The following is a 232591-nucleotide window of genomic DNA, read 5'->3' as shown; positions in this document are numbered from 1 at the left end:
GTCTGAACTGCCATACACCGCCCCCCACCCCTACTAACGATGTCCTGTCTTGGGCAGATGTGCCTGTGCACGTGCACCCGGAGTTGTGCTACCCAGCACAGCGGTCACATGTGACTGCTTACATTTATACTCAAAGTGAAATTAAGAGCCCTGCTCCTGGTCACACTGGCCACATTCCATGTGTGCAATAGCCACTTGGAGCTTGGGACACTTATGTGATGGCAAAGATCTGGAAGGTTTCGGTCCTCCAGAGAAGTCTAGCCCCAGACTGGTGGATGGTCTCCGTGGAGAACTGCTCTCTGTCCAGGCCTGGGGCTGGGAAGGTCGGAAGGAAAGAGAGGGAGGGTAAGGGGGAGAAGGGAACTAGCAGGGGTGTGGGGCCCATTCAGTTCTAAACTTTGCAGTTGCAGGAATCTTAGGTTTGGGCTGTTTCAAGGGCCTGGGTGGACACAAGGGTGGGAAGTTTCATTTACCAGCAAGACAAAGGGACACATTTTATTTTCAGTGACAGAAACCAACAGCCCCCCAGCCTCGAGGAACTCTTGACCCCTCCACCCCAGGCACCTAGCCTGCTGAGGCCCCGCCAGCCTTCTCTGCCGGAAATCTGCCTGGCTGAGCTGGGCACCTGAAAACCAATGGAGCCAGAGCACGCTGTGGATTTGATCCAATATATTCTGTAGTAAGACATTTATCCCCACATAGCTTTAGTCTTCACAGTGCTGTGGCCTTTGGAGGCTGAGGGTGCTGGACACTGATCCCCAGCCTGGGGACTTGTTCTGTATATTGGAGGGCAGGGGGTGGATCATGGGTGCTGGGTAGCAGGTCAGCAGTGTGTGCTGGACTGGGGTAAGTGGGTGGCTGGTGCTGGGTCAGAGGTCAGTGGGTACTGAGTGCTGAGCCAGGGGTACTAAGCTCAGGCTAGGGACCAGATCCGGGACTGGCTGGGTCAAGGTCCTTCCTGAGTCTGGGGCATACCCTTGAGCCCAAGAGTGTAGACCCAAGTGGATGGGGAGAGACCATCATCAGAAATCCCATCCTGAGCCTGGGGCTAACAGAGGACCCTGGATGACCCCTGACCCCAACTGTGCATTAAACCCAAGACTTAAACCCTGTTCCCAGAGTGAGCCTGAAGTCCATCTCTTGACTCCAGAGGAAGCTTACTCCAGAATGACCCCTGCTCCCAGCTGATGCCCTGCCTGCTGAGGCTGGAGGCTTTGACAGCCCCCAGCCCTGGGAGGGGACAGGGCCTCTTGGGTGCCCATAGCTGGCCCTACCTGGGCAGGGGTCCCCATGAGCATCTGGTCAGCTGTTCCTGTACCTCCACCCCTCCCTCCTCCCTCCTGTGCCTTGCCTGAAGTCCAGGCCTCACAGCTGCCCAGCCCTCCCCTCCCTGAGCCCTCCCAGGCAAAGAGAGATCCAGTGGGGGACACATGCTTTTGTTCCTGTCCGTGCTCTAGCTCCGACCTTGAGAGAGACAAGAACAGAAGGAAAACGGAGCTTCAGCTGAAATCCACTCGGCGGCGGCAGTGGTAGCTCTCTCAGAGGTGGCTTGCGCCTTGCCTTGGTGGTCCTTGCATGCAAATAAGCCAGCACATGGCGGGTCTTTTTGGAGTAGGTCCCCTCTGCCCTGGGTGCCCTGCCCACTTTCCTGCACGGGTCCAATCCTGCTGGGTTTGACAGGAAGCCCCGCTGCATCTGTGAGGTTCAATAAAGTAGAAGGGTTCTCTTCCAACAGCATAGGAGGCTTCTGGAAGGGTCCCCTTTGCCGAGCAGGTCAGTGGGCTGGGCCAGGCATGTGCTGGGGCTCTGGGCACGTGGCAGCAGTTCCTGTGCTTGGGTTCAGCCACCACATCTCTGTTAGGAAGTAGCTGTCCCTTTGCTCCCCAAAGAGCCAGCTAACCAACTGGGTGGTTAGCCCAGGGCTATCCAGAGAGTTTGTCTGAAGGCCCTGCCAGGTGTCCTGGGCCAGTTCTAGGCCTCTGGGCTTGCCCCAGCCACTACTTGTAGGCATGTTCCTGCCTCCTCCTCAAAGTCATTGGGCCAGCTTTGTGACTGGCAACTGCAGTCGGGTCAGAGGACAGGACCCACAAGGCAAAACAGACTGGGCTGATTTCCATAGAGGTCAGAGGACTGAGAAGCTTATCCTGTGGGGGGTAGGCGCACAGGGTGGGGACAGGCCTTGAAGGAGGAACAGAATTTTAGTGACAAGGGGAGGGGAGGGACTCCAGGTACACCCCAAGGCGGGAAGTGGAGTTCCGGAGAAGCTAAAGGGCCACGTGATGTGCCCACAACATAGTGGAGGTGTGTGTCCAGGATGGGTCTTGGTCGCAGGTTAGTTTGCCCATTTCTGGCCTCTCACGGACCTTAGCAGGAGCTTCATCTACCTATCACATGGGGAATTTCCAGTGCAAGTACTCTGGGCTCTGGACCCTGCAGCGGGCCTTGGCCAGGGAAACAAACCCAGCGAAGTGGAACCTGGTTGGGCACCACCAGTATTTTCCAGCTAGTACTTGGTGATAGCTTACTTCCACAAGCTCAGTCTGATGGGGGGCTGTGACATAAATAAAGACAACTAGAGGTCAGCTCCCCAAGAATGCTCACTCTGAGTCCACTCCAGGCCCTCTGCCTGAACGCCCTTCCCATTCTCGCCTTGCCAGACTTCCCCTATGTGCTGACTTACCTGCTGAAAGTCTCAAGTGGGGATTCCTGTTCTATTTCCCTGATGAGAAGATGGAGGTCAGGAGGGATGTGACTGTCCTGGGGGCTCCCAGAGGAGTGGTAGTGGACTTTAGTCAGCCCAACTACAAGTCTTCACCAGGTGGGACCGGAGAGGCAAAGTTGGCTTGGCATGGTTTAGAATTTGGGATCTGGGCATGGAGTTGGCTCAGCCTGGTTCAGGATTTGGGTTTAAATGCCGGGTGGGATGGGGGTGAGTCATCTCTGACTCCTGCTCCTGGAACTGACAGGCTCTGCATATGGGCTTGGTGGCCTGAATGGAGGGGACAGAGAGGAACTCAGGGAGCCTGGTCAGGGCCACGTGATAATGATGAGATCGCAGGGGCATGACCCTTGGGGTCCAGGCAGCTTGACGTGGACCAGACCCGGACGCTTTAGCTGGGGCAGGGGGCGCGGTTGAAGCAGCAGCCCCCGCCCACCCCCGCTTGGCCGGGGCACGGCAGGAGGGGGCGCCCGCGGCCCTCCCGGCGCTCGGGAGGGACAAAGGCCGGAGCCCCGGCCCCTCTTCAGCGGGTGCGGTGGCGGCCCGCGCTCCAAGAGTACGTGCGGCTGGGCCGGGGCCCGGGGCGACCCCGGCGCCCAGCCCATCGCCGCCTGACTTGTCGGTGCCCGAGGTCGCGCGCCCAGGAGGGGGCGGCCGGGGATCTCCAAGCGTTTGCGCTCCCTCCTCCCTCCCGCCCTGCTCCCGCCTGCTCGGTGGTGGTGGCGGCGGTGGCGACGGAGGAGGAGGTGGAGACGGCTGGCAGACGGCGGCCAGGCGAGCGCGTTGGCCGAACCCGGGCCATGGCGCCCGCGCAGCGCCCACTGCTGCCAGTGCTACTGCTGCTGCTCCTGCCACCGCCGTCGCCGCCCTTAGCGCGCGCCGAGGACGCCGCCCGAGCCAACTCTGACCGCTACGCCGTCTACTGGAACCGCAGCAACCCCAGGTGAGCGCGCGTGGGGACGGGGCGCCGAGGGAACCTGGATGTCCCCCATCCTGGCCCGGCCTCCCCGCCCTGAGCTCCTGGCGTCTTCCAAGCGCGCTGCTTCCGGAGTGGGGTTGCCCAGTCCCTCAGGAGCCCCCAGGGAGTCCTGGCCCCACTGGAGTTTGAGGGACTTGCACTGCTCGTGCATTCTCATTCCTGGGTGCCCCTCTGCCATGCAGTCTTGGGGGACTTGTGCCCGCATGCCCCAGAGCGCTGCCATCCCCAGGAGTTTGGGGATCCCCTCTGGCACCCTCAGAAGCCGTGCAGCCCTAAGTTCCCTTCTGGACTTGGGGGATCCCGTCCTCGGGCCTCTCCAGGGAACCTCCTTTCGGAGTTGGTGGGATCCCTGGGGACCTCGGTACTGAGCTGTGCCTGAAGATGGGGGACTGTGCCCCTTCCCCCTAGGGTCCACAGGCATGTCCTACCAGCAGGTCCCCAGAATAACTTGAGGAAGTTGGAATGTCCCTCCCCACTGACCCGCCTTCCACTTTCCCTCTAGGAGGTTTCTCTGCGGTGCTTTGTAGGAACGGGGAGACTGAGGTACCTAGGGAATTAGGGGTCAGTCCCTAGTCTTGATTTGGTGGTACCCTCAGCCATCCTAGCTCTAATGGGGAAACTGAGGGGCAGAAGGGATGAGCAACTGGCTCAAGGTCATGGCAAGGGAACAGAGCCGGGCTAGGGACCCAGGTGGCCTGGTGCCCAGCCTGCCTATGTGCCAGCACTGCCTGCCTGCACAACCTCCTCAGTGCTGGGCGCTCAGTACAATTTGGGGAGCAGCAAAAGCCCCCGTTAGACGAAGTGAGAAAAGTTTGCTGTTGACTGACCACATCCTGGACGTCAGCAGAAGCCTCCAGGCCATCCCTGGTTCTTGAAGGCCAGAGGGGGCTGGGGTCCCATGGGAGACAGGGCTCTGAGGTCCTGTGGCTTTATTGTCAGCGCCAGCACACCGGGTCACACAGCTGCCTGAGGTGGCCAGGCTGCACACCGGGTCTGAGGCAGACGGCCTCCCAGCTCCCTGCGCGTCTGCCACTGATCACTTTCTTATCTTTTCTAAGCCCTGCCGAGTGCCCTTCTGAGCCTGCTGTTCCCCCACTGTCTTCTGCTGTCCTCAGTCCTTGGGCCAAAAGTTGTATAAACGGCAGTCTTTGAGGCAGTCTCTGGGACAAGGGTGGCCAGTGTCCACCATGGGGGCAGGGAGCACGTCCAGACACTCCCCTCAGTTACCCAGCTGTGGGGTCGGACCCCAGGGCCCAGGACAGAGACCCCATGCCAAGGAAGGCCACCTTGGAGCTGGTCCCCTTGCCGCTAGCCCTGCTGGTCACATGTGGATTTGATTAAGGCTCTTCCCTGCAGCCGGCTGAGCAGGGAGCCCAGCGGGCAGTGCTTCCCAGCCCAAGTTTTTGGTTTCAGCTCCAAAATTCCTGTCCCTGTCATGGCCTGTCCTTTGTTCTAGCAAATGGCAAACAAATGTGGAACTGGGATGGAAAGGGGTCTCTGGGGCAGCCCTCTGCCCCACCTGCCACAGGGCTGTGCTGCTGGCAGGATCCTGCCAGGGAAAGGGGGCACCTAGTCTTGGCTGTGCTGCCACGCAGCCACCTCCTGTTGCTGGCCTGCTCTGACCTGCTGCCTGAGGGGATGGCCTTGCTGGTCTGGCGCAGACCCTGACCCACACACCTTTCTCACTTCCTCCTCCTGCCCTGGGGCATCCCAGGTGGGGGGTGACTCCCCTGAAATCTTGTCATAGGGGTGGGGGTCGAGTGGGTGTGGGCTCTATTCATTGCTGATGTTGAGGGGCTCTGCCAAAGGGGGCCTTGATGCCTGGGGACCCTTTGGGAGGTTTAGTGTCCAGGGGTGGCTGAACTAGAACCTGTGACCAGTGATGAGGTGTCTCAGGCAGAGGTGGAGGGGTGGTGTTCAGCCTCAGGGTTTGAGGGCAACCGGTCCAGGGAGTAAGGCCTGGGGAGAGGCACAGGGTCAGGGAGCAGGCCTGAGACGTGAGGTGGTCCCTGGGGCAGAGACGAGAGACAGGTCAGGTTGGGGAGAGACAGCTGTGGGGCCAAATCAGAGAGCTCAGTGGTGGTGGCAGGCTGAGGAAACCCAAAACCGAGGGTTTGCTGAGCCCAAGTGGCACACACACAGGCTCTGTGAGGACAGGGACTCAGCTAGGGCTGGGCAGCTTAGGTTGAAGACAGACTGGGAGAAGAGAAGAGAGGAGCTCAAGGGGTGGCTGTGCTCAGATGGGGACGGACAGACACCCTTGCATGGCGGGGCCTTGTGCTTACCTGCATTGACGTAGTAAGTGTGCGGCTGTTCCCAAGTTATGTCCTCCTGCTGTGCAGATCGTTTCCTGTGGCCTGTGGACTTCGTCAAAGAGGGAGCCCCACACCCACTTCCACGCTGTCATAGGGAGGCGCCCTGTTGCCAGTCCAGCCACCCTCCCGGGCACCCCCATCAGCTGCTCTCCATCCTGGGCTGGCCACTGGGCATCACTGGGCTAGGTTCCTGGGCCAGCTGCCCTTACCTGGCCTGGCTGATAGCCAGGTGTGGGGCTGCATACGCACTTGTGCTCATGGGGGCTGCGGGGTGTGTCTGTGTGTGTCAGCGTGTGTTCCTGTCCCTGACGTGAGGGGGTCCTGGAGACCTTGGGAGGTACATGTCTGTGTGTCTGGTGCATATGTTGGTTTGTGTGGTAGAGTGACACATATGTGTACGTATGCACGGTACCCCTTGCATGTTTACACATGTCCTCCTGATTATGCCTGGAGTGCACACATGTGGAGAGTGTTAACACATTTGCAGGAGCATGTTTGTGCGTGGAATGTGTGTGGTGTCTGGGGATGCATGTGTGTACCGGCACTTGCATATTTGTGAATGGGGAGAATATGTGTGTCCCTGTGGGGGTACACATGTGTGTCTTTGGTATGTCTGTGGAGAGTACTTGTGTCTGCATGTGCAGCCTGGCTTGGCTGTCCCAGGGCCTCACTGATGGTGACACACAGTTTATCCTCCCTGTTCACCCTCTGCCCTCTCCTTGGGCCAGGTGGGTCCCTGCCGGGAGATGTGTCCAGACCCCTTGGGCCCCGTGCTGCCTGTTCTGCAGAGGGGCCACTGTTGTGCAGAGTGAGCACCATGCCAGCCCTCATACTCCCCACCCAACCAGAACACTGCAGTCGAAGTGGACCCAGGTGTGCTGACCCTGATGGGGGCTCTGGGCTTGGCACCTACCCCCACCAGGCCTCTCAGGCTCTAGCTACCCTCCCCTAGCCCTCCATCGGCCTGATTGCCCAGGGGGTGGGCGGTGACCGAGTTTCCTCTCAGGTGACCCGGGAGGAGAATGGGGATTTGGGGAGGATGGTCGCGTGGTGTAAGTGTGGGGCCTCTGTTCCTGTCCCCATCCCTGCCAGCCTTGCCTGGGCCTCTGAGGGGTGGCAGCTTTGAAGGGGTAAAACTGTGTTTTGTCACATGACACTTTCTGTTTTGTTTGAAAGAAGCTCTTCCACTTGGCTTGTGGGGCTTAGAAAGGGAGACCTGGTGGCTCTGGGGACTTGGAGCAAGAAAGTGAGGCACCCTGGCTGGTGTGGCTCAGTGGGTTGAGCACCAGCCTGCTGAGGGAAAGATTGCCGGTTCGATTCCCAGTCAGGGCACATGCCTAGGTTGCAGGCCAGGTCCTTCGTTGGGAGTGTGCAAGAGGCAACCAATTGACATTTCTCTCACACATTGATGCTTCTCTCTCCTCCCTTTCTCCTTTCCTTCCCCTCTCTCTAAAAATAAAAATAACTAAAATCTTTAAAAAACAGAAAAAGAAGGTGAGGTCTGGGAGGTCATGGGAGGGCCTGGACTTAGAATTGTGGGTCTTGGAACCCTGGGTGTGATCTCAGGTGAGCGGCCTGGTTGCTTTAAACCCATGTCTTTTCTGTGAAGTGAGGGCCGGCAGGCTGTGTCCCTGGGCAGATGGCAGCAGGACTCCCAGGGGCAAAGAGAGCCCCTCCAAAGAGGGGGGAAAATGAGGCAGCTCCTGTGGTCAAGAATAGGTTCCTCCAGGCCTTCAAATCCATAGTGACAGCGACATTCCAGGGTGGGTATGGCAGGGCTGGGTCGGAGGGCATTGCTGAATGGGGCAGTTCCAAGATGTTCCCACATGCTGGGGACCTGGGTCCCTCCATCTGGATCTGAGCTAGGGTGCACGTGATTCCTGTGGTCTGGTGGACAGGTGGGTCCTCCTGTCCCCAGCCTTGGTCCCCCCCACTGTATTCCAGCCTGGATGATCTCAGCAGAGGAAGAAACCGAGAATCCGGGATGGAGGGTCAGGGCCAACAGAAGACTGATGGAGTTGGCCTCTACCTGCCGGGGAGCTGGGCTGGCGAGGGGTTGGCACCTCCCACCTTTGGGCCTCCCTGTGGATGTTCTCTCCAGGTTTACATGTCCCTCAGGGCACGGGTGGAGGTGGCAGTTGTCCTTGGGGCAGCAGCTCCCTTAATGGGGGTGTGGGAGGCAGTGATTTCCTCCCAATGGCCTTCTGCAGCCCCTGCGCTGGGCCAGGCTGGATGGAGGTCCCACCCCCTCAGTCAGGTTTTCTCCATGACACCCCCTTCCCTCCACTTCAGGACGTGCCCTATGGTGGCCCTGTGGGATTTTTCTCTCTAGGAAGTGGGTCCAGAGGGAGGGTTGGAATGTCTTCCACTCACCAGGTGGGCCCTGTGTGGTGGGGGGAGAAGGGGCCAAGCTCCCACCATGCTGCTCCACCCTAAGTTGGCGTGTGAGCACAAAAGCTATCGGAGGTTTTGTTTTCACTTCAACCAGACTGAACGCACGGCCAGTCAAACCCCACTGCGGGTGCACCCCACGCCTGACTGTTGCGGACACTCAGCCCCATGCCTCCGTCTTCCTGTCGACCTGAGGGTATTGGCTTCGAGGGGCTCCATTCACCACATGGGCCGAGTTGCCCCCTCGCGCAGCCCACCACCCAGCCCTGCAGCCTTCTAACCCGCCCACTTTGTGGGTCAGGTGCCCCATTGTGCTTCCATTTCACAGACCCAAAGTGAGTGAGTCAACCCAGGCTGTGGGGAAGCCAGGCACAACTGGGTGTCACCCCTCTCTTAGAGGCAGCCAGGCCTGGGACTGGCCAGGGAGTGTCATAGACACTGTGTGCATTCTGGGGACAGAGTGGGGGTGTCCCAGACAGGCCTGTGGACAGTGCATCTGGGCCACGTCCTACTGAGATGAAGGCCCCTCACTGATTCTGATTCCGTGTCCCTTTCCCACCTTTGCACCCACTGTGTTCCTTCTTTTTCCTTTTGCTTTAGCTCTGGGGCCCCTGCCTTCAATGTATCTCTTGTACCCACAAGACCATACATGTCCTTTCCAACCCTGCACTACTTTGGGGCCCTAATTTTCCCTGAGGTCCTACCCAGTCCCCCATTCCTGGTGCCCAGGCCTCAGATGGGGAAATATCTTCTCAGCTCCTCACAACCCTGGGGGTAGGCACTGAGGCCTCAGGGGCCTCTCTTGGGGCTGCAAGGACAAGTGGGCTGTGCCCCACTAGGGTGCAGGATGGGTGCCCAGGGCCCTGGCCTGCTGCCCACCCCGCCAGTGCCTCACTTTCCAGTCTTGGAAGCCGCCACATCTGTTTTGGGTGAGATTCCCTAATTAGTTGCTTTGCTATTGGCTCTTAATGAAGACAGTTGGCCAATTGGAGCTAATTAGCCGTTTGCCTGGTGATTGCAGGGAGGGGGCGGCTGGCAATGTTGGGGTGGCCGTGAAGGGCAGGTCAGGGAATGCTGATGGGTGAGGGATCAGGCTGGGCTGGGAGGACTACCTGGAGGAGCATACTTTAGCAGGGCGATCAAGATGGGGGCAGAGGTGTGGCCGGTGGAGGTGGGGGAGGGAGCAGAAGGTCTGAAAGCCTGGGGAGCCCACTGTCTGGGAAAGATCCCAAGCCAGTCACTAACCCCTTAGTGAGAATCTCTATCTGCTGCAAAAGGAGAGTATTTGCATGTCAGGCTAAGGCCCCAATGGAGGAAATGAAGGCTTTGTATTGCTTGCCCCAGGGTACCAGACACCAGGCTCCCTTTGGGGGTTGGCCTCTTCACACAGGCAGGAGCTGAGGTGCTCACCCTGGCTTGATAGCCAACTTGGCAGCGGGAATGCCAACACAGCAAGGCCATTGCTCTTTTAGAGCCAGGAAGGGGGAAAAATGGTCCACCTAAGTAGCCAGAGTTCTGGTAGGGAGTGGGGGGCTTCTCTTGGGACTCGCCTGCTTGCCTGGGGTCCTCTCTTTCCCACATGGGGGCCACTGTTTGCTCCCCAGGACTCTAACACCTTGAATCCTTAGCCTTCATTTGATCAACCAACATGTGTTAAGTGCCACTGTATATAGAGCCTATGCTAGTCACAGGGAAGGGGCAGAGAAGGAGGCTGACCCCCCAGTCAGGAGGGCAGACAGTAGACTACGTGGAGGGAGAACTGATGATATTGTAATAATGTATATGATAAGGAGGTAGGGAAAAGCATTCAGGCATAGGGAAGAGCATGTGCAAAGGGCCTGGGTGGGAACAGGAACAGCCAGGAGGCTGATGTGGCTGGAAGGTAGGCAGAGGTTGATGAGGGTGGGGGTGTTGGGGCTACAGGGGCCTTGTGGGCCTGGGAGGACTGTGGGTTTATTTTATTTTATTTTATTTATTTATTTTTAGAGAGAGGGGAAGGGAGGGAGAGAGAGGGAGAGAAACATCAATATGTGGTTGCCTCTGGTGCGCCCCTTACCAGGGACCTGGCCCGCAACCCAGGAATGTGCTCTGACTGGGAATTGGACCAGCAACCCTTTGGTTTGCAGGCCGGCACTCAATCCACTGAGCCACACCAGCCAGGGCAGGACTGTGGGTTTTATTCTGAGCAATGGAGAGGGTTTTGAGCCATTGGATCACAGAGTCTGATTGACATTCGGAAAAGTCAGCCATTGATTTTGGAAAGCCAGAAGACTGACGGGCCTAGTGGGGCACAGATGTCCAGCCTCTGAGCCAGCAAAGCATCCTTGGTCTCTGATGCTTCTCAGAAGGTGAAGAGAGAATGATGGTAGCAGCTGGTGCAGGGAAGGCAGGTATAATGGGGCAAACAGGCAGAGGTGGAGGGGGAAGAGGGGACCATGCTGTGGCCCCACCTTTCTGAGTCCATTGTGGTCTCAAGAAAGCCCTGTAGAGAGCCAGGCTCTCAGTGGGGTTTTCAGTGGGGCTGGGAAAGGGCAAAAATGACTTTTCAAAAAGCCTGGAATACTCCCTGCATCCATCAAGCCTAAGGGGCTGGAGGATATTGGCCATCACTGAGACACCCATGCCTGGCCAGTCTTGGGCAGCTTGAGGGGTGGACAGAGTGGAAGGCTGACCCTGGTCCCAGCCTGACCCTCACTTCCTGAGTCTCATTTCCAGACACATTAATTCTACAAAAAACAAACAAACAAACAAACCCTCCTACCTCTTTGGGGGTGGGATGAGCTCGCCATCCCTGGATAAACCCAACAGAATGGAAAGGGGCTGGGGGAGAACCTGCTCCCTTCAGGTCCCAGAACTGAAATTCTGTGTGCCTTGATCTTAGCTACAGACTCAAAAGCACTGCTGTAGTGATGGATAGGAAGACGGGCACAAGTGAGCAGGGTCTTCTGCTCATCTCATTCCCACTTTTGCTGGTCCCAGGGGTCCTGGTGCAGCATCTCTGGGGCAGCAGGGGGCCAGCCTCTGCCATCTGGTAATCCCTCCCCCCCTCAGGTGCCAGCTGTGCCAATTAGTGCTCCCGGCATGGGGACCCTCCGAGCTCCCTCCCACGGGCTGAGGCTGCTGGCAGTGTGGGTACAGAGGCAGCGGCAAGGCTGGGATCCCAGCAGCCTGTGCCCTCCCTGCCACCCACCTTGGCGGGGTCTCAGTTTCCCTGCCTGTACAGGGAGGGAGGAGAATACAGGGGCAGCATGGCAGAGCCTACTCTGCAAGCCTGGATGGTTAGGCCTTTTATGTGCTAATAAGCCCCTCTGGGGAGGCCCCCCTTGTCTCCCCTTGGTCCAGGCCGCATTAACAAGACAGGGACCCCGGAGACCATGTCCAGAAGATCTAAAGGCTCCTGGCGCTGTAACCTGAGGCAGTGATGGAAGGGGAGCTGCCAGCTGACCTCCATCCTCCCAAAACAAGGCTGGGTCAGGGCTCCCCCAGGAAGGGGCTCAGCTGCATGACAGTCTAAAGGAACCTCCCTGGTAAAGGATGGGAGTCAGGGCTAAGGCGGGGGTGGGCGGGGGGATGTGGTGGAGTGGCCAAGAGCTTGGGGGGCAGCTGCCAGATTCCTGAGGCTGCCAAGGAAGGACAGCAAGGGGAACTCACTGGGGTCACACAGGACAAAAGGGGTGGGGCTGCGGTCGAACACAGGACACTGAGCGAGAACGAGGGGGTGACTGAGGCGTTCTTCTTTTAGAGCCTTGTCACATGCGGGGAAAGGGTAGTGGAGGCAGACCTTGCCTCAGAGGCTGGAATCCCGGCGTATGTCCCCCGCGCCGCCACCTTGGGCCTTCCTGGCAGGCGGATCTGCAGAAGCAAAGCTAAGGAGGCTGTATGTGATGGGCAGGATGAGGGACTGTCTGGAGGTGGGGACGCAGAAGTCAAGCTGTAATAATGTTTCTGGAGAAGGGATACATGGTGGGGGAACAGCTTGTGCGAAGCCTGTTGGCCTAAGAGGCGCCCAGATGTTGGGCCTGGGGGTAGGGAGGTGTCTCAGAATCACGTGGTACCAGTCGTTTGCGTGTTACCCAGAGTACCTGGTGGCAATCACTGCTTTCTAGCTCCAATCGTGTTTTGGGCCGGAGGCTCAGGTGCTTACCAGCTGACCATTCTGCTGAGCCTGCGACTTGGGGGTGGTGATAAGTGCCAGGCACAGGACCGTGGTCTCTCACCCTCGAATCTCTCTTAGCATCCTCCCAGCAGTCTCCTAAAACCGCCCTCCGCCATGTGCTGACCACGCCCCCACATAGACCCTGCCCCCTCACATTTTCCATCCCTTACCCCCGCCCCACTCTGGCCCTTCCTCTTACACTTCTTGTCCCTGGACCTGGCCCCCTCCTCTACATCTGGCTCCGCCCCCGAGTGGGCTCGGCTCTGCGCTGACCGCCGTCCCTCTCCCAGGTTTCATGCGGATGCAACGGACGACAGTGGGGGTTACACGGTGGAGGTGAGCATCAACGACTACCTGGACATCTACTGCCCACACTACGGGGCGCCGCTGCCGCCGGTCGAGCGCATGGAACACTACGTGCTGTACATGGTCAATGGCGAGGGCCACGCCTCCTGTGACCACCGGCAGCGCGGCTTCAAGCGCTGGGAGTGCAACCAGCCCGCGGCGCCCGGGGGACCGCTCAAGTTCTCTGAGAAATTCCAGCTCTTCACGCCTTTCTCGCTGGGCTTCGAGTTCCGCCCAGGCCACGAGTACTACTACATCTGTGAGTGGGCGGGTGGGGCCAAGAAATGAGGGGGCGGGGGCGGATGCTAGGGTCTGGTTCTGTCCAGCACCTTGTCCAGCGCTGGCCTCTGTCCCCAGGTCAGCCTCTTGAATATTCTTATTATCCACCCAGCGGACCTTGGAAGCCCCACTGTCAGAGTCCCCATTTTGCAGGTGGGGAAACTGAGGCTCAGAGGGGCTGAGGCCACACATACGATCCCAGCTTCAGGATCAGCCACTGGACCTCTTCACTGGGGGGCCGATGGCCTCACTGTCAGCCTGTCCCACACTTAGACCAGGGCTGCCTCCGCCGCACAGCACTGAGGGAGGAAAACGAGGCACACCGAGTCTGGCGGTAGAGAGGAACTGGTCAGAGCCAGGGGAGAGGCCAGAGCCCTTGTTCTGCCCAGCACCTCCTGGCCTGGGTAGGGGTCTCCTGGGCCCTATCCCTGCCACGCCACCCTACCCCACCCCACTCCACCCCACCCCACCCGCTGCTGCAGGGAAGGAACCCAGCTCCTCAACATTCTGGCTCCTGCTGTGTCAAATTCAACTCCACAAGGTTTTAAAAAACTTAAAAACTCCATTTCCTCCTTTTTTGCTCTATTTGGATTTTTTCCTTTTAATTCAGGGAAGCAGGGGGTGAGGGTAGAGGGAGAAAGTGTTTAAGTCTTGTAATATAAGAAAAGTTATATATTTTTTTCTGAGATGGGAGTTTCATAAAGATAGTTATTGTAATTAGCTGTCTTGTCTCGGTGACAAATGTAATTTTTTTGCCTGCCCTTTATTTTCATCTCCCAAAGTGAGGGGCTGCTGGGGGTGGAGCAGAGGTGGCAGCCAAAGACAGAGGACAGGCCGAGAGGATAGGTGGGGACAGGCCTGGCTGCAGCTCTGCAGCGGCCCACACCTATCTACAGGTGTGCGCTGCCGGTGTCGGCCACCTCCCTCTGATTCACTGCTGAGCTGCGGCACCACCTCCGCTCCTCTCCAGGGCCCTTGTCAGTTGGCCAGGAAGCAAGGAGCAATAGTGATGGCATTTTAGGCATGAGGACCCAATGTGCTTCTATGTTTATGTGACCTCTGCCATGTGGCTTCCTGCAGGAGAGGGGGAACCCGCCTCCATCCCGGGGTAACTGGCTTCTGCTGTCTCCCAGATGGAAAGAATTGTTTCCCAAGTACCTATGGTGTGCCAGCCGAGACCCAGACAGGGAGTGACTTGCTGACAGGCATCCAGAGAGCAGGGATTTGATCCCGTGATGATCATTTGGTTACATGGAGTTTTGAATATCAGTTAAAAGTAAACCTATTTTTATCTATCACCTTTGAACCTTGCTCTGTGCTGCTCTGGGGTGAGATGGAGCTAGACGCAGATACCCCCCATTTCTGAGGTTAGGGTTCAGCAAAAGGAGAGGGTCAGGGGACAGGTGGAGGAGGGGGTCACAGCACCCGGTTGTCTGGGACACCAAGAGCCGCTCACTCCCAACTCCTCTCTTCCAGCTGCCACACCTCCCCATGCCGTGGACATGCCCTGCCTGCGGCTGAAGGTTTACGTGCGGCCAACCAGTAAGTATCAAGGGAGTCGGCCGGGTCCAGGACCCGACGCTTGTGTCCTCATTGAGGACCCTCTGAGCCGTCAGAAGAGTCAGGGGATGGTCACAGCACAGCTTGGGGAGTCCGACAACCCCAGCAATGGCAGGCTCACTCTTGAGCCTCAGTTTTCCATCTGCAAATTGGAACATTTCAGGCCTTCACAAGGGAAGACTGAAGCCTATCACGAGGCCCCTCGCTGAGGCTATGGTCCCTGGGGTGTGGGCATCAGGGAAGTTTCCTGAGACCGGACCAAAGAGCCTGCATTCTAAGCTCTTGAAACACCATAGCCACACCCAGAGACAAAGGCTCTCCTGCAGCCTTGAGACTTCCCCCAAGGGCCAGGGACACATTAGTTGGGTGCCAGATATTCATTCACCTGGATGTGCACCGGAGGCACAGCCCCAGTCAAGGTAGACAGAAACCTCGGTGCCCCACGGGGCAGCCAAGGCTGAGACATTTAATGATGGTCAGGCCAGGATAAGCTCCTGGCCTGATGGGGGAGGGGTCTGGGCCACTGCTGACCATCCTGTCTCCGTGTCCCCCAGATGAGACCCTGTACGAGGCTCCTGAACCCATCTTCACCAGCAATAATTCGTGCAGTAACCTGGGCAGCTGCCAGCTCTTCCTCAGCACCGTCCCAGTGCTCTGGACCCTCTTGGGCTCCTAGTCCCGGCCTGCAAGACACCAGCCCCACCTGGACGACCGCATCCAAGACCAAATAGAGACACCTAGCTCTCCCACAACTGGTGCTGCCCCACTTGCAGAGGCCTGCCCACTGGCCCTAGGACAGACCCCAGGGGCAGGGGGCAGCCAGCTGCCCCAGATGCCCGAAGGGCAGTATGTGAGCTCAGCTCCTGGCCAGGCCATCTCATCAGGAGCCCTGGAGAACCTGAGAAATTGTCAGTGATATTGGGGGTTTTTGTTTCTTTTTCATGGTTAGATAAGAAAGACTTGAGTTTTTAATTTAATTTATTCCTTGCTGTTGCCAGTGACTTTGGGAAGGAAACAGAATGGATGAGGTGGAGGGCCTTGGCCCCCTGGGGGATGGGGATGGGAATCCCTAGTCTGGTTACTCCATTTGTTGGGTCCTGGCTGAAGGCCACAACAGACCCCACAGTTACCCCAGGACAGGCCAGTATGAGGCAGAGGGGCAAGGTGAGAACCCTCACCTCTGAGCCCACCTCAGACTCCCGTCCCCCCAGTCCCAACCCCACCCTCCTCGTGCCTGGTGGTTGTCACCCAGAGTGGAAACTCACGCCGTTACATCAGAGGCCACTACGCAGCCTGGCCCCCTTGGAATCACAGTTCTCCACACTGTCCTACAGCCTCTCACGGTCGGTCGCCCCTGCGTTCGAGAAGACGTTACATTTCTGTAAATAGAGCCAGCAAGTATATACTGTGATTTATTTTTACTGTATTCCTGAGGACAAACTGGACAGGTGGTTGTTTCGTTTTGGTCACACCTTCATGGGGGTCTTTTATTTTGGCGGGGGTGGGGTGGACTTTTTAGAATAGAAGCTGCACTTTGCAATAAGCTTGTTCGTCTGTCAGAGCCCCCTCCTCTACTCCATGACTAGTGACGTTTATAAGAAAAAAGAAAACGGGACACAACAAAATGGGGGGTGGGAGTGCCACCAAAAAGAGGAAGTGGCCTCCCAAAGACACTTTAATTAAACAAACAGCACATTTATACAGATTTCATATTTCTACCCTCCTTTCCTGATCTGTGTTTTATATATATTATATATAAATATATATGGTGCACAGCTGCCAGGAGACCACCAGGCATGCCAGCTGGGGGGGCTTTTGTAGGGGTTGGCATGGGCGGTGGTGTCGCCACACCTGGAGCTGGTGATGGCACCTCCCCCTTCCCATCACAATCAACGTTGGATTCTGTATTTTTTATAATAAAATGAGCATAAACTTGTAGGGTGTGCATCTGTGTGAGGGGCTTGCGACTCTCATTGGAGGAGTGCTTTGAGCTACTAATTTGGGAGTCAGGTGCCTGCTAGGGAGGGGTGTCCCTAGAGGGACATTTGGGGATGAACACGATTGGCTCTTTAGTTTTCTCCATCTTTTGGGGGCCAGGCTCTGGAATAAATATTTTACTGGGCAGTGTAACCTTCCTTGTCACCCACGGGCCTCGGTTTTCCCCTTCTGAGAAATGGGAATGGACCAAACCCCCTGTGCCATAGGGGTCCCCTGGGAGGATGGGCTGGCATTTCCCCTGGGCTGGCACTGAGTACGCAGCAGGAGTTTATTAAGTGTCCCTCTGAGCACACAACAGGTCTCTTAGGAACCAAATTCTGTGACATTTCCATTGCCAAGCTCCTCTGCTGCGTGACTTAGTTTCCCTGACTGCCCCAGGCCAGGGCAGGAGGCGGGGTTGTGTCTGTCATCTCCGAATCCCTTTCCTGTTATGCAAAAGGCATATGTCAGTGGGTTGTAGGGTTCCAGGAGCCTTCACCCCAGTGTAGCCACCCCAGGTGGAAGCACAGAGAGGCCTGGGGGCACCCAGCAGGCCTGAGGTCTTAGAGGCTGCTCCTCTAGGGTCTGAGAGGCTGCTCCTGCCTTGGTTTCACCCCCTGGGACTGCAGAATCTTGGGCACAGTTTGCCGAGAGGGAAGGCTCTCCGCTAATGAATTTGGCCTTGGCGGTGCAGGGCTTAGCGACAGGGGCTGCCTCTTAATGAGGCCAGCCAACAGCACAAAGACCCCTGTGTGTCCCCCACCCGCCCCTGCCCAGTGGCAGGGGGTAGAGTGTGCACGCATGTGCTGAGCTCCATGAGGGAGACCAGGGTCCCCCCTCAATGGTGAGGACCCTGAAGCTTAGAGAGGGTAGAGGCCTCCCTGAGAGCCCTTACCCAAACTCCCACTCAGCCACGGGGTCAGAGGGAGCTAGAAGGAGAGAATTAGATGCAGGGGTAATGGGGCTGAATCTTGGCCACTCATTTTGATTTTGTTATTTAAAAAAAAAAAAGGAAAAAGAAAAAAAAATTGAGTTATAATTCACATACCACACCATCCATTTTAAGTACAATTTCACAATTTTTAATACATTCACAGGGTTGTACAATGAGCACCTCTATCCAATTTCAGAACCTTCCATAACCCCCAAAAGAGACCTGTCCCCATCCAGTCACCCCTGGCCTCTGCCAACCACGAAGCCACTTCCTGTCTCTGTCCTGGACATTTCACATCAGCGGAATCACACAGAGAAGCCTTTTGTGTCTGGCTTCTCTTACCAAGCATTGTGTGTTCAGGGTCCATCCACGCTGTCGTCAGTGTCAGTGCTTCACGCCTTTTCATGGCCGAGTAATATTCCATGTGTGGATGGACACATGTTTATCTGTTCATCTGCTGAAGTATTTTCGAGTTGGTTTCACCTTTTAGCTATTATGAAGATTTTAAATGATTAGTTTTGTTCTAAACTGCGATAACATAGTGTTAAATTTAAGGTGTACATGTTGATATATGTTTATATATTGTGATACGATAACCGCTTATTATTTTTGAGACAGTTTTAGCACAAAAAGTGACCTTAAATGGGTAAATACAGAAATAACTCTGTTCCTGCCCCAGGGCCTTGGCATATGCTGTGCTCTCTGCCTGGCACATCACTGCCCAGCTCTCGGCTCCTTCAGATCAGGTGGGATGTCACCTCTTGACCTCCCTAGCCGAGTGACCATTGACACCATGGCCCTAGCTGTCAAACCTCTGATTCTTTATTTGTCCGTCTCCCTCACTGGCTGGGAGCTCCCAGAGGTTAGGGGCCCTGTCTGTTGGGGCATCTCTGGGACCCAGTGCCTGGCTCAGTTTCTCCTCAGACTTGTCATTTGCCACGTGTGTAGATACACAAGCACACACGTGTTGCACAGCCGCAGGCACCATGTACCCCCAGAAGCGTTTGGGGCCCTGGTCTTTTTGAAACCACCCCTGTTCCTCAGTGGCCACTGGTCACTCTCCCAGGGGCCACCATAAACATGCAGAGGGGCCACTCCCCAGGCTGCATTGTACAGAGCTGGAGAGCTCTGCTGCAGCTGACACCCACAGGCCACCTGAAGGTCCCCAGGTGGCAATTGGTATTGGGCTGTTGGTATGTGGTTCCCCGTGAAGAACCCCTTCCAGCCCAGAGGTTCCAGAAGGAAGTGATTTCCTCCTCTTCATCTCGGTGCCCCACCTCGGGCAGGGGTTCCAGGAAGCAGGCAGGGGAGTCCAATGTTCCTCCTGCCCTTCTGGGTGCTCCAGTGGAGCCATGGCTCCCCCCCACCAGGCCCCCTGAGTTTCTCGGTCACCTTAATGTGTGGAGGGACAAGCCCCTTACTCCCAGGACGGGCCCCCACAGCCTCTTCTCCATTCATTTCCTTCTCTGGGCCCCGGTGTCCCGTCTACATCCCTGGGTCCCGCCCTCGGATCCCCCTGCTGTGGCCATGAAGGAGGGGCTTTTAAGGGTAGGATCGAGCCCCTCGACTATAGCCACAGAGCTGGAAGCCCCCATGCCTCCCTGAACACACACTCGGAGGAAAGGCCGCAGTCCCAGCAGCCCCAGGGTTTGGCCCTTCTCCAGTTCTCCCACCCGTTCCTCCCAACACCCTCTACTCATTCTGGGGCTCCCACCTCTCAGGTCTTTGCTCCTGCTCTTCTGCCCTCCTGGTACACCCTCCACTCCTTTTGGCTTTCCTGAAACGCTGCTCCTCAGACCCTTCTGAACCCCTTCCTTGCCTCCTCCATGGCTTTCTTCTCTGGCATTTATTCATCAGCCCTCAGGCATGCCCTATTTGTCTTTATTCAATTTCTTGTCTGTCTTCTCTAGATGGTCAGCTACCCGAGGGTGGGAGTTTTTATCTATCACTGCTATGTCCCTAGTTCCTAGCATGTGTCTAGTATACAGTAGGTGCTCACTAAATGCTTGAATGAATAAACATATATATTTATATGGAAGCTGCATGGTCAGAAAAGACAGCACAACACAGGAATTGCATCTTCTGCCCTGGCTGGTGTGACTCAGTGGGTTGAATGCTGGCCTGTGAACCAAAAGGTTGCTGGTTTGATTCCCAGTCAGGGTACATGCCTGGGTTGCAGGCCAGGTCCCCAGTAGGGGGTGCCCAAGAGGCAACCACACATTGATGTTTCCTTCTCTCCCTCCTTTCCCCTCTCTCTAAAAATAAGTAAATAAAATCTAAAACAAACAAACAAACAATTGCATTTCCTGTGTCAACATCAGCACCTTGGCAAGCATTTAGTGAGCACCTACTATGTGCTGTAGGTGCTGGGCCCTCAGTCTGTGGTGTCAGGGTAAGGATGGTGAAGCCTGTCCCACTAGCCTCCAAACACCATATTTGGGGGCCTTATATTCCATAGGAAGATGCCACAGTGTTAGGGGCCCTGGTCCAGGTTGCAGGTGGTTGGGTGGCTACTCATGAACAAATAAAAGGGGAATTTACAGTCCAGAGCCCCTGAGGAGCCAAAACTCACCACAAGATGACACACAAGCCAGAAATTAAGTGGCTGCAGCTCGGCTGGTGTGGCTGATGGGGCACAGACCATGGTTGGCGGGGCAGGAGCCCCGCTTCCCGTTTGTCTCTGCTCACAGCTGATGGGCTGGCCGGGTCATTATTAGAACCATACACGTGATGATCATTAGGGCTGAGTCCAGACCCAGGTGTGGACGGGTGAGGTGGTGCCTCGAATCCTGAGCTTGGGGCAGGTGGCAGGACCAGTAGAGGCACAGAGACCAGACAGAAAGCCAATGCAGGTATGTCTGTCTTCCCTCCATCTTCACGGAAGCTGGGAGGGAGGAGAGGCCTAGAAGTTGGAGCAGAGGAGGTGGGCAGGGGTGGATGAGAGGCTTTGGGGCAGGACTGTAGGCCAAGGAGGAGGAGTGGACTGCAAATCTGAGGCTCCTGAGCCTGAGGACCACGGCTGCCTCCCACCAGGAATCATCCAGGAGGGCACTGGACTTTCTGTGCCTCTCTGCACTGTTGTGGAATGATGGAGCACAATCCTGTTGGCATTGCTGTTTCCCTGCTCTATGGCTGAGGACAGAGAGAGAGGGAGAGACTCCCAGGGACCACCCACCTGACAGCCCCCGACACTCGCCCCTCATCAATCCGGAAATGGAGGTTGAGAAGTCCAAAGATAATCAATGGGTCCTAATGGACAGTGCAGTCCGTAGTGGGCACTGAGCAGTGAAGGAGACCCTCTCTCCTGTGCAGGTGGGAAACCTGAGGCCCCACCAGGCATTCAGGAGAATGTCTGTGTGAGTCCAGTGTGAATCTAGGTTTTGGTGGGATCAAGAATTTAATCTGAGCAGGGCCTCAGGCAGCCTCAGGGGCACAAGACCAGTCCCCGCCCCCTACAGCAGCCAGAGGGCCTAGATGCAGGGACCCAGGCTTCATGCCTCCTCCTCCAGGAAACGTTCATTCAGCCTGCCAGGCTGTGCTAGGGACCCCGGGCTGCCCTCTCCTGGAAGCTCCTACTCAACTTATGCATGGGTCTGGGGGATGTAGGTGCTGCTGCAGGTTGGGGTCCAGACTCCCATGGGCTGCTGCATGGTTCCCTCTCTAGGTCTGGGGGCCACCGCACCTGACTCCTGGAGTGAGGAAAGCTTCCAGGAAAGTTGTTTCCACAGACTCTCTAGCCAGGCCCCTCTGGAGCTCTAGCTCCCAAGGGTACATTGATGGAGCGCAGAGAGGTGGAGGAAGGTAAGGGGGCAGTGACTAAGGATGGCACTTACCTGAGCCTCCCAGCCTCCAAGTCACCCCCATCCCCCGTTTCCACCCTTATTTTCATGATTAACTTCTGACACCACCAAGGAGTTGCCCCTTTAACAAAACGGGGACTGAGGCAGGCAGGCAGGTGTCAGGCATGTGGTCCCAGCAGGGAGTCCTGGGGAGGAAGAGGAGGCAAGAGGCAGTTGTTCTGGCCCAAGAGTGGGGCAGACAGAAGAACCAGCCACTCACCTCATACTCATTTGAGGCTTTAAGTGCTTAAAAGCCTCTTGTGGTCACGGACTGGGGGACTGGCGGGCGAGCAGAGGGCGGGGTGGCTGGGGCTGGGGGCACTCCCACAAAGAACTTGAGGTGAGCAAGGAATCGGGGGATGTCTGAGCCCCCCACCCTTTCCCTCTTAGGTGATTCCCCTAAGCCCTCAAAACAAAGACCCTGCTTCTGCCGCGAGGTCCTGCCCCTCCCCACCCCTCACTCAGCTCCTCCCTTAGCAGTCTTCCAGCTGGAGTGTCTTCTGTCCTCTGCACTTTGGCCCCAGCCAATCCTCCCACGGGAAACCCTGTTCTCAGCACTCCATCCCACTGAAAGAGCATCTCACCCTTTAGGTCCCAGTTCTGTGCTCCAGGCCTCAGTTTCCCCATTTACAAACAGTATGAGCTCTGGTCTCAGAAGGCAGGAGGGGAGGACTGGTTTCTTTCTCCGACCATTTTGGCAAGCGTTGGCCAAGCTACCTTCCCCCTCTAGGACTCAGTTTCCCCAACTGTGCAATGTGGCACAGAGCTTGGGTTCTTTTCCCAACTCAGCCTCTTTCTCCTGTGGGGTTCCCCAGGACAGGGTGAGCGTTTTCCTTTCTGGGTCTCTGTTTACCCTCCTGCAGTGCAGAAGAGACCCACTTGAAACCCCTGTACAGGTGAGAAAGCTGAGGCTAGAGGCTGAGCAGACCAGCCCCAGGCCCCACAGCTGCGTCCTCAAGGTGGGTGCCGGAGCTGCCCCCATGGGTATGGGGTGGGTGGAGGCCCAGCCAGGATCTTCTGCCCAGCAGTTGCAGTAAGCAGTTCAGGTGAGTGCGGAATATTTACTCTTGGCAATAACAGTCCAAAGTGGGCTGGGAGGAGCCAGAAATCCTGGTGTGTCGGGGGAGGGGGGCAGTGGGGGTTACTGCCAGATGGTCCTTGAGATCCTCCTTAAGTGGTAAAAATTAGAGCCTGTTTTTATGGGGACATGGGGGGGGTGCAACCCTAAATGGGCCTCTCAGCAACACCCAGGCAGCCCCTTGCAAGGGACACTTTACAGCCCCCTCCTCTCCTTTGCCTCACCCTCCCTGCCAGGCACCCCCGAGTTTTGGTGTGCAATGTCCCAGCCGAGAGTTAACGACCACAGCCCCACTGAGCCCCTGCACATTCGGGGCCGTTACTAGCATCATTCGTCATGCACAGCCCAGGCTGCAGTTCTGGACACCCTGTGGCCAGAGCAGGAAACTGAGGCACAGAGAGGTTCCTTAAGCTCCTGGCGGGGGGTGCAGCTGCAGGCCCCGGAGTTCTAGCACCAACCCTCAGTGAGTGTTTGTTCAGTGACAGGATAAGTGTGTTTGGGGCACAGACTCCACATTCGGCGCTCTTTGTCACCAGCTGGGCGAGGCTGGAGGCACTGGCCTCATTCTCCACATTTCCTCCACAAGCAAGGCAGGGTCGGGGGGTTGGTGGGGACACCTCAGGAGCCAGCCGTGCTGGCTGGCAGATCTTTATATACCAGATAAATAAATGCAACCCACATCCTGGTGACAGGTGGAATTAAGTCACCAGAATGGGGACCTGGCAGTGAGGAGCATGGGGTGGGGATCCATCACTACCTCTCAGCTCTTCATAGCCCCCATTCTATCCACAAATGTTCAGCAACCCTGCAGGCTGGTGGGGATGCGGGGAGCTGCTTAGGGGGTCAGGGAGTGAGGTCTGGAGTCCAAGGCCTGAATTGGGAGCCCCAGGGTCCCACAACCACTCGGGTTTAAGCAAGTCCAGCTTCTTAGCTGGGTGCCCCCGAGTGGGTCATGTGCTCCAACCTGAACCAAAGAGACCATGCTCCTCCCCCAGGACTGTGGTACTGCTGGGCACTGGGTCGGTGTCCTGGCCAACCCCGGCTCCTCACTAGCTGGGGCTGGCAGTGGATCTTTCTTGTGAGGTCCTGGCAGCCCCCGTCCTGTTAGATGCCAGGGAGACCCCATTCCAGCACATGGGACGGCTCCTGTGGGACTTGCACAGCTGTGGGGTCCTCCCTGGTCTCTCCCCTCCACCAGAGCCCCAGCGGAGAGGGGCTAAGGGGGCTAAGGAGCAGCTAATCACCTGGCAAGGTCCTTTCTGGGGCCCAGTAATTCTATTATGAAAAGCTTTTAAATGTATGTAAAACCCAACCTCAGACAATCTGGGGATTAGGCCTCAGGGAGGGGAAACTGAGATGGAGGCTGGCTGTTAGCTTTCTAGAACTGAGGCCCCTGGAGGGCTGGGGAGAGTGGCCCCAGGGGTTGGGGCAGAGGAAGAGAGGTCTCCCTCTGTAGAGGCCAGTACCCATTTTATAGCTGGGCCTGTCAGGGTCCCCAGGCCCCAATTAAATCACCGTGGACAGGCTGACACCTTTCATCCAGCAGGCTCTCCGGATATAGGCCCCTGTAGGAGCCAAGGTTTGGGGACCAGAGGGAGACCGGGAGGCTGGGGTGGGAGGAGAGGCTGGCGGAAGGGGATTTTATTTCCTTCTCAGAGCGACAGGGAGCTCCGGGTGGGTTTGTAGACCAACTGGCCCTGGCTTCCCTCCCAGGGTCCATTGAGGGAATATTGACCTGTTGACCCCAAAGGGCAACACCCTCTGGAGCTCAGTTCCCCTAGCTTGACCCCCACTCTGCTTCATGGGTTCTGCTACAGGGTCCTTGCTTCAGCTGTTCCCTCCTCCTGGAAACATTCCCCCCAACCCCATCCCCCATGGAAATCCTTCCACTCACCCCCGTGCGTGGGAAGGAGAGAGAAGACACACCCTACACACCCCTGTCTCGAGGAGCTCAGGGATGCCCTGCAGAGCAGCCCTGGCAACATAAAGACTGATGCACATGGCGGCGGACAGCCCCTCATACAGGCCTCGGGCACCACTAGTGGGGCCTTTCCCGGGCCCTGGTCCAGCCCCGGTCCAGCCACCTGTGTGTACCTATCACCCAGATGCTGGGAAATGATCAGGAGGTGAGTGATTCTCAGCTAGGCCCAGCCCCCAGATTCCTCCAGGTCACTGGTGAAGCTGTGTGACCAGTGAGGACCTAGGCCTTGGCGGACGGACGGCCTCGCCATGTGGTGTGAGAGGAAGTGTGCGCCTCTAAGTGACTTAATTTCCTCATCATCATTCTCAGCGATGGCTCGATGCTGCTCCCAGCATGGAGGGGGAGGCCTCCAGGCAGGCCTGCTGGGCCCCTTCAAGCCGTCACAGCCCAGCAGCTGTAGCAGGGGATCGTTCTGGCCTGTCCAGGACGGACTCAAGTGGAACGGACGCTGACGAGCGGAACGCGCCCCTGTGGGCCCAGCCTGCTCACCTTTGGCTGCTGCCGGGGCCCCTATCCACTTGCCATCATGGACACCATCTCCAGTACTGTATTTCACAGTCTCCATCCTGGCCACTCAGCCGTGGGCCCTGCCTGGCTGAGACCAACAAAAAAGCCACTGGACCCTCAGCAGAGAGACCCCTGTGCCCTTCCTGAGTTTCCCCACCTGTAGCACAGGTGCGCCTAGAGTGGCCGTTTCCTGGTCATTTGAGGATTGAATGGGGGCTATGTGGGCAGAGATTGTTAGGTAGGGGGTATGGAGACCCTCCTAGGACTTTCCCAGGGCTGCTTGGCTGGCTCTCTTCCCGGTCCCTCTGCTGAGCCTTTGTCCAGGAAATTCGAGGTGGCAGGGAGAACGGATCTGTTTATGGCCTGAAAAGAACAGAGGCAAATGCTGCTGACCCCTGCCCCCGGCCCCCTAATCCCAGTTGAGGCCTTCACTGGGAAGGGGCCCTGAGAGAAGGCTGGGGTGTAGCCCCTGCCCCAGGCACCAAGGGGGGCTTCCGGGTCAGGGTTGAGGGTGTTAGGGGAACATAGCTACCCCACTGGCCATGTGTCTGATCACCACCCTGCAGAGGCCCTCGGAAGAAATGGAGGGCAGGCAGAGCCCTGAAAAGCTCCCAGGCCTAGGGCAGAGTCGAGTCCTGGCACCTCCAGGCTGGGCAACTGAGGGCCAGCAGCCACCCTCTCTGAGCCTCAGTACAGGGAGCTCATGGGAACTCTAGCCTGACTTGGAAGGCAGCCCACAGCCATGCTGGACATCTGGTGTCTCGCCGGCTCTGTGCCTCCGTGCAGCCCTGCGAGGTGGGGGATGGCTAAGCGGGTACACTGCCCAGGTGTCTCCTCACCCGGAGTGTGGGGAACGGCTTCCTGACCTAACTGCTCCCCCTGCTGTGGACCGCTCCCTAGTTCTCACTGTCTGTGAGACAGTTTTTATGGCCTAGATGGGGGCCACAGAGATGGTGCCAAAAGCTCTGACCACCAAGCTTTGTGTCTTGGGTTCGAGTCTCAGGTTCCCCGCCTGTTGGGGAGCCCTCTTCTGGGCCCTCCCCAAGGAGGATATGAACACAAGAGCTGTCTCAAAGGTGAAATGAGGGATCCCACTCATCAGGCTGAGCGCAGGGACGAGCACAGAGCCGGCACTCAGTACATGCAACTCAGGACGGTGCTGGGCTTCAGCCCTGGCTCCGGCCCTGACCTTTGGTCACTGTGAACAAGACCTGCTGCTACCAACCCAGCAGGGGTGGCTGGGGAGGAGCTAGGACTGTTAATATCAGGGTTGGTACACCATAATGTCGCCTGATAAATGTTATAGGAAAAGGGGGGGAAGGAAGGAAAGGAAGGAAGGAAGGAAGGAAGGAAGGAAGGAAGGAAGGAAGGAAGGAAGGAAGGAAGGAAGGAAGGAAGGAAGGGAGGGGAGGAAGAGAGGGAGGGAGGGAGGGAGGGAGGGAGGGAGGGAGGGAGGGAGGAACGGGGGGAGGGAGGGAGATCTGCCAGCTGTGGTGATTTAGCCTCCTGCCTTCCAGCTCCTTGGAGGCTGCTGCTAGAAGCTTCCACTGAAGATTAAACTGTTCTCTCTCAATGGCTGGAATGTGTTCTCATGCTCAGGTGCCCCTGTGTTCCCTGGAGGCCATATGTCTGTTCCACCCAGCTGAGCTGTTCCCCGTGATCAGTTTCAATTTGGCTTGCTCTCTGCCTCTGCAGCCTGACCCTCTTTGGGGTCTGGGTTCCGGAGGGGGTGGCGATGGCTTCCACAGCCTACCCACCACGTCCCTGTGCCTGTTTCCTCAGGGACAGAATGAGGGACGAGGAAGGGCAGTCTGCAGCCAACCCTGCTTTCTTCCAATCTCATGCTTTTCCGAGTGTCGTTTGGGTGCCTAATTCTTCATCCCTGGAGTTTGGGTTGAACCCACCTGTCCTCAGTGACACTGGGGGCAGGCCTGTCCCTTCTGTGCCTGTTTCCCAGCCTGAAAAGAGAGGATGTGGGAGACACTTCTCCCTCAGGCTAAGGTGAGCTGAGGAGAGGGATGGATGAGAAGGGTGAGGCCTCATCTGTCCTGCTGGGAGCGCCCTGTGCCTCACACCGTCCCCGGGGCCCCACCCAGCCGTGTGCCCCCACAGCCCTATTCAGGCCCCAGCTCTCACTGTGCATGCGTGGGGGTGAATTCTGCTGTCCACCCGTGGCCCTGTGTCTCCTCTTTGGGTTCCCACCTGCTGTGTGTTCCCGTGCCTTTTCTGGGCCAGTTCCCCACTGGGCACCCCCAGAGCCCTCTCTGAGCGCTGTGCCCTTCTATGAAACCCTTGGCCTGCACCTTTTGTTGGCTCCATCCTCACTGTGTGTCCCTACACCCCAAGCCCTCTTTGGGGCTTGATCCCCCCCCCCCCAAGTACTCCTGGGGGTCTCAGGCCCAGTCTGGGCAGCTCCCTACCGGGCCACACCCCACCCCACTCTGCCCCACCCCAGCACAGGTCCTGGCTCCGGTCACCACTAGGTGGAGCGAGGAGGCCAGTGGAGACCCAGCAGGAGCAGAGGGCTGTGAATCTGCAGAGGTTAGAAACGGGTGGTTCTCAGGCACTGCTGGCAGGATGCCTTGGACTTCTCTGAGCGCGAACTTGCTGCGAACTTGCTGCCCCACAGACAGCTGGCCTCAGAGAAAGGCACCAATTTCTGCCCAAGAGCCTGCGAGAGGTGCAGACCAGGTGTCTGAGGGGTGGTGTCCAAAGCACATGAGCTGCACATAACTGTGACCTTGATTCCCCAACCCTTGACCCTGCTGTTGCATCAAGATGCCCACGTGGAGTTCAGAATCTCCATCTCCCTGGCAGCTGGGCATATAGGCAGCTGGGGAAGCAGTCTGGATGCCTGGCTGGTGGGCGGGGGCTGCAAACACCCTTTGAATTTAGGGCGCTGTTGAGGCTGGGTGAGAATTCTCAGGGTCTGAGTACACCCAGCCCACCCACGGGCAAGGACTCAAAGACACAGAAGACAGGGCGGTTTCTCCGAGGAGGTGATGGTTCAGCAGAAATCTGAAGCATGAGAGACATCAGGCAGGGCTGAGCACAGAAGGGACGATTTGTGGTGGCCCCAAGGTGGGGTCCAGGCTGTCTGGGAACTGGAGACCAGGTAAAAATGGGCAGGGCCAGCCCCCAGCCCCAGGCCTTTGTAGGGGGGAACTTGAATTTTACACAGAGGGCACAGGGGAGCCGTGGGTGAGGACAGGGGAGTGACATAATCTAAACTGCTTTGTCTCACAGCTCCCGGCGGCTACCTGGGAGACAGTCTGTGGGAGCAGTCGTGGGGGCTCAGAGGACCAGAGAGGGGCTGGGTAGGCGTCCAGGCGGGGCCTGGGGGCCTGGTAGAGGGGAAGAGTAGGAAGGCTCAGAGATGAGGATGACTTCAGTGGGCTCAGGAGCCAGGCAAGCCCTCAGGCTGGACTCCCAGGGCCCAGACTGTTCCCCACACCCGCCCGCCCCCGAGTCTCAGGGCTGGATCCGTGCCTCCTCCTGTATCTGCCAGCTTCTCACCTGCCCCCTGGTGAGTGGCTTCTGGCTTAATCCTCTTGAGTGACTCATTTTCCAGAAAGGAAAACACAAAGGGTTGGTCACTTGCAGCACATCTGGGACCTCTTCGGTGTAATTAGCACATCTGGGGGCCATTTTCTGTGTCCTGGGCCATAAAAAGGCCATGTCACCTTGGAACCCATTCTAGTTTTTATTGCATAAATGTGTCCCCTAAGCTCCCCAGCCCGGTCTCCCTTGGCACGCCGTCTGCACTCGCACATCCGTCCACATGCCCTGACATCACTCTGGGGGCCAAATGGGCTTTGGGTGCTGGCTGGGGTTTGGATACAGCCCTGAGGCTCCGTGAAGCAGGGGCAGCCTCAGGCTGGCGGGTCCAGCATCTTGGAGCTGTCTCATCCTGCCCCTGCCCCACGTCTCTGGCCGCTTTTTCCACGTGGTTTCAAGGCACCAAGAGTCATGAATCAGGCCCTGCCCTCCCTCCTGGCTCTCTCCAACCCAGGCACCTCGCTCTTCTGTGAAACGAACCTGTCCTTGCCTCAGGGCCCGTGCCCAGGCCCTTCCCTTCTCCCTTGACCGGCCAGGCAAATAGCAGCACCCCCACCCACTGCCGGCTGTGGTCATGCACCCCTTCCCACCTGCTGACACCCGTTTTTGTTTTCAATTTAACAGTGTTTATCACAAGTGGGCTAGGTATTGTGCCCCTTCGGTGAAGGAGGCACAGTCCCTTCCCTCCAGAAAGTCACAACTGAGCATCGGAGACAAGCATGTTTTAAAAAGAGCCTGCACTGAGGGAATAAATGAGTCCTCACCCAGAAGAGCAGTGCTTCTTGTTTTGGTTTTGTTTTAACTGAGACAGAATTCAAGTACCATGAAGTTCACCCGTTTAAAGGGTACATACAGTTCAGGGGTTCTTAGTACATTCACAGAGTCGTGCAACTACCCCCTCTGTCCAATTATCTAATTCTAGAATATTCCATTATCCCAAAAGAAACCCCATCCCCGCCCTGGCTGGGTACCTCAAGTTGGCCAAGTTTTCAGGTTTGATCCCTGGTTGGGGCACACACAAGAGTCAACCAAAGAATGCACCAATAAGTGGAACAACAAATCAGTGTTTCTCTCTCTCTCTCTCTCTCTCCCTTCCCCCCTTCGTCTCTATCTCTCTCAAATCAATAAATTAAAAAAAAAAAAAAGAAAAACGAACCCTGTCCCCAGCAGCAGCTGCTCCCCATCCTCCTTCCTAACCCTGTGGCAACCACGGGGCTACTTTCTCTCCGTAGATGGGCCTGTTCTGGACATTTATGATCCACAGAATCACTGGCCGTGTGGCCTTTCGTGTCTGGCTTCTCTCACTGGGCATGACGTTTCCGAGCAAGGTCCATCCACGTTGTAGCGAGTGTCGGTGCTTCCCTCTCTTTCGTGGCTGAGTGATATTCCACTGTGTGGGTGTTTCCGATGTTCTTCCCCACTCTTCTCTCCATATGGATCAAAGCCAACGGGGGAGGGGTCCTGAGGGGACAGGTGTGGACGTTGTCCACAGGCAGCTGAGTTGGCACCTGCATCCCGCTGGGCCAGCATCCCCGGGCTGTGGTCTGAGAGGGACCCGCCCTCTGCCTGACTCCCAAGCTGTCCCCACCCTGCACCACACACTTGGCATTAGCCCGCTGCCTTCACCCCAGCCTCTGCCCTGGGCCGGGCCCCGGTAACTGCCCCATGCTCCCTCCTTCCTGGAGCGACCAGGGGAACTTTTCAAATCCTCAAATCAGACTAGTACCTGTCCCTGCCTAACCCCACCACATGGCTCCCCATTGCCCCAGGGTTAGTCTGAATTCTGGGGCCTGATCAGACATCTCTGGGTGCTACATGGTGAGGATGGAAGATTCTCAGGAGATCGAGGAAGTCGGGGTGCTTCCTTGTCCTAGGGGTGGAGGCCAGGAAAGCTGGGGAAGTGGACAGTGGGCTTGTCCCCATTTTCTGTGCAAGGACACTTGGGCTCAGAGGATGAGACTTAAGTTGGGTCCCCGTGGGTCCTGTTCTGAGCCACATGAACTGATGTCAACCACACCCTTGATGACCAGACCCTGCTGCCCACCTGTCATTCTTGCTCAGAAGGGAAGGGCCCTTTCTGGTGGCTCAGAGGCCCTAACGCTGCTTCTGGGCTGGCGGTGAGTTGTGGAGGGTCGTTGTCAGAGACCCTGAAACCTGCGGGAACATCACCAGCCTAGTGAGGGTCCCCAGGGCCCCTGCCCGGCCCGGGCTGGGAATAAAGGCCACCTCTTCCATTCCACTGTTACTCCGCCCCCATTGTAATAGGATTGGAACTTTTGAAGTTAATAGGAAATGAGGAGGCTCCCAAGTAGAGAATACTGTGCGAAGGGCTTAGAGGGGCCTTTGTGTGCCCAGCTGGCGGTGATGAAAGCGCCGTGAAATCAACAGTGTCACCAGTGCCTTGAGACCATGACAGGCCCTTTTACTTGAACAAAAGAAGGGGAAAATCCCCCAATAGTTATATAGGTGCATGTGAACCTATCTGTTTGTGTATGCAGGGCTTTGGCTGAGGCAGAGGCCCTGCAGGTCACTGAGACTCAGCCCCAAGGTGTCATCTCAGGCAGGAGGGTCTGAGATGCCAGGATGTTTTATCAGCAAAATAAGCGTCTGGATTTTCAGCACTGGGTCTGAGAGTCAGAGGCAATTTCTCACCCAGGGCAGGGAGTCCCACCCATGGCTCAAAGCCCTCTACTTGCATGCCTCTGGAGATGGGAAGCTTGCTACCTTGCAGGCTTCCAGACAAGGTTTCCTTGTATGTGGCCTCAGATGAAGGTGAAATTGCAGCCTACCTGGGCATGGGCTTCCAAAGTCAGGGAGGAAAGGTAACATAGGTAGGAGAGAATGTCATTGTTTTAAACAGCCTTACTGAGCTGTTCATATACCATACAGTTTATTCATTTAAAGTGCGCAATTCACTTGTTTCAGTATACTCACAAAGTTATGCATTCATTAACACAATCAATCTAGAGTATTTTTGGCCTCCTCAAAAGAAACTCTGTCCCCAACAGCTGCCACACCTCACCTCCCCTTTCTCAGCCCCGGCGACCACTGACCTATGCCCTGTCTCTGTGGATGTGCCTGTTCTGGACACGTCACATGAATGGAATCACATGCTGTGGCCTTTTGTGTCTGGCTTCTCTCACTGAGCATCGTGTGTTGGAGGTCCATCCACGCCGTAGTGGGTGTCAGTGCCTCGCTCCTTGTCCTGGCTGAGCGATGTTCCACTGTGTGGACAAACACATGGTGCTTGTCCACTCCTCTGTGGGTGGGCAGTTGGTGTTTATGAAGGGAATCATTCTAGAAAGCCCTGTAACCAGCTCTTCTTTCGGGCACTAAACCCTCCCACAAGTTCAATACCCACCGAAGCCCAAAGCAGAGAGCAGATCCCTGCCCAGCATGTCTGAGGCACCAGGAAGAAGCCTTGTGTGGGTTCAGGTCACGGACCTGAGTCTCTTCAGCCAGGCTGCTTCCCTCTCTGATCCCGAGTTTCTCCATCGGCCAAAGCAGCTATAACACCATCTACTGCGGTCACCTTTCCAACTGCCAGACAGCGCCTGTGTGGGCGGTGCTTACTCGAATGGCAGGCTCCCGTGGTTGGACATCTCATCACCACTTGAACTAGAGGGCAGGCCAAGCTCGAGGGAGGGTATCCCTGTGTCCACGCCCCTGTTGTCCACCCAGACCTGAATTTCCTTCTGTGGCCCCCTGTGTTGGAGGGCGGGGCAAGCGTGGCAAGCGGGGCAAACCTGCCCTACCCATCTGCCGGGAACTGTGGGAAAGGACTGGGTGGAGGGCAGGGTAGGTAGAAGTTCCAGAGACTGGCCTGGGCTTGGGCAGCAATAGAGCCTCCATGTCCACTGGCCAGGGTGGGTGGAGGCATGTGGCAGGTACAGGGTTCTCCTTGGAAGCTGCTCTGCTCTGCCCAGGGGTGCCCTAGGGAGGCCTGGTATTCCCTGGGCCGCAGTGACCCATGTCCCTTCCATTCCTTGGTGAGCAGGAGGATGTGTAGGTCCCAGCCCGTGTCCACCCCTGAAACGGTTCCATTGCCTTCTTTTCCCGAAGGAGGTCTATGACACGGAGTGCAGACTGCACTGGATGGAGGCCAGAGAGGACAGGGGAAGGCCAAAGGTCCTGAACCAGCGGGTGGGGGACAGAGAGAGTGCGCTGCCATTTGAGCTGAGACTTGAAGGGAGAGAAGAAACTATACTGCTGGTTAAGGCGAGCATCTTAGAAGAAGAAACAAGTGTAAAGGCCCTTGGATGGGGTGCAGGCTGATGGGTTTGCAGGGTCTCTGGGAGGCTGGCGTGGCTGGAGCAGGGTAGGTTTGGGGAGAAGTGTGGTTTCCCCACTGAGAGCACTGACGAACCACAGCAGAGTTCAGAACAGGGGAGGGATGTGATGGGGGCATGTGCCTATCAGGAGGGCCAGGCAGGGAGGGCTGCCTGGAGGTTGGGAAGGGGCTCAGGACAGAAACCCTGTCAAAGGGAACTTGAAGGAAAATTCCTTCTCCTGTTCTCTTTTCTTTTGTTTTTGTCACTGACTGAGAAATCAGAGGGAAGGGCTTGTACAGTGGATTCCCCAAGTGTCCAGGGTGCTGGTACCCACAGCCCACCTCTCAGTGGGGATGTGCCCAGCTGAGCCGGCACCCTCATCCTGCCTGGCATTCCTTGTCTGACCCTGAGGGACCACCCAGGCCCAGTGATGACCTTGGGCCTGGACAGGTGTCCAGCCATGGCAGCCATGGGGGTGCATTCTTGGTAGGGCCCCTCGATCACTCCTTTCTGTCCCTAGATGAGAAAGTACAGTGTGGTCTCCACAGTGGAACAAGCAGGTCCCATGCTGGGGTATGCTGGTGGCTCAGGGCTGAGGAACTGCCTGTCCTGGGCCCCAGGATGGCCAGGTGGTCACCTCTGCCCATTGGGTCTTTGCAGCGTCCCACCTTCCAAGTGGAGAAACTGAGGCTGGAGTGCTGATCTTGGCTGACTAAGTCATGTTTGCTGATTCCCAGGTTCTCCCCGCAATATGCCTGTCTGACACCCTCCCCTGACACTGTTACCTCCTCAGGTTGAGGGGAGGTTGAGGCACAGGATTGAAATTCTTGGACCAGAGGAGAAATTCATAATAACTTGCTTAGACAGGTGCCTTTAAATTGCTTTGCTGTAGAGGGGTGGCAGGGAAGGGGCTGCGCGGAAGAGATCACCCCTTTTTTTTTGCGCAAAGGTCAGTTGCAGACCTTGACGAGGCAACAACCAGTTTAAAGATGGAGGGTTAAGAACAACAGAACTTCCCTTCCCGGATGCCTTGTGTGAGGGGATCTCGGGGGGTGGGGAGACCACTGGAGTAAAGCGAAGTAGCAGGTGGGGGACCTAGGAGGAACCTGTGGCCCTGGAGACAGATCTTACACCCCTCACCCCTGTCCCCGTGTTCTTGGCTGTGAAATGGGAACAGAGTCCATTCCCCTGGCCTGTCTGGTATTGGAATCGCCTGCAGAGTCCCGGGTTCCCAGGGTTCTGGCTCAGCAAGGAGGGATCGGGGGCTTGGCCAGTGTCCCAGCATCCTGCTAACCACAGCGTCTTTGGGCAGAGCCCAGGAGGAAGAGCTGAGACCTGGGGGAGGCTGGGGTTCTCTGCCCCTTCCCCAAGCCCCAGGCAGGGACCCAGCAGCCCCCTGAGTCTGAACCAGACCTGAGGCTCAGATTTGCCAACGGAAGAGCCTTGACCCTGAAGGAGAATGCCCGAGGGGGACGGGGTGGTCCTGTCCTATTCTGTGGTATCTGAGGACCTTCCTGGCCAGCCAAGGATTAAACACGAGCTGGCCTCAGCTTTGGGGACCATCAGCTTTGGCTGTCATTGCTTCTCAGTAGTTGCATAAAAACAGCATTGTCCTTACAGACCTCATTCCCTGAAGGAGACTTTGAACACGGGAGTGTTCTTCATTGCAGGCTACAGTCTTTTATTACTGTTTTGGTTAACAGTGACCATGCCTGACTTCTGAAATACAAAGAAGCAAATTAGGAAGGTAACTTTGTCATTGAGATGAAACTCACATAGTATAAAATTAGTCATTTAAAGCAAATGATTTGGTGGCATTTTGTACATTTGCAATGCGTGCAATCATTGCCTTTATCCAATTCCAGAATATTCTCATCACCCCAAAAGAAACCCTGTTCCCCATTAGCAGTCACTCCCATACCCCTCCTCAGCCCTGGGAAACCACAAATCCACTTTCTGTGTCTGGACTTGCTTGATCTGAACATGTCACATAAATGGAATCACACACAGCGTGGCCTTTTGCATCTGGCTTCTCTCACTCCGCATGATGTGTTCAAGGTCCGTCCCTGTCGTAGCGAGTGTCGGTGCTTCACTTCCTTTCATGGCTGAGTGATGCTCCACTGTGTGGGTGGCCCACGTTGTGCCCATCAGTTGATGGACACAGGTTGTTCCCACCTTTCAGCTGTTGTGAACAGAGCTGCTGTGGACACGCTGTGCAAATATCTCTTCATGTCCCTGCTTTGAATTTTCTTGGGTGTAAACCCAGAAGTGGGATTGCTGGATCACATGGTAATTCTGTGCTTAACTTTTGAGGGCCCGCCATCCTGTTTTGCACAGTGGCCGCCCCATTTCCCTTTCTCACCAGCGGTGCACGAGGTGTTCTGGTTTCCTACCTGAGCACCAGCGCTGAGCCACCCTGGTCGCTGCGCATTGCTGAAGACATCCTCCATGCGGTCACTGAGCCTTGATTTACTATTTTTATGATAGATGAAGACACGGGGCCCTGGTCCTGCGAGGGCACTCCCTGCACGGTGCACCCAGATCTGTTCCGAGTGACTGAGTGTATCAGTTTCCTGGGGTGGCTGTAGTAACTGACCTCAGGCTGAGGGGCTTTCTACAGCAGAAATGTATTGCCTCCCAATTCGGGAGGCCAGAAATCTGAGGTCCAGGTGAGGTCACAGGGCTGTATTTCCTCTGAGGCTGCAGGGGAGGGTGCTTCCTGCCTTCTGGTGCTGTATTGGCAATTCTTGGTGTCCCTCATCACCCTGGCTATCATACAGCTCCTTCCTGTGTCTTGTGTCCAAATGCCCCTTTTCTTACAAGGACACCATCACATTGGAGCAGGACCAAGACAAACTCATCTTACCTTGATCATATCCACAACGATCCTACTGTCAAATAAGGTTAATTCATGGGGTCCAGGGGTTGAGAGGTGGACATATTTTGGAGGGGACACCATTGAACCTGTAACACTGAGGGATGAGAACACTCACCTTCTAAAGATTATAAACAATTTGTGCAGACGCCACGGGTGGGGGGTGGATTAAGCAGATCCTTATATGACAGGGAGTTCTGGCCAGAGGATCATGGGGAGATGACACAACTAACTGCAACGTGAAATCGTGGACGGGCTCCAGAAACAGAAAGAAGACACTAACGGGGAAACTGGTGAAATCAGAGACAGGCTGGTTTACTTAACAGTAAGGCACGTGTGCGCACTCTCCCACTGCTGTTCTGCTTGTTGATTTGTGACCTGTCATCACTTAACAGTGTATCACTACGTGGCTCTCTTCCTGTGTATATTCTTCTGGGACAGAGTTTGTGACGCTTGCATTATCCTTCTAGGCAGAGCCATGGTTGGCATTCACTGTGACTTCTCCCAAGGGGCAGACCCCCTGGGGCAGGCCCTGGACAGAGGTTGCCTAATTGCACCCCCAGGAAAACTGCACAGACCCGGATGCCCGCTGGCATTTGCACAGTAACCCACAGGAAGTAGAGCCTCTCCCAGCCGGTGCTGTTGGGAGGGAGGCCCTGGTGGGGAAGGAGGCGCTGATGTTCGGAGGGTGGGACCGAATAACCTGCGGAGGGGAACCACTGAGGCTGGCGGTGTGATGAGGGGGAGGCCAAGGCTTCCACATTCGAGCCCAGGGCACTCGCTGTGGGCTCACTCTCTGCACCCCAACATGCCTTCCCATTTCTGACCCTGTCCCAGCTGTGGGGGTGCTGCTCAGCAAGACCTTTTCCAAACAGCTGTGCCAGCAGCCACAGGGCCGCTGCACCCAGGAGTCCTGGTGGGGCCTGGGGTGGGCCAACGGAGGGCAGGTGGGGGCTCAGTGGGTGAGCTAAACCCTCTCACGGGGGCTGGTGGACATGCGCAGCAAGTCATCGAGCACACAACACCCCTGTTGTCCCCAAGTTTCTGTTGTCCCCAAGTTTCTGCTGTCCCCATGGGTTGTCTGCTGTCCCAGGGTCACTGTGGAAACTGGGGACTGACAGTCCTTCCAGGAAGGCTGTCTTCATCACTAGTTTGTGCATCCCTTTAGGGACACAATAAGGGACATTTTCCTTTCCACCCTCTGGGCAAGGCGGGTGATGGCTCTCTGCTGATGACATAGCGGTCAGACCCTCATCCGTCTGGGCACTTGGGGAACGGTGGCTGCTTTCCTTCCTTGCACCTGCTCATCCCACTGCAGGCTCTGTGGGGACCAGCATCCTCCTGCCCAGGGGCATTCAGCACTGTGGCTGGTGACTATTTCCCCATGGGGACATGGCATTTCTCTCAGTACCAGGTGACTGAAGACAGTGCAGGCATGAACCAGATAGAGAGGAGCTGAGGAGTGGAAGGTGAACAGCCAGCTGACCTCCTAGGTGACCAGGTGGGAGAGGGGCTCTGGACCCACAGCCCAGCTCAGGGCCACCCCCTTGGAGCCATGTAGTGCAAAATTAGGGAAGATACAGAACTCGGTCAACCTAAAGACAGTGTTGAGGAGAAATGAGGGCAGACACAACTTTTGCGACCATTGCAGAGAAAGACTCACTGACAGTGAGGAGGTACAGAGTCTACTTTTTGTAAAGATAAGAAGCCCGCTGTGACTGTCAGCCAGTTCCAGAAACATCGGGGTTTTCTCACTTTCCACCCAGAGCCTGTGGTTCTGGAGGGCAGAGATGGCAGAGATGGCAGAGGGCATCAGCATGGGGAGGAGCACATGTTAACAATGCAGTCTCCTCTCCCTCTCCTGACCTCTTGGGAGGCCTAGAGCAAGGTGGCCACAGGTACCTGGCATTTCAGCCCCTTGAGCTGGCCTCGACTTTGCTGCCAAAACCTGTAACAGTCACACAGATCCTAGGTCCATGAATAAAACACAAGGCCAAGCTAGCATTTCCTCTCCTGCAGTGAGTGCATGGTTGGTGCAGACCCACTGTGCTGGAATGGCAAGGGGCAACCCACACAATGGTTGCACAGCTGAGGGCCCTGCAGCATGGGCTTTGGCCCCGAAACAGTGAGTGATAGCTGCGCCACCAGCTTGCTCATTGCCTCTCTAGCCGGTCCTGGTTCGCATGCATCTGACCTGACCAGGGACCAAAGTGTGCCTTAGGCACCTAGTTGCCCTGTGTTTCTGTCCCCAGGGCCAGGATGGTCTCCTTCCTCAGATGTGGTCTGTACTCTATCCAACTGGAGTACGGTCGGGGGGAGGAGGAGAGATGCTGTATACACCTGCTTTGCAAACAGAATGGATTTCTATGCTGAGAAGCAGGAGCAGTGTTTGAACCCACCAGGGGCTGTTCATACCCATGCAAAGCCCTGCGGTGGGGAGTGGTAGGCCCCCACCTGGACCTTGAATTTCCCACCTGTGGTGGGCATCCTCCAGCCGTCCCAGCAGGGCTTTGGGAGGTTGGCTGGCATCCCTGATCCTGTCAGATCCCCCGGCCTCTCGTACAAACTTCCCCTGTAAAGTGTACCATGAAGTTTGTTTTTCATTGAGATGGAATGTCCAAAGCATAAATATAACAATTTAAAAGTGAATAATTTAGTGGTATTTAGAGAATTTGCAAGGTTATGCAACTGCTACTACATTCCATTGCCCTGCAAAGCAGCCCCATCGCCATCAGTGGTCCCTCCATCCGCCTCCCCAGCCCCTGACAGCCACTCACCCACCTCCTTTCCCTGGTGATTCCCTGAGTTGTGGCCAGGTCCCCAGCTGGGGTCAGGTGAGAGGCAACCCATCGATGTATCTCTCGCACATCGATGTTTCTCTCCTTTTTCTCCCTCCCTTCTCTAAGAATAAATAAATAAAATCTTTTTAAAAATATTAAAGGATACCACGTGTTCTGCAATCCTACATGGACTATCTACCTTGTCTTGCTTTCAAACTTGGAATAAAGGGAGTCATACTCTGGGGAAAAAATTAAAGAACAAACTCAGTTTCCAGAACCTGAAAACAAAAAGTAACAGTTTTTTGTTTTTTTTAAATGCTCTACTGTTCTGATTATTCATATAAAAATGTATGCCTTTTCTGAATTTCAGAAGGAAGTAAGTTTTTTACTGGCTGGTGGCTTCTCTCTAGGACCATTTTTAAAAGTGTATGTTCTTTTGCCTGGAAGAGACAGCACGTCTGCTGAGGCCACTTGAATAGAGATTTACACACAGCAGTGACTCTCTGCTGAGGTGATTCTGTCCCCAGGGGACACCGGGCCGTGTCTGGGGACTTCTGTGGTTGTTACTTGCGGTTGTCAGGACTGGGTTGCTTCTGGCATCAAGTAGTGGGGGCAGCCAGGGATGCTGCTTAACGCCTCCCTGTTCCCAGGATGGCCCCCGCAGAGGCGACTCTGCCCGATGCCCCCAGTGTTCAAAGGGGGTCTTGCCCTACACTGAGTATCCCCTTGTGTGTATGCCTGTGTCTGAATTTCCTTATTTTTTAAGAAGACTTTATTTACGTATTTATTTTTAGAGCATGGGGAAGGGAGGGAGAAAGAGAGGGAGAGGAACATCGATGTGCGAGCAATTGGGAACCTGGCCCATGCAACCCAGCACGTGCCCTGACTAGGAATTAAACCTGCAACCTTTTGACTCATAGGCCAGAACTTAATCCACTGAGCCACACCAGCTAGGGCTCTCTCTCTCTCTCTCTCTCTCTCTCTCTTTTTTTAAGGACACTATCACATTGGATTAAGGGCCACCCTGCTCCAGTGTGACCTTATCTGAACAAATGACACTATTTCAAAATCAAGTCACGCTCTGAGGTCCCAGGGGCTAGGATTCTAACATGTGAATTGGAGGTCACAATTCAAGCCCTGAACTTGCCTTCTCTTTGTACACTGGATTCCCTGCCACAATGTAGCACGTTGATAGCTTGTCAAGGTCCTTTGGATTCTAGTCCTATCCTCCCGTGTGTCTTTGTGTCAGGACCATTTGCTTCAGGAGGCAGGCCTGCTGCTTAAAAGCTCCCTTTCAACTCGCCTCCTCCATCCTGGGGACTGGCACTGTTTTCCACGCTGGGAAGTACTTTGCGTTGTGAGGGTGCCATCCTGCCCTGGCCTCCGGATCCATGGGCCTTTCATCTGCAGAGAAACGGCTTGGAGCAGCCGCCTATCCCCTGGTTCTAGGGAGACAGTATCACCTGATGGGACAGGCTGCTTCAGGGAGCCACTGCAGTCCCCACTGCTTTGCAATTCCTGGGCCCCCAGACGAGCAGGGATGACGGCAGCCCTGGGGCCCAGGGGCTCCTGGTATGCTGCCACTTATCGGGGACTTTATTTTAAGCTGCGGCACTCCCCTCCAGCCCGGAGTCCTGTGGGTTCCATCATGTCTGCATTTTCCCTGTCTTTCCAGAGGCTTTGCTTATGCAGTGGAATATTAACATCCCCCTTCATTCTCACAAAGACACAGGATGTCTGCCTCTCCTGTAGGTGATGATGATGAGTTTGCAGAAACACAGTGTACTATGTGTTTTTTTTTTTTTTATCCTCACCCAAGAACATTTTTCCCATTGCTTTTAAAGGGAGAGGAAGGGAGAAAGAAACATTGATGTGAGAGAAAAACATCAATCTGTTGCCTCCCGTACACGCGTGGACAGGGGATCAAACCTGCAACCTAGATAAGTGCCCTGAGCAGGAATGGAACCCGCAAACTTCTGGTTACGGGATGACGCTCTAACTAACTGAGCCACACCGGTCAAGGCTACTGTGGGGTTTTTAAATACATTGCAAGGCTTCTGTCCCTGCTGAGCTGGAACCCTGTCAGTGAACACACACAGTCCACATCTCCCTGAGCTTGTCACTTGTGTGAGCTTCAGTGGAGACATGGGTGGAGGTACCAGGGCTGCTATAAGACCCCAAGTCTCCTGGACAGATGGGAATTCATCTTGATTGAATGGGGAGTGGAGGGCTTCCACAGGATCCAGGGACGGGGCAGCTCTCTGAGTGGGAAGGACCTGCTGCACCCCCACAGCCTCACCTCACCCCCTGCCCCCTGAGGAGGCGCAGCATTCCGTGTCCACGCAGTCAGATGGCGCCACTTGTCGCTGTCCACAAGGCAGCCCCACCAGCTTGGGGAGAGGAAGGATTTCTGAAGAACTTCCTTTTTTTATGTTTTTAAAGGTACTTTTAAACTTTTTATTTTGAAATTAGAGTCACTGAAAGGTGCAAAAAATATATAAAGGGAGGTCCAATGTACCCTTCACCCAGCCTCCTCCAGTGGTAACATCTTGCAGCTAGAGTGCCGAGGTGCCAGAGGGCCTGGATGCTAGCCAGAGTGCCCAGACACAAGAGTACCTGGACACAAGAGTGTCCAGGTAACAGAGAACCTAGACCCTGAAGTGCCTGGGTTTAGAGCACCTGGATTCCAGATTGCTTAAGTACCAAAGTTCCTGGATTCTAGAGTGCCTAAATACAAAGTACCTATGAGGCAGGAGACAGTCAGGAAGGAGGACACTCCAGAGGTTCCCCAGGGCTAAGATAAAGGTCATTGATTCAGGACAGAGACCTTGTTCTAAGATCAGTTGTCCCCATTTTCTGGAAAAGCACTGAATCATGGTGAATCATGAATGCACCTGTGCAGAAGATGCTGCGTGACCCCTGCTTCATTGTAATAGCATTATAATAAATTGACATTGTGCAACCCCCTTCCCTGGTGGCCTGTCAAGGAAAATCATGGGAGACCACATGCGCAGTAGCTTTAAAGTAATATGACTACTTGTACCTGTGCAGTAAAAGCCCACCAAAACTAACCAGGAAGGATCTGCCCTATAAGAATAGAATCCGTCCAGCCCCTGATGTCAATTCTGCTCAGAGTTGGCCCGCTCCCATGTTCTGTGGAGTGTACTACGGCTTATTAATCTACTCTCTCTCTTCCTGCTAAAAACTCTGTGTGTTGGGTTCAATTCTTTGTTCGTGATCACCAAGAACCTGGTTAGCTGTGCCCACCTGTGACACTTAGGTACCAGGGTACCTAGATTCCACAGTGTCTAAGCATCAAAGTACCTGCACACTTGAGTGCCTAGTTCTAGAGAACCTGAGTTCTAAAAAGCCTAGAATACAGCATGTCTAGATGCTGGATGTCTAGTACCTGGATGCTAGAGTACCTGGATAGCAGAGTGCCTAGGAAGTGCAGTGTCTAGGTACTGGAGTATCAAAGCCAGACACTGACATAGTACCGACCGCAGAGCCTATTGAGATCATGCCAGCCTTACATGCATGAATTTGTCTGTGTTTCCATGCTACTGAATCACGTGTGCAGAGGTGAGCTACTGCTCCTGCGGTCAAGTTACAGAAGGGTCATGTCCACCACCAGGAAGCCTCCCTTCACCCGGCCTCCCTCCCCTCGAGAGACTCGGGAGCCACTCTGCCACGAGTGCTCAGGGGACACAGTGATCACTGAGCAGATAGCATCAGCACGTCCGTGGTTTCAGGATACAGCAAATGTACATTGTGTCACAGGAAAGTTTATTTTTATTATTTTTTTCTTCAGTTTCCCTTGCTCCCCTATATTCTCATGTATGGTGCTGTTGACAGCAGGTGTAAGAGTCTAGGGTTCTCATGCAACCATGGATAAAAAGGGAGTGCTTACAGGTACACTTACAGCTATCCTGTACCCAAGAAAAATGAGGCACACTGGTGAGCAGTATCATGCGGTGGCTCCCGCAGCCAGGCAGAGCGCATGGGGCGTGTGATGTGTTAAACTCTCTAACGAGGAGGAGGGGCCCTAATGATGGGAGGGGTGTTCCACAAACAGACTCATGACACCCCTGAGCAATCCCCACTGCACATGGGGGACCAAACACTGAGAAACAGTGGGTTTCTCTCCCTGACATTTTCATTGTCATCTTGGAGACCACACTGCGCCTCCAGCTTTTGTTACACTGACATAGACTTGTGGGCTTTAAACAATTTTTATCTACCGGCTTCACATTCAGAGAAAGGAGTTCTGAGTGGTAGGGACACTGACACTGCCTGATGTCACGTTGCACTTTGTTGTAGTGAGATGGAGAGTGAATTCATCTGGACCTCATGAAAAGAATTTAAAAGCCTAAGACACTATGGTTCATATCATGAGCTGATCCTGGGACCACACCAAATATAAAATGCAGGTCAACTAAAAGAAATGCCTGTGATTGTAATTTCTTAACCAGATTTGTGATGGAACTGTTTTTTGTCCAGATGACAGATGTGGGGGAACACAGAAAATATAACCTAACTTTCAAAACTGGCCCTGGCTGGTGTGGCTCAGTGGACCGAGCGCTGGCCTGTGAGTTGAAAGGTCTCTGGTTAGATTCCGAATCAGGGCTCATTTCCTGGGTTTCGGGGCCAGGTCCCCAGTTGGGGGGGCATGTGAGAGGTAACCGACAGATGTTTCTCTAACACGTTACTGTCTCTCTCCCTCTCTTCCCCCCTCCTTTCCCCTCTCTCTAAAGATAAATAAAAATAAAATCTTTAAAAAAACTGTCTTGTGTTTGGTGGAGGGGTTGGGGAGTGCGTGTTTGATGGCGTCAGAGTTTCAGTTTAGGATGATGAGAAAGTCACAGAGATATGGCGGGAATGACTGAATGACAATGTGAATGTACTTAATGCCACTGAACTGTGCACTGAAAAATGATTAAGATAGTCAATTTTATAACATGTGTATTTTGCCACAACTTTTAAAACTGTCCCTCTGCCCTGGCCAGGTGGCCCAGTTGGTTAGAAGGTCATCCTGTGCACCGGAAGGTTGTGGGTTCAATCCTTGGGAAGGGCACATATGGGCGGCAACGAATCGATGTTTCTCTTTCACATCAATGTTTCCCTCTTTCTCTCTCGCCCTTCCTCGCTCTCTAAAGTCAATAAACATATCCTCAGGTAAGGATTTTTTTTAAAAAATTGCCCCTCTGTGAAAATGAGACACAGAAATAAACAAGGTTCCTTGGAATCCATTTCAAATCCTCACTGTTGAGCTGAGGCACATCTCCCCTGGGTGGGATGAAGGTGACAGCCAATACGATTAAGGTCCAGATGGTCTGAGTCCTAGCCAGGGTGTGGCCTGCAGGGAAAAGCTGAACCGCGTGCACACACCCTGGGTGCTCTGGCGTGGGTGCCCAGGTTCTCGGGGACTTAACAAGGCAGAATCCTTACCTTCACCCAGTGTTTTGGGTGGAACCGAAACAGGGTTGGAGTGACCCTGAGAAATTTGAGTTCTTGGTGCCAGGTGGGGCCCTGGCTTGTACGCTGGGGGAACTGGGGGGCGCGGCTGCGTGGGGGTTGATAGCTGTGTCCTTGTGTAAGAGTTTCAGACAAAGAGGAAAATTATTCACGGGAACAATGTGAGGTTTTATGATAGAGGACCTTGAAGAAAACAAATAAAAGATGGTTGTAGATTACCCACAGTCTGGGAGAAGAAAGAAAAGGAAAAAAGGAAGAAAATAAATCCTTGTGAGGCACTTTTTTGAAATGCAGATGACACTGTGCAGCTTGCCCTGAAATGCCTAATAGTTAAAATGAAAGGCTTGCTTAAAAAAATCAAAGGCAAACAGGATGGAAATTCATGGGCCTAATCCTTGACTCTTTGTTGAAGAGACGCTGCAGCCTGCCCCTTTCCTGGTGGGGAGGACACCGAGATAAGAGAACAGTGGGGGGGAGGGGGTCGTGTTCCTAGTGGGGTCACGTTCCTGGCAGGGTGCCTGTCACTCTCTGATCTGAGCAGTGAACACGTCGGGAAACATCCCCCATGGTATGGGAAACGTTTGCTTGTATGAATGGGGTTAAAGATTTTTTAATGTGGCAGAATGCGTACAACATAACATTTTAACCATTTTTAACCAGTTTAACCATTTCTTACGTGTATAGTCCAGTGGCATTAAGCACATTCACCATCATCCATCTCCAGAACTTTCTCATCATTGTTTTTTTTAATCCTCATCTGAGGCTATAGTTACTGATGAGAGAGAGTGAGAGAGAGACAGAGAGAGAGACATCGGCCAGTTGCCTCCTGTAGGTGCTCTGACCAGAGGTCAAATGTGCAACCTAGGTATATGCCCTGATCAGGATTCAAACCCACAACCCTTTGGTGTATGAGACGACATTCCAACCAACTGAGCCACCCAGCCAGGGCCAGAGCTTTCTCATCCTTCAAAACTGAAACTTCATCTCCATTAAACACTCATCCCCTTTCCTCTCCTCAAGCTCCCTGGCTCCCACCATCTTCTTTTTGTCCCTATAAATCTGACTCCCCTAGGGACCTCCTGTGAGTGGAACCACACAGTGTCTGTCCTTCTGTGTCTGGCTTATTTCACTCAGTATAACGTCCTCAAGGTTCATCCACATTGTAGCAGGTGAATGGCTCTCCTTTTTGCGGCTGAATAGTGCTCCGGTATATGGATGGGACTGTTTCATTTGTCTATTAATTCGTTGATGGACACTTGGGTTGTTTGTACCTTTTGGCTGTTATAAATCGTGCTACTGTGAACATAGGCTTGCATCTATGTTTCAGCCCCTGTTCTCAAGGCTTTTGGGTATGGACCCAGCAGTGGAACTAGGTCACGTGGCAGTTCTGTGTTTACCTTTTCTGAGGAACTGCCACACTGGTTTTCACAGCAGCTGTCCCATTTTACCCCTGCGCCTGCAGCTCAGCTCTCGGCCGAGTCCAGCAGAGGGTGGACTCCAGCACTGGCATGTGTACCCAGCATGCCCTAGAGACCCGGGGCATGTTGTCTGGAGAGCTGACCTGGAATGGCCTGGGAATGAGGACTGCGGGTACAGAGAGGCCTGGTGGTGGCAGAGGCTAAAGAAAAATCTGGTATCAGGTGTCTAAGGTTGCTGTATTAGTCTGCTCTGGCTGCCATGATGAAACATTGCCGACAGGGCAACTTGGACACAAATTTATGGTCTCCACAGCGGAGGCTTGAGGCACAAGGTCAAGGTGTTGGTGGGACTGGCTCCTCCTGAGGCTTCTCTCCTGAGCACGTAAACAGCTGTCTTCTTGGTGTCCTCACACGGTTGTCCCTCTGTGCATTTCTGTGTCCTGATCTTCTCTTTATATAAGGATACCAGTCTCACTGTATTAGTGCCCAACCCACTTACCTCATTTTAACCTAATCACCTTTTTAAAGACACTCTGTTCAAATACAGTCACGTTTCCAGGACCTGGGGGTTTGGACTCCGACATATGGATTTTTGAGGAGACACACATCAGCCTGTAGCTGCTGCTAGAAGACATTACCACAGACTGGGTGGTTAAAACAACCTAATGTATTTTCTGTCAGTTCTGAGGCCAGAAGTCTGATACCAGCGTGTCGAAGGGCCCCGCGCCCTCTGGAGGCTCCAGGGAAGGATCTTTCTGGACTCTTCAGGTGGCTCCAGGTATCCCTGGGCTTTTGGCCGCATCAACCCAGTCTCTGCCTCTGTCTTCACATGGTTTTTTCTCTTTTCTGTGTGTCTAATCTTTGACCTCCCTCTTACAAGTACACGTGGGGCATTTAGGGCCCACCCAGAAAATCCAAAAAAAAAATGAGGATAGGGTAAGGAGCCTCTGGGACAATCAACATTTCAAGGGTACCAACATTGGTATCATATTGGTGCCAGAAGGGGAAAAGAGCAAGAAACTGGACACCTATTTGAAAAAATAAGGAAAGAAAACTTCCCTGATTTGGTGAAGGAAATAGATTTAGAAGTCCAGAAAGCACAGAAAGTCCCAAACAAGATGGACCCAAAGAGGACCACACCAAGACACATCATAATTAAAATGCCAAAGTTCAAGCATAAAGAGAGAATCTCCAAAGCAGCAAGAGAAAAGCAGTTAGTTATCTACAAAGGAGTTCCCATAAGAGTGTCAGCTGATTTCTCAAAAAAGCAACTTTGCAGGCTAGGAGGGATTGGCAAGAAATAGTCAAAGTCATGAAAAGCAGGGACCTACAGCCAAGACTGCTCTACCCAGCTAAGCTACCATTTAGAATTGAAGGGCAGATAAAGTGCTTCCCAGACAAAAAAAAAAAAAAAAAAAAACCCTAAAGGCGTTCATTATCACCAAACCATTATTATATGAAATGTTAAAGGGACTTATTTAAGAAAAAGATCAAAACTATGAATAATAATATGGCAATAAATATGTATCTACCAACACTTGAATCTAAAAAAACTAAGCAAACAAGAACAGAGGTAGAATCGTGGATATGGAGAGCATTCTGATGGTTGCCAGATGGGAGAGGGGTATGGAGGAATGGGTGAAGAGGTGAGGGGATTAAGAAGTACAAATAGGTAGACACAGAATAGCTGTGGGGATGTAAAGTATAGCATAGGAAATGGAGTAGCCAAAGAATTTATACGCACGATCCATGGACACGAACAATGGTGGGGGAATGGCCTGAGGCAGTGGGGGTGCTGGGTGGAGGGGGGCAAAGGGGGGAAATTGGAACAACTGTAATAGCATAATCAATAAAATGTAATTTTAAAGTTATGCTGAAGTCCTAACCTCCAGGAACCCATAAATGCGACCTTATTTGGATGTAGGATTTTTTTTTTCAATGTAATTAGTTAAGATGATGTGGCATCCTGGAGTGGGGTGGCCCTAATGCAATGTTTGATGTCCTCATAAAGTGCAGGGAATTTGAATACACACAGGGAGAAGACAGATGTGTAAATGTACAATCAGAGGCTGCAGTAATGTGGCCACAAGCAAGGGATGCCAAGGGACCTTGGAGCCCCCAGAGGCTGAAAGAGGCAGGAAGGACCCTCCCTTGGAGCTTGGGGAGGGAGCAAGACCCTGCTCTAACTTGGGATTGGATTTCTGCCCCCAGGACCAAGAGCCAATAAATTCGTTTGTGGTATTTTGTTACGCAGCCCTAGGACAATCACACAGAGGTGGTCTGTGTTCTGTGCAGAAACTTAGGCCTGTCACTCCAAGCTATCACCTTATTAGCATCTCATCTAAGATATGTTCGTCCCATGTCAGGGCAGCCCTTAGGGACAGCACCAAGTTGTGAGCCCCAGAGGAATGACCTCAGACATGCCAAATGCAAACGGCTGGTGACAGAGTTGTATGGCTGGTTGTCGGGAAGGGATATTTTCAGTGAAAAGGAAACCAAGTTTGCCAAAATCAAATTGAGAATGCCAAGATTTTGTGGAGGGAGAAAGATTGGAGAAAGACAGTGGGAATAGGAGAAGGTCCCTGAGGGGCCGTCCAGCCCCTGGGCTCTCCTCTTCTCTGGCTGTGGCCCACCCCAGAGGGAAGTCTTGATGAACAGGTGAAAGTTCTGAAGGGAAATTGTCTCATTTTTTCATATATCAGGTGTGTGGGTGCTGGGCACAGGACCACCAGGAAGAAAGTTGACCCCATCGCAGCCACATCCGGGAGTGATGCCTGGAATGCAATTAGTTTATGGCTAGTGGCCTCACCCAGGGCAATGCTGCCCTCAGGGAACACTGCACCATGTTTGGGGACATCTGTGATTTCCATACTGGGGGTGCTCCTGACATTGAGTGGGGGGACAAGGATTCTGCTCAACACCCGAAAGTGCCCAGGAAGGTCCCCACAGAGAGTGACCTGGCCCCAGTTTCCCCAGTGTGGAGGGGGAGAGACGCTGTTCTGAGGCATTAACACTGGTCAGTGTCATGACGGGGTCAGTGCCAAGGAGGCGCACAGCTCCTTCGCAGCTGTCAGTGGAGCCATCGGTGAGCCCCGAAGGCCAAGCTGCCTCCTGGGACAGCTGGTGGCAGAGCAGCTGTGTGGATGGGGGTCATGCTGTGTGGCAGAGTTGGCCAGTTTGGTGGCACTAGATGACTCCTCAGGACCCAGAGGAGGCAGTTCCAGATCAGGGAAGGGTAAGCATTATGTAGATGGTTTTAAATTTAACTTTTTTTCATCTTAAAAAATTGTGAAGTATTGGATTGGTCAAAAAGTTTGTTATGTTTTTTTCCAAATGATGGCTCAAGTAGGGTTTAGTTATCTTTAACTTCATTTGAAAAAATTTTCTTAGATTGTGTTTTGGCAGCTGTCACATCAGCGTGCACTAAAAAAATAATCAAAATTAGTAAATTTTTGTGCAGCCATTTTAATAGTGAAGATGGAAGAATATATGCAACCTTTTCAGTGTATTATGCTTTATTATTACAAAAAAAGTAAAAATGCAACTGAAATGCAAAAAAGATTTGTGCAGTGTGTGGAGAAGGTGCTGTGACTGCTTGAATGTGTCAAGAGTGGTTTGAGAAGTTTTTGGGTACTGTTGACATTTTGGCCAAAGGGTTCTTTGCTGTGGGATGTCTTATGCATTGGAAGACATTTAGCAGCTCCCCTGGCCTCTTCCCTCTAGAAGCCAATAGCGGGAGATAGCCGACATACTCAAAATACCCAAATCAATAAAGTCATTGGTGAAAATGAAAAGTGTGCCTTTTATTTTATGGAAAAAAACATAAGGGACTTTTTGGTCAATCCAAATATGGGTCCCAGGTCCCCAAGGGAAGCTAAGGAACAAGAAAGAATCCCGCCTAACCCCTCTTCCAGGGCAGCCCCACGTTCTCCAAAGTCATCGTGACTGAACCAGGTCTACAGCTTTGGTCCCTTGGTGACTTGAGCACGTTGGGTTTTGTTTTAATTAGCAGCTTGTTCTCCTTGGGTTTCTTATGAATCGCAGGCATCTTCCAATAATCATGTTAATGTTCATCCCTGTGGCCAACACTGTCCATCCACTGGGTGCTGAGTGGGTACCTGGGGGCCAGGCTCCTCCTGGCTGGCGGGCTCAGGGCTCTGCAGGCTTATTCTCTGCTTTGGCTGAGTGCGTCCAACTCGAGGAGAGTCTGACTGAGCCCCGTAGATGAATAGGAGGATATCAATAGTCTCAGACTCCCACCTGTTTGCACTTACCCCCCAAGGTTGTCTCTCTGGCTTTTGATCTCCATGGTTCCCACCTTTCACAGCATCTCTCCGTCTCTTCCCAGACAGCAGCTATGTTGACTGTGGGCCTTTCATCTTGTGTCACCAGAGCCTCCCTTACCATCCCCTTGTACTAATTAAGGTATTTTCCTAAATAAACTCTACAATACATCTCTAAAATGATTTTGGTGCCAGCTGGTCAAATTAATTTTTCCCATTTTTCTATGATACAATAATGAATGACCCATCATCTCTTGTCAGCAGGAAGTCAGCATCTGGGGGAAGATGAGTGTGTAGACAAATAGTTACATTACAGTGAAATTAGCCCAACTTTCTGAAGCAAAACTGCAGTGATAAACACCCAGCAGGTCAGCGTCATGATAAAAGGAAATGCATGCTGGCCACAGCACTTTGCTGGCATGGCATCCACCCAAGCAAGTGGAAATAAAATCACTACGTGCCCCACCCCCCCAGCCCAGAGGAGAGAGAACCAGACTGGAACAGCACCAGCGGCCACTGTGATTTAGGTGCAGACTGGCTGTGGTCTCTGTGGAAGGGTTTCCCAAAAGAACTAAAACTTGAGCTGGGCCATGGAGCACCAGGGGGCAGCCAGAGCACAAAATGGAAACTGACTCAAGTGGGGGAGGGAACTGGTAATCCCACCATGGTGGATGAAGGAGCTCCCGTGTATTTGTTTCCTATTGCGGGGCTGTGGCCTCTGCTCGGGGTCTCTAGGGTGGCGATCCATGTGTTGGCGGGGCTGTGTCTCCTCTGGGGCTAGGCCAAGGTCTTTCCCCAGGTCACAGGTTGTTGGTGGAATACCCTTCCTGGCAGCTGCATGACCCGTGGCATGCTGCTTCTCCTTGGCCCACAGAAGAGCCTCTGTGACCTCAGGAGGACCCCAGTCCCTCTTCTAAAGGGCTCTCCTGATTAGGCCAGACCCATTTTTTATTAACTAAAGGTCAACTCATTAGGGACTTTAGCTCCATCCTGAAAATCCCTGTGCCTTTGCCATATAATATCATATAATCAGGGTCACAACCCCCATCACATCACGGGCTCTAGGCACACCCAAGGGGAGAGGAGTGAGCCACTGGAGCCTTGACTGCACTTCTATTGCTGGACTTTCAGGTGACTCCTGATTTTTTCCCCAGTATAAATCATGGTGCAGAAAACCTGCCCCCCCCATTTTGGGGCATGTTTGTCTGTGTCCTTATGGTAAGTCACTGGAAGTGGAAATGGCAGGACTGGAGGGTCTGAAACATTTTCTCGGCATTTGACAAATAAGTTGCAGTTCCCAGTTCCCAGGTGCCCTTTATTACAACCCACCGAACCCTTCATAGGGCCAGGAATGAGGATGCCTTTCCTCTTTGTTAATTTGATGACAGGTGAAAAATGTGTAAATTTGTTATTGAACCATGAACTGAATCAAAGATTAAAACCTACTCATCCATACGCCACTAGTGAGCCAGCCTGAACCAGAACTGAATCCATATTTTCCAAGGTGATTGAAGTGTAACATCAAACTAGTCTCTGAACTGAGTCTCACCTGGTGTGTCAGTCCATTCAAGTCCCTAATTAGGACATAAGGGGACCACAATGGAAACCTTGACCATGTCTTGACATTGTTAACACTGACCATCCAATCCAATCGCTGGCAGGAACAAACTGCCAGCCACAGCCCTACAGGAGCTTTACAGGTGTCAGTGACAGTCCCCTTTAAACCAGTCAAGTTGAATACGAGAAGTCCAGAAAACAAGAGGTAGCTGTGACACCCCAGGACCCAGGCAGACAGACAAAGGCCTCGGGGTTCAGGCCTTGGGGTACCACCCCTTCCCCACACAGTGCAGCCCTGGGGCTACATTAGGACCTGAAAGGCCCTAAACTCCGAAAAGATGTAAACTGAACTGCCCTCCTCAATTTTTATTTTCTACCTGACATGACACTTCCACACTGGGCCCATGTTTGAGCAGGATTACATGTCAAGAAGCAACAGAAAAAATATAGATACACACATCAAATGGTTCCATTGTACACCTGATACTAAGATACAGTAGTCCTCCCTTATGAATGGTTTCAGTTACCCAAGACCCACTGTGGCCTGAAAATATTAAATGGAAAATTCCAGAAATAAATAATTCATAAGGTTTAAACTGTGTGCCAGTCTGAGTAGTGGGATGAATTGCATTCCCACCATCCCCTCCAGGTGAACTATTCCTTTGTTCTGTACACGCATTGTCGGAAGTACTTAATGGCAGTGCTTGAGTTCGTCACCCTTATTTTACTTAATAATGGCCCCAAAGCCTCTCACATAATTTTTATTTCAGCATAGTTATAATTGTCCCATTTTATTATTGTTACTAGTCTCTTACTGTATCTAATTTATAATTTAAACTTCACGTACGTACCACTGACCCCTGAACAACATCGATTTGAACTGCACAGGTCCACTTATCCATGGCTTTTTTTCAATACACACACTTTGCCCTTCGTGGGTTGCACATCCTCTGGGTTCAAGTCAGCAAGTTCAATCAACTGCTGGTTGAAAACATTGTTTCCACATTCCCAGCTGTAGATGTTTTTTATTTTTGTCTGGCTGGCTCACCAAAACTGTGGGAGCTTAAAAAAATACTTCACCCACTGTCTAAATTCTTCTAGCTGGGCTAATAATCAGATGAACAGGGACAGATTAGCAGGAGAAAATTAAAAATTTTAAAAAGATTATTTATTCATTTTCAGAGAGAGGGGAAGGGAGGGAGAAAGGGAGAGAAACATCATTGTATGGTTGCCTCTCACACACCCCCTACTGGGGACCTGGCCCACAACCCAGGCATGTGCCCTGACTGGGGTTCAAACCTGCAACCCTTTGGTTCACAGGCCAGCACTCAATCCACTGAGACACACCAGCCAGGACAGAAAATCAAATTTTAATACATACATATGGGGAATTCACACAAGCGTGAAAATTCCAGACACTGCGACAGCATTAGGTATATGACATTTTAGACAAAAGAGAAACGGTGGGGGACAGAGTCTTAGATTTCAGAAGTGAGAGCGATTTATAGGTAATTGAGGAAGAGCGGAACACACATGGCAGGTAAATTCTTAAGTGACAACCCAGAGGCAATGGGACAGGGGGTATCTAGCAAACTAGTCCTTATTTGGTGCCCTCCCGCCCATCATACTCAATGCAAATGAGGCTGCTAAGACCGAATCCTAAGATTTTCCTTCCTGGAGCCGATGTTTCCCTCTGAATCTCTGGGGCAGGAAGAAGTAGAGTCAAAGGTTCTTTCTGAATCTTATTTCTTAATAACCAGGTCCAAATCCATATCCCAAAAGGCAGCTTCAGGATGGCAAAGTTTTGGTACCCTTCGGTCCCAACAGTAGGTGGACGACTTCACAGATGTAAAGGGCAGAAGATGGAGTCAAAAGGTATAGGAGGATTTTCGGTGGCACAAGGTCGGCACATGTCACCCCTGCTTGGGTCAAGGGTCAACCATGAAAAAAAAAATCTGTGTAGAGGTCTGGGCACTTCCAAGGTTTCAGGCCACAGTGAGGGTCTTAGAACCATTCCCCACCGATAAAAGGGATGACTGTCACGTTCTATGTCGATTTACCTCAAATTTAAAAACTGACATCATAGTAAATAATTATATTAAAAAGAGAAGGTCGGGAGCAAGAGACACCGCGCGCAAGGCTCCCAGGGGCCACGCAGGAGCCCTGTTTCTACAGGTACTGAACAAAGTATGCGGATTGTTTGCAACACGCACGACTCCCTTTTCTGGGTGTGCGCCACCACCCTGAATTTGAATCGTTTCAGGAGAAGCTCCTCAGGAACAAGAAGGCTCTGGAAGGTTCAGGAAGGTTCCCTCGGGGTCCGCGCCAAGCCGCGCGGGTCTGACTGGAGGTAGCAGGCACCCCAGGCAGGTTTACAAACAGCTTCGTGCCAAAGCCCTTGACAAACTCGCGCAGAGAAGCGGCCAGGATATGGAGGTGGCTTGCCCGCCAGTCACCCTCGCGCGCCCACATCACCTATCACTTATCACTCAGTCTGCACACCCCACCCCACTCTAAGCTGGACTCGCTGCCTGGCCTCCCACAGTTAAGTTTGTTGACGCCCACCCGCGCCCTTTACTCAGTCTGCGCCCGCCCACCCTGCGCCCAATAGTCAGTCTGCACCCGCTCCGCGCCCGTCAATCAGTCTTACGCCCGCCTACCTCGCTCCGGTCAGTCAGCCTGCGCCCGCCCGCCCTACGCCAACCTGTCCGTCAGCCAGCCTCGCTCGCAGCCCGGCGGAAGGGGTGGGACCACGGCTCAGTCGCTCGCGCCCCATTGGTCAGCTCTAGGGAAAAACTCAGGGGCGCCGCGAGACTGGCTCCGCCTCCGGCCCGCTGGGAACCACGGCGGCTGCGGCGGCGGAGGAGGTGGTGGTGAGCACGGGCGTGGGCGGCGGCGGCAGCAGCGGCTTGGGCGGCGCGGGTGCCAACGCCGTTGAGCCACCGCGGCCTCCTCGCTCTCCACGCTGGCCTCCGAGACGCCGCGTTGGGAAGGCTGGGCGCCCGGTGAGCCCGGCGGGCTGTACTTCTTCGGTCTGCTGGAGACTGAGGCGGCCGGGCCTGGGGGGTGGGGAGTGGCGAACCCCGATAGAGGCTCTTTGGGGCGTTGACCCGCGCCTCCGCGGAACTCCCTCGCCCCTGCTGCGTGAGCTCCACCTCTGTTCACTAATCTCTGCTGCCTGATGTCCCCCCCTTCAGCCCGAACACCCCTGCTGCCTGAACCCTCCACTCTACTGCGTGAGCCCCTCTCTGCCGTCCGAACCCCCTCCTTTACTGACTGAACCCCCCTACCCTGCTGCGTGAGCTCCCCTTTGCTGGCCGCAACCCCTTCTTCTGTCGCCTGTACCACCACCTCTGTCTGAACCCTTCCTCTGCTGCTTGAATCCTTGCCTTTCCTGCCTGAATCCCCTTCTGCTGATTGAACCCCTTCTCTGCTGCCTTACCGCCCCCAACCCCCTGCTGACTAACCTACCTTCGCTGCTGTGGTGAATTCCTCCTTTGCACAATCGACCCCCCAGCTCCTTTGCGTTTATGCCGACAGCCCAGCCAGCTTCCCCACTGATGTAAGGAGCCCCTGCAGCTGTCCCGTCCTTCAGGGATATGGCGGCCAAAAGAACAGGCCTTTCCCTCCGATTTTATTTTTTTGCCCTGGTGTCAACTGTTAGCTCCCCAAATGGAAATCGGTTGTGCATTTTGTTAGAAATGCTTCCCGTGCTGAGGTCCGAGGCAGCCTTCAGGATAGAGATGATTTATTTAGGAGCCTTTAAGAAATAATCTAGATACAGGGTTTTGGAAGGGAATTTGGCTGTGTTTCATTTATTAAAAAACCCAAAACAACAACAACAGAAAAAAGGTGCTACCCTAGGTACCAGGGCAGATCATCTCTTTTTGGTATCAAGCATCTTCATGCAGGGTTACAACTTGGGGATAAACTCCCATAACCTTTGGCATTAAGGGTTGCATCTGCCTTCAAGTTACCAGTGAACCGAATTAGAAACCACCCTGCAAATTTTGTTGCAGGGTCCGTCGCACCAGACCTTCAGGCACTGTGTGCCACATCCTTCCCAGTTGCCACATGAGTCCAAGTCATGACGGACGCCAAGTATGTTCTCTGCAGATGGAAAGAGCGATTATGGCCTGCAAAGGTGACAGCGTTATTGCCTAATTTCAGGAATAGAAATGACTTTTCAGGTGACAAAATCTTTATCAAGAGAGACTCGGGAGCTTCAGTGGAATAATTGAGCCTGAACAGTTGGCTGCTGTTTCTGTTGGCACCGAATCTCATTCCCCGTTTAATGGGGTTTTGGTGGAGTGCTTACAAGGTTAAACTGCTGGAAGTGTTTTGTTTTTTTTTCACGCTAAAAAAAAAAATTAACAGCTCTAAAAGGCACGTACGGCTGTAATTCAAGGAAATTTCTGGCAGGGAGCCCTGTGATAGTAAATGTGAGGATCTGGGAAGACTTTCCAGCCAAGTGGTAGGAAGAAAATCAAACTGCATGACAGAAGTCCATCCTTGTCGGGGGTCTGCCATTGACCTCTTGTGCCTCAGTTTCCCCACCTACAAAATGAGGAAGATGAGACAGAATATCTCTGAAGTTCTGTACTTGTGTATTTAAAGAATTACCTGCTGTGTTTGTATCTGTTTGTCCTCGCTTCTTTTGTGTCAGCTGTTTGCTCTGTCATAATAACCAGGATTCTTTTTTTTTTTAAACAGGTTTTGGCCAGAACTGAGATATTAACTAAGAGAAAAAAGGAATTTTTTCTAAATGTTCAAATACTTTCCGTAGACAAAAAGTTAAGTGTTAACAGTTTGTTTTATATACTATATTCTTCCTCATGGGATATCTGGTACCTCCTCCTCCCCCCAAAAAGGAAAGTCCATGTCTAAGGGCTTATTAAATCAACTCTTTAGTTATTGTAAATGGTTAATTCTCATAATGTCCTTAGGAGAAAAATAACTGATTTTATTTTATACCAGTTTGGAAATTGAGGATCTACACAAGGCATTGTGTGTGATCTCCAGAGAGACTAGTACGAAAATGTAATAAATATAAATTACAACAGGGTAAACTCTCATCGTTGGTGTTCAAATAGGGTATTTCCTTCCCATGGATTTATTTGTCTTTTTTTTCTTTACAAATTTGTGTAGTAAGTCCATCAGTTTTGAAATATTTGATGTTTGAGCCTGTCCCTCTAATAAACTTATTTAGCATTCTGAAGGCAGACCCATGATTCTGGCAGTACATTATTGTTTTCTTGATTATCTGGGATAGCAGACCATAAAATCATCTGGAATGAAGATTAAAATGCTTAGATCATGTAAGACTGGTATCTGTGTCTGATGGAAGAGTTCCCTATTATAAACAATTAAAACAACCGAGAAGGGCTCCTGTGGCAGGTCTCCACCCCTCTTTCAGAGCCTCCCTCTAAGCTTGGTCAGTCCCCAGCTCACTCTCCCTGCGGCTGGGGAGATAATTGAATACTTGAATTTGAAAGGAAAGCACATCCTTTTAAACTAAAACACCTGCTGGGCTGTAAACAGCTTTTAGTGACATTATCTTTACTCTGAAAACAAAATGAAAGAGTTATATGTGCAGTTGAAAGTAGGGTTTGCCTTATAAAAGTCACAATTTGAATTCATTTTTATTCTTAAATCCAGCCAACCTTTTCTGTCTTAAAAGGGAGGAAAAAAAATCATATTCACCAGGGTCCTTGTTGTCTCTAACCTCAGGCACATGATTCCTAGTTGGCTTTAACTTAGTTTAAGTGGAAAGTTGAGACTGAAGAAAATGAGCCTAGTTCTTTTGTCATTTGAAGAAAAATGCGTTTGAAAATGTCTCCATGGCCTGTCAGGTATCCAGCAGCGTATGACCGTCGTTTCTGTCCTTGCAGAGTGAGAGTGAAAAGCACGGAAGCCAAGATCTTGAGGAAGTCCCACATCGAGGACATTGCTGCCTTATTGGGTAAGGATCCGTGAGACCTTAACAGAGGAAGGGAGGGTTTGGGGACATACGTGTAGGGGACACAACGTCCAGGTCAGAATGATCTGACTCACCAGTTAGTTCTGTCACAAAGGGAACGTGAATTCCCTGGGCTTAAGGAAAGGAACCTTAAACCTTTGTAGCATTTGCTGCTAGGGCCAATCTGTGTTTGACTGTCAGAACGGCAAGGTGTCAGGATCTGCTGGTCACATCCATGGCCTCCAGGGAACACAGAACACTGAATGGGTTTGGTCCCTTGAGGGGAGGTGGAAAGAATTTTCATTTCTTTTCCCCCTCATCCTGTAAAATGATGTTGTTGCTGCCTGGTCTATGCCCAAGGTTTCTGAGTCTGTGTATTTAAATTCCGAAGCTGGGCCCAGTGGGGAAGGCACAGTGTGGCTGGTCTGACCTGGCACTAGCATTGCTGGAATTCAGTGACCCCTGCCCTCTTTGCATATTGCATAGGTGGGAGACTTTGCTTGGACCTAGCCCCAAGGAGGATTGCGGAGGCACCCTCACTCCCCAGGAAACCCCAACTTCAGGCAGCCTTGAGTTCTCTTTCTCCTCAGAGTGTAGGAGTGTTTGTCCCATGTGCAAGGGACTGTCTTGTGAAAGGGTCCTTAGAATTCCTTCCTATTGTGTTTGTAAAATAGGGTCTATATTCCTGTGTCTTTGGAAAGGCATTTTTTTTATTGTTCAAAGCAGGTTCCACCCCTGCACACCCTTGGTGTGTCAGCCATCACCTCTTGGTCATCGCCGCCTGTTTGCTCAGGTCGTCTTGGTGGCCAGTTATTTGTGGCTACCTTTATATGAAACATAGGAAGGTCCTGTGTTGATGGAGGTTATGCCCGTTGAGCTACAAGATTGCATCTGTCACCTGGTTCCCATGAATAGCACCAGGTCTTTGTGTGTTGGAACGCATAAACGATGCTGTTGTGGCAGAGAGAGAGGCCAGGCTGAACTCAGCGCCTCCAGTACTCTTTCCTGCTCTTGGAAAGAAATACAGAAAATTGACCAGCCCACAAGGAGTCTTCTCCATATGGTCTTTCCCACCCTACTGCCCTCCATCCCAGAATACAATGCCTTCCAGTTCTTTATTTCTTTGAAGTGGGCTCTCATTGACCCTGATTGAATTGGGAGTTGTCAGGCTGCAAGAGGATTTGTGAAACATCTGAATATGTTTTGCTGGCAGGACTGTTTTGTAATCTGGAGGAATTTATTTTTGTAACCCACCCAGGTGAGAATCACTCAATCTGTTTTTTAAAAAACAGCCCTGCAGCCCTGAACACAGATCCCACAGCCAGCTATGGTTTTGTAGCTCTGTCCCCCTTTGGGGAAGACTGAGGGGAGAAGTGTTAGTCCTCCCTTAAGGTGGAAAACTAGCTACCAGATGAGACCCAGCCTGTAAAGCAGTGCTCTGATGGCAGTGCCAGGGCGTCTGGACGTCACCGGGCTCTGTTTGTTTATCATCCTTCAGCCTCACAGAACAAGGTTTCGGCGAAACCTGTGGAGGAGTTGACCTACAGACGGTCGCTTCGAGTGGCTCTGGATGTTTTGAATGAGAGAACCCGTTCGCATCAAGAAAGCTCTTCTAGGGAAGAAGGAACGGCTGTGACTGCAGGAGAGAAGCGTGTGGGACGGGCATCCTCACTCTGTGATCCCAACCCTTCATTTCTTCCCCACAAAGGGGTGTTGAACAGTTCTGGATCTGAGAGAAGGGAGCGAGTGTACCAGAGGCTGTCACGCTCGTCCACTAGTGAAAGTGATCTCAAATGCCAAGTGGACCACAAAAAAAGGATTGGGGGAAATGAAAGCCCACTTGCCCTGGTGGTCTCAACCAGATGTGGTTCTCCGGACCGGAGTAAATCAAGAATACACCTCGAAAATGGGACAACCCTGAGTAAAAGGGGAAGAAATTTGGCACAGGAGCCCAGTGGATGTTGGAATGGCCCTTCCCTTCCAGTGGGAGATGGGGAAAGAAAGAGAGAGGAAGAGGCAGGCAGCCCAGCAGCCCAGAGCTTACCTTCTGCAGTTAGGGAGCAGGGTCTGTGTGCCAAAGGGCGCCGCCCGGGTTTGCCATTAGGCAGCCCAAGTATGCACCCAGCCTGCCTGGATTCTCGAGACCCGCCTGCTAAGCAGCTGTGCTCCGGTGGCAGCCAGAGGTCTGGGCCAAGGGGATGCATGATTCTGCGCAGTGCCAGTAGGTCCACCCCTCTCTCTCCCTCGGAGGACACAAGTCTTCATGTCCTGGAGGAAGGTAGGTCTGTCCCACCATTGGGACAGGGTGGGGTGCGGGTCCTCCCTCAACCAGACTCAGAGCCAGGCCCATGTTTCTCCTAAACCAGATCTTAGTGAGATCAGGACCAGAATAGATCAGACAGACCTCCCAGTTCCTTTCTGTCTGCCTCTTCCACTGCGCTGTAACGACTCCTACTTCTCACTATATCTGTGTCGTTTTTGTTCCGACGGGGAGGAAGGGGACAGAGTGGGGCCTGGGGCAGCTTGCCCGCTGTACTGTGCAGCCCTGTTGTGGGAGGCACGGTGGTCGTGAAAATGCTCCCTCTGTCCCCAGGATTAACTGCCTTATTTTTTAACTTTTTATTTGTAACCTTTTGGTTTGCAGGCTAGCACTCAATCCACCGAGCCACACCAGCTAGGGCTAATATTTATTTCTTAATTTTTAAATTTTTTTATTGATTTGAGAGAGAGAAATACCACATTGTAGTTTCACTTATTTGTTGTTGTTTGTATATGTCCTGACTGGGATTGAACCTGCAGTGTATATCTGGTGTGAACCTTGGTGTATGGGTACGGCAACCTAACCAACCTTTGCCAGCCAGGGCTAATTCCCTCTTAAACCGCTGCAGCAGTGAGGACACAGGGATCTCAAACTGACGGACTCACTGCAGAGTTTCCTGGCTTCTCAGGAATTCCCGTATAGTCACATTTCTGTGCCACTGCAGTTGGGCACTGTGATTTTTTCCCATTTTCACATTGTAGCGAGCCACTTACTTTTGAAATGCTAATTAGGATATTTTCATTTCTGCTTCTTGGGGTGTCTCGAATTTACTTGCTACCTACCTACTGCCCGGAGTTCTGCCCTAAGTCCAAACTTCCTTCATGAGGCCTGTACCCTGGCATATTCACAGGCTGCACGCCCCCCCTTCCCCGCAGAACACAGGTTCTCACCTCCCCATGTGCAGAGTACAGCCCTGCCTTGTCTCCCAGTTGTACCCCCATCCCTGACATCCACTGAGAGCTTCACACTGGAAAGAAAGAAGCCCCACAAGAGGGATCCTGCCCAGAATCCAGTCACCCTCCTGTGACTTCCATTGCTTCTTGTGCCTTCCAGCTTCAGTGTGAAAGGCGTCCCCCTCTCTGTCTCACCCTCTGTCTCATTTATTTGTCTTTTAAATGTCCTCTAATGGAAGTGCACCCCACTTGAATCGGGCAGTGTGGAAGTCTGTGTAACATGGGATCTGTTCTCACTGATGGTCACGGATCACGGAGTATTTTTCTTGGGATGAGCCACTGACCATGAAAGTCTAATCTGACATTATTGGCAGACCGTCAGTCTTCTGAAGAGTCAATGGAGTTTGATCCCATTAATTCCATCCTGGAGGAGGAAGAGGAGGATGAGGAACTCCCAAGAATCCTTTTATATCACGGTAAGGCTTGAGAATGACCCAGGGGTTAGGCATTGGGGGAGGCATGCCCTCAAGCATCTCCGTCCTCTGGAAGGAAGTGTGCATTCTTGACCCACTGTGAAACCTTTATTGGAAAGTCTCTTACTCTTTCATTTTTCTCCTGCTGAGCCAAGACCTTGGAAAGTGCCACACTTTCTGTTCCTTGCCTTAAGCTTAACCACACAGAGGAAGGAGGGACTCTTTGTTAGCATATGGCTTCCTTCCCTTATCCTGTCGTCCCCTTGTGGGAATAGTACATCTGAGTGAACAGGTGAGAGCTCTCTGGCCACCATTGAGGTATGACCTAGCACCCCTCACAGGCTTTTGGAGATGGCATCTGTGTGTCTTTCAGAGGCAGGAGTTTGTGCCCTCCCACACAAGCTGCTTGCTCTGAACAGACCATCTTGAACAGATCAGCTAGGGACCCACATCGTAGGGTGACAATACAAAGTCAGTTTGCGTCATGAAAAAAGTGATTGAGGACCAGTTCCCTTGTTAGACTCTCCCATGAACCTCTCACATTAACAGAATCTAGCCTGTTTTTCTTTTTTGACCTTTCAATTTTGAAAGAATGGTAGATTCACAGGATGCTGCAGAAATAGCATGTACAGGGAGGGATGGGGACGGGTCCCCCAGCTTCCCAGTGGCAACAGTGTGCAAGACGAGGAAGCCATGACATGGGTACAGCCCCAGGGTGTCCCCACGTCCCCCTTGCTGCCTAAGTATCCTTGTCACAGTCTTTTCTCCCAAACCACTGAGTGCTTTTCTCTCACTGTCACTGTACTGACAGGTTTGCGTTTTCTTTTTTTTTTCTCTTAATGGTAATTTAGACATTTTCTTTTTATATTTCCACATGGCATTGTGATTATTTTCTGTGGAAACTAGTTACTGTTTACTGGGAAAGTTGGGCAGTCACGTACTGAGCCTCCTCCACTGTTGAGTGTATAGATTGTCCCCCAGCTATGGGGACAGTGCCTGTGATGCATGCTTCTGGGAAGTAACTCTGTAGCATAAGCCCCTTGAACAGGGCTTCCTAGGCCACAGAGAAGGGACATTGCCTTTTTCCAAAGGGGCATTTCTGCCCTGTCTGCCACAAGATGTGGGTCAGGTTGCCTGGGTTGCCAAAACCTGAATGTTTGATTTTTCTCCTGGTTTCTGCTTCCATTTGTTTTGGGTTTTCCCCGTAATCCTGATTGTCTGGCTGGCTGTTTACTCTTGGTCTCTGAATTGGCCGTCTGCACCCTGACCCATTGTCCTCCGAGAAAGGGAGGCTTCTCATGGGGTAACTGTCCCTCACAGACCTGTGGAAGGCAGCTTCCCAGTTTGCCTCTGCCCTCCCTCGCTCTCGCTTCTCACTGTGGGGAGTTTTAACTGTTAGGTCGTCAGCCAGCACGGCTTCCCCTTCTCACCGCAGTGTCCGACGGAGGATCCTGGCTCTGTGTCAAATACCAGCCTCTTTTCTCCGAGGTTTTGTTACCCAGTTTTTTAAACATTTAAATTAATTACTCACTGGGGAGGTTTTGGTGGAATTCAGTTTAATTTTGTTCAGAAATAATTTTGTAATTCTCTGATGATTATTTTAAATAATTCTCTTTCCCCTTAAAAGTCCCCAGTTTCTCACAGATGAGCTTCTCAGAAACTGAGTTTTCATGTTGGGTTTTCATTGTGTACCATTGGCTTCATTTTAGTTTTCTACCAACACTTTTTTTTAATGTTTATTTTGGAATAATTTGAGATTTACAGAGACATTGCTAACACGGTACAGAGTCCCTGCTACCAGCTTCCCCTGTTTCGCCACCTATGTGACTGTGGCATACTGTCACCATTAGGAAACCAGTGTGGTGCCTACCATTCAGCTTGCTCGTAATCAGCCCTGAGATTCCAGGGTGGGAGTTAAATACCTTTCCAGTGCTCTCTGTGAATTGTATTAACAACACATTTAAACATTATCGCAGTAACTGTTTTCTCAAGCTGATGGATTTGCTGCTTGACATGGATCTGACTTGTCTCTTCTTTTTGTTTTCCTTTCTTTTTAATTCTAGAGCCACGCTCATTTGAAGTAGGAATGTTGGTCTGGCTTAAATACCAAAAATACCCCTTCTGGCCTGCAGTGGTAAGAACAACTCTATTTCCTAAGTGCAGTTACTTAGTCCCCTAGACATTTGGACCTGGGCAAATGTTTTTACCATTTAATTATCACTACGAAGAGTGATGAGCTCACAAGGAAGATTTCTGGAGACACCTATACCTAAATAAAGGGAATTTAGTAGTTGTGGCGCCAGTGAGGGTAAGATTTACAGGTCAAATTTTTACCGACTAGGCTTGGAAAAACCTGCCTGAAAAAAATACCCAGCTTGCTTGTTATTTTAAATGCGCATTTCAGAATTTTTCCCTGTGGGAGATTTTGGTTTGTTTGTTTTTTGTTTTAATCTTCACCTGAGAACATTTTTTGAGAGGGGGAGAGAGAAATACCGATATAAGAGAGGAGCATTGATTGGTTGCCTCCTGTATGTGCCCGGAATGGGGATGGAACCGGCAACCTTTTGGTTATGGGTTGACACTCCAACCAGCTGAGCCACACCATCCAGGGCCTCTTGTGGTAGCTCTTTAATCTTTCATATTTGGGGGTAGGAAGTGTTGTCTGTATGAAAACGGGCATTTGAAATACTGCCCAGTGCCCCAGTGAGGTGAATGAGCTACATGTAAGCCAAGTTTGTGGCTTTGCTTTCTGTCTGCGCCAGACATTGCAAATGGTAAGTTTATTGCTTAGGCAAAGGCATTGTCTTGGCTACTCTCGCCCCTTCATTTCTCCTTTTATCCTCCTCCAGCTGAGACAGGATCTGCATGATTCTATCTGGACTCCTATAATTTATAGTGAGAGACGATGGCATTTAAGTTGGAAAGGTATCAGCTGTAGTCAGGAGCAGCTGTGTCGTCTGGATGAGTCTGACCTGCGGTCACAGGGCCTCCGTGTATAGGACGGCATGGCTATGGGGAGGGCAGAACCAGACTCAGAAGGAAGCATTTATGGGTAGAATTTGTAGCTTGAACACACATCTGGTGAACCTGGCAACTCATATACCTGTGGCACAGTTGTGGCGGCCGTGTATCGGGCCCTCCTCCTTCCTCCAGCACCCACTTTCCAGCAGGTGTCACATCCTGCCTGCAGTAGGCACCCTTTTTCCAGCCCTTTCAGCCCTTTCCTTGTTTTCACCAGTTCCGTGGAAGCCCTGCTGGTTAACGAGTCAACAACATGACAGACTCTTGGGGTGACGTTTCTGGGGCAGGAGTGTCCGTGGCCACACTTGCCAGTAAACCATGTGTGCAGCCTGTGAGGCACGACAGGAGGGGTTCCTCGGCCTTCACAGTCTGAGAGCGCGGGTTTGGGTCAGGCCCTGCCCCCGTCTCGTGTCCTGGGCTGATCCGGAATGAGCCCTGCTCTTCCATGGGATAGTCAGTCATGACAATCACATGGAGACGGCTGGCAGCAGCAGGTGTGGTTGCCTTTATTTAAAAATTTAAGAAAATCCTGCCTGGTTCTGCTCAGTTGTGAAGCCTCTCAGAGCCATGCGTGCAGCAAAATTTGGGCAGTCCCTAAGAATGTTACCGTGTGGGCTTCACCTCTGTCCCCCAGCCAGTGGCATTCCCTGTCACACATACCAGTTGGTCACCTCTTACTCAACGAGATGGTGTCAGAAAAGTATTTAAAGCCCACTGCTCTTCCTCGGTTCTTGATGCTGTGTTTTCTTGACTTCACCCATAGGTCAAGAGCATCAGGCGGAGAGACAAGAAAGCAAGTGTGCTTTTCATTGAAGGACACATGGACCCGAAAGGACGAGGGTGAGCCCACTGTCCCTGGCTCTTTATAGATGTTTTCTGGAGTAGGATCCGGGGAGCAGGCGTCTGGGGTGTGGTCGCCAGGTTCCGCAGCTCAGTTTTCCCACCTTGATTTGTTGGCTTTGAAAGGTCGCCCAGCAAGACGAGCATTAGACCCCCATTTTCCACGAATTAGCAAAGGTGGCTCCCTTCATACAGGTCATGAGCAGCAAACCTGATGCAATCTGAGTTTTGCCATGTGGTTCGTTGCCCGTCTTTCTGCACGCGCCCTTCATCACGGGGTAAGAACGCACACAATGTGTCACTCTATTCCCAGTGAGCTCTGAAGGCACCGTATCCCTCATCAGTTAGGTGGCTGTGGAGCTGGTCCTCTCTGATCTTCTGTCACTTGGGTGCTGCCACCCCTCTCTTGGTCACCAGCAATGTGGAGGTTGGGCCCTGGCATCTGCCCGTCCTGCACAGCAGCCCCAGCTATGTCCCTATAAGTACCCATTAGAGGGTACCCATCCCTCCAAGGCCTGGCTTCAAGGGGCTACCTCAAGCAGCTGGGGACAGCAGTTGTCTTGGGTGACCTGGTCTGGCAGAAGCCCTAGCATGGCTCCTACTAACTTTGTCAGAGGAAAAGAATGTCTTTTAGGTCATGGAGTGTCTTCCATTCATGTAACCTTGCCTCTGCTTCCCGCAGCATCACGGTGCCTCTTAGGAGGCTGAAGCACTTTGACTGTAAAGAGAAACAGGCACTTCTGGTAGGTGGCTTGTTATCTGTGCTTAACTAAATAGTTCCTTTGTGATTGGTGACAGTGTCTTTTGTAGGGTCTTTGAAACCACTGTTGTAGGGTACTAGGTGCCTGCCATGCTGGCTCTTGCCACTACCCTCGTGGGTCCCTGCATGGGACTCTGAATCACCCAGGAGCTTGCTACCTGTCTGCCCTGTTGTTCAGGGGTGGAAACTGAGGCTGTGGTGTGAGGAATTATTTGTCCCGGGCTGGGGGTGCGTAGTTAGGTGGCAGAGAACCTGAGTGCAAGGCCAGCTTCTTCCGGCTGCTTCTGAGGCCCCGCCCTTGGGATGAGACACCAAGGTGCCTTAGAGTAGGGACCCCCCCCCGACGTGGTGCCTGAGTACTGCTTGAGTTGGGGCCAGGACACTCCCTAGGGTACCTGCTGTGCTTCCAGTGGCTGTGTTGTCCCCATTCTTTGATCAGCTTTGTTACACACCTGAGTCCATGAACTGTGAGGGCTGCTCCATTCAAAATGCTAACTGTTCAGCCTTGAAAAACTGATTTTTGTTCCAGCTTTCAAAAATACTGAAACTGGACACGTGGGGAGACTCCTGCCTATACTCTGTCGTAGGGGTTCCCACAGCAGTTGCTAGGGTTTCCTGGGTTTCCAGGTTGGGAAGCAGTCTGTGTGTAAGCCATATTCTCAGTGCTGGGATCTGGGGAGCTCACTGCCCATGCCTGCCCTGTTTCCCTGAGGATAGCAGGCCTTGGGCTGCAGGGGTGGGTGAGTGTTTAGAAGATTGGCACCCATACCAGACCCCAGCCCTTTTATTTCCAATTTGCCCATAGCCATGACACGAGCCCCGCTCTGTCTTGTCTGTTCTCAAGTTTGTTCACTGCAACGTCTAACCCACAGCCAACACCAGACACCTGGTTCTTATCAGTGCCTGTCAGTGGGGTTCTGGAGGGAGCCTGATTGCATGCCCCCCTGAATGCCAATCTGCTTGGATAGGGAGCTGCTCACCCAGCTTCCAGGCCAGGAGCAACATTGCTTCTCTAAGTGTTGTGTACATTCTTAGGGTCCTGTAGCTTCCCCATGGAGTGTGCAGGAAGGAGTGGGGATCTTGCTCTGAGATGTTACAAGAAGATGGCACATGGGCCTCTTGTGGTCCAGATGCCTAGAGGGCATCCATGGCTGGCTTCCTGTTTCCCAGGTTTACCTGTGAGATGGGTGTGTAGGGGAGCACAAGGGACTGGTTTGTCTGAGTAGCGGTGAGCAGCACCTCCAAGGGGTGGATGTGTTACCTGTTCTGGGTTGTTGATGGATTAGCACTACCTCCACTGACGCTTGTGTGACTGTCACTGTTTTGTGGCATCTGTAGAGCCCTGTGTATCTCCTTTCCTGAGGAGCCACACTGCCTGCCATCCCAGGTGCCAATCAGTGAGCCCCTGTCTTCCTACCTCTGGGGCTGTTAGCTCTGCTTGCATCCCTTGCCTGCCTCATGCAGCAACCACAGGCCAGAGGCTGGGCCAAAGCAATGGTAACTCAGGATGTGGGTCTCAGGTTCTCTTGAGCCTGTGAACATTTCTTAAGAGCTTGTCCCAGTTAAGAAAGCCTCACCAGTTGTATTGTCCTTGGTTTGGTAGTGGCTGAGTGTCCCTCCCTGCAGCCTTATGCTGCTGCACTTCAAGTTCTAGGCGCAAAGACATCTCTTAGAAGGATTTATTTCACATGTTTGTTTGTTTGTTTGTTTTGTAATTTTTTTATTTGTTTATTGTTGAAGTACAGTTGTCTCCATTTTCCTTTATTTCACATGATTTTAATGTCTTCTCACTATGGTGGTCATGGCAACTGCAATTTTGGATGTTTATCCACCTTCCTCTTCTTAGAGCCTTTAAGTCTCTGGTCCAGAGCCAGGCTCACAAAGGCCCATTTTGTGAGCAGCCCAGCCCCAGACCTGGGCCTTGCCAGGCTTCCCCTGCAGGCCTCAGGAGCCTGGCCTGGGAGCACCTGCCGGGTATCAGGTGCTGAGGACAAGGGCACTGAGATAGCAGGCAGTGGTGAGGAGCCCAGCAGACTCCCATTGACACTTGCTTTCTCTCTCATTGCAGAACAAGGCCAAGGAGGACTTTGACCAGGCCATTGGCTGGTGCGTCTCCCTGATCACTGACTACAGGGTCCGGCTTGGTATGTGGGACCTCCACGGCATCAGACAGAGGGAGTGGGCAGGGAGAGCAGACCCTCCTTTGCAGACTCTCTAGTGAGGGCTGAGCACGGCCCATTCCCCATGGTAGTCTGGCCAGTCGTGTCCCCAGCACGGGTGGGTGAGCAGGTGCCCAGGCAGATGTGGGGATGTTGGACATGGACAAAAGGTGGGGTGGGCTGAACCAGAACAGATTTCAGCCCACCCCAAGTTAGGCTGTTGGGAATCTAAATCAGGCTTGTTAGCAGAAATGCCTGGCCTTTTTGGGGATCCAGGCTCTGTGTTGCCCCAGGCTCTGTGCTGCTCCAGGCCTCTGGCTGGAAGGGGTCCGCTTGGACCTGAAACAGGACCCTACAACCTAGGGGATTCCAGAGTGTACTGCATGTGTGACATGCCCTCTCCCATCCTTTCTCCTCTGCAGGTTGTGGTTCCTTCTCTGGCTCTTTTCTGGAATATTATGCAGCCGATATAAGTAAGTCCACCAGCTCCTCTAGCATGGCCCATATTTTAGTCTAAAAGCAAGAGGTGTCCTGAGCCTGCTCCTGCATAGTAGGACCGTGCAGCCTAGCCCGGTGTCCAGAGAGCACCCCCGGGTCCCCTCCCTGTGGTAGGAGCCTGGATGGTAGGTCCACATCCAAAACCACCCTGTCTGTGCTAACACCCAAGAGTTAAAATACACGAACAGCACTTTCCTTGTTGCTTTGTGTTCTCAGTTACTGACCTCTGTACACGGTCCCATTCCTTCTGTCCTTAAAGAGGGAGGTAGATGAATTAATGCTGCTTTTGGAGGGTTGTAGGAGCTCTGCTCTTTCAGGTTAAACTTGGCTGAAGGGCAGAGTTGGGAGAGACAAGACAGCTCCTAACAAAGGAAGAGCTCTTCAGGAATGTGGCTGTCCCAATACGCCCAGGCCTGGGGCCCTCCTCACCCCCACAGAATGCAGTGAACGGGACCCCACCTGGCTGGGTGGCGGTCCCATGGATGTGTGCCTCCTTTGCAGGCTATCCTGTGCGTAAGTCCATCCAGCAAGATGTCTTAGGGACCCGGTTCCCTCAGCTCTGCCAGGAGGACCCCGAGATGCCTGTGGCTGGGAGCCCTTGGGGCAGGAGGCAGCCCTGCAGAAAAGTCCTGCCCGACCGGTCTCGGGCTGCACGGGACCGTGCCAACCAGAAGCTGGTTGAGTATATCGTGAAGGCGAGGGGCGCTGAGAGCCATCTGCAGGCCATCTTAAGGAACACAAAGCCATCCAGGTGGCTGAACACATTTCTGAACTCGGGGCAGTACATGACGTGTGTGGAGACGTACCTGGAGGACGAGGAACAGCTGGACCTGGTGGTGAAGTACTTGCAGGGGGTCTACCAGGAGACGGGTAGCAGGATGCTGACACAGATCAATGGTGACAGAATCCGCTTCATCCTGGATGTTCTTCTGCCTGAAGTGAGTGGCCAGCAGAACGTCCTGTGTGTGCGGGTGGTGGGGGTCTGTGATGTGGCCTCAACCAGAACCCCAGCCCAACTTTGCCCAGGCATGGGCTGTAGGGGGCATGGGGCGGTCTGGTGCTGGGGTACCACCATCCCAAAACCTGCCTGGAGGCGTTTGCATTGTGGAGCCCAGCACTCGCCTAGCTCCTCCGTGGGCAGTGGCACAGAGCCGGATGTTCTGATTTCATTGCCAGCCCTGAGAGAATGAAATGCGGGCGTCATCTACGTGCACAGGTAGTAAATGTTCCAGAATTTACTCAGGAAAAGGGGAGTATTTTAACTTCCCTCAGTGTTGGGACTGGACTGGGTGAGGAGCAGATATGGCTCCTTAGTTACCATTAAGTTCAGAGAGGGCACTGCCTGGCGTGTACACACAGTGTGCAAAAGACATTGTCAAGTGCAAGTATGTTGAACTTTGTATTTGTGAAAAGAAAGTCTCAAATAGATACAAAAACAAAAGAAAGTCTCAAGCCCTTGTGTGCTTTTTGAGGGTGTGGGGCCAGGGATGCTGCTCCATATCCCACAGTGCCCAGGACGGCCCCACAGAGACCTGCCCTGATGTTTGAACAGTAAACTCAAAAGTTTTCAAAAATGCACTTGTTTGGGTGCTGCTTTTCATTATATGTTTTTAGTGACAGGAACTCTCATCTAGTCCAGAGGTAATGTTACTGATTTAATTCATAAACTTTATTACAAGCAGAGCTGTCATGGGTTCCGTCCATATCTTTTGAGCCATAAACGGGGATGTGTCTGGAGGCCAGCATGGAGTCAAACTGGCCCCATGTGGATTTCAGAGTTTCGCACCACAAGTGGTCTGGCCGGTATTGACCTGTCCCCTTCTTGCAGGCCATCATCTGTGCAATCTCTGCAGTGGACGCGGTAGATTACAAGACAGCCGAGGAGAAGTACATCAAAGGACCTTTGCTGAGCTACCGGTAGGCTGCCCAGGGCCCTGTCCCAACCATTTTGCAGCTTATCTTCCAAGGCTTATATGTTCACACTAGTATCTGAGACTGAGGCCCCTTTTCTTGACATGTTGGTCCAGAAGCCCACTTGAGTCACATAAACTTGAAAATACACATTGACTCTTGGCTAATGAATTGCCAGGCAAACCTGGTAAAGCCAGCAGTCAAAGTTCTGTCCTCTGGCCAGTTTGGGCCACGGGCCCTGGTCCCTGAAATGGACACAAGCCCAGGGGTGGCCAGGGTGACCACTGGACATGTGCTCAGGCCCCTCTGCCTAATCTCCTGTTGCTGGGGGCTGGATGTTTGTATATCCAACTCTCTCCTGTTGCTGCAGAGCCATGGCTATTTGAGAACAGGCAACACTTGGCCTGGTGGGTCCTCACCAGTCAGAGAAGGCTCTGATCAAGATGTTTCTCTCACATTGGTGTGGTTAGTTGACCTTGGAATTCTGGCCCCAGAGCCCCTAATCCCATCTGGGCGTGCTGCCAGGTCTTGCTGGGAACAGATTTGACCATGTGCCAGTGACAGGTTGAAGACTCAACTAGAGTCACAGGCCAGGGGCTCTGTCCAGGGTTGACTGGGCACTGTCATGGGACATTCAGGGGTGAAGACGCTCGGCATCCTTTCTAGGAAGGACCCCAGCAAATGCAGGGGGTTAGGAGGGCCACCTATCATCTGTAGTGGATGACAGGCTTGCAGTGGATGACAGCTGCCCACAGAAGGCTCTCTTGGCTCTGTATGCAGTTGTCTTGGGCCCACGCCTGGTGGCGCAGTTGGAGGGTTTTATATACCAGAAGGTTGTGGGTGCAATTCCTGGTCAGGGCACATACTCGGGTTGCATGTTTGATTTCCAGTCAGAGCACATATAAAATGCAGCTGATTGATATTTCTCTCTCACATCAATTTTTCTCTCTCTCTAAAATCAATACTATAAGATGTCCTCAGATGAGGATTAAAAAAAAAAAGATAGTGGCCTCAGGTGGTGGAGGGCAGAGCAACAGCGCCTCAGAGCTCAGCCTTCTGCTCCTATGACTGCATCCCCGTTTCCATGCCATTCCTTCTTTTTTCTTGGTTGTTGTTGTTTTTTTTAAGATTTTATTTATTTATTTTTAGAGAGGGAAGGGAGGGAGATAGAGAGAAACATCAATGTGCAGTTGCTGGGGTTTATGGCTTGCAACCCAGGCATGTACCCTGGCTGGGAATCGAACCTGGGACACTTTGGTTCCCAGCCCGTGCTCAATCCACTGAGCTATGCCAGCCAGGGGTTGGTTTTTTCTTTTTTTAAAGATTTTATTTACTTATTTATTTTTAGAGAGAGTGGAAGGGAGAGAGAAAGAGGGAAACATTGATGTGCAAGAGAAACATCAGTTGGTTGCCTCTCACATACCCCAACTGGGGACTTGTCCTATAACCTAGGCATGTGCCCTGGCTGGGAATGGAACTAGCAGCCTTTCAATTCGCAGGCTGGCACTCCACCCACTGAGCCACGCCAGCCAGGGCTCCATGTTCTCCCTTCTGCTGGCTTGCCAACATTAAGAGTGTTAGGAGTTCTTCACTATTTCTGTCTGCCAGAAACATATATGAAATGGCCTTGAAAATGGGGTTCATTGGCTGTCACTGAACTAGGGTAAAAACACAGGCCCCATTTTATGCCTCAGGGTCATGGTCTAAGGAACACGATTAGTGATTGCACTCTCTATCCTTTGGTCCATTTTCACCCACATGGTCTGTCTGTCATGGGCTCCATCACCTTTGTGTTCTTCTCGCAGGTTAAGCAGTTGTGCACACAACTTGCTTTATTACACTGTGCATTGCAGAGGTGTGTGAACTGGGAGTAGTGTGTGTGCTATTTCCTTCGTCCTCTTTTTCAGGCTGCCTGTGTTTCTCGTTTTGATCTGACGCATGCACACTTACCTCACCAATGTTCCCATGTTTTGCCAGGCCCCCCTCAGAATCAGTGTTCCTGGTTAACATCTATCCTGAATGTAGTGGCCAGCTGAGTGGTTGTTAACACAGTATTTCTTAACAGGGAGTCACTTAATGAGGATAATATGATATTTCAGACTTTTAAAATTTATTTTTACTTAGTTTTGGTAAAAGATACTTAACACAATTTCACCATAGCCATTTTTAAGTGCACAGTTTTGCAGCATTAAACACATTCACACTGTCGTGCAACCATCACTACCATCATCTCCAGAACTTTCCATCTTCTCAACTTGAAACTCTGCCCCAACATACACCACCTCCTCTGTTTCGTGCTCTTTAAAACATGATTAATTACTAAAATGAAGATGTCATTTTTTGTCTTCTGAAGGGAAAAAGAAATGTTTGACAACCAGCTTCTAGAAGAAAGGAACCAGCGATGCTGACATGGGAAGGCACCCTCGGGTGGTAGCGAGAGTCGCCAGAGGTCCTGTTTTGTTGAACGTGCTTTCCAAAGACGGGGCTGGGGAGATGTGGGTGTCAGATATATCTGTGGGCTCTGTTTTCCTGGCTTTGGGGGGAAGGTACAGTTCTTGAAAGGTTTTTAGAAGGACAAAAATGACTTATTTTGCTTTATATCATTACTTGTGACTGTATGGAATAGTTTAATATAAGGTACACATTTGTCTTTTTATGTTAAAAAGCATTGTATCCGATATTAAACAGGAGTTTAAAAACAAGTTTGATATGAATGTATAATCTCCAGAGACATTGTATATTTTTCCATTCCCCCTTCTTTCTGTGGTTTCCTCTTACCATTGTTCCTGAGTTTGGTATGCTCCCTTGTACATTTTTGAAGAAAACTAGTGTTTATAAAAGATGGAGCCAAAGACTGCTGCTTTCTCATGTTTTAGCACTTGCAGTGTTGGTTGTGCGGGACAAGAGATGGATGTAAATCTTTCCATGGCCTCCTTCCCCTAGGTCTCATGTGGGGAGGTCTCTGCTCCAGACGGATGCCGAGGCCGCCCATCCGCTGTGGGTGTTCATACAAGACAGCATCTATCCATGCACTGGGCATTGTTACCACCCAGCCAACCCTGTGGTCTCAGTGATCTGTGTGGGTAGCTGTGATGATCCTGTGTGTTTGCTGCTCCAACACAGACAGCCAAGGTCATTGTGCACATGTCTTGGGTCCGGCTCTTGGTCTGGAAGCCACAGAATCAGGCTCTCGTTCCTGCCCGAAGCATGAGACAGGTCTCAGGGCCCCAAGGGTCCCTGGCTTGGGACCCTAGCTGTGTGCGGACCCATGCCTCATTTTCACTTGGCCAGGCCTCGAACACAGTTACCAGTCAGAGCCACACACTGATTAGTTAGTTATTCTAAGCTGATGTAGCAGTAAACATCAGTGACGTTAACTTCAAGGCCCTGCCCCATTGTCACCACCCTGGCTTCATTGTCACCCCTGGACTGAGGTCAGTGCATCCACTGGCATGACTGCTCTCTCTCCTGATGTCCCCCTCACCCAACAGGAATCACTGCAGAGGGCAGTCAAAAGGAGATTCTCATGGAATGTGCAAGGATGGGTGCCTTGATTCCCCAAGAGGTCTGAAGGAGTTGTAGAAATCACCTCTGGTTGGTTAGTGGGATGTACTGGGGAAATGGCTTGCAACCTGGGGGCCCCAGAACCCTGCTGGTGATCTATGTCTCAGATGATTGTGCTCAAATCTAAGAGCAGGAGATCCTTACATGCAGTTCCCCTGCTATCCCTCCCAGGTTGGCCAGAGGGGTGACTTCAGAGGGAAGAACTAGTGACCCAAAGCCGAAACCATTGGTGGGTAGGGTGAGGGAGACTCCTGATGCCTGGTGACCTGGCTCTGCAGGGATCAGTCTTCCTGGACAGAGTCCTCCATACCCACACAGGGTGGCCCTACCCACACTGCCAAAGTGGGCCTGGCTCCAGAAAAGTCCAACAGCGCCGTCTACTGGCAGCAATCCTCCCTGAGATCAGTCAGTGAGAACAGGTTCCTGTCTGAATATACTGGCTACTCTCCTTGGTGACAAATGTACCCAAGTGGGAACCCTGTGGCCTGCATGAGGTTATTCTGTTACTGTGAAGTATTTTTAAGTTCCTGAGTTGTTTTTTTCCCCCTCTAATCTTCACTGTGCTTCAAGTCTGTGCTTGCAGGCCTAAACCATTCGGGTGGGAAGTAAATGTCATTTTGGAGATCTGACTGCCTTCCTAGGCCCCGCATGCAGGCATGCAGTCTCCCTCAGATGGGCTTGGAGCTTGTGGGATCCAACCCCATCCCCATCTGGGGAGACTTCTAACCTACAACCTGGTCCCACATTCCAGCAGGTGTTTTCAGTGCTTGCTGTGTTTTTGTGGATTCTAAGGATGTTCCTATTTGGTAGTGGTGGCTGTTGGGGTGGGTGGGGGTCTCTTCTCCCTCTAAATGGGTGGGTGGTAGTTCAGGTAGTAGTTCATAGCCAGATTACCTGCCCAAGTGAGGAGTGTCCTAGAAAGCCTAGAGGTGGCCACTGCCCTGGGTAAGCCAGTGCCACTCAGCTGCTTCTGAAGCCTGGAGAGGATGGACTTCACCCAACAAAAAGTGGGGCACAGCTGGAGTACTCCACCTATCCACACCCTCCTACAACCCCCATTCTCAGTGGTGATGGCTTTCCTCAGGTATTCTGGCAACTGAGCCTGTGTCCCTTGCAGCTGGCTCTACCCTCTGTACTGCTGACACAGGTTTCGGGAGGGTGGAGTTGAACAGCATCCCGGGCCCCATACACTTGCCAGGAGCACCCCCATAAACTGATGGGGTTCTTTCTGCCTTTCCCTGTCACCTTTACTATGGAGGAAGTGATTCCTGCCTGCCTCCTCCGCTCCTTCCTGGGAGCTTTGTCTAGCTAGTTGCTCAAAGCTGCTAGCACCTGCTGGGTTCTCTCTGCTTTCCCTTATCCTCCCCAACCCAGGACCTCCTGGGGAACTGTCCTCCACCCCTGCCTTCCCCAGCCTAATCCAGAACCTCATCCAGGCCCTGCAACCCTGCGACACTGTGACCACACCTGGCTTTCCCCTATGGTCAGTTGACTCCCAGCACCAGCCTCCATAGTGGAGCAATCAAACCCACCCTCAGGGAAGTAGCAGGTTTCTACAGAACCACCTCCTGAAGCAGGGATTCTCATTGCACAGCGCTGGCACCTCTGCAAGTCTGTTATTTATCTTAAATTTAAAACAAGCAAACAAACAAACTTTGCCCTGACTGGTTTGGCTCAGTGGGTAGGGCGTCATCCTGAAAACTGAGAGGCAGAAGGTTCAATTCCTGATCAGAACACATATCTAGGTTGCAGATACAGTCCCAGTCGAACTGGTGCCAAATCAGTCGATGTTTCTCACATTGATGTCTCTCTCTCTCTCATATCAAGAAATGTATCCTTGGACAAGGGTTTAAAAAAAATAAACGACATACAAGTGAAGGGTGTTCTTGCAATCTATTTTGTCAGTTTTGGTGTTCAATAGTGTTTGTGTTTACAAGTAGCTCTGGTAATGCTACCACTAAGAAAAAATTGGGTTGGGAAAATGGGGCGTTTAGGCTGAAATCTTAGTCTTGGAAGTGGGACTGGTGTTTGAGTGCCTTGCTCTGTCTGTCCCACGTTGGAATGAGTGGCAGCCCTGCTCGTTATCTGCAGAATGAGGACACATGCTGGTGAAGGCAGAAACTGCACACGCCTCGAGGAAAGGAAAATGATGCTTCCGGGGCACTGAAACTCTTGCCGAAACTCGGGATCTAATCGGGGACCTTTAAACCTTCAGTGCAGCACTTTTCCAACTGAGCCTTTTTGGCTGGGTGGCAGGCGTCGCTATCACCCCGTTTCAACCCAATTTTACGCAGACGACTATACACAGAAATATCTCGCTCCGCACTTACCGATCGCGCATGCCTCGTAGGGCAGCGTTTGGAGAGGTAATGCAGCTCTGTCTCTGTGGCGCAATCGGTTAGCGCGTTCGGCTGTTAACCGAAAGGTTGGTGGTTCGAGCCCACCCAGGGACGCAGTTTTTATTCTTGCTTCTCGGGTAAGGAAAAAGTGGGTAGGCCCCTGCTTTTTTGGAAACAAACCCCTATATCCTTTTATCCCTCGTGGGGCGTCGGGGGTGGACGTTGTGGGGAACGTCCACGAAGACGGAACGTTCCGGGCCTAGTTTCCGGCTTCCGCTCACCGGCCGAACCACTTTGGGCGAAGATCCTTAGGACTCGGAGCACTAAAGCTGACGGACCGCAGAGGTTATCTGAAGGCCGAGGCCAAGATGGCGGCACCGGCGGGTGAGCGGGTCGGGACTCCGGGGTCAGGGTTCTCGGGGAAATTGAGGCCGGGGTAGCGACACAGGCCCGCCAGTCCTTGGAGAACGCCGGGGCGGGGCCCGGAAGGGGGTCAAGGCTCTGCTGCTCTGTAAGTTTCCGAGAGAGAAGCGGCTTGTGGATTGCCTCCTTGACTGGCGGGGCAACTGAGGCCCGTAGGGGGCCGGAACTCCTCGGAAAGGTGACATTACTCGCACAGCAGGCGTCTCAACTTGGCCTGCTCCTGGGACCTTGTCTTGAAATTAGTGATAAAACGCACAGGATGAAATTCACAGGGTTGCAAAGGAAAGCAGTTACCCCGAGATAGTTAGGATTTTGTCTCGAAACCGAATTGGCGAGTTCCTCATTCAGGTGTTTGGTTATTAACGTTCGAAATCCAGCACCAAGTCCCATTGTTATGGTTTTGAAGGATGGGTGGAAATGTTTGCCACCCTTGTGACGCCGTTGGGAATGTCTGTAATTTCTTTTGGTAAAAACCATGGGTCCTGTGGTTTGTTGATGACATTCAGAATTGAAAGAAAGACCAATTTTCAGTAAGATGGTGACAACAAAGAGGGTATTTTTATTTCTTGTGGAAGTTCACGGATCTGCTGACCTGTGAAGGGCATTTACTGAGCTGTGAGCTTGTGCAAAGCCCTAAATTTTTAGGTGGGGGAACTGAGGCTTAGAGAGGAGCAGCTCAAACAGGAGCCTGGGGTTGAGCAGTTAGTCGTCTTCCATGCTCTTCCATGCTCGTTTCTGTGGGTTTGTTTACTCAACACATACTCATCACCTACAGCCAAGGCTGAAGAGACACCGGGGTTACCCTAGGAGGCCCTAGCATTATTGCTGGAGAGGCAGGCATCACACAAATAAACATAGGTGGCCATAGGACAGGGTGACAGGATTGAGAGAGCCTGGGAGCATGCTGTAGACCCAGTTAGAGCTGAAACCCACCCCATGAGAAGGGCTGGCCATGTGCACATATGGGGCAGGGTGCTCCGGGCAGACAAAACAGCATGTGGGGAGGTGCTGAAGCAGGTTCCTCACTGACACCTGTGAGGAAAGGAAGGTGGCCCTGGCGTGGAGTCTGGCTTCTTCCAGGGGCTGTGGGGTTTTAAGCAGGGGAGTGGCACTATCTGGTTCATATTCAGAAAGACACCTCTTTACCAAACATTTGTTAAAGGAGAATTTAGATAGGCCACGGGTAGAGGGAAGGTGCATGAGGCAGGGGGCCGGAGGGGGAAAGACCTGGCTGACCTAGGCGTTAGAGTTTATGGTCTCTAGTGCTGTCTGAAACTCACGGCCCACACCCTGTGGTTCTCTCTGCAGCTCCCAGCCTGCTCCGCCCGATCCTTGCTCTGTGGTGAGTGCCTGTGTCTTTGGCCCTGGCCATGGCTACCCATCAGGAAGGGGTCAGACTGGGAATGGGATCAGAGTACCTCAGAGCTGGGAAGGACTCAAGCAACTCCAAATGAGCCCTGCCCGCTGAAGGTCACACAGCGAGTAAGGGGCAGCACTGGGGCTGGCAGTCTGCTCTCCAGCAGGTGGTATGCAGGACCCTCAGTGTGGACAATCCGTGTTGGGGCATAGCCTGGTTTTAGACCCTTGTCCACCTATTCTAGTGCCCTCAGGACTCATGCATTACCTGTCGCCGGAAAACAATCAGTATATTTGCCCAGATGGCAGCCCCATGCCGGCCTCCTCAGGATAGGAAAGCAGGTGGCCACTGGGGCCTCTTCAAGGACAGAGCCCAGAAATCAAACCCTTAGCACCATGGGACCTGGGAAATAGCAGATCTAAGGAGAGAGTTTTCCTAATGTGGAGAAGTTAGGGGACTTTGAGGCGGGCATGGATTTGGACGTCTATTTTTCTAGGGATAAAATACATATTCACTATAAAAAAAGGAAAATGAGAGAAGTGTGAAATGGAAACTAGGCACTTTGTGGCCCAGGGTTCAGCAGACTTTTCCCCTGAAGAGCCAGATGGTAAATGTTTTTAGCCGTACAGGCCAGATGGTCTCTGTCGAGACTCCTCAGCTATGCCCTTACGAAAACAGTTGCAGACAGCACAGAAACACATTGGTGTGGTTGTGTGTCAATAAAACTTTAAAACTTTATTTACAAAAATAGACAGAGGGCCAGACTTGTAGTTTTCCCATGCCTGCTCCAGGCTAGCCCCTGTAACAGCATCTCCAGACATCCCAGTCTGTTCTTCATGTGTGCTCTGTCTCTGCAGCTCCAGTGTGGGTCCAGCTATTCACATACGCTGTGTCCATGCGAGTTTGGCTGCTGATGGTCCAAGCAGGTGAGGCCAGCCCTCCCGGTAACCCACTCGCCCTGAAGCAGCCCCCTTCCCCAGCACAGCAGCACCCGTGGTGACTCCAGGGGCTTCCTACACCCAACAGGACTATGCAGTCCCTGCCCAGCCCCTCCTGCACGTGTAAGCCAATGGTCACACATCCCTAAATCAAAGGGCCTTCCCTAAAGAGTGTGTCAGCTGGCCCCTGTTTTCCATATGGAGAAACTGAGTTCCTAAGAAGGCTGGGTCTTCTGGGGCCACAGCAAGGCAGGATGATGTATGTCCATGCAGTCTTTCATTGTTCAGCAGACCCAGGCCTGGGTGGTGGGACTCTGCAGCCCCTGGACGATCCCTGGCCCCAAGGCTCCTCCCAGCACTGCCTTCAGGACTGGCAGTGACCACAGCTTTGTTCTGTGCTCTGACAGGCTGCTCCGTGTTAGGCCCCAGGGTAGAGGCTGTGGGAATGGCCAGCACTCATCTCCTGGGATTCCTACGTAACTAATACCTCCCTGTGCCATGCCCTATGCCCAGCACACAGCCCGCAGTGGCCAAGGCCGGAGCCGTGGTCCCCAAACCCAGCTCACTTCCCAGCAGCCGGGGCGAGTATGTGGTGGCCAAGCTGGACGACCTCGTCAACTGGGCCCGCCGGGTGAGCCCCCAACCCTCCTCCATCTCTCCAGCCTCAGCTGCACACTTGCACATGTGCACGTGGGCAGCACACACGCTCATCTTCCCCTGTGGTTCAGGAAGCCGACTGGACTTCTCCAGAGGCTCATGATTATGTGAGGACTCATCCTCTGCACCCCTACACTGCCAGCTCCCGGCCCTGATATCCCCCCGTGTCTCTGTCCCACCCTCTTGTCTCTCCCATGGCCTTAGTGAAGATGGGCCACCTCCCTTCTGTAGTCCTGTTTTCTTTTACTACCTCTTTTTCTCTTAATGTAAAAGTAGCCTTTTCATTTTTATTTACTTTTTAAAAGATTTGATTTATTTTTAGAAAGAGGGAAAGGGAAAGAAAAAGGGAGAGAAGCGTTGATGTGTGAGAGAAACATCAATCAGTTGCTTCTCACATGTGCCCAGCTGGAGACCTGGCCTGAAACCGAGTCATGTGCCCTGACCGGGATTGGACCAGCGACTGTTTGGTTTGCAGGACAACCCCCAATCCATTGAACTGCACCAGCCTGGGCTAAAAGTAACCTATTAACTAGAAAAGTATTGTCTGCCAAAGGCAGTAACTCCTTTCTGGCAAAAATCTTAAAAGCCTGCCCTGCTCCCAGTGTCAGCCACGAAACAGCTTTTGTCTTACATTCACTGTTAAGTCATGTGTCTGGCGTGTCTCCCACTGGACACGTGTCCTCTGTCCCAAGACAGGGGCTCCTTTCAGTACCCAAGCTGTGCTGGGTTGGGACAGGCCACTTGAACAATCTCCCATTGATGGTCATATGCGGGCTCAGTCTTTTGTGTGTCTTTGTGCCACAACACCACAGTGAGCACCCTCCCGGGGCCCCTGGACAGCTCCAGGACAACAATGTCCGCTGCAGCCTTGTTACGACTGTGAACACCCAGAGATGAGGTCAGGGTCAGCCAGCTCAGATGCCAGTCAGTCAGGTGGTCTTGCCACGGTGGACAACCCTTGTGCTGTCACTGCAGTAGCACATCAGTGGGGCAGTGGGGGCTACTTCTGTCCCGGATTAGATGCAGAGAATCAGAGAAAGGTCTAGCTGAGAATCCCAGCTGTAGGGTAATCAGGCACCATACAGATAAAGGAGTCAGAGAGCAGCTGAGGCCGTCCTGGAGGGCTTCCTGGAGAAATTGGCATTGGAGTTTTTGGACACCAGGAGGTGTCCAGAACAAGATCCTCAGCATTAGGCCTGTACCACATGTGGCTGCCAGTCACTCAGAGCAGCAAGTGCCCGTGCTGGAAGGATGGGGTTTAGGATGTACTAGGTTACATCAGTGGTACTATTAAAAATTAATTTTATGTTTGTTTTTCTTTTTTTTTCCTTTGGTAATGTGACTACTGGCAAGTGTTGACCCATAGGCCTAGCTCACTTCACCTTCCCATTGGGCAGCCCTGGTCATGTGGTTTCTGTGTGGGGTTGGGTCAGGGAATGGCTGACGTGTCGTTCTTCAAGAAAGGTTAGAAATCTAGGTTCTTCTATGTGAAATTGCCCAGTTTTTTAAACATGATGGGACAACTGTCCACTCACGGTTGACCACCCCGGCACCCTCAGAGCTCCCTGTGGCCCATGACCTTCGGTCTGGCCTGCTGTGCTGTGGAGATGATGCATATGGCAGCACCCCGCTACGACATGGACCGTTTTGGCGTGGTCTTCCGAGCCAGCCCACGCCAGTCAGATGTCATGATTGTGGCCGGGACACTCACCAACAAGATGGCCCCTGCGCTCCGTAAGGTAGGCCTGGCCCTGACCCCTGCTCTCTCACTGCCCAGGCCTGAGCCTCACGTAGACCCTATCATCTCTTCCAGGTCTATGACCAGATGCCAGAGCCTCGCTATGTTGTGTCCATGGGAAGGTGAGTGTCAGGTGGGGTTGGGGGCCATGAGCTGCCTCCAGTGATGAGACATACCTGTGACACAGTGGCATGTTTCTCCCTAGTCTTTTTCTGGGCTCGTGTCCGATCAAGGTCATGGAGGTGTAACTTAGACTCAGTAGAATCCCACAGCTGCAGAGACTCTGACACTTCTGCTGTGTGCACTCACTGTTCCACAGAACGTCCCCTGCTGTGGGTCATCGTTGCTCCCGCAGCCCAGCAGCCCATAGGACTTCTGTCCGTTTGCTTTATGAACACATGAGCGATATCTCCTGTCAGCAGCTCACATTCTCCTTGCCTTTTTAACTTGTAGTCATTTCCCCACATCATTAAAACATGTTTAATCACCTTTTTGTTGTTGTTGAGATAGAATTCATATAGCAGAAAGTTTGCACTTTTAAAGTGTGCAATTCAGTGGGCTTTATTGCATTCACAACATGTAAAACCATCCTCTCTGTCTAGTTCCAGATCATTCCATTACCCCAACAATAAGCCCCATCCCTGCTCATCAGCAGTCACTCCCCACCCTCACTCCCAGCCCCTGGCAACCATGAACCCATTCCCTGCCCTGTTCCTGTTCTGGACATTTCATATAAATGGAATCACACACTGTGTATGTGGCCTCTAGTGTCTGGCTTCTCACTAAGCATCATGTTTTCAGGGCCCATCCATTACCCTTGTTCTACCTGGTCCCAGCTGACTACTGCATTCCCTGTGACTTTGTCCCATTCTATTCCTATGGTGGCCTGGGCACCTGCTTGCAGTTGAAGGTGGCTGTGGGTTAGGGGCAGGGCCCAGAGGAGGGAACAGGGCCAGTGGCCAGAGTGGCCCTCACAGCACTGCTCCTCCTCCAGCTGCGCCAATGGCGGAGGTTACTACCACTACTCGTACTCCGTCGTCAGGGGCTGTGACCGCATCGTGCCTGTGGACATCTACGTTCCAGGTAAGTCCCCTGCCCACGTCTCTGGGCAAGCAGGCCTTCAGGTTTGTTCCCACAAAAGAGTTCCCATGCTCCTGCAGACACAGTGGGCTTTCTCTTTTTTAAGAATGAGCAGGTCCTGGCCAGTGTGGCTCAGTGACTTGGAGTGTCATCCCGTAAACCAAAAGGTTGTGGGTTCGATTCCTGGTCAGGGCACGTGCTTAGGCTCAGGGTTTGGTCCCCAGTCAGGGCACATGCAAGAGGCAACTGATTGATGTTTCTCACATCAGTGTTTCTCTCCATTTCTGTCTCCCTCCCCCTCTCTCTAAAATCAGTGAGCATGTCCTCAGGTGAGAATTGAAAAAAAAAGAATGAGCAGATTTGGGTCTAAGAAAGGTAACACCCCAGCCTTTCCTTTTGTTGTCCCTTTATGGGCTCCCCGATTTCATCTAGGTACTGGCTGAGGCCAACATCAAGGGGTTAGGTTGAGCTGTACGGAGTTGCTGGTACTTGGTTATTTTTAAGCTATAGTTTTATATGATTCCACCTCATATAAACAAAATCAAAGGAATGCTATTGAAAAAAACAGAAAACAGGTCCTAGAGGACATGAACAGCGTCCGTGAGCTCTTGCCCTCACAATGGGTTGTGAGACCTCTCATCCCTGCATCCCCCCACACCCTCGGCTTGGATCTAAGATCACCAGGGTGACCAGATTCAGCAAATAAAAATGCTGGGCTCCCAGTTAAATCTGAATGTCAGAAAAACAATAATACCTTTCTCATTATAAACATGTCCCATGATATTCAGGATACACTTATACTAAAAGTATCAGTGGTTTGTCTAAAGTTTTCATGTAACTAAGCGATCCTTGTCTGGCCATCCTGCGGGACTCACATACCTCCTCATCTGGACGATCAGTGGGGGTGGCCTCCTGGGCACGTGCTGGCATGTGCTGGCATCTCCCAAAGGCAGAGAAACAGGTTTCCACATTGGAGCTCATTGGAAAATGGGGTTGGTTTGTTTCACATTCTGCAAATATTGAGTGTTTTTTCTAGGCCTGGGCCCCACTTGAGCAACGCTGGGCCCTAGAGAAGCCTCAGCACCTGGGCCAGGCCCTGCAGGGTGGGGGGACCAGAGCCTGACACAGACCCGTCCAGCCCCTCCTATTGGGTGGCAGAGGGCACAGTGGGTGGGGCTTCAAAAGATGCATAGCGTGGCCGACCCTGCAGGCTTATTAACCTTGACCAAGAGCCAGACCCTTGCTCAGTTACTGCTTGTTTAACACATGACCTCATGTCGTCTCTCTGAGCCTGTTTCCCCATATATCAAATGGCCCGCTGTGATCATATTGTAGCTACTGAGCACTCCAGAGTCAGCTGGAAGTAAATGACCATGACAGTTCTTTGTCTGGCCATCTGAGGTGGTAGGTCTGTCAGGTCCTGGTTAGTCCTCCAGGTGGCAATGTGTCCCCCCTACTTTTTTCACCTGAGACATCAGGGACAGGGACTGTGAGGACTGTTTCTCTGGAGTTTCCCTTCTCAGTTTGTGGGCCTTCCTGCCCTGCCCACCCTGCTGGCTATTTCCCATCGTGGGCCAAAGCGCCCAGCCCCTCCAGTGCATTCATGGGATGCGGGGGTGGGGGCCCATCTCAGCCCTCCCCACCCTGGCAAGTGGCCTGGATGTGACCAACCAGCCCTTGGCCAACCTGCAGCTCCTGAGGCACTCTTCCCAGGGCCCTGGGTGGCCCAGGCCTTTCCTGCTCCACTTTACCTGTAGTTGTTGCCCCCAGCCAGACCATTTGATGTTCCTTCTGGTTCACTTGCCCTTTGCCAGACAGCATTGAGAGGGGTGGTGCTCCAGCAGGGCCCAGAATCCAGTCACTCGTTAAGGGCACCTGGCTGAGCCAGGGCTGTGGGCCCCTGCCCCATGGGCACAGACGCTGAGGCGAGATCCCACCCCTAGGCTGCCCGCCCACAGCCGAGGCCCTACTCTATGGCATCCTGCAGCTGCAGAAGAAGATCAAGAGAGAGAAGAGACTCAGGATCTGGTACCGCAGGTAGTGCTGCCTGACTACCGCCCTGTGTCCTCTTCATCACCCCAAGAGACGGTCAATAAACCCAAGAAACCCACCCGGACCAATGCCTGCCCTTGTGGTGTATGGGTAGGGGCCCTGGGAGGTAGGGGGGTGCCACAGGGCAGAGAGCACCCCCTATGCCTGGCGTGGATGGGCAAGTGCTGCCTTGGGCAGGGTCAGTCCTCAGAGATGCTGAGGCCCTGGAGGCAGTGCATAGCAGCCCCTCTTAGGGCCTGCACTGGGTCTCCTCCAGGCCCCACCGCTGTGAAGGAGGGCAGCCAGATCGTCCCCTGGAGCCAAGTGAGGGCTGGGCTGCCTCCACAGGGGGACTGAAACGGGTATTGAGTCAGAGGAAACAAGACAGCAAATGACACTGTACTCCAGTGACTGAGGATCCTGTGAGAGTCCAGATGTAAAGGTTTTGCTTTATTTTGTGGTTCACTCTGACTAGGTGGGACCAGAGACCCTTCTCAGTAGCCCAAGGACCTGGGCCTGGAGCTGCTGTATTCCCTGCAGTCCTGACCTAGTTCTGTATGCCCCTGGACCCCAGCTGCCAGCCACAGGGAAGGAGGGGCAGCTGTCCTGGCTGGCTAGGGGAAAGAGCCATAGATGACTGATTGGTGATGTCTCCCATGGACAGGATGGGGTTCATAGGCTACACAGTGGAGCCGAGAGCTTGCCCACTGACTCCCTGAAGGTTCATTTAACAGATTTCTTTTTCTGGAGGGACAAGAGGAGTGAGTGAGAGTGTACTTGCACATCAGGCTGCTGATTGGCCAGCCCAGTGTCAGCATTTATTTTATCCCCCTGACCCTGGAAAGAGGCTGGTGTTAGTCCCCTTGCAGAGGTTAGGGAAGGTGGCCAGGGTCACACAGCTGGTGCTGCTTCAGTTAGAACCTGGGCCGTAAGGCTGGAGCCTGAGCTCCTGGTCACAAAGGCACTGGGGGGTGGGGGGGCCATAGGTGACAGCCTGGGGCCACCAGACTTAGTGCTTGGTGACCAGGGGTGTGATCATCTGTGGGAAGGCATAGTAGCGGCAGTTGGCAGGTGGGACCAGCTCCATCACCTGCGTATGGATGTTTTCCTTCCGGAAGCCTGCCTTCAGCAGCGCTGGCACCTGCGTCTCCTGTCACAGGGAAGCACCAGGTCACGTTCAGGCTGTGGGGCCTCATGGTGCATATACAAGCACACACACATACCCGGTGCCTACCCTTCCTCACACAGCATTGCTAGTGCCAAGGCCCCCAGGGACTGCAGCAGCCCCCACCCAGGTTGAACTGCTGAGACAATGTGAAAGCCCAAGACTTGAGTAGTGATCCCCAGATATCTGAACTCGGGTAGCAGCTTCCTGGCAGTCACAGCTGCCCAACTGCTTGTCCTTGGAGGCAGAGGGAAGAGCTTGGTCAAAGGCCCTGAGACAGGCTTGGCTGAACTAGCAGGTGCACCCTAGATGGAGGGGGGCCCAGTGAGGGGTATGGGGCCTGTCAGCCAGAGGGGGAGCTTAAGCTGAGTCCATGTGTCCTAAGGGCACTGGGGAGGGACCTTGCCTGATTTCCACGCAAGAGGGCACAATCTTCCCAAGAGAGCAGCCCGGAGGCAAGGGACCCTCCCAGGTCACAGGTGACTATAGCTACCTCCCCAAGCTGCCTGGGGTAAGAGGGAGAGGGGTGGGCCCAGGGAGCTTTAGCTGCTGCACCTCGAACATGGTAGTGATGTTGGAGTACTTGGACTTCATCAGCTCCCCCCAGGAGGTAAGGTTGCAGTAGGTGAGGATGCCCCCCGTCTTCAGCAGGCGAAAAGCGTGGGCCTAGGAGAGGGTTGGAGGTCAGGAAGATCCAAGAATGAAGTGGGAAGAGGGATACCCTGTATGTGGATGGTAGATGCCTCCACCCAGCTGACCCCCCTTGCAGGGGGCTGCAGACCCCACCCCTGCGAGGTCCTACTCTGATGAAGTTGAACTGGTGCGTGTGCCAGGTTTCCTCAGACAGCGGGTAAGTGTCGTACAGGATCCCTGCAATGAGAGGACAGAAGCCACATGATCCAAGACAGTGGCTACACACAGGTGGAATTCAAACATGGCCTAGGAACCCCGGCTGCTGTACCCCAAGTTCATTAGGCTGCCACTTCTGGGTATCATGCAATTCAGTCTTCCCTTTTAGGTATCGTGGCCCTCCAGCTGAGTGCCAAGCCTTGTGTGTCTGTGCCTCCCCCGCCTGCCCAGGCTCTTGCCCCAGTGACATGTCCGCACATATGTTCTTCAGAAGGCCCCTCCACAAGTGAGGAGACTCGGACAGAGGTTCCCTTCACCCAGTGCCCAGAGCCCTCCTCACCATCAAAGTGACCATCTGGCAGAGTGGGTGCCACCTCTTCCCACAGGCCTTTCAAAGGAACCACCTTGGGGCAGGGGAGAAAAAGAAGACAGGGTCACAGGGGTCCCCAGGACTTCTCCACTGTAAGGAGGGGCAGAGGAACTTCTGAGGACGGCCCCCTCCCCCGTGCCTGAGACCACTAGGAGTGGGTTGGGGGTGCCTGTAGGCAGAGGTGGCACCTTATGTGGCTGCTGCTGAGCCCAGTCCTGGAGCCGCTGGAAGACGCCGTCATTGCATTCAATGATCCAGTGCTCATCGATGGTGGCTTCCTGCACCTTGGTGGCTGCAATGGCCATGCCGAAGCCCACCTCCAGGACCCGACCCCCTGGACACACAAAAGGCCGGGGCTGGGAAGCTACCTGGAGGAAGGGGCGCAGGGGCAGCAAGCCCCTTGGCACAGAGAAACTAGGACAGGAGGACACAGTGGCCCTGAGAGGGAACAGCGTGGGCCCTGGCCAGCACCCAAAAAGGGATGGCCTGCCAGCAAGGCTACAGAGCAGCTTTGGGGCCCAGGGAGGGGGTGTGTGGTCAGACCGTGGACTTTGAGCCTGGTTCTGGCTATGTACACCAGTGGCAGTGGTAACATGCCACGGGTGCAGCTTATCTCTTGGTTACATTTCTCTCTCCCTCCCACCCTCTCCTCCATGAAATTCACAAGAGAAGAGAAAGGGAGGATCAGGACTCCAGGCTGGGGCCTGGAACGATCTGGGGGAGTACTTATTGTACCACAGACAGAGGCCTAAGGGCAGCACACACAGCCCCTGGGGACCTGAGCACCTCTAGGGCTCTGACACCAGAGCGCAGTCACCCTGCTACAGCTGTCTCCAAGCCTCAGCTTTCCCAGAGTTATTCTTAGCTGGGCCGGGTAGAATGTCCCCACGCAGGTGCTCCTCACGTGTGCCTGGGTAGCACCCATCGCCTGCCGCCACGGGATCCCTGAGCTCAGGCGGCTGAGTTCCACCCGAGGTCCTGTAGCTGAGAACCCATTTCCCCTGAAGAGGAAGTTACTGATACTTACAGAGTGCCTATTATGTGCATGCTCCGTGCATGCTCCGTGCCTGCAGCACTCTTATTTCCCCGCCACCCCCCTACTCCCGCATTCCCCCACCCCTCAGCAGCTAGGAAGAAGGCACCGAGAGGCTCAAGTGCGCATCTACCCCGGAGAGCAGGCTGGTACCGGGTCTGGTCTCCCCTGGGGGCTACACTCGGGCCGGGCGCTGAATTACCTCTGGAGGTGGCGGCCGCCGCCAGCGCATGCATGTAGGGTGTCTCCCAGCGCTCCATCACGGGCTTGCCCAGGATCTGCAGTTGCGTGTCTGACGCGTCATAGGACGCGGGTGCCTCCAGCCACGCAGGCCTGCAGTTCTCACCAGGCACGAAGATGGGGGTCGCGGCGGGGGCACTCATCGTGCAGGCTGACTGCCACTGCAGACTTGGCTCCTGATGAGAAGGGTTGGTTCTGGCAGGGCCTTCTGGGCCGGGGTGTGTGGCCTGGACAGGCAGGGGCGTTGCCGAGGGCAGGAGGCATGACGTGAGGAGGATGGCCGGAGCGTACTGTGAAGTGGTTTGAGCGGCCCCTAGCGGCCTCCGAAGAGAAGACAGCCCCACGTCGGGCAGGACGCCGGCAGACTCTCCCTCCTTGCGGAGCCTCCAGCACTTTGCGAAAGGAGCACAGCAGCAGGGAGTCCTCAGGGTCCAGAGCATCTCCTTTTCTCTTTCTGGCCTCAGTTTCCTTACCTGTCACCGCCTCAGAAGGCCCCTCTTCCTTGCTGGGGTGAGAGGGTGTAATGATTTTCCTGGTGCTGTTAGAAGTGCCTTAGGTATTAAAAAAGGTCAATCTTCAGAGATGATGCAGTAGGTTGGGGATGTCCTCATTACTGTCCTCATTTCACAGGTGGGGAAACTGAGGCTTCAAGAGGCACAGTCAGCAGTCTCATGACCACGGGGTGGGAGTGTGAGGACAAAGGATTAGAACCCTGATAGCCCCCAATTTCGACCATGAGCTCAGCTGCCTGCCGTCTTTCAGAAATTCACATCAGGTCCCCATAAGCTGGGGATCATCTGAAAACCCAGAATCCCAATGGGGGCACTCATCGCGCAGAGACCTGCAGTTCTGGGGCCCGAAATGCTATTCCAGCAGTTTGCTGTCCCTCACACCCAGGAAGTCAGGTAGGGTAGCCCTACAGCGACATGGGATTGAGGCCTTGTCCCTGCCAGGGCAACCCCTTGGAGCCAGCTGCATCTTCTGTCTGACTGCCAGGGACACACCCACACGCATTGGCCTCCAGGCTCTGTAATGTGACTTCCTTTTTGCAAATCTCTGCACATTGGGCCACAAGCTCTGAACACTCCATTGCACATGTGGGGGAAACTGAGGCTCGGAGACACTGCGCTCACAGGTTTTGAACCCAGGCAGCCTCTTTAACAGCTCTCTAGTTCAGTCCCTTCCCTGCACCCCTGTGTCCATCTCTCATAGCCCTGACTGACCAAGCTCCAGACTCCTCGCCCCAACCCCCACCCACCCACCACCTGCAGAGCTTCTGTGTCCCTCCTGCCCCTAGGCCTTTGTACATGCCCTTCCCTTGGCCTGGACAGCTTCTCCTTTCTCCTGATCCAGTGTGGGCTTTATGCTTCAGCCTATACCTCGCCTGGGAGGCCCCCAGGCTGTTTTATCTCAGAGCACGTCTCCTTGGCATTTCACTAACTGAAGGTATTTATTTCTTCATAGCTCTATTGTTTGTCTGATGGTCTTGATGCATAGAAAGTACCTGCTTGATAAATCCTGAGTGCACATTGGGGCCTAATGCAGTTTGGATGTGATGTCACTGATTTCGTGAGAATCATGAGGGGGCAGGATGAGTAGATGGCATCAGACCCCTGGCTTGGTATTTGCTGCTTTTCACCTCATACGAGTTCATTCAGCCTGGTTTCCCCACCACCATCTGCTGTCATTCATGGGCACCGTGATGGACACTTTGCTAGCCTGTCTCCCTGCATCCTTGAGCTGCCCAAGGGATGTGGCCCAGGATGCTTCCTTATGCATCCTGTGTAAACCGGTGGCACTCGCTAAATGTCACACAACTCAAGGGATGCCCTGGAATGCCTGGCTGAGATAGGAGGAGGAGGCTATATTCATTAGCACTTGCTATGTCACACATCACCACAAATGTAGCCACTAAAATGAGTCACATTCATGATCTCAGTTTCTATGGATCCAGAATCCAGGCTCAACCCAGTTGGGTCTTCTGCTCACAATGTCTTACAGGCTGCAGTCGAGGTGTCTCTGGTGCTGAGGCCTCACCTGAAGGCTCAGTCAAGGGACGGTCCTTTCCAAGCTCACTCACTGGTTGGCAGCAATCAGCTCTTTTTGGTCTGTGGGCCCCTGGGCCTCAGTTCCTGGCCACGCAGGCCTCCTCGACTTGACAATGTGCTTCATCAGAGCCAGCAAGAGAGAGCCTGCTAGCAACAAGAACTGGCCACCCTTGCCCTGGTTGATGTGGCTTAATGGTTGAGTGCCAGCCTGCCAGTCAGGGGGTCACCAGTTCAATTCCCAGTCTAGGGCACGTGCCTGGGTTGTGGGCCAGGTCCCTGGTGGGGGGTGTGTGAGAGGTAACCACACATTGATGTTTCTCTGTCTTTCTCCCCACCTACTTCTCTCTAAAAAATAAATAAATGAAACATTAAAAAAAAAAGCTGGCACCTTTTATGAGTTTGTATGCAATAAACTGCAATTGACATTAGATGAAAAGGCAGAGTTGAGAGTGTGCCGCAGACTGAGTGACAGGGGTGTGCGTGTGGGTAGGCTGGAGCATTGTCTCGCAGTGGAAGGACACTCAAGGAGTTGGTTATTGTGGCCAGGGCACTGTGGGGGAGGTTTTAATATGGGTACACAATCTTGGCTACCTTCAGGCTTAAGTTTTTCTTTTTTTAAAGATTTTATTTATTTATTTTTAGAGAGAGGGGACGGGAGAGAGAAAGAAAAGGAGAAAAACATCAATGTGTGGTTGCCTCGTGCACCCCCCACTGGGGACCTATCTCACAACCCAGGCATGTACCCTGCCTGAGAATCAAACTAATGAGCTTTTGGTTCGCAGGCCAGTGCTTAATCCACTGAGCGACACCAGCCAGGGCTGGGTACACTTTTTATTGTGGTAATACACATGTAACATAAAACTTACCATCTTAACCATTGTTATGTGCACAGCTCAGTGGCATTAAGTACATTCATTGTTGTGTGGCCATCTGACCATCCGTTAAACACTAACTCCCCATCCGCACCACCCCCACCCCTGGCTCCCACCCTCTACTTTTTGTCTCTATGCCATTGATTCCCCTAGGGACCTCCCATGAGTGGAACAGCACAGTATTTGTCCTTTTGTGTCTGGTTTAAGTCACTGAGCATCATGTTCACCCACACTGTAGCAGGTGTCAGAGTGTCCTTCCTTTTAAAGGCTAAATAATAGACCAGAGTGTGGATGGGCCACGTCTCACTTGTCTGTTCATCTGTGCGTGGACACAGTGCTTGTTTCCACCTTGGCTGTTGTGAATCGGGCTGCTGTGAGTCATACACAGGGAAATATCTGTTTGAGTCCCTGCTTTCAATTCTGTGAATGTGAAAGAAGTGGGGCTGCTAGATTATATGGTGATTCTATGTTTTTAATGCTTTGAGTAACAACCAGACTTTCTACCCAGGCCTACCCTCCGTGCTTCCAATCCAGTCCAGAGGTTCTCATCCTACTGGCTGACTGCATACACCACTGGCTGATATCATAGGATCTTCACTCCATTGGCTAACTCCAAATAACCATGTGACCCCCACGTTAGCCAATGAGGGCTTTCCACTGCCTTGTCACAACAATTGATTAAATAAGGACATGAGACTGGAACTGGGCCAATCAGAACCTTCCCTTGAACTTTTGCTGCCTCTCTTAGGTAAGAAGTGCTGACCTGCTGACGCTGCTAAGCTGATGGGGGTATTTGGTCTGGAGCTGTTGGCACCATCCTTGTCCCCACAAAAAGTGAGACTATTGAGGTAAAAGCCAAGACAGAGGATGACAGAGCCAAGAGATGGAGAGGTGGATAAATCTCTGAGGCACTGTTTGAAGGTCCTAGATCTAGTCGAGCCTTAACCCAGCTGGACCAGTGTGTCTCAACCAGGGGCAATTCTACCAACCAGGGAACACTGGGTGATACCTGGGGACATTTGTGGTTATCATGACTGGGGGGGGGTGTTCTCCTGGCATTGTGTGGGTGGGGGCCAGGGATGCTGCTCAACACGGAGAACCATCTGATTCAAAATGTCAGCCATGCTGAGGGGGGAAAAACCCCGAGGTGCATCTATCCCTGGACCTTTCAGTTCCATGAACAAAAAATTCCCATTAAAAAAACAAAAGCCAGTTTCAGTTTCTGTGAGTTGCAACCAAAAGATTCTAACCAATATGGGGGGTAAGACACAGGCAGGGGGGTTTGGGAGATGGGAGCTGCAGACGGTTGGCCTGGGGGGCTTCACCTCCGAGGAGCACAGCACCCTGGGTAAGATCACGCAGGAGGACATGGGTTAGGCCCTGTGAGTTTATTATTTTTAAAAATAGGCTTAGTTTTGCTCTGGCCAGTGTGGCTTAGTTGGTTGGGCCATCATCCTGTAACGGAATGATTGAGTGTTCAATTCCCAGCCAGGGCACACACCTAAGTTATGGGTCCGATCCCTGGCTCAGGTGCATATGGGAGGCAGCCAGTTGGTGTTTTCATGTCAGTGTTTCTCTCTATCCCTTCCTCTTTCTATAAAAGCAATGAATGTCCTTGGGTAAGGATAAAAAGATAAAAAATAAAATAAAGTAGGCCTAGTTTTAGATTTACAGAAAAGTTGTAAAAAATGTGGAGAAATACCGGGCATACCCTTTGACCTGTTAACATCTCATGTTGGTGTGGACCTCTGTCATCAGTACATTATTGCTATGACCCTGGAGTCCTCAGAGTCTTCAAATTTCTTCAGTCTTCTCTTAATATCCCATTTCTGCCTCAGGACCCCACCCAACATTTCCTTGTTGTGTCACCTTAAGCCCCTCTGGGCTGTGATGGTGTCTCAAACTTGCCTTGTTTTTGATGATCTGGACAGTCTTAAGGACTCCTTCGATAGTTCCTAGAAAGTCCCTCAGGTGGGATTTGTCTGTTGTTTGTCTTAGGTTAGTTAGACGAGGTGATGGGTTTTGAGGGCAAGACCCCAGAGGTGAGGTTCCTTTCTTATTCCATCGGAACAAGGGTCCCTGCTGTCCACACAGCTGATCATACATAATCAATGGCCACAGAACCTTTCGAGCATGGGGCCTGCTGATTAGAGCCAGAACCCCGACCTTGAACATTAGCAGGTCTGCAACTTTAGTATTAGATGTGAGGAGAAACCAGCTGTGACATCTATCACTCCTTTAATGGCCAGGATTAATTATCTTTGTGAGTGTGTGTGTGTGTGTGCAATTCACATACAATGAGTCATTTTTAAGTGTACAGTTCAGTGCCATTTAGTACATTCACAATGTTGTGCAGCCACCACCTCCATCTACTTCCAGAACATTCCATCACACTAAAAAGAAACCCCACCCCCATTAGCAGTCATTCCAATTCCCCTCCCCAGCTCCTGACAAACACTAGCCCACTTCCTGTCTCTGTGGATGTGCTTGTTCTGGGCATTTCACATAAATGGAATCACACTCTGTGGCCTTTTGCATCTGGCGTCTCTCACTGAGCATCATGTGTTCCAGGTCCTTCCACGCTGTAGCGAGTGTCAGTGCCTCACTCCTAGTCCTGGCTGAGTGATGTTCCGGTGTGTGGGTGGACAGACTGTGTTTTCTGTCCATCTGTTGCAGTATATTTGGGTTGTTGGCACTCCTTGGCTGTTATGAATCCTGCTGCTCTTAATTTGTCTTTTCAAACATTTTACCATAAACTGCTCACTACATCCCAAGCTCCACTCCAAACACTTAATACATACTGGTCCTCACCAAATTCTGACAAAAACTCTCCAAGGGAATTATAATTGTCTCCACTTTGTAGGTGGGCAAAAGAGAAGTTAAGTAACTTGCCTGGGTCACACAGCTACTAGGTGCTGGAGCCAGGATTTGAACCCTGGTGCTCTGATGCTGAAACTCCACTCTGCTGGTCATACTTACAGCCCTGGGACACAGAGATGACCCATAGTGGAGCAAAAAACCACTCCAGACCAACTCGGATTCTTGCCCCTGGTTTCTCCCCTATTGAAACCCAGACTTTGGCCTTTGCTCTGCAGATTATGATGGGGATGCCCTAACTGGGGCTGGGGCGTCTGGCTTCCTCCACAGCCACTGGGACCTGACATGAGTCACCCAGCTGGCTGCCCTGGAACTTCCCTGTGGGGCAGGGCAGATTCAAGGTGAAGGTTCAGGAAGTCCCGGCACAGGTGACATCAGTGCTCAAGGGGGAGGGGGTCCAGCCTTCGGGAGGGTGGAGGCTCCATGCACCTTCTCAGACCCTCACCTGGCAATCATTTACATAGACCAATCAAGACATTAGTGGAAGGTTCAGGAAGGACAAATACATGTCCTGCAGAGATGTCCCATTCCTTGTGGCCCGGGAGCATCATGGGGTAGGCTCTGTTCTCCATTGTGTCCCTGGGGCCTGGCCCCAAAGGTGCACAGTAAATGCTTCTCAGATGGGTGTGTGGCTTCCCCCACCTTTCGGCCCCCCTTCTCCTGTGGTCACCTGTACCCCCACACACAACCCACCCTAGTTGCATCTCCCCTGGTACTCTAAGTCTCCCAAAAACTCCCCATTGCTGAGGGACAAAGCCAAGCCAAGTCCCTCTTTGGCATGGGGTTGGGGTGAGAGGGCATCCTGTGGGTCCTACCCCTCCCTCACCTCAACCCTTCTCCAGTTCCATCCTGACTCACAATGGGCCCTTGACAGAAAGAAACCCAAAATCTGGCTCCTTTTCTTGGCTTCTGGCAGCAGATCAACCTCCATGGCCTCAGTCTTGCCTCCAGATGAGCTTCAGAGATGTGGCCCCTCAGCACGACCCTGTCCAGCCCATGTGGGCAGATACAGTGACCTCCGGCTCCACACTGACCATACCACTCCATCGCTCCATCACCTTCCATAACTCCCTACTACCTCCAGGATAAATGCTTTGCCCTAGTTCTCTGGGGGGTCCCCATGATTCCCACCACCTCCTCCCCAGTCTCACTGCCCTGCTTCCTGATGCTTCCCCCTGTAACCCCCTGTTCTAACAGTCCTTCCCCTCTGGGCTTGACTGGTGGACAGCTGATCTTCCTTCTCTTTCCTGCCAGCACCCCACCCTCAGGGCGCAGCCCTGACCCAGCCTGGGGGTACTCTGTTAGGTGTCACATTTAATTTCCAGCAGCTTGAGCGCCTCAGCCTCAGCCAGAAGCAGGAAGGCCTGTCTGGGGCGGATCTCAAACCCGTTGAACAAGTTCGATGTTCCCTGAAGTTGCCCTGGCTCAGAGAGTTGGCCAGGCCTAGCAGAATCCTGCTTGGGCCTCAGGCCAGGCCAGGAGGTACCAAGGGAGCTGCAACCAACCAGCCAGAACTACTTGAGGACACCTCGGGGCAAGTAGCAGGTGGGCCAAGATAAAGGAAGGGGAGGGTGGCTAACCAGAGACAGAGGCAGAGGTTTGGATAAACTGACAGAGATGGAAATGGGGGGCGGGGGGGGGGGGGGGAGGAGTGACTGGGACAGTGAGGCCAGGGGTAAGGGAACAGCTTGCGTGACCTGGGCAGATCCTGTTGCTGTTGTCTCAGTCTCCTCTTCTGCATCGTGGGAAGGGCTTGACAGAGGTTAGAGAGGGAGAGAAAAGAGAGGCAGGAGAGAAGGGACGGGAAAGAAGGGAGGAGAAGGAGGAGCAGGAAGAGCAAGGGCAGGAATGGAGCCACTAGCCTGGGTAGGGGGGGCAGCGAGGGGAAGTGGGTGTGGAAAGGAGAAGTGGTGAGGGACCCAGGCCCGGGAGTGGCCGGGAGGGAGGTGCTCCCGCTGATCAGGAATGCCAGGGGCTTTCCAGAATGTGGAGAAACAGGAAGTGGCTTTGTCCCCACCCCTGGTTGCTAGGGCTTTGCCCACCTGCCTGGCCTCACCTGCCTGGGTCTGAGAGTCCTGCCTCCCTGGGCGTGCCCTCTCCTTGCTTCTGTCTCCTTGACTGCGAGATGGGCATAGCTCGGAGACCTTCCCAGGAGGGAAACTGAGGCTGGGGATCTAATCAGTGGCACCTCACAGATGGGAAAACTGAGGGTAGCCCCCAAGTCTCATGAGTTCACAGGGAAGACCCCAGGGGATGTCACCTCCTGGTCTGTTTTAAGTTTTCCACTCTTCGAAGTAATTAAAAGAGCTGACTCTCACTTCACGCTCACCGCACACCCTCTCTTGTCTATGTGTTGGGTCTTCTGACCACGTCCCTTTAGCAGGGGAGATAATGAGGCTCAGGGAGAGGCAGCTGTCCGCCCCCCAGGCCTCCCCTGGTCTGGCTCTGGGACCCCACTTCTGTCTGTGATCTCGCCATATTGGGTCTCCCAATTTCGCTAATAAAAATATAGCACTCCTGGGTATGCGTGAATTTCAGATACATGGAGGCTACTTTAATGTAAGTATGTTCCAAATATTGCCTGGGATGTACTTACACTAAAAAAATTACTCTTTGTATACCTGCTGTTCAAATGTAACTGGGCTTCTTGTGTTTTATCTGGCAACCCTATTTCCACAAGCCTGGTCATGGAGTCTGGGGGGAACTCTGGCCGTGTGTGAGCACTGTCCCCACTGCAGAGGGGGCCTTGGGAACATGTGACCGTTGACTGTTCACTTAGGTGACCCAGTAGTCCAGAAGTGTCATCAACAGACATGCTAATGGGTAAATCTAGGCACTGGTCACTTAGCTGTTTGAACAACTTAAAAGGTAGCTGCTATTATCATCACCATCCCCATTTTACAGGTGGAGAAAGAGAAGCACAGAAAGGTTAAGTAACTTTCTAGGGGTTACAGAGCATGCAAATACAACTGGACTGGGGCTGGTCTAGAGCTCCAGAACGATGTCCCTTCTGCTCTCCAGGCTGCCTCTTTTGGTTCCCTGGAAATCCCCAAATCTGACTAATTCCCTAGACATCTCCAGACTTGGCAGATTCCTCCATGCTGAGATGGCTGGACCCACCCTGGCCTGGGCAAACTGCCCCCACTTCAGGAGAAATTACCCATAAAGACCTTGTGGTTTCCTAAGGTGGACGTGGCAGAGCTTAAGTCCACGCCTCCCCACCACTTGTGGTGACCTCAGGCCAGCTACTGACCAGTTCTGCGCCTTGGTTTCCCCACCAGCAAAATGCAGGTAACACCAGTCCCTGCCTCCAACAGCTATTGGGAGCAGGTCTGGCCTTGTGCATTGTGACTCGGGCTCTACCTAGGCCCCCTTGCTCAGGGGTCAGGAAACTCTGCTTGTTTCTTTTCTTTTTAAAAAAATTGATTTGAGAGAGTGAGGGGAAGGTGGGGGGAGAAAGGCAGAGAGAGAGAGAGAGAGAGAGAGAGAGAGAGAGGGAGAGAAACATCGGTTTGTTGTTCCACTTATTTATGGATTCATCAGTTGATATGGGTTGATTCTTGTACGTGCCCTGACTAGGGATCAAGTCTGCAATGTCGGCGTACAGAGACAACACTCGTAGCTCAGGGCTGCCCCAGCTTGGTTTAATGTCTGCCGTCACCATCTTGAAATTCTGAACCCTTTTTAAACAAGAGGCCCCACGTTGCCATTCCTCATTGTTCCCTGTAAATTGGGTGGCTGTTGGTGTGTGCAAGAAACTGGGAAAATGCCACCATAACTGGATACCAAATTGGCTTATTCACCCTTTTGAATCTTCAGTGTCTGTTGCTTAATTTGATTTCTTTTCATTAGTTCTGAAAAATAGTTTCAAAATCAAGGTTATAACCCAGACTGCCAAAGCAATACTCACTCTGGATAAATAACTTCTCTCTAGGTCTCAATTTCCCCGTCTGCTCTCTTGTGCTTGTAGGTTTGGGTACAGGGGGTCTTTGGCCTGAATTTTGTAGCAGAAGAAATTTTTAAACATACTCTTCCCCTTACCAAGTCAGTCCTTTGAACAGCTTTTATACTTTGCCTGGACTACCTTTCCTACTCTTGTCTGTCTGGCAAATTCCTACTTAAACTTTAAAGCCCCAGTGTCAATATCTCCTCCTCCCTGCAGCCCTCCATGATGCCTTAGGTGGAGACATCACTCCTCCCTGGGACTCAGGCATGATCTTGCAGATGAGAGTGTGGTCCTGTTTTGTCTACCCTAGCCTGGGGGCTTCCTGAGGGCAGGGCTGAGAACTGAGTTCTCTCTGGGGCCCCAGCTTCGCTCACTTCAAGGCCAGGAACAGAGTGGCATCCATAAAAGTTCACCGAATGAATACATAAGCATGTGGGGAGATGACCTGTAATTTTCAGGGGTTGGAATGGGTGGCAGCGCCTTCATTGTCGATAACCAGGCTGGGGAGGGAGTTGTGCCTCCCACACTGGATCTGTCCCCGAACCGGCCAACCCACCCCGTGGTGGGTCCAGTGGGCTGAAGTCGCAGGAACACTGCTTTCTGTGCCAGGGTCTGGCCCCGCCCTCTTCCTGGCAAGCGTTGCAAATCCAGTCAGCATCATGCTCCTGGAAGCGCAGTGGGGAGGAAGCCAGCAGGAATCCACGCAGATCCCTGTGGCCCTGCACCCTGCAGAACAGGATATACTGCTCTCTCTCCTGGGGGCCCCTGGTACTTACCAGGCCCCCCACCATGTGCCAGGCTTCATGTTGGGGGGCCCATGGTCCTAGAACCCCAATTCGTCTAGGATACAGATTAATGAGCCAGTTACTATTGGTGGAGAAGCAAGGAAGGGAGGAAGCCTGACTGAGTGGGTGGTTAAAGACCATTTCAGATCGTTGCAAGAAAGTCTCTCTGAGGAGGGGGCTTTAGAGGCAAGATCCGGTTTCACAAGAACCCTATAGTGGTTTATGGTCAAGGGTACACTAGGAAAAGGCACAGCCCGTGCAAAGGCCTGGAGGTCGAAGTGGTTGGTTCTATAGCCATGTTGCAGAGGAGGAAACTGAGGTAAGCAAGGGTAAGCCACGTGCCAGGGTCTCCACAGTAGGTGGTAGGGTCGGAATTTAAATCCGAAGCCCGTGGACTCCGGCCCCTCTGCGGCTCCCGAGCCTAAATCGGTACCACGCCCACGCCCCGCCCACCCGAGGCCCCGCCTCGCGGCATGACCGGAAGTGCGAGCGTTCCCAAGATGTCGCCCGAAACCCGGAAGTAGCGCGCATGAAGAGAAGCTCAGAGAAACGGAGGCGGCCGGACCGGGTACGAGGTGAGGCGCGTCCAGCCCGACCCCCGCCCCGACTTCGCTGCCACCGCCCGGCCGGAACCTCTTTCCCCGGCCCACGTGGGCCCAGGCACCCTGGGCCGGGGTTTCCGGGATTCCGGCGCCGCGGGCGGGGGGAGCGCGGCGGCTTGTCCCCGCCCTTCCCGGCGACCCCCGACCCTGGGCTGCGCTATGACCCCTGTCCGACGCGCCTGAGCGGCGAGCCCTCACCCAGCTTATCGGTGGTTCACTGATCCCTCCCTTCTTGATGACCCCATATCCCGCGCTTTTTGCTGATCCGGAGAACTTTACTTTTTTGGTGACCCTTGACTCCGCTCTTCTCAGTGACACCCCAGAATCTTGTGACCCCCCACACTTCCTAACAGCTCCTCCGCGATTTCTCCATCCCTCCCCTCAACCTAGTGATCCTCAACTTCTGTGATTCCAGCCCCTCCCTTTTTGGGGCTCCTGATTTCTCTCATCTTGGTGACTCTTGAACCCAGTCTTCTTAGGGTTTCCTTCACTTTTCTCCTTAGTGTCTCTCCGCCAGGACCCCTCCTTCCCGGCTCCTGTTCCCAGCGCTTCAAGAAGGGCAGACACCCTTGGCTTTGGGATGGGGCCTCGCTGGTGTCAGCTGACCTGGCAGAGCATGTTGGGGTGGGAATGCCACCCAGAGTTGGCAATGAAACCTGGCAGCCAATTCAGGCTGGAGGTGGGATGGGGGGGGGGGGTGCAGAGATGGCCCCCACCCCAGAAGTGGGCGGGGAAGCAGCCTGTGTGGGTGGATGGGGAAGGCAAGGCTGCCAGGCCGGTCCTGCCCACCAGAGCTTCTTTCTAGCACCCCAGAACCCCATAGCAGGAGACTGGTGGGCCCTGGAGGGACTGGGTGTGGACAGCCAGGCGGGAGCCAGGGAGGTGGTAGAGTGTCATTATTAACATTAATAACATTAATATTAATGCATAGCATTAACATTAAGATTCTAGAAAGGGAAAAAGAATTGAGTAAAAGGTGTGTCTGGGGCAACCCTGGCTTCTGCTTCCCTGAATGTGCCTTGGACCCACCTGCCCTATGTCCTTCCTGCCTGTCCACTTCCCCCCTGGGCCAGGTTTAGGGCCATGTGTTTGCATTGAGTATAGGAGAATGCCTTGTTGGAAGTCAGCTGTGATGAAGCTTCCTGGCAGTTTGAGGGGGGGGTGAGGTTTCAGGGTGTGACAAGGGAATGGTATCAGACTGAGTTTGGCTGGGAACCTGCCTGCCTGCTGCAGGGCATGGTTGGGTCTGCCTGGTAGGAGTTGGAAAGGTCCAAGGAAATGGGGCTGTGGCCGAAGAGGCTGCAGACCCTGGAGGGGAGAATGGCTACCTGTCACAGGCACTGAAGCCCCAGAGACGGTCAGAGGCTGGCCTCAGTCAGTAGATGTGAGGCTGGCCCTTCCTCCAAGCTAGGTAGTCCAGGGCCAAACCCGACCCGGCAGTGGCTTTTCCCTGCCTGGGCTCTGGGTGCCCGGCTGCTGGGTGGCACATGTTCTTGTGGACCCTGTGAGCAAAGGAATGGCCCTTTCTTTGAAGCTGAAACCTGGGGCCCCACTGGCTAGCCCATCTGTGTCCTTTCTTCCGTGTGCCCTGGATTTTCCCAGGAGAGGCCCCAGAGGAGGGTGATGACTGCTCAGAGATGTCTGCTTGGGCACCATTGTCTCTGTTGTGCCACCTCCCTTGAGTCCTCATGGAGAACACTGTGTAATCTGGGCCACTGGATGGGTGGGCTAGGGAAGACAGAACAGGCTGTGGAGGGGAGGGCCCCCATGGTGAGGGAAACACATGTAGGTTCCTGGCAGACCCTGAGGAGCCCTGTGAGTGCTAGACACTGTCCCAAGGGACAAGCCTGTGTTGTGACCCAGGGGAAGGCACTTTGGGGTTTTGGAAGGTATGAGGGCACTTTTAACTCTTGAGTGTCTGAGTAGATGTTTGCCCACACCTGCTTGGAGCCAGGACCCACCTGGAAGGGTGTGTGTGTGTGTGTGTGTGCTGGGGGGAGATGCCTGCGCTCTGGCAGAGGGGTGGGGGATCCCTAGGACCAGAAGAGGGTTTCCAGGGGAGGCAGTTGATTTTGAAGTTGGGGCTGGCTAGACAGGCCACAGGTGGGCAGGTGGGCAGCCAACTTTGTGACCTTGGATCAGTCACTGCCTTCCCCTGGGGGGAACTGCAGCCAGACCCCCACTCCCACACCCCTGTTCTCTACCAGAGTGTGACCAACATGGACAGGCCCAGTTCAGTTCTAGCAAAGTCTTAAATGCCCCTCCAGCTGGGCTGTCTGGAAACGCTGACCCAGCACAGGGCTCTGGCCACGTGAGCAAGCTTAGTTGGAATAAAGAGGCAACTGTGTCCAGTCCCCAGAGGCCACCTCCCCCCAGGATGGCCTCTCTCTGATGAAGCCTTTACTGCCAGCATGGGGGGTAATGTAACATCAGAGCGTAAACACCACCCGAAGCCGACATGGCTGAGTGGGGAGGCAGCTTCCCATGGTACCAACACAGTCCTAGGGTCTGCATGTGTGTCTGTGTATACATGAGTGTGGGAGTGCAGGTTTTGTGTGTAGATGCGTGCAACATGTATATGTGTGTGTCATGTATGAGCATGTGCAAGTGTTTTGTGCTCATGAGTGCATGCACGTTTGTGTCTATGTCTGTTGAATGTGTATATATCTGAGTGGGCCCCTGTGTATATGAACATGCATGTATTTGTGGGGGGTTGCATGTGTACATTTGAGAATGTAATGGTGTGTGTCATGTATGAGTGCACCCACACACATGTGTGCACCCGTTACGCATGTGCAGTTCATTGTGGACAGGCTTGGGGCATCTCCGGCCACTTTTTCCCGGGCACAGGGCTTTGTGGTCAGCCTTCAGGGAGGCTGGGCGTGGCAGGCTGCCAGAGAGTGTGGTCACCCAGACCTGGTCCAGGCCTGTCCTGGTTACTGCTCTGTCCCTTCTTTCCGTTCTGCCCACGCCCAGGCGCGGCCTCAAGTCCTGGTGTCTCTGGGGCACCTGGCAAGCATAGGTCTCTCTCCTGAGTGGAACCCCCAGTCCCTGTCCTTTGGAATTACCCTCTCCCTCCTCCTGCCATTGGCAGGTCTGTCCTATATGAGTGACCAGAGTGGGACTGAGACGGAAAGCAAACTTCCTTTATCGTCCTGCTGATTGTGACAACTGCTCTGAGATCTGCTTCTCTCACTGGGAGGTTTGGGTGCCCTGCCGGCAGGCGGGTGACTCAGGTGAGAGCCTGCACTGTGGTTTCTAATGCTGGGTCTTCATCACTGGCTGCCCTGGGCCTGCCGGGACCCCTGGGGTGGCAGAGATAAGACCTGTTGTTTATGTTCTGAAATGTGGATGAATCTTCAAAATGGTGCTCAGTGAGAAACCCTACACAAAAGGCCACACAGTAGGTGATCTCATTGATGTGAAATGTCCAGAACAGGCAAATCCACAGATAGAAAGGGGGTTCATAGTTGTCAGGGACTGGGAAGGGGATGGGGGCAACTGTGGATGGGTTCAGGCTTCTTTTGGGGGTGATGGAATGTTCTGGAAATAGATCATGATGCTAGTTGCACAACCCTGTGAATGCACTAGAAACTCCTGAAGTTTGCACTGTAATGTGTGTGGCATGTGAACTTTATCTTCATAAAACAAAGTGTGAAAAAGGGAAAAGAAAGAAAGCAGGACCTATCCTTGCCCCTCCATTGCCCACATGCTGTGGCCTGGGGTGGGTTGAGTGTGGCTCCCTGCTGCCAGCTCACATGCAGGCGCTGAGTGGTTTGTCAGATGTCTTTCCCTGGCCCCATGGGGGAGACAGAGGAAGTGCCATCTTCTGTTTTATGGAAGGTGAACAAGGCTTCCCAGATGCCCCTCACTAAGCCCCTACTCTGCCCCAAACCAGTGCATCCTTTAAGAGGTGGTCCTGGGAGATCTGGACTCCTGGTGCAGAGACACCTTGGGTGGGTGTGAGTGGGTAGGGCCTGGGGGTGGGAGGCCCAGAGAACAGCTCCTCCCTGAAGTCAACTCAGTGGGAGGTGGTGCTCTGGGCCCTGGCACTTCCCTGGGCCTCCTGCAGGTTCCCCTGATTGGCTGGGACTTAGTGAGGCAAGGTGACAGCAGGGAGGAGAGTGACCCCAGAGAGTGATGCAGAGTGTCCCTCCCCCAGTTCACCCATTTACATTTAACTCTTCCTGGGTCAGCTGTGGGGTGGGGGTTCTCTCCCCCTGTGCTACCCACAGGGCAGAAAGAGTGTCCACAATGTTGGTGACAGGGACACAGCCCAGGGAGGCCAATGAGGCTATTAAGGAAAGGCCTGCTCACGGTTTCTGATGTTCCTGATGCCTCCTCTGAGCCTGTCACCTGCAGTGAGGAACCTCGGCAGGCTTGCTGTAGCTAGGCACAGGGTTCTTTCTACTCCCAAAACATGCTCGGGCGCTGACCTCCAGCCATGCTGCCCTCTTCCCAGTCAGCATGCAGAACAGGCCCCCAGGTTCCTGTCAGCCTGGCGCCCATCCCCTTAGAGGATAAATCACAAGTGAAACTGAAAGAGCCCTCGATCCTTTTGCTCCAAGGTCTTACAAGCAGTGTCTCCACACCCAGAAGGCTGTCGCCCATTTCCTGGGAGTCCACCCCAAGGGTGAAAGACCGATGACACAGGATGCTGGGAAGGCAGGAAGGAGGGGGTGTCTGGTTGGGGTCCCAGCAGGCGGTAAACTTGTCTTTTAAATTTTTTATTTATTTATTTTTAGAGAAGGGGGGAGGGAGGGAGTAAGAGAGGGAGAGAAACATGGATGTGAGAGAGAAACATCAGTCAGTTACCTCTCACACATATCCCAACTGGGATGGAACCCACCACTCAGGCATGTGCCCTGACCAGGAATTGAACCAGTGCCCTTTCACTTTGTGGAACAACGCCCAACCAACTGAGCCACACCGGTCAGAGCTGGGCAGTAAACTTTTATGGCTCTAACTCACATGCAGAGTTGGCCCCATAAGTGCTGGGCGTGTGCTTTTCCTCTCAGCCTGCAGCCCTCTGAGTCTGGCCACGGTGAGAAGGCATCTCCTTCCACACATGAGGTAGACTGAAGAAAGGCTCACCCCCAGGAACTGGGACAACACGAGTGTTGGGTGGGGAAGTCACACTCATGCTGCCTCATGCCCTTGGGTCTTCCAGTGGCCAGGTCTCTATGGCCAGAGCTCAGCAGGGCTGCTCCAGAGTCCAGGATGGTCTTGGCAGTTTGGAGGTATCATTCTGTCCTGTAGGCTGTGAAATGGGGGTGTAGGGCCACTTCCCACCCCCACCCAATCCAGGGTGGGTCTGACCTTGGCACTGGTGACAAACAGTGTGAGAGCCTCTCCTAGTGTCACCAGTGAATAAATGAGCTGGTCTGGCCTGCCCAGCAACCCCCAGGGCTGTCCCCACTGTTTTTGGGGGGACTCGGGGTGAATGAGATCTCAGGTGGATGTGGAGGGCTGTCAGGGACAGCCCTGGGGGATGCTGAATGGTAATATCCAGCCCTGGGGGATGCTGGACAGAGGGGCTAAGCAGCTCTGTCCCCAGCCCTGGATGAAGGTGCCCCACAGGGAGGGTTGGCCATGACGGCTGGACTGCCAGCTTTGAGAAATCAGGGACTGCCACCTCCAAATCCAGACCTGCCGCTTCTCTTGAAAAACCAGCCCTTCTGGAAGCCTGGACCACATTCCTGCGCCTGCCAGCCCCCCATTGCCCAGCCCCTCCAAGGACCCTGAGGAGGTTTCTGGGAGAGGAAGCCGTGTGGGCTTTGCTGGTCCAGGTACCTATGGGGAGCGGGACCTGCGTCCCCAGAGCCTGTCACTGAGTGAAGCTGGGGGGGGGGGCTCGCTGCCTGGTGGTCCACTTGCAAGCTGTGTCCTATCTCAGTAACAGCCCAGAGTGATCCCCGTCCTAGTCCTGTGACCTGTGGACATATCACCTCACATGGCAGAGGGGTTTTGCAGACAGAGGGATTTGGCAGACAGGGTTAAGTTGAGGAGTCGGACATGGGGGTGATCCTGGATTCCTAGGAGGCCTGGTGTCATCACAGGGTCCTCATAGGCAGAGAACTTTCTTCACTGGATGCTGAAGGGAAGTGAGAGACTTGAAGTTTGAAGAGGCACATGTGCTTCTGCTGGCTGTGAAGATGGGGAGCAGAACTTGATGGGGACACGGGAAGGCAACCTCTAGAAGCCAAGGCCCAGCCCTGCTGTCTGTGTGAACTTGGAAACAGCTTCTCCCCAGAGGATGCAGCACAGAGCCTGGCTTGGGAGCCCCAGGGCCGAGGTGGCAGGCTGGCCTGGACTTTCAGCCCACAAGACTATGGGAGGGCCCACTATGCCATTTCAAGCTTCCAAGTTTGTGGTCACTTGTTACGGTAGGAGAAATGGCTCCACGTTCTGTTGGTAGATCTTGGGGTCCCTGCTACTGTAATTTGGAGGCCTCTTCCTTTTTCTGAAGCCAGGATGGGCCTCCCCTTCCTTTCCCCTTCAGGATGGGGCAAAGGCCCCTTACGATGTTCTTGGCACCAGGCTGGACAGGAGCCCAAGGAGGGTGCTGACTGCTCACGCCACCCAACTAGGACTAGCATGGCCTGGCTGTGGGCAGCACCAGCCACTATCCTGCTTGCGGTTCTCTGAGGGGTTGGGTAGACAGACCTGGCATGCTGTGCCAGGAGAGATAGTCTACCCTCCACATGAACCCCAGACAGACTGTGAAAGTTGGTGTCAAAGGGCCAGGAAGTCAGGGCCAGGGGGATTTGGCTTCACATTCACTTGGAGGAAGGGGATCTGAGGGTCAGAGGAGACCACAAGCTCAGTGTGTCTAACACTTTTTAAAGACCACAAGTAAACACAAGAACTGAGCCGGCACTTCCCAGAAGAGGATGCCTGCACAGAAGATGCTTGACCCCCTGAAGGCTGCACAACTCTGCTGTGTCCTTATAAACCCAGAGGCTGCCCTGGGGTCTAAGTTGTTTTATAAAGCACCCACCTCACCCTCACCGAACAGCTGTCAGAGCATCATCATCCTGCTATGCCCTGCTTGGAGGCATCAGAGTGGCCCCCTGGTCTGCCCTGGGCAACTAGACTGGTCTGTGAGCTTGCAGTTGGCAGATGCTTTGGCCAGAGACAGCCAAGGTGACCCCTAATTGGTGCACCTGGAACCTATCTCGAGGGCCTCCCTTTCTGTGTTTGTTTCTCCAAATATCACTCCCTGAATGTGGGCTCAGTTCTGCTTCCCCAGGTGTGGTTTCTCCTAACCTCCTTTCCCTCCTGGCAGTTGTCAGAGGTGTGTTTGCAGAAGGGGAGCACCAACACTTGCTGCACATTGTACCTGTGGGGGCTGTCCTCAGGCATGTACCTCCCTCCTGCGCCAGGCTCCTACACCAAAAGCATCATCCCTCAGGTGGCATGTGGGGTCACCATGTGTGCTCCCCCTTGCTGGCCCCAAGTGGTCCAGCTCTGCTGCTTTCACTCTAGGGGGTAAGGCTGGGGTGGTTAGCTGGGCGGTCACTGTCGGCCAGGGCCTCTTCCATTCACTGTCTGCTTACTGGTCCCCCTGTTTGGCCAAGTGTTGACAAGTGCCAGGGCCAGGGTATCAGTTGAACAACACCTCCTGCTTGGCTCTGCAGAGGAGCTGTGGGGTCCCTGTACAACCAGCTGGCCACCTGGTGCCTCATCCTGGAGCACGGGAGCAGGGACTTTGTGTTCAGCAGGTTGGGAGGTTTTGCAAAAGATGGCTGCATGAGTTCACACACCCTCTGTGGATGACAAGTATGAGCTTGGTCCAGGTGGGGGACCCTGGGGTACTGTAGCCCACCTTTTACCTCATTGGGTACAGAACTGGAAGTTCAGCTGCTGGCCACCTACACTCTCAGATGAGGCTTCCAAGTGGCCCATCTCGTCATCCTTGTCCCCACTCCTACCCCGCCCAGTGTGTGCATGGGGCCCCTGCCATCTTTGGCATTCCAGAGCTGCTGAGTTCCAGATGCCTCTTGGGGACTTTATAGAAATTCGAGGTCATACACTTGGTGCTAGCCTGACCCATCAGTGGAGTTCCTGTTCACCAGACATCACAGGGATTCAGGCCAAGGGTCAGGGTGACCCCAGCTGGGTTTTGCCTCCTGCTGCTGTCCAAGTGTCCTGAGACAACTATATTGACCACACACTGGGAAGCGGAAAGCACAGAGATCCCTGTTCCGGAGACCAGAAGTTCGAGATCAAAGTGCTGCAGGGCTGTGCTCATGCTGAAAGCCACAGGAGAGGGTCTCTCTGGCCTCTCCCAGCTTCTGGGTGCTCCAGGGGTCCCTTGCTTATGGCCACATCACCCCAGTCTCTGCCTCCATCTTCACATGGCTTTTCTCCCACAAGTCTGTGTCCAAATCTGGGGAGAGGGTAAGATACCAGTTTGTATTAGGCCCACTCTTATCCAACATGACCCCATCTTGACTAATTTCATCTACAAAGACCTGATTTCCAAATGAGGACTCATTAACAAGTTCCCAGTGGATGTGAGTTTGGGGAACACTGGTTGCCACAATATGCCCCCTCTATCCCCCATTTTCCCCTGAACCATGGGCCTTCTACCAAATCCTCCATCCCCCATTGCTCCCAGCTGCCGTCCATCCTCCTGTTGGCCCCTGGCCCTGTGGTCCTCCCCTCTTTGCTGCCTGTCCCCTTTGTATCCCACCCAGGTACCCCCAGCCTCAGTGGTCAGTAGTGAGGAATGGACTCCTGATGCTTTTGGGAAGGAAGGAGCCAGAGCTGTCATGTCCCTCAGGAACCCCCACAGCTTCCTTTGGCCCTTGGTTTTAGCTTACCCAGGGAGGTGGCTATCTAGGGGCAAGTAACCCCTTGGGGGTCCCAGAAGAGCTGAGCTGTGCTCATAAGCCAGGAAGGACCTTAGTGCAGAGCTGGTGCCCCCAAGATAGGCTGCTGGGTCTCACCTCATGCTGAGCTCTGTTAGCTTGGCCCCTCGCCCACAGCTTCCCATCTCTGCCCTGAACTCCAGCGTGCCCTGTCTTGGCCCAGCACCTTCATCTAGGAGTAGAGCAGCCTCTCCAGGATGCCCCTACTCCTTTCCCTTCCTGGGTCCCTCACTGGGGACTTACCCAGACTGGTTCTGACCTGTAAGGTGAGGAGGGGGCTCCCTACATGTGGCTGGTCAGCCAACTCAGTGTGTTTGGGGGCTGAGCCGACAGAGCCCAGTGTGGGGTGAGACCCGTGGCTTGTCCTAGGGTCAGGCTCTCCCAAACCTTGCAATCCCAATGGTCCCGTCTGGGCCGCTGATTCCTTGATCTTTGTCTTTTGTGATGACTCATTTGAAAAAACTTGATCTCAAAAGGAAATCATGTGAAAATGAACCACGATGGTGACTTCAGGCCCTACCTGTCGAGAGCACCCACCCTTCAGTCATGAGACTCACATCTAAAAATACTCAGCAGGGCCTAGTGCACACCCAGCTCTGACCCCTGCGCCCCAAGGCTCTGTACTGTGCCCCTCTGAGGTGAACCCCTTCTGGGCCGTGATGCATTCACACGCTGGAGCTCGGGGCTGGCAGCAGGGTCCAGAGCTCTGGATTGGGAAGAGCGGTCAGCAGAGGCCAGAAAGTGAGGGGATGATATACATTGTGTATCAGGGGATGCAAGAGCACGAAGCCTGAGGCTGCAGAGGCGCTGAGGCAGTGAGAGGTGATGTTGGACCTGGGTGTTGGAGGAAGGGGCACCATAGGAGTGGCCTCTGGGGGCTTTAATGATAGTGGCATAGTGTCCCTCCCTTTTTCTTAGCCTCTCCTACAGCCTGGCACCCACTAACCCACTTCCTGTTTCTGTGGGTTTCCCTGTTCTGGACATGTCACATAAATGGAATCACACACTCTGTGGCCTTCTGTGTCTGGCTTCTCTCCCTGAACATCATGTGTTCAAAGTCCATCCACGTAGTAGCGAGTGTCGGTCCTTCACTCCTTTTGATGACTGAGTGATATTCCAGTGCAGCGATTTTCAACCTTTTCCTCTCATAGCACACATAAAGTAATTACTAAAATTCTGCAGCACACCAAAATATACTTTTTGTTGATCTGACAAAAAGTAGGTATAACTGTGACTCCCACTGGGCAGCTATTGTTGTATTGGCTGTTGTCATTTTTTATTTGACAACCTAAGGGAAAAGAGGTTGGTGCCCCTGACTACATAGTCAGGTATTGCATGTTTTAAAAATTCTTATGGCACCCTGGTCAGGTGGCTCAGTTGCTTGGAGCATTGTCCTATACACCAGAAGTTTGTGGGTTCAATCCTCTGTCAGGGCGCATATGAGAAATAACCTATTGATGTTTCTTTATATCCTTGGGTGAGTAGAAAAAAGTAAAAGTTCTTGTGGCACATTAATTGAAAATTACTGTTCTAGTGTGTGAATGGGTCATGTTGTATTTGTTCATTCATTAGCCAATGGATGCTTCGGTTTTGGCTGTTGTGAATTGTGCTGCTGTGGACATCTATGTACAAGTTTTGTGGGAACATGTGTCTTCCTTTCTTTTGGGTTGACACTTAGGAGCAAAATTGCTGGATTTGTGGCCACACCACTTTACGCCCCCACCTGCCTCATGCTCCATGGGTCCTAACCCTGGCTTCCAAGGCACAGCCTCCTCTCGCATCACCACTCCATGTCTATGAAAGGAGAAGGTGCACATGCTCTCCAGAGTGTCAGCCCCCTGGGTCTCAGCCCTCTGGGCCTTGGCTCCCAGAAGGGTCTGGAGCCCTCCCCGTAGGTGACAAACCTCTTACTCTGAAGGAATGTGATGGCTGGACTTTGGGTGAGGACACAGTGTCTAAACCTTCTGGGGTTGCCACTCAGACTGGTTCTGTGGGGTATTTGTGGACACAGTCAACCTTGGTTTTTGGGACAGGGACCACAGGGATCTTTGGGAGTCACCCACAAGCCTGGACAATGCTTTCCAAGGGAGCAGCCAGGCCCTGTGGCTGCAGAGCCCAGAAGTACCCTGTGTTGGATGGGGTTTGCTTTGTTTGGGAATATGACTGCCGAGAAGGGGAGCCGGTGGGGGAGGGGCTTGGGCAGGGGTCATGTCCCGTTCTGAGTGTTTACTGCAGAGAAGGGACAAGAGTGAGCAGACCAGTGCTTGCAGTCAGCTCTGTGAGCCTCCTCCGTTGAGTAGAGGTGGTTTCTACTTGCTTGCTGTCCCAGGTGCTGGGAGTAGACCTGCCTTGAAGGGTATCCCCCCAATTCGTGGTATTTCCTGGGGCCTTGGTAAAGGCAGCAGTCACTTAAGTGGCTACTGGGTTGCAGAGGCCCCTGGCCCTGCCAAGGCCTTACAAGCCTTGTCTACAAAGCCCTAACCAACTCATTCTCCAGATAAGCAAGCAAAGGCTCCAGGGGCTAAGGTACCCTGAGCTGAATGATTATCTAGCCATTTAAATTTTTGACCTGTCTGCCTAACCCCAAAATTTTTATAAGGACTGAACAAGACCACATTCACAGAGTAGATATGTGTTCATCATGGGTGACCCCAGGGCCTCCCATTTGCAGTGTATAAGCCTGTGTTCCACTAGGTCTGGCTTGTGGGAGCTTGGAGGGTGCATTCAGGAAGTGACCAGCACCTCCAAGGATCCAGGCCTCTGGGGGGTGTGGGAAGGGTTGTCCTACCAGCAGGCACGAGCCTGATAAGCAGATGGGTGGAGGCTGGAGCAGGTCATAGAATGAGGGGTGCATGGCCAGTAGGGCGCAGAGTGAAGCTGCCCCCGGGCGCCCCCCCCCCCCCCAGGATTGCACAAGCGGCTCTTGCGACTGTGATTACTGGAAGTCCTGAGGATTTCTTCACTCAGGGCTTGGCTGGGAGTGGCAGCTGCCTCCCCTTCCTGCCTCCCTGGGTGATTAACGTCCTTGGGTGGTCCCCTTCCTGGGGAGCACTCTAGTCTGCTTGGGGTCCCTGCTGATAGTGGGGGGTGGGGCCCAGGGTGGGGGCGCTCAGTCACAGGCTACAGAGCAGATGGAAGTCGTGGGGGGCTGGAGTTACCCTGGTGGCTTTTCCTGGCTGGGTGTTCCTGCCCTGGAAAACAAGGACATTCTCAGTGGGAATGCTGTGTATCCTTGTTCCAAGCCAGGTCTGGGAACTTTTCCTGGCTCTGCTAGGCCGTGACTCCCCCAGATACTCTCTGGTAAGCCTCTCCTGGGTGAGTACCTCCAACTCAGAGGGGCCAGCCAATTGGACTCTGCCTTTCAGCCAGATGCACTGGTCACAGAGCCAGGTGCCCACGGGTCACCCCTCACACCAGGGGTCCTAGAGCTCATGGCTCTCTTTGTGGGTGTCAGGAGCACCCTTTGAGATCCACATATTTACCACTTCTCAGCCTTTTGGCTATAATCAAGTAAGACCCACATATTTGTTATTTGGTGAGCCAGGTAGCCTAAGACACTGCTGTGACCCTCAGGGAGGTGGGGTCAGCGAGCCGTGTTGAAACACTGCCCTCATCCCAGAGGTCCAGGCCCATAGTTCATAGGAGGGGCCCGTTCACAGGAGGGGCCCAGGCAGTGGGTGGAACCTCCTTGGAGCATGGAAGCCAAGTAGGAGTTCTACCCTGGTGTCTGAAGCCCGCCCCCCCCCCCGAAAACAACTGCTGAGGAGAGGCTGGGAACTGAGAGGGGCCCCTGGCAGCACTGTAGAGTTTGGGGAGCCTCAGCTCACATCCCTCACATTGAGGTGGTGCAGTCAGGGTGGGGGGGGGGCATGTGATGCATGGTCCATGGAGTCCTGCAGTTGAGGCAGAGCCTATTGGGGGTGCCCTGACCCTATTCCCTCTGTGTAAGCGCAGCCTAGCTTTCCCTCACCCACCATCCCTGGCCCCCAAGGAGAAGGTCTTTGCCCACTGGGGTCAGAGGGTGACTGTAGAACATGCCTTGTCTCTCCCCAGGTCATGATGCCTCCACCTCGTAGCAAGAAGCCCAGATAGACACCCCCGTGGCCCGGGTCGAGGAGCTGCCTGATGCTGGCAGTGGGGCCCGCCATGGACGGGGAGTTCCCACAACATGAGGCCCCACCAGCTGGCAGTGTCCTGTACAGCACCCCACCGCTGCAGAGCCCGCTGTGCGGGTCCAGTGTCCAGGTGAGCCCAGCCCTCAGAGTCGGCCTTGGGGTGGGATGGTGCCCTCATGGGGGAATCTTACCTGCCACCAAGGTCCTCAGCTATGACCCACTAGGTTTTTTTTGCAAAGGCCATGACTGGCCCTCAGGGAGCCACCTGGGCCTGGCTGCTGCCTTCACCTGGGGGCTGGGACCTCTGTAATGGGTCATGGTTATTTATTTTTCTTCAGTATTATTTCCTTTGTCATTTAATATACTTCTTTGTTTTTTTTTTTAATGAAAATACACCAAACTTTTTTTTATTGATTGATTTTTAGAGAGAGAGAGAGAGAAAGTAAAACACCTGTTCCTTGTTCTCATTGTTTATGCATTCATTGTTTGCTTCTTGTATGTGCCCTGACCTGGGATCGAATCCACACCCTTGGTGTGTTGGGACAATGTTCTAACCAACCGAGCTACCCGGCTAGGGCCGACAGACATTATTTCTTAAAGATTTATAGGAAAATTGCATAGAAAGTTCCCATATATCCCTCCCCCACATCCTTGTGTTGTCAATGTCTTGGTTAATGAGTGAGCTACATTGTTACAACAGGGGAGCCAATATCTATATGTTGTTATTCACTGAAGTTCAGTGGACATCAGGGTTCTCTTCTCTCCCTCCGAGCCGGACACTGTGGGTTTGTGGGGGACACTGTGGGTTCGTACAGATGCACCATGACAGGTACCCACCACTACAGCACTGCAGCACCACAGCATCGTACAAAGTAGTGTCACTGTCCTGACACCTTCTGTGCTCTCTCTGCCTGTGTACCCCTCCCCCAGCCTGGGACCCATAGATCCTTTTCCTGTCTCCACAGTTTTGCTTTTTCAAAATGTCCTAGAGTTGGGCTCATAAAGTGTGCAGTGTTTCAGATTGGCTTCCTTCACTCAGTAACATGCATTTAAAGTTCCTCCATGACTTGTGGCAGGATAGCTCATTCTTTTTTACTTTTTAAGGTTTTTTTTTTTAAGATTTTAAATTTACTTTTAGAGAGAAGGGAAAGGAAGGAGAGAGAGAAAGAGAGAAACAGCAATATGCAAGAGATATATCATTTGATTGTCTCTTACATACCCACAACTGGGGACTGGCCCACAACCCAGGCAGGTGCCCCAACCTGGAATCAAACCAGGGACTTTTCAGTTTGCAGGCCGGCGCTCAGTCCACTGGGCTATCCCAGCCAGGACTGGATAGTTCATCCTTTTTAGCGCTGAGTAACATCCCGTAGTCTGGATGGACCACAGTTTATTCATCACCTCCTGAAGGGTGAATGGTTGCTCCCAGGTTTTGATGAGTGTAATGAGTATCATAAATAACAAAACCACCATAGGCACCAGCCAGGCCCCCATGTAACAGAGGCACAAGTGGCCCCAAGAGAAGTGTCCAGAATTCTCCAGTGAGTCAGCCTGGCACCTCCTGTCCTGGGTAGAAGCAGGGCTCCTCTTCCACTGTAGAGAGAAAAACTGCATTTTTCAGTGGGCAGACTGGAGCTTTTGGGGGCCTGGGGAGAGTAGGTGGGGTGTTGGGTGCCAGAGAACAGCTTGGAGAGCAGCACGGGTGGGTGGAAGGCCAGGCGGGCAGAGGGAAGGAGAATCAAGATCAGGGTTAAGAGGAGCCGCAAAATGGGCCCCAGGTCAGGTGGAGCTCAGCTTCCAGTGCTGGGAGCCACCAAGAGGCACCAGCCTGTAACCAGAGCATCAAAAGGGCTAGGAGGATTCGGACCCTGAATTCCCTCTATACCCAGCTGGGCCTACGTGGTGTCCTAACATGACAGGGCACGGGATCTGAAGTTACTCAGAGTTGGCCTCGAGCACTGGGTAGGCAGAGAGTCAGCACTGAGTTGAGATCACTGCAGCTCAAAGCCTGACTAAGGTCCAGCTGAGGTCCAACAGGGCCCCTAGCAGGGTCCAGGCACCACCATGAACTGGTCCAGCCTCCTCTCTCCTTCCTATTGAAGCTATGTCCACACATCCCCTGACCTACCCAAGCCTCAGCTCATGTTGTCACAGCTGATACCTTCCCATTCCCCCTCTGGTCCCCTTCATCTCCCTGTGTGCTGTCCCACAAGTGGCAGCGTGATTGTTCCTGTGGTTCCGGTGCTCCTGTTTCACAGGCTCAGAGCATGAACTTGCTGTTCTTATAACACACAGGATTCTTCCTTTTTAGCATCCTATAATTTCCCTAATTATTTCCGTAATGTTGGGCCTTTGGGGTGGTTCCAATTTTCTGCTGCTATAAATAAGGCTCTGTGTTTTCCTCCCTCTCATGGATTTGTCCCCCAGCTGTTTCTGGAATAAAATTCCTGGGTCAGAACATGTGCCGAGCAAGTAGCCGAGGAGAGAAATATGTGTTCCTGCCACTTCCCCCTTATGGTGACCCAGGAAGCCAGTGGAGGGCCAGGATGTGAGCTCCACCTGAACAGCTTATGAAGACCTGAGGGGCTCAGAAACTGGGACACTGGGCAGCAACAGGGGACCCTGGTGCAAGGAAGGTGCCAGTCAAGCCCTGGCTTTGGATCAGGCTCCCCTATGGGCAGTCGGAGCCCAGCTGACCAAGGCTGAACTGCCCCTGGCCAGGCTTGCACTCAGCCTATTCCTCTAGGACCACAGATTGTAGGGGTCACCCCTTAGGTCGCACCTAATCTGGCTGGGGGCTGTGGGCAACCCCTGCAGTCCGCAAAGGTTGAGTCTGTGTGGGTCGATGTGGGCAACATGCTCCCTCTGCCTTCCAGCTGGGCAGAACCAAAGCTCAGGAAGGGGAACCAGAGTGGACCAGGCGGGAGGTGGAGCTGACCCCAGGATTTTCAGTGTCACTAAAGTGGCTAGATTTAGCAAATAAAAACACAGTTGTCCCCTGAAACTTAAGTTTCACATATTTTTTTCTTTTTTACCATGTGTGTTTCATGTAATACTTACACTAAAAATTACTTGTTGCCCAACAGAAATTCCAGTTTCACTAGATGTCCTGTGTTTTATCTGCTTCCCTAGCAGGAGCGTCATCTTCCTCATCAGCTTACAGGTGGCCTAGGCAGCTAGGGCTAATATCCCAGGGCCTGCTACTCCCCAGGAGAGAGCTAGCCTCTGTCTCCAGGCAGAGAATCCCCAGGCAGGCTGCAGTCAGTTTCCTGTCTCTGGACCAATCACATCCCAGGGGCCTGCCCTCTGAAGGTTGAGCCACCACTTCTGGCTGCACTGGAAAATCCCAAGGAAGGCTCTGACTGGCTAACTTTATGGTGCCACCTCTGTGGGGCAGGACTGGGGTATTCTCAATAGGCAGCCTTATTAGAGTGGAGTGCTTGGGGAGGAGGTTGAAGTCGCTGGGTAGACAAAGCCAGGAGTGACCCCTACCACCCTGCCTCTCCAGCTGAGGCCTTGAGGTCCTTCAGGACCTAGGGATCTCCAGGTTTGATTTAGGTATAGGCAAAAAAGGTCGGGCAAGTGGACAGCCCCCTCAGTCCTCCCCACCCCAGATACCACAGAGTCCAGGCCGGCAGCTGTTCCGCTTGTGGGTCCCCAGTATAGGCACCCACTCTCCGGACTGGCCTGGTCCAGGTGCTTTGTACGCCCCAAAACCAGTTAGTTCATCTAAGGAAACTCAACATGGTCTGGAGTAGAATGTTCTAGAAGTGCCTTTGACCTTGGGAAGTTCATGTCCCTCTGGAGTTGGATTTCTCTTCTCAAATGGGGCCACAGGGGGAAGTGACCTTGAACCAGGGCAATGGGGAGAAGTGGGATTCCTGGGGGATCCCGTTCTGTTCCCTAGGCCATGGCATGACTTCCTTCCAGAGAGTTCCACAGCAGATTCCTTGTAAGAAGTTTTGCACCACTGGCCTTCATGCTGGGAAGAGGCCCTTTGCTTCTTTTCCCCAAAATTCTTTTTTTTTTTTTTTTTTTTTCATTTTTAAAAAGTTTGCAGCCTGTGCAAAAAACTGAGAACAAGCAGCCCCCCTGGGGCCTCTGCCAGTCAATAATGTCTCGACATGTCTCTCTCCTCTTCTTCCTTGCACTGATTCTCTGGGACTGGACATCTGGGCACTGGCAGGCCCCGTCAGGGATGGGGCACAGTGTTGGGAATTCATGGCTGGTTCCTCCCCTTGGCATGGAGGAGGCACAGGAAAAGGACCCATGCTAGTTTTGGCCATCAGGGCTGCTTCTGGGCCAGTTCTAGGCTAGGGTCTCAGAGAGGGAGTACACAGTAGCCTGGGGAGTTGCATCCAGCTGCCTTAACCAAGGACCAAGACCTTCATGGGCTGGGGGTGGGAAGCCACTGGCTGCTGGGCTCTAGCCTTATACTCGTCATCCAGCTGGGCCAGCTTGGAGAAGTGGGGACTGTGATGGCAGCCAGTAGGCCTCTCCCCAGGGAACAGCCTCTCGAAGGGGTCCTATGCAGGCTTCATTGCTGATGGGTCTGTGGCTTGTTTTTTGGGGGGGGACCTCTGCTGAATTGACCTTTGTGTCAAGGTAGGACATGCCACTCCAATTGTACAGAGGGGCTGGAGTATTCACGGTCCCACACCTCCAGGTTGATCCTGTCAAATCCCAGTATAAGGCCCCTTCTGCTCCCACTGACCTTGCTCACTCTTCCAGCCACCCACTGGTGTTTCCCAAAGCAGGTTCCTTGCAATCCCCAGGCACTCTTGGGCCAGGCAGAGTTGGCTGATACTGGTAGCCCCCTTGGTCCATGGGAGCTCTGGGAGGGGTGACCTCCCAACTTACCTAGGAAGGGTTGGGCCATGAGGGCCTTGCTAGGGAAGGGGCCAGTTCATGGTGGTGGGAGCCCCTTGCCCTGGCCTTGGCCCTCATCCCTCTGAGAAGTCCCCTTTCCCTGGGCAGGCCACACATCTCCATAGGGCCTGGCTCTGCAGGGACTTGCACCATCTTGCTTTGCATCTGGTCTTATCCTTTGCCATGTAGAATGGGGGTGGGGAGACTCCAAGCAGAGTCCTGAGCCACCAGCACATGGGTCCTTATGAAATGCAGTTTCATAAGGGTGCCTCTCAGTCTGGCTACCCAGGCCTCCGAGATTCTGGTATCACACCCACACACCTCCACCTGGTCCTGCACATGTATTGATCAATACCTTCATTTTCACTGCAACCTTCTCAGTAGCTTTGCCCATGCATGAGGGAAACTGAAGCACATAGAGGTTAAATGATTCGCAGATGACCCAGCTAGGATCCAGGGGTGGGGCTCGTATCCTACCTCAGAGCTCCTAGCCCTGGACCACTGGAACCCTACCCAGTGAGTGGGGGAGGATCTCTCTTCTCCCATCCCCTCTGGTCTCCTGACATGCTCGCTCTGTTGCAGAGCGCTGTGCTGCACTACCCGTGGTGGAACACCTTCCCGCCTGCGCCATACCCAGCCTTCTCCAGTGAAAGCCAGTAAGTACCGTAGCGCTGGTTCAGCCATACCACACCCTCAGGGGTTTTATTCTGCCTTCCTGTTCTGCAGTCACAAATTAAACAAAACTAAAACTAGCAGCTAGAGGGCTTCGACCTCCACAGTGAGTGGACCATGGGCCTGGCCTTGGCTGCTCAGAGGCCGTTGAGATCAGCTAGCTATGATCTTAGAACCTATGAGGGAAAAGGGCAAAGTAGTGGGTACAGGAACCAGGGAAGGCTCCACTGTGGGGCGTGGCAATAGGTGTGGAGGGGTGAGAAGCTTTGGGGGGGAAAGGGACCAGGAGGGCATCTTCCTACAGAAGGCTACAGGACCTGGGTTTTGAAGAGTAAATAAGAGTTTTCAGGGGAGCATGCCTGGAACCAGGCCAAGGAATGGCCTGTGCCCAGGGCCTGGAAGCATGTTTAGCTTGACCCTCTTTTTCTGGGGTGCATATCCAGGGATGTGGGTGTATGCGCCCCTCCCCTGAGTTTCTGAGAGGCTAAAGTTTTTCCTTTTAGCAGGTGGCCCCACTCCTGTCTGCCATCATGGTGAGGAGGACAGTGCCCCCACCACACCCGATAGCTCATATTGTTCCCTGTCTCTCTCCAGCCCATTTGTGAATTCTGCCTCCTTCCTTGTGGGCCAATCCTGTGCAGACACCAGCTACAGCCCCTCAGCCACCACCCCCAGCTTCCTGCCAAAGAGCGACTTTCCTCAGGTAGGAGACTCAAGTCTGAGCAGCCTCTCAAGCCCCTAGCGCCTGCCCACAAGTTCCCTGCTGCAACTCAGGTTGGCACCAACAACTTCTGTTGAGCTAGGTGCCCTGTGGAAATGTGGGTCATTCTGGGAAATAGCAGTGTCCCTCTGCCCCGTCAGCCCGAACTGTGTGGCCCCGACGTTCAGATCTGTTAGAGACTATTTCACCACAGTGGAGATCTGGGTCGGAGGTCATGTAAAGAAAGAGGGGACTGCCCCCGTCACCCCTTTGCTCATGTCCTGTGTATGGATGGTGGGACAGCCTCTCAGAGTGCCTGAATCTCTTTCCCCAAACCTCGGTGCCTTCCTCCCTCTCCCAGCAGAGGCTCTGTGCTCACTGTAGTGTCTAAGGGAGGGTCTGTGGTCCCTGTGCCCCAGCCAGAGTGGTGCCCGTCAGGTGCAAACACCACAGTGAGTGTCTTTGTCCCCAAACCCTGTGGCCATTTGAAAACGTGGCCCACACCAGTCAAAGGAAGATAATGTTTGACTTAGTCTCTTGGGGGACATGGGACAGCTCATCCCTGCAGGAATCAGGTGGACCCTGCCCTTAAAGCCTCACCCGCAGGGTTCTTAAGCAGTGCCCCTTTCTCCTCGTGGCAGCTCTGAAAAACCAAGCTCTGTGGAGATGATTTGTGGGAAAAAACCCACCCTCAGTCTAATGCTGGTGCCTCTGTTCTAATGTGATCACCCGGGGCCGATAGAACCTCAGCACTGCGTTTCCCTCAGAAACTTCAAATACTTGGCCTAAGCCTCTTCTCTGTGACCTGGAGCGGGGAGGTTCGGCTTGGCATACAGTTTGGGAACTGCCCACATATGACAGTGCCAAAGCCAATCAGGGAGTGAGGAGGCAGTAGGTACTCAGCTCCTGGCCTCAGTCTCCCCCCTGTGAAGTGGGAGCACGTGTGGCCCACGAGGGGACGGGCTGTGGAGGGATGCAGCACAAACCAGCCGGTTCAAACCCACTAGACACACTTGGATCCAGGCAGGCCGTTCAACTGTCTCGTACCCACTGTAGCCCGCTGTTCTCCACACTTAGCACTTCAGCAGGACTGGGCAGAGAGCTGGACCGAGGGGTGTGTACTGTGGTGACCTGTATGCCCGCCAAATTCACATCCACCTGGGTCCTTCCAACGGGTCCTTCTTTGGCATGAGGGTCTTTGCAGGAGTGATCATCTAAACCTGGAGGTGAGAGGACGCTGGTTATCTCGACCTGTCCTAAACTCAGTGAGTCCTTAGAGAGACAGAAGAGGAGACACCGACACAGGGGACAAAGCAAGTGACCATGGAGGGAGAGACTGGGCCATGGAGCTATAGCCAAGGATACTGGGAGCTAGGAGAGGACCCTCCTGGGACATTCGCTCCCTGGGGCTGTGGGAGCACGTGTCCGTTGTTTAAGCTGCTCTTCAGTGATCCTTGTGACCATGCAGGAAAAGATGAGGCTGGGCCTCATGGAGATGGGAACAGAGGGCTCACCTGCCCCTCAGGGGCCATGCAGGAAAAAGTTGGGGCCCCAAGTCTCCCAGGATAAGGGCTGCAATGTTAGAGATGAGAGGCCTTGTGGACATGTCCCTCCAGCCTTTCCAGGTACATTCACAGTTCCTTCCTTCAGCTCTAGCACACGAGGAAGCCCTGGCCTTTGTGGCTTGGCAGGTGCCATTGTCAGGCCTCGGGAGGTGCCAGTGTCCAGCAGTGGTCAGCCTCTCAGGGTGCCCTGGCTGTTGGCTCGAGACCCCCCCTATCTGCTGCATCTCTGGATGTTGGCTTATCCTGCAGTGCTGGTGACTTCTCAGAGCTCCGGTTAAGTTCCTCTCCACCCGTCTCAGACACCACTCCATATCCAGAGTTGTTATACCTCTTGACACTTTCCCCAGCTGGGGCGTCACCTAATGTGCAAATGAGCAAACTAAGGCATGGGGTATGCGGAGCCCAGGGCCCTTGGAAGCCTCCCGACCTCTGCGGCCACCCACCCGGCCTTACTCCCCCATCTCTCTCTCTAATGCATTTGGCTCCCACCACCTCCCTTGCTCTGCCAAGAATCGACGCAGTTTCTCAGCCGAGAACCCCTTGGGGCGCCACACTGCCTTTCCTAGCACTCGGAGTTCATGAATACATCCCACAGATGTTTATTGAGCGCCTGCTGAACGTATAACGGCCCATCACCCCTTCCAGCTGCCTTGCTAGGGCACCTTGGACCCAGATCTCCCTTTTAAAGCAGCAGAACCATCTTCCAGCAAAATCTCACCCTGGTTCTGAGCATGGGATCAGACAGACATGAAACCAGAGTTCGCTGAGGGGTCCCAAGGCCCTGTAGGTCAGCATCCTGCAATTCATTCATGACCCCTAAGCCTGTGGGCCAAGACAGGGGGTCCAGACCGAGCTGAGTATTTGAGACCCTTTATAGCCAAGCCTGGCCCACCAGGCCCACCACAGGCACCCTCTTCTCCTGATTCAGATTAAGTGACATCACCATGGTGGCTGGCTCAGGGACAGCTCCAAAGATGGTCCTGGTCCTGGGACCTGTGGACACGTCACCTCATGTGGCACAGAGACTTTGCAGATGAGATTAAGTCAAGGATCCTGAGATGGCATTGAGCCTGGATTACTCAGGGGGCCCAGGACTCTCCCCTCTGAGGCACCCAAGCCTCTGTTTGGGTCCGTGGAGGAGGCTTAGGGCTGGAAGGCTTCTCTTTGTGTGTCCCCTGGCCAAGCCAAGTGCTCCCCAGACCCTTCTGACACCCAGCTCTAAAAAACCTGTTTATACAGGTTGCTTTAGAGCCCTGGACATGGGAGCTGGAGGAGCCCAAAAGAAAGAAAAAATGCATTTCACTGAGTGGATGTGTCAGAACACAACCGCAAAGATGTCCCCATCCTGGTCCTGGGATCTGTGGATATCACTTCACATGGTAAAGGGACTTTACAGGTGGGATTAAGTCAAGGACCCTCAGGTGGAGACAACCCTCGTTTCCTCGAGGGGCCCAGTATCATCACGGCACCCTCACAAGAGGGAGGCAGGAGGGTCAGAGTCAGAGATGGAAGAGGCTGCACTGATGGCTGTGAAGACAGAGGAAGGGGCCACGAGCCAGGGATGTGGCACCTCTAGAAGCTGGAAAAGGCCAGAAACGATTCTCCCCTGGAGCCTCCGGAAGGACCGGCCCTGCCTACACGTGGGTTTAGCCCCGTGAGACCCATGTTGAACTCTTCACCTCCAGAAGCATAAGGTAATAAATGTGTGTTTAAGCCAGGAAGTTTGCAGTAATTTATTACAGCAGTGAAAGGAAAACGATACACCATGCAAATCCTTTGTGTGGCCCACAGCACACTCTAGAAGTGTTCCCCACTGTTGTGTAAATCAGGAGGAATTGGAGTGAAAAATCTAGAGCTGGGCTGGGGGCAAGGGGTAAGTATAAACCCGTAGTCCCTAATATACCTCCTGGTAACTAAACTCGATTCCCAAGCTGCCAAGTTTCCTCTTGGCGGCCAAAACAAAAAGAACAAGGAGATAAGCTATGTGACTCCTGTTACATGCAAGGAAAAAGCTTCTCCTAATTTCCCTTTGGGGCACAGAGCAATTCCCCCAGGGTCAGCATCTTGTCCCCACCTCCACAGGGAATGCATCCAGACCTGTGGTTCCCTGGCCTGTGGTTGGCCTCAGCCCTGGCTTTGCTGTGTGTGAGGTCTTTGCTCCTCTCCTGTCTCCTGGGATGAATCATGGAACCCCAGGTGTATTAGGTTTCTCCCTTGATTCCACACATGAGCCTACCCAGGCCCAGGATCATTGGGGACAGGTTGGCTCTGCCTCCAAGGGCCCCCATGCTTCACAGGTCCCAGCCTCGAGGATCTTGCAGTCCAGATGCCTCTGAAGGCAGCTGTGCTGGGTGTATCCCCCCCACCACCCTGTCCTCCCCTGGGCCTGAGACTAGGTTCCAATGTGCCAAGGGCTGCCTTCAACTTTCCAGACACCTAGGCTGTCTGGAAAGTTGAGCTCTGATGCTTTTTATTATATGTTTGAATGTTTTCACAACAAAACAAATTTTAAAATATTTTAGAGCCCTGGCTAGTGTGGCTCAGTTGGTTGGACATCATCTGCAAAGCAAAAGGTCGCCAGTTTGATTCCCGGTCAGGGCACATGCCTGGGTTGCAGGTTTGGTTCCCGGTCTGGAACCTGTGTGGTCAGGGACTTGTATGAGAGGCAACTGACTGATGTTTCTCTCTCACATTGAAGTTTCACTCCTTCTCTCCCTCCCTTACTCTCTAAAAAATAAATATATATTTAAAAGATATTTTAGATGTTCAGAAAAGTGGCAAAAACAGTATTGAGAATTCCCAGCTGCCCTCCTTCACCCGGCTCCCATGCACATCACCATCTTGCATAACCGTGACCTGTGTCTTACAGGGCAGAAATGAGCCTGACTCAGCGCTTGTGACAGACACGAGTGCCAGGTGAACACTGAGGTCTCTGAAGAGCATTGGTCGGTCGTGGGTTTGCCTGGGAGCCTCTGGCTGAGGCTAGGGCTTTGTGCTTATGGCACGAGCCCCACAGACCTTAGGACACCTTAGTCTGCCTTAGGACACTGTCTTCTGAGGCCTTGCTATTGATATGCCTCATTGCCAACAGGATTGACCTTGACCCCTTTTGGGGCAGCTCCCACAGATCCCTCCACTGCCCGCTCTCAAGCTGCTACTTCTCCGGCTCATCCTTGGACAGACACGTGAGGTCGTGCAGGTGTGCTGGCCCCTTGTGGTGGGGGCAGGGATGGCCTTATCATTTGTCAGTGGGTGTCAGCTACAGCACTTGTGACTGAGGCATCCATCTGGCAGAGAGTGTTTTCCTCGCTGGTCCAAGGACCAGCTGGCATTCTGTAGGGACAGCTGTCCCCTCCCTTTAGCTATTCAGTCATTCATTTATATCAATATGGGCTACGATCAGCCAACATCAGGATTATCTGCTTGGGATTTCCTGTGTTTGTGTGTGTCCCTAGTGGAACACTTCCTCCCTTGCAGCCACTCGGGCTGGCCCAGACTCAGGCTGTTCCTTCCCTGACTTGGCCCTTGTATCACTCACCTCCGCAAGGAAGAGCCTCCTCTCCTTCCGACCCTGGTTGGCACGGAGCCGCTCAGGCTCCAAGTCTCAGGCTGGAGATCTGAACAGCTCAAGGGGCTCACACTGGAGTGTGCTGAGTACTGGGTGTGTGAGCATGCAGCTTTTCTTTGTCATTTATTTTTCATTGATATACAACCTGCACATCAAAGGATTCAGTGACTGTTAGCATACCCACTGTGTTGGGCATCCTTTACCTCTGTCTTCTGCCAGAATATTTCATCACCTCCAAAGGAAATCCTGTCCCCATCAGCAGTCCCCCTCCCCATTTCTCTCCCCCAGTCCCTAACATCCTTGAATCTATTTCGTGTCTCTGGATGTGCCTGTATTGGCCATCTCCCATAAATGGAATCACACACTGTGGCCTTTTGTGTCTGGCTTCTCTCCCCAAACGTTATGTTTCCAGGGTTCATTTGCACTGTAGTGAGTGTCAGCACTTCACTCCTTTTCAGGGCTGAGTAATGTTCTGTGTGGATGGACCACCGTGTGTTTCTGCATTCATCCACCAGTGGGCATGTGGGCTGTGTCTACCTGTCGGCTTTTGTGAATCCTGCTGCTATGAACATCATGTACAGGCCTTTGTGTGGACGTGTGTTCCAGATATGGCTGAATCTGACTGGGGGGGATACTTGGGGACATGTCAGGTCAGGATTGGCGGTGAGGGACTCACCGTTCAATCTCAGCATTCCATCTCCCCTGCCTCCCCACATGCTCATTTCCTATAGCAGGCACTGCCCTGACATCTTCTCCCAAGGCCACCTGGCCCCCTAACATATTGGCCAGGCTCTGGGGATGACTCTTTTCCCATGTGCTAAGCACCCCACACACAGGCAGCATGGCGTCTTGGGGCTTCTTGGAAGCCAAGATTAGGTCATGGCTCAGAAAAATACTTCGCAAACTCTCAGCAACTCCCTCCTTGGTGAAGGACAGGTGGCATCGCCTGCTTGGCATGCAGATTCCCCAGAGGTCTTTGCTCACCAGTGGCTTCTTAGCAGTTACCAATATTGGCAAAAAGACAGCGTGAGATTCCTTCTCACAGGAGCCTGTTGGTTCATACCCAGCCACGGCCAGGAACTCCTCCAAGGTCTGTGCTGAGGGCCACCGGCCAGAACACCCCCCACTGTGGTCTGTGCCAAGGGCCAGAACCTTGTGGGGGCAGTAGTGTGAGTGCATCCTGAGGGTCTCTGTGTGGAAGTTGGGCCACTTAAGCTCCAGAGAAGGAGGCAAGGGAGGTTTTGGAGTCTGGGGGGTGTCCCACAGATTCTGCAAAAGTCCCCCGGTCAGGGTCCAGCCCCTCCTGATTGCAATGCCAAAAAGTGTTCAGGGGTGGCATGCTGCTGAGGCCACTTGGCCCACACCAGGCAGCCAGCCCTGTGATGGGCTGACAGCAGAGCTTTCTGGGGGGGAGTTTTAAGATCGTGAGGCTACCCCACCAAAGTATCTCAAACTGGGCAGCTTAACACCATAGAGATGAGCACCCTCCCAGTTCTGATGGTAGATGTCTGAGATCAAGGGGTCGAAGGACTGCCTTCCCTCCAGAGGCTTCATGGGGCGGGGCAGCGTCCTTCCTGCCTCTCCCAGCTTCTAGGGGCTCTGGACATCCTAGACTTGGGGCCCCATCGCTGTAGTATCTGCCTTTGTCTGCATGTTGTTTCTCCCTGTGTGTCTTTTTCCACACCTCTCTCTTCTTAAAAGGACAGCAGTCAGTGCGCTCGGGCCACCCCACTCCAGTGTGACCCCATCTTCCTAATTATACCTGCACAGGCCCTATTTCCAAATAAGGACCAGTTCATAGGTTAGGACTCAAACCTGTCATTTTGGGGGACACAACTGAGCCCTCAACAGGGACATCCTAGCAGTGAGGTGTGCCTGAGGGGGCCTTCAGTGTTTTCCCTACCCCTCTGCCCAGCGAGTGCTGCTCACTCCCTGGCCTTAGTTTAACGTGCTATAACTTGAGGACAGATGAGCTACCTGTAGCCCAGGTCAGTGGTGGCCTGAGACCTCGAGTGTGTAAAAGAAACTGATGAGACAGGTGGAGAGGGTAAGGGATGAGACCCTCAAACAGAGGGGGAGGCTCTCAAGAAACCAGGGCCTCTGGGCAGCTGCTCCACAGGGCCCGGCTGCACTTATGGGGCTGGAGCCACTGCCATCCATGTCCTTGGGTGTGGCTCTCACCCACACTGGAACCCAGAGCACCCATCTCACCTCAACCAGGGCCTGTGCCCAGACCTGACTTGGTACCTTCCCACTCACCTATCCAGTCCCTTTGCAGACCCGCAGCCCATGGTTACCAGGGTGGCAGGGCCACTGGCAGGCCAGGCTGGGGGGTGGATGAGGTGGCCAGGTGCCCAGTGGATAATGACTTCTCCAAGCAGGGTCCCCTCCTTTTTCACAGACCCCCAGCCACACCTTGGCTTCCCTGTCTCCTCAGGGTCACCTTTGCCAGTTGGTCAACCATCTGGTGACAATATAAAAGGGACAGAGTCAAAGTTGACTAGCAAACTTGAGTGGCAACTTGACAAATTTTATGTCCAATAAACCTAGTAATAAAAAGATTGTTTCTAAAATTATTTTGTTATTATGTTTTCCTGTCATTAAAGATTCCAAAAAATTCTTTTTTAAATGGAGATAAAATTTGCATACTTTAAAATTCACCCTTCTAAAGTATATTCACAGTGTTGTGCAACTGTCACCTCTGTCTTTTTCTAGATTGTTTCTTTCCCCCCAAAAGAAGCCTTGTCCCCCTTAGCAGTCCCCCCATCCCCTGACAACCATTAAGCCACGTCCTGTCTTTGTGGATTTGCCTGTTCTGGACATGTCACATAAATTAAATCACACATCATGTGGTCTTTGGTATCTGGCTTCGCTTACTGAGCATGATGATTTCAAAGTCCACCCATGTTGTGGTGAGTATCAGAGCTTCACTCATTTTTATGGCTGAGTGATATTCCGGCATGTGGGTGGACCACATTCGTCCACCGACGGACATTCGGGTTGTTCCTGCCTTGTGGCTGTTGTGAATCCAGCCTCAGTGGACATGCGCACACAGGTTTCTCTATAGGCGTGCTTGCATTTCTCTTGGCTGGACACCTAGCAGTGACATTGCAGGGTCACGTGGAAACTGTGTGGGCTTTGGAGGAACCATTTGCTGTTTTGCAGAGACACAGACACCTGTCATACATTCTTACCAGTGTGTTGGAGGCTCCTATTCTTCCCTGTCCTCTCCAGTACTTGTCCCTGTCGTCTGTTTGAGTCTAGCAGTCCCTCAGGTGTGCAGTTCGTCTCACGTATGACCTGCCTTTTCCAGTATCCTTGTGGTGTCAGGTGTCTTCATGAGCTCTCTGCCATGTATGCACTTTTCCTCCCACCCATGGTGGTTACAGCCTGGCAGGGCACCGCACAGCAGCTCTCTTCGTTCCTGGGGTCCATGTTACCCTGGCTGTGTGGGGGGACAGGATAAGGACTGCTTCAGTGGCCTCATTGGACTGTGGGGTTGGACCCCATAACCACTCAATCATTCCCATGGGGTGGGTACCTGTGCCTAGGGCCCTGAAACCACAGGGCATGATGGTTTTACGTATCCTGCCCACCGTCTGTTCCTGGTCCTAACCCTGTGTTGGACCGAGTGAGGCAGGAGCTGGTGGGGTGTGGAGGAGGAGCAGGGCTTTGGGGGCAGGGGAAGTCCTTGGCAAGTCTGGAGGATAAGGAGCAGAGTGAGTCTGAGTGCCCGAGAAGAGGACCTCCAGGTGGAGCCCAGCACGGACAAAGTTGCCTTGGTGCCCAGGAGGGTGTAGGGAGACACGGAGGAGTGGGGTGGACCTTAGTTTCCTCCCTGTGTCCTGGGGCCTGTGCCCCTTAGAATCACTGCTGCAGGCATGTCAGGAACAGCAGAGGGTCCTTACCAGGCCCAGCCAGCAAGGGGTGAGGACCAGGTAGAATAGAACCCAGCTGTCTGGGGAAACGGAGGCAGGGCTGGGAGGAGCTGCCTGGCATCCCAGTTTGCCCCCAGCATCCCATCTGAACCCTGAGTGCCTGCAGAGGGGCCTGGCCACTGTGGACGGGGCACCCGGGGATGGCAGGGTACGACCTGGCGGGCTGGTGCGTTGTTGACAGCGTCTGTGGCTAGATTCCGCCCTGTACAGTAATTGTCCCTGCACTGCCAGTAATCGCCCTGACTTACCAGGCAGGCATCATTTCCTGAAAGTCAGCGGCCTTAGGGGAAGTAGGCGCTGGTGGTGACTAAACCAACATGCAAATGCAGCCGAGCTGGGGCTGAGAGCAGACCTCGGAGCTGGCTGCTGTCTGCCGGCCCAGCGCCCAAGGTCATGAGGGAGTGCTCCTTCGAGGGGACCCACCGGCGGCCACGCCATGTCCCAGCTACAGTTCTGGTTGCAGTTTGCAGAACTCAACAAGGTAACACTCCCGCTGGGCCTCAGGGTAATCTGGCTCCCTCCCACCTGGCAGGGACCTTCAGACCACCTTCTGAGGGCTGCCTGGACCCATCAGACCCCGAGCCCCTCCCTTCCTGGCTTCTGTTGGCTTTTTGGCAGTGACGCTGAATTTGTAGGAGTTTTCTGAGAACTGGTGGGGACGTGGGGAGGGACCACGGCGGCGGCACCACAAAATGAAAGTGCCTGTAGCCAGCGGGAGGTGGGAGGGGCTGTGCCTGAATGCCTGCAGTCCCTGCTCTGGTCCGGGTGGCCCTAGTGTTGGACCTGAGAGTCTCACGGGCTCTGGGGTGTCCGGGGGCACCCATCAGAGTCTCTGCCAGCAGTGGCAGACCTGGTTTGGGATTGGCTCTCACAGGCAGGTAGGAATGAATCCCTGTAACAACTTTCCCTAGGGACCCAGGTAAGCACCAAGCCCCTGCCTGGAGCAGTGGAAGAACCCATTTGAAGGTCATTTCTGGGGTCTGCTTTAGCTAGGAGGGGGTTGCTAAGCTGCTGCAGCCCCCTTGGGGGAGGCCCAGAGCTAGGTCAGGGGTGGAGGGCCATCCTGTCCCATCCTGCTGGGCTGTAGTATGGGGGAGGGGCACTGTGTGGCAGCTCCAACATGTCCTGCCATCCCCTAACCTAATCCCGGGGTCCCTGAAATGTTGCAGATACGGTAACTGCAGCAGGTGACCCCACGCTCTCCTGGCCCCTCAGAGCTGTTGGAGCAACCAGCCGGCTCCCTCCCCACTCAGGCTGCAGCAGGAAGAGCAGTGTGGGGGTCTGAGGTCTGGGGAGAGGTGCTTTAGGTGGGAACCTCGGGAGGGCAGTTCTGGGTTTGAGTGGTCTTGGGGGTCTGCTGATGTCTGCTGGGAATCAGGTCCCTTCCAGGAAGGGTTCCCTTCTCACCTCTGTCCAGCTCCCCACCCTGCACAGGGGATGCAGCTGGAAGGATCCCTGGGAGCCTCACCTCCCCTGATACCTGGTGACCTTGTGAGGCCCCTCCTTCCTTTGCCCAAGAATTGAGGGGCCCCCACTTTACTAGCTGCTGGTCAGGATGTCTGGAGGCAGTGTCCCCGGAGTGGGTGGGGGACAAGAGCGCCTACTTTCTTAACAGATGATATATTTTAGAACAGATTTAGATTTCACAGAATCATTGTGGATGGTATATATGCTCATGTCCCCCTACCCAGTCCCCCTGTTCACACCTGGTATCACTGCAGTACCTTTGTCACAGCCGATGAGCCAGGACTGAGATGTCATTAATAACTGAAGTCCATATTTACTCAGCTTCCTCAGTTTCCCCTGATGGCCTGTCTCTGCCCCAGGACCCCATCAGGATCCCAGGTACACTGTCATCACATCCCCTTAGACCGCTCCGACTGAGTTGGTTTCCCTCCTTTCTTATGTGGACGCCTGGTGCTGTGTGTCTTTACAGGACGTCCCCAGTCAGGGTTTTCTGGTGTCTTTCTCATGATTGCACTGAGGAATGTGCCCTGCTCATTTGTCACATCGTGGTCCCTGCTGTCCCCAGGGCTCCTCCTGGCTGATGTTGATCCTCATCTCCTGGCTGATGTCGATCCTCATCTCCTGGCTGTGGTGCTAGTCAGACTTCTCCACTGGGAAGTCCCCTTCCCGTCCGCCGTCCCCTCGGGTAGGGGTACCTCTGCACAGCCACCTTCTGCCAGGGCCATTCTCCCTCCCCTGCCCCCCAGGCCCTATCCACCACTCAGGGACCATTTAGCCTCCATGAAGCAGAATCACCTCTCAGCGACCCAGGAGCTAGTGTCACTCTGTCTAGGCTGAGGCGGTGCCACCAGGGCATGCTCAGCTGTGGCCCCAGAGGGATTTCACCAAAGACGTGGCTACCTCCACCTGCACCCAGACCCCACCCTGCCCAGCCTGCAGGCGTTTCTGGGGTCTCCGCCTCTGTCACTTCACAGGGACCAGGTAGCAAGACTTAGAGCCTGGCCTTCCTTGGCATCATCTGCCAGACTTGGGCTGGGTCACCTCTGAGCCCCGCTGCTCTGGGAGGGGGAGAGCCCAGGGGAGGTCCGGCCTCAGGGTTGGCAGGGCCAGACTTGCCCATGGTTGCCTCGGGTTGCCTCAGTTCTCCCGAGATAGCTGCGCTGGCTTTTTAAGTTGCCTGGCTCTTGTGTGAGTGGGCCGGGCTCCCAAGAGTGTCAAGGTGTGCTCCCTCCAGCTCTTGCCTCTGTCCTGGAACTCGGGGCTTTTATAAATCTACACAGGCCACCACTTGTGCCTGGTGACTGAGCTGCTCCTGCCTTCCACTAGGTAGCCGAAGTCCCTGCCTCCTCCCCTGGACCTACCCAGGTCACAGAGTCTTGCCTGCTGGAAGCAGTGGGGTAGTCTGGGTCTGCCCTTCCCTTACCCCCACATGGGTCCAGGCTGCTCGCAGCCAGGGGCAGAGGTGAGGACAGGCCTGGTGGTCTGAGCTCCCTCCTTGCATACCACAGGAGTGTGCAGCTGGCTCCTATGGCTCCCCGTGCACCTGGGTAACCATGGCTCTGGAGGATGGTAGGAGGCTCAGACAAGGCCCCCAGCCTTACACTAGCTAGCTGACTTGGCCAAGGGTGGTCTTTCCTGCCCGTCCCCTGACCCCTGGCTAGCACCAGGACAGATGTCCAGCAGGTGGGCAAGACTGAGGCTCCTGCATCCACCCCTCCCTGGAGAGGCCACTGGGAAGACCCCCGTCCTGTCTCCTTCTCATCCATTCCCTTGGATGAGCCTCTTTCTGGGGCTCTGTATATGCTGGTGTCAGAGTCAGAGCTTTGGGAAAACTGATGGGGTTGTCTGCAGATCCCCTCACCCCCAGGAATAGGGATCTGAGTCCAACTTAGATTGCTGAGAGGGGAGTTCCAGAAGCATGGGCCTCACAGGGCCATGGGGTAGACCTACCAGGTGCTGACCAGGTGCTGGCTGACACCTGGGTCTGCTAGCTATGGTGTTTCAGGTGCATGAGAGTGGGCTCCAGGGTACCCTTCCTCCCTGGAGTCCACTGAACTGAGCCCACAAGGCCCTGAGACCCCCACCCTTCAGCTCACTCTCCTTTTTTCCTTTATTGATTGGTGGGACACAAGTGCAGCGTGTGTCCTAGCACACCTGGCCATGGCTCTCCAATGCCTCTGACGTGTAAGTGGTGCACAGGGTCTGGAGCTCCAGGAGGGTTGCCCTGCCTGGACCCTTGGGGTGGCCTCTGCCAAGACCACTGCCAAGGCCACTGGCCCCACCTGCTTGGGAAATGCTTCCACAGATGGACTGAAATGCTTGGGGCCTGGTGTCAGCGTGACCGGGACTCTGTAGCCTCAGAGGGCAGGCTGGAGGGGAGGTGCTCATCTGGGAGGGCTTGTGGGGCTTTCTCCCAGTAGTGTTGGCTGAAGGCAACTCCCATGCTCCCTCCCCAGCTCCTGGGCTTTTGGGGCCCCTGTCTGTAAAACACACTCACTGTTCTCTCTAGGTGGCGGGTGCTGCAGGGGAGTCTGGTTGGTAGCTCTCTCCCCACCAGTCCAGTACCCAGTCCAGTTCCCAGTACCCCACATGTCCCTATGTCCAGTGCAGGCTAGGCACGTGCAGGCATTCAGTGCCTCTGCCTAAGTGATAGGGGTGTGGGGGCAGCACCAATGCCCCTGGTGTTGTACCAGTTTTCTTTAAATTTAGGTTTATACACTGTGTGTAACCTCTATGAAGCAGGCCCACAAGTGTACAGCCCCTGAGTCCTGAGACATTCTTACCTGGTGTCACCTCCTCCACAGGAATGGGCCAGGGAAGGTGGGGAGCAGGTGTCACCTTCTGGTGTCACCTCAGTGGAGTCAGTGCACAGCTTGCGGGGTCCAGCCTCTCTCGTGAGTGTTGTGTTTTCAGGGCTCATCCACGCCACGGCCACCGTCAGAGCTTTGTTCCACTCGAGTCTGGGCAGCAATCCCCCCCATGGCCGGCCGCCGTGTACCTGTCACAAGTCTGCCCCAGCCTTGCCCTTACCTGGCCTGTCTTCCAGGAATCCTCGTACCTCGATGACCTCTCCAACGCCTCCATCTTCTCCTCATCTGTGGACTCCCTCTCGGACATCGCAGACACCCCTGACTTCCTGCCCGCCGACAGCCTCAGTCAGGTGCCCACCATCTGGGACGTGAGCACCGGCCCCTCCGCCCATGACAAGGTCAGTTTACCCTGAGGCCTCTGGGCTGGAAGGAGGATCAGGGCAGTGCAGACACCGATGAGGCTATTGGTCCGGGACCCTCATGTGTCCTCTATGGCCCAGAAAATGCGAGGGTTTGTGGGTAAATCTCCTATGTTGGGCACCCTCCTCCTCCTCCTGTGTAAGTGGTATCTCAGCCAGGCACCCCTGCCCGGTGCCTTTGGTGGCTTGGTCTCCACACCCTGCTCTGTGCTGGACCTGCTGGGGAGACGGGGGTCTCCAGGATATGAGTGAAATGTAATATCTCATGGTTTTCACCCAGGGTGGTCCTGCTCCCAGGGAACACCTGGCCATATCTAGGGATATCTGTGGTTGTCACAACTGGGGGTGCTCTTGGTGTCGAGCGCATGGGAGCCAGGAATGCTGCTCAGCCCTTCATAGTGTTCGGGATGGCCCCACAGAGAGTGACCCAGTTTCAGTTTCAGCTGTGTCAGGGGGGAGAGAGACCTTGGGCTAGCTAAGCGTAAAGTCACGTGATGAGATAGAAAGGCAGTGGGAATCCCTCTGTAGAGGTCACTTTGGGGCTAGGGGCTGGAGGAGGAGTTGTTGGCCAGGTCAGGTGGCAAGAACAGCTTGTGCAAAGAACCCTGTGACAGGAGCTAGTCTGATGTGTCCCAAGGTCAGTGGTGGGCCCTGTGCCTGGCCAGGTAGGAGCCAGGAAGTGAGGCCAGTCCAGGAGAGTCATAGGTGAGCAGGTTTCTTAAGTATGCCAGGCCCAGACTCCAGTACATGCCCAGGACCAGGCAGTAGGGGCACCCGGCATGAGCCTGGCAGGGAGACAGGGAGTGCCCTCCAGGGCAGCCCAGCGAGGTCCCTGCCTTTGGCAGCCTCGGTGGACAATCCAGGCCCATCCCAGCATCTAGGCAAAGGAACCAAATGAACATTGGCATCCCCCACACCTCCCAGGGCGCTCGGGAAGCTCCTGGTCCCTGGGAGGAGGAAGTAAGGGCAGCTGAATCCCAGCGCTCGTACCGTGCAGCACTGTGCAGCGGCCAGCCCACACGCCGGGAACCCTGACTCAGCCTTCTGGGAACCTGGCTGAGGCTATTTGTTTTTGTTAATTAAAAAAAAAAAGTGGAGAGGGACTTGAGCATAGGTTTCTGACTTCCCTTTTATTTTCTTTTTTAAAAAACTTTGGCCATGTTCTTAGCCTTGGGAAACAGCTGGAATCATAAAGCCAAGTTGGTTCACGTGACTAAATCCCCTGGTGACCCTCGTCCCTCTGAAACCATAAATGGCACCTGTGGTCAGGAGTGCCCAGGACTCATAGTCATTGGTCTGGGACAGTGGGTCTGCATAGGGCTGAGGAGGATGAGGATGGCCACGTGTTACTTTCATGAAGCATGTTTTGGAATCACACAATAGGTCTTGGCCACCAGACCCCCGGAAGAAGGCCTGTCCTCAGCCTATACCTCAAGGCGAGGGTCTTTCACCAGAACCAGCTGGCAGGCAACAGGAAGGAGGCAGAGGGGCATGAGGTCCAGGCTGGTGGTCCTACCGAGGTGCTTCCTTGGCACGTCCAGCCTGCAGGCTCATGTCCACCCACCCCTTCATCTCTCTTCCAGTTGTTCCTGCCCAGTGGTCCATTTACTGGCCTCGAGGACCCTGTGTCCGCCCTTCCTAGCACCCCACTTCTTGTCAGCTACCAGGTGAGCTGGGCCCCTTTCCTAGCTCTGCCTGTGCCTCCTGGGACTAAGGAGGGCCATTCACACTCAGGCACGTGCTGTGCGTTAGACCCTGGGCTGGTTTAGAAGGGTCTGCCCATTTTACAGGTGGGGAAACTGAGGTCCTGGGAAGCATCATGTTGGGAATGGTAGTTGGGCTCTCTTCCCACTCTTCCCATCACTGGGCTGGCTGGTGGATCAGGTCCCTGCCCTTTAGGGGAGGCTGGCCTTACTGGGCAACAGGACTGTCCCCACCATGAGAACACTGGTCTTCAGTCTCAGAGTCAGCCAGAGGAGGAGGAGGAGGCAGAGGAGGATGAAGCAGAGGAGCTGGGCCACACGGAGATCTACGCGGACTACGTGCCATCCAAGTGTGAGTACATGGCCTCCCCTGGCTCCCGGCATTTGGGAGGAGACCCCTGGAGGACACCCCCAGCAGGTGACCACAGTTGTGGACATCCCTACTGGGCCTCAGGGCTCCTGCAGGTGGGCACTCAATTCTGGGGTCCCTGAGCAGCAAAGCGGGGCCTGGTAGGGATGGAGGGAGGTGCAGTTCTGTAATTCTGGTAGTAATCCAGAACTTGCCCAAAACCGAGGTGGAGGCGGCTCAGAGGGTATGATGAAAAGTAAGCCCGCCTCTTCCAGGCCCAGCTTCCTCCCTGACCAGGGAGGGTTTTATGGGTCTGCCCCACTCTGTGCAAAGTACTGATAGGCCCCCTCCCCCCACCCTGCTCTGCTGGGCCCATCCTGGCCACACCCCATCCTGGTCCCATCCAGCTGAGACCTTGATTCTGCCCCTCCAGCCAAGGTCGGGAAGCAGCATCCAGACCGTGTGGTGGAGACCAGCACGCTGTCCAGCGTCCCTCCACCAGACATCACCTACACCCTTACCCTGCCTGCCTCAGACAGCGGGGTTCTGTCTGCCTTGCAGCTGGAGGCCATCACCTATGCCTGCCAGGTAAACCTGGAGTCTCCCACCTGACCCTGTCCTCTGTTGGGGGTGTCTCAATGCCCTACTTGACTCTGTACCTCATGGGGGACGTTCAGTGTGCAGTGCCCACCCTACCTTTTCCACGTGGAGGTGCTTTGGTGCCCATCTGACCACACACTGCATGGGGGTTGTCTCAGTGCACCACCCACCTCTGTACCCATGAGAGGTTTCCAGTGCCCACCTGACCCCATCCCATGTGGGGGTCCTGATCACTGCCCCACACCCGCAGCAACATGAGATCCTGCTTCCCAGCGGGCAGCGGGCAGGCTTCCTCATTGGCGACGGTGCAGGTGTGGGCAAAGGGCGCACGGTGGCTGGCATCATCCTTGAAAACTACCTGCGGGGCCGCAAGAAGTCCCTGTGGTGCGTGTTCCCCTGGCACGTGGGTTGGGTGGGGTTGGTGGAGGATAGCTGACACCCATCAGCCCTCGCCCCTTAGGTTCAGTGTCTCCAACGATCTCAAGTATGATGCAGAGCGTGACTTGCGAGACATCGATGCCCCTGACATCTCGGTGCATGCGCTGAGCAAGGTGGGTGGGTAGCCCCCTCCCTGTCCCCCAATGAGGGGTCCTGGTGACCTGCAAGCATGCCCATGCCCACTCCTCTCCCCAGATCAAGTATGGTGACAACACTACCTCAGAGGGCGTCCTATTCGCCACCTACTCCGCCCTCATCGGGGAGAGCCAGGCTGGTGGGCAGCATCGCACGCGAATCCGGCAGATCCTTGAATGGTGCGGGGAGGCCTTTGATGGTGTGGTATCCTGGCCAGTGGGAGGGGTGGGAAGGGAGGAGGAGGCAGCACAAAGGAGAGGGGGGTGGAGGGGACAGGAGCAGCAGAGCACCAAGGGTGGGAGGAGGAGGGAACTGGAGCAGTCAGAGAAGGGGGAGGAGTCGGCAGCTGAGAGGAGGGTGGAGTAGCTGAATGGGTGGGGTTCGGGGCAGGGTCAAAGGAGGAGCTTGAGAGGCTCCCGGATCTAAGGAGGCTGGGAACATTGTCATCCTGGTGTGGGAGGACTTCCTGTCAGAGGTCACAGGACTTGGGTGGCTCACGGAGGGAGCTCCCTCAGGGGAAGCTCCCTCTCCGTGACCGCTGCTCTCCACCCCTTGCAGTCTAGCCAGGCCTCCTGTCTCCAGCTGGCAGGACTGTGACCACAGACTCTGGGTGGTGTTTGGTGGTGGGAAGATGCCACCTGGGCAGAGGCAGGGGGTGCAGAGCCCTTCCTCCTCCTCCTGTCTCCACCCCAAGATTTTGGGGTTTCTCTATCTTTTCCTCCTTCTCTCTCAAAACTTGGATACTTGGATGACTTTGTCTTCTGCTACTACTAGACCAGAAAAGCAAAGAATAGGAAAGTGGCAGCAACAGCACAGTTTAACACGTTTGTTTACTTTTGCAAATCCCAGCCCCCTAGGCTCACCCCTCAAGTGAGGCACTGAGTGGGAGGCCCTCAGCTCCTGGGGATTTGTGCAGCAACCCCCCCCCCCCCAATCCCAGGATCTGCCCCGGGCATGGATGTCTCTCCCCACACCCCTGCTGTGCAGCCCTGGATTGGCTGAGTGCTGGAGGTGTCCTGCAGGAGCTCACCCTCCTGTGCGTCCCCTCCCCAGGGTGTGCCCCATGTGCCATCTCACGTTAATGTTCTCCCCACCTGAGCCAAGGTAGGTGTGCTTGTCACTGTGTACCATGCTGCTCTGTTCTGTTCTCACTCAGCCATTTCCCCGTCACAGGGGCATGCCTGGGGTTTCCAGTCCCTGTGTGATACATAGTCCAGTGTGAGCCCATCACCCCTTCTCACTGTGTCCTCGGGGCCGTTACAGAAGTGGGGTGGCCAGCTCTGGAGCTCCTAGTCGCAGTCAGAGATAAGAAGAGGGACATGGGCCCAGTGTGCCCAAAGAAGAAACAAGGTTATTGGTGTGTCCTGGGCATGCACAGGACACCTCGCGCAGCCAGGGAAAGGATAGTATGAAAGAATACAACATTGACATCTGACCTCAAGGGGTAAATGCTCAGCCCCCAACTCACCTTTTCATTTGAATTCTGCAAATCCTCTGTCCGCCCTTTACGTGCATTTCACATGTACATGCGCACATCCGTGAAGACACATGCCTTGTTTTTAAAATAGGCCCATGATAAGCATGCTTGCCTGTAACTTTTTTTCAAATTATAAGAGAAAGTTCATTTAGAAGGTTACAGAGGTAGTAGAAGCGAGCCAGGGGGCTGTGTTGCCTCAGGAAACAAGTTACAAAAGTAAAACAAGGGCCCTTGGAACTTGACAGAGGGAAAGGCCAAGGTAACGCATCTGGAGGGAAGAAGAAAGGGGCTTGAAAGGCAAGGGCGGGTGTGCTCCCCAGAAGGAGATGCACGCCTGTAACTTTTTCCCCTTAAAATATTGAGAACTTTCTACAATTCGTTTCTTCAATATCTTTTTTTAATGGGATGAGTGTAGATTTGTACAAAGTCCTAGAGAGAGACCCCCAACTCCCCATGGGAAGTCACAGCCCACCTCTGTTACTCAGAGGCTCCCTTCTCTTCATGTTCCTTTCGCATGTCTGTATCAGTGTCATCTGTAAGGCCTTCACAAGGCCTTCACACACCACATTTCCTTTAGTAGTCATGTGGGGGCCTAGAGGTTGTTTCCCACTCGTCCTGGTGACCTTGCACACCCCAAGACCCCCACCCACCCACCGTCAGACGCGCCACCCCCCCCCCCCCGCCCCCCGCACATTGCTGAGCTCACCAACCAGGAAGGGGTAGGCTGGGATGATCATCTTCCAGAACAGTCCTTAACCCATGCCTGCCAACGATCGTGTTTGATGAGTGTCACAAAGCTAAGAATGCCAGCTCCACCAAGATGGGCAAGGCCGTGCTGGACCTGCAGAACAAGCTGCCTCTGGCCAGAGTGGTATATGCCAGTGCCACAGGTGAGGGGGGAGCTGCCAGGGGCAGGGAAGAAGCCTGATCACACATGCAATCATTGATTAGCAATCACTGATTGCAGCCATGGGGGTGGGGGGCAATATCACAAGTGCCATGTATTCAATGACCTCACAGCCTGGCCCAAAGGTGGAGCTCACTCTCCCCAGGCCAGCAATAACTTTCACACTTTGTGCATGCCAGCCCCTATCAGGGGCCAACTAGCTCCAGCTCCCTGGCTGTGGGCACTTTTCTAGGACCTTTAGGTCCCCATACCTGGCCCTTGGGTCATTTCCTGTGCTGTCTCTGTGATCCTCCCCCAACCTTGCTGGGTAGGAAGAGCTGATGCTAACTTCCACCCCTTCCCCTCCAGGTGCCTCTGAGCCCCGAAACATGATCTACATGAGCCGCCTGGGCATCTGGGGTGAGGGTACACCCTTTCGGACCTTTGAGGAGTTTCTGCATGCCATTGAGAAAAGGTGAATGCCCCTCGACAGGGGTGGTTGGAGAGCCACAAGGGCCCTGCTCGTCATATGCAGAGGCCTGGTGTCAGTGTGCCCAGTCCTCACCCTGGCCCACACTCCTTCAGCAACCAGATGGATCTTAAAACACAAATCCTACCCTTTCTCTGTCTAGTACTTTCTATTGTTCTAGGGAAAAGAGCCCCTTCCTGCTCTCCCTGCATCCCCCACAGCCCCTCCTTAGTCCAGGAAAATCAGACAGATGGGAGCAAAGGGTCTTTGCACCTGCTGTCTGCATTCCTTCTGTCACTTGGCCCTTCCTTGCTCTTCAGGGCTCAGCTCTGGGTGTCAGCCCCTCCATGGAGTGGCTCCATCACTCAGTGGGACTCAGCATGTGGTCAGCCAGGGCCCTGCCAGTGCTCAGGCATCCTGTCTCCATCCACAGGGGTGTGGGTGCCATGGAGATCGTGGCCATGGACATGAAGGTCAGTGGCATGTACATTGCACGCCAGCTCAGCTTTAGTGGTGTCACCTTCCGAATTGAGGAAATCCCACTGGACCCAACCTTCGAGCGTGTCTACAACCAAGCAGCCCTGCTGGTAAGCAGGGTGGCCGGGGGTATCTGACTGTGTATTTCCTCTTGAAATTACGCCCATCACCTTCAGCATTTGTCTTCAAAGACACTACATGGATTTGTCAGGTTACAGAAAGGAGGCAGCAGCCAGCGCACCTGCGGGGCTCTTTGGCTGGAGCCCAGAGACTCGTTTCTGTTCAAGGCAGGGATTCTTAAGTGACTGTAGTGACTTAAGAATGTGGTCCCCACCGCCCTCCCCATGATATCATGAGCACTTTGCCCCTCAGCTGTTTTCAGCATCCACGTCTCTGTTTGCTGTGGCCTGGCCCTAATCTTCACTGTCTCCTTTGTGTGTGATGGGTTCCCGTGTCCTCACTGTTGGATCACACCCACATGAGACAAACCCTGAGCATCGGCTCTGCCCGTGCTGTATCCTTGCCTCGGACCGAGACAGGGTCTTCTCGGTACGGCTGCCATCGGGACCAGGTCATTCTGTGGCGGGGTCCACCCCGGGCACTGCCGGCTGCTGAGCAGCATCACTGGCTCCTACCCACTCAATGCCAGGAGCATCCCCCAGCCCCCAGTTGTGACAGCCACAGATGTCTTAGACCTGGCTTAGTGTCTGTCCCCAGGGAACAGGATCACCCTGGGCAAGTCTTTTGTCTCAAGTGTCAAGAATCAAGTGACTGCTGGTTGGAGTCACTGCAGATGCCTTTTCCCTTGACTGAAATCATGGCCCATATGTGGCATCACATGTTTTGGTTTTTTACTGTTTCTGACTGCTCAGGTATTGGCAGAGCCTCTATGTTGCTCTATGTGTGACCCCCCACCCCCAATCCCACATTCCAGCAGGGTGGGGCTGGGGGACAGCTGGGCAGTAGCGAATTTGGCCTCGTGTGGCATGTCATTGCAGTGGGCCGAGGCCCTGGGCGTGTTCCAGCAGGCAGCCGACTGGATTGGCCTGGAGTCCCGTAAGTCCCTGTGGGGTCAGTTCTGGTCAGCCCACCAGCGCTTTTTCAAGTACTTGTGCATCGCTGCCAAGGTGCGCCGGCTCGTGGAGCTGGCCCAGGAGGAGTTGGCCAAGGACAAGGTGAGCTGGTGGCAGTGGTGGCTGGGCCTCTCCCCTACGTTTGTGTGCAGGGGGAGCGAGTGGGTGGATTTGGTATCAGTGTTGTCACAATCACAAATAAGCCCAAGTGTAACTAGGCTAAGTCCAGGAAGACAAGGGTGGGGACAGTGAACTGAGGTCCAGAAGGTTCTGGTCCTGCCTGACCCCAGCTCCCTGCAGCAGGCGGCTGGTGTGGCCTTGCCCTGGGCTCTCCACGTCCAGGGCTGCCAGGTCCCCAGAAGGAACCGACAGTAGTGAGGGGGTCTGGAGAGCTGAGGCCAATGGCAGCTGCCGTGCAGAGTTCCTTAGTGGGTCTGGTTGTGTGGGGGCCTAGCAGCCAGCCGGGATCCAAGGTGGGAAGGAGGGAGACACTGAGGCAAACTGGGTTTCTGGCTTCAGAGGCTTTACTGTGGGCCCCTCTAGAGCCATGCTCTAGAGCTATTGAGGGGGTTCCAAGCGGGCTCACTCCCACCTCACCCCCCCACAGTGCGTGGTCATCGGGCTGCAGTCCACAGGCGAGGCACGGACTCGGGAGGTGCTGGATGAGAAGGATGGGCAGCTTGACTGCTTCGTCTCAGCCGCTGAGTGAGTGATGCACTTGGAGACAGGCCGGGTGCCACTCCAGAGACCCCCTCACGCTGTGGCTTGCTGAGCCTCCCCAGCAGTAACCTGTTGCTGGGCCCTGCCCCAGGACTTCGCCCATGGGAGGCTGGCATACATTTGTGAGCCTCATCCTCAGGGACCTCAGACCCAGCTTAGTTTTAAAGCTGCAAAGGTTAACTGTCGGAGCTCAGGGGTCAGAGCATCACTGAAGTGTCCCAAGACTCCAGGATGAGGCTTCCGGGAACCCGTCTCACATAGGGATGGCGCTGTTTTAAGAAAGACTTCTCAAAATTTAGGGACTGACCCTCAGGGTCCCCAAAGCCCCAAGCCTCTCTTCCCAGCCCATTGTGAACGAGGGTCCAGCATGGCAGCCCCTCCTCTGGCTCCGCCCCCACAGCCCAGCATTGCCTTCCTTCTCCAGGAAGCCCCCAGGTCCACGCACCCACCCTACCTGCCCTCATCTTGGGAGTCACCGAATGTGTCCACTCCCTTGTCTCTCAGAGTTGGCCAGCTGCACCCAGCACCCCAGGCTACACCCAGTGCCTCACAACAAAACCCCCTTCTTGAGATTGTCCTTCAGACCTTACTGCACACTGCTTGGCGCCCCCTCCAGGTCTCCTGGCGGACAGCATGCTCATCCTCATAGTAAGGATAACCTCTGCTTCTCTCAGGGGCGTCTTTCTGTCACTAATTCAGAAGCACTTTCCTTCCACCAAAAGAAAGCGAGACAGAGCAGCAGGCAGTAAGAGAAAACGTAAGTGCCCATCGTGCCTGCAGCCTTGGCTTGTGGCCCTCCTGGGGCTCCCTCCTGACCTGTCTCCTGCTGCCTCTCTCGGTCCCTCTTATCTGAGCACCATCCCAGGTCAGCCAGTCACTCCCGCTGCTCCCTCTGCTTCAGGGGGTGCCCCTTTCCCACCGTCCACCTGCAAAGGAGGACTAGGGAGGAGTGAAACCACATACCACCTGCAGGGAGGCATCCAGGGGTCAACAGGCACAGGGTGCCCTGACTGCAGTTTCCCAAGAGAGCTGGTGGGGGCAGTCTCCAGCCACAATGCCCGCTTGTGAGTTGCCATGAACTGGCCCCTAAGTCAGACCCACACAGGGTAAAGGAGCAGAGCTGGGCCGAGATGACCCCTGGCTCCTCCCCTTCAGGGCGGCCTAGGGGCCGAGGGGCCAAGGCATCCAGGCCAGTGTATGACATGGCAGGCGTGATCCGAATCAGTGATGACAGCAGCACCGAATCAGATGCCGGCCTGGACAGTGACTTCCACTCTTCACCCGAGTCCCTGGTGGACGATGATGTGGTTATCGTGGATGCTGTGGGGCTTCCTGCTGACAACCGTGGTGAGGCCCGTGACCCAGGGTTTCCCTTCTTCACAGCTGGGGAACAGGGTCAGAGAGGGGAGGTCAGTGCCCCATGGCCGGTCCGCAGCAGAGCTGGGTACACACAGGCAGTCTGGGGTTAGGGAGAATGTCTGGGCCCCTATACTTCCCCTGCACCTGGCTGTCCCTGAGGCTAGAGGGAACCTCTCATCCTCAAGGACCCAAGGCTGAGTTCTACTGTGGGTAGGGTTATGGTCAGGTCACCTGGCTGGTCACCCCCCTGACCCTGCGGCCCCCACAGGCCTCCTGTGCCCCCCACAGCGAGACCCCCATGGACCTGGTATCCTGGAGCGGGTGGAACGGCTGAAGCAGGACCTGCTGGCCAAGGTGCAGGTGCTGGGCCGGGAGCTGCCAGTCAACACCCTGGATGAGCTCATCGACCAGCTAGGGGGCCCTGAACATGTGGCAGAGGTGAGCTCCGGAAGGGTTCCCATTAGGACTCAGACTCTGGTGCCCCCTGGTGGCCAATCCAAGTCCTGGCCAGCACTATGAGGTTGGGGAGCCAACTGCAGGGTCCTGCATCCAGTTGCGGGGTGTATGCCTACCTCCCACATCACCCCAACATGCCCCTGGGCCAGTGGGTTCTGGGTATAGTCTCAGGCGCTAGGCTGGACCCCCAAACCCTCGATTTTCTCTTCCTGTTCTCTCTTCCCACCCACACTATACTCTTTCTTATATGGGATGTCCCTGTGGTGTACCTCAGATCCTCTGTAGCCCCATGTGGCTGGTCCCAGGGCAGAGGTCATGTTCTGGCCCAGGGCCCACAGCCCTTCTCTTCACCCAAGGCAGAGGCTGGGTGGGGGGAGACACGGAAATTAAGGCACACGGGGACCAGCCCCTGTGCAGCCACACAGGCTGACAGCCTGTCCCTTGCTCCTGCCCTGCCACAGATGACTGGTAGGAAGGGCCGAGTGGTGTCCAGGTCTGACGGGACTGTGGCCTTCGAGTCTCGGGCGGAGCAGGGCCTCTCCATTGACCACGTGAACCTCAGGGAGAAGGAGCGCTTCATGAGAGGGGAAAAGGTAGGGGACATGGAGGCGGGTACCCCTGTGTGCCAGTATACGTGGGTGGGGAGGAAAAGCTTGTGAGGGCCTGCTAGATGGGAGATGCAGGGGTCCTGAGTCTTGAGGAGCTGGCCCCGGACCACTGATCACTCCAGCCCCATTGTGGCTGTGTGCACGTGAGTGTGCTTTGCTTGGGTGTATGTGCCCAAGGTGGGGGACCCAGGCCTCCCTGGCTGCCTTACCTTTACCCCCTGGTGAAACCCACCCGAAGAAACAGTGGGAAAGCAGGCAGTTGTGGGGCTGCCACCTCCTGCAGGGGTGACCTTGGGGATGGTCCACACTTCATTCAAAGCCCACATGGCCCCCACCCCATACAGTATGCTTCAGCTTGCTGTGTGGGTCACCTTAAACACATCAGGGTGACCCAGGGCATATGAGGTATGTGGGCAAGGAAGAGCAGGTACCACCTGCCCCACCAACCTGACCCATCCACGTCCCCCTAGCTTGTGGCCATCATCTCAGAGGCTTCCAGCTCTGGAGTCTCTCTCCAAGCTGATCGTCGGGTCCAGAACCAGCGGCGCCGGGTCCACATGACACTTGAGCTGCCCTGGAGTGCTGACCGTGCCATCCAGCAATTTGGTGAGCCCTGCCACTCCCTAGGACACCCTACCCCAGGATACCCAGGCCTTGCCCCTGTCCTGCCCCAGGCATGCCCTCGCCTTGGCCCCATCCCATCAGGGTGGCCCCTGAGAGCCCTCGTGTCTCTAGGTCGGACCCATCGGTCCAATCAAGTCTCTGCGCCAGAATATATCTTCCTCATCTCAGAGTTGGCCGGAGAGCGCAGGTTTGCCTCCATTGTCGCCAAGCGACTAGAGAGCCTGGTGAGTGGTCGGGCTGGGCCCAAGTGAGGTGGGCCGGGGTTGGTCATGGGGACTGTTGGGGGTCCACCTGAGGAGGGGAGTGGAGAAGAGTATGAGCAGTGTGTGAAGGCTCCCCCATCTCCGACAGGGGGCTCTGACACATGGGGACCGTAGAGCCACTGAGTCCCGAGACCTGAGCAAGTACAACTTTGAGAACAAGGTACCCAAGAGGTTGGGGGTTCTGGAGAGGAGGGGTCCCAGGTGCCTGAGCCCATCCTCTGACCTGGCCCTTCTGCTTAGTATGGCGCCCGGGCCCTCAGCTGTGTCCTCACCACCATCCTGAGCCAGACAGAGAACAAGGTGCCCCTGCCCCAGGGCTACCCAGGAGGGGACGCCGCTTTCTTCCGGGGTGAGCTGGGGGTGTGGCACATGGGGGTCTCCCTGGGGGACCAGTTTGGAGCACTGGGATTGTTAGACTGGATTTGTGTCTAAAGATCTCTCCAACGCCCACCAAAGGGACTGTGGTGGCAGAGGGAGCAGGGGCGGGCTAGGGCAAGGGGCACATGCAAAAGCCCTCTCCTCCTGCAGACATGAAGCAGGGCCTGCTATCGGTTGGCATCGGTGGGCGGGAGTCCAGGTCCGGCTGCCTGGATGTGGAGAAGGGTGAGTCCTCCTTACCCTCCAGGTGGGCTGGGTGAGGAGTGGGCAGGTGGAACAGACGCAGCCTGAGGCCCTCCTGCCCACACAGACTGCTCCATCACCAAGTTCCTCAACCGGATCCTGGGGCTGGAGGTGCACAAGCAGAACGCGCTGTTCCAGTACTTCTCTGACACCTTTGACCACCTCATTGAGGTGGACAAGAAAGAGGGCAAATACGACATGGGCATCCTGGGTGAGTGCCCCCAGGGGAGAAGGAGGGGCCTAAAGGAGCTGACCACCAGCACCCCAAATACCAGGCCCTCCTCACCAAGTACACCAAGGGCTGAGGGATCTCTTTACCAATAAAGCTTTATTCATAACTCTGCAGAGGGTGTAGACCCCTACCTAACTCCCCAGGACAGCCATGCAGAGAGCGACCCCAAGAGGCAGGCTGTCTGTCTGGTCACACCTGGTGTGAGTGACCTGCACATTGGGGTTGGGACCCCAGGCCACCAGACTGGAGGAGCTGCTTGCACTCCACGGTGTGGGCAAGGTCAGGACGAGGCTGATCCTGCTGGGGGAACCTTCCCCTCTACGGCCACCTGAAAACTTGGGATTGACATCCCCAGCCCGAAGCTCAGAAACTGAAGCCAGCTGAGCAACACTGGGCCTCACTTGAGTGAGGAGACATGTGGCCCCCAGGTGGGACCCTGCTCACCCTGGTGTCTTCTCCAGACCTGGCTCCGGGCATTGAGGAGATCTACGAAGAGAGCCAGCAGGTGTTCCTGGCCCCCGGACACCCGCAGGATGGGCAGGTGGTCTTGTACAAGGTGAGAGGGCAGTGGCCTGCCCTGACCCCTGCCCCAAGCACCTCCCCCCTCCGCCCCTAATGTCTGAATGCTGTGGCAGATCACCGTGGACCGTGGCCTGAAGTGGGAGGAGGCATATACCAGGTCACTGGAGCTGACAGGCCCCCATGATGGCTTCTACCTCTCCTACAAGGTAGGCAGTCCTGGGGGCCGGCTTGGGGAAGGGTGGACAGTGCTGGAAGGGTAGAGGTCCAGCTTCCAGCTTCACGTCCTCCCCAGCACAACTGCATTGGGGACCCCTATATGGGACATGCGGCTGCCTGTCCCAATCTCACAAGACCCTCCTGCCTAGGCTCGTGGCAACAAGCCCAGCTGCCTCTTGGCCGAGCAGAACCACAACAAGCTCTTCACTGTGTACAAGCCCAATATTGGCCGGCAGAGCCAACTGGAGACCTTTGACAGCCTATGCCGGAAGTTCCAACGGGTAGGGGCAGGGGCAGGGGAGGAGATGGGCAGGGAGGCCCCAGGATGCCCACGTCCCCAGGTTTATGTATCTCTGTTACTCTGGTTGCCCCGCTGTGACCCCTCCCTGGTAGGGCTTCCAGCTGGCCACCAAGAGGGGGTCACCAGGTGTGAGGTGAGTCGGCCAAAGGCACACTGAGCCTCAGGGTACTAGAAGTGTGGATGGGCCTTTCATTCAGGGTCTAGCATGACTATGTGTCCCTAGGTGACAGCAGAGGAGGCCAGGGAGCCCTGGGAGAGTAACTACACCTTGTCGCTGAAGCACTGCAGCCATACCTCGTGGTGAGGATGGGTTGGACTGGGTTGGGGGGCACACTGCATTGGACGGTACTGTCCCATTTTCTCTGGGCAGCTCTACTAGTTATGGTCTGCACATGCTACACAGGGCAAGGGGCACTTTGGGCATCTGGGGCATCCCAGGACCCCCAGGAGGTGGCACTTAGAGATAAGCGGTGCTAGAATGGGGAAGGAACATATGGGGCTTGGGGAGGAGCTGCAGGGTCGTTGGGGGTAGGTGCGTGGGGCGCTGTGTGTCTGAGCCTCCCTGCCTGCCACTCAGGAACCGGCAATGCCGGCTGGTGCAGGAGGGCAAGGACTGTGTGCAGGGCCTGAGGCTACGGCACCACTACATGCTGTGCGGGGCACTATTGCGAGTGTGGGGCCGCATCGCTGCTGTCATGGCTGATGTTACCAGCAGCAGCTACCTGCAGATCGTTCGCCTTAAGACCAAGGACAAGAAGAAGCAAGTTGGTGAGTGTGCCAGCAGGAAGGGGGCGTGGGGGTGGATGGATGCTGTACCAGAGGCCTTGCTTGACCCATCGTCCTCCATGTGCCCTGCAGGCATCAAGATCCCTGAGAGCTGCATGCCCCGAGTGCTACAGGAGCTGCAACTCATGGATGCAGATGTGAAGCGCAAGAATGTGCAGGGCCAGGGCTATCCACTGCCGCCGCCACCAGCCCTGCGCCCACTCTCACTGCCCTGTGGCCCTGGTGAGGTCCTGGACCTCACGTACAGCCCACCAGCCCAGGTCTTCCCACCGCCCTCACCCTTTGCCTTTCCACTTCCCCCAGACCCTACTCCCACCCCCAGCGGACTGCTGCTGGGCTCCCCCAATGCCCCAGCTGACCCTGCAGCTCTCATGCACCAGGGCTGCAACATCAACTTCAAAGAGGTGCTAGAGGACATGATGCGTTCTTTCAATGCTGTGCCACCTCCAGAGCCCACTGGGGCGCTGGGCGGCGGTGCAGGGATTATGGGTGTACCAGGGGGTGGTGGGGGCCCTGAGCGGCAGAGTGTCATCCAGTTCAGCCCCCCCTTCCCCAACTCCTAGGCCTGGGCTCCAGCACAGAGCCAGGCATTCTCCCTGGACAAAACTTATTTATCTGTAATATGCCACAGGCATGGTTTTGTACCAAAGTGGGTGGTGAGAAGGGCAGGTCCCCCTGCCAACTACTGAGAGGAAGCGGGGCTAGCCCGCCCCTCATCCAGCCAACCAAGGCCTCCACTGCAGTGCCTTCCCCGGCCGGTGCCTCGGCAGACCCCTCAACATGCTGCCGCCCTGCCCAGTGGAGCAGCGAGTGTGCACATCCCACTCGGACTCAGGTGGGGCCTGGGGGCGGAGGGTGCCCCTCGCCTCTTCACTCCTGCCCTCCAGGCCTGGGTGGGACTCCCGTCCCCAGCCCACCCCATCAGGCCTGGAAAGACCAGAACCCCTGAAATACACAAAACTGGGTGGCCCCAAGAGCTGGAAACTCAGGAAACCCCCAGTTCGGTTCTCAGGGCCTTCGTCTCTGGGAGGCTGTGTGGGGCAGACCCCCTATTAATATATGCAATCCCCCTACCTGCTCTCTGCTCCCTAAATTATTGCCCAAGTGCCTCTTCCAGGCCCCAGAATCTGCCTGTGGAACTGGAGGGGTAGAGGGTGGTCCCTGGTTTCTACGTGTATTTATAATTCAAGTGTATATATGTAAAAAGATCTTTTTTAAATATATGTGTCTTTTCACTACTTCCCAGGCTGTCTGCTCTTCTGGACTGCAGGGGAAGTGAGGAGGGTGGCGGTGCCACTACATGTCCTCTCCACAAGGGGCATGTAGATGCCTGGCCTGTGGGGAGTGTAGGCGAGTGAAAGCTGCCAATTCTTTGCTCATTGCTTTTGGTCACAAGGACTCGACCCACTCACTGGCCCTGTGGATGACAAGCCAGGATGGGAGAGATAGGTCCACTGGGTAGGACCATTGTCTACTGCATGGTCCCAGTACCAGCATAACAGGTCGGTTGCCTCTGAACTGGCTGAGCCAGGCTCCTGGTATCTGGGGACCAGACACTGTGTGCTGTCTGCCTTCTGCCCCGCAGAGACAAAGCCCAGCTGAGACCCTTGTGGTGAGACCAATTCCTCATTTGTGTCATACCCCCCTCTCCGCAGTGTGTAGGGCTTTGGCCTGAGTTTCCTCCCAAGGCTTCCTTTGTGGGGTACTGGGGTACTGGTTCTACAGGTGGCTGCTCAGGGACAAGAAGGCCCAAGAGCTGGGTCTGGTATGGGAGGCAGAAGTGGAACTCCAAGCCCCTCCTGGGAGCCGTGGGAAGCACACCAGAAGCCGGGGGCTATCTTCAGTCAGAAAGCTGAGTAGTTGGCGGGAGCTACCTCCCTCTGCAGATCCCCACCCCTTGACTGCTGGCTTTCCCTGGGGAACTAGATGGGGGTGGGGTAGGGGGTGGGGACATAGCTACTCTCCAGCTCTGTCACTCCTCACCTGCTGACCTTAAGCTATTCCCCACTCTTGTGGGGAGGACTGTGAACAACTTCTCCTGTTTACAAGTGAGGATCATGAGGAGGCTTGGGTGCCCTGGCTCAGCGTCCACACAATGAAGCCAGTCTGTTGAGCAGGCCCTGCCCAGCATGGCTGTGTGCCAGGAGCAGCTTGGCAGCTGCTCAGCCCGGTGCCTGGCTCCCCTAATGCTCCCACCTCTTCCCACTGGGGAAGACCACCACCCTGGGCAGGCCCCAAAGAGCTGCCTCTGGTCAGGTTAAGGCCCTGGGCTAGGAATAGTACAGTTAGGAGAAACTAGCACCTGGAGGATCAGCCCTTGCCAGTGCTCAAGGGGTGGGCTGCCAAGATTAGAAGCAGAGTGGGTGCAGCCCTCAGAGCCCTAAGAGAACTCCATCCCATGGTTACCCCCCAGGGAAGCAGAAGTACCCAGCAGGCCAATTTGTATGTTTTATTCCCACAAGACAGCCAGGGGGTGGGGGTACCGAGCTACAATCCAGGCCGGGCCGAGGGCCTTCCTCCGGCAGGGGTGCACGCCAGGTTCTCAGGTCTGCCCCACCAGTGGGCTGGTTTTTAGACAGACTGTCATGGGTGCCGGGTGGAAGGCTCCGAGGGGCACGGGTGGTGGGCTCGGATGGAGGGTACACACTTGTGGAGCTACAGGTAGCAGGGCAGGTCCTTCTCTATGACCTGTGGGGGAAGCAGGGTCAGGGATACCTCTTTTGGTGAACCCACCCCCAATAGGCTCCCTGAAAGGCACTTACCAGGGGCTCTTCCATGGGACCATACCGCTTTACTACGCAGCCGTTCTTGTCAATGAGGAACTGCCAGGACAGGTAGCATTAGCATGAGGCTGCTGCCAGGGGGCCCCTGCAAGGGGGCCAGCCTCCACCTGCTGCCCCATTAGGGCCAAAACTAAGGCCTCTTGGGGGCACTGAGCTGGCCTCAGACACAGTCCTGGCCCATTCTGCCCCCCCAAAGCCCTTCCTTACCTTTGTGAAGTTCCATTTGATGGCACTACAAAAGAAGTGATAAATCATGAGAAATCCCATGGCAACTGCAGCACCATCCCCTGGGGAGTCATCCTGCCCTGCCCTCCCCTACCCCCACTCACTTTCCCAGGATGCCCCTTCCCTTGGGCTGGACTTTCATCCACTTCCACAGCGGGTGGGCGTCATCCCCATTCACACAGATCTTGCTATACATATCGAATTTGACATTATAGCCGGCAGCGAACTCTTTGATCTCTGCATTAGTCCCTGGCTCCTATGGCAAGCAGGGGTGCTTGGGTCAGCAGGAAGAAATGTGTACCCCATTTTGTTCCCACTTCTGTGTACCCAAACCCTCTCCCCATGTCCACACACAGGACAACCAGGTACGCAAGGCACGCACCTGCCTCCCGAACTGGTTGCAAGGGAAAGCCAGGATCCGTAAACCGCACTCAGCATATCGGGCGTGCAGGTCGACGAGCTGAGTGTAGTTTACGTCTGTTTTGCCTCATTGCGAGGCCACGTTGGTGACGATGCACACGAAGCCCCTGGAGATGGAATGGGGTCAGAGCTGCCAGCCTTCCCTCTGCCTCCCCCACCAGGTTGGCAGGTACGCACCGGTACTTGTCCAGGTTAACCATGTGCCCGTCGATATCCTTGGCTGAGAACTCGTGCATGGACTGAGCACAGCGCCAGTCGTCGCGGGACGCGCACTGCAAAACAAGGGTGCGCTGAGCGGCTGGCGAACCTCCGAGTGTGGAGACCAGCCAACTCATCCAGCCCGCGGTCCCCAAGGGAGGAAGAGTTCCCAAGTGGAAAAGGACCCTTAAGCAAGTAAAAAGTGAGGGCTCCTCCTCCTCAAAGGTGCACGCACCCTGCACGGGGGGGCGGGGCGTGTTTAACCGCAGACACCGAGGCCCAGGAAAGGTTGGGGATCCTGCCAAGTGCCCCAGCGGGCGGGGGGCACCACTGGTGGGTGTGGGGGCCCCACGCGCACCGGATCCTGATACTCGACACAACAGCCACTCTCCCAGGCCGCAGGCTGTGCCCGTTCCAGGCATTCGGGACAGGGTTCCTTCCGGCGGGGGGGTGCCCTCCGGCGCCCGCAGGCCGGTGCCTTCCGCCGCCTGGGGGAGCGGCGGCGGCGGCGGCGCCGGCGCCGGCGTCGGCAGCGCCGCCGCCTGCTAGGCAACCGGCGCCGCCGTTTGCAGCGACCCCGGGAGCAGGCGGCTGCGCGGCCCATGACAATCCTTCTCCAGATGCACCGGTGCCTACCGAGTGCCGCGCCCGGGGAACAAAGGACCGGTAACCAGGGTTCCCAGCCGCTCATCTGTGACGCCACTGCGCAGTGTCCCAGGGCGTACAGGGCGGGGGAGGGGCGGTGGATTAACCAGCCCAAGGGGCGCCCTCACTCTGCGGGCTCTGGACTGGGCGCCAGCAGCCGAAGACCCCCCCCCCGCCAGTTGCCCAGTCGCAGCAGCCCCTGCTCGGCCCGAAAGTCCCAAACGCTTAGCTTTGCCGGCTGATCCCCGGAAACCGCCCCCAGGCATGACCCCGCCCGTACCCCGACCCCTGTGCTATCCACCGCCCCGACAGCTGCCTCACGTGCGCGCCGGACGGTGCCCTCCCACCCAAGGTCACCGTGGCCCCGGGCGTCGCGGTGGAGGCCGCGCGTCCACCCCAACGGCCCGCCGGCTCGGCCGTCAGCGCTGAGCTCACCATGGTGCTGGCCAGGCCTGGCGCTGCCAGAGCCCCGCACAGAAGGGCCGGCTTCAGCAGACGGCACAAGCGGCTTAAGTTCATCGCAGCGGAGGGGGTGCCTGAAAAGTAGCGGCTCCACCCCACGCTGAGCCGACCAATGGACGCGCGCCGGCGCGCCTTGCCTCCCCGCCCTCGGCCCCGCCCACCAGAGTTCTCATTGGTCAGCCACTCGGGCGCTGTGACGCTTTGTAGAAATAGCCAATGGGAGGCGGGAGTGAAGGGCGAGCGTCGGTGGGGCCGCGGGCTGCGGTTTTGTTGTTGTCTGTGACTGCGCCTGCTCGTAGGCGGGTGGGCGGCCGCGTGTACGCAAGCTGCTCGTTGGTGGCCGTGGGACAGTTATCTGGGTGATTGTCCAGAGCTCCGCGGGGTACCTGACAACTTGAACTGGAAACCCGAGGGGAGATAGCTCGAACTCGCAGAGAAATCGCCCCAGCTCATTGAAAAATGGGGAGTTTGTTTTTAACGTCAATAAAAACCAAGCTGGGGGCCAGACTCCATCTCTCTTGGGGCTGTGGGGCGCCTCGGCCCCATCTGTGGGCGCCAGCGATTGCGTGAGGGTCACCTAGTGGCGGGTGCCCCTGCCGGAGTCGTCTGCTGCCGCAGTGTCTGCCATAGAGCACAGTGGCCGAGGCATTACGGTCCTAGGGAAACCGTCGCTTTAGCCGCTTATATAAATCACACCTCAGGTGGGGGGTGGTGTTAAATCAGACTCCCTGGTATTCCGTCCTCCAGGGAGGACACGTGGGACTGCCCAGGTGTGTGCTTACAAGGAAAAACTACCCCAGAGCGGCGTCTCCACTTCTAGCATTACAGGCAGGTGCGCACACAGAATCGGAAGGGCCCCATTCAAACCTTAGACTCTTGGCCACAGCGGTCAGAAAAATGACCCATCCCATTCTTGGGACCTGAGTCATGGAATTCCGCAGCAGGCCTGGCTGACCCCACCCCCATCCCCCAGGCATTACTAGACCTGACCTTGGGACAGCAGGGTAGTTTCAGCCTTTTGTGCTCTGTAAACATCTTACCCTTTTCTCAGACTCTCTCATGAACATTTCTGCCGAGGCCAGAGGGCAGGAATTCTTGGGGCTGAGCTGATTTGGCAGAGACATTGAGCCCTCTTTCTACCTCTGCCCCAGACCCAGGCCATTTAGAAGGCAGAGCAGGGGCTTAAATGGCCAAGTTGGGTGGTAAAAGTAGTGGAGGGAGAAATTCCCCCAGGCCGGGTTGCTAAATTCTCCTTGCACAATGTTCTTCTCTGTGGCTTCTTCACTCCAGTCAGGCCACCATAGGAGTTCTCAAGTTCTGGGAAGGGAGCATTTTCAGTTGGGCCTCCTCACTTCTCAGGAACACCCCCAGCATTTCCTCCCCTTGGCAGCACTGGTGTCCCGGCCAGTCTGTCTGACCATGAGGAAGACTCAGCTGTTTCCATTTTCGTTTAAGTTGTGATCTGTGGTTATTTGCTGTAATTCATTTTGGAGTTGCCAGAAAAACAGCACAGGGCGAGGCCCCCATGAAGTGCACCAAGGATGAGAGATGATGGAGCATGGGGCTTCATTCCATTCCTAACTTCCTGCAGGTCACATAGGAGGAGACAAGAGCAGGAGAGGAGACAAGCCTGGTGCGGGGCTGGGGCAGCTGCCCAGTGGGGAAAGTGGGGAAGTGCACCCCAGGCTCTGGGAAGGGTGCCTTTGGAGGTTCACAGCTTTTGCCAGAGTGATCCCATTTTACAGATGGGGTAATGGGGGCTTGGGGCAGTCCCAAGGCTCCAGGAAGGCTCCCCTGTGGTGGCTGGATTCCCTCAATGAGGAAGGCGAGCTGCCCACTGGCCAGAGGCCTTTCCAGAGTGGCAACCAGCTCCAGGAAGGACTGGACAGGGTTTGTGATCTGATTTTCTTTTTAAAAAAAGAAGATAAAATTTACATAACATAAAATTCACCATTTTAATCACTTTAAAGTGTAGAATTAAAGTGATTTTTGTATATTTGCAACGTTGACCATCACCTCTATTTAATTACAAAATGTTCATCACCTCAAAAGAAACCCAGTCCTGCCCAGGCTGGTATGGTTCATTGGTTTGAGCGCCAGCCTGTGAGGTCGCAGGTTTGATTCCCAGTCAGGGCACATGCCTGGGTTTCCAGCCACATATCCACCCCGCCACCCGTTGGTCGTGTGCAAGAGGCAAGGCGAGTGCTGTATCTCTCACACCTCAATGTTTTTCTCCCTCTTTTCCTCCCTCCCCCTCTCTCTAAAGGTAAATAAGATCTTTAAAAAATAGTAGAAATAAAAGAAATCCAGTCCTGGTTAGCAGTCACTCCCCCTCCCCCACAGCCCCAGACAAACATTAACTCACTTCCTAGCTCTGTGGGTTTTCCTATCCTGACACTTTGTGGCCTTTTGTGTCCGGCTTCTCTGAGTGTCACATGTTCAAGGTCCATCCATGTTGTAGAGAGTGTCAGAGCTTCGCTCCTTTCTGTGATATTCCAGCGTGTGGATGGACCACTTTCTGTATCCATTCATCCTCTGATGTACGTCTGGGTTGTTTTCTACCTTTTGGTTTTGTAATCCTGTCCAAGTTGTAGCATGGGCATGTATTTTCATTTCTCCTTATGTACGTGGGAGTGGAACTGCTGGAGCACACAGTAACTCTGTGTGACTGTTTGAGGAGCTGTTGGACTGTTTTCCACAGCGGCTGATCCATTTTACATGTCCACCCACAAGTGTGTGGGTGGGGGCCTTATCTCCGGGCCTCAGGCTCTGTCAGGTGGCATACCATGGTGGGGGGTGTGAAGGAGCAAGTTGCCACACTGTGTCCTGGTGCTGAGGCCACGTGGTCACTGGCAGGACTCTGAGTCATCCGCATTGTGGTCAGGCCCTGCCAGCTTTTCTGGGGCCCTGAGGCCCACTTGCTCTTGGGAGCCCTTTCTCCTATCAAAACCTAACCTGGTCCTCTCACTCTTGTTCCCCCTGCTCCCCTTTGCATCAAGTCACATCTCCAATTCCTTCCCTCCTGCCCCATACAGGCATTCATCTCCTCCTCAGATCTGCCCTCCTCACGGTCACAAACAATGTCAACTTGGCTAAACCTCTGCTCAATCCTAAGGCTTGCTCAGACTCACAGCTTGGTGGGTTGTTGTTTTTTCAAAGATTTTATTTATTTTTAGAGAAGAAGAAAAGGAGAAAGAGAGGAAGAGAAGTATCAAGGTGTGGTTGCCTCTTGCATACCTCCTACTGGGGACCTGGCCCACAACCCAGGCATGTGCCCTGATTGGGAATCAAACCAGCGACCCTTTGGTTCACAGCTCACACTCAATCCACTGAGCTATGCCAGCTGGGGCCAGCTTGGTGGTTTTGATGGCCGCTCCCTCCTCCTCCAGGCACCTTCTTCACCTAGTTCCAGGACACCTGGCAACCTCCCACGGCCCTTTATTCTATGTAAGAGCACTTACATAACGCTAGTGCCAGGCACTCAGTGATTAGCCAGGTCACCCTAGGAAGTGGGTACTGTTCTTGGCAGGGAGAGGGAGGCACTGAGGCACAGAAAGATTAAATATTGTTCCTCGGGCCACATAGCCAAGATTGGTCCAGGGTCAGTGAACACCCGTTTCTTCTAGTGCTTGCTCCTTCCCCTCCTCCTGGCCTCTGGGCTGGATCTGCAGGTGACCTCATCCAGGCTCCCAGCTCTAATCCCCACCGTGTGCCCATGGTGCCCACACGTCTGTCTCCACTTGGCCCTCACCCTGAATTCCACACTCATATCCTCCCTGATTCATCAGTGTCTGCCCTTGGGGTCTCACTGGAGCCCCCCAAGCTCTACTCCCTGGGTCTTCCCATCCCAGTCAGGGCAACCCAGGAATGACAACATTGTAGTTTCTTTTATGCATGAGGGATGGTCTCCCTCATCTCCAAATCCTGCCCTGCAAATCCTGTGGGTGCTTCCTTTACGGCTCCTAGACCTGGATCACTGCTCCCCACTCTCAGGGTGGGACATCCTCTGCAGCCCCTCCCTCGTCTCTCTGAAAATGGCTGAAAAGAAAACCCAGACTTTTCAACACTATCAACAATGCCTCCTACATCTGCCCCATCCCACCCTCTGACCTCTCCTACCCTCCGAGTACACACCTCCTGCTGCCAACCAGGCAAGGTACAGCCTCAGAGCCTTGGCACGGACTGTACCCTGATACACCTCCCTCCTGACAGCCCCACCACCCTCCTTCTCCTCCTTTGGGTCTTTGCTGGAACCGCTCCTCACCTTTCCTGGCCTCCCATCTGACACTGCAAACTTCCCATTACCCATAGCCGGCCAAGCTCTTACAAAGTATCGTCACCTTCTCACATTATTGTCTGTTATGTTCACTGTGTCTATCCTGTCTCTTCCTGGAATGTCAGGTGGCTTGTCCTGTACATATCTGTTCAGTACCTATCTGATTGAATAAATGTATTACTGAGTGAGAAGTTACTGATGGCCTCCACGTGGCAGGGGCTGGGTTGGGCTTGGTGAGTCTCCTGCATAGACTCAGGGAGATAACCAGGCAGAGACAGGGCTGAGGTTCAGGAGACAGGAAAGGGTAAGGACAGAAGTGGCAGCACGTCATAAGCACCAGGAGCTATGCCAACCTCATCCCAAGCATGGTTGTACCTTTAGATTCTCAGCTAACCCTTTTAAATGGGGACACTTTATTATTTCCATTCTACAGATGGCAAAACTGAGGCTGGGGCCATTAGGTTGCACGGGGCCCAGAGCTAACTGAAAGGACTTCCATACAGTTGGATGCACAAATATTCATTGAGCGACTACTAAGTTCCTGAGAGGAGAGCAAACCCCTGGCCCCATTTTCTCCGTCCTCAGTTTTCTCGTTTCAGCCTGTTGGGGTTCTAAACTGTCACCCGGAGGCTGATGTTTAGAAGAAACTAATTCTGGAGATGCCGTACAATCAAAAACCCACGGGACCTTCGGAAGCGAGGGTGCGTAACGCCGTTTGCACGCCACTGACGCAGCCACCGCAGCTCGCGGAAGACTTGGTCTGCCCTTGGCACTGCCTCTCCGGAAGGTAGGTGCATTCAGGCATCCGCTGAGGACAGCCTTAAACTGGGACGCTAAGGGGGCCTGACCGGGGCTCGACGCAGGCGCAGTCGGCGCGGGTCCTACAGGGCACAAGCGCTGGGAGTGCGACCGGCGGCAAGCATGGACGACGAGGAGGAGACGTACCGGCTGTGGAAGATACGCAAGACCATTATGCAAGTGAGTCCGCGTGGGGGCCCCTGCTTGGCGCGCGCGGCGAAAGCGGGCCTCAGTGGCCAAGTCGTGAATCCGAGGGAGTCTGGGGTCTGTCTTCCCGGGATGTTTGCTGAGTCTTTATGGCAGGGTTTTGTCTATGTAAAGAATGTCCAAACCTGTAAAGAACTTTTATAACAGTTTATTTTAAGCAAAATTGACGGCATTCCGGGAAGCAAGATGTCAAATACTTTTTTGGAGAATGACAATTTTGCCGTTTCTTTTATGCATTTGGAATTGAGGGAATGTAAGGAAGATTGCATGAGGGCGGGAGAAAACAATGCAGGGATTGGATTACAGGGAGGGTAGATAACAAAAGTATGAGCTCTCCTGAGGGCGGTTACTCGTATTTCAAAGGTGTGTTAACCTGGATGCAGGAGAACAATGGACAGGGTTTACCTAAGGCAAAAGTAAACCTTTTGCTAAAACAAGTAATATGTCTAGGATGTGGCTACCCGCTGTGACCTAACCAGTTAGAGATTTATGATCAGATCCCCCTTTGAGGTTATTTTCTATAGAACCCTTTTCTGTCCACAGTCTCTTGTTTACTTTCTGGAAGTCCCCAACACTACCCCAAGTGCATAAGGCAAAATTCTAGGATTGTGGGGCTAGAAGGAACCTCGTTTCTATGGCAGGGGTGACCTGCCATCATCCACTGCGGACATTTCTATGAGCTCTCTGGTGGCTACTTCTGTGCTTCAGCCACCAACTTTGAGTTACTTGGGATAGAGTGATAGCAGCAAGCTGGCTGAGCAGTCACTACCTGCAGTATACTTCAAGCCACCCCGTGGGAGGGGGCTGTTGTAATCCCCAGAGACTACAGAGGTGTGGGATCTTGACCAAGACCTTGGCCTTTGCACTTGCCTTGCAGGAATGCTGCTGCGACAAAGGGCAGGCAGCCAAACCCAGCCTCTTGACTGCTTCACAAAGCTACCCAAAGGCAGGGACTGAAACAGTCGTTCTGCAGACTGACAGTGTTGGGATTCTGAGAGAGAATCAGGCTGTGGGGACTTCTCAGAGGAAAGGGGGTGGGGGGGCCAGGCTGAGTAGCAGCTCTCACTTCCTCCTTTTCCATTTGGGTCTTCTTCTAGTCAGCCTACTTAAAGAACTCTGGTATCCAAGGCAAGACTTAGAACTGTTGGCCTTCACACTGTTGCCTGGTTTCCCAGCCAGAATCTGCCTAGCCAGTCTAGCAATGCCCCACCCACCCAACTGTCATCTTCTGCCCCAGGGCCCCAGCTCCAAGTCCCAGACCTGCAGCTGCTTCCCAATCACAGTCTCTCCCCAAGGTTCAGGATAAAATGACAACACCCGTGGTAGCTGGTTAGCTGGAGTAGTGCAGCGGCTGTCTTGGGGTATGCCCCATCTTTGTCCCCACCTTCCCCGTCCTTCTTCTTTGGCCTCTTCACACACCTGCCACTTTGAGCTCCAAACTCCCTATGTTGCCCTCATAGTGGCTCGAGCTCTTGTTATGATCCCTCCTCCACCCTGAAGTTACCTGGTTCTTTCTGTCCACAGCTGTGCCATGACCGAGGCTACCTGGTGACTCAGGATGAGCTAGACCAGACACTGGAGGAGTTCAAGGCCCAGTTTGGGGATAAGCCCAGTGAAGGGCGGCCACGGCGCACAGACCTCACAGTGCTGGTGGCCCACAATGATGACCCCACTGACCAGATGTTTGTCTTTTTCCCAGGTCAGTGCCTTGCTAGTGCCAGAGGGGTCAAGGTTCTGATGGAGCCATCTGAGGGCCTGCTCAGGATCTAGGATCACAGCTCCCTGCAGTGTGACCCAGAGGAGAGATGGCTCCCCCTTGCCCCATGTGCTGGGGGCAATGCCATTGATCTCTGACCCCTCTGGGTGTCTTTTCTGTGTCCTTCTTGGTCCCCTTTCCCATTCTATTCCTAGGCTGTTTTTTTCAACCAGGATTATCATAGGCTTTCCAGCCAAGCCCTCAGCCCCTCCTGATCTCAGACCCACTGTGTCCTCCCCCTACCACCCAGGTTCCATTCTCAGCACCTGCATTTCCTGCAGCTCCTTCCTGCACCATTGCAGGGTTCTTGCCTCTTCCCTGCCAACCTCCCCACCTCACCACACCATTTCCTCCTCCCTCTGCCTGCTCAGTGTCCAGTCATCTTCCCTGGAGACCTTGCTCAGGTGCCTCCTCTACTAGGACCCCCAATGAGCCCCAGGTTGAGTGAAGAGCCATTTAGGGGTGTCCTGAGACTCCTGTGTTCCTCTGTCTCAACACCTACCCCACTGCAGCAGCCTGGCTCTGAGGCCTGCAAAAGGTGGGCTAGGCCGCGTCCGGCGCCTTGGGGGCCAACTCCGTGCCCAGAATGCAAGAGGTGGGCAGAAAACATTTGCAGAGCAGAGCCTAGTGGCACTTCTTTAAAAAATACTTTATTTATTTCTCTATTTTTAGAGAGACAGGAAGTGGGGGGCAGAAACAAAGATGTGAGAAGCTTTGATCAGCTGCCTCTCACACACCCCCAACTAGGGACCTGACCTACAGATGAGGCATGTATCCTGACTGGGAATCAAACTGGCAACCTTTTGGTTCATAGGCCAGAGCTTAATGTACTGAGCGACACCAGCCAGGGTGCTGGTGGCACTAAGAAAAGTGTCCCCATGTTTGAGCCACAATTATTTGAGACCTTGATGCAATTGTGCATATCAGGCCTGCTGTGGAGCTGTCTCCAGACTTGCCAGGGATCGGCCCCTCCTTGGAGTAGTAGGTCTCACTGCACTTCCTGGCCTTCGGTGCCACTGGGGGTATCGCTGCTCCTCTGGGACATGCTTCAGGTCAGGGCTGAACTTTCCGCCAGTATTGGTTTGCTGGGGCTGCCATAACAAAACTCTGCACATGAGGGGCTTAAACAACATTTATTGTCCCCAGCTCTGGCGGCTAGAAGTCCAAGATCAAGGTGTCCTCTGGGTTAGTTCCTCCTCAGGCCTCTGTCCTAAATGTGTAGATGGTGACTGTCTCCTTCCTGCTTCCTCACGGGGTTCCTAAAGTCTGTGTCTTAATCTCTTAGAAGGACACTAGTCAGATTGGATCAGGGCTCACACATGATCTCGTGTTACCTTAGTCCTCTCTTTGAAGGCCCCATTACCAAATAACAGTCACCTTCTGAAATCCTGGTGGCTAGGATTTGAACATGGGGATTTTGGGGGAGGCACAAGTCAGCCCAAGACACTGCCTGTGGGTGGAGTGTAATACACATTGCATGAAGATAGAGGCCCAGCTGGGAGCCTCGCACGGATCCTGATGGCTGGAGCCCAGACACTGACCTGCTGGGCTTGTGGAATCCAGCACTTGTCCAATGACAGAGCCCCATGCTGAATGTTGCTGAGAACGTAAGGGTTCTGGGGAGGATGGTTTGGCTTAGTGGCAGATCAGCCAACCTCAACTCAGCACAGCCATGCACCTTATGGGCTCCCAGACTAAACAGGCCACTTAACCCGAGGTTTCCAAAACCTTGAAACTAGTGAGGCACCCAACCAAACCCAGACTCCTGGACTCTACTTCTAGACAGGGACCCCTTAAGGTCCAGGGGCATAGACACCTTTCAGAAGCTTGGTGACCTGGAGGCAGCCAGCCCCCTCTTCTGCAAACTGGGAAGCTGAAGCCCCAGAAAGGGGTGCCACACATGCCTGGGAAGGGGCAGGTGGGGGACCTGGCTTTGTGGAGCAGCATGCACTCTGCCTGCAGAGGAGCCCAAGGTGGGGATCAAGACCATCAAGGTGTACTGCCAGCGCATGCAGGAGGAGAACATCACCCGAGCCCTCATCGTGGTGCAGCAAGGCATGACACCCTCCGCCAAGCAGGTAGGTGCACGGCAGCTATGAGCCTGACCACTCCTCTTCCTGTTCTGTCCCAAGCCTCGCTTTCCCTTCCTGCAGCACCTCCTATGAGGCCCTGCTGCTGTTTTCACCCAGGGCGCCTGCTGCACCTGGGCAACACTCAACTTTGCACCTCAGTGCGTGGGCTCCATGTCCTGGTGCAGGAGCTCGGGGTTTGAGAAGGAGCTACTGCCCTATGTGGGCTGTGTGGGGTATCCCCAGAGCAGACCCAGCGTTCCCCCCGCCCTCTACCACCCATCCCCTGTTAGACACGCCTGAGTGGGGGCTGGAGCAGCAGCAAGCACCCTCTTCTCTGCCTTTGGGAGCTGCAGAGTCCTAGCCATCTTGATCTTCTCCTGGGGAGGGGCCGCCACACCAGCTCAGGGATAACCCCTGGGCTCATTTGACGGAAATTCATTCCCTGACACCAAGCTGAGGCCTAGAGAAGTGCTGAGGGCTGGGGGTAGCAGGGAGAAACCCATACACAGGATGGGAATTCCCAGCTCTGATGTCAGGCTTTTTGTTGCGCACAAGATCAAATCCATTCAGTTTCCTGCCTGCCCTGGCTTCTGGGGAAGAAACAAACCAGGTCCAGTTGTCTCTGGCCACATAAGGGTGGGTAGGTAAGGCCCTGGGTGGGAGCTGTGGCTGAGCCCGAGGGTCTGTCTCTTTTAGTCCCTCGTTGACATGGCCCCCAAGTACATACTGGAGCAGTTTCTACAACAGGAGTTGCTCATCAACATCACGGAGCATGAGGTGGGGCCTGGGGACGGTGGGAGGCGTGGGGTGGTAGAAGGGGTGAGACAGCGAAGGAAGCAGAGCTGAGCTCTCAAAGTGGGTGGCCTCCTGGGCCCCAGAGCAGCTCCATCACCTGGGGCCTTGCTAGCAGTGCAGGTTCCCAGGACCACCCCACTGACCTGGAGGGAGACCTATTCTGGGAGCTGCAGGGGACTCCAGGTTGTGACCCAAGGCCTCTGCATGACAGTCTCAGGGTGGGGTGCAGACTCCCTGAGGGGCACACTGTACCCGTCTCCCATGTCGGGGTGTGGGACACAGTGGGGTCTGTCACGGCCCCCTGGAGACTCAGGTTCTCTTGGCAGCTGGTCCCAGAGCACGTCGTCATGACCAAGGAGGAGGTGACGGAGCTACTGGCCCGATAGTATCCTTTCTGGCTTCCCCGATCCTCTTCTCCGGGATTCTCCATCCCTCCCAGTCCACCCTGCATGGTTTTTTTCCTGACTGAGCTTCCCAGTAAACTCCGAGAGAACCAGCTGCCCAGGATCCAGGCTGGAGACCCTGTGGCTCGCTACTTTGGGATAAAGCGAGGGCAGGTGAGAGAGCCCTCCTGGCAGGAGACCCCAGCCCTCAGCACCTTTCCTCCTGGGTGGGACCCTCAGGATCCACCCCTTCCGACTCCACCTCTTTAGAGCCAGGGCAGCCCCAGGTCTCCTGGAACCACCCACCCTGCTATGCCCGCCCTCCCCCCACTCCCCTCACTCCCGCCACACACACATATCTGGGTCCCTGGTAAGGTTGGACCCCTCCCAACCCTGCTTGCACCCTGACGCAGGTGGTGAAGATTATCCGGCCCAGTGAAACTGCAGGCAGGTACATCACCTACCGGCTGGTGCAGTAACCACCCTACTGCCTGACAGGTGAGACAGATGCCACCCCAGCTAGGGGGCCTGGGCAAGGGTGGGAGTGTATCTGCATGCAGTGTGGGGGTGCAGGAACCACCCAGTTCTTTGCCTAAGTGAGCTGCATCTGTTCCCTACCCTGCTGATGGTCTGGCCCGGAGCATAAAGCTCAGCCCCTCCTTCCTTAACCTGCTTTCCTCCGCACTGCCCCAAACCCTCTCCCAGGTTCTGCAACAGCCAGTCACTGTCCACCTGTAGGGCCAAGAGGCAGTGGCACCTGCAGCCTGGATGTGCCCAGATCACATGACAGGCATATCACATGATGGACCTTTCCTCTCTCCCCCAGCCCCTGGGAGATGGACAAGTGGACTATGACCACTCCACCCTGGACAGTTCGTGGCTTGCCTTGCGGGAATCTGCTGCACCCCGGAAACCTATCCTCTGCTCTCTGGACCCCAAGGCAGGCTGCTTGTTTTCCCTTCCTGGGCTGAGGACCCTCGTGGCCTCACCTGGACACTGAGCCCCACCTGGGGTCCTGTGTAGTTGTGCCTCAGGAGGGGAAAGGATCCTGAGGGGAGGCCAGGGGGCCAGCGAGCAACCTAGACAGTCCTAGGTTCTTGTCTGCCCCCTGGGCACCCTGAGCTGGCTCCGCACAAGTAGGACCTGGGTCCGAGTCTCTTGTCAGCCCTCGCCTCCTTCCACTTCCCAGCTCTGTGCTGCCCTCACAGTGGTCCTGTCCCTGACAACTGGGAGCGCTCTGAGGGCAGCAGGCAGGGAGGTTAACACGCATCTGGATTTTTTGAGTTGGCATTGAATGCTGGTGTTTTAAAATTAAAGATAATTTTGAGTAAACAATTTCACTTGTCTGAAAAACCAAGGTGGGAGAACAGGTTTTCTGTGGCTTCAGAGTCTCCACAGCTGCCCTCTGCCCCCCTTTCCAACTGCCACAGTCGTGCCTGGTTGGCTGGCTGTGCGCCTGCCCTCCCAAAGGGCGGGGTTAATGTCTAGTGTTCACTTCCAGCTGTGCTCCCCTGAGCTTTTCTTGTGTAAGTCTGGGGTCCTTGCCCTGGCGGTGTGGCTCAGTGGACTGAGCACTGGCCTGCAAACCAAAAGGACGCTCATTCACAATCCAAAGCACGTGCCTGGGTTGTGGGCCAGGTCCCCAATAGGGGGTGCACTAGAGGCCACTACACATGGATGTTTTTCTCCCTCTTTTTCCCTCCCTTCTCTCTCTAAAAGTAAATAATTTTTAAAAAAAAAAGAAGTTTGGGAGCCAATGATCCCGTTTCCCGCTTTAGTGTCTGGTTCCAGAAGGCCTCCCCCCCGCCCTGCCCCAGTTAAAAGCAGTCATGAATATATTTTTAATACCTTTTTTGAGACATAATCACATACCATACAATTCACCCATTTACAGAGTTCACAGTGTGGTGGCTTTTAGTATGTCCCCTGCTGCGCACCTACCACCATCACTTCTGGAACATTTTATCATCCCCCCAAAACAACCCCAACACTCAACAACCACCCCCTCTTCTTCACCTCTGCTTCCACTTTGGGCAGCATGCAGGTGCCTTTTTTTTTTTAAATTGAATTTGTTGGGATGACATTGGTTAATACAGGTTTCAGGTGTACAATTCTACAATACATATTCCATGTATTCTGTTGTGTGGGCTCACTACCGCAAGTCAAGTCTCCTTCCATTGTTCAGATTACCTTTTACTGTCCTGCCGCACAGGCAGGCCACGGTCCCATCTGTGCTCCGGGTGGGTGGATGTGCCCGCCTCTGGAGAGTGCATGCCAGGCATTCTTTCCTGCTCCGCATTAATCACAAAGGTGGCCCTTGGAGGCAGAGAAGACTCCTGGCTGCACCGAATTGGAACAGTCTGTGCTGCATTTATTTTTGGAAATATGTGGTCTTTAGATCTTGGTCTCTTTTGGCAGTGGTTTAGGTGCTTCCCTGACTTTGTACAAAGGCCCGGGTGATGGTGGCCCAGGCCAGCCGATTTCGAGCAGTATTTTTCCTCCCACCGTTTTCAAACAGTGAGGTTTTGTGGCCCGACTGGAGTGCAGATGTGACGACGGGCAGAGTGCCGTTCTTCCCACAGCACAGGAAGTGACTCCTTCCGTGGTTCTGGGTCCTGTTTACATGTGCAGGTGAAAGGCATGCAGGTCAATGCAACAGCATGAATGTGACGGCTGCACCGTGCAGTGGGCCGGGGCCCTGCCCAGCACCCTTGCAGGCAGGACTTCTGTCCATGCTGTTCCTCTGCCAGCCTCCCAGCATCCTCATGGCCAGTTCCCTCACCCTCACTACTGCTCACATGGCACCTGGGGCTTCTGTGGCTACTCTCTGAACTTCACGTTCCCTGTTCTTTCTCAGTTTATCCTCCAGGCATATCTCACATGCTTGTTTCTATCCTGTCTTCCCCAGCAGAGCATAAGCTTTTGGGGGCAAGAGGTCTGGTTTTCTCCACTGGCGTTTTGCTTAGAAATAATGCCCGACACAGTAGATGTTCGTGTTTGGTTAATGAAGGATGGTGATAAGGCCTGTGACCCCCACACTCTGATTGCTGAATCTGTCCCTTAATCCTTACATGCTACAGAGACTTTATGAAAGATACAAAACCAGAAAAAGTCCAAGGATGAAAGACAGTTTAGTGACAGATCTAGAACACTACCTGTGGTCATTGTAAAGCCCTCCACATACCAGACACCCACACATTAGGGGTAGTTATTTGGGAGTTTCTGTAAATGGGCTTCTAGAAGACAGTCACTTAGTGGGTGCCATGGTCATAGTGATACTGGGCCATTTAGCTCTGCGCTTCCTGAATCAGTTGCCTCGTTCACCCTGACGTGCATGTTCCTGATGCTTTACGCAAGGACCGTGTGTGGCTGCTTGGGTGACCACTCATCATGCTTCAAGCAAAACAAATGCCCTGAGATATATTTGTGCAGTTTCTTCTGAAGAAAAGGCTCGTTGAAGCTAAGGTCAGGTTCAGTGTGTACACTTTAATTCGCCTTCTAGTTAGCTGTTCATTTATACTTAATAATAGTGCTGTGTACACTGATAAGTTGATGTTTGAAGGCAAATTGAGAATTTTTACTTTCTGGTGGCTGCAAAACTAGGACTTTAAAATAAGAATAACAGTAAACCAGGAACTACGTGTTAAGCTTTGGGCTATAACGTTACAAACCATTTGTTTGGAATTTGTGAACAAGAAAAGATAATGTTAGCCCTGGCTGTGGTAGCTGAGTGGATTGAGCGCGGGCTGGGAACTAAAGTGTCCAGGTTCGATTCCCAGCCAGGGTACATTCCTGGGTTGCAGGCCAGAACCCCCAGCAACCACACATCGATGTTTCTCTCTCTCTCTCTCCCTCCCTTCCCTCTCTAAAAATAAATAAATAAAAATGTTTTTTAAAAAAAGCACAGAACTCAAAGACATTATATTAAAGAAAAAAGAAAAGATAATGTTGATGGTGATTTTATAGTCATTAATACAATCGATTAGCCATTGTTTTGTAAATCCAACAGTGTCAATTATAAATTTACCTGTCAATCTTAAAAACACTTTTAAGTCATACAGAATAATGGGAATGTGGTTTCCATTCAGTTTCAAAATACTAATATTTCCATTTGCTTAAGGAGGCACAGCTATCTTCCTGTATACTTTCTTAAATGTTACTGCCACACTAATAGTTTTGTATGTCCAAGTGACAAAAGTCTTGGCATTATTGTAGCATTTGATTTAAAATTTTAGATGAGCTTTTGCTATTTCTGTAGTTCACAGGCCTGATGACTGAGTGTTCCTGCGCTTCTGTGAGATGCGTCTCCCTCACACCTTATTACGATATTAGCATGTTGCCATTCTGACGTGAAGAAAGTCGTAGGTGTCCAAGTTTTCCGTCTCTTCATCGTGCACTTACTGCGGACTCGCCCCTGCTCATTAGGGTTAGGGTGGGCACCCCTACACAGTAGTGCCTGAAAGTAGAAATGGTTTTAACTTATACATAGCCCATGCCAATCTTTTTTCCAGATTGTAGAATTAAAGAAATGGTCTCTTTTAAAAAAAAAAAAAACAACTTCAAATTATAAGAGAAAGCTTATTTAGAAAGTCACAGAGGTAGTAGAAGTGAGCCAGCTGGACTGCGGAGGCTCCAGAAACAAGTTACAGAAGCAAAAGCAGGGCCCTTGCAGCTCAGGAGAGGGGAAGGCAAAGAAACGGTGTCAGTGCCTCCCAGGGTTCATTCCGTTAGTGTTTTGCCCGCCTAAATAAGGATCGAAGTTGAGACATTAACCTAATGTTAGTGTCCTTTCTTAAAAAAATGTCAAGATCTGTATTATATTTTTCCCATCACCAGTTAGTCCTTTTGCACCCCCTCTCCCCCAGCAGTCATCGCACTGTTGTCCGTGTTCACGAGTCATTTTTCCTTTTTGTCCAATCCCTCCGTCCCCTCATCCCAACCACTAGCTGCCATCCTGCTCTCCATCTATGAGTCTGTCCCCACTTCCCTTGTTAGTGCGGTTTGTTCATTAGATTCCACATGTATGAGTGGAATCATATGGTATCTATCTTGCTCTGATTGACTTATTATTTAGCATAATGTTCTCCAGGTCCACTTATACCGTCACAAAGGGTAAAACTTTCTTCTTTTTTTATAGCTGAGTAATACTCTATTGTGTAAATGTCCCATAGTTGTTTTATCCATTCATCTGATGGACACCCAGGCTGCTTCCATATCTTGGCGCTTGTAGATAATGCTGCAGTGAACATAGGGGTGCTTATGTTCTTTCAAATTAGTGTTTTGGGTTCCTTTGGATATGTTCCCAGAAGTGGGATCGCTGGGTCAAAAGGCAGATCCATTTTTAATTTTTTGAAGTAGCTCGATACTTCTTTCCACAGTGGCTGCACCAGTCTGCATTCCCAACAATGCAGAAGGGTTCGTCTTTCTCCACACTCTCGCCAGCACTTGTTTGTAGGTACGTTGGTGATATCCATTCTGACAGGTGTGAGATGCTATCTCATTGTGGTTTTAATTTGCATTTTTATGATGATTAGTGATGTTGAGCATCTTTTCATATTATGTCTATTGGTCATCTGTATGTCCTCTTTGAAGAAGTGTCTATTCAGGTCCCTTGCCCATTTTTTAGTTGGGTTGGGTTTTTTTGTTTTATTTTTGGTGTTGAGTTTTGTAAGTTCTTTTTTTTTTAATACTTTTTTTAAGATTTTATTTATTTATTTTTAGAGAGGGAGAGAGAGAGAGAAACATCAGTGTGCAGTTGCTGGGGGTCATGGCCTGCAACCCAGGCATGTACCCTGACTGGGAATCAAACCTATGACACTCTGGTTGAGTTTCGTAAGTTCTTCATAAATTTTGGATATGAACTCCTTATCAGATGCATCAGCAAATATGTTCTCCCTTTCTGTGGGTTTTCTTTTTATTTTGATGAGTTCCTTTGCTGTGCTAATAAAACTTTGTAGTGTGATGTCCCATTTGTTTATTTTTTCTTTTGTTTCCCTTGCCTGGGGAGATCTAGCCAATAAAATACTGCTACGAGCAGTGTCCGAGATTTTGCTGCCTGTGTTTTCTTCTAACATTTTTATGGTTTCGGGTCTAACATTTAAGTCTGTGATCCATTTTGAACTTATTCTTGTATGTGTGGTTTCATTTTTCTGCACATGTCTGTCCAATTTTCCCACCATTGTGGTTTTTCTGTTTTGTTTTCTTGATTTCATTGTTGTGTTTCTTTGTTTTTGTTTTTTTAGGGGGAGTTTTTTGCTTAATAATTATTTTCCGTAACACCATTTATTTTGTCCTTACATTTTAAAATCTTTGTCTAAAATCATTTGGTTCGTGGCAGCCTTCTACTTCATTGTTATATCCTGGATTTGTCAATTCTTAATTTGTAGGGTAGCCCAGTAAGCCTTTCCTCTGACCTAGCATTGCCCCCTTGCTGTAAGTGCTGGGTTGCGCCACTCATTTTATTTGCCAAGTATATTCTTGGACACGGCTGCATGTATTCTTGGTCAATAAGTTGCAGAAGATTTAATAAAATAGCCCTGGCTGGTGTGGCTCAGTGGATTGAGCACCAGCCAGCTAATCAGAAGGTTGCTTGTTTGATTCCCGATCAGGGCACACGCCTGGGGTTGTGGGCCAGGTTACCAGTTGGGGGCGTGTGAGAGGCAGCAGACTGATGTTTCTCTCACACATCAGTGTTTCTCCCCACCTCTTTCTCCCTCCCTTCCCCTCTTTCTAAAAATAAAATCTGTAAAAAAAACTTAAAATATTTTAAAATGGAAAAAAGAAAATTCCCTCAGCAGTCACCCCACCCCCAGCTCCCAGCTCCTCACAACCTCTGGCCCATTTTCTGTCTGGATGTGCCTGTCCTGGACATGTCACGTAAATGGGATCACACACCGCGTGGCCTTTCTGTGTCTGGCTTCTCTCACTGAGCGTCACGTGTTCAAGGTTCATCCACGTCATATTGAGTGTCAGTGCGTTACTCATTTTCATGGCTGAGTGGTGTTCCCCTATGTGGGTGGACACATTGTGTTGGTCAGTTCATTAGCTAGACGCTTTTGGGCAGTGTCTACCTTTTGGCCGTTGTGAGTGTGCCACTGTGAACAGGTTTTGTGGGGACGTGTGTTCAGTACCCTGGGTGTGCACCTACGAAGGGAATTGCAGGGCCGTGTGGAAACACTGGATACCACTTCTAGAAACTGCCAGGTTGTTTTCCAAGGCAGCTGCCCCATTTTGCATTCCTATAAGCCCTGTAAAAAGAGTGTAGCTTCTCCACATCTGTGGGACCCTCGTTATGGTCCATCCCAGTGAGGGTGAGCAAGGCTATTGAGCTATAAGAGTTCTTTTTTCTAGGAAGGTAAACAATTTGCAAAAATTACCCTGTTTGTTTATTATTTTTTGTATTTCTTAAATACCCAGTTGTAGGTGTGGTGTTTGCACACAGGCCTTTAATCCTGGGATTTGCTTCTGGGCACCCTGTGACCCAGGGGTGCCCCCCCCTCCATCCCGGATAATCATCTCAACACTGTATCTGGCAAGCTCTTGGGCAGCCACCCTGGATTGCCTCTCTGCCATGTAGACTCACAGAGGATGTGTTTCGAGATTCTTCCATTACTCAATTTAGGTTTTAAAAGTGTTTTATAGTATGTCTTAATGGTTGAATTAGTCTCCCCTTTTTTTCCAAAATCACCTTGGCCAAAATGAGCCAGGCCCAAAACACTGTGGGATTCCACTCGGGAGGGCCATGGAGGAGTCAGATTCAGACAGGAAGCAGATGGTGGGAACCAGGGCCTGGGGGAGGGGGAGAGGGAACAAGTATGTAGTGGGGACAGAGTTCCAGTTTGGGAAGGTTAAAACATGGACGGTGGGGACGGCTGCACAACAGTGGCTCTTAATGCCGCTGAGCTGCGCGCGCCTAAAAATGGTTAGGGTGGTAAATTTTATGTGTTTTACTACAAAATGTTTCTGTCATTTGTGGATATTTACTGTTCGAATGAATAGAATCAGCTCGCCAGCATCCGTGGTAAGTCCTTTGCTGTGGCTGGGTTTGCTCTGCCTCTGAAGCTGGTGAAAACCTGCCCTTGGGTGGGTTTCCGGCCACAGAGGGTACGGACACTGCTGTCACCTGTGGGGGAGTTTGCTGTGGCCTTGGTGCCCTCCTCCCAGTGACACCTGGCTCACCTTTGTTCCTTGGGGACCAGATTCTGTCTCTGCCTCCAAGCATGGCCTGTTCCCAAGTCCAGAGATTGGCTGGGGGTCTTGGGTGGGATGAGGTGGGGGCCTGGCACTCACTCAGCCCCCTGCCACCAGGACATACTGTGAGGCTGCAGGTGGCCTGCCCCGTGAGGGCACCTCTGACCAGTTGGGGCTGTCGTTCACTCACCCACCGGGTTCTGGAAGTGCTTTCACATCTGAGAATGGGGTGCTTTTCATGACCTTTGCTACCTGACTGATACCGAGAGTACAAAGCCACTGTCCAGATGAACTCCGGACTATTAATTTTATCTGTTAATTCTTTTGTCCTTTTAAAAATGTGGATCAGAGGTCAGCATGTTTGTCGTGTGAAGGGCCAGACAGTAAGTGTTTTCAGAGCTGCAGTGACCCAGCTGCTTGCAAGGGCGACATGGCGGTGAGAGAGTGCGGCTGCGTGTCAGCCGGCCTCTCTTTGCGGAACACAGCCCCAGGCTGCAGTCTGCTGGCGTGCGGCCTGCTTTTCCGGCGCTTTGAACGTTTCGAACGTTTCTGCAGGGATGAGGCCTGCCATTGTGAAGTGTCCTGGCTGGCTTGTCACGGCTGCTGGGGCATGCTGTGGTTTTGGGGGCCTCTTCCGTATAGGGAGGGAAGGCCCCTGCCCGCCTGGCTGCCTTTGTCACAACTGGGTATGGATTCTGCCTGATTCTTCTGCACAAAATTAAAAGTTGGGGCTCATCTCTGCTGGGCTGCCCTACCCCCTCCCCTCCAAGCCTCTGGCTGTGGGGTGGTCCCCAAGCTACAGGAGGGTAACATGCATTGGGGCGGGTCCCTGCCTGTCCCCTCTGAGCGGTCCTGGATGGTGGCCACCACCCTCCTGAGGCTCTTCAATCTAAACAAATTAAATGACATGTAGAGTTCCTCGGGTCAGTCTGGCCTAATTTCAGGCGCTGAGCACCCATGGGCGGTGCAGCCGGCAGCCAGACAACACAAAGAGAGTGTTTCATCTTCCTCTGGAAGCGTCTCCTGGATGGCGCTGAGGGGACGTTCCCGTGAAGTGGTGGTTATCGGACATCTGCGGACTCGCATAGCTCGCCTCAGAGGCCCCCTGCGCCCTCGGACCTCACCAGGCTTTGGGGGAGAATTTCCTTCCTCGCGACCTCCCAAGCAAGGAAACACAGGGCCCTCTGTGTCCCCGTCCCCAAGCTGCCACTCAGATTAACAAACTTTATTTTAAGCAAAATACATGCATGTGAGGGAGAAACCCCACCATGTACCTAAACCCCAGGTGTCCAAACCCAGTTCTGCCGCCTGGCCCCTGCCGTCCGTCCGGCTGCCAGAGTGGCCTTCCGCAGCCTGGCAACCAGAGGTCATACACAGCTCAGGACAGGTCCGAAGAGGGGTCAGCCTTGAGCAGAGGGCAGGGGCCACTCGGGGTTCCTCTGTCCTCACAGCCCCACGGTGATTCCTGAGAGCAGAGTCCCTGGCTCAGCCAGGCCGGTCATGCGGGGAGGCACGGGGTGGACTGTGGACTCACCCACATTCCTAGAAGCTTGTGGGAAGGGAAGCCAGCAATGCCCTTACCACCATGGGCCAGGGGGGCCTCCCACCGAGTGGTCACTGCAACCTAGGCACTCTGGGCAAAGAACCTGGCACAGTGTGGCCAGTCCCAGGGATATCCACGGTGACAGAAGCCAGGAATGGGGTGGTGCTTGGCCCCCAGCCATGGCCCCAGCCAGACAAATTCTGGTTGCCTCTCCCAACCAGTGCCCACTGTGACCTGTCTACCACGGTGCCTCATGGCGGACAGTCGGCCTCCAGCTACATTGTTGCACTGGTTGGTGGTATACTGGGACAGCCCCTCTAGTCACCATCCTCCCCAGCGGAGGGCCCCAGCTGCTCTTCACTGCCACTGTCCTGGGCCTCCTCCACGCTGGCCTCACTGCTCTGCTTCTCCAGGAAGCTGAGACGGTGCAGGGCACTCCTCTCCTCTGAGGACAGCAGCTCCGGGCCCTCCTCCAGCTCTGAGTCAGAGTCGTTGGAGGTGACGTGGGATTCTGGTAGGTCTGTGAGATGGAGAGAGACAGAGGGCAGAGGAGAGAGGCACAGAGGTGGATGAGATGGGGAGAGACCGGGAGAGGTGTCTGTCACTGGATACCCTTGACCCAAATGCTCACCTGGGCCCCCATCCTCAGCCTCCTCCTGCAGGGGGAAGGCAGCCCCCTCACTGGCCTCCGGGTAGGGCACCTGGAGCAGCACCTCAGCCCGCTGGCTGGGCATCCCGTACTGCAGAGGTGACAGGGAGGTCAGGGAGGAACCTGGAGTCCAGCCCACCCAAGCTCCGTTTCCTGTCTTGTATTCAGCCACATTAAAAAAAAAATCCCAGAGTTGTCACCACCCACCACATCTGCAATGGGGGCCCAGCTCCTGCTCATGAAGGCCTGAGCTCCTCCAGCAGGGGCTGCAGGCTCTGGTGGTGGGGCTGAGACCTGCAGGGATGGCCAGCAAGGGACCACTGTCCTGAGGCCACACCCAGTCCTCCCTCTGGAGACCAGGGACCAAGCCCCAGGAGATGCCTGAAGATGGTTAGACACTAGGCAAAGGCACTGAATACTGGAGCGGGGCACTTCTTGGACACAAAACACGGGCCGGAACAAACACTGCTGGCGTGAAATTAAAGCTCGGCAGCAGGTGAAGTGGCAGACTGGAACCAGCCGAGGGGCTGGCTGGATGCCACAGGGTAAGCCAAAGCCTCTGTACCCAGCAGGGTCTCCTCCAGATTTGAGCCCACACTTTGGCGGTTCTTTGCTTAAAAGACCGCTTAGAAGCTGCCCAGTCCTCCAGTCCATACGCTGCCATGGGCAGAACTTTACAGCCCCCACCCCCGGGGGAGACCTGCCACCTCACCTGACCCGTAGCCTCCTCTTCGGGCTTCTCCTCAAAGACCGCCCCATAGTGGGTGATGAGGGTCTCCACAATGCGGGCTTGGTGCGGGTAATCGACCAGGGAGGAGAGGGATACGGTGGCCTTGGTGGGCCGAGGCCGCAGCAGTGTGGGTCCAAACACAATGCCCAGGTTCCCGGGGGTCATCTTGTTGTCCTGTTCCACCTCTACAATCCTGGGGGGTGGGTTAGGGGGTACAGGAGTGGGTGAAAGCAGGTCTCCGGACCCAGCCATCCTGGACCCCTGCCTGGCTGGCCCTCACCTGCGCAGATGCCGCAGCAGGTACTGCAGTGAGGCCCGGTTCTCAGATGGCAGGTCACTCAGGATCTCCCGCAGCCGGCCCACCATAGCCACGTCCACAGCCTCGCGCTCGGCCACTTCTGGACAACTCCGGGATGTGACCTTTGCCTCAGCCTCTGCCTTCAGGCTGTCCTTGGCCAGCCCCATGAGCTCGTGGTAGAAGCGGAAGCAGATGAGTGGCTCCGGCAGCTAAAAGTGATGGGTGGGGTGGGGTGGGGTCAGGCCCAGTCCCCTCCTGTTCTGCCCTGGCCACCTGGCCATGCCCCTAGCATCAGCCCTGCACCTGCCAAGTAGTGGCCCTACCACCCCATAATCAGACCTGCTCCCACCCTGGCCACACCCCAGCCTAGCAGTCCACTGCCCCAAGAAACCCCAGCCCCTGCCAGGCAAGGGTCCTGGCCTAGCATCTGCTCTGTCCCCATGGGGCTCACCTGGCGCAGGTAGAGTTTGAGGACATTGCTGATGTCATGGGGTGAGGCCTGCGACAGCTCCACCAGCTCCTTGCCATTCTCAAAGGCCTGGCACAGCTTCTCCACGCGTGTCTTCACCCCATTCACCCGGTATATGCCCTGTGGCAGCCCACAGTCAGCCTCTGCCCACGCCTGCCTCCCCTCTGCTCTCCCAGGACAGAACCCCTGCTGCTGTCCCCTCAGTCATCACCTTTGTGCGCAGCGCCCGTCGCTCAATCTCACAGACACACTTCTTAATGATGAAGGGCACACCATCAGGAGTGCCCTGGGCTGCCTGGCCGAAGTCCTGGCCGAAGAGCTGCAGGCGGCCCTGAAGCTTCTTGTGTCCACACTGGATGGCTAGAGTCTCTAGACATTTCTTGTGGCAGGCTAGGCAGCACTGGGGGCAGCAGTTAGTGAGCAGAGAGCCTGGCTCCCTCTCCTCCTCTCTGAAGCCTTCACAACCCACACCCCTGTAAGGCAGCTTCTGAAAGCACAGTCCTGGTCTTTGCTCCCAGAGCTGTGTGCCCCCTGTGCTCTACATGGGGCCTTCCAGCAACCCTTGGGGTCCCCACTCACCTCCTCGCACTCAGCACCCTGGAAGTAGACATAGCTGTTGCACTCCCGGCACTTGGCTGGCGAGCGGAGTTTTCGGAGCCGGTGAGTGCGGGCTGCCTTGGACATCCCCACATGGCGGAAGGGCCCACTGGGCACGGCCACTGGCAGCTCAGGGGCCATGCCATTGAGGTCAGCTGGGAGGCGGGACAGGTGCTCATTGTCACCAAGGTAGGTCAGAACCAGGCCCACAAGCCAAGTCTAAACCCTCTCCCCCTACTGCCAGGCTCAGAGCCCCTCTCACCCTGCTCAAAGGCTGACGGCGCCCCTGCACTGCCCTCCTGGTCCACCAGCTCCTCACTGGATGACATGGTGCCACTGGACGACATCCGCTCAAACTTCTTCAAGTCCCCTAAGCAGGAAGCAGGGGTGTCAGTTACCCCAAGCCAGGAGGGAGCAGGCATGTTGGCCAGATGCTGCCCCAAGGGCCCCTCTCCATCACCCAGGCACCATGGTGAGCTCTGTCCTCAGCTGGCAGGGCAGGCCCTTCACCTGAGCCGGGGCTGGGGTCCAGGTTGCCATCAGAATCTGGGATGGAGCTTGGCCATGACTTGTGCACCTGGTGTCCACGTCCACCTGTGGAATGGGCCACCTAGTGAAGGGCTGAGTGTGGCTGAGAAGGGCTGGAGGGAGGCTTCACCCATTTCTCGATCCTACTGGGCACTCCCACCCCCCTGGGCACTTACCCCTTCTCACCCCATCGCTGGGGCTACCTTCCTCTGGAGGGCTGCTGGCAGCCTCCGCAGCATCGCCAACACTGAAGCTGCCTTTCCGGGTGCGCATGACAGGGGACCTGGTGGGACCAAAAGCCAGAAGTAGGAGCCTCGATGCGGATCACAGAGGCACGGTCATGCTGGCCCCCACCGCAGGTGGAAAGCTGGCTCCCAGGGCGCACGCGCAGCTGTACCAGGTGTTTGTAGGGATGTGGGGCTCAAAGTCATAGTGCACGTCAGGCTCCTCATCGCGCTGCAGCTGGCGCACATGGGAGGCGTACTGCTGGCCCGGGTCATACAGCTTGCTGCTCTCACACAGCATCTGGAAGTGCACGGGCAGCGGGGCCGTCTGCATGTGCATCATCTGGTAGTAGGAGATGGTAGCCTGGAGACAGCAGGGTGCAGGTGGTGAGGTCAGCAGGTTGATGGGCAGGTGCCCAGCCTGCCTATGGCTACAGCATAGAAGCCCCTGGCACCCACCGACTTGATGGTCTGGTCGCTCTGCCGGATGACCTCCTGGATCTGCCGGAGCGCCGTCACCTTGGTATCCTCCAGCTCCTGCTTCTGCGTCTTAGCATCCGCCACACACGTCCGGTATGTGGCCATGGCTTCCTCCGCCTGGGAAGGCACAGAGTGGGTGCACAGAGAGGCCTTTGCCTGGGATTCAAGCCCCACACAGAACTCCAGCCAGCAGATCATGGTCGGAAGGCTTTCGTGGCAGGATGTACAGCCCAGGCAAAGGCCTGGCGGTGGGACACTTCTCATAGTGTATCAGGAGCTGCCCCCACTGGGTCCCCTCCTTCCCTGCTCCATCCAGCCTGGCCTTACCTTGTTCTTGGCCTCCTCTTCCAAGCGCCGCCGCTTGTCCAGGGTCTTGGAGGCTGTGCCCCCCGCCCCAGGCCCTGCTCCTGCCTGCTCCTCCTCCGCCTTGTTTACCAGCAGGCGGGCCTTGTCGTGGTCCTCACAGCGCTGCATGTAGCCCTGTTTGGCCTTGCGAAGGTTGGACTCTGCCTCTTGCTGTGGGTGTGGGAGTGAGGAGACCAGTTCCAAACTGCCCTTCAACTGGGCTCAGTGTCCTGGTTTCACCTGCTTCCTACCCCAACAGCAAGACACCAAGTCTGGCATCTCCATCACCTATGTCTCTTGTGCTGACATTCTGTGACCCAGTGGGGAAAAGGCCCCGGCACAAGAACCGATAGTAGGAGAATAGGAGGTGACTCCTACAACGGGACCCCAGAAGGAAGTGGCACCTGGTGTGTCCATTTAAAAGCCTACATGGCCCGGGCTGGTGTGGTTCAGTGAATTGGGTGTGGTCTGTGAGCCAAAGGGTCGCTGGTTCGGTTCCTAGTCAAGGCACATGCCTGGGTTGCAAGCCAGGTCTGTGGTGGGGACCACATGAGAGGCAACCACACACTGGTGTTTCTCTCCCTGTCTTTCTCCCTCCCTTCCCATATTTCTAGAAATAAATAAATAAAGTCTCTGGGGAGGGGGGAGCCTGGGCGGCTGAGGCATAGCTAAGCTCTGAACAGGCACAGCCTACACCAGTCCTTGACACCCACCCCCGCCCCCACCCGAACGGCTGTGACGCACGCTGTCTTTCACTTCCCCTCTCGCAGAGGACAGTGCAGCCACCCAGGCAGGAAGTCAGGCACCCTCTGGGTGAGCGGGAAGGCACTTGGTTGAAACCCATGGGCCTTCCAGGGCCACGTCTTGCAGCCTGCACCACCAGAGGCTTACACATAAAGAACTCATACAGGTAGTGGGAGAAACCATGGGGGGAACTTTTAAAATAAAAAATTGTGACGCAACACAAAACCCAGAAGCCATAAAAGGAAAGACTGCTGCTGCTGCCAATAGTGGTCTCTACCTGGCAAAATAAGCCATAAGTGGGTTCAAAAGTCAAAACAATAAACTGGGTAGGGGGAGTCTTATAACACACATCTTCAGGGGCTGAGCTCTCTAATATGTAAAGAGCTCTGACAAGTCAATAAGAAATAGGCCACAGTCTAATCCAGAGGATATGGACCAAGCCTCACAGAAGGGGAGAGGTGTGGCTCTGGCTCAGGAGGGGAGCTCATACACCCACGCCCCGTCCCAGCCATCCCCTTTCGGAAATGCTTGATCATGTGTCTGAAAGGGCACAGGCTTGTCACAGCAGTGGCATTTGAAACAGCTCAACTACACAGCAACAGCTCAGGAGCAACTAAAATTAGTAGGGGTTTAGTGAAATAAGCCATGTGGCTGTCACAGGCGAGCTTGTAAAGGGCTGAGAAAAAGGAAGGAGGGTGGCCTGAGGTGGGAAGAGCCTGGATGTAGGGCAAGTGTAGGAGACTAGGAGCAGAACAGGGTGCTTGGTGAGATGCCATCAAGTGCATAAGAGGTGGGGAAATCACAGCACGGCACAGGTCCCTGCCAGAGGCCAACCGTCCCACCCCCACCCACCCTCCTGCCCCGGAGGTACCAGCTTCCTCTGGGCACGGTGCCAGGACTCCTTGATCTCCTTCCTGCGCTTCTCGTGCTCAAGTCGCCGAAGATTCAGGGGCTGAGGTGAGATGGACCATCAGTAGGAAACCCTGGAAACCCCACTCCCAGCCCACCCTCCAGGGTGCAGCCCACCTGCATGAAGGTCTGGGTTTGCAGCGTGCTTGCTGCCTGCACCATGCCGTGGCCAAACTCCAGGTCCTGCTCCAGGGCCAGCGAGTAGATGGACAGGAGGGGCATGTGGGGCTTTTGGGAGGAAGTAGTAGTCAGAAGGGTGGGACAGCATCCAGGCCCTCCTTGAAGCCCTCCCTGGTCCCTTCAGGTCCCCTCAGCCACCACCATAGCATAGATGGGGAGCCTCTTCCCTTGACCCTTCTCAGGCACAGAAACTCTCGCCCAGGCCCATGGCCCCACCTCCTGCGTGACACTCTGTCTGCAGTTGTGGACAATCTTCTGCAGGCCTTTGGCAAAGTCCATCTCTGTAAGGCAGGGAAGGGGAGTCAGTGCAGGGGGGCGGGGAGTGTTCAGGGGGCATGTGAGGGGAGGGGCCCACTGGTCGATCTCATCCAGGGTCAGCGCTCACCCAGTACAGTCCGCTTCTCCAAGTAGCCAATGAGGTCTTTCATGTACTTGGCCATGTTCTTGGCATAGTTCAGGGCCACATCTACGCCTCCCTCACAGCGCTGTAGCAGCATGTCCACCTCCTCGGGTAGCGGGCAGCCTGCGGAGTGGCCTCTCAGCCCGGGCTCCACCCCCCAGCACACCCTCCATCCCAGTCTTCTGCCCACCATTCATGCAAGCGCCCGCCCACGTGTGCGGCTCAGAGACTCACCTGTCTCACAGTCCTCAGCGCTGGGGGGACCACCCTCATTCCCCTGTCCATACAGGTTCTCCATGGACTGTGCAGGGGGAGACTCAGGTGAATCCAGCTCTGTGATAGGTCCTGTCTGAGGCCCACCCTGCAGGATACCGTCCCTGCCCCTGGACAGAGGAGGCCACCCCTGCTCACCTGGCTCGGGTCCCCAGGGGGCACTGACAGGAGAGTGCTGCAGTCCACTTCGCCCATGAGGAACTCAGACACACTGCAGCAGGGGGGTGCAGTCAGCATCTAGAGGTACAAGGGCCCCACAAACCCCTGCCCCTGCCCCGCAGGCCCTGCGCTCACGTGCTGCTGAAGGAGACGGCCATGGTCTCCAAGGCCTTCTCAAACTCCTGCTTGTCTGCCTCATTGTTGCATTCATAATGGAAGGCTGGAGGGCAGAGACAAAGATCAAGGGGTCGGCCCACTTTTGGATGCGACCACCCCTGCAGCTAACTGAAGGGAAATCAATAGAACAAGTATGCCCATCAAACTCCTACGTGTCCTTCAGAGCCCACCTCAAACATCCCCTCCTCCAGAAAGCCTTTCCAGGCAGAGAGCCCTTGCTGCTCTGTCCTGGCCAGCTGACCTTTGACCTTGGCAATGAGGGTGCCAGCAGCTGTGAGTGTCTCCACGGTGTTCAGCAGTGGGTACTTGCAGATGACCTGGCGCATCACTCGTAGGGCCTCGCCCAGGGACTCGTGGGCCATGGGCCGGCGGGCCTCAAGGAAGTCTGCTGGGCAGAATGGGTTTGAGCAGGGAGGGAGGGGCCTTGCCCCAGGGAAAACCCGCTCACTCATTCCTCAAAGATCCTGTCCCCAGGTGGGAAAGCTGAGGCAGAGGTGGGAGACGGCAGCTGCCCAAGGCTTGCTGTGGGACCTTAGGTAGAGCACTGTCCCTCTCTGGGCTGCTGGCCAGGGCAACAAAGGCCAGAACTTGGCACAAGCAGTCCCTTCTGCTCAGAACACTTTCCTCATCCCTCCAGAAAGCAAACTCCTGCTTGTCCTTCAAGTTGCAGTCCTGGTACCTCCTCCTCCATGGAGCCCACCCGGCCCCTCCCCTGCCCCAACCACTCAGGGTTGCTCAAGACTCTATGCAGCTCTCTCCCTTCCCTGCCTGCCTGGGCACTGGGCCTCAAGCACCCTGTTATCTCATACTCTCCCGACAGCCACCCCATAAGACAGACACTTGTCATCATCCCCATTTTGCAGAGGAAGAACCGAAGCACAGAGAGCTAAAGTCATTTTTCAAGGATCATGCAGCTTTCCCACCTACGCTACCTTTGAAGGCACGAGAACAGCAGGCAGCGTACACACTATCCAACAGAAACGAAACTGTAGCCATGCAAGTAAGGGGAAGGGACAGGCAGGCACAAAGACCCAGGAGGGCCTGATGGCCAGCCAGGGGGAGTGGACAGCTTGTATAGCTGGGGCCTTCTGACTTCATGCCTGGCAGGCCTGTTCAGCAATGCAAGTGGAGCCTGAAAATGGGCGCCCCGCCTTCTTTGGCACAGAGGGACTCCTTTGGATGGCCCCTGTGCCTTGAAACTTGGGGGCCCTGAAACTGAGGCCCGCTCAAAGAGGCAGAAAGGGGCTTCGGGAATCCAAGGAAAATACCGGGGAACGGTCAGACCATGCCCCTTCTGAGGACATTCCTTCCATGCACCCAGCCCCTTGCCCCTTGTGTTGCTTGGCCTCAGCCCACTGGGTCCCTGCAGCACCCCAATCCGAGAAGCTGACTCCAGTGAAGCCTGGACATGCCCAAGTTGGCATGGCCAAGTCAAATGCTGCAGCTGCTGCGTCCTGAAGCTCTACGTGCTCCCAGAGGACTGGGGACCCCGCATTCTGCTCTGTCCGCTCACCTTGGGCCCTGTGCGGCAGCGCACAGGTCTCCAAGACAACAGTCACAGTGTGCTGAGAGCGCCTGGTAGGCCACTAAGCCCAGGGCACGCTGCTGCCCTGGTTCACAGATAGGACACCCGGGGCTGGGAAAAGGAGGCCGCTGGTCCAGGGCTCACATCTGGACAGTGGGGGCAGCACCAGGACTCACAGCCACATCCTCTCTGCTCCAGTCTCTTCCCCAGGCCCAGGATACTCCAGGCAGAGAGAAGGGTGTCCCCAACTCCATCCAAACTGCCTGCAGGACTCAGCTCCACCCAGGCCTGACCTCCAAGGAAGTACCAGAATAGGATAGGAACCGAGATTAGAGAGTTTCCCCAGGAAACAATGCAGGCCCTGCCCTGGTGACTAGATAACCAGGGCTCCGGTGGGGCTGGGCCTCTGCACAGAGCTCCTCATCAGCTCATCAGTGCCCTGAAGGCACGGCGGCCACTGGGGGCTGAGGTCGGATCTGGATCTGGCCCTTCCTTGGCTTGGAGTGCTAGGGGTTAGGGCCCCACTCCTGACCTTGGTTTTCCTATCTGTGAAATGGATGCTTTGGGCGAGTAGGTCAGACCACTTGGCGTGGCCCTGGCACTATGGTTTCCGGGAGAAGCAGGCAGCACACAAGGTGCTGTGCCTGCCTCGTCTGAGGTGCCTGCCAGGGTTGCCAGGGACAAACAGGAAACAGATGAAAATAACTCAGCAGGAAGCCAGGCTGTCAGTCTCGTGGAGGAGAAAACGGAACCGCCATCCCACAGGCTGCTGCCTCCTGCGGCTCACATGCCGGCCCGCCCCTTGTCCCTCCTGATTCTCTCCATCGGACCTCACCCTACCTCTAGCCTACCTCGGCCACACACATAAATTCGACTCTGGCCTACCTCTGCTCTAACACCTCTGTGGCTCCCCACTGACCTCAGGAAAACGTCCAAGATCCTTCTGCCTGATGTCCTCAATACCTCCAGCCTCACACACTCTGCACACCAGCAACACCCAAACCTTGCTCCCTGAGTACAATTCCCTCCGGGTCCTGTTTCTGACCTGTGCATGTGACACCCTCTCTGCCTCAACACCTTTCCCTCCTAGTTGCCACCAAACTCGTACACATCCCTCAAAGCCTTAGCTGCAGTGGCTTCTTCCACAAAGCTGTCCCTGTGACCCCCTTCAGAGCCTCCCCAAGTCCTTCCCTCTACCCTGCCTTGGCCCCACAGGGTTTGGGGTATCTCTGTCCACCTCGGCCTTCCACCCAGGCCTCGCCGTCCCTGCTGGCCCTCACCGTCACACAGAACACAGTCCTTGAGCTTCTCTAGGCCCTCGGCAAAGCGGGCCACGTCCATCAGGAGGTGGGAGATGTCCTCCACGGCGTCGGGGCAGGGCCCCTCGATAGGGGGTTCGGCAGGGCTGGCTGCGGTCAGTGGGCTTCGGTGGCCCCGGCCTAGAGTCCAGGAACTGGCCCCAGACAGAGGGAAGCCGGCAGCACTGGCATGGCGGCTCAGGCTCGTGGGCCTCTTGAGTGTGCCTGTGGCCTTGGCATTGGAGGCCACACTCAGTGGGTCCAGGGTGGGCCCCAGGTACACAGCTTCAGCCCCATCTTTCCTGGGCAGCTCCTGGGGGTGAGGTGGGGTGGGGTGGGGGTGGGTAAGGCAGGTGCTCTGGCCCAGGTACTACCTCAGTTTCCTTAGAAGTGAAGTGGGGCTCTGGGGGATCTTTAGCCTGACCCCATGGAGGTCGAAGCCCAAAGGTCAGAGGGCTGAGATTTGGGGCCATACCCCTCTCATACCTGTTACCCAACATCCTCTTCCCCAGAGCTTTCACAAACAACCGTCAGCCCAAACCACAAGCCAGGGGCGGGGCCTGCGGGGGCGCGGGTACCCCACTTCCTGGTGAGGAAGGGAGAGCTAGGAGAAGGTCCTGGGCCCTGTAGCCCCTCTCAGGCTGCAGCAGACGCACCTATTCCCTGTAAAGACACCCCTGTCGATCCCTATACCCTAAGGGTCCTGGAGACCTCTGAGTCCCACAGACTATAGGACAGTTCCAACCTGTGTACACCCTGGGGTCCTGGAGGCCCTACACCCAGGGATCCTGTCAGATACTCTGCTGCCCTCTAAACCTTCTTTCTGCCCAGTGATGTGCCATAGTTCCCTGCACCCACCTTACAAAGCCACAGCCAAATGCCGCCCCCACCCTAGCACCCTACCCCACTCCCTGGGTTCTGCAGCCAGCCCTGGAGGAGACAGGGGAGGCAGTGACCATCCCAAAATCCTCCTACCATGAGCTGAACGCCAGGGTCCTGGCCGATCCTGCGTGGCCCCCGCAGTCCCGCCTGGTGGGGGCTGTAGCTGGCTTGAGCCCCCCACTGCAGGCCCAGCATGTTGCTGCTGCCGGGCCCCTGCCCCACTGCCCCAGCAAAGGGCGCGCCCTCGTCCCACTGTGGCTCCAAGGTCCCCACCCTCTCCTCCAATTTGAAGAGGGTAACTTACCCCAGAGGGCTGTGGGCTGGGGCTTCCCGCCCGGTTCTTTTTCGAGATGGAAGGGGTTTTCATGAGTTCGCGCTTCTTCCTGGAGAACATGGTGGGGCCAGCAGAGCTGCCCAGGCAGGCAGGCTGAGGTAGAGCAGGCCAGGGGGGTCTCAGCGATGCAGCTCCAGGAGCTGACCACCTCAGGACCACATAGTCACCAGCCACCCCCTCCCCAGCTGTCAGGCCCACGTGACAGGCTCAGCCCTCATTGGCGGGCCCTCCCCCCACAGGAAAAGGCCTCCGGAGGTGGTGACGCAGACCCACACCCCAACCCTCCGATGCCTCAGCCTGCCACTCCACAGAGTGGGCTTGAAGGTGGGGTCCCAGGCCCCGCCCCCAGCCCAGGCCCCACCTCCAGCTTCCACTTTCAGGAGCTCTGCACGTGCATTGGACGGGTGCCTGCCCCCTTCTGGCCTGGGCGGGCAGAGGCCCATGGCTGGCTGCACAGACGCTAACCCTCATTCAGACGCACCCAGAGGCCAGAACGAGCACACCGATGCAGATGTAAACACGCACAGAGACACTGATATGCAGACACAATGACTCGGGGACGGAGACATGGGGGACACCGAAATGCAGGGACACTGATGTGCAAGGATGCAGGGTCATGACATGTGTGCACAATGACACACAAGGACACTGAGCCATGGGGACACTGACACACACACACATGCTCAGACTCCACGAAGCTCTGTGGATGAACCAGATAACCTGGAGCTTCGTACTCAGACCTGGGGCATGGACACCCTCCCTTCCAGTCCCATCCTCTCACAGGCATGCCCGCCCTACATCCCCTGGCAGCCCCTTACCATTGCAGACCCCAGGGCCTGGGCTACGCAGGGCATAGCAGGTCTCCCTTCAGCCTGGCATTTGCACTGGTCTCAGCCCAGCTGCCTGCCCCAGCCCCCACCCTACCTTCCAGGGACACACAGACTGACCAAGGACATGCTGGGCAGCAGGGCCGATAGTACTTGTGAGGCCACCATACACCTCCCCACATCCTGGTATAGGCCAAGGGTACAGATCGCCAACTCCCCCTACCTTCCCTTGACTCCTGTTCCCTCTCCCATGACCACCTGTTCACTAGGAGCCCCCCACAGTCTGGGCCCCCTCCTCCACTTCCAAAATCCTGCTCCCCAATCTCCAACCCCTCTAGCCAGGACCAGCCCTCACCAACCTCAGGTGGGAGGGGTAGATTTCCAGGGCACAGGGCACACGGGCTGCACCCCCTCATGCCAAACCCAGCTCTCCAGGCCCAGGTCTACCTGCAAGCCCAGTCCAGAAGTTCCTTGAGGGTCTTCCACCCACCACTCACTGCTCCGGGTGCCAGGACCAGGTGGTGAGGGCAGGCTGGCTGGTGGCGGGCTCCTGGACACGTTGGGAAGCCTGAGGTCTCTGGGTCCCAGCCACTCTCACGGGGCTCCTTTAAAGTGGCCCTGGACCTTCCCAAGCCCTGCCCTCATGCCCCCTTCATGGCCAGGCACTCACTGGTCTTGCCCTCAGGCCGCGTGCACACCCTTATGAAGCCATTGCTCGCAGGCAAATCCCCCACTCCCCAGGCCCACCAGAGGCCTTCACCACTGGGGGTCATGCACTCACTCAAGCTGGATCCAGACACGAGCGCAGAGCCACCTGTGGACACACCTGCAGCCTGGTACACAGACACATGTGTGCACGGTTTCACGGGAGGGCTTCTTTTTATTTCCTCCAGGATGGTGCCTCTCTGGGAGTCTAGGAGACAGCCCTGGGCCTCCTGTCCTGCCTCTGTCACTGCCAGGGACTCCTGCCAGCCCCGCAGAGGAAGGAGGCTCACAACGCCAGCACGGTCATGCTGGGATCACCCAGGAACCAGGTTTGGGAACCCAAGGGCCTAGCCTGAGGTCTACCCCCTCCTGCCTTCTGGTGATCCTCCTCCTCCTCCTTCCCTTGGTCCTCAGAGACTGCAGGAATCCCTAGCAGGCGGGTGGCTGTAGGGAATAGGAAGGGAAGTCAGCCTTGGGGCCTGGCCCCTAGCCCCACCATTGCCCCAGCCCCTTCCTGGTGCTTCAGGCACCTCCTCAGGGAAGTCTGGCTCACTGAGAAGCCCACACCTTGCTCTGACCCTGGAGCAGCCAGCTCTCCAAAGACTACTGTAGGGGTGTAGCACCCTCCTGGCAGGAGCTGGAAGTGCAGGCAACTCCCGAGCGCCCCCCACAGGTCAGTTCCTGGAAATGCAGCTAGCTGCTGCAAAGGCCTCCGGGGGCTCAGACCTCCCCAGGGACACCCACAAGGTCAGCATGTGGCCAGAACTGAATCTGATGATGAAGGGGTGTGTGGGGGGGTGCCACCTGACATGCCCAGAGCCCAGCCCAGCCACACTACCTTCCTGTTCTATTCTCTTCTGGCCCCACCCTCAATACCAGGCCCCTCTTGACTCCCTACCCAGTACAGGTGACTCCACCTCCTTGCCCTTTAAAAGGTTCATCCCGGCCCTGGCTGGCGTAGCTCAGTGGATTGAACGCGGGCTGTAAACCAGAGTGTCACAGGTTCGATTCCCAGTCGGGGTACATGCCTGGGTTGCAGGCCATGACCCCCAGCGGCCGCACATTGATGTTTCTCTCTCTCTCTTTCTCCCTCCCTTCCCTCTCTAAAAATAAATAAATAAAATCTTTAAAAATAAATAAATAAAATAAAAGTTTCATATCTTCTCCAAACCCTCCCCTCCCAAGCCCTGCCCACACATGGCCCTGCCCACTCTTCTGACCCTCCTCTACCTACCCAACTACCTTCATCCGAGAGACTCCAGCCCCTTCTGGTCCTGGGAACCCAACATCTCTCCTGGACAGTCCATGATCCTCCCTCCTCACCGGTTATAGCCAAGGTGGGCCTGCACCTGGTCTCTCCTTTGGCCCCCCTGTACCCTTACCCTCCTGCAGCCCATTCCTCCTGCTCCAACGCCGGCCCTTGAGGCCTCCCCCAGCTCACCTGCCCTTGAGGTGCTGCGGCTCCACAGGCAGCGGAACCGCCCATTCACCACAACGGCCAGGCATGTAAAGTGTGTTGCATCCCTCCATACTGCCAGGGCGGGGTGCTCTGCGCTCCGGCCTGGCCCAGACTTCCTACCCTCCAGGCCCAGACTGCCCTACTGTAACAGTGTACAGCAAGGGGGCCCCAAATAGGGATTTGTAATGGGGTCCAGAACTCAGGGTGTCCAGGAAATATTAAAAAATATAAGTAGGATGTCCTCACCCACACAAGTCTGAACTGGGGGATGGGACACATGGAACAGGGCCATTGAGAGTTGTTTTGCATAGTAACAGTTTTGCAACTAACCTCAGGCATGGTCATTTAACATATCTATAACTTTTAACTGGTTTCATGGATAGTTAAGTAGCTGTGGCCATGCTTTGAGCCAAGGAGATGGGAGTGACTTCCACACAGAATGTAACTGGGAAGCAACTCCCCCTGGTTACAGCGCCTGGGTAAGAAGCTGGAACCACTCGGCTTTGGGTCTCCCTTTGCCACGCAGCTTAGAAAGCTGGAAAGCAAGATGTAGCAGCAATGCAGAGCTCTCTCTTAGAAGTTTGGAAGAATGCAGGAGAGACGCTGCAGTAAGAAAAGGGGCTAAAGGACTCTTGCTGGTGGGCTCGGAGGTGCCACGCAGGTGTGGATTGAGAAGTGGAGATCTCCGCGGCGACACAGCTGATGGTGCTGGGAACCGAGGGAGGCCTGCCAGCTGAGCAGGGATTGCTGCAAAGAATGGGGGGACACCTGAGACACACACTTCTATTTCTTTTCCTGAGATACGGTACCACAGAGTGGACAAAGCGGGGAAGGAAAGACCATGTGAGTTTGTGGGTATTTTAACAGACTTTGGGATCTCAATGAAGACATTAAGTCATTACTCTAAGTCTGTATAACCTTTGAATAAATAATTCCTTTCCTTTTCACCAATCTGTGGCATTGAGAGTCATTGTTCCCTGGCAGCGGGCAAGGTGAACCTAGTACTGGGGACCCTGGCAGAAGAAGGGGGGTCCATTTGGTAATAGTATTCTGCCCCACAACCTGCACAGGTTCGTTCAGTAACACTGCTAGTCTGAATATGTCCAACCAGGCCCAGACCACTCAGTTCCCAGGTTTGCCCTGTGTCCTCACACTCAGGCCTGGCATTGTCCTCCAGGGTCTGGACTGCCCATCCCATGTGTCCCTATGCTCTGTCTGACAGCCTCTCCTGGGCTCTGCCTCTCCCCAGAGCCTGGGTCACTTTGACCACAGCCCTGGGGTTGGGCACAGGGCCCTCCCGGGCGAGGTGAGCACCACCGACGGCCCTTCTGCACCGCAGTTCCAGAGGAAGCATCTTGCACTGGAATCCATGCCGGTGGTCGGCTCATCCTGGGAGGGGCAGGGGTAAGCCCCAGTAAGACTGGCGCTGCCCTTCCCAGGCCCCGCCCCCACCCAAGCCGTGGCACGCACACACCAGAAAGACCACTGCTGTGTCCCCCACTAGTGCCAGAACTGTTGCCGGTTTCTGCTTGTTGCCACCACCCTGTCAGTGCCTGAGACCTGGTCTGCACACTGCTGGAGCCCCAGGTTTGGCAGGCCCAAGCTCACTGTCTGCGGACGGGCCAGGCGAGATGGGGGGAGGACCAATGAAAGTGAGCAGAGGGGACCAGAGTGACTTCTGGGGGATCAGAGTGACCTTTAGGGGACTGGAGTGAACTGTTGGGTGACCAGAGTGAGGGTAGGACCAGGTGGGGGAAGCATAGGGAGTGGGCGGGACCTCACACGGGGTGAGATCAGAGAGAAGACAGGAATGGGGGGGCTAGGGTAAGGGAGGGGTGAAGGTAAACAAAGGGGGCAGGGCCAGAATGAGCAAAGGGTGGGGCTGACAGCTGGGGGCAGGGCCACAGCAAATGAAAAGCAGGACCTGGCCCAGGGGCAGAAAGACCCGGTCCTCAGCCAGAGGTGGAGCCATGGAGAGAATGGGTACAGCCACAGTCCGGAGAGAAGGGGCAGGGGCAGCTTGGGTAACAGTAGAAAGCACGGAGGCCCCTGTGAGTGCAGGACCTGGTGGGAAAGGGCAGGCTGGGGCCCAGAGACTAGAGAGGGCTGTGGGCCTGGGCTGCAGGCATGGCCAACCAGAACCAGTGAGGGCTGGGATCCAGAGGCCCCAGGGCAGGAAGGGGCAGCAGGTCACCTGGACAGTCTTGGCTTCAGGGACGCCACACAGGCATGCAGACTACTCTAGGTGCTCCTGGCCAGTCAGCAGCTTGAAGGTGGCATTCAACAGAGGACAGTAGCCCATGTCACAGAGCGCTGCAGCCAGGTCCTGAGTCATACTGCAGATTGGTGACAAGGTGTTCGGGGAACTAGCTAGGCTTCAGCATGCTGGGGCAAACACCAGGGTCTCGGGGCTTACCTACCACCCCAGGCCCCTCTGTTAAGGGACGGGGGTGTCTCAGGGACCACCCTGTTCACATGTGGGCGTGAGGGTGTGGGAGCTCCAAGCCTGCCCCACCCCCACCCAGAGGCCCCCCACTTGTGGCCTGTTAGTATGGCCTTGCCCCGGTCACCACATGAAACTGCACCTGCCCCTTCTCTCCTCAGTGTGGCTGTATTCATTCCCTCTTCTGTTCATGCCCAGGAGCTCGGAGCACTGTGATGACACCCACAGGGGGCATTCCACAAGGCCTCAGATCCCCTTGTGCCAGCACTGCTGATTCTGGGTAGATGTCTAAGTTTCTACGAGTTAGGCTGTGGGCAAGGGAAACCCTGGGGCAAATACGGGGGTGTGTGGGGAGGTGGAAGCCTGTTGCTTAGTAATGAATGGTTGTTGGCACATGGTAACGTGTTTAACCAGTCCCGGCACACCGTAGGTATCCTACAGAGGCAATATACAGCAAGTGCTCCTTACATATAGGGACTCGAGATTTCCAGATATTTCCTGCCACATGGCGGGTACTCAGTCAGGGTGCACAGTCAGCCCAAGGTGGAGAGGTCAGATAGCACACGGTACTTGGTAAAGGTTACTGGCACATGTGTGGGCACCCAATAGGTGCTCAATAATATGCTTGTCCTCAGTAGGGGTTTACTAATACTTTATTACACATAGTAGAGGTCAATAAATGTAAGTATGCAGTAGATGCTTAATAAGACTTTGTTGGCTCAAAATAGGAGCTCAAATATTGACAACCAGTAGGTGCTCAATAAAGGGCAGCAGGCACACAGAAGGTGCTCAATAAAGGGCAGTGGGCATGCAGTAGGTGCTCAATAAAGGGCAGTGGGCACACAGTAGGGCAACCTCTCACTGCTGCTGCGCCAGGACCTCTATCCTGGACTCACCTCACCAGGGTGATCCTCAGGCACAGGAAGTTGACAGCTGTGTCTTCTGCCAGGGGGACATCCGGGAGGAGTGCAGGACCCCGAGAAGAGTGGGTGGGCCACCAGGAGCCCTCACCCAGTGCTCAGCACCCCCCTCGGTTAGGTCCTGCAGCACCGACACATCCCCCTGGGTGGCCCCTTCACCACCCGTTCCCACTCACAAACCACATCCTCACCTTCCTTTTCCAGAGAGTAAGTACAGTGGCCTCAGCTTGGATCTAAGGACAGAGGTATGAGTGGGCCCAAAGTTGGACCCCAGCCCCTGCCACCCTGCCCGGTCCCCACTGATTGTGGCAGGAGCTGAGTGCAGTGCGTAGCAGAAGCGTGAAGAGAAGACCGGCCCCTGTACCACCATGGCCAAGAGGTTCTTGCCGACCACCTCCCCACATAGGAGCGACTGGAACTGCCTGTCCCCTGTGGAAGCAGGAAGGAGGGACTAGGCCCTTGGAGGGGCTTGGTTTCTCTGCCCCTCCCCATCTAAATCACATTGGGTTAAGAGACCAAGAACTGCATAGGCCACTCAACTGGGGTCTAACTGATACAGAAAAGGTGGTGGTACCAGGGCTGCCTCCAGCTTGTCCAGGGCCATGCACTGGGGAGGGTCAGAGGCGCCCCGGTACTGTCCTGGACCTTGGGGCTGGGCCAAACTTTCTCCTAGGAGCCCCAGGGCAGGGTTCGCTACTCCCGCAGAACTCCCACAGGACAGGCTGCCTCCCCACTCAAAAGAGTTTCCCAAGTGGAAGGCCCAGTTTGCCCACCAGCTGCTCCACATCTGCACAGGCCTTGTGCCAGCTGTAGAGGGTCCAGGAGAGCCTCAGCTGGGCAGAGGGCCCAGAAAGGCTCAAAGGGCCTCATCCTGGTGCTGGCCTCTGGGTCCTGGCTGCCTTTTTGTCCTGAATTTGCAGGAGCCACTGAGGAACGGGAGGAGAAACGTAGGGTCTGCATGGGTCATTCATTGCCTTGTCACCCCTCTTCCCATCCCTGGGGCCTGTCCTCAATGTGGAGGCCACATCTCACTTCCACACTCTTGCCCAGGAGGCCCTGACCTGCCCTTTGCCCTACTTCTCAGCAGCAGGTAAGGTGACTGGGGAGGGGAGGCTCTGGGTAAATCTGCAGCCCTCCATCCTGGGCCCACCTGTGGTATGACTACATTTGCACTGTCATTCATGAAATTGAAGAGCTGGGGTCCCAGCACCCCTGACACCTCCTGGACATCCTTCAACAGGGCCAGGTCCTGGAAGGTTTGGTTCACCTGGTGGAGACAGGAGCCCAGATCAATGCCAGGCTCACTCCTCTTCTGAGGACCCCTGTCCACTTCTATCTCCTCCACTTTGTTCCAACCTGTGCCTCTGAGCAATGGCACAGGCCTCTTGGAGCCCTCTCCCAGCCCTCACCTGCTGAGCTGAGGGAGGGTCTAGGGACTGGGGCCCCCTCCCACCCTCACCTGTGATGTGAGTTGCCAAGCGAGGAGTGTGTCAGGTGCAAACAGCAGTTTCTCCAGAACCAGTGGCTTTGGGCGCCTCCTGAGGGGGTGGGACAGTGGGTGCATGTCCAGGACCCCCTCGGCTTAGCACAGGCAGGGCCTGGGTTGGAGGTGCCACGAGGCCATGCCTCCACACCCACCACCCCAATTCCCAAATTGGGAAACTGAAGGACAAAAAAACCCTCTTTCAGGCTCTCTCTACCGGGCTATCTCTCTCTCTTTCCTTATGTCTGTTGGGCATAATTAACTGTTGTTTCTCTGAGCCTCTATTCTCAACACGGCGTCTGCCAGGAGCCAGGAGACTCTGGGGACAGAGAGAGGGCAGGCGGCAAGGGCTCACTGTGTACCCCTGAACCCCCAGCAGGGCTTGCTCACTAAGAGTAGTTAAAAGTGCTGAGGATGCCTGGCTCCTCACTGGGCATGCGCTGTGGGCAGCAGGTGTTGTTCACATTGCAGATGAGATCCTGGAGCCAGGTGCCCCAAGAGGGCAGTGGCTTGTTGAGGAAATGGCCTTCGGGGATGCCAGGTGATGCAGGCCCCGACAGAGTCTTCACTGTGAGCCCACCCTCTGCCCACTCTCAGCCATTTATTGGGTGCTGGGGACTATGCTGTCTGGCGTTTCCTTACTGGGGCCCTGTGGATAGGGTGAAGGCCTCCCCCAGAGTACCTGGACACTTCAGGGGTTTACTTTTATAGCGCCCCAATGGGGCGTGGTGTGAATGGCTGACGGCCACCAGGATGGAGAGAGGCCACAACAACTCCACCGGGAGCTGGATCTGGGAGAAACAGAACAAGCAGGATAGTGGCGAAGAGTGAGGTGGGGAGTGTGCCTGGGCTGGACCCACTTTGTCCCAAAAGCCCAGGCATTTACCGGCTGTCTCTGACGATGCAGGAAATTGTTCCAAAGCAGCAGTATCAGCTGCTCCTGGAAGGCCATTGTGGAAATAGACAGGAGACAGCACAGAGACGCCAGGCTAAGAAAGTGCTGTGCAGCTTCGGGCAACTCCCTGTCCCTCTCTGAACGTCATTCCTTTATCCCATTGCTCAGAATTCCTTGACGCTCTGCTTAGAGCCCAATTGTAGGCACTTAAAGTGCTCACTTGTGGGGCAGTAAGCCAATGGGAGCCTTCCTAAACTGTCCTTGAATACCTTGGATCTGATTGGATGCCAAGGCTGTCGCTCCGTGTAATGAGGTGAGAAAGACAAGCAACAAATTTTTCAGGGGGCGGGGCCTCAGTTTAACCCTTAGCACCAGGCTTTACTCTAAGCCCACTTGAGGGCCTCTTGACCCTGGTCTCCACACTCATCCCTGGCGGAGGGAAGGATATTCGTTTCCCCTCGTCCCTCTTCTTCCCCAATAATAATAGCAAAGTATTTACTGTTCTGAACATTTTACATGCCTGGCTGGAAGAGGGGCCAACCAAGGAGCCCAAAGAGACAGGCAGTCATCCAGCAGGAGGCTGGGCCTCAGCTCTGCCTCTCAATTATTATTTACTGCTCAGAAGGACCCCAAGATCCAGAAAATAGGTCAGGAGAAGGGACAGCGATGGAGGTTCCTGGAACCAGCGATTCCTGACCCTGTCCCTCGCTTGTAATTGTTCAGCTGTGACCTAATTAATTATTGTACAGATGGGGAAACTGAGGCCACCAGAGGGACAGGGAGTTGCCACACTCACATACAAAGGGGGACTCTGGACCCCGACCTCCATCCAGAACTCTTCTTTACATAAAGTGGGATCTGGGAAGAGGCCTCAGTCTCTCCATTCGTAAAACTGGGGCAGGTTTTGGAGGGGTTCAAACGAGGAAAGGGGGTGCAGGTGTACGCTGGCAAAGCTCCTCTCAGGTGAGTCCAAACTCGCCCTTGAAAATTAGTGGCCATTTCTGCCACCCACCCAATACTGACCCGCAGGGAGCAAATGTGAGTGAGAGTCTGGACCCACCTCGCTCACCCCCTAATTCCCAGGAAAACTGCCTCCGTCCCACTCATCCCATCCCACACCTGCATCCTCTTGGGGCCCTCGTCTTTCTCTGGGACCCTGTCCCCATTCCAGCCCCCAGCACTAGGCGCCTTCCCTCCATCTGACAGCAGCCCCTTTAAGAAAAGATCTCCAAGCGGGCGCTGAGCCTCTGCTGCTGAATGCACTTGCATTCTGCGCCGTCCGCAGCGCCCGGCCCTGTCTCCGCCAACTGCTATAGGACGCCGTACCGCCACTCACAAGCTTGGAGCCAGCCGGAGCCGCGCGCACAGAGAAAATAGGTGGGATCACAGCAGAGCCGCGCCAAACTGGCTTCCTTAAAGGGGCCGCTTGCCTCCTTGCTGCATCACAATGCAGGGCGGCAGGCTAGCCTTACCCCCCGCCGGCCTCCACCTACGCCGGTACGGCTTTCCCCACGTGATAGCCGCCTACAATACCGCAGCTCCCGGTAGCTGGAGGCCCCTTTCTTCCCACTTCCCCCTGGAGGATCCGAGTCCTAGCTAGGCTCACCCTGTTACCCTGAGACTGTATTTGTCCTTTAGGAAAACGGGACTTCGACTATTCATCATTCATTACACAAAAAACCCTTGGTCCCTAGAGTGATACAGGTAATGGCAGAAAGGGAAGTAGAATCTTGGGTCCTGAAGGTCACCCCGACTTTTGAGGAAAATCTCCAAACGTTTCCTGCTCCATTAAAGCGGGTGTGTTTCACAAGATCCTGAAGATCAAACAAGGGTATAGATCCACAGCTCTGAAGGTGCTGGGACGGGTGAGTGGTGTAGGGGAGGACTCTATGGAGGAGGGCCATTTTGCTGTTGAAGCTTGGTGGGGTAACCAGGAGTCTGTCAGGGAGGGGACTCCAGGCCAGGTGAACGCAGGCGGCGTGAGGCCTGGAGGCTTGCTGTTGAGCGCTGGGCGGGGCCCCAGGTGTGGCAGGTGGGGGACTGCAGAGGCCCCACCTCTTCCCCTATCCCAGATCCTGGCCCTCATACAATTTCTTTGCCTCAGGCTGGTCTGTGCCCTTGGCCTCAGCTTCTCCCTCTCCCAAAACAGCTGAGGACCAGATATTTGTCGAGTTGCCCCACCTTCAGGTCCCTCAGGACCCCAGAAGGGACCCAAGCTAACACTCCCCGGAGGCTGCCTCTGACACCAACTGTCCCAGCACTCTCTTTTGTTAAAAAGGTTTTTAATTGCCTTTGGTCCACAGTTGGTATTTCACATTATCTCTTGTCCCCAGGGCTCCTGGGTGGGGCTGGTCCCAGAGAGGGCCTCCCGGCCTGGGTCCCTGTGCAGTACTTCGTGGGGAAGAAGGGGCTAGTATGGAAGGCAGGGTTTGGCTTTGCCTCAACCACTCAGAACTCCAGTCCTGTGTGGGCCTCGGGTCCCTCACTGGGCCCCTGGGAGGGTCCTGGAGAAATCCAGTCTTATTGTAACTAAAATATCTAGGGACTGTGGTCTGGCCCTCTCCCAGGGGACTTCCTTTTTGTCACTCCTGCCCTCCACCATCCCCCCTCCCCCCAAAAAATACCTTTGTTTTGTTAAAGCGCCTGAAACTTTTGTGGGTACAGTAACCACAAACTGATCAGCAGAGAAAAGGGAAGAGGCACAGAAGCAACCGGAAGCCATTGGGGCCAGTTTCCCTCCCTGCACAGGTTTCTTCTTCCTCCAACAGCTTGGCCCAAAGCCTGCTGGGAAATTTGCTACCTGGATGTGCCCTGGCAGGGATCCCCAACCCACAAACATCTGGATCTGGCCTTCACAGCCCCTCAGCTGGAAGCACTGGAACACACAGGAAAACAAGGTGAAGACACAGAAAAACCTGAAAACCCAGACGGGGAGCTGACATACGGAGGAACCTCACTAAGGGGGCCTCAGTAGCCTGCTTCCTCTTGGTAGTAGGGGGGGTACTCTGGGGCCTTCCCTGGGCTTGGGTAGTCGCCTGCTGACTCTGGAGCCCCATCGGCCACTGGGCCTTGTGGGCAGTACTTGGGGTCGTATATCTGCCGGCCCAAGCCAAAGACCTGGCCACTCTGGTTGGCGCCCTGCGTGTAGCCCATCTGCAGAGACATGGAGGAATTGTCACACTTGTCGGTCCCCAACTTGGTGTCATAGATGTGCCGCCGGGTCCCGGGAGCTGTCATGCCCACCTAAAGAGAGAGGAGCTAGTGTCAGGGCGGGAGGGACGAGGGGGAAATGTCAGGCTCCCAAGCTCCCACCCGGTCTCCATCACCCCTTACAGTCTCAGTGCAGACTCCTGTGCATCCTCCTACCTGACTCAGACTCCCTTTTTTCTGAGGCTGCAGAGTTGATTTCATTGCTAGTGACCCTCTCCTTTGGAACAAGGGGTGTTTGGGTCCTGTTCTCCCTGCCAGCCAGGAAGCTTCCCAGGCTGGAGCTGAGGCCTCCCGAAAACCCGAGTGCTCCAAAACCACCCTCACACCGCTACATGTGACACAGCAGGAAGAGTGAGAATCATAGGATCTAAAGCTTTCGGCATTCAGTGGGCCTTGGAGCAATCCATTGAGGGAAACTGAGGCACAGAGCTGGGTGGAAATTTCCCAGGGGACACACAGCAAGCTGAGGCAGAGAGAGAAGGCAGGAGGGAAGCCCGGAGTGAGGCTGTCAAGGGAGAACAAGGATTTTGCCTAGGTGGGGTGGGGGCCTGAGGACGGCTGGGCAAGGCCCACCTGGCTGGCACACTTGTTGGTGCCCATTTGGAGGCTGATGGTTGAGTGGTCCATGGGTGGCTGGATATGGTTCTTGGGGTCGTACAGATGTCTTCTCGTGCCGTATGCTGTCATGCCTGATTGGCTGGCACACTTGTTAGTGCCCATCTGGAGGGAGGTGGGCAGGAGAGGTCAGGCTGCCCCAAACCCAAGGGGCCACTGGGCGGGACAGGGCCTGGGTCACAGCGGAACCCCCCACCCCCAGTGGGCCCTGGCGCCCACCTGCAGCCCAATGACACACTGGCCCGCTTTCATGGTAGCATCGTCAAAGTTCCGCTCCTGCTTTTCTGAGTACTTGATGCCGATGTCCACACCGCTCTGCAGCCCCTTTGTCTTGGCCTGGAGGGAAGAGGGGCTGGGAGTGTCAGGGAGGGGCAGCAGGGAGCCCTGAGCCAGACCCGGAGTGTGTGACCTCGGAGGAGATAGAGGGGCTGGGCTGCAACCTTCCCCCTTCCCCTGCTGCTCAACACCTCAGGAGTCAGATTCAGAGGTCTCGTTGGCCCCCAACCTTCCAGTTGCTCAGGCCGAGAATTTTGGGGGTTTCCTTGCTGCCCCTCTCTCTCATCTTCCAACCCCTTCTACCCAACCCTCACCACCGTCTGTTCAGGCCACGGCCACCATCTCTTGCTTGGATACCTGCTCCCGGCTCCTCCCTGGTCTCCCCGTCCCCAGTCATGGGGCAGCCACAGGTGGCTCCTGAAAACACCATTCAGAACACAGTTCCTGACATGGGAACCTCCTCTCTGCTCCCACAGCGGGGCCTTGCTGTTTTTTCCTCTGGAAACACTTTTCCTACCCTAGTTAAAGGGTCCCTGGACCCTGAGCATTGGTCTAATTCCTTCCCCTCCCTACAGGCATGTCTCACAGTCTATGACTTATTTCTAACATTAAAAAATGACTTGAAGAGGGAGCCCTCATGTAAACTCTGGGCTCTGGGTGCTGATGAGGCGTGGGTGGACACTTGTTAACGGTGACCCATGGTTCAAAGTCCGGTGAGGATGTAGGTGGTGGGGAAGGCCGCTCATGAGCGGGGGTGGGCCAGGGGGCACATGGGAACTCTCTGTAGCTCCCTCCCAATTTTGCTGTGAACCTAAAACTGCTCTAAAATACAAAGCGTTTTTTTATTAAAAAAAAGATTTATTTATTTTTCTGCTTCCTCCGTCGGACTGTGAGCCCGTGAAGATGTCTGTCCTGTTTACTGTTGAGTCCAAAGTGCCCAATGCTCTGCGAGTGCTCAGAAATATTAGCCAACGAATAAATGAGAGCATCTGTAAATCTGCATCAACTTTGCTGTGTGGCTTTGGGCAGGCTGCTGCCCCTCTCTGGGCCTTACCTTCCCTGCCAGAGCCAGGAGAGACACCTGCACCTGTGTCATGTTTCCGCTCTCAAACAAGTCATTGGCCTCGAACAGGTCCACGGAGTTCATGCCGTAGCTGACCATGGCCTTGATGAAGTTGGAGAGGTTTTCTAGCTGGGAGAAGGCAGGAGAGGGGCCGTGAGGGGACCTCAGGCTGCCCACAGGTTCAATGGGCTCCCCCAGCCCCGTTCTTGCTCCATCCACCATCCCTCACCTGGTGCCAGTTCTGCATGGAGCGGTTGATCTTAGGGACTGAGCCGGGCTGCAGCTTATTCATGAGTCTGGGGGGAGACACATGGGGGCGGGGGGCAGGAATCTCTATTGGCACAGGTAAACCCAAACCTCACAGAGCCAAGAGGCTAATTCTAATCTTGGTCACCTTCCTGGGCAAACTCACTGCCTCTTTCTGGGCCTTAGTTTCCCCTCTTGCAATTTCATCTTCACCCACAAAGCAAAGACGCTAAAGAGCGACAAAAATGGGTGTTGTGAGTATAATCCAGAACCCCTGATTGCTGGGAGTGAATCTGGGAATTTCCATTCACATGTTTAATGTGCAAAACATGGAATGGTTTAACTACAGTCGAATAGGATGCAGCAGAGAAAGCCCTCCCCTGAAATTTTGGAGGCTCTCCCATGAAAGGAAGGGCATAAAACAAGAATGTGCCCTGTTAGAGATCCTCAACAAAGCAATAACACAAGGAAAAGAAAGACCCAAGACTTATTGAGGGAAAAGCAAGCAGGCTTCAAATGGCACATGAAGCGTGATCACATTGTACAGGACAACTAGTGACAAGCATGTGCCAACGCCCGCACTCACGTGCACAGAATAATCCCATCCTTTAGGCCCTTCTGGAAGTCAGAACCGATAGACAGGCCCGTGAGTCCCTCGATCCAGCTGCGGAGTTCTGCCTCCTTCTGAGGGTCATATTTGGACAGGAGCTAGAGGAGCAGAGCATATAGGGTTGGGGTGAGAATACATCCAGCAGAAGTTTCCTGAAGCTCCTGATGGGGCGAGGCTGGGGGCCCCTTGGAAGAAGAGACAGAGAGGTCTGGAGGACCCCACACTACAGAGCCAACCCTCCCCCTTTCCCATCAGCAGGGGCACTCATGGGCAGATAAACCACGCTCCACAGACACACACGCATATCTCTCACTGACAAACATCAGCTCCAACCCACTGCCAACAATGCCAAACCCCACATGGCAGCCAACCCATGCCCTCACTTCTCCTTGCTCTACCTGCACTAGACAGACCGTTCCGTTTCCACTTCCTGTGTCTGTGGATGTACCTATCCTGGACATGTCACATACATGGAATCACACAGTGTGGCCTTTTGTGCCTGGCTCCTCTCATGGAGCACACATGTTCAAGGCCCGTCCATTCCTGTTGTAGCACGTGGTGGTGCTTCATTCCTTCCCGTGGCCCAGTAACATCCCACTGTGTGGACAGACCACATTGTGTGTATCCACTTACCCGCCGATGAACATTTAGGCTATTTCTGCCTCTTTGCCATTGTGAATCCTGCTGTTGTAAATATCTGTGGAAGTTTTGCTTGTTTCAATACCTATTTAATTTTGGGGGGGTACATATCTAGGAGTGGAATTGCTGGGTCATATGGTGATCCTGTTTAAGTTGCTGAGGGACCACCAAACCGTTCTCTGTGCCTTGAACTGGCTATTCCAGTTACTGGCTCAGGGTCTTTGCATGTGCTATCACTTTTGGCTCAGATGTTTGTATGACTGGGTCCCTGCCTTCCACCGGGTCACAGCTTGAAGGTCACCTCTCTAGTCATGACAACTCTCCCTGACCCTGCCTTACTTTCCCTCTAGCGTTTATCTCCACCTTCTATTATGATACAGCTCTTTGCTTATGACCCATTCCCCCTCGAGCTTTACCATCCAGCTCAGTGCTATCTCTGGATAAAAGTGCTCCCAGTCCCCCATCAGTGCACACGCATTGCCCACAAGCACACACACAGACAACCAGTTCCCCATCTCAGAGCACCAAAGGTTGAGAAAATCAGAATGGCTAGCTCCCAAGGAAGCCCCCAAAAGTCAGGGAGCCCCAGACCAGTATAGGCAGGGTCAGTCAGCTCCAGGGCAGCTCCTTGGGGTTGGTAAGAAGCCGAATCCAGCCCCCGTTCAGGGCCAGACTACACCACTCAGTGCATTTTCTGCCCCAGGTCTCCTGAGCACCTCTGCCCACAGATCCCAGCCTGGGAGGCTCTTTTCCTCTCCTCCCATCGCCCAGGGGACTGAGACCCTTTGCAGACTTAATTTCTACTCCCAGCTCCGCCCCCAACCCTTCCATGATGGTGAACAGTTCCCTCCCCCGTGCCTCAGTTTCCTCATCTATGTCTGGAACCATTTGCATGGCGGTCTCCTGAACTCTGCTCCCCTCCCCCTCCTTCTCCTGGCCATGGCATATAAACCCCTGTGACATGGGATCATGGCTGAGCCGCCCAGAGCTCAGGGGAGACAAAGGCAAGAGGCAGGCCAGCTAATCCAATCTGCTTGGCCCACCCCCTTGAGAGGCAGTCTCCTGGTTCCCATGGCCGGGAAGCAGCCCTGCCCAGATGAGGCTTCGTCCAGCCTGAGGAATGAGCAGGGTCACGTCCCGATGGTTGAATTTGAGGCAGATGGGCTGGTCCGGATGCCTGGCACACCCACCCAGCTGGGCCCTGTCCCTGACGGCTTGAGAGGGCCAGGGTCCTAGGCAGAGGCGCCTGGCCCTCCCCACTGTGGCCTGAAGCATTCCTCATCACCACAAACTGCCAGGAATGCAGCCACCGCCTCCTGAGAAATCTGCTAAATCGGGACCAGCTGTTCCCAATGGTCTAAACTCAACAACCCAGACCAGGATCGAGTGGCCATGGCTGCTCCAGAGGGACACACTGGACATCTACCTGCCTCAGACCATCCAGCTGGGGGTAAACTGAGGCACAGGGGCCAGGAAGTCTCCGGGCCTCTGATCTTAAGCAGCTGGAAAAGTGGGTGGGGCATGGGCTCAGAGCCCTAGAAAGTAGGCCCCTGCGTGACCTTGGCAAGCTGGTAGGTGCCCCGCCCACACTCCAAACCTGCAAACTAAGGCCAGGCTCCAAGGAGCCTCTGACCTCATCCGGGGTGCAGGTATCAACCTGCCCCATCTCATTCCATCTCCAGAAGCTACCTGGCTCTCACCCACTTCCTGCTGCCCAGAGGTAAACTCGGGGTCCGGGACGACCAGTGGCCATCAGGTACTGGATGCAGCAGGCCTGGTCCTAGTCCTGACTCTACCACTCTCTGTGTGGTCCTGGGCAGCTCTGAGCCCCGTGTGCAAACTGGAGCCCTTAAACAGTCTTCGTGCTGTGTGGGACAGCATGTGCAGGTGGCCCATCCACGTTCACTGTTCGCCCTGTGAGATTGTCTCTGGAGGGGGAATCATGTGTTTAACAGGGGTCTGGAGCCTGCCCAGTGACCGTGCTCTGTCCCTTGGCTTCCTAAGCCTCAGCTTCTCCTTTTGTCAAAGGGGTAAAGGGAGACTCTAAGGAGCCCACAGGAGGTGATGCAGAATTCTCCCTGCTGTCCATGGACCCTGGGGTACCCACCACAGGTGCCTATCCGGAGCTGGCGGGGCTGTGCCCTCAGCATGCCCAGGCAGGCTCCCTTCCAAGGCCACATTCCCAGATATCTCATGGAAGGATGTGGGGGGTTGCACAGGAATGGCAACGCCCTGCTCAGCTGGAAGGGCCCTTGCCTATCAGGCCTGGGACAATCACCGGGGTGTGGGGTCACCCCATGCTTCCCCTTCCCTAGGATGGGCCCTGCTGTGTGACCCTCCAAAAGTGTCTGCTCCTCTCTGAGCCAGAACCACAAAAGTTTTCTTGAAGAATGTCTCCCGCCGGCCTCACCCCATGTTTCCAGGGTACAAAGTCCACACATTTTAGGGTCATATTCAGGGGACCTGGGCGTCCTGCAGGATCCCTTTGCTGTTCCTTTGTCAGACGGAGACAAAGAGAACATACAAAGGAACAGCCCAGGCAGGCCTCCGCCTCTCCAACTTCCCCTTGGTGCTCGCCACCCCAGGTGCAGAAGGTTGGGAAATTCCTGTGGGGGGTGCCTACACACAAATTAAAAAACAAACAAACAGACACTAACACCTGGCCCACCCCCCTTCTCCTTCTGCAGCTTAAGTGGCCCCAAAGGCAGCAATGTGGCCACAGGATGAGGAGGGGGCTACTGGGGTTCTCTCAGACTCGCAGGTTATTCTCAGGCCTTGAAGTGCTGGAGGGGCCCAGGGCCGTGAGGTTCAGATGGGGGAGGGCTGCGGAGCAGGCTGGGGAAAGGGTCAGATCCAACCACTCCTAGCCACTGTGGCGGTGCCAGATCGCGGACCTCACTGCTTCCCCAGAGTTCAGGAAGTCTCGGCTGGCGCCCCCAGAACCACAGATGTTGGGGAGGAGGAGGGCCACTCTCACCGCAGGTCTCAGAGCTACTGCGCTCCAGACATCGGGGAGCCTGGCGGTGCCCCCAGCCCTGCAGAAGTCCGAGGGTACGGGATCTCCGAGGGCGGGGCCGGGACACCCCTCACTCACCCGGTTCTTGACCTCGGCTGAAAGCCCATACGAGGGTCCCTTGTTGAACTGCGTGGAGCTCATTTCGGCGGCGGCGACGGCGGGACAGACGGCCTGCCCGGTGAGACGGCTGGGGACGCGCGGGTCCGGGCCCCGCCCCCGTCGGTGATTGGCCCCCGGCGCACATGGCCTTATAAGGCGGTGATGCGCCGGATTCCTTCGGTCAAGAACTTCCTGAATCCTTTCAGCCGCCTCGGACCCCCCCCCCGCCCCCCCCTCCCGCCCCAGCGGAGAGCCTCATCCCCCGGGGACCGGGAGGGAAACTGATGTCGGGGAGGGCAGGGGCTCTGGACTACCAACGCATGGCACGCCCGCCCTCTCCCCGCTGGGGGCCCCTAAGTGGCTCTCTCATCTTTTCTGGGTCTCAGTTTCCCCTTCTGCACGGCGATGGAAGACAGGGAATTGTTTAGTAGGACCCTAATTCCCTTGGGGCACGAGTGAGGACCTCTCTTCGCCACTTAGAGGCATCTTGCAGTTTAGCCCCTCTCCAGGAACTCCCAGAGCTGGGTGGTGCGCAAGGGAACTAGAGGAGTCCTCAGAGGGTGCTACTGGACATGGGGCTCTGAGGGATGGCTAGGAGTTTGCTAGTCTAAAAGGGATTCGTGTTCCTGGCAGAGCAAAAGTGATAAGACCTAGGGGGGCCTGTCAGTGGTTGAAAGTGTGTAGAGATCAATCAGATAAATTGGAAGAGAAGGGATGAGAAGGGGCCTTGAATTCTGGGCTGAGGAATGATGGGGGTGGGGTGGGGTATGAAACGGCGGAGAGCTGAAGTCAGGAGATGCCCTGGGTTTAGGCTGCTAAGCACACCAGGGCAGGCACACAGTTGGCACTCAATAGGTAATGCCTACTTGTACAGATAAATCAATAAATTAATAAATAAAATAAATTCACTCATCCAGTAATTTGTTCATTTATTCATTCACATACCTATTCATTCATCAAAAGCTCTGTGGGCCAGTCCCTTGCTAGACAATTCTGGCTCCCAGGAGACCTTAGCTCTTGCCCGGCTCACCCCTGGGGAGACAGAGCCAGGCACAAAGCAAGTACAGGACAGTAAAGGGGGCTGGGGTGGAGGAACCAGGAGGGGAAGTGTGAGCTCTGCTGAAAGGTCAAGGAGAGCTGCAGAGAGGAGACATGAGGTGAGGTTTCGAAGCATGTGTAGGAGTTTGACACATTTGACAAGTGGCTGATTGGACTATGCGAGGGCTCAGACTCACTGCTGTCTCTTCCCTGGAGAACAGTCATCCCTGACCTGATGCCCCAACTCTCGATGTCTCTTTTCTTTCTCTGCCTGTCATTCTCCCATTCCATCTATCTGTAGACTCTGCCTGAGGACCTTGGATTGATGGAATTATATGATTCTGTGTAGTCCTCCAGCTGCAGTGTCCTGCCTTGGAGCCAGGGTTCAAATCATGACTGCCCACCTGGCTGTGTGACCTTTCCCAATGACGCTCCACCTCCCTGTGCCTCCCTCTCCTGTCTGCCGTTAGGGCTGAAATCTTGGATTCATGTGTGTAAACCCTGAGATAAGAGTTGTTCTGTCAAAAATCAAAATCTTAGGGATTTTGGCCTCCTCCAGGGGAGCCTGGCAGGGAGGTCTTGAGCTTCTGCAGCTGCCCTGTGCCCTTGACCCCATGGCATTCACCAATCCATCCAGGGTAACACCTGGGAGACTGCAGGGGCTGGAGGACCTGAGGTTGCAGGGGGCTCAGGTGGGTGCTGGGCAGAGGTCTGAACCGAGGTGTCTTGGTGGCTTGGCAGAGGGGGGCTGTGAGTGCAGTGAAGACTCTGGCCCCTTTCTGGCTGCCACCTCCACGGCAACCCTCTCCCTGCAGTGTGTGGGCTCTGAGTGGGATGCCAGAGGTTCAAGGTGGGACTCAGGGCCGTGGGACCTCCTGCAGGGCTTCAGGACCTCCCCTTGCTCTCTGCAAAGAGTCACTGTTTACTCCTGTACACTATGGTGGAACAACAACAAAAGTAACAATAATCTCAGCCTGTTAACTCGGGTCAGGAACCTCTCTTGCTCACAGTCTGCCATGTCTCCCCATGGTCCCCTCAACAAAAGTGTCCTCCAGGCTTTTTCCTTGCTCTGCCTCAGGGCCTTTGCTTCGGCTATGTTCTCTGCCCGACATCCTTTCTACCTGGTTCCTCCACTGTCTTTCTTCCAGCCCCTATTGGAAGGTCACCTGCTCAGTCCCTCCTTCCCCTTTTCAGCCCCATGTAACTCTCAGCCTGAGCCAGCCTGGCTACCACCCAATGCCCGCTTCCCCTGGTGGTCCACACACACACACACACACACACACACCCATAGCATCCTCCAAAATCCAGCTCAGCTTCTAACTTTCCTGTTGTCCCCAGAAGGGTGGTGTGGTGTTCAGTCTTCCTCTATTTCTTGGTTTAGGGTTAGAAGCATCTCCCCCAGCTCGTCTTTTTCTTGAGGGTGACTGTCTTAGGAGGCGAGGCAGTTGTCCAGTGGTTGGCCGCACAGTTTGGATGTGTGAAGTTTCATTGGTGTCACGCGTCCCATGTATCTGTAATGTGAGTGAATACTGTAATGCTGCAGCCAGACACAGCAGCTGCCCAGCACGTGGGGCTATTTCAATGTAACTTACATTGATAAAAAATTAACTAAGTTTAAAACTCTGCTCCTTGGCCACACAGGACACACTGCCCTGCTCAGGAGCCAGTGTGGGTGATGCATTGAGCCTTGCTGGATGTATCAGGGACCCACAGTGCCTGCCTAGTGGGGCAGGGGGTGCTCCTCAGGTCAAGGGGATGAAGTTGGCCTGGATTCTCCATTGCAAAAGATGATGTTTTTTTTTTTTTCCCTCCCTTTGCAACCAACAAGTGATGTGGAGGGAAGAGGGATGTAGGGTGATCCATAATAATTTCAAGAGTGTACTTTATTGAGCACCTACTGTATGTCAGGCACCACACAGAGCATTTTCTATGAAACAGGAAGAGAATGACTTTGGCCTCCAGGTTGTGGTAGCTCAGGTGTGGGTCTGTCTATCCACTAAGAGCATTGGGCTCCCAGGATTATAAAATCTGGCAGGTAGGTCTGGAAGTTTCTCTTCAGCCTCTGGGTCACACCCTTCCCTGACCAACCAGTTCAATTCAGAACAGCCACCCCCACAATCCCCCATGCCCTGGCCTTTCTCAAAGGCCTCCATCTGCACCCCTCACAGTGGGACGTTCAACATCAGGAACCGTCTTGTCTGTTCACGCATCTTCATGCTTGTCCCTAAGCTCTGTGAAAGCAGGCACTGGCCTGTGCGACCCCCCACACTGTGTGGTCCCCAACACACTGCACGGGCCCTGGGCATTGTATGCTCATTTCCCTAAACCGTTTGCTGCAGACCTAGGGTTTCCATTGTCCTTCAGCGCGGTTGCTCAGGGTCCTCGTCCCATGCCCTGTATCCTACTCCCGCCTTCCATGCCTTAAATTGTTGAGCGGGGTAGAAGCACCTGGCATATTGTAGGCGAACACTTAATGGAGGAAAAGAGGAAGTGGGGAAGTGTGGAAGTGTGGGTAGGTTCGCCTCAAGGGTAAGAACAAAATGAGGCTCAGCTAAACCAGACTCTCCTCTCACGCAAGCGCGTGGGCTGTAACTGCCCGTCACCAGCCGGCGAAGTTGCTGGCTCGGGGCGTGGTACCCAGCTAGAGGTCCGCCTAGTCGCCAACAGATGCGATGAGGGGAAAGGCGGGGCACGACAATGCCATATTATGTCAAGGGGTCCCCTCCACTCGGGCCAAGAGACCCTTCAGGGCACCCAGGGGCCCCATGGCATCATATAGTATCGCGTGGGACCCGCAACGGTTTACAAAGCGAGCACGAGCTCCGTCATTCGGGACGGACTATTTAAAGTCAAATGACAAAATTACTTTACAGTCACAGTGATGTGGTTTAAACTTACAATTGGCCTGGATTCTACACTGCCACCTCAAATAACACCTTCTACCTAAGGTCGCACTTACCTAAGGTGTCTTTGATCACGTAACACCGTATATGTTTACTAGTTTTACCGTCAAAGAACGTCCTGGCAGCCGCATGGCATTGTGGGGACAATATGCAAAGAAGAGCAAACGCAGCCCCCGCCCCACAGCGCGGCCAGGCGAGAGGGCGGGGCCGCCGTGGGCTGACCGTCGGCATCCCTACGTTCCCCGCGAACTCAGGAGGGCCGCTCCTGCCGGCGCTGCGCCTCGCTGGCGTCAGCAGGGCCGCGGAGGCGGAAGATGGCGACGGTGGCGGCCAGGGCGCCCTGAGGAGCGCGGCGGCGTAGAGGGAGGCCCATGGCGGCCGGGAGACGCCCTCGGGGACCCGCGGGCCGTTAGGGCGCGACGCTGGGCGGCATGTCGGAGCACGCGGCACCCGGGGCCCCGGGGCCCGGGCCCAACGGCGGCGGCGGCGGTCCTGCCCCCGCGCGCGGGCCCCGCACCCCCAACCTCAACCCCAACCCGCTCATCAACGTGCGCGACCGGCTCTTCCATGCGCTCTTCTTCAAGATGGCAGTCACCTACTCGCGGCTCTTCCCACCCGCCTTCCGCCGTCTCTTCGAGTTCTTCGTGTTGCTCAAGGTGACCGCGGCCCCGACCCCCGACTCTTGGGCCCCAGCGACCGAACCCATCCCAGACCCGCGACCTTTGACTCCAGTCCCGCCCAGGACAGCCAGTCCCTCCCATATTGAGGTCTTTACCCAATACTTTTCTTGGGTACCCACCCCTTTTTTTAGCCGGCCGTTCCAGCGCCTGATCCCCTAACACATTACCCTCGGAAGTCCTTAGTCTCACCCCGTGGGTGGCCCCTGATCCCGACTCCAGGAACTCCCAGCACTCTCCAGGCCGCACCCATGCTTGGTCTCATAGTTCCTTTCGTGACCCACTTCCTGGGAGCCTGGGGCCTGGGGCCTGCCCCTGACCTGCCTGGGACCTCCTCCCAGCCCTGTCTTCCCTGTCATGCCACGTGAGATCCTTAGCTTGGGGAGGACTCCCCCATCCTGCCATCTTTTGCCTGTCCTGGCCCAGGTCCCCAGTCCTAGGCTTCCTAAAACTTACAGGCTCATCCTCCCCCCTCAGGACACACCCCGGAACCACCTACCTGCACTGGAAGTGCACTTTTACTACTTCCTTCTGCTTCCCCTTTTCTTGGGGCTGTTCCCCTGTTTGGGACCTTCCACCAGCCCCCTAACCCCATCTCTTCCTCCTCTGAGCCTTACAGGGAATATGACCTAGCTGAGGTCATCTCTCCAGAGTTAGTGACAAAGTCACAGCCATTGCTACTATTCATGTCTTAACAAGAGGCTGCACAGGAACCTCTTTCCATCCTCCCTCAGGTGGCATAGAGGTTTCAATCATGAGAGCAACTTCCGAAAGACCAACATTGATCCGGGTCCCTCCAAGGAGAGGGTTGGCTCACTCAGGTGTGGGCCCAGAGCTCAGTGGGCCCCAGGGTCCTGGGTTCCTGAGCAGAGAGATGATCCCAGTTGTTGCCTGACATGGCGGAGGGAAGGGAGGAACAGGCATTTAGTTTCCTGTCAGAGTGCTGACAGAGAGGGGCTGGGCTTTTTGACATTATGGAGCAAGCTTCAGGTTCACTCCGAGGCTGATGCTGGAGGTAGAGGTGCTTGGGTTGCCAGCCAGCCCCAGGGCCTGGAGATTGGGGCTGGGGGCTGAGCATAAAGGCTTTAGGGTTAGCTGTCTGATTGCTTCCTACTGCAGTTGTGGGTCCCAGTGCCACCCCCTGCACTTCACAATTCCCATCACGAGCTCTGTGGTCCTCGGACACCATGTTGAGAGAGGGGCTAGGGTATAGGCCTGTGGGATGCTCCTCTGGCATTACTCACTGCCTCACCTGGCCCCCTCCTCCCCAGCTGTGTTCTTGTCTTCAGGATCTGTCTGCTGAGACCTGAACGCTTGGGTGCTGCAATGTCTGTCTGCGGAGATTTTAGTGATGCCCTAGTCCCCGTCTGTCCCCTTGCAGCATTTTTGGCTGCAAAGGAGAGAAATAGTTCATACTGGCCCAGGAGAGATCTTGGAGCTCATGCACCTGGGGAGTCTGGGGTGGGCTGCTGCCACTTCAGGTATGACTGGATCCGGGCGTGCAGCATTGTGTTCAGAGGCAGGGCCTCTCCCCATCCCTCTCAGGTCACCGCCACCACCGTTGCCAGGCTGGGAGTGCCGGGCTTGTGGTTCCGTAGGGATGGGGTTCTGGTACCCTTACTGGTGACTGTGGCCATGGGAAACTCACCAATCCCCTGAGCATCAGTGTCCCTGTCAGAGGGCAGGAAGGGGCTTTGTGCTCTGGTCTCTCCACGATCCAGGCTTTTTCAAGTTGTGGTTCTGGATCACACAGTCAGTTAGTCCTGGAGAGTAGGAATTTGGTGCAGGAGCATGCGGGTGTGGGGTGGTCGTGGGCTGTGCTGGCCCAGCAGAGGGATCTCTCCAGTCTCTGGCTGAACAGTCACAGGGGTCGCTAGTTCCCCGGCACCCATATTTTTCTATGAATATGAGCACTACATAGGGCAGTTGGGCTCTTTTCCCAAGGGTGGGGCAGTAGGTGGGATGCATGGGGGTGACGCACGGGACATGTCCTCTAGGCTGGGAGGATGACCTCAGCCAACTGGGGCCCCATGTGAAACAAGACTGTCAGGAAGTGAGGTGGGCTCTTGAGGAGGAGGGTGCTCCTAAATAGATCTCAGTGGAGGGTCCTTTTGATGCACTGACTGTGAGCCAGGCAGAAGGTGCTGTTGGTGAGGTAGGGTAAGGCCCCCCCTACCTCAGCCCTTCTGATATCAGGCTGCTTGTTCTCTGTGGGGGGCCATGCTGGCCACTCGTGTGCTGAGGGTGGTGTGCAGCATCTTCTGGCACTGTCCCCTTGATTCCAGGAGCACGCCCAGTGTATAACCAGAGATGCCCCCAAACCTGACCCCATGTCCCCTGGGAGCAGGAACACCCAGATGAAACCCTGCTGTCCCCATTTTACTGATGGGGAAACTGCTAGAGGCAGAACGAGCTGGCTACAAGGGTTGGCTGTGTCTGCAGTTCTAGCCGGTCCTGCCTTGGTGGGAGGGGTGCAGTGTGCCTGACGGGTAAGGGAGACTGTTTTTAGCTGGTGAGGTCAGGGGCATTCTGAGGACAAAGCTGAATGTGAGGCAGCTGGGCAGGCCTCTTGGGCACAGAGACCTCTTGGGCACAGTGGGGACCCAGCAGGTAGCCCAAGGGTGGTGGCACCTAGGTTGGGCTTCCCAAGAGGGGAGAGGTTAGTTGGTCTCTCCCAGGGTGGGGGTCCCACATACACACAAGAGTGCCTCATCCTGGCCCACACAGAGCAGGGTGGTCAGGACCTTGGATCAGTGACACTCCCAAAATCTGTGCTGCCAGGAGGGGCCAGAGTGAGTTTAGGGCTTAGGGAACTTCAGAGCCCCGGGGTTCCCTTTCTTTCCCCTCAAAGCTGAGGTCTCACTGTCAGGGTGGGTGCCCTTGCCCCCAGGCCCTGTTCGTGCTCTTCGTCCTGGCCTATATCCACATCGTCTTCTCCCGATCACCTATCAACTGCCTGGAGCATGTGCGGGACAAGTGGCCACGAGAGGGTGTCCTACGCGTGGAGGTACAGCAGAACTCGAGTCGTGCGCCCGTCTTCCTGCAGTTCTGTGACGGTGGTCACAGCAGCTTCCCCGGCCTGGCAGCGGCACCTGGTGGCCTGGAGCTGGAGGAGGAGGAAGAGGAGGAGCTGACCATGGAGATGTTTGGGAACCGCTCCATCCAGGTGATCTGGCCAAGTGCATGTTCAGGACAACATCGCTGCTGGGGAAGCTCTGAACCTTGCAGGGCCCGGCTATTGCGTGGCCTTGGAGCAGGATGGAGGGCTGTGTGAGGCAGACCGTCACCTGGAAGGGATTGGTCTTGTTCTGGGAGTACCGAGGAGGTCCCCGGAGCATCTAGGCTGAGAGCTCTAGCATTCCTGGCTGTCCCAGATGGCTCAGCTGCCCTCGGGGGTGGGTGTGTGGGGCCTACAGTCTGAAGAGAGGGATGTGCTTGTGTATTCAGAGGCTAGGGTCCTGTGGGTAAGAGCCAGTGCAAGGTGGGGTGTCGTACAGACCTCACCCAGGTGGTCTCATCCCCAACTTTGGGGCACAGGCCGCTCACCTGGAGAGAGTCAGAGCTTGATGTTGGACGAGGGGTCTTTGGTGAGATGCTGGGCAGAAGCCGTCCAGTGCCAGAGGTGGAGGACATTCTGGCAGAGGCTGGGGGTCGCAGCGGTCAGGGGCAGAGAACATCTCCTTTCAGGTGGCAGGAAAAGGGCTTCTGGGCCAGCCCCCCAGTGCCGAGGGCCCACTGACACCCTGCCTCCTGGTGACCCACAGTTTGAGCTGGACATTGAACCCAAGGTGTTCAAGCCACCTGGTAGCCCCGAGGCCCTGAATGACAGCCGGGAGTTCCCTTTCCCTGAGACCCCCTCAAAAGGTGGGTATTGCCAAGGTGTCAGGTGGAGTCATCTGGGCAGGGGAGTGGGGTCACACTCCCAGATGGGGAGAATGGCCATTCCCAGCCTTCATGTCCCCATCTGTCAGCAGTATGGGAGGCCAACGGAGGTAGTTGCTCTCCCTCTCTGGGCCCCTCATCTGAAGGTGGGAGGTGGGATGGCCAGGGTTCTGCAGGCCATGGCTGATAGGCCATGCCTACCCACAGTGTGGCCACAGGATGAGTACATCGTGGAGTACTCCCTGGAATATGGTTTCTTGCGCCTGTCGCAGGCCACACGACAGCGGCTCAGCATCCCAGTCATGGTGGTCACCCTGGGTAAGTCACCCTGAGAGAGGGCCAGGGTGGGGTGTGGCTCAGAAACACCTAAGACTGAGGTCAGGGGGCCATCCCTGCTGCAGCTACAGAAAACTGTCCCCCAACCTTGTCTCACTGAACCGTCCCTCAGGTCCTAAACAGTCATAGCACTGCCTGGGCTGTGTGGGCAGGGGCTGGTGGGGACCTTACTGGGTGCACCCCCATTGGTGTGCCACCTGCAGACCCCACACGGGACCAGTGCTTTGGGGACCGCTTCAGCCGCCTGCTGCTGGCCGAGTTCCTGGGCTACGATGATATTCTCATGTCCAGCGTGAAGGGCCTGGCCGAGAACGAGGAGAACAAGGGTGCAAATGGGACCAGAGGAGGGTGGGGGCGGGCAGGGGCTGGAGGGCAGGCTGTGGTGCTCACGGCCTCCCTCAACAGGCTTTCTGCGGAACGTGGTGTCAGGGGAGCACTACCGATTTGTGAGCATGTGGATGGCCCGAGCGTCCTATCTGGCTGCATTCGTCATCATGGTCATCTTTGTGAGTGTTCTGAGGCTGGGCTGAGGTGGGAGGTGTGGGGCAGGTGGCCCTTCCCCAGCCTCACGTGCCTTCACTTGCAGACCCTAAGCGTGTCCATGCTGCTCCGCTACTCCCATCACCAGATCTTTGTCTTCATTGGTGAGTTTCCCCTCCGGGTAGTGGGAGGAAAGGTGGGGTCAGCCCCAGGCCCCCATGGCCCCCTGCCCATCCCCACCCCCTTTCTTGGAACACCTCACCTGGTCTGCCCGCCCACCACCCTCTGCCCGCAGTGGACCTGCTGCAGATGCTGGAGATGAACATGGCCATCGCCTTCCCTGCAGCGCCGCTGCTGACCGTCATTCTGGCCCTTGTGGGTGAGGACCCCTCTGCCCACCCTTCTGCCTCCCCACCCAGACACCCACACCCACCTCCCCTCTGAACCCAGCCTTCCCGCCATGCCCACCGCAATCGACGGCCTCCCACAGGGATGGAGGCCATCATGTCGGAGTTCTTCAATGACACCACCACCGCCTTCTACATCATCCTCATTGTGTGGCTAGCTGACCAGTATGATGCCATTTGCTGCCACACCAACACCAGCAAGAGGCACTGGCTGCGGTGAGTGCCACAGGGGTCCAGGTGGGGTTGGGGTGGGGTCTGGACTGGCGGTGCCTCACTGTGCCCCCTGCAGGTTCTTCTACCTGTACCACTTTGCCTTCTACGCCTACCACTACCGCTTCAATGGGCAGTATAGCAGCCTGGCCCTCGTCACCTCTTGGCTCTTCATCCAGGTGAGGGGCCTGCCTATTCTCCAGGGTCTGGCCTGTGGGAGCTTTGGTCCTGGGCTGGGCCTGACCCACTCACACTATGCCTCTAGCATTCCATGATCTACTTCTTCCACCACTATGAGCTGCCCGCCATCCTGCAGCAGATCCGCATCCAGGAGATGCTGCTACAGACACCGCCTCTGGGCCCTGGCACCCCCACAGCACTGCCGGACGACCTCAACAACAATGGGGGCACCCCAGCAACTGCCCCTGACCCTACCAGCCAGCCCCCAACCCTGGACCCTGGCTCACTGGGGGCTGGTGGGGTCCCCAGGCCCGTGGTTGAAGCGCCCAGCTCTCTGGTGGCTGCGGCGGCCTCAGTGGCTGCAGCGACCAGTAGTGACCTGGGCTGGATGGCAGAGACAGCTGCCATCATCACAGACGCCTCTTTCCTCTCTGGCCTGAGCGCCTCCCTCCTAGAGCGGAGGGCAGCCAGCCCCGTGAGCCCCAGTGGAGCGTTCCCTCAGGGCATCCAAGCCCCCCAGGACAGTGTCCCCCCAGGTGACTCCCCAGCACCTGACACAGCCCCCCTGTCTGCCGGGGTGAGTGGTCCCAACTCCGAGTCCCAGGCCCCAGCAGATGAACCCTTGGAGATTGGCTCCTAAGTCCTGGGGAGCTGAGTGCCTCTGTCCCCGGCTGCCCAGGCCAGCTGGGTGTGACCTGGCTGGGGGTTCCTTGGGGGTCAGGGAGGCTATCCCCAATGTGTCTGGGGCTCCGCGGTCAGCTTTGTGTCAGGGTCTCTCTGGTTTGCCCAGGGGTGGGCTCCTCTCCCCCAGGCATGGGTCCTGCCTACAGCTTGTCCCTGTCACATTTGTGTGGGTCCCCTCAGCCAGAAAACTCTAGGCAGGCTGATGAACTGGGGCAGGAAAGTGGGTGGGGTCTCCATGGAAGGCTCTGGAAGGGGTTGATGAGAGGTTTGGAGCAAGCTGTACTTACGGGCAGAGCCTAGCAGGTCTCTGAGCCAGGTGAACACTGGTGGGGGCAGCCCTTGCTGTCCTGGCCACTCGGCTGGTGCTCCGTCGTGCGCAGTGCCTTTTCCATGGCCCCTGCCCCCATGTGTGCGTGCCAGGGATGAGGTATCGGCACAGGGACATGGTGTGCAGGTGCCAGCTGTCAAAGACAGCAACCAGGCGCTAGGGTCCAGCCTTGCTCCTGCACAGAGGGCCAGCAGCCCCACGCCCAACCAAGTCACTCGGTGAGGACTGCAGAGTGCTCATTCCATTCTATTTAATTGCAGTGTACAAAATTGTGTTTGTATATAGAATAAACTGTCTGTTGACAGCAACCGGCTAGTGTCTGCATGAGCCAGGTGCTGAGATTAGCTTTTGCAGGGTCCACCCTCATGCAAAGCCAAGTGGGCTGGGTGTGGTGGGGTGTGGCCACCTTCTGCACAAGCGGTAGGTGGAGGCCTCAGCAGGAGAGGGGCCCCCAGCATTTCCTGCCTGACCTGGGGCAGGTACAGTAGCCTCTTAGGTGCCGCTGGGGAGCTGGGCCAGGAGCTCCCTGCGCCGCACCAGTGCCTGGTGGAGCCTTGCCTGTGTGCCTGCGATGTGCCTCTCCAGTTCCTCCAGCTCTCCTGGGTGTGGCGCCCCTGTGGGCAACGTGGTGGGTGGCTGGCCATTGGAGCAGAGCCAGACGGAACCCTTGGGTAGCCCAGCCCCCTCCACATTCGTGTCCACTGCTGATGCAGCAGGCTCCAGCAGGAAGTGCACACGACGCTCCCTCAGTGTGGTCTGGTGTATCCATGTCCAGTTGCCCCGACCAGCTGGGGCAGTTGGTGTGTCCTGTTGCTGCTTCTCTAGACCCCTGGGGACAGAATGGGTGGTGCTAGACTAGTGTTCCCTGAGACATGGATATGCCTGCTTTCCTTTGGGGTCAGGGTCCCTGAGTAGGCTGTGGGCGGTGGGAGGCAGGGACTGATAAGTTCAGCTCTGGAGTGGGAGTGGGGCCTGCAGGTGTAAAGTGGCAGGCCTGAAGGCAGGGGTGGGAGCAACCCCAGAGCCCCTTACCTCGGCTCAGGCTTCTTCTGCCTGTCCAGTGGCTCTGTGTTGAGGGCTCGGTGGATTCTCTGTGAGCCAGACAGAGACTGGGTCGGGTTGGGCTGGGAGGCTGGCCACGCCCACCCACCCACCCACGCCATCTCCTCACCTGGCTTGTGTGCAGCCAGTACTGCAGCCTGTTGCCCCTCCGGATGCATGGTAGAGCCAGGCGGTAGAAGATGTGCTCCCCCAGGGAGCTGAGCAGGGCACTACCCAGGCCCAGGCAGAGCAGCACAAAGAGACCCGAGAAGTGGTAGATCCCCATCTGCAGGGTCTGCAAAGGGCGGGACACAGGCACAAGCCCTCGTGGTCATGGCAGACCCTTGGGGAGTCCTGGCCTGGGGGGAGCAGGTTGGGTCAGAGAGCTGGGGCAGTGCAGTTAGATTGAGAAGCTAGGGCTCCACGTTCTAGAGCAAGGTTTCGAGCAGGAGAGGACACGAGCTGGGGTTTGTAGGGTGAATGGGAGCGCACAAAAGCAGACAAGTCCATGTCTTGCATATAAGCTGGGGGTTGGCCACCTCAGTTGAGGCCCACACAGGCTCAGGGCCCCAACACCTACCCCCACCCTGTGTCCCAGGCCCTGTCCCACCTCTGTGACAGCGAACACCCGTTTCCCACAAGGCACCATCTTGTACCACTTGTCATGCAGCAAGTCGATGAAGCCAGAGGACTTGTAGCGGCTGATGAACTCAGACAGGTTGGAGGTGAGTGGCGAGTTCTGAGGGAGTCCGATGCCGTAACCTGGAGAAAGCCAGGAATTAGGTTGGGACCAGGCCGGGGGAGCTGAGCCCACCTTGAGCCCACAGTGCAGTGGTTCCCTGCTGCCCCAGGATCAGTGGTCTCAGCCTCTTACCCTCAATGGCAAAGGGCTTTCCCACAGTCAGCAGTTTGCAGTCGGCATCAATGGAGACCTCATAGTCCAGGAGTGCCTTGTCCATGATGAAAGCATTGAGCTTGGGGGGGTCACTCCTGTGGGGATGTAGATGGGCGAGTTCCTGCCCAGGTAGCCCCCTCTCTGCCCTGCCCCTCACCCTGCCCCACGCTTGGACCTCACGTGAGCATGGCGACACCATGAGGTGTGCTGGGTACACTGTGTCTCCGCATGTGCGCGTGCATCTCGGGAAAGCTCTTCTTGATGTAGGCTTCCGCGCTGCTCTCCCACACAGTGCCAAAGTGGAAGCCCTGGGACGGGTGGTGCAGCTGCAGGCAGGCGACTGTCAGCACCAGGCTGCCCCTGTGCCCTCACCCTGCTCCCCACCCACTGTTCTGGGTGCCAGCTCAGGCCCACTGTTCTCAACCAGTGTTTTCCCTCCTGGATGACAGGGCCAGGTCATTTTCGGGGTGTGTGTGGGGGGATCCCAGGCACTGCAGGTGTAGAACAGTATCCCTGACCCCACCTTGCAATGCCAAGAGCACCCTCAGTGTGATAATCGCACATGTCCCCATGCATGGTCTAGTGTCCCCTGTGGGCAGAATTGCCCAATTGAAACTCACTGTTCTATGTACCCAAATATCCATCTCTGTACAGACTTGGCCTCTGCCTACCCCCCTGCATCTTCTACGGCTCCCTGTTCCCCCTCCTCCAATCCCATGTTCTGTCCTGCAAATCCTGTGGGGTCGGCTCTGCCTTCAGAACATCCACAGCCAGCCCACTGCTTGCCCATTGCTTACCCGCTCTGCAGCCCCCATCCAGGTCCACCACGCCCTCCACCATCCTTGATCTCAGCGCCACCATGGTCTGTGCAAACTCCTACTGAATGAGTGTGTGGCTGCTCCCCAGGGGACTGTAGCACCACCAAAAGCCGCACCAGCTAGATTGAGCCTCCTAGCACTTTGTCATGGTGGATGGGGGAAACTCTCTCTGCTGTTCTCCGTGGCTGTTGAGCACTTGCATTTGAGTAACCTAATTTTTAAAGTGGTCACACCTGAGTGGCAAGTGCATCACACAGCACAGTGTCCAGGTCTTATTACCAGTTTACAAAGGACACAGGGACTGGGGAGCAGCGGAACAAGCTAAGCACCCCTCAGGGGGCACAATCAGCAAGATTCAAACAGTGAGAGACACTATAAACCCCAGCAACTTCAACAAACAAACACTGAGGGACAAAAGAAATGAGAGAAAACCAAGAGCTGAGAGCCAGCAGGTTTCTACCATCTGCAATGTGTGGGTGTTCAGGCTCCAGAGTCAAAAGGGTGGGGTGCGGGGGGGAGACAACTGGGAAAGGGGGCCTTATGTTTGTCAGCGAAAGGACACCAGGTCCGAGATTTGCTTCATCAGAACCCAGTGGCTGAGGTTGGTGATGGATGAAAGTGGCTGGCAGTTGATTTTGGAGCCAGGCAATGGGTTCATGCATGTTCTTTGCTTCCCACTCAGGGATATTCAAAATTTTTATTAAAAAATGAAAACTGGAGAATGGGGCACACCCTTGCTCTGCCAAAAGCCCTCCAGGGCTCCCAGGAGAAGTTTCATCTCAGAGGGTCCTACCTACGCCCTCCAGCCCTGCGTGACCTGTCCCCTTTGTTACCTCCTTGACCGTCTGCTCCAGCCACAAGGGCCCCCTCATTGTTACTGCAACACCCCGACACCACCAGGCAAGTTCCTGCCTCTGGGCCTTTGCACAGGAGCTGGGCCCTCTCCTCTGATGTCAGCATAAAAGTCCCTCACATGTCAACCCCTCCCAGAGGAATTCCTGACCCCCACTTGAGAAAACGTCCCTGCCATTATCCTTGTGTCCCCACTCCGCCTTATTTTTGTCCCTGGCACTGTATCGCCATTTCACACACCATCTCTTTTGTTGATCTATCTTGATTCCTGCAATGAATCCCCCAGGGATGGGGATCTGTGCCTATTTTGTCCTAGCTGGGTCCCCAGTGCCTGGCATACCATAAGTACTCAATAAATGTTTGCATGAGTGGATGTTCACATGTGGCTGGGTCTTGGGACGGACAGCAAGCGACCTCCCAGCTCCAGCCCCCAGCCCCCCCAGCTACCCACCTTGGGGTCATGAATCCCTGACAGCTCCTCGAAAGTCTTGTCCCCAACCATGACTGCAGCCAGGTTGGCCGTGTAGCTGGACAGCACCAGCAGGCAGAAGATGGCCCACAGGTTCATAAGCAGGCGCCCCGTGGGGCACTTGGGCGTCTTGCTGGACACTGTGCGCCCGAACAAGATGGCGTAACAGAGATTGAGGGCCGAAGAATAGGAGAAAACAGTGGTGCGGTTGCGGCCGCGGGGCGTGAGACCATAGGGACTACGCCACTCGTACAGCGTGAGGAAGAGCGCTGTGAGGTGCAGGGCAGCGAAGATGCCCAGCCACATGGACCAATGCAGTGGCCACATGAAGGCGCCAAGGGGTGAGGCTGTGTCCCGTGCTCTTACCATGATGCCCAGGCTGGTGGAGAAGAAGGGGCTACTGAAGTCTACCACCTTCGAACGGGCTGAGTTGATGCTGAAGCTGGTGACTGCCATGTGGGCCCTGCCAGCCAGCAGGTCGCCCACCAGGCCTGTCCAGCGGCCATCCCGCAGGGCGCCATACTTGCCGTCGCCCACAATGTACAGCTCAAAGTCAAAGGGTGTGTCCTCTGCCAGGCGCTCCAGCAGGTCAATGCAGTAGCCGTAGCAACATTTGCGGAGGGCATGGGGCACCGAGCCATTGGCCAGGGAAGAAAATAGCACGTCCAGGGTGGCTGAGTCGTTGGTACCAGGGGCCAGGCACAGCTGCCCTGCTGGGCACTGCCCGTCCTCGTCCGGCTCTCGGGCAAACACAAACGGGTGCTCCACCAGCGTCACCACGCGCAGCTTCGGCCGGGCTCGGGCACCCAGTGGGGGTGGGGGCTTCAGAGCAGCACCCCCTGGTTCCAACTCCAGCTGCCCATCCCGCCAGCTGCCCAGCGTGGCCCAGGCTGGGGTGCCCAATGGGTCCTGGCGCAGGCTCCACACCCGGAAGTGCCGGGACATGTGCACCTGGGAGGAGCTGCTCACCCACACTGGCCCTGTGCGGCCCTGGAAGGATGTGTTGCCCAGGAACCTGGCAGAAGGTGGGGGGCAGGCAGGTATCAGGCAGCGGGAGCACCCCCAGCAAAGCTCAGACCCTGCCCCCACCCCTCAGCGCACATTGGGGGCTACAGTGGATGCTGTTGTGTCCCCCCACACCAGATCTCTTTACCAGCAGGGGCCCGAAGTCAATGGCTGACCAGCCACTTTGGACTTCCAGGAAGGGCCCCCTGGCTGTGAGGCATTGTCCACCCTCCGGAGCTGCCCAGCAGGCCTGCTCCATCCCTGCTGCTCCCTAAGTGCCGAGTGAGCCCCTCACCAGAATCCCTGTCTTGGGTTCTGCTTCCACCCAGATGGGGACAAAGCTGCCTTCTCGTGAGGCCACAGTGCCTGGTATACAGCAAGTGCACAATAATGTTGCCCCAGGCAGAGGTGCCTCCATGTGGAAACTGCACACCCTTTCCACAGCAGGGTCCCCACTCACCGTGCTAAGAGATGGCCTGAGGACTTGGGCTTGGTTGGCTGCAGGTCATTGCAGTCGATGGTGGCAGGGAGAAGGGTGAGCTCTGGCTGCACATGGGCTGCGCTGCCCAGCGCCCGTGCCACCAGCTCCACTGCATCGTGGATAGCAGCCTCCAACGGGGGCCGAGCCACCTCGCCCAGCGCCAGCAGCCCAGGTGGCAGGCCCTGCGTGGGCAGTGCTTCAGCGGGCAGTGGTGTGCCCAGAAGCCAGCGGGGTCCAGGGGGACCAGCCTCCAGCACCTGACGGGCATGGGCCATGTCACAGCCAAGGAGCACAGCCACAGGTACCTGGGCTGAGCCCTCCGCCAGCGCCCCCAGCAGGGCAAGGCGGGTCTGCAACCCTGCAACATGGGTGTCCAGCCGGCTCAGGTCCAGCACAAGCTTTGGGGCCCTGCCAGCCTGTCTTGTCCAGAGGGCCACCAGGCCACCAGGGTCCCGCATGCGACAGAGCACCAGGCCAACATCCTCCCAGGCGTGGGCCTGCAGCACAGACACCAGCACTTCAAGCAGCGTTTCCAGGGGACTGGCCCAGTCCAGCTGTAGGTGGAACAGGTTCTGGGAAGGGGGTGATCACAGTTAGGGCTGGTGACCACCACACCCTCCCCACCAGTAGGTGTTCAGTAAGTAGATGATAACTGGACCTTGTACCTGCCTCCTCCCAGCCTACCCCTTCTCTGAACTCTCTGCGGTTCCCAACAGCCATCGGCACAAAGCCCAGCCTCCCTGGTAGCAGACCACTTTGAGGATTTTTGCCTGTGCCATTCCCAATCTGGAATACCTTTCTCCCTCTATTCCAGTCAACTCCTACAGTCTTCAAAACTCAGTGGCATTGCCCCCTCCTCTATTTGGATATCTGGAACCCCGGCTCTCCCAGCCTTGAGCCCCTCCTTCACCGCAGTCTGACCTCACCTACACCTCTGCCTAGGAACCCCTCAAAGGCCCAAGACTGGGGATCCATGATAACAGACTGGCTGATGCCCTCATGCTCTGAGACATGTCAGATTGCTTCTTTTTAGGACCCCATCACTGCCCCTGAGCCAGGCAACCCAGGGGCTGAGGGGTCCCTCGGTGCCCAGTACTCCCGGAAAGTTCTCCTGGATTTTCTCAGCCTGTAAAGGAAGGGAGACTTTGCCAGATACTTAAGGTGGGCAGGGTATTGCCTGCATGAGGACCAGGAGCCCAGTGCTGGTCGCTGCTACTCAGTCCCCTCAAAAGCCCAACAGTGCCAGCTGTAGGATGCAGTTCTTGGAGAAGGCAGCAGAGGGCGCCACAGGCCTGGATTTGGGTCCTGAATCTCCCAAGTAGGGGAGGCAGGGGGACAGAAAAGGGGCCTCGACACAGTGACAGCGCGGTGATAACACCTCAGGCCTCTCCCAGGGTCAGGGTCTCCCCTCCGGGGAGAAGGAAGGTCTGCGGGGGGGGGGGGGGGGGCTTCAAGGTAGATTTGGAGGGAGGGAGCTCCCACCAGCCCCATGTTCTGTGTTGGGCCCCTGCCTGCTGGCCCTAGGAGGTTGGGGGACCAGTTCTTTCCCTGGGGCACAACAGGGTCCTCAGAGCCCTGCCTGTCACCCTTCTTCCTCTTTATCTCATTATCTGTTTTCCTCTCAAATCCGGACCTGGAGTGGGGTGGGGGTGAGGTGAATCTAGAAGAGAAAAAAAAAAAAAAAAACTCCAAAGACGTGGAGAGGGCGAAAAGGAGGATGGATGGAGGGAGGGCTTTGGAGTGACAGAGTGACCTGGGGGGGTCCAAGAAGGGTGCTCCCCGCTCAGAGAGCAAACAGGGAGCCCCGCTTTCCTTTCCCAGACCCGCGGTCCTGCGGGGTGGGAACCGGGAAGCACTCTCGTATTGAGAGGGAGCCGTTCGCAAGGAGTTGGATGGGTCCTGGGGCGGAAAGCGGGAAGGACCGCTGTGGCGGGACTCCGCAGCCAAGGCCCAGGGAAGGCGTCTGCACCGGAGTACTGCGCCCCAAACGGGGCACCCTGAGGGTTCCGCCATTCGGGGTCCCCAGGCATCCCGCGGGGGTTCCGGACCCGCGGGGTCTGGGCTCTAGGTCCCTGAGCCCCTGGGCTCCTGCCTCCGGTTCCCGTGCTCTGGGAGCATCTGGAGTCCTGGGACCTAGGTCCTGTGAACCCCGGGGCCTCCATCATCTGGAATCCTGGGCATCCCCCGAGCTCCTTCATCCGAGGTCTAGAAGTCCGTTCCCGTGCGCCCCAGGGACCCCAGGTTCCCGCATCCCAGGGTCGTCCCAGGGCCTCCCTGATCCGCACCCCTGATCCCCGCACGTCCTGACTTCCACCTTCGCGCGTACCGGGGCGCCGAGGGGCGCGCGCGCCTCCAGCCGCAGCAGGCTGAGCACCGGGGTCTTGGTGGCAGCTGCCAGGAAGTGCAGCTGCAGCAGCTCCGGCCGCGCCTCGGGGAAGGCGAGCACGGCAACCACGCCCGGCGCCGCCAGTGTCTGACACAAGCCACGGGCCAGCGAGGCGGGGTCGCGGGCGGGGGTCGCGGTGGCCACCAGCTCCAAGCTCAGGTTGTGCGGTAGCTGCGATGCCAGGGCAGCCCGGGCCAGGGCGGCGCGGGCGCGGGCACGGGCTGCGGGCGCGCGGGGTAGGAGGGCGCCTAAGCGTACGGAGCCCCCTAGGCGCGCCAGGACGCCACAGGGCTGTGGGTGGCCACTGGCGGGCAGGGGCCCAAGCGCCAGCACCAGGCCGAGCCACAGTGCCCGCACAAACTCCATCCCAAAGTTATCGGCAGGTGCCGTGGCACGAAACCGCTGGTGCCACGCGCAGGAGGCGGGATCTCGCTCGCCCAAGCCACACCCGCCCCGCCCTCCCGGTAGGCGCATCCCTCCCTGTCTGGCTCCACCATCCTTGAGCCCGCCCTCGCCACTTCCCGCCCCCAGCCCCCAATGCCAGCGACCCACTAGAGAAGAGTGCGACCCACCGCTCAGGGCGGGAAACAAAGGCCCCAGCGGTCACACTGCACAGGGACTGAACATAACCACTGCTCTCCCTCTTTCTGTGCCAGGGAGGAAACTGAGGCTTGCCACCAGGGAGGGGTTTGGGTCAAAAACAGCCCCTACACTCACTCCTGTTGCACTCCAGGATCCCCTCTCCAGCCTGGAAATGTGGCCATTGTTCAGTCAGGGAAACTGAGGCCCAGGAGGAGTCAGGATGTGCCCCGGTGTTCACACAGCAGCACCTCCCACCCCCATCTGAGTGTGCTCTAACGTCGTGTGCACCCTGGGGAAACTGAGACAGATCTGTCCTCTAGCTGTGGGCAGGCAACTGAAACCAGAGAATTCCTCTTCACCCTTCAAGACCCAGTACCGAATGCCACTGCTCTAAAAAAATGTCCCCTGCTTGTCACCCAGAAAGACGCAGAACACCCCCGCCCCCCAGCTTTTGAGCACGTTCTGTCCACTGTGACTCCATCACACATTGCCATCTCATTGCTTGTGACGGCTGCGACACCGACACTTGGTGACATCACCATCCACTGCTCTAGAACTTTCTATAGCTCCCTTCCATCTTCCAGTCCCCAAGCCTTCCTGTGTTCTCTGGGCCTCCCCACCTTAAATGACCCAGGGCCCTTGTGGCCCTGGCACACGGCCGGTGCTCAGTAAACACTGGCTGAATCAGGGCCAGCAGCACCCGGCATGCTCTCTCCTGTGCTCCCCAGGGTGGGTGTGGGTAACAGGCTGAGATAATGGGGTTGCCTCCCAGGCCCCCCCCCCCCCCGCCGCCACATGCAGGGCAGTCTCCTGGCATGGAACATTCCAGATCTAATGAATAAACCTCCACTTGGCTGATTTTTTTCACACAGAAACAAATCCTTTTGGAGCCAGTGTTGGAAGGGCAGTAAAAACTGAGATTTGAGACGACTGTAATGAGGGCTGAGTTCCAGGTGACAAGGCAGCTCCCTCACCCTTTCACTGGCCAGGTCCCTCAGGACAGGGAGAATCCCCAGGGGGCCTGGATTCTGGCCCACTCCCTGCCAGAGACTAGTCATGCCAGGGGGCACCCCACCTGCACTGACCCTGGGTGGGACTCCCAGTTAGTGCCCCCAGGGTCCGCTGGTCCCTCTGACAGCAGGGGCCTCAGAAACAGAAACCCATCCTGGGTAGGAAGCACTTCCACCGTTGATCAGGCCCCCAGGCAGTCCACACACACCTTTTGTGACTGGCTTGTCACTGAGCATGTCCCCGAGGGTCATCTATGTTGCAGAAGGTATCAGAATGTCCTTCCTTTTTTAAAAAAAAAAAAATCCTCACCCAAGAACATTTGACTTTTTTAAAAATATATTTTATTTGTAAAGAGAGGGAAAGGGAGGGAAACACTGACCGCCTCACACACCCCCAAATGGGGGGCCTGGCCGGCAACCCAGGCGTGTGCCCCGACTGGGAACCGGACAGCGAGCTTTCAGTTTTGGGGAGGACGCCCAACCCAATGAGCCACACCATTCGGGGTGGATATTATTTGATTTTACTTATTTAAGGGATTCGTTTGACATTAGAGAAAAACATCATTGTGAAATGTCCAAAATCCATTGGTTACCTCACACACTGGCCCAGTTGGGGATGGAACACACAATCAGGTATGTGCGTTCGCTGGCAGGCATGGGGTGTTCCCGCCTCCCGGCCGTGGTGACCGTGGGTGTGCACACCTCGAATCCCTGCTCTCGGGTCTTTGGTGGGGTATCCATCCCACCAAAGTGGGACTTCCCACCTGGAAGTGGGACTGCGGGGTCATACGGCAACTTCCAGTTTTAGAGGAACCACTAGACTATTTGCACAGCAGCTGCCCCACCCCACCCACCGTGCGTAAGGGTGTCTCTCCACCTACTCAGGGACACTTGTTTCTAGAACAGTAGTCCTGAGGGCGTGAAGTGACACCTCACTGCAGTGTACACCAACTCCACCAGCACGCCGAGGTCGCCGGTGAACACTGGACGCTGTCGGCACGTCCCCCGGCAACGACGGCCTAGGCTGTGGGGTCAATGGTGCCGAGGAAGTGTGTACAGCAATTCTCACAGACCAGAGAGACGATCAAGAGCACCGTTCACTACATGCTACGCACCCGTCACACTAGCTGGGCACAAGCTCCCCAAAGTTCCTCACAGGCTCTGCAAACGCAGAAGAATCCTCCTTTAACAGGTAAGGAAACCGTGGTGGAGCCAGGCATGGCTAATCCAGGCAGTGGTTTCAGGCCAGACCAAGGTCAGCTCTGCCCTCACCACTCATGTGGTCTGAAAGGTGTGTGGCGGGCTGGCTAACCCCCTTCCTCCAGGCCTCCCCATGGTGGCCTGCAGAGGGCCAATTTCTAGGGCTGCATTGGGCAGGTGGCACGGACAGAGTTGTTATGAAGGCCACCTGCCTGTTGATGTTCCCCCTCCCAGCCCGTGAGAAGCTACCTACAGGGTGGGCAGGCACCACAACCCACCAGGCCCAAGTCAGAATATGGGGACAGCCCCAGGGGGCACGGACCCCGCCTTCTCAGCCCAGGGTGCTCCGGCAGTTGAAGGTTCAGTATAGTGCGTGTCTGTCTGTCTTTGGCCTTGGAAATACATGTGGGGTGAGGGACAGTGGGAACAGCACCCCCAACTCGGAAAAATCCAGACCCAAAGGAAGCTGCCAGCCAGAGGCTGGTACTGTCAGCACATGGCAACCTGCCAGCCCTGTCTGGGACGGACCAGACGCAGACGTGGGCAGCAGTACCAAGATCAGAACTAGGTCCAAGTCTCCTACGGAGCCAACAGCAGAGGGTACGGAGGGCTGGCGGTTTGTGTGGCCAGGCAGAGGTGGCCTGACCAGGATCAGGACCAGAGGGTGGCAGCCCTGGCAGATGAGGCACCCTCAGGAAGCCTGAGCCCATCTTGTGGCCCCACCTCCACCTCCTGGAACTGCTGCACAAGTTCCCTGCCCCCGACTTTGCTGCCTGGCTGCTACAGACCCCACTGCGTGCGTGTGGGACCATGACATGCCCCCACCAACCAGGTGGACCCCTTCCTGGCACAGACCGGACAGTCCCAAGCATCAACCTGTCCGAGCTCCCTGGGCAGGGGAGGGGGGAGGACAAGGGCCATAGGGCTGGAGGCTGGGCCCAGTCCTATTCCTGGGTACCCTGCTGCAGTGTGTGGCTGGGCCACCAGCTTGCGAGGACAGAGAGCCCCAGGGACAGACAAGTCCAATTAGCCTAAAAGCATGAACTCAGTGCTGGCTGCTGGCTCGCAGCTTCAGTTATGACGACATCTGATAAATTATGTGGGTTCTCGGGATCATTAAGCAGGACTGTCAATGGTGGTTAGCTTTCTGGAAGGTTCTGACGGCAGCCTTGGGGCCCACATTTCTGGGCTGGCCTGCAGGTGATGACTGGCCTGGCAGTGTCCCCAAAGCAGTGGAGACACCTGGCTACTCTTGGGCCCTTGACACTGACAAAAATATCCCGGTCAAGGGACCCTGGCCCAGAGCTGGCTGCTACGTGAGCCCTTGCCTCAACTAAGGTTAGGGGGACCCCTGGTGGTCATTAGGATGTGACCAATGTGACGGCACTGCTCTCCCTAAATCACTACCACGTGTGCTGACCTCAGCCTGCAGCTGAGGCTGCCTCCCCAGCCCCCTTTCCATCAAGGGAGGCGGGGCCTTCAGGGTCATGCAAAGGCACTGGGGTGACAAACGAGCATGAGAACAATCTGGGAATCACAGCTTCCCAACACTAGGTTTTGACTAAGTCAGACCTGATGGCCCGTGTCGAGGGTCCCAGAGTCCAGCCTGAGTCCTGGAATAGCCCTCAGCACATACGGAGGACTGAGGATGACAGGATTTTAGGTCTTTTTGTTAAAAACTGAACAGCACCAACTGGACACAACAGACACCGGTGGGTCATCACAGACAAAACGAGCCCTCACGCAGGTTAACAGTCCAGGGGAAGGCAAGCTGGGGACACGTGGTGGTCCAGGGGCGTCAGCCCAGCAGCCCCAGGGAGGCCAGCCCTGACGGCCTGTCCGTGGGCAAGTGGCCTGGGTCCCGGCACTCACTTGGCAGGCCGGGTGATCATGCGGGTGGAGAAGTCAAACAGGTCGCGGTTGATCTTGCGCAGGTTCTGCACCTCATCTTCTAATTCCGTGATTCGGATTCGCAGCTGGTCCTGGCCGCCCAGCACGTTCTGGGGAGGAGTGGGGCCTCAGGGTGGAGGGACCTCTTATATCCCACGGAGGGGGGCCGATCTTCTCCCCAGTTAACAGCCCTTCAACCCCTCCCCACCGACCTGGCCTTCTCCACAGGCCCACCTACCTTTTCCATAGTGCTGCACATGACCTTGTGCAGCCGCTCCGCTCGCTCCAGATAGCTGGGCTCTGAGCCCTGCAAAGGGAGGGGGTGCCTCAGTGACCTCAGGGCTCACCTGCACTGCTCATATCACCCCAGTGCTGAGGAAGGTGACGCCTCTGTGGGAGGCTGCATCTTCAACCCCACACCTGGCAGGAAGCAATGTGACCGGCCTCCTCTTACCTGCTTCCTGCTGCAGGACTGTGCCCAACGAGGCACAGGGGATGGGGATGCTCAAGGCCACGCCACAAATGTGGGACTGCAGCCACACTTGGGGGGACATGCAGAAACCAGGGCCAAGAGGGCTCCAGGAAAGAACCAGCCAGCACATGGGCAGTACCCGCCCGCCCATCTAGACAAATGGACACTGCTGCAGAGGAGAGGCTGTCCACCTCCTGCTAGATGCAGTCCAGGCATACTGTCCTGGCTGGCAGGCAGACAGGCAGGCACTTGGCCCTGACATCCATCATGATGTCTGAGTGAGGGTCCTGGACGCCCCTCTGAGGCTCATGTGAGTCCAGGACATGGAAACAGTGGGTAGAGGCAGAAGGAGCACACCCAGAGCAGCAATGCCAGGGCCTGCCAAGTACATGCAGACCCCTGCAGCCGAGTCCCTGGAAGGTGCCAGGGAAGTGCGTGCTGCCTACTGCCCTGCTGGAGAAGGTACTGGACACAGTGCCTTTGGGCATGCTTGTTTGATTGTCTGGGAATGCATGCTGGTGTGTGGCCTGCTTCTACTGTGGAAGGTGCTTTCTGAGGTCAGGTGCTGGCCACCAGGCTGGGCTCAGCCATGTGGTCGGGGAGCCTCTTCACTGAGGGCATGCATCGAGGGCCCTCTAAGGGACTCTGGCCAGGACCCAGGCCCAGAGGGGATACAGAGCTGTACTGCAGAGGCAGAGCCGGGGCAGGTGACCTGCTGCAGCAAGTACCTGCTGGTGGAGGCCCAGGCGCAGCGTCAGGCCCCCGCGGTGCTGTTCGTCCCCATGCTCAGCGCCCAGCAGGTGTTTGTTGAAGTGTGGCAAGGGCAGGCTGGGCCTGAAGTCGGAGCTCAGCATGCTGACCGGCGCCAGCATAATGAAGGCATTGGTCACAGGGCCTGCAGCAGGGCAGGAGGCTGGTCAGGAGCCACCCTGGCCAGGCCTGGGCCATGGCTCCCACATCCTCCACTCCTCAAACCTGCCCCCCTCCCAGCACTTGGCCAAGTGGCTGGGGTGTAGACAAACAGGCAAAGCCACACAACTTACAACCCTCTTGGTCTTCTTCCCCCAGGCCCACCTTTCAGGGTCACCGTCCTGATGCACTGCTTGCTTTGGATGTCCCAGAGGCGCACGGTCTCGTCATGTGAGCCAGAGAGCAGCACACTGCTGTCAGTAGACACTGACAAGCATGTCACCTGGTTCCTGGGGACACAGGTCTGAGAAAGGGTGGTGCAAATGATCCCAGACCCCAGGAGCACGAGAACAGGGCCCCTCCCCAGCTACCAGTCTGGTCCTCGCACCTGTGACCTTTGAACACCTTCCCACTGTCCTGTTCTGGCTGGAAGCTCTTCTCTCTCTGTCCAGGCTGTGGAGGCAGAGGGACCAGTAAGCAGAAAAACACAACTGTGCCTCAGCCATGGGGGCCCCAGGGCACTGAGGTGATGGGCAGGGGCAGAGCCGGCTCGGCTCAGGGACCTCGATCAGGGGAGATGGACAGTTCCAGGGCCTTTGGAGGATGAACCCCCCCCCCAACATCCCACTGTCCCCTGAGCCTCCAACCACCTACCACTCACCCAGGTGCAGAGATCGACCTGGAAGATGGAGCCTTCACTGCCACCGCAGAACATGTGATGCTCAGCCAGGTCCATGGTCACAGCCATAATGCCCACATCAAAGAGCACGGAGAGCAGCAGCTCTCCTGAGGAGATCTCCCATAGCTGGGGGCAGGCAGGGTATGGGATGGGGGCTCCACACACACTGGGGTCCCAGTGCAGCAGGGGTGCTTGTCCGAGGGCCAGAAAGCCCTGCCTGGGAGACTCCAGACCCCACGGAACCTCAGACAGGTGCTATCACTCGGGGTTCTCGGGGCTGGGGTGCTTGGGACACTCCCTGAGATAGAGCTTAGGTTCTCATGCCCAGGACTCCTCGCTACCCCATTGTAGCTATTGTCATCCCTGGATTCTGCAGCCCCCACCACCAAGGATAAAGACCTAAGGGCCAGGCGCCCACAAATCCCTGAGCCTTGGCCAGGGAGCCATCAGGTATGGGTGGCCAAGCGGGAATTTCTGAGCCAACATGGGCCTGGACCGTCTGCCCTCTGGATGTCCTTGTGTCCAGAAGCACTGGGGGAATTAAGAGCTGTCTGGAGCCGCCAGCCTGGGGGAGCAGGTGATTCACTGACTCACATCATCCAAGAACCCACCAGCCCCCAGATCCACCCGGGCCTGGGCGGACCCCACTCACAGATCCACTGGGGGAGGGCAGGTGGTCTGTCCTACCTTCACTGTCTGGTCTAGCGAGGCTGTGGCCACCCTGGCTAGGGGACCCCCAAAGCCACAGTGCAGGTCTGTGATGGGAAGGGTGTGACGGGACCAGACATGCCGGGGGGCTGGGGTCCTGGAGGAATCCATCTGCAGCACACTGCAGGAGAAGTGGATTCAGGGGGAGGGCTGCCCCCTGATGCCCCCACCCACCTCCATGTGGCCACTGGGTCCATCCCACTGGCAGAACATTCTCAGGTGGCTCCCTTTGGTTGCTGGACAAACCAGTCACCCTCGTCCTCCTCACACCGGCCCACCAACTTGCAGGCCCTAGCCCTTTCCTGCACTAGGACTTCAGCACGGCCTCCTGCAGAGCGGGCCCCCTTGCCCTCAGTACTGAGGCCTCACCTGGATGAGGCCATAGAGCGGGTGCAGGCCCGCGAGGGTCAGGGTGCTACCTGCACAGGCTCCACACCAGCACCAGGCAGTCCTTGCCACCCGAGAGGAAGTGGCTGCTGTCCCCTGTGAACTGCAAGCAGGAGATGTCCTGGTAGTGGCGGCTCAAGATGACCAGGAGGTTCCCTGTGGAGACCTGGGGAAAGCGGGGCACACGTGGGTTAGGTGAGGAAATGAGGTGCAGCGCCTGGCCCCCAGCTGCCAGGCCACAGGGGTACATCGAAGAGACAGTCTGCCCAGGCCCAGGGAGACGGGTGGTGTGACTGCAGCCCCAGGGCAGGCGTGGGTGAGAGTGCCCAGGCTGGTGAGGGAGCAGGGCCATTCAGGAGCAGCCAGATCCACGACCAGCAGCAGGTGGCTCCCCATGGGATTCTGTCCCAGCAGGAAGTCATAGTCTTCTAGACTGGCTGTGAGGGGCTTTCAATGCAGCCATGCCACTTGGTGTAGCAGGAGGGACTGGGGGTGGGGGCACCTCTTGCTGTGAAACCTGGGTGGAGGGAGACCCAAACCAGCAGAAAGCTGAGCAGACTGATCTACCTAAGAGGGAGGGGCCTGGTGGCAGGGAGAGGTGAGCCCACAACACAACACCTGGGAAGGGCCGTGGCATGGGAGGAGGAGAACACAGATGATACTGTAGGTTAAACCATGTCCCTCACAATACATTCATGTCCTAATCCCCAGAACCTGTGACCTTACTTAAACATGAAAGCTTTGCAGGTGTAATCAGTTCAGGTGAGATCAAAGTAGAGCAGGGTGGCCCCAAATCTAACAAGGGGGAAATATGGACATAGACTTGTTCACCCTGGAGACCCACTCTAAGGATTTCTAGCCTCTCCCACCCACTCAGGGGACAAGGGGGAAGGTCAACAGTGGCAGCTATAGCAGTCAGTTCAGGCCTAACTGAAAGCCGTCAGCCTGGGCTCTTGCTTTGGTTGTCCTCAAGTGGCGCCCCCTCGTGGCTGAAGCTCACACCCATCAGGAATTCTCCAAGAGAATGAGGGAGCCAGAACCAGACAGCAACCACAAGAACCAAAAGTGCCAGGACTGGACCCCATCAAGGAGGGGTGACAGACCCCTAAGATGAAGGCCATCAGGCTGAAGGCCCCTGGTTTATACCAGGTCCCCTGCACCAGGCTGACAGCAATCAGAGCAGGGATTTCTCCCATGAGAGACAATCTGAGAAGTCCCTCCCTGCCTCAGTTTCCCATCTGTGCCTGAACAACTAACTGCTCCCTTGTTTCAAAATCAGAACTAAGATTTAAAATTCCCAGGATGAGATAACAAAGCCCCTCTCTCCCATTCCACCGAGGACTCAGTTCCCTCGCCAAGCCTGTTTTGTTGGTTAAGATCAAGGTCAGGCAGGGCTGAGGTGTTTACACCCACCTCCTATCCCCAAATCCTACAATGTCTGTGCAGGAAGTGAGGTGAGTCTCCCTTCAAACAACCAACTGTTGATGGTCTAAGTCAGTGGTCCACAGGCCAAGCTCCATGACCTGGCTCTGACGCTCACCTCCCACAGGTATATGCTCTCTGCAATGCCCGCCAGCAAGTAGAGGCCATTGGGTGACGTGGTCAGACACGTGACAGGCCCAGGGCACATGATCTTCTGCTGCAGCTGGTCCTAGAGGAATATAAGAAGTCTCTGAGCTTCACGCAGAGCTCAGGAGCAAGGGAGCAGTGAGGAGAATGGGTGGGGGTACCCAGGCAGCTGGTAAATCCAAGAAAACCGGAAAGACTGGGAGCAGGGGTGGTTTGAGCAAATCCACAGTTCAGCAAAGAAGTGTCTGCTCCAGCCCAGGCTTTGCAGGTTGGAGGTATAGACCTGCAAATCCTTGGATAAAAGCAGGATGGTGCTCCTATGGGCTTGGGGGTGGGTGTGGGTGACGCACAGAGGGCAGTGAGGCTACAGAGCCAAAAGGCCAGTGGGCTTGCTCCCTAATCTTGCTTCTTTAGGGTCCCACCTGCGATCTTGAGCCTCAGTTTCCAAATCTCTATAATGGGAAAACATAAGTTCTGTGTGGCCCACACCGGGCAAAGCCAGAGCACAGGGCTTGCCCCAGGAGTTGTCAGCTGGCAGAAAGGGGCTGCAAGCAGCTGCAGGAACCGCATTTTGAAGATGCTCAGAGAGACACCATGGACTCTAAAAAAGTAAACATAGTGTCCTTTTTTGAGAAATAAGTTCCCTGAGCTACCCTTTCAGGGGGTTCACCAGGCCTCAGACCTTCACCTTTCCAGCCTATGAGACCCACGGAACCCCAATTGCAAACTCTCCCTTTACATCTCGCGCTCGTTTATGCACAGCTCCCTTTAGCTGCCCGCTACCTCCCCACCCTTTCATGTGCTCATGCTCCTGGCCAGCTGGCTCAGGGACCCGCCTCCCCTAAGCCCGCCCCAGGGCTCGCAGAGCACCCTGAGACTTCTTCACCCCGGGTCAGGGTGTGTGCAGTCCCCGCTAACCCCAGTCTTGCGCGCGCCCCGCACATCCCCTTGTCTCGAGCGTGCGCCGTCGCACCTTCCGCTGCAGCTCCCAGGCGCTGATGTAGTTCTTGCCCAGCTGCGCCGCAAGCAAGTACTCGCCATTGAGCAGAGCCAGGCCATGGGGCCCAGCCTGGCCGCCGCGGTACGTGAGCAGGTTAGCACCCGAGTGCAGCTCCCACACGATGCAACTCCACAACTGGGCAGACGAATCAGTACACACGGCCACCTCCATGGGCGCCGCCATCTTACTCTCCCACCGCCCCGGAAATGCGTCATCACCAGCGAGATTGGGCGGCTGCACCGCACGGGCTAGAGCGGCACTCAGGTGGCCCCGCCCCCAGAGGGCTGGCCGGCGCTCTGGAGCGCAGCTACTTTGGGGAGCGGGGTCCCTTGTGAGTTTAAGTCCTCCCTCCCAACCTTCCCTCGGCTCCGCTGAGCTTCACCGGGCGTGCCGCCTGGTCAAAAGTCTTGGAAGGAGGCCTCTTGCAAAACTATATGACATATAAATCAAGGCCCAGAGTCTTCTGCGAGCAGTTAGCTTCAGAGCCTGGAAGTCTAGCTTAGCTATTTAAGTTCGGTGCTTTTGGCAAAGTGACTCAGGCTCTCAGACTCTTTTTTTTTTAATACGCAAATAATGAAGGACTGCCCTCACAGGCGTGAAATACAGGCTACGTGCCTGACATTACATATCTAGTTGGCACTCAATGCGATGTAATTAAGTCATACTCACGGATCCACCGTCAGCCTCCCCATGGACCCTCTTGGTGGCCACAAAATACACATTTTTATTTCATGAACTTGGCGCAGGCCAAACAAGTCGAGAGCGCACGCTTAACCGAAGGTCACAGCTGCTGCCCTGGCCACATCTAAAAACAATGTCAGCTGCTGTTCTGGCCACATCGAAAAACAATGTACTTTATTTTTTAAATTTTTATTTATTGATTTTAGAGAGAGGAGGACGGGGAGAGAGAAACATTGCTTTGTTGTTCCACTTATTTATACATTCATTGGTTATTTCTTGTACTTACCCTGACTGGGATGGAGCCCTCAACCTGGGCGTATGGTGCTCTCTAACCACCCGCCTACCGGTCAGGGGAAAACTGCACTTTAAAATGTGGAATTAGTTGCCAACCTTTGAAAGGGGAGAAATCACTTAAAAGTCGAAGTCTCCAGCCGGAGAGGTTTGTCAGTCCTGGGAGGTGTGTCCACAAGCAACACCGAGGGTGCCCAATGCGGGGTACCTGCCACACAGTCCAGAGCACCGCCCCCAAGCTGCTGAAAGCGGAGCCCAGAGCGTGAGGATCCGCAGTCCCAGCCTCGGCCGCCAGGTGGCAGTCGGGAGCCACCGGCGGGGAGGCGGAGTGTGGGGCCGCTCCCAGCCCTGGGGTCACAGTATGAGAAACAGTTACTGGGATGGAGGGTCTGGAGGAGGGGCTTCCCGGAAGAGGTATCCTTTGAGCAGGGTACTAACAACTTGAAGAGGGGCTGAAGTAGTGCCAAGGCCCTAAGGCTAGACCCTAGAGGGGGCACTGGGCTATTCAGGGACTTCTGGGCAGTGGAGAGCCTGGATTTAATTTTATCCTGGGGGAGGAAGGACTTTCGTAAGTTTCGGGTCCCAACCTGCAGCACCTGCTAAATGGGGAAACTGAGGCAGGAACCACTTAGTCCAAAGACACATTGCAACTAGAACCAGGTGTTTCTTCTGATTTCCGCCACCGGAACCAGATGATGCCCCCAGGTTCCTCAAATGCTTGTACTGTGAATAATTGAACCGAGACATCTTGAATGCTAATTTGCACTTTTCAAACACCAAAACAAACAAAAAATTTGTTTAAAGAGATGGGGAGAGAGAGCAAAATGTTGATTTGTTTCACTTATTCGTTAGTGGCTTCTTGAATGTGCCCTGACCAGGGATTGACCCAGCGACCTTGGTGTATTGGGACAACGCTCTTGAGCTAGCGGGCCAAGAAATCTTTTAGGCTTTTCCCAAAACAAGTCTTTCTTTGATAGCTGAAGTCCGGCCCACTGCAGAATCTGGGGGTGGGCCTAGGTGACCATTCTAAATTCCAAGTCAGGGCTTGAAATGGGCACTTCTGAGCCCTGGGGCAAGTCATCACACAGCTCTGGGCCTGTTCCCCCATGTACAAAGTGCGGGTTTCTCAGAGGTATGGGGTCTGCATCCTCATCCTGGGAAGACTAGCCTGGAAGTTTCTGAATTCCGGACACAGGGGTGGGCCCAGCAGGTGTGGTTTGCAGGGGACCAATTGTGCCAAGAGGGGTAAGGGGCTCTGATGGTGGATGTTCAGGCAGGAACAGGCCCAGGCAGGGCCTCAGGGCAGGGCTGCTGGATTGCAATCAGGCCCCTCACAGGCCTC

At 55.0% G+C, this 232591-nt stretch overlaps 12 protein-coding genes and 2 non-coding genes across 29 annotated transcripts; 8 read left to right on the top strand and 6 right to left on the bottom strand.

Annotated features, from left to right (window-relative positions):
* Positions 1-2372: 2372 nt before the first annotated feature.
* On the top strand, positions 2373-16682 carry EFNA2 (ephrin A2). The gene is made up of 4 exons (XM_028521947.2): positions 2373-3662; positions 12851-13164; positions 14661-14726; positions 15299-16682. The coding sequence occupies exons 1-4, from the start codon at positions 3520-3522 to the stop codon at positions 15418-15420; spliced, it is 645 nt and encodes a 214-aa protein (XP_028377748.1). The 5' UTR covers positions 2373-3519; the 3' UTR covers positions 15421-16682.
* A 37368-nt stretch (positions 16683-54050) lies between these two features.
* Positions 54051-72966, top strand: PWWP3A (PWWP domain containing 3A, DNA repair factor). 6 transcript variants are annotated; one of them, XM_036032113.1, is made up of 14 exons: positions 54051-54150; positions 55297-55421; positions 55991-56070; positions 57169-57239; positions 58735-59514; positions 60824-60925; positions 62986-63056; positions 64707-64783; positions 65418-65526; positions 67612-67687; positions 68125-68175; positions 68702-69138; positions 70029-70117; positions 72465-72966. In XM_036032113.1, the coding sequence occupies exons 2-14, from the start codon at positions 55365-55367 to the stop codon at positions 72517-72519; spliced, it is 2055 nt and encodes a 684-aa protein (XP_035888006.1). In that variant the 5' UTR covers positions 54051-54150; positions 55297-55364; the 3' UTR covers positions 72520-72966. The 6 variants fall into 6 exon arrangements, with proteins under 6 accessions (XP_035888006.1, XP_035888008.1, XP_028375759.1 ...); XM_028519958.2 differs by having other exon boundaries at positions 54054-54150; positions 65466-65526; XM_036032112.1 differs by having other exon boundaries at positions 54115-54282.
* A 3088-nt stretch (positions 72967-76054) lies between these two features.
* Positions 76055-76128, top strand: TRNAN-GUU. Its single transcript has one exon. It is a non-coding gene; the product is annotated as a tRNA-Asn (tRNA).
* Positions 76129-76164: 36 nt separating this feature from the next.
* Positions 76165-84323, top strand: NDUFS7 (NADH:ubiquinone oxidoreductase core subunit S7). Its single transcript, XM_028519746.1, has 8 exons — positions 76165-76398; positions 77746-77779; positions 78652-78720; positions 79246-79363; positions 80949-81128; positions 81203-81249; positions 82122-82210; positions 84151-84323. Exons 1-8 carry the CDS (start codon positions 76383-76385, stop codon positions 84246-84248), a joined length of 651 nt encoding a protein of 216 aa, XP_028375547.1. The 5' UTR covers positions 76165-76382; the 3' UTR covers positions 84249-84323.
* Positions 84324-84650: 327 nt separating this feature from the next.
* On the bottom strand, positions 84651-88168 carry GAMT (guanidinoacetate N-methyltransferase). Of its 2 annotated transcripts, XM_028520378.2 has the most exons (6): positions 87858-88168; positions 86811-86956; positions 86593-86656; positions 86206-86273; positions 85959-86069; positions 84651-85388 (listed from the first exon to the last, which is right to left on the bottom strand). In XM_028520378.2, the coding sequence occupies exons 1-6, from the start codon at positions 88036-88038 to the stop codon at positions 85248-85250; spliced, it is 711 nt and encodes a 236-aa protein (XP_028376179.1). In that variant the 5' UTR covers positions 88039-88168; the 3' UTR covers positions 84651-85247. The 2 variants fall into 2 exon arrangements, with proteins under 2 accessions (XP_028376179.1, XP_028376180.1); XM_028520379.2 differs by having other exon boundaries at positions 85959-86273; positions 87858-88155.
* Positions 88169-98842: 10674 nt separating this feature from the next.
* SBNO2 (strawberry notch homolog 2) lies at positions 98843-147579 on the top strand. Of its 7 annotated transcripts, none has more exons than XM_036032108.1 (32): positions 98843-98998; positions 111955-112146; positions 117468-117541; positions 118152-118260; positions 131842-132003; positions 133608-133691; positions 133983-134079; positions 134510-134664; positions 134927-135060; positions 135137-135227; positions 135310-135452; positions 137498-137616; positions 137982-138087; positions 138515-138668; positions 139557-139733; positions 140239-140336; positions 141026-141108; positions 141507-141698; positions 141979-142148; positions 142628-142759; positions 143245-143380; positions 143510-143622; positions 143750-143821; positions 143902-144010; positions 144190-144264; positions 144350-144493; positions 144976-145070; positions 145150-145242; positions 145402-145533; positions 145777-145853; positions 146131-146321; positions 146412-147579. In XM_036032108.1, the coding sequence occupies exons 2-32, from the start codon at positions 112027-112029 to the stop codon at positions 146900-146902; spliced, it is 4128 nt and encodes a 1375-aa protein (XP_035888001.1). In that variant the 5' UTR covers positions 98843-98998; positions 111955-112026; the 3' UTR covers positions 146903-147579. The 7 variants fall into 7 exon arrangements, with proteins under 7 accessions (XP_035888001.1, XP_035888000.1, XP_035887997.1 ...); XM_036032107.1 differs by having other exon boundaries at positions 133968-134079; XM_036032104.1 differs by having other exon boundaries at positions 133950-134079.
* Positions 147580-148773: 1194 nt separating this feature from the next.
* Positions 148774-151200, bottom strand: GPX4 (glutathione peroxidase 4). 2 transcript variants are annotated; one of them, XM_028521206.2, is made up of 7 exons: positions 151046-151200; positions 149945-150039; positions 149730-149874; positions 149452-149603; positions 149330-149354; positions 149102-149161; positions 148774-149027 (listed from the first exon to the last, which is right to left on the bottom strand). In XM_028521206.2, exons 1-7 carry the CDS (start codon positions 151127-151129, stop codon positions 148995-148997), a joined length of 594 nt encoding a protein of 197 aa, XP_028377007.1. In that variant the 5' UTR covers positions 151130-151200; the 3' UTR covers positions 148774-148994. The 2 variants fall into 2 exon arrangements, with proteins under 2 accessions (XP_028377007.1, XP_035888003.1); XM_036032110.1 differs by lacking the exon at positions 151046-151200 and adding an exon at positions 150324-150767.
* Positions 151201-156197: 4997 nt separating this feature from the next.
* On the top strand, positions 156198-165916 carry POLR2E (RNA polymerase II, I and III subunit E). The gene is made up of 8 exons (XM_028519690.2): positions 156198-156326; positions 157878-158052; positions 160072-160187; positions 160878-160958; positions 161303-161361; positions 161455-161533; positions 161773-161857; positions 162186-165916. Exons 1-7 carry the CDS (start codon positions 156270-156272, stop codon positions 161836-161838), a joined length of 633 nt encoding a protein of 210 aa, XP_028375491.1. The 5' UTR covers positions 156198-156269; the 3' UTR covers positions 161839-161857; positions 162186-165916.
* LOC114504443 lies at positions 165608-165709 on the top strand. Its single transcript, XR_003685211.1, has one exon. It is a non-coding gene; the product is annotated as a small nucleolar RNA U13 (small nucleolar RNA).
* Positions 165917-170753: 4837 nt separating the features above from the next.
* On the bottom strand, positions 170754-182612 carry ARHGAP45 (Rho GTPase activating protein 45). Its single transcript, XM_036032103.1, is given in 24 exon segments — positions 170754-171412; positions 171415-171612; positions 171724-171832; positions 172454-172664; positions 172752-172978; positions 173221-173358; positions 173450-173638; positions 173818-173990; positions 174098-174205; positions 174346-174429; positions 174540-174646; positions 174761-174951; positions 175047-175184; positions 175395-175583; positions 177028-177108; positions 177183-177293; positions 177462-177526; positions 177631-177768; positions 177880-177946; positions 178057-178129; positions 178213-178297; positions 178496-178639; positions 181060-181390; positions 182264-182612. Coding segments are annotated over 24 exon segments (3486 nt in total). The 5' UTR covers positions 182354-182612; the 3' UTR covers positions 170754-171173.
* Positions 182613-193288: 10676 nt separating this feature from the next.
* CNN2 (calponin 2) lies at positions 193289-200931 on the bottom strand. Its single transcript, XM_028520734.2, has 7 exons — positions 200779-200931; positions 197022-197143; positions 196419-196485; positions 196181-196318; positions 195070-195186; positions 194809-194955; positions 193289-194268 (listed from the first exon to the last, which is right to left on the bottom strand). The coding sequence occupies exons 1-7, from the start codon at positions 200839-200841 to the stop codon at positions 193993-193995; spliced, it is 930 nt and encodes a 309-aa protein (XP_028376535.1). The 5' UTR covers positions 200842-200931; the 3' UTR covers positions 193289-193992.
* Positions 200932-204978: 4047 nt separating this feature from the next.
* Positions 204979-212232, top strand: TMEM259 (transmembrane protein 259). 2 transcript variants are annotated; one of them, XM_036032102.1, is made up of 11 exons: positions 204979-205396; positions 208308-208583; positions 209182-209281; positions 209507-209617; positions 209839-209961; positions 210041-210141; positions 210222-210279; positions 210414-210494; positions 210606-210738; positions 210812-210911; positions 210998-211552. In XM_036032102.1, the coding sequence occupies exons 1-11, from the start codon at positions 205172-205174 to the stop codon at positions 211550-211552; spliced, it is 1863 nt and encodes a 620-aa protein (XP_035887995.1). In that variant the 5' UTR covers positions 204979-205171. The 2 variants fall into 2 exon arrangements, with proteins under 2 accessions (XP_035887995.1, XP_028375467.1); XM_028519666.2 differs by having other exon boundaries at positions 205172-205396; positions 210411-210494; positions 210998-212232.
* On the bottom strand, positions 211800-220321 carry GRIN3B (glutamate ionotropic receptor NMDA type subunit 3B). Its single transcript, XM_028521261.2, has 9 exons — positions 219812-220321; positions 217465-218057; positions 215982-217014; positions 214041-214186; positions 213840-213955; positions 213576-213727; positions 213096-213260; positions 212957-213015; positions 211800-212753 (listed from the first exon to the last, which is right to left on the bottom strand). The coding sequence occupies exons 1-9, from the start codon at positions 220235-220237 to the stop codon at positions 212417-212419; spliced, it is 3027 nt and encodes a 1008-aa protein (XP_028377062.1). The 5' UTR covers positions 220238-220321; the 3' UTR covers positions 211800-212416.
* Positions 220322-224197: 3876 nt separating this feature from the next.
* On the bottom strand, positions 224198-230497 carry WDR18 (WD repeat domain 18). Of its 2 annotated transcripts, XM_028521699.2 has the most exons (10): positions 230251-230497; positions 229249-229359; positions 227741-227874; positions 227301-227442; positions 226596-226739; positions 226323-226387; positions 226100-226224; positions 225754-225920; positions 224792-224860; positions 224198-224663 (listed from the first exon to the last, which is right to left on the bottom strand). In XM_028521699.2, exons 1-10 carry the CDS (start codon positions 230458-230460, stop codon positions 224532-224534), a joined length of 1299 nt encoding a protein of 432 aa, XP_028377500.1. In that variant the 5' UTR covers positions 230461-230497; the 3' UTR covers positions 224198-224531. The 2 variants fall into 2 exon arrangements, with proteins under 2 accessions (XP_028377500.1, XP_035887994.1); XM_036032101.1 differs by lacking the exon at positions 226596-226739.
* Positions 230498-232591: the final 2094 nt, after the last annotated feature.

The sequence above is a fragment of the Phyllostomus discolor genome, chromosome 8 (assembly GCF_004126475.2).
Source record: "Phyllostomus discolor isolate MPI-MPIP mPhyDis1 chromosome 8, mPhyDis1.pri.v3, whole genome shotgun sequence".
Taxonomy (NCBI): domain Eukaryota; kingdom Metazoa; phylum Chordata; class Mammalia; order Chiroptera; family Phyllostomidae; genus Phyllostomus; species Phyllostomus discolor.
This window is presented reverse-complemented; position numbering and strand designations above follow the sequence as displayed.

Coding starts and splice junctions, on each gene's coding strand:
- EFNA2 (XM_028521947.2), top strand. CDS start 3,520: ATGGCGCCCGCGCAGCGCCCACTGCTGCCAGTGCTACTGCTGCTGCTC. Junction 13,165..14,660: donor CCACGAGTACTACTACATCT/GTGAGTGGGCGG, acceptor CCTCTCTTCCAG/CTGCCACACCTCCCCATGCC. Junction 14,727..15,298: donor GGTTTACGTGCGGCCAACCA/GTAAGTATCAAG, acceptor CGTGTCCCCCAG/ATGAGACCCTGTACGAGGCT.
- PWWP3A (XM_036032113.1), top strand. CDS start 55,365: ATGACGGACGCCAAGTATGTTCTCTGCAGATGGAAAGAGCGATTATGG. Junction 65,527..67,611: donor AAGAGAAACAGGCACTTCTG/GTAGGTGGCTTG, acceptor CTCTCATTGCAG/AACAAGGCCAAGGAGGACTT. Junction 67,688..68,124: donor TGACTACAGGGTCCGGCTTG/GTATGTGGGACC, acceptor TCTCCTCTGCAG/GTTGTGGTTCCTTCTCTGGC.
- NDUFS7 (XM_028519746.1), top strand. Junction 78,721..79,245: donor GCTGCTGATGGTCCAAGCAG/GTGAGGCCAGCC, acceptor CCCTATGCCCAG/CACACAGCCCGCAGTGGCCA. Junction 82,211..84,150: donor TGTGGACATCTACGTTCCAG/GTAAGTCCCCTG, acceptor TCCCACCCCTAG/GCTGCCCGCCCACAGCCGAG.
- GAMT (XM_028520379.2), bottom strand. CDS start 88,038: ATGAGTGCCCCCGCCGCGACCCCCATCTTCGTGCCTGGTGAGAACTGC. Junction 86,657..86,810: donor CTCAGCAGCAGCCACATAAG/GTGCCACCTCTG, acceptor CCCTGCCCCAAG/GTGGTTCCTTTGAAAGGCCT. Junction 86,274..86,592: donor GCCAGATGGTCACTTTGATG/GTGAGGAGGGCT, acceptor CTCTCATTGCAG/GGATCCTGTACGACACTTAC.
- SBNO2 (XM_036032104.1), top strand. CDS start 112,027: ATGCTGGCAGTGGGGCCCGCCATGGACGGGGAGTTCCCACAACATGAG. Junction 144,011..144,189: donor GGACGCCGCTTTCTTCCGGG/GTGAGCTGGGGG, acceptor CTCCTCCTGCAG/ACATGAAGCAGGGCCTGCTA. Junction 146,322..146,411: donor GGACAAGAAGAAGCAAGTTG/GTGAGTGTGCCA, acceptor TGTGCCCTGCAG/GCATCAAGATCCCTGAGAGC.
- POLR2E (XM_028519690.2), top strand. CDS start 156,270: ATGGACGACGAGGAGGAGACGTACCGGCTGTGGAAGATACGCAAGACC. Junction 156,327..157,877: donor TACGCAAGACCATTATGCAA/GTGAGTCCGCGT, acceptor TTCTGTCCACAG/CTGTGCCATGACCGAGGCTA. Junction 160,959..161,302: donor TCAACATCACGGAGCATGAG/GTGGGGCCTGGG, acceptor TTCTCTTGGCAG/CTGGTCCCAGAGCACGTCGT.
- CNN2 (XM_028520734.2), bottom strand. CDS start 200,841: ATGAGCTCCACGCAGTTCAACAAGGGACCCTCGTATGGGCTTTCAGCC. Junction 195,187..196,180: donor TCCTGGCTCTGGCAGGGAAG/GTAAGGCCCAGA, acceptor TCTTCCCTCCAG/GCCAAGACAAAGGGGCTGCA. Junction 194,269..194,808: donor CCAACAAGTGTGCCAGCCAG/GTGGGCCTTGCC, acceptor CTCTCTCTTTAG/GTGGGCATGACAGCTCCCGG.
- TMEM259 (XM_028519666.2), top strand. CDS start 205,172: ATGTCGGAGCACGCGGCACCCGGGGCCCCGGGGCCCGGGCCCAACGGC. Junction 210,280..210,410: donor CCAGATCTTTGTCTTCATTG/GTGAGTTTCCCC, acceptor CTCTGCCCGCAG/TGGACCTGCTGCAGATGCTG. Junction 210,739..210,811: donor AGCAAGAGGCACTGGCTGCG/GTGAGTGCCACA, acceptor TGCCCCCTGCAG/GTTCTTCTACCTGTACCACT.
- GRIN3B (XM_028521261.2), bottom strand. CDS start 220,237: ATGGAGTTTGTGCGGGCACTGTGGCTCGGCCTGGTGCTGGCGCTTGGG. Junction 213,956..214,040: donor CATGGTGTCGCCATGCTCAC/GTGAGGTCCAAG, acceptor ACATCCCCACAG/GAGTGACCCCCCCAAGCTCA. Junction 212,754..212,956: donor CAGAAGAAGCCTGAGCCGAG/GTAAGGGGCTCT, acceptor TTCTGTCCCCAG/GGGTCTAGAGAAGCAGCAAC.
- WDR18 (XM_028521699.2), bottom strand. CDS start 230,460: ATGGCGGCGCCCATGGAGGTGGCCGTGTGTACTGATTCGTCTGCCCAG. Junction 226,740..227,300: donor CGCTAGACCAGACAGTGAAG/GTAGGACAGACC, acceptor GCCTGCCCCCAG/CTATGGGAGATCTCCTCAGG. Junction 224,664..224,791: donor TGTGCAGCACTATGGAAAAG/GTAGGTGGGCCT, acceptor ACTCCTCCCCAG/AACGTGCTGGGCGGCCAGGA.